The 288358-nt window shown below is 39.4% G+C and overlaps 5 protein-coding genes, 1 long non-coding RNA gene and 1 pseudogene across 6 annotated transcripts; 4 read left to right on the top strand and 3 right to left on the bottom strand.

Moving 5' to 3' along the window:
• Positions 1-10789: 10789 nt before the first annotated feature.
• Positions 10790-13192, top strand: LOC128745843 (uncharacterized). The gene has a single exon (XM_053842914.1). The coding sequence runs from the start codon at positions 10790-10792 to the stop codon at positions 13190-13192; it is 2403 nt and encodes an 800-aa protein (XP_053698889.1).
• Positions 13193-18401: 5209 nt separating this feature from the next.
• On the top strand, positions 18402-19406 carry LOC128745844 (uncharacterized). Its single transcript, XM_053842915.1, has one exon. The coding sequence runs from the start codon at positions 18402-18404 to the stop codon at positions 19404-19406; it is 1005 nt and encodes a 334-aa protein (XP_053698890.1).
• A 140-nt stretch (positions 19407-19546) lies between these two features.
• Positions 19547-20716, top strand: LOC128745845 (uncharacterized). The gene has a single exon (XM_053842918.1). The coding sequence runs from the start codon at positions 19547-19549 to the stop codon at positions 20714-20716; it is 1170 nt and encodes a 389-aa protein (XP_053698893.1).
• Positions 20717-24002: 3286 nt separating this feature from the next.
• On the bottom strand, positions 24003-25454 carry LOC128742155 (putative transferase CAF17 homolog, mitochondrial). Its single transcript, XM_053838398.1, has 2 exons — positions 24284-25454; positions 24003-24226 (listed from the first exon to the last, which is right to left on the bottom strand). The coding sequence occupies exon 1, from the start codon at positions 25287-25289 to the stop codon at positions 24288-24290; it is 1002 nt and encodes a 333-aa protein (XP_053694373.1). The 5' UTR covers positions 25290-25454; the 3' UTR covers positions 24003-24226; positions 24284-24287.
• Positions 25455-39139: 13685 nt separating this feature from the next.
• Positions 39140-215802, top strand: LOC128732694 (WD repeat-containing protein 20). The gene is made up of 5 exons (XM_053825994.1): positions 39140-39665; positions 100072-100254; positions 100461-101302; positions 214407-215376; positions 215436-215802. The coding sequence occupies exons 1-5, from the start codon at positions 39267-39269 to the stop codon at positions 215493-215495; spliced, it is 2454 nt and encodes an 817-aa protein (XP_053681969.1). The 5' UTR covers positions 39140-39266; the 3' UTR covers positions 215496-215802.
• Positions 215803-245538: 29736 nt separating this feature from the next.
• LOC128745846 (protein yellow-like) lies at positions 245539-246497 on the bottom strand (annotated as a pseudogene).
• A 6518-nt stretch (positions 246498-253015) lies between these two features.
• LOC128742221 (uncharacterized) lies at positions 253016-259052 on the bottom strand. The gene is made up of 5 exons (XR_008412250.1): positions 258923-259052; positions 258323-258464; positions 258120-258264; positions 257873-258059; positions 253016-253263 (listed from the first exon to the last, which is right to left on the bottom strand). It is a non-coding gene; the product is annotated as an uncharacterized LOC128742221 (long non-coding RNA).
• Positions 259053-288358: the final 29306 nt, after the last annotated feature.

Here is a 288358-nt window from a genome sequence, read left to right on the forward strand (position 1 = left end):
TCGAGTTATAAGCCGTTTGGTCGGTGACAGTGTTCAAACGTCATAGACCAAACACCATACGCGGTAATACACATATGTGAAGAATTTGACACCAATAGATCCTGCCTTGTCCGGACAGAGTTTCGTTAAAGGCACGCGTCGAAATGGTACGTTGCGGCAGCGGTTACGTAAATCTGACAGATAATGCTGGACAGACAGTGGAATGCTGGATAGTACTTACTTACTTAGGTGGCTTTCCATCCTAAGGCAAAGCCTGTTGAATAACATTTCTCCAATCCACTTGGTTGTGGGGTACCGCTCTCCAATTTCTTGGACACCAAGTACTCTCCGCCAGATCTCGCTCCACATGGTCTAACCATCTTGCTCGCTATGTTCCTGGTCGTCTTGGTCCTATCCGACTTGAGGCAATCATCATCTTTGCAGGGTACTTGTCCGGTATCCTTGCAACATGCCCTACCCATCGTATCCGTCCAGCTTTAGCCACCTCTTGGATACTGGGTTCGCCGTAGAGCTATGCAAGTTCATGGTTCATCCTCCGCCTTCTTACTCCGTTCTCCTGTACGCCGCCGAAGATCGCATTAAGCACTCATTGTTCGAAAGCTCCGAGCACTCGCAAGTCCTCCTCCAGCATTGTCCATGCTTCATGCCCGTAGAGAACAACTATAGTTACAATATACAGCCTGAATTCGTTAATTGGGCCACGACTGCACTCCAGCTGATTCGCTAATTGGGCCGACTGACAGTTGTTAGAAAATTCTAAACTCGAAAATTCCATACAATTTTGACATTCAAGTTGTCACTTAGCCCAATTAGCGAACGCCCAATTAACGAACCGCCCAATTAACGAACCACCAATTAACGAAACTTTGCTGTAAATAGTTCGGCGGATAGAAAACCAGGTGAATTGGCATCCCTGATTTATGAAATTAAATTTGAAATTATGGTGAAATGTGCAGGTTTTGACGAAAAATAATCACTGGCGGGTGTTGAAAATGACTAGTTCTATGAAAATAAAGTGTGTTTTTTTAACATTACTCCTGCATTTTGGATTTCGAAAAGCTTTTGGCTCCGCTTTTGACGTTTATTTGGCTCCCGATTTTCTATCCGCCTAACTATATACATATATAGTAATTATAAGAACAACCAGTCTAACAAGCGCATAAGCGTCTTGTACAGGGAGCACTTTGGGATGCTGAATAGTGATTACAGCAAAGTTTCGTTAATTGGTGGTTCGTTAATTGGGCGGTTCGTTAATTGGGCGTTCGCTTATTGGGCTATGTGACAACTTGAATGTCAAAATTGTATGGAATTTTCGAGTTTAGAATTTTCTAACAACTGTCAGTCGGCCCAATTAGCGAATCAGCTGGAGTGCAGTCGTGGCCCAATTAACGAATTCAGGCTGTATTCTAAACATAAATTGATCCCTTGTACACTCACCCAAGTGTCTATATGGAGTGTTTGTTAAAATTTTTGCGACAGACAATAATGTTTTGCAATCTTTTTACAAATCCCTTTTCCGCCTCACAAATAGAACAAAGTTAGGCAGGTGACCGCACCGTTTCACATACCTAGCGAGTGACATATGACATTTGTTCCACACAAATTAACACGCATCTCTAAATAGGGCGAAGAGCAGGAAGGATTGTTTATGGGGTAATATCAAATAGAACTGCCATTAAAACTGGATTGCGGTTGCCTGAATTTTGTTTCATTTTTCACATGTTACAAAATTTAAAACTGTTATAAAATATAGAATAGAACAAACATTGTGTTGCACATGCCCTTAATAATCTAAGGTTTTATCCAATAAGTGGGGACCTTTCGCTTGGATGTCTGTTCTCTGTGCCAGCCCTTTTTATTTCCAACTTTCTGGGGATTGGCTTTCTAGGGAATGGTTCGTTCTGGGGAGTGTCTTTCTGGGCAATGGTATATTCCAGAAAATGGTACATTCGGGCTTAGATTATTAATAGTACATAGATATGCAACTCTTTGATTTCTTCATATAACGCGTAAGTGGTATGCCATCAGCGCCACCAGTTTGCAGCTGGGTGAACGACACTGTCAATGTATGTGTGTAGTGTTCTCATCTTATAGAAGTGTTGGTGACAAATGTGAAAACTGTCATATGTCAAATGTGCACGCTATCTAGTTTTATACAGAAATGAGATTAAAAATACGAATGAAAGTTTTTCATTAGGGGGCTATTCGAAAACGATGTCGTTCCAAGAAGCTGTATTTAATTGCCAAAAACATAATTAAAGATAATTAAATGATCGGAAACATCACAGTTTTCTTTACATAATTCTAGTTAGAATTAACGAAAGGGTGAATGTCGCAAATGTGAACAAAACGGGTGAGTTATTTTTTGCTGAACTAGTATCCAGCTTTTTACGCGCTATAATGGCGGACGCTATAAATTGTGTTCGTAATATGTGAACAATCTTTTTGACAACTCTGCATACATCAAAACTGGGCACTCTTCTCCTGTACAGCAGTGTTGCTCTTTCTTTCGTTTACGCAAAAGAAGGAAGGCAATAGTTTTGTTTACATTTCGCACAGTTTTGCTTTCCTTATTTGACGTAAACGAAAGAAAGAGCACGGTAGTGTTGCAAGAGAAGAGTGTCAGATTTGATGTATGCAGAGTTGTCAAAAAGATTGTTCGCATATTACGAACACAATTTATAGCGGCCACCATTATAGCGCATAAAAAGCTGGATAGGAAAACCATCTCTCACTGTTGAGACATTCCCCAGATAACACAAAATCGTAATAGAAAGTTCATAATAAATCGTTTTCATGTCAATTTCACATTGGAATTGTATAATAATTAGAGTATGTCAAATCGAAGTAAACAATAAGTTGTTTTGCAGTCGTGCGTGCCTTCATATACAATTCATGACTGTGAATTATAAAGCAGTATAGACGATTGCAATATTTGATTATATCTTAATCATATATTCAGGAGTATTTAGTTGCGTGTTATAAAAACTACGCAAAAAAGAATTACAAATAATTGTCAAAGCTTTCGCACGTATATCGCCTCCACTTTGGTACATATATGTTCTTATATGGCGTGAAATATAACTTTTTCGTTCAGATATGATTTCGTATATCTCAGTTGCAATCGAGATATACAAACCAAATGGTTTACTGGGTCACCCTTTGTTGATTCTATCTTCAATTTTGGATAGGCTTTTCATTCTACAAGACCGATATTTCTGAAAATTGGAACTACCTGCAATGTTTTAATTGGATTTGTTTCGAACGTACAATCAAACTAGGGCGATCTCATATGTCAAATAAAGATCGTCATGTTTATTCGCATTGGAAGAGAGAAAAAACCCTATTTCCACTTACACGAAATCCCGTAATGAACTGTCAAATCATCAAGGATGACCTATCCGACGATCTGTCGACTTGAGATATGCGCGAATCGTCGAACAGGTGCCAAATGGGATCCATATACGACAGTTATGCTTTTATAGGTACTTACCAACCAACTTGCCAACCAACTTGCCAACCAATTACCAAATAATGCAAGACAATTCAAGAATCAAAGGGGTCGTGTGTATAGCCACGACCGCAAGATTGACGTAGAACTACTTAAGACTGTTTGTTATAAGATTTACAATGTTACATTAGAGTGTGATAAATTTCGAAGCAAACACCTCTTTTTCAACAATTCTTAAAATGATAGGCACTATTACAGAGTTTTATTTCGGCAACACGTTTTATTTGTCAAGAGAGTTAAACTCAAACAAGCCATTATGCGCTTCCTTACAAAATGAATTTTGTGGTCCTATCTTTCAACAGATTTAATCTTTCATGTTTAACTCATCATCCAATCACATCACTAGCGAAATCGATGTTGTGATCGTCCGTCGGAGGGAACTTAAAATCATGATTGACTATATCGTATCAATATGTCGAATATGTTCATGTACGAAAAGGCCACGCTCAGTTCTGATTGATCGAAATCTGTGTTTTTGCAAAGCTTGACATTTTTCAATAATGCAATAGTAATCGAAATAATGCGTCCGTAATTGACGAACGACAGTCGAATAATTTACCAAATCGCAATGAGAGACTCTGGCAGAAGAGTGGAAAGATGTTTTCGCATTTAATATGATATATCCGGTAGAGAATTATATATCCAGCTCCGAAATACAGTTATTGATGCTAGAACAGAGCAGAGCTTCACCGAAGGAATGTCGGAACCATCAACCAGCAAAGATACCCGGACAGCGGAAAAATGATGAATCTGCATTTGGCGAAGACTTCGAATTCTCTGTTTAAATTGGTAAAAGAAGCAAAATATATTAAAATCTTGTAAATATTTGTTTTAAATTATATTTACCAAACCTAGGCAGTAATTTCTTTTTGAAACTTACCTCCAAACTATTGACTGCATGTCGGAGTATCCTCTCTCATCACGTCTGATAGCCGTAAAATGTTTTTTTCGCTTTGTAAATTTTTTCGCTTTGACGACTCTTTTGGATTTCTTTCGGTCTTCGTTTGTTGATTTAAAGTGATCGTTAATTTGGCTAAGCTTAGCACAAATTAAAACATTTAAGTATTTCTCCGTTAACTGCATTGCACATTTGCAACACAACACGTTTTCGACCATAAACTGCTCGTTCTCATGATCGTCTGTAGCAAAAAATTATAGGGGATTGTCCCCTGTTGTGAAACGGCCACGGTTGTGAAACACCCGTAATTTTTAACGTTTTTATTATCCTAGTGCAGTTAAGCTACTACCAACGTCTAGTCTCATGTTTTGCAATTGATTATTTTGTGTACCAAATGGAATGAAAAAGCTCAGGTGAAGGTATCCAGCTTTTTACGAGCCATAATGGCGGACGACGTTCGTCATATTTGAGCAGCATTTTTGACATTTCCCTAGTACATCGACCGTTTTCTTTCCGTACATTCCTTTAGTTTTACCGTGAACGCGCGGAAAGCAAGTGTGCGATGTATTAGAGAAATGTCAAAAATGCTGTTCAAATATTACGAACACGTCCGCCATTATGGCTCGTAAAAAGCTGGATATAAGCTAAGCTCTGGACCTCTATTTCATCACACAGACAAATTTTAGGTGAAATAATTGACTCAAAAATTATAATATATTTTTTTTGCAATATGGCCACCGATCCGGTTATGAAATAGTCGAGTTCCCCGGTTGTGAAACATCTAGAAAATCAATCCAGCTTTTTACGAGCCATAATGGCGGGCGTGCTCGTAATATTTGAACAGCATTTTTGACATTTCCCCAATACATCGCACGTTTTCTTTCCGCGTGTTCACGGTAAAACTAAAGGAATGTACGGAAAGAAAACGTGCGATGTACCGTGGACCCCCGTTCGTTTGACCATTTTTAATCTGAACACTTTTTAATTTGAACCCCGTTGGTTTGCACGACGTGCAAATTAAAAATGGTTCAAATGTCATTCTCAACATGACATCATTTGTTTATGCAGACAATGCACATAAACACGATTCGTTTGTACTGATCTAGCATGTTTAAACGGTTTCACATTTCGTTTTCCTAACGATTAAGAGAGAAATCCGATCGGAAAATGCAATATTCGCACTTGCAACTGCCAACTAAAACAAACCACCAAAACAATAACAAAGAGCAGGGCGGCCAGTTTACACAGGTTTCAGCATATTTCGGGTTACCAGTTGTTCAAATTAAAAAGTAACCTCGTTAGTTTGCATGAGGAATCGTTCAAACGAACGGGGGTCCACTGTATTAGGGAACTGTCAAAAATGCTGTTCAAATATTACGAACACGTCCGCCATTATGGCTCGTAAAAAGCTGGATTATTTTATACTTCAATGATCGTACATTACTTCAATTGGAGCATAATGAGTTTTTATGGTAGCAGGATTCATTTGGGTTTAGCAAAACTCAATTCCTTGTAACACATGTAACAGACCAGTGCATTTGAAATGCGCCAATATGATTGCTTGCTTTTTTACATGCATTCATTGCGATTCAGATTTAGATGATTAAACGAATAAATTGATAAATGATTTTGTATTTTTAGTATTTTCCATGAATAAATGATTTTAATTTTTGATTTTTCTTCGATATTTCTATATTTTCTTTTCTTTTCTAAAGATTTCCCGAGGTGTTTCACAGCCGGGGACACTTTTCTTTTAGCCACAAAAAACCATGTTTGGAAATTTTGCTATAACTTTTGTGTTTTAAACAAAACTCATATACTTCCTTTGGAAAAAAGATAGGTATCCATTTAAACTTTCCAATGCTTCAAAAAGATTTAAAATTGGATGATCCGATCAAAAGCTATGGCCAAAAAACAAAACCTGTTTCATAACCGGGGACATTCCCCTACATTTCTTGGACTAGTTCTATTAGTTTATCTCTTACTCCCACGGTGTCTGCCCCCAAAATATCTTCGAAGTTTGCTTTGAATATCATAGTAACATTTATGAAGTACGCCATAATGTTGCTACCAGGCTGTTGTATATTTACTCCTTCGTGATATTTTTTGAAATTAGTTAGTGCCATGTGATCTGTAGTTAAATTTTTGCCGACCGCAACCCTGTTTATACAGTCCTGATGTTTTAATTTACTACATGCCCACCCTGTATAAGGATAAGGAATAAGAATAAGGAGCTGATTAATTACAACATCCTTGTAAGCGGATTTGAACTGTAAACTATCGGGATGGGAATTCTTTCCATTGCGCCAACGAATAATGGAAAAAAATGCTCCAAGCAATCCTGTGATAAGTTTCTGGTTCGCAGGAATTTGAAACCATGGTCAAACTTAAGTTCCACAACGTTTTCACTGCAGAGATGTACAGTAACCAGCCGTTTATGAAGTAAGGGACTCTCGAGTTTTTGATCAGAGGACGAAATTTTTGCTCCTACCAAAAAAGTAATTTAAAATGGATTTTTAAATTATTAATTTATATAAGGGCGGCCCTTAGCTAGAAATGATTTTCCAAAAGGGGAAATTTTCCTGCCCATATCCCTTCACTCTTCTGATTTGTATTCATGCAAAGCTAGTGTATTAAAATGCGTTAGTATCCTCGCCCACTAAACCATTTGGTTTGTATATCTCGATTGCAACTGAGGTATACGAAATCATATCTGAACGAAAAAGTTATATTTCACGCCATATAAGAGCATATATGTACCAAAGTGGAGGCGATATACGTGCGAAAATTTTGACAACTATTTGTAATTCTATTTTGCGCAGTTTTTATAACACGCAACTAAATACTCCTGAATATATGATATAGATATAATCAAATATTGCAATTGTCTATCCTGCTTTATAATTCACAGTCATGAATTGTATATGAAGACACGCACGACTGCAAAACAACTTATTGTTCACTTCGATTTGACATACTCTAATCATTATACAACTCCAATATGAAATTGACATGAAAACGATTTAATGTGAACTTTCTATTACGATTTTGTGTTATCTGGGCGTAAATAGCGGAAGAGAGGAGACACGAAGAGAATCTCTCATTGTCACCAGGACCCGACAACGTCACCTTCAATTGCATAGCGTCACTGAACAATGAAGTTGTAAAGCTTAGGTTTCAACAGAAGCAGCACCGCTTCAGTTTCAAACTGGCTTCAGTCAGCGTCAGCGAAACGGGTTTCACTTCGTCATGACTATCGGTTTCAACTTTCCATTTGTACTTTTCTATCAAATATTCTGAAAAAGGCCAGCAATTATGAATGCAAATGAATTGGATTTGAGTAACATTTCCTATAATGCAACGCATATTAAAGTTGTCTTTGTCGATGTCGACAAATCGTGCCTGACTTTCTGCCGTCGTCAATTGAAACAGCTACCAACTTCAACTGAAGCTTGCTTGAAACGTTCTGTTCAACAAGTGAAGCAAGTCACTTCATGTAAGAAGCGAAGGTAAGAGAAAGTCAGTTTCATTTATTTGTTTCGACGATGCCGGGCCCTGTTGTCACATAGGTCTATTTGAAAAACTACCCGAGAAATAACATTAATATAAAGCTCAAAGAACTAATACACAGATTAAACATCTTCGCAGACACTGGGAATCGTAATGTATCCGCTGTTTCCTCGACAGACGTTTACATTTTCGTAATCGTAAGATTCATGGGTGGGGAGTAAATTTTTGGAAAGTTAAAAAATAAGGGCCACCCTAAATATATTCAATATTTACTTGTGCTATATCTGAGCAATTTTTATCGATACAATAAAGCTTCCGTAATTTTACTACAACTACTACAACTTCATCCAGAAACAACCAATGCGATGAAAATGATGTTATTGGCCGTTTCAGTTTCTAATACAAAATGTAGTGAGTTGGATTGGTTTAAATTCACGATGTATAAAGTGATTAAAGAAATGCAGGTGGCACATATGAATAACGTAACGCTAAGAATTGTTACATAAGGGAGGTAACGTTTGAAACGTTATATCCCTAAATAATGAAGCATTCTATGAATACTTCCTTTGATAAACTCTTGTTCGCAAAAATTTAAACGTTACGTAATTAATGATGCCACCAAAAGTATATGTAATATGTACTTACTTTTTTCTCCTGAAAGGTAGATGAATTTGCAATATCGAATAGATTATCGATATCTTTACAATACGTTGCTGTATTCAAAGCACCAGTGTTTGCCTAACAAAAACAAACACGAGTGGATGTCAAACGGATGAATTGCGTTCATTCGTGACGTCACCTTGCAAAACCTTATACTCGTACGTATGTTGGGTTTGAAATGAACAAAATGTTGGCAAGTTATTCCGGTCGAGCGCCGAACCCAACATCTTCTTGACCTGGATCTGAGTTCGCCAACCAGCATAAAATATTGTCACTAACAATCATTACTGTAATTTTAATGATTTTGTCAAAACTTATAACGTAGATGGTAGTAGAAAGCAAACATTATACAGTAGACTCTCAGAAAAGTTAACTCTCTGAAAAGTTAATTGTTCAGAATATTTAAGCGTGTATCAGCTCTCATGCAACGCTCTAAAAAGTTAATTTTTGCCTTAACTTTTCTGAGAGTTTGAATTTATTGGTTGTCCAAGCGTTTCTTCACACACGTGTGTTTACCTTCTATCTTTATTTCTCATTTTTCGGCTTATTGTCACCTTTCCACAGTTTCATACAGAGTCGCATCATAACTGGGATTAAATTAAACTCTTGTATCGGACAGTTGCAACAATAGTTCAATACGGGCATATAGTTACTTCAGGATTTTTGGAAATATACTGGAAAAGCGCAAACTCAGATTGAATTTTAAATGCAAAAGAAGGAACAGCAAGGAACTAAAAATTAGCGCGAACGCTTATTTTTAATCAAAACGTAGACTACGAAAAAACAAAAGTAAACTAGTGTAACCGACTGTTTTAAACTTAGTGAAAGGTATTATTTTATAAAAAACTATGAAACTATAATTTCATAAAGATATTGCTACATATTTCTTTCCATTAGAACTTCCAGGTACATAAAAATATGTATCCTATATCCCGGAATGCATTTTTAGCTTTTGTATTCATCATTTTCAATGACTTTTAGGACTACAGCCTGAATTCGTTAATTGGGCCATGTTCGCGCAAAAACTTTCTCACCCTAATGTTCAGCATAAACATCTGTACATTCTCACGCTCTTATAGCGTAATGCATTCTATCAGACACTCACTCTCCCGTTATCAATAGATCGAACGTAGTCGATCATATGTATATGTACCGATCATCATTAGATAGAATAAATTAGTTATAATCAGACTGACCGTGCGCGCAGATCTATATCGCTCTTTATCCGATTAAAGTCGAGGATAAATATATCCACCAGTTTCCTGCATTAAAAGTGTTTTACTTAAAAGATCAGTTTTGGTGTTCAGTGCTATAGTCCGAAATCCGGTTCAAAGTTGATTCTGTCGAAACATTTTGGTCCTTCGAACCGGATTTCGGGACCATTTGAAGTTCCTGCGATCGGAACGATCGCTTAGAAAAAAAACCCAGTGACCTATGGACCTTGAACAATTGAATCGAAGAAAGTGAACAATTAACTTTACGAATTGTGAACAATTGGCATTTAATGTGAAAACAATTGACATTCGTGATTCGTGATCGTACAATGCACTATTGTGCACCATTGAACATGTGCTTAGCCTTTGACGGCTTTTAATAAAATCAGTGAACTGCATCTGAAGAGCAGTGAAATAAAGCGACTTTAACAGTGGAATAAATAGTTACCGTTTGTAACCGATAATAACTGGTGGTTACAGAAACTTTCACCGGGCTGTTTGCTGTACATCACTTAGACGCTAATACGAGCGGAGCGTGAAGACGACCATCGCACCGAGATTGCTGTAACCGGGGAAGTAGAATTTGCATGATTTGGTTTGGTTTGTGGTTGCTTGCATGTTACGCTGCCGAAAAATTGCATGTGGTTAATAAAGTGATAATAAAGTTGAGCATATATTCGTCGAGTTTTTTGCATTCTTTGGGATAGAGCCCTGGCATTTTATGCGAATTGTCCCCGGGTTGGAAGGTCGGTCTTGGAATTGTTGGCTTCTTTATCTAATTGATTGTGATCTGCTTTGTTTCACGAATTGCTGCTGTCAATCATTATCTGTCTATTACTTCGCAAGGTCGCGCGGGACGTCGAGTCGATTGTGGGTATTTTTGTAAAATCAGTGCACAGTGGAAGTGATACATTACCGGTGCAAGTAAAGTGTTTTATCATTATTGCTTCGTTCGCTGATATAATATCCAGTGCGGTGATTCATTAACAAGTGATCATGACCAACGATCTTCGTGAGCTCGAGAAGCAGGAGAGAAATCTCCGGAAGACATTGGAAGCGATGCAGTATTTCATTCAACATTATACTGCTGACCAAGTCGATCAAGTTTCGGTCCGTGCGCAGAGATTGGAGCAAGTCTTTCAGGAATTTCATACTGTCCGTCGTAAAATAGAGCTATTAACCGATGAAGTTTTCCCCGATGAACCATGCGACCAAAAGGAATCCCAAGAGCAACGTATGGCTCGTATTTCTGTTTTAAAGGAAGAAAGAGATGATGCAAATGTTAGAATCATCATGAAGGTGGAGATGATCTACTATAATCTTAAAGCTGCACTTTCACGATTGTCGATAAAACCCGTTGATGCCATGCCAGCTGCCCAGCCTGTGTTACAACCTGTCCAAGCTAGTGTTTCGAAAGTGAAGCTGCCTGAAATACGATTACCGAGCTTTAGTGGACAGCTTAAGGAATGGGTCACCTTCCGGGACACTTTCTGTAGCCTGATACATAAAAACCAACAATTATCAGCTATGGATAAGTTCACGTATCTGAAATCGTCGCTGAATGGAGAGGCTCTGCAGGAAATCAATTCTGTTGAGATGACCGAAGCGAACTATGATGTGGCCTGGATTACACTGGAGCAGAAATATGAGAACAAGAAATTAATAGTGAAGGCTCATTTGGAGTCGCTATTTTCAGTAGAAGCGATGAAGAAGGAGAGTTACGAGTCACTAAGTAAACTAATCAGTGATTTCGAGAAAAATCTATTGATGCTGGATAAGATTGGAGAAACTACAGCGAATTGGAGTACCATACTTGTACACATGGTCTGCTCACGATTAGATCCGACCACTCTCAGACATTGGGAATCCAACCATAACTCAAAGACGGTTCCCACGTATACGAATTTGATTAAATTTTTACGCGAACACTGTTCGGTACTGCAGTCAGTCACGACGAATAAACCAACTATAGTTCAAGAAAAGCGTCCAAGGTTTGGTGTGAGTAACGCTGCAGTTGAATCAGGGACTAAGTGCATATTTTGTGGAGGAGCATTTCATTCTGCATTCCGTTGCTTCAAGTTCCTGAAGATGAAGGTTTCTGAACGGTTTGATGTGGTGCGGCGGAATAAATTATGCCTCAATTGTCTGACTGCAGGCCACCAAGCGAAATCGTGTCAAAAGGGCCGCTGTCACCATTGTCAGCAGAAACATCATTCCCTGTTGCACACAGAATCAAGTCACCAGTCATTGCCCTCTGATAAATCCTCCGTCCCGCCGCAGAAAAGACCTCTGACCCAGCAGCAACACCAGACACAATACAATCAAAGTCAACATACACATCAGACCACACCACCCTCAACAAGTGCTCTCCCAGTCACTCACATGCCAAACACCCAACCATTCACCACTTCTAACCACAATAGCGTTTCATTATCAGTTGGAACTATAGATAATACTGGTGATGTTCTTCTATCCACAGCCATAGTCTGTGTTAAAGACCAGTATGGAGCGACACGACTAGCCAGAGCTTTGTTAGACTCGTGCTCGCAATTTTGCTTTATGACCACTGAGTTTTGTCAGAAACTGAAACTACGTGGATGTTGCGATTACCTTGCTGTTCAAGGAATCGGATGTTCAAAATCTGTAGCCCGTAAAAGGGTAAACGCTCAAATTCTTCCCCGGCTCAGCGAAATCTCCTCATTTAGTGAAGACATGTCATTCTATGTGCTACCGGAATTGACAACCACTCTGCCAGCTCGAAAGGCATCTCTCGGCCAATGGAAACCACCGTCCGACATTGTACTTGCCGACCCACAACTCTGTGAGCCTGGGCAGATTGATATTATAATTGGTGCAGAATATTTTTACGACCTTCTAGCCAACGGGCGCAGCAAAATCTTCAAGGAGGGTCCAACCTTGCAAAATACGGTATTCGGGTGGATAGTCTCTGGACGCATTCCAACCCGGCCAGCATATCCATCACAAGCAGTGTCATTTCCGTGCACATTAGCAGGCATCCATAATCAGTTGACACGATTTTGGGAACTGGAGTCGTGCAAGTCGAGCAGTATTCAGTCAGTGGAGGAATCAACGTGTGAAACCATTTTCAACGAAACAACAACACGGGGTGGCAATGGAAAATTTATAGTGTCCTTACCAAAGAAAGAGTTTGTTATGCAGCAGCTTGGAGAATGTGAAACGATTGCCACCAAACGCTTTCTAGCCTTGGAACGACGACTAGAAGCTAACCCCGATCTGAAGACCCAATATCATCAGTTTATTCATGAATATGAACAGCTGGGTCACATGCATCTCGTTAATGACCCAGAATTTCCGTTATACTTTCTTCCGCATCACGCAGTTTTAAAACCAGATAGTGTAGGGAACATGCCCGGCTAAATAAATTAACGAGTTAATGAGTCTAGATCGATTGAATCATTTGTTTCAGTGCAACTAAAATTCATACATACATACGGCATACCGAAAGTTCGAAAGAACGAGAGAACGAACATACATTGTGTGACTCGAGACTCTCACAGACTTCGTGAAATGAAATAGTACGACAAAGAGGGAGATCTAAGATCGCCCGAAAAGAGACGCACGGAGATGAGAGTATTAATATCGTACCCGAAACGAGCGCGTCAGTTTTTGGACGAACGTAGACGTTAGCGGACGTGGTTGGCTCGGGTGGAGGCAACCGAGACGGACACTACAATGGCGCAGAACAAAAAGGAAAACGCTCCCAAAGTGCGTGAGTATAGTGTACTATATAGTGGCGTCTGGCAAACGCCTATTTGAGAAAAAATTAAAAGACGTTTGTGCGCGTCTGTTTGTTCTGCCTCTGGGAAGGCAGAATACGTTATTTAAATATGCTGATATGCCTAGCTTGTGTGCTTTTGAGAAGGCTGAAAAATTCGCTTGTGTGCGATAATTCCCCTGAGAGGGATGTTCTAGTAATTCGCTTGTGCGCGTTTTACTTTATTGAATACGCTGATATGCGTAGCTTGAGCGCCTCTGGGAAGGCTATGAGAAATCGCTTGTGTGCGATAATTCCCCTGAGGGGGATCTAGTAATGTGCTTGTTCGCATTTTACTTTATTGAAACACGCTGCTACGCGTAGTTTGATGACCTTTGGCAAGGCGGAATACATTGAACTACTCTGGTATGTGTAACTTGAGCGCCCCTGGCACTGTTGTGGAAAAATTGCTTGTGTGCAATAGATCCCCTGAGAGGAATCGTCTAGTAATTCGCTTGTGCGCGTCTTACGTTATTAAAATACGCTGGTGTGGTAGTTTGATCGCTTCTGGGAAGGCTGTGGAAGATCGCTTGTTTGCGATAGTTCCCCTGAGAAGAATTATCTAGTAAGTTGTGCGCGTTATTTTGCCAACTTTTACCCGACCTCATATTTCTCTATAAGTATTGAGTTCCTATGAAAAGGACGGAATACAGTTTAATAACATTTTAATAACCGAAGCACGATTTTCTCACATTTTGGTATGAGGATGATGACGAAAATGATTATGGTAATGACGGAAATGAAATGATGAATCAGGAAAATGGTGACGATAATGATGAGAAAAATGATGAAAATAACGAAACTGATTATGGGAATGACGAAGATGATAAAAAGATTACGAAAATGATTATGATAATCACGGAAATGCTGATCCACCAAACTGATGATGGTAATGACGAAAATGATAGTAATGTTGAAATGATGACTATAATGATGAAACTGATTATGGTAATCGCGAAACTGATGAGCATAATAACAAAACTGATGATGATTTTGATTATTCTGATTGTTTTGATGGTATTCGATCCTATTGATGATGTTTGATAATGATAATGATTTTGATAATGTTGACGATTTTAAGAATTTTGATGGTGTTGATCATCTTGATGTGATCATTTTGTTTATGTTGATGATATCGATGATGTTAATGACTACCCTTGAGGTGATGGTGGCTACCCCCTTACATATATACATACATACATGATATCGATGATGTTATTGACTTGGATAATGTTAGCGATATTTATGACATTGCGGGTGTTGAGGAATTTAATGATGTGGGTGGTGTTGATGATACCGATTATTTGATAATTTGGATCATTCTGATGATTTTGATGGTGTTAAAGATCTTGATGACAATAATTTGGATGATGATGATTTTCAGTGGTTTTCAAAATCTTAGATACGTTGATGATTTTGATGATGTTGATGGTGTTGAGAATTTTGACGAGTTGATTTTGTTACCGATGATGTTGATGACTTCGACGACTTTGACGATAAGGATGATGTTGATATCGATGATTTTGAAACTGTTGACCTGCATGATATTGATGATTTCGATAGAGTTGAGGATTTCGATGGCGTTGATATTTATGGTGATGTTAACAATTCTAGATCGATGCTCATTAAGGACACTGGGCTTCTTACAGTGAGTCAGATGTTGGGCTCACCGTGTTCGTTCGAAATTTGATAACTTACGGCAATTTCTTTAATGGAACTCCTTATGAAATCTTTGCCGTAGCATTGAAAATTTGCATGCAGATAATGAAAAATGTCAGTGACGCACTAAACGAAAAATTTGGCTGATTCTATATCTGTCACCCAGACGATAAACCAACAGATATCGGTAACGAACGATCAAAAGGATGTACAAAACCGGAAAGACTTAGGAAAGTGGTTTTTTGTCATATTTATCAATAGAGTAGGGGAAGGGGTGAATGTAGGGAACATGCCCGGCTAAATAAATTAACGAGTTAATGAGTCTAGATCGATTGAATCATTTGTTTCAGTGCAACTAAAATTCATACATACATACGGCATACCGAAAGTTCGAAAGAACGAGAGAACGAACATACATTGTGTGACTCGAGACTCTCACAGACTTCGTGAAATGAAATAGTACGACAAAGAGGGAGATCTAAGATCGCCCGAAAAGAGACGCACGGAGATGAGAGTATTAATATCGTACCCGAAACGAGCGCGTCAGTTTTTGGACGAACGTAGACGTTAGCGGACGTGGTTGGCTCGGGTGGAGGCAACCGAGACGGACACTACAATGGCGCAGAACAAAAAGGAAAACGCTCCCAAAGTGCGTGAGTATAGTGTACTATATAGTGGCGTCTGGCAAACGCCTATTTGAGAAAAAATTAAAAGACGTTTGTGCGCGTCTGTTTGTTCTGCCTCTGGGAAGGCAGAATACGTTATTTAAATATGCTGATATGCCTAGCTTGTGTGCTTTTGAGAAGGCTGAAAAATTCGCTTGTGTGCGATAATTCCCCTGAGAGGGATGTTCTAGTAATTCGCTTGTGCGCGTTTTACTTTATTGAATACGCTGATATGCGTAGCTTGAGCGCCTCTGGGAAGGCTATGAGAAATCGCTTGTGTGCGATAATTCCCCTGAGGGGGATCTAGTAATGTGCTTGTTCGCATTTTACTTTATTGAAACACGCTGCTACGCGTAGTTTGATGACCTTTGGCAAGGCGGAATACATTGAACTACTCTGGTATGTGTAACTTGAGCGCCCCTGGCACTGTTGTGGAAAAATTGCTTGTGTGCAATAGATCCCCTGAGAGGAATCGTCTAGTAATTCGCTTGTGCGCGTCTTACGTTATTAAAATACGCTGGTGTGGTAGTTTGATCGCTTCTGGGAAGGCTGTGGAAGATCGCTTGTTTGCGATAGTTCCCCTGAGAAGAATTATCTAGTAAGTTGTGCGCGTTATTTTGCCAACTTTTACCCGACCTCATATTTCTCTATAAGTATTGAGTTCCTATGAAAAGGACGGAATACAGTTTAATAACATTTTAATAACCGAAGCACGATTTTCTCACATTTTGGTATGAGGATGATGACGAAAATGATTATGGTAATGACGGAAATGAAATGATGAATCAGGAAAATGGTGACGATAATGATGAGAAAAATGATGAAAATAACGAAACTGATTATGGGAATGACGAAGATGATAAAAAGATTACGAAAATGATTATGATAATCACGGAAATGCTGATCCACCAAACTGATGATGGTAATGACGAAAATGATAGTAATGTTGAAATGATGACTATAATGATGAAACTGATTATGGTAATCGCGAAACTGATGAGCATAATAACAAAACTGATGATGATTTTGATTATTCTGATTGTTTTGATGGTATTCGATCCTATTGATGATGTTTGATAATGATAATGATTTTGATAATGTTGACGATTTTAAGAATTTTGATGGTGTTGATCATCTTGATGTGATCATTTTGTTTATGTTGATGATATCGATGATGTTAATGACTACCCTTGAGGTGATGGTGGCTACCCCCTTACATATATACATACATACATGATATCGATGATGTTATTGACTTGGATAATGTTAGCGATATTTATGACATTGCGGGTGTTGAGGAATTTAATGATGTGGGTGGTGTTGATGATACCGATTATTTGATAATTTGGATCATTCTGATGATTTTGATGGTGTTAAAGATCTTGATGACAATAATTTGGATGATGATGATTTTCAGTGGTTTTCAAAATCTTAGATACGTTGATGATTTTGATGATGTTGATGGTGTTGAGAATTTTGACGAGTTGATTTTGTTACCGATGATGTTGATGACTTCGACGACTTTGACGATAAGGATGATGTTGATATCGATGATTTTGAAACTGTTGACCTGCATGATATTGATGATTTCGATAGAGTTGAGGATTTCGATGGCGTTGATATTTATGGTGATGTTAACAATTCTAGATCGATGCTCATTAAGGACACTGGGCTTCTTACAGTGAGTCAGATGTTGGGCTCACCGTGTTCGTTCGAAATTTGATAACTTACGGCAATTTCTTTAATGGAACTCCTTATGAAATCTTTGCCGTAGCATTGAAAATTTGCATGCAGATAATGAAAAATGTCAGTGACGCACTAAACGAAAAATTTGGCTGATTCTATATCTGTCACCCAGACGATAAACCAACAGATATCGGTAACGAACGATCAAAAGGATGTACAAAACCGGAAAGACTTAGGAAAGTGGTTTTTTGTCATATTTATCAATAGAGTAGGGGAAGGGGTGAATGTAGGGAACATGCCCGGCTAAATAAATTAACGAGTTAATGAGTCTAGATCGATTGAATCATTTGTTTCAGTGCAACTAAAATTCATACATACATACGGCATACCGAAAGTTCGAAAGAACGAGAGAACGAACATACATTGTGTGACTCGAGACTCTCACAGACTTCGTGAAATGAAATAGTACGACAAAGAGGGAGATCTAAGATCGCCCGAAAAGAGACGCACGGAGATGAGAGTATTAATATCGTACCCGAAACGAGCGCGTCAGTTTTTGGACGAACGTAGACGTTAGCGGACGTGGTTGGCTCGGGTGGAGGCAACCGAGACGGACACTACAGATAGCACCACAACTAAACTGCGTGTAGTATTCGACGCATCCTGTAAAACATCTACGGGCATCTCGTTGAACGATGGTTTGATGGTCGGGCCTGTGGTGCAAGATGATCTGCTAGCAATTCAGTTACGATTCCGTCTCCACCGAATAGCCATCGTCGCTGATGTGGAAAAAATGTATAGAATGATCCAAGTTTTTCCATCAGATCAACGGCTTCAATGCATCCTGTGGAGAGATTCTCCGAACGAAACAATCCGTGTCTATCATCTGACTACAGTAACGTACGGTACTGCATGTGCACCGTACTTAGCAACCAAGTGTCTGCAGTGTCTCTCAGACCTAGAGTCCGAAACTTTTCCCGTAGCGTCAAGGGTGCTGAAAAATGATTTTTATGTTGACGACATGTTAACCGGTGCTGACGATATTGAAACCGCAAGCCACTTGGCGCATGAAATGATTAAGCTTACTTCCTCCGGCGGTTTCAACTTACGAAAGTGGACCTCCAACTCAAATGCGCTTCTAGATCAATTGCCAGTTGACCTTGTTGACAAACGACCTGCTCGAGAACTTGATATAGCGCATACTACAGTAAAAACACTCGGTTTACTCTGGGATACTTCTTCTGACTGTTTTCTGTTCCACTCACCTGTGTGGAATACAAATGCAATCATCACTAAACGAGTCGTACTGGCAGACACGGCTCGTCTGTTCGATCCTCTCGGCCTAGTGGGGCCGGTTGTCGTTCTAGCAAAAATTTTTGTGCAAGAGTTGTGGAAGCAGAAGTGCGAGTGGGATGAACCGTTACCCGAAGCGTATCAAAATTTCTGGATTGAATACAGAAGAAATTTGTGTGCTCTTTCGTCATTATCGATTCCTCGGTGGGTGGCATTCAGTACCGATCTGCTTTCCGTCCAAGTTCACGGTTTCTGCGATGCTTCCAGCAAGGCATATGGGGCATGCCTCTACCTTCGCAGTACCGCTTCCAATGGTGCAGTGGAGGTACGACTAATCACAGCAAAATCTAAGGTCGCACCGTTAGAAGATCTCAAACGAAAGAAAAAGGTACAGACCATACCCCGACTGGAGCTGTCCAGCGCGCTTTTACTCAGCCACCTCTATATGAAAAGTTCATCGCTAGCACCACAATTCAGCATACAGCCTATTTCTGGACCGATTCCACAATTGTGAAGTATTGGCTGTCATCGCTACCCTCACGATGGCAAATGTTCGTTGCAAACCGTGTCTCGGAAATCCAACACGCTACGAAGGGATGTCCTTGGAGCCACGTTGCTGGCGAAGAAAATCCTGCAGACATCATTTCCCGTGGAATGCCTCCGGTTCAGCTGCAGTATGAAAGGTTGTGGTTCGAGGGTCCACTATGGCTACGTCAAGATCCAAGTAGGTGGCCATCTGAGGTTCCTGATGGAGAAATCGATCATGCAACCCTGGAGGAGAAGAAAGTTGTGGCCCTCCCAGTCAAGGCTGACTTCGTAAATGAATTATTTGGTCTTCGATCATCGTTTTATGGCCTAATTCGGTTGCTTGCTAATATTCGCCGATTTGTACATAACTTACGACATAGAGATGCAAGACGCACAGGTTTCTTAACACGCGCTGAGCATGAGGATGCTATAACATTCCTGGTCCAACAAGCTCAGCGAGAATCATTTTCAGCTGAGATAGCCGCACTGAACAAAGGCAAATCCATCAATTCGTCGTCTTCGATAAACAGGCTAAATCCAATACTTGTTGAAGGCATATTGTGCGTAGGCGGTCGTCTGGCTAAGGCGCCAGTGTCAGTTAGTAGGAAACATCCGATGATTTTGAGTCACCATCATCCATTGGCAAGATTGATTCTACACGACTATCATTGCAAATATTTCCACTGTGGGCTACAGCTTCTCGTGTCCAGCGTACGTGAGCGGTTTTGGATTACACGTATCCGGAGCCTAGCAAATTCCGTTATGCACGAGTGCGTTCGGTGCTTCCGCAGCAGACCGAAAGTTTTGGACCAACTAATGGCCGATTTGCCGGAGGAACGAGTGTCTCCATCGCCTCCATTCCTAAGGACAGGCGTGGATTACTGTGGACCATTCAACATCAAATATCCCATTCGTCGATCCACCGCCAGGAAACAGTTCGTCGCTATTTTTGTCTGCCTCGTTACGAAGGCGATCCATCTTGAGCTGGTTAGCGATTTGACCAGCGAAGCATTCCTCGCCGCATTAAGACGATTCGTTGCTCGCAGAGGCAAACCAGTTGTGATCATGTGTGATAACGGCACCAATTTCGTCGGCGCTAATCGTATGTTAAAGGAGCTGCGACAATTATTCATCGAACAAAGGTTTCAACATGCAGTAGCCCGTGGAGCGAATGAGGAAGGCATAGAATTTCGCTTCATTCCGGCAAGATCTCCAAATTTCGGTGGATTATGGGAGGCCGCCGTCAAATCCTTTAAGGGTCATTTCAAGCGTACCATCGGTGATCGTGTGCTCTAGTACGATGAGATGATCACTGTGCTGCCACAAATCGAAGCGATTCTCAATTCTCGGCCTCTTACTCCAATCAGCAACGATTCATCTGATTTTGAAGCATTGACACCAGGACACTTTCTGGCACAACGACCGTTAATGGCGATTCCTGAGCCATCTTTAGAAGCCCTTCAGAAAAATCGGTTGTCAATGTGGCAACAGGCACAAGATTACGTTCAGCAAATCTGGAATAAATGGTCAACCCAGTATCTATCCGATCTGCATAATCGGACCAAATGGACGCGCAAGCGTGACAACATCTCTGTAGGAACTTTGGTTCTACTCAAGGAAGATAGACTTCCACCTCTAAAATGGAAACTTGGCCGCGTAATTGAGATCCATGCCGGGTCGGACGGCAATATACGCGTTGTTACTATCAAGGCCGAAGATGGTCAGTATCAGAGGGCAATTTCAAAAGTTTGTGTCCTTCCGATACGCGACAACCTAGAAACCGAACAGAATTAATCTGTATTCTGTCACGTTTTGATGATTTTGTACTGCTACGTAGAATTACTGCCAACATTTCTCCAAGCTCCGACTATCCAGTATACAATCTTGGTCATCCGTCTATCATTAGCTAGTCCTGCATGATTAGCAGCCCATGTATCGTTTTGCATGCGTAAGGTCTACGGTGGTGTTCTGTCCGTCATAATATAAGGTTCCTGATTCTGTCGCTATCATTTTGTTGAAGTAGGAGGATACGTCGAATTGATCAGTTCGTTGGTGAAAGAGAATCCATGGCATCTCCAGATCCATCGCTGACGGTACACCTCATCGTGTCTACGAAGAAGTCACCATAACCATCCGTCCTACAAAGGCTTTCCCAGTCATCCGTCGTGCGACCAGGAACATCGTTGGTGCCTAGGCACCCGCGGAGGCCAGGAGGCCTCCGCTTCTGGCAAGTCATTTAATGTTTGGGTTATATAGATGAAAAAGCACCCTCTCATCTTTCAGGATAGCCATTTCCGTCGTTGATCCGTGGATCAGATATCCTTGGATACCTCACCGTGGCCGTAGCCGTACCAGGAACAACCAGTTAGAAGACAAGGTTCCCCGTCCCGTCTGGCAGTAATTGAAACAGCTCATCGGTGATGCTTTGTCGCATCCGTCCTCGAGTGTATCCAGTACCAGAAAGGTGTCGCAGTAGATGTCATCAATCCGTAGCAAAGGCAGAAATCATTCAACATTCGTAATACAGCAAAGTTTCGTTAATTGGTGGTTCGTTAATTGGGCGGTTCGTTAATTGGGTGTTCGCTAATTGGGCTATGTGACAACCTGAATGTCAAAATTGTATGGAATTTTCGAGTTTAGAAATTTCTAACAACTGTCAGTCGGCCCAATTAGCGAATCAGCTGGAGTGCAGTCGTGGCCCAATTAACGAATTCAGGCTGTAGTGCTATGTTACATCAAAATACATCAAAATACGTATAAGAAGATCCAGAATTAGCAGTCTTAACCAGTTTGAATGACTTGATCAGTTGAAATCGTAGTGATTCCAAGGTGGGCGGTATGTTCGCGCAAAAACTTTATCACCCTAATGTTCAGCATAAACATCTGTACATTCTCACGCTCTTATAGCGTAATGCATTCTATCAGACACTCACTCTCCCGTTATCAATAGATCGAACGTAGTCGATCATATGTATATGTACCGATCATCATTAGATAGAATAAATTAGTTATAATCAGACTGACCGTGCGCGCAGATCTATATCGCTCTTTATCCGATTAAAGTCGAGGATAAATATATCCACCAGTTTCCTGCATTAAAAGTGTTTTACTTAAAAGATCAGTTTTGGTGTTCAGTGCTATAGTCCGAAATCCGGTTCAAAGTTGATTCTGTCGAAACAGGCCACGACTGCACTCCAGCTGATTCGCTAATTGGGCCGACTGACAGTTGTTAGAAAATTCTAAACTCGAAAATTCCATACAATTTTGACATTCAAGTTGTCACATAGCCCAATAAGCGAACGCCCAATTAACGAACCGCCCAATTAACGAACCACCAATTAACGAAACTTTGCTGTACTCAGAAAAGTTAATAGTTCGGAAAAGTTAATCGACCGATTCCCCAATCGATTAACTTTTCCGAGAGTTTACTGTATTGCATAAATAGCTTATGAGATAACGAAACGACTCGCACTTATCCTACGCGTCGTGAGCATTTTTCTATTTTGCTTTTTTGAACCCTAAAAAATGTTTGCAATCTGCTTTGAACAATCCCTGACTCAAAAATCAATTTGTGTTAAAATTTACCAAAAAATAAGCGTGTATGTGCTTTACAAATACCCAAGGGGTTTCCAACAGCAATGATTACTACGCACCTTCGAAAAAAATTACTTTTGATTACTTTACTGAATACCTCTGATTACCTATATAAATTTATCATGATTACCAATGATTACTTAATATTATCATTGATTACTCTACTGATTACCATTGATTATCTAATTAATTCGTAAATGATTACAAAAGTAATTTCTGATTACTACGCACTTACACGCCTTACTGGAAACCCCTAGCAAATACCATCAAACAGTGGTTCACCCAGCCGCCACAGATGTCTCTTTACCACCACGCAAAATTGCGCAGAGTGGCGTATCTATGTACTATTAATAATCTAAGATTCGGGGGAATTTTTTTCTGGGAAATGGTGCTTTCTGGGGAACGATTTTCTGGGGAATGGGATTCTGGGAAATGGGTTTATGGGGAATGGTTTTCGGGGGAATAGTGTACAATCACAGTGTACTGGTACCTTTAGAATGAGTACGCGTGTGTGAGAAAATTAGACCACACGAGTGCGGGCTTCGCAACACTGACCAAAAGTCGACTAGTCGAGCAAAGTGACACTCGACGTGACTTACGGAATAGGGCCCATAATATATTTAGATTGATTATACTATAGAAAAACTATGCTTGTGTATACAGCTCAACCATTTATTTCGAATGATCCTTACCATCTTTACAGACGTTGATGTGAACGACTGGTCGGACGCTCCTGTCTAGTATTTACATATCTATAATAGCCCTATTCGTATATGACAAGACAATTTAACTCTATTATTACAACCCCAATTACAGGTATATTGTAAAATAAACTTTGAAAGGTAATGGTTTATTTATTTTCAAATTTCTGTCTAATTTTAGCTCTAATCTCAAGAGGAAAGTTAGCAAGGGAATTTAAACTGCAAGTCTTACAGTACGTATGTCCATAGAAAAAACTGCACCCACTATTGTTACAAACCAGTCGTAAGCACATGTGACAATTGCTCCCCAACACAATTGAATACTCCACTGGACTGGCTTGCACCGATGACGGTGGAGAAGAGAAAGGATCTTTCATTATAAAATAATTCTCGTGATATTGCATGTTATTGGTAAATGAAGTAGTTCGTCCGTAATAATGGTAAACCTCAGTCCAGTGACACAAATCGCATGTAAAAATTTGCTCTCGATCAGGATATTCCGTAGACATATCTGTAATAAAAATATTTTCTGCTTAAAGTATTCACTCTTTGATTATTTTAAAATTACAGAACTAAATATTTTTGTGTATTTCCTTCGGCCACCAGCAAGGGCGGTAAACTGTGCAGAAATATTTATTGCCCACTATAAGACGTTGTTTATCGATTACTTTTTCTATTCGAAGCAATCCGAGCCCCGCACGACCTGCTTTTCCTCTTAGCTTCCCAACAACTGTACCCTCAACCAAACTTACTTCGGCATCTTCGAGATTTTGATCTATCAATGCTTCAAAAGCTAGAGGCATCAACCGCTTTCTTATAATGCCTGTATGATGGGTGCGGGCTGTCAATTCCTGGCCAATGTAACAACCCTTATGAAAGCTAATGCCGTGCAAAAAATCACAATTGCATTCCATTGGAAAGCACTTGCCTGGGGGGAAATCGACGATTCCTTCTCCAATTCCGAGCGTATATCGTTGCTCGTGATATTTGATTTTATTATCGATGTTAGTAAGAGGAAAACACCATTTTTTGATGAATTCTTCTTGAACTCCTCTATTTACAATCAATCTATAACCGAGATGTTTCGATCTAGGATCTTCGCAAAAAGTTACGATTTTTTCATCTTGTTTTGTTGTCACACAAAGCGAATCTTCTAGGATTTCAGGACTAAATGCAGCCCATACAAGATACTCAGATATAGAAATATCTATTTGCTTTCGGACACGATATAAGTTTAAATGACGTCTAAGATTTTCCACGATATCACTATCACATTCTATTAAGAAACTGTTCGTGCTTGCTTCTCGGTATATGAGACTGTCGCAAAAAACTCGACCTGATGCATTGAGAAACATCGCATAGAGTGATTTACTTCCTTGGTCAAAATGTTTTACGTCGTTAGTGATCAATCCTTGCAAAAATGTCGCTGAGTCAATTCCTTGCAGCCTTAACAGCGATCGATGCTTCAAATGTTCTAAAGCAATACTATACGATTTAAATCTTGGAACTGAACGCATATCATACGAATTTCCTATGCGATGCGTAATTGGTCTGATTTTTTTAAAGCAATACATCTAGTTGGAAAATATTAATTACCAAAATTGATTTTTTCACGAATCTGCGTTTATTGCTTCTGACGAAACAGGAACGAACCGAACAGACAACAGACTGAAAATTCCTACGGCTTCCGCGAAATTTAACAGTGATCGTTCATGCGAAAATAAAAATATTGTTTTTATTGCGGTTATTTACATAAATTTTCATCCAGTTCCGGCGGTAACCCAATGAGGTTTAAATAGGTGTGGCAGACGAAGACATGTGATGGTATCCAACTTTTTGCGAGCCATAATGGCGGACGTGTTCGTAATATTTGAGCAGCACTTTTGACAATTCCCTAATACATCGCACGTTTTCTTTCCGTGCATTCCTTTAGTTCTACCGTGAACGCACGGAAAGAAAACGTGCGATGTATTAGGGAAATGTCAAAAATGCTGTTCAAATATTACGAACACGTCCGCCATCCACAGTACCAAACCTAATTCTAATAAAAATGCTCCTACCCAAGTAACCACAAGCATTAACGCATAACCCCATATTGGCTGTAGCTCGGCATCGCTAATACCAGACAGCGGTATATCAGCAATTCGCATGGTTAAAACTTTTGTATAAACATTGCTAATGCGTTTAAGCATTATCGTAAATTAGCATTATTAAAAACACTATTTGCGTATATAATGTTACAATATGTTGCTTACAAGCTTTAGGACAAATCTTTAAAACGTACCGTAAATGTTAATAAAATGCTTATACCTGACTTCGTTTTTGCTTATTTACGGCCACTACTCATACTCTGTTTCACCTAACTGCTGCTGTCTTTTTTCAACCAATTGAATTCTAAAATCAACTACGAACGACGATTTAAGTACGACTAATTACAACCCACTCATCTATAACAGCTGTGGTTAAGATATCAAAGGCGCCAGCAAATGAACCATGCAGGGATACACGCACCCATCAGGTTCAAGTCTCATTAAAGGTAACATTTGAAATGCAAAAAAAAATCCATTCGTCGTAAATAATGAAGTAACGCATAGCTTGAGAAGCTGCTAGAACCAGCGGACTTAAAAAATAAATATGAAATATATTTATTTTTGTCTTTTGACACGCCGCCGGCCGAATTGATGTTTTTATATTTTTTTCGCAAACAGGCTAAAAATAACGATATGTCGATAATGCAGGCGAAGCGATGTTTAATTCATGCCGTAATGGTGCTTTAGCAATTGCTATTATAATGCAACTTTAATTTGACAATAGTGGGGCCCTTTTCCACTTTATTACTGCATTTATTGTACATGTAAGAAAATAACACATTATATGATATGCTTTGTAGCGCACTATAAAGCATTACAATTGAATTGATATTATGGGCTAGATGAAATGTTGGCTACACGAAAAATTTATGGGAATGACATTTGTGACAGTGGGGTGGGTTCGTTTTTGGAGTTTGACGTCACGATTCATCGTGATTGGTCGATTTACGATTCCACCCACACCACAGAGAACAGACATCCATTCAGGAACAAATTTTTCGGTAATTCTTGGATAAAATTTCCCAGTAAACCATTTGGTTTGTATATCTCGATTGCAACTGAGGTATCCAGCTTTTTACGAGCCATAATGGCGGACGTGTTCGTAATATTTGAACAGCATTTTTGACAGTTCCCTAATACATCGCACGTTTTCTTTCCGTACATTCCTTTAGTTTTACCGTGAACACGCGGAAAGAAAACGTGCGATGTATTGGGAAAATGTCAAAAATGCTGTTCAAATATTACGAGCACGCCCGCCATTATGGCTCGTAAAAAGCTGGATACGAAATCATATCTGAACGAAAAAGTTATATTTCACGCCATATAAGAACATATATGTACCAAAGTGGAGGCGATATACGTGCGAAAATTTTGACAACTATTTGTAATTATATTTTGCGCAGTTTTTATAACACGCTACTAAATACTCCTGAATATATGATTAAGATATAATCAAATATTGCAATCGTCTATCCTGCTTTATAATTCACAGTCATGAATTGTATATGAAGACACGCACGACTGCAAAACAACTTATTGTTCACTTCGATTTGACATACTCAAATCATTATACAATTCCAATGTGAAATTGATATGAAAACGATTTAATGTGAACTTTCTATTACGATTTTGTGTTATCTGGGTTTAAATTAAAATCACTTAATATGCTAGCGTCACCACCACTATAGTTTCCCAACTAAATGATTCTTTTGATTTGCACACTGACAACCTTTGGCTCCTCTGGCGCTAGTATATATGGACAATAAGCGTTATGCTAGCGCCAGAAGCTAGCTGTTGTGAGTTTAGTGTAGAATTTTCTGCGCCTTCAGCGACATCATCACTATAGTTTCCCAACTAATCTGACATAAGTTTTATCCAAGTGGGGACCTTTCGCTTGGATGTCTGTTCTCTGTGCCCACACCATGATGAAATTTCTTCATTGCACTAACACCACTTAACCAACTATGCCACACCTATATATATTACATTGGCGGTAACCCGCATCATCAATCACCGCAACGATAACAAGGAAAGGTGGCCAAATATTTAAGGTTTATATGTGCAATTGTTACTGACGCTTTAGCAACTAAAACTACATAAAAAACTTCTTTTAGCCTCTTACATTCAAAAATCTGTAGCATATAAATTCATTGAATATCATAAGTATAAAAATATGTGTAAATAGTAACAAAATTTAAGAAGTACGGAATGGTGATGCAAATATCTAAACAATAGAAATTAATCTATTTGTATGGCAGCTCTGGACAAAAGCCCATTCTTCAATATTTGGCGAGCTCAGCATTGGGCGATAATGTATCGATATAACTGGTATCGATTCTCGTGGACGAAATCTCGATAATATTTTTTCGAAATAAATGTCGACCAACATTTGAAAAGGGCGAATAAGCCACCTGTCAAACAGACCGAGCCAGAGTTATTTTTTGCTGGAGCAGAGAAAAATAAACTCTCACTCGTTCTGTTTGACAGTTGGCTTATCCGCCCTTTTCAAATGTTGGTCGACAAATAGTTAATTTCGACCTGCATATATTGTGCGCGCATTTCCTTACTGGACACAACGGTTGAAACAGTCGTGTTTCTGAACGGTCGTAAAAAGGGTCGTTTTTAGCTTTTGACAGATAAAATGTCAAATTGTATCATTATCGCTGTTTCATTATTGGAACCAATCAAGCAAAGTAAATAAACCTAGGAATTACCGTTCTACCAGAAGAAACGGAATGAAATTCAGCATGAAATGAATTTGTATTTTCAACGCCGGTTTGCCGAAATTTCATAGTGAATAAAGCGTAATTTATCCTCCATTATCCAAACAAGCAATAACAAAGCAATAACGTTCGTATTCGAAAACAATTTGTTTAATGCTTTTGTATGATTAACACGAAGTCACGATTAAGGTTGCGACAGAAACGCAATGAGCCTGTGTTGCCAGTTATGGCGATAAAACATTACGAACTGTGTTGCCAATTTAGTCATTTTTTTACCTTTGGAACGTTTGAAACAGTACCTGAACCACAGAGAACAGACATCCAAGCGAAAGGTCCCCACTTGGATAAAACTTATGTCAAATTAGTTGGGAAACTATAGTGATGATGTCGCTGAAGGCGCAGAAAATTCTACACTAAACTCACAACAGCTAGCTTCTGGCGCTAGCATAACGCTTATTGTCCATATATACTAGCGCCAGAGGAGCCAAAGGTTGTCAGTGTGCAAATCAAAAGAATCATTTAGTTGGGAAACTATAGTGGTGGTGACGCTAGCATATTAGGCGATTTTAATTTAATATTTTATCCAAGAATTACCGAAAAATTTGTTCCTGAATGGATGTCTGTTCTCTGTGCCTGAACTCCCCTCGAAATCCATCCGTCAAGTAAATGCACAATATAAATACAGTACCGCCCCGCTAATCCGACAAATTTATAGCCGGATTAGCGAATTTTGACTCGATAATCCGACAGTCAAACTGACGTCAGTGTGAGTTTGAAATGTGGTTTTGTTTACATCCATACGTAAACAACTCCGGAAATTTTTGAAAATATCTGTCGAAAGTACGCAATAACTATGTTTTATACTCGGTAATGCTCAATTTCGTCAACAAAATACTTTGAAATTCTTAGTTAGTGTCGAAATAAGCGCAAGCACATCAGTCTGTTGAGAGTAGCAATGAAAATATTATAGCCATGGCAAAAGTGAACGTATTGTCGATTGAGAGTAGCAATGAAAATATTATAGCCATGGCAAAAGTGAACGTAGTTAGAACACAGAGAACAGACTACCAGGTAATTGACAAAAAGTGTGTAAAAGGTTTTTATGTAATCTACGAGTAATTCTTCAATAGAGCATCCCTCGAGCAGTAAGTGGCAAACTAAATCTTGATGTCGCTGCCATCGCTGCTATGTACCTCCAGCACAAAGGAATATTAATAAAGGTACATGGATATATTTTTAAGCGTTTGGCAAACTATTTCTGGAGGGCGCTACCGGCAGATTTTACACACAAAAAATCGATTACTTTCTTCGAGCCTGTTAATCTGTTCTCTGTGGTTAGAAGCAGCACCATGTGCCATTTCCATTTAGTTAGAAAGAGTGCCATTCTGACTTTAACGGAGACGCCAAACGAAGGTAGTGTTCGATTGAAAGAAGTCAAGTACAATCCAGCTTTTTATGCGCTATAATGGTGGCCGCTATAAATTGTGTTCGTAATATGCGAACAATCTTTTTGACAACTCTGCATACATCAAATCTGACACTCTTCTCTTGCAACACTACCGTGCTCTTTCTTTCGTTTACGTCAAAGAAGGAAAGCAAAACTGTGCGAAATGTAAACAAAACTATCAGGCTTTTTACGCGCTATAATGGCGGACGCTATAAATTGTGTTCGTAATATTCGAACAATCTTTTTGACAACTCTGCATCCATCAAAACTGGGCACTCTTCTCATGTACGGCAGTGTTGCTCTTTCTTTCGTTTACGCAAAAGAAGGAGAGCAATAGTTTTGTTTACATTTCGCACATTTTTGCTCTCCTTTGGCGTAAACGAAAGAAAGAGCACGGTAGTGTCGCAAGAGAAAAGTGCTAGATTTGATGTATGCAGAGTTGTCAAAAAGATTGTTCGCATATTACGAACACAATTTATAGCGGCCATCATTATAGCGCGTAAAAAGCTGGATTGCCTTCCTTCTTTTGCGTGAACGAAAGAAAGAGCAACACTGCCGTACAGGAGAAGAGTGCCCAGTTTTGATGTATGCAGAGTTGTCAAAAAGATTGTTCACATATTACGAACACAATTTATAGCGTCCGCCATTATAGCGCGTAAAAAGCTGGATACGTTTTAATTCAGAATTTTCCGGAGTAGCGAGATCCGGACTATTCCCAAGTAACCACAAGCATTAATCTAAAACCGCCCAAGTAACCACGAAGCTTTATATCAATTCAATTGTAATGCTTTATAGTGCGCTACAAAGCATATCATATAATGTGTTATTTTCTTACATGTACAATAAATGCAGTAATAAAGTGGAAAAGGGCCCCACTATTGTCAAATTAAAGTTGCATTATAATAGCAATTGCTAAAGCACCATTACGGCATGAATTAAACATCGCTTCGCCTGCATTATCGACATATCGTTATTTTTAGCCTGTTTGCGAAAAAAATATAAAAACATCAATTCGGCCGGCGGCGTGTCAAAAGACAAAAATAAATATATTTCATATTTATTTTTTAAGTCCGCTGGTTCTAGCAGCTTCTCAAGCTATGCGTTACTTCATTATTTACGACGAATGGATTTTTTTTTGCATTTCAAATGTTACCTTTAATGAGACTTGAACCTGATGGGTGCGTGTATCCCTGCATGGTTCATTTGCTGGCGCTTTTGATATCTTAACCACAGCTGTTATAGATGAGTGGGTTGTAATTAGTCGTACTTAAATCGTCGTTCGTAGTTGATTTTAGAATTCAATTGGTTGAAAAAAGACAGCAGCAGTTAGGTGAAACAGAGTATGAGTAGTGGCCGTAAATAAGCAAAAACGAAGTCAGGTATAAGCATTTTATTAACATTTACGGTACGTTTTAAAGATTTGTCCTAAAGCTTGTAAGCAACATATTGTAACATTATATACGCAAATAGTGTTTTTAATAATGCTAATTTACGATAATGCTTAAACGCATTAGCAATGTTTATACAAAAGTTTTAACCATGCGAATTGCTGATATACCGCTGTCTGGTATTAGCGATGCCGAGCTACAGCCAATATGGGGTTATGCGTTAATGCTTGTGGTTACTTGGGCGTATATTGAAAATAATTCCGCATCCCTAGTGCCAAACTTTTGTATATTAGCAATCTTAATGCTTATAAAACGTATAATAACATTGTTGATGCATAGAAGCATTAACATAAATCAGCATTAAAGAAAGCAATATACAGTGGACCCCCCCCCAGTAAACCATTTGGTTTATATATCTCGATTGCAACTGAGATATACGAAATCATATCTGAACGAAAAAGTTATATTTCACGCCATATAAGAACATATATGTACCAAAGTGGAGGCGATATACGTGCGAAAGCTTTGAAAATTATTTGTAATTCTTTTTTGCGTAGTTTTTATAACACGCAACTAAATACTCCTGAATATATGATTAAGATATAATCAAATATTGCAATCGTCTATACTGCTTTATAATTCACAGTCATGAATTGTATATGAAGGCACGCACGACTGCGAAACAACTTATTGTTCACTTCGATTCGACATACTCTAATTATTATACAATTCCAATGTGAAATTGACATGAAAACGATTTATTATGAACTTTCTATTACGATTTTGTGTTATCTGGGCCGTTCGTTTGAACGATTCCTCATGCAAACTAACGGGGTTACTTTTTAATTTGAACAACTGGTAACCCGAAATATGCTGAAACCGCTGTGAACTGGCCGCCCTGCTCTTTGTTATTGTTTTGGCGCTTTGTTTTAGTCGGCAGTTGCAAGTGCGAATATTGCATTTTCCGATCGAATTTCTATCTTAATCGTTAGGAAAACGAAATGTGAAACCGATTAAACACGCTAGGTCAGTACAAACAAATCGTGTTTATGTGCATTGTCTGCATAAACAAATGATGTTATGTTGAGAATGACATTTGAACCATTTTTAATTTGCACGTCGTGCAAACCAGCGGGGTGCAGATTAAAAAGTGTTCAGATTAAAAATGGTCAAACGAACGGGGGTCCACGGTATGCGCATATAACGTAACAATATAATGCATTTAGTCAATTGCATTAAAATGAGCCGTAAGTGTTGATAAACGGCTTGTACTTGACTTCTTATTTTGCTATTCTACGGCCACTATTCGTGTCCTCTTCCACCTAACGAATGCCGTCTTTTTCTACCCTATTGGTAATGCAGGACAAGTAACTATGATATGAGAGGGAATATCACCAAGATTTAAATACGACTAATTTCAACTCACTCAATCACATCCGCTATGGTTCAGATAGCAAAGGTGCAAAGAAACGAATGAGGTTGCATGACTAACTCCCGGTTCGAGCCCTGTCTAAGTGGTAACATTATCCAGCATTTCAAAAAATGGTTCTGTTTATCCTGCTCCCCTTGAGATGCAGCAAAAAAAATCGCTTGCTTTTTTAGTTTTTTAAATCCCGACCGAATCTATTTTTATTTTCCATATCAAGCAAACGATATGCCGTCGATACTTTTTCGATACGTCGATAATGTAGACAAAATGACATTTCGATTAAGCCTCAAACAAACACTGATAATGTTTATTTGATGCTTGCGGTGTAGCATTTTAATAACCCGCTATTTCGCCTTTTTAGCATTATGTGAGTTCTACAGAAGTATATAAAGAAAAATATGCTTTTAATCATAGTTCTGTATGCTTATATAATGTTGTCCAAGGACTAGTGTTAAGTGCTTACTGGTTACTTGGGATATCAACTAAACTTTATAGTTTGATCCAAACAAATTTCAGTTAAAAACAAACTGATTAAATCTTTAAAGGCAAACATTGAAACGTTTGAAACAAACTAATAGTCTTTTGAAATAAACCTAAAATGAACGTTAAATCTAACCAAAAATGTTGTTTGCAACAACCAAGAAATTTATTGAAACAATTTTTGCGGTTTTAAACATACATACGCATTGCCGTTGCAGTTCAAAACCGACAGTCTACCAACGGCATTCGGTTTTATTGTTGTTCTGTACGTCGCAAGTTGTGTGCTATATAGCGCATCGCTGTGCGATTACACCTCACCGCTTACGACTTAATTGCGACACAGAACAAGAATAAAACCGAAAATCGCAGGTCGATTATTACGGTGTTGAACTGCATCAGCAATATCTTATAACTGTATTTTCGGAAGACGAGACAATTTCATGAAAATAAAAAGTTATAAATTATCACTAGTTTTAAATTTATGTCAGCAACTGTCGCTGATGACCCAAATCGACTGCTTCGGCTTCCGGTCCACCTTGAAATCATTCGGGTACGTCAGCTTGTACGGGTTCTTCTCAACAGCCAGATTGTTACGATTTCGCCAGATCCCATCAATTAACGCCGCTCTGCTGGACCAAAGAGATAAACTGAAACTGAATTGTCATTTTTGCCACCTCGAAAGTAGACGAATGTCTCGGCTTCCGTTCAGTTTAAATGTTTTACCAGGCCAAAGCCTCGCCAGATTGTTTCTTTTTCTAGTACCGGCGCTGGGACTTCGAACGCCGTAAAACTAGACATCGGATGATAAAAAAAACATACGATAACCATCAGGATGAACTGGCGAAAGGGAAATCCCAAATATTCCATCCGATCAATGGAAGTTCAAGTCCAAATAGCTCAATTGCTGGCGAAAGGATTTTGAAATTGTATGAATAGTTGCTAATACTCTGGCTTTTGAACTCACACAAACTAAAAACGATGATGCCGAAACGCGACGCGTCGGCCACATAGGCAAAGGCATCGTTACACTGATCATCCTGGATGTTCACCATCAGATTCATATCCAACGAGTCCTGCCTGACTTGATCCGGTAGCAGAACGTACGTCAACAGCACCTTGTCGGTGTGGAGGTCGAAGGTCAAGCACTTTGAGAGTACAAATTTGCTGCAGAATTATTAGTGTGTCGATAATTCCGGCGTCCCAGAACCCACAGCCGATCGCGTTTATCGACGTCAATTCAGTACAATGAAACCAACTTGCTACAGTCCGGATTCCCAGAATCCGATTGTGGGGAGTGGTGAAGACGCTCCAGTCCGGATGTGGACTACAAGGAGCGCTAGGATTTTCTATCGGTGACGGCATATAGGATAAAGTCGCAGGAACACCAGGATTCCAGCGGGGAGTAGTGATGAAGACGCGATTGATATATCGTTCCATAACGGAATATACATCCATCTGCATGACACCGAAAAGTCCTATGGCAAATCATGTAAGAAAACGTGACAAAACGGATTTAATAATCTTTAATGAATGTTACTTATTTCGGAACCTACCTCCGAGTATTCATACACGACCTAGGACCAACCATATTTCCCACAAGAGGTTTATTGTTTCAGTTTTCCTCTTGTGATGTGACGACGAACAGACCGCGAAAACGCTAGCGACGCGACGACCTACACGGCAAAAAATAATGACATCACCGCAATTTAAATTTTGGTTGGAATAAATATGTTTATGGTTGAAAATAAATAAACTTTTAGTTTGGGTCAACTGATATTTAATTTGAAACAATGCGAGTTAATCCAGTTGAAATAATGTGTAAAAGTCGTTACTTTCAACTAGATTTGTGGATTTAATGCAAAAAAATTTCGATGTTAACGTAATCAAAACTTTAGTTTGGCTCACCCCATCGGCAGACAACCATGTTTTCGCCGCCAACATCTCGTGTGTGTGAAAATGAGATAGCATGTCAGCACTGCGTTTCACTCATCTGCGAGCAGTCTGATTTGGGCCCGCTGTCAAATTTTGAGCCCCGGACATGCTGTCGCTGACGTTTACTGCAGCTCAATATAGAGATGTCGATGGGGTGGTTTGGCTGCAATCAAATTTATGGTTGTTTTAAACTGGCCACATTTGTAAACGCAAACTAAGAACAAGTTTGTTTTGAACTAATTTTAAGGTTGGTATTTGCGAAACCATAAATTTAGTTTATTTGTACCAACGGTTTAGGTTAATTCAAACTAACACCTCAATTTGAATTCAGGTAAAATAACTGCATTTTGCAACCTAAGTTTTGGTTGAAATAAAGAAGGTTATGGTTGGAAAAAGCAAACTTTTAGTTTGGATCAACTGTTACTTAATTTGAAACAATGTGAATTAATAAAGTTGAAATAATGTGGAAAAGTCAAGGGAAAAGTCATTTCTTTCAAATAGATTAGTGAATTTAATTTAAACAAATTCCTATGTTAACGTAATCAAAAATTTAGTTTGGGCTTCAACCAAATTTATGGTTGTTTAAAACTAGCCACATTTTTCTCCGTGTACCACCGGGGTACAGATTAAAAATGTTCAGATTAAAGCCTAGTATCGACCTGAAAAGAAATGAACAAAAAGATAGGCCAAGAAATGCCAAAGAAAAGATTTTTCGTTTGCGATTTCTTTACCAGTATGCACCTCACAAGAAATATTGTTTTAGTTTCAGATGGCGCAGTTTTACATGCTAGTGAATTGAAACGTCACTTTTCCGTACGGAATAATATCCGGCGCAATTATTACCACAAGAAAATATGACAGATAATTGCTTGCCTTGCAGTTGTCAAAATTTCTTCGGTAAATACCAGGATTTTTTCTTGAGCTGTTTTCTTTTCAGCTGGATACTAGGCTTAAAGCGGGGTACGCTGCTGAAAAGAAAACAGCTCAAGAAAAAATCTTGCTATTTTCCGAAGAAATTTTGACAACTCCAATGCAAGCAACCACCTGTCATTTTTTCTTGTGGTAATAATTGTGCCAGATATTATTCCGTTCGGAATGGTGACATTTTAATTAGGGATGGCAAACATATCGATACTTATCGATAATATCGATATTTCCGAGGCATCGTCGATCATCGATAAAGTTTCGGATTAACGATAATTATCGATATTTTTAAACTCTTGGTTATATGACATACCCCCCCTATTAAACACCCGCATTCACTTCTTCACCATGCGATTCACCCTTAAGGTAGGCTGACCGGACGTCCCGGATTATGCGGGACTGTCCCGGATTCGGATGGCACCTAGAATTTCTCATCTGACTAATGTCGCTGGTGACTGTTCTCTTCATCTTCAGCTTTTGCTGTCATCTTCAGTATTGCAGAACTGGAGGAACCCTGGGACAATTTGGTGCACTCAGTTCTTTTGAGATGAACTGAAGTCCAGTGTCCATTGTAGCGTGCATGCTGAAACTGCGACAGGCTTCATGGGACTTAATGAAGGGCAAAATCCGCCTGGTAAGATACCTACCCCAGTGTATCAGTGTACAGATCCCTTGCTAAGTCATGACCTTTTATCATGAACCCATCCCCAAAACCTATCTCGAATCTGCTAAAAATCCTACCGCGAGCCAGAGCATGAAGAATTTAACCCGTGGGTTTGGCTGAAATCGGCCTTATTCATCATCGAATCAGACACATGCATCGCGTTTCGTCATCACTTGGCCGCACAGCTCACGAGACCGGATTTTAGCCTTTGTTTATTGTTTGAGGTTTTTGTTATTCTTGCTCGGTAACACATGTAGTCATTCCCAGACGGATTTGCAATACAGTCAGAATTCAGTTCTATTGCCAAAGCACAATCCGTGATGCTGAGATCAGTCTTGACTTTCCGAATGTCCCTCAACCGCAGTTGATAATCAAGAGTTCAACTCCAACGTCTGGCCTGTGCCTTGCCGCCAGCCTTGAGAGTTTACTTGCACCCCTCAATTGGGTCCTAAAGGCCTATGTCGTTTTTAGCTTGAATCGATGAGGTTAGGGTTAGGAACACATATTTTGATATTCAATTTTATATTTTTAGGCTATTGCCGTTAAAAACCTTTTTTTTAATTTTGTAAAATTTTGAACAAAAAATAAACATTTGGGCAACCTTATATAGAAAAACTATAGTTGTGCATGGTTGTGTCAAGCGATGTCTAGACAACACGAATTATAAAAAGAAACCATAGTATGTCTTGAAATGTCACGGAAAACTTTTTGTTTACCTTCACGTTCATGTGATAGTGTATCAAAAAGTCAAAAGTTGCAAAAAGTCAGTTTTCGGATGCAACACCCGCCATCGACATGCGACCGTGTTTGGTTGGAAACGCACAGAAATTTTTGGTCAGCCGTTCGTCCTACTGCTGATTCACGTCGGAGTAGCAGAACATATATGCTTGTGGTTACTTGGGTAGTACAAATTTGATGTTCCACTTCCTCACGACCAGCAAAACGCAGACAAGCACAAGAGACAACTGCGAAACTGTAACTGTCAAAACGATCAACTGCTCTAATGTCAAACCAGAGTTGCCAGTGACAAAAAGTTATCATTGTTGCCAGAAACGTGTTATTTTCGTTATGTCAAGGAAGATCTCTAATGTCAAGGGAGAATAAATTACAATATTTTTGTTTTTTAATTTTTAATGCTCTGCATCTTTTTAAAAAAGAAAAAACTATACTCTGGTAGTCATAATGGGAAGCTTTATCGTTCCTTCTAAAAAAATCATCTTTTTATCACAAATTTTAGGACCCAATTACTCACACTACAGCTCTTTTAGGATAATTCGTCTGTCCCGCCAACTCCCGACCCGACGCTGGATTCTGCACATGACCGCACACAATATCTCGAAACCACGGTAGCTTTAAACTGCGAAAAAATTTACCGAGCAGAACTGTTTACAAATAACTCAACATTACCAACCGATTTAGCAAATAAGCCAATCAATATGTCCCGCATTCATCCAAAAAAAATCTGGTCACTTTACCTTAAGGCCACCATTCGTGTACAAACTTAGAAAATTTTGTCTTGAATGTCGACGAGTTTAGGCTTTGCCAACATGTTCAACATGGCTGACAGAAATCGAACAAAAATTCGGCAGAAAAATCTGAGCAAAACCGCGTAAGGCAAAGTTTCTGCTAGAAACGGTTGTTGCCTTGCTGCTTGATTTCACGGGTAACAGTGGGAAGATATTTGTCTGAAAGTCTGGAAGAAAACAGTTTTCGCTGCTAGACATTTGGGTGGATTTCGCATAAGCGGGGTTCAGCGCTCAACTAGAATAACCTAACCAATCAAGCTCAACATATTCATGTTGGTTACTGTCACACACATAGAGTATAAGGAACGCTGCCAGTGCCTTGGTTGGCCTCGCCTGTCAATATATGGTTTGTATTGAAAATTATCGATTCTTATCGATAATATCGATAAAATGACGGGAAATATCGATTGTTATCGATAACCATTTTTGGCGATAATTGCCATCCCTATTTAATTCACTTGCGTGTAAACCTGCGCCACCTGGACGTGAAATAACATTTCTTATGAGGTGCGTACTGCTTAAGAAATCGTAAAAGAAATCGATTTCTTGAGTATTTCTTGTCCTATCTTTTTACCCATTACTTTTCAGCAGCGTACCCCGCTTAAAGAAGGTCATACCAACGGGGGTACACGGTATTAGGGAAATGTCAAAAATGCTGTTCAAATATTACGAACCCGTCCGCCATTATGGCTTGTAAAAAGCTGGATAAAATTTGGCAGCCCGGAACTTGACTTGACTGGTAACTTGACGTTGACATAAAACCTTGCATAAAACGGCAGAAAAGGTGGAAATGAAACGCCTGAAAAATTGTCAAGTTCGTCATGTCAAATTTCTGCAAAAAATGAATTAAAGGCTTTTGAAGTGTGTCGAGAGTTAGAACATTATTTATGTAATTACAGCATCTTTTCATGTTCGAATTTACGATCAGTTTAGAACGTAGCGAATGAAATGTCGGTCCAACTTGTCGATTCGAGTGGTAAAGATGATTTAAAAACGCAATTCGTTACACGTGAAGGAGAGTACAGATTGATGACGCTGTCGGAATACTCTCGACCAAATCGTGTTGGATATCAAAATAATCAAAGCAACCCGCAAGTGAGAGTCTCGTTAGTGACCCTACCGTCTCAACTAACCCATCAAAACCAAGCATCTGTAGGAAGTTACAGTGGCAATAAATCTACAACGGGAACCGGAATTACAACTACAGCACAACATACAAACCATCTAGAACAAGTACCAAGCGCTATTAATGGCCTCTCACAAACTTCTACGTCCCTTGGAGGTGATAGAATATGCTTCAATTATGGAAAAGAATTATACGTCTATGCATATCGAGGAATAAAAAAGGTAGGCATTCGTTTTTTTTATTTCAATTCTGCAAAGCATTCGGATTTTACGTGATTAAATATGTCTAGGTCTATCATCTACAACACTGCATTCAGATGTTAGGTCATCCCGACGCCGAGAATTAATTTTCTTATTTTACATTGTTAACATTCGTATTGTACCTATTTGAACTCAAATATATGAGTTAACTTATATAAAAAAGATATGTACAGGGTGACCAGTCGGGAAAACCGGGTACCACTAACACTCGGAAATTTCACAAATAAACTGGAAATTACCTGACTGATAAGTTTTTAAACTTCTTATTCATAATCCTCAGCGTGCCTTTAAGGTTTTTCCCTCGATTTACAGTCACTATAGCTTAACTTCATTCAGTTCAGTGCTTTCGTGACTTCAATGGAATTATTATTGGAACCCGAGTTCTCCACTACACTGGGATTGAACATTTTCAAGTTTATTTATCCGTCTTTGTTCATTGTGTAAATTCATGTTTTTGCTTTTTTTTTTTTTTTTTTCCATGTTGGGTATTTTTATCACTGCGACCATTTGTTTGATCTATTGTGATATATCCCCCGTTTTATTATAGCTATGTTGTCAAGATGACGTACCACTATCAGAAGTGATCGTCATTGTTTGACTAATAGCATTTGTCCAGCCCGGTGATGCACTTCGGATGAAGTGCACTACTGCGCTGGGAGTTGTTCTCCAAATATCAGAGGGTTCTAACAGCCCTCTTTCAAAGAACCTTAATCTTTTATTGAGAATTGCCGGACATCGGCATAACAGGTGTTCCGAGTCTTCTTTTTCTATGCCACAGAAGCGACATATATCATCTTGAAGTTTTCCCATTAGCTTCAGATGATATCGGCTCGGACAATGTCCTGTTATAAGACCAGTATAAATGCTAAGATCTTTCTTCGAAAGCTCCAGGATTTTGCGAGTCATTGAAACGTTTGGAGAGATAAACCGTTTCGACTGCCTAGCAATGAAAGTGTTATTCCAATTTGATTCCACTTTCGCACATTCCCATGCTTTTAGCTCCATTTTTAAAGCAGAGGCAGATAAACCACAGAAGGGCTCAGGTCCTACAAATTGATGAGATGATCCGAGTCTTGCAAGCGCATCAGCTCTTTCATTTCCATCGATTCCACAGTGACCTGGGACCCAATACAGGTTGACTTGATTACGACAAGACAATTTTTGGAGTAATTGAATACATTCCCAGACAAGTTTTGATGTGCATGTCGCCGACTTTAGAGCGTTTAGAGCTGCTTGGCTGTCTGACATGATGCATATATTTGAATGTCTATAGTTCCTGCGCAAGCACACAGTCGTACATTCTATAATTGCTTGTATTTCAGCTTGGAATACAGTTGGCCATCTGCCCATAGAAATTGACATGTCTATTCCTGGGCCAGTCACTCCTGCTCCAACTTGATTGTCCATTTTTGAACCGTCTGTATAGAAAACTGTCGAGCCTGGACGAAGATCGGGACCACCATCTTCCCAATAATCACGTCTAGGCTCAAATACCCGAAATATTCGATTAAAGTTGTATTTTTTCTCCATCCAATCTTCATTATTATTTACAATAGGATTAATACTAATAGTTTTTAGAATACTGAGATAACCTGTTAGATCACCTTCAAAGAGGTTCATTGATCTTTTGATTTTTAGAGCACTCTTTTCAGCTTCTAATTGTATAAACTGATGCAATGGAAGTATATAGAGTAAAGCATCCAATGCCTTCGATGGTGTACTTCTCATTGCACCTGTTATTGAAAGAGTGGCTAGCCTTTGAAGTCTTTCCAGCTTTTTTTGGGTAGCTTTCTCTTTCGTTTTTGGCCACCAGACCAACGAGGCATAGGTAATCCTGGGTCTGACAATTGCCGAATAGATCCAATAAATCATCTTCGGTTTCAGTCCCCATTGCTTACCAAAAGTTCTTTTACATATCCATAGAGCATTTGTAGCTTTGTTTACTGCTTGCTCTAGATGTGTGTTCCAATTGAGTTTTCTGTCAAGAAATACTCCAAGATATTTGACAGTGTCTGAAAGTTTTAAAAGTGTTCCTTTCAATCTGATGTTGTTTAATGTAAATTGTTTTCTTCTCGTAAATGGTATGATAGTAATTTTATTGGCATTTATGCTGAGGCCCTGCCTATCACACCATGATGAAATCAAATTTAAAGCCATTTGCATTCGGTCAGCGATAATAGAATCAAATTTTCCTCGAACAATTATGACTATATCATCTGCGAAGCCAATTATTTCAAAGCCTAGCGCTGTCAACTTTTGAAGAAGATCATCAACTATTAAAGACCACAATAAAGGTGATATTACGCCTCCTTGTGGGCACCCTTTTACTGCTCTAACGCTTACAGATGAGCTTCCAAGGTTTGCTGATATCTCCCTTTTTGATAACATTTCGCTAATCCAGTGGATAATGGATATATCGAAACCACGTTTCGTCATAGCCGTAATCATTGAATTATGAGATGAATTATCAAATGCGCCTTCTATGTCTAGGAAGGCAGCTAGTGAAATTTCCTTCGCTTCAAATGACTTTTCTATTTTTTTTACAACAGTTTGTTCTGCTGTTATCGAAGATTTGCCTTCTTGATATGCGAATTGATATTTGCTCAACGGATCTTGAGCTATATATGATGACTTTATATGCTCATCAATTATTTTTTCCATTGTTTTTAAGACAACAGAGGATAAACTTATCGGCCTGAAGGATTTAGGTGAAGTTTTATCCTTCTTATTAGCCTTCGGAATGAACGTGACCCGTACTTGTCGCCATACTGCTGGTATATGGCCTAGTATCAGGCTTGATTGAAAAAGGTTTGTTAGAATAGGTGTTAAAAACGCCTTGCCCTTCTGCAGTAGTACAGGAAGAATTCCATCCCTACCCGGCGATTTGAAGGGTTCAAAAGTGTCAATCGCCCATTCAACCTTGCTTCTCGTAAAAATTTTTTTGGCCAAAGTACAAGCATCATTCCTGTTTCTATCTAACCCAGTCATTTCATTCGCTATTTCGTGAATGTCTGTCCTGGTTTCAAGATTTACAGTTCTCAATGCCGGTGCACTTTGGTCTCCGCATGTATTAATGATTGAACAGGGAAAATGTGTTCTCATCATTAATTCTAATGTTTCCTTAGTTGAATTAGTAAAAGAGCCGTCCTCTTTTTTCAATGTACCTAACCCATTAGAATGATCTTTAGCGAGGATTTTCTGCAATCTAGCGGTTGCTGGAGTATTTTCAATGTTTTCACATGTGTGCCTCCAGTGAATCCTCTTTGATCTTCGTATTTCCCTATTATAGGCAATGAGAGTTTGTTTATACTCCTCCCACTGTTGTGTTCGTTTAGCCCGGTTAAATAATTTCCGAGTTTTCTTCCTAAATTTCTCCAAAGTTTTGTTCCACCAAGGTACATCTCTATTCGTAGAGCGTTCCTTTGCAGGACAGCTTTCGTGATAAGCATGTTGGATCAGGTTTGAAAGTTGTTTTGAGTTGTCCTCAAGTTCTTCACATGTCCTTGAGCAACCTTTCAAATTCTTGACTCCAACCTTCAATTTCAAATTATACTGATCCCAGTTTGTTTTCCTGGGGTCTCTTATAATTTCCTTAAGTTGCTGATTAGCTTCGTAATCAAATATGATTTGCTTGTGATCGGACAAGGATTCTTCGTTCGATACGTGCCAGTTTTTTATATTATCAGTCATCGTTGGACTGCATAGTGTTAAGTCAAGTACTTCTTGCCTTATTGCGTTTACAAAAGTTGGCTTTTCCCCTTTATTGCATATATCTATATCATTTGATGATATAAAGTCTAAAAGGAGTTCACCTCTGTTATTGGTATCTGTGCTAGCCCAAACAGTGTGGTGGGCGTTTGCATCACATCCAATTAAAAATGTTTTGTTTTGTTTCTTGCAATAAGAAACCAAATTTACAACTTCTGATGGAGGTATTTCACCCACGTCTCCTGGAAAATATGCCGATGCTACGCAAATTTCAGTCTTGCCGTGGGTCGTTAGAACCTCCATCATTATTGCTGTGAGATCTGTTGTAATCAATTCTGTGATTGGAAAACTTTTTATGTTTTCACTTACCAAAATGGCAGCTCTTGGCGAGAGCTCACCTTCGGCATAAATCAATTTACACGACTTTGTAGGAATTCCTTGTATCCTACCTTTATAGGTCCACGGCTCCTGGATCAGTGCTACATCCAGGTTGCTTTCTGTGAATCTTCTACAAAGTACAGCAGTTGCTCCCTTTGCATGATGAAGATTCACCTGGACAAACTTAATATTTTTTCTTTGTTGTTTTATATGATTTGTGGTACGACCGGGCTGTTTTGGGTTTAGTCCTGCACCGTTGACACCACTGGATCCTGGGATTTGACTGATTATATCAGCATCGCCAGTTTCGTCTTCGGTCTTATCGATGTCAGGCTCACTCCTAAGCGCTGATCCCCCACTTGATTTGTTAATTACATTTAAATTAGAATTTTTATTAATTTTTTCCATCTTAATAGTTTTAATTTGCTGGATGAAAGAATCAACTGTTCTTTACCAGCTTAGAACAGAGGGAGCAATTTACTGCACGGGGTGCCCTGGTACCATACAGGCTCCGTTTGACCTTGGGAGACTTAATTAGACCCCCCCAAGCATTCATCCTTAGGCACGGGTCGCGTTACACCGAGGATTGGGGTCCTCTTCTGCACTTCACTCAAAGTGCAGCATGCTGCAATGTTGCTTGCTACATTGAGAGCAAAAGTTTTTTATAAGATTTGCCGCGGAAGAGACTCGGTGTGCAGATCTAGATGGATCCATCACATGTTTGCCATGGTCCAGCATTGCACACCGAAAGACAAATCTCAACACTCCTCCTTTATCCTGGCTTGTGACAGACAGTTCGGGTCCCGATCCAATTTTCCCATCACTTGTTCACTCTTTTTGTGGAGCCACGCGTGTTAGTTCATCGGCAAAGGTCCCTCACTGGCGGATGTTTTTGCTTAAAAGATTTGCAACTTTTTCGCTCTATTGAATTATCGACACTGGTATCTATGTTCTAAAAGAGAAAGCAAGGCACTGGAATCTTGCTTGAATGTTGCAAGGAAATCAAACTGTAAACCACAAAACTTACTTGACTGAAGTTTTTGGAGCGTCCTAGTAGAATACGGAACCTGAAAATTAAATAAATACATAGTAGAATTAAAATTGGATAAGTTTTCTTTTATTTAATTTCCAAAAAATAATTGTTATTTGTTCATATTTTGAAACATCTACCGTATAAATAGTTTTTGCAAAATTGTGAAAAGGAAATACGAAAAAATTCAACTGTAAATTGACTCCACGATATGTGGCAATGGTTCTTGATCTAGAATTTGATCAAATAAAAAGTTTTAGCTCGACTAATTTCTCAATTAGGGGGGCTCCGTAGCCGCAAGGTTACCGAGTCTGCTTTGACAAGCGAGTGGTCGTGGGTTCGAATCTTAATAGAATCAAACCATTCAATGTCCAGTGACTTTAGCATTGGTTTATTCTCATCCCCCCACCCCCACACCTCATTTACTTTTCCTTCATGCTGAATTCAAAATTTACTCACCCTTGACAGTGCAAAAGTCCCTCCTATAGTTAAGTGTACTGGTCAGATGAACGAATGAGTCCTCGGACGGCTATAATATGGGATAGTACTGGCAGTGAGGAATAAATGGGTAAAGTAGATCAAGCTTTGAAGGAAGGGTAATAAACCCCACAATACACACAAGCACGCATAAAATTTAATAAGCATATCGCTCATTCAGTAGCGATTATAGCAGAAAGAAATGCAGTACAGGTCATACAGCAAACACCCGGGCGATATCACAATAGATCAACTGTACTGGTCGCAGTGATGAGTCCACACAGGAAAAAAAATTTCTCAATTTTTATTAAGTTGAGTAATGGATGGGAACAGAAAGGAGTCAGATTTTTTCGATTTCTGCTCTACGCAATCTGTTACGTTTTAGCACAATTTGTCTCTAGACTTGAATTATTGAAATAAGTTAACTTAAAGACGGCGCACCGTGGGATGAAACCCAAATCTAGGTGGACAAACGTAGTTACGATAAAACCGATAGTCCTAGGTATATAGTATGTTCGGAATAAATTTGTTATTTTAACTTCCGCATTTTTTGGTGTATATGACATTAGGGTGACCATCATGGCAAGCGAGTGCAAAATATAAACTTTTTTATGGCTTAAGTTAGCCGAATAAAATGTTCAGCAAAGTTAAAGAACATTAAATTTTAAGTAACTTTGCCGAGAAAATAAAGTTCTGTCTCTTATGGTTGATAGGCTGGAGCTATTTAAAGTTTTTGGTCAGGGTTGGTTCTTTTCTTCGTGTTTATTTCTCACAAATCTTGCCTTCTGAGCACTTTTTTGAGCAATGAGTTTGAAGGAATCAAGTTGCTATCTTCTTCGGTTCCGAAGCTACAGGCATTTTTTCTAAAAAAAATATGTTTTTACCTTTGTCTATAACAAAAGTTTAAAAATTGGTCGAAAAACACAAAGTTGATCCGAGGCCCGGAGGGCCGAGTCACATATACCATTCGATAAGGTTCGACGAATTGAGCAATGTCTGTGTGTGTGTGTGTGTGTGTGTGTGTGTGTGTGTGTGTGTGTGTGTGTGTGTGTGTGTGTGTGTGTGTGTGTGTGTGTGTGTGTGTGTGTGTGTGTGTGTGTGTGTGTGTGTGTGTGTGTGTGTGTGTGTGTGTGTGTGTGTGTGTGTGTGTGTGTGTGTGTGTGTGTGTGTGTGTGTGTGTGTGTGTGTGTGTGTGTGTGTGTGTGTGTGTGTGTGTGTGTGTGTGTGTGTGTGTGTGTGTGTGTGTGTGTGTGTGTGTGTGTGTGTGTGTGTGTGTGTGTGACGCTTGACTTTAGTCGTCTGTTTCTCGGAGATGGCTGAACCGATTCGTTTGCTATTACGATTATTTGAAAGGTGTTAGCACCTTGTAGATCACTATTGAATGGTTTTGCGGTCCGACATTTTGTTTAAAAGTTATAAGCAAAAATGTTAAAATTACGTGATATGATTTTCTCCGGAACCGCTCAACCGATTTCAACAATTTTAGTATCAAATGAAGGCTCTTGCTACTGCAATTTTTTTGGGAGAGTTTTATCGAAAACAATCAAGCGGTTCAAAAGTTATGCTTAAAAATGTGCTTTTTCAAGGTGTCAATTAGTCGAACGTTTCTCAGAGATGGCCAAACCGATTTATGCGCATTTGGTCTCATTTGGTAGGTAATATAGCCTCAGATCACTATTGATTTGTTTTTTGATTGGACGTTTAATTTGAAAGTTATGAGCAGTCGTGTACAGCATAAAAACATTTACAATTATTCATAACGATTTTAACCAGATAATTGATCAGATTTCAATTTCTTAGTATCAAACGAGAGTCCTTAACGCTGTGAACATATCTGCCAAATTTCATTAGAATTGGCTTTACCAATCAAAAGTTATTTGAAAAACATTGATGAAATCATTTAAGCAAAATCTACTGATATGAATCAAATAGAAAAACACGCGATCATGTGCTCTAGCGCAAAAATGCTTAATTTTACAGGTACTTTGTCTTTGAAAGTGTTTATTTAAAAAATATGGCGTAACTTTCTACACTATTAGGATGACCGTAAATCTACCTATTAGGGTGTTACAAATGTTTGTGTTTTTATATGCGCCCAAAAAAGTACAGTGTCTCCACAAAAGTTGTAGAACACAATAAAATAAGCAACTTTGCCGTACATAGTAACTATCTACCTCTTACTGGTTGCGAAGTGTAACGATTTTTTTTTAAAATACAGCGAAAATTGAAAAATTGAGATATCGAAAAGCGGCTACGTCACAATTTAGATAATTAATTTTTACACGTCAAAACAAAAATCAGCCAAATCGGTCCTCTAGATACTGAGATACACGCACCGTCGCTGAAAACATGGTTTCGAGGAGAGCGCGTTTAAACTATAGACCAAATCATCATACCGTCAACTGACAGATACTGGCGCCCTTGTTTACATTTTGGAAAATTTTCCTTTTCGTTTATAGCGAATGTAGCGTGTGTTTTACCATTTTACAGGCATAATGGCTTTTTAAATTTAGTCCTAATGCTGTTTAAACTCGGTTTAAACAACAAACTTGCCGACTAAACAGCTGAAACTTTTTTGGACTCTGCGGTCTGTTTGTAAACAAGGGCGCCAGTATCTGCCAGATGACGTCACCTTCATTTGGTCTATTGTAGGTACAGCATTGCACTTCCCTTCAAGCGATCCCATTTACTGTAAATTCTCAACGAGACCACGTACCGAAAAATACTCTGGGCTCAACATTTCTGAAGATAAAAGGCTCCCCCTTAAATATTAATCCTGCCCAAGAAAAAAATATTCTACAAATTTATCAGTATATTACATACACATGCATATGTGTTGATGATAACTACCATTACTGCCCATAACAGGCCCATGTGAATTTCACCTCTTTTGAGATAAGCCTAGGAATCATCTTTAAATTGTTCATGCTTTCAATATTTCTAACAGTAATGTTAAGTTTGTTCCCAAAATTTTGAAAAAAATATCAAACTATGTCAGTCACAAGTTATAAAAAACGGCATAACAGTCTCAGTAGTGAAAATATAACAGCTGCTTTTAGGAAATGCCTGGACCAATTTGACTGAATAACTACCAAACGCAAAGTTTTGTGGCCTAGAAGAATTCTATTGAACAGAATTTGGAACGGATGTACGGTTCCGAAGATATGTCCACAACAAGTTCCGGAATATATGAAACTTGAACATAGAAGCACCTTGAATCATAACAATCCCGTCATGCGACACCTCCAAGTACTCGAAATTGCACAACCAGACCATTGGTAGTCGTATAAAATGTGCAAGAAAAACGGCCAGTTTCTAACTTTCTAACGAATTCTATCTCAAATGACAAATGATATGGTATAACAAAGGTTCCTTTCACCAATAGGTGGATTAAATCGGGTTTTTCAAATGTCAATAACGTATAAACTGCTCAAAAGCAGCAAATCAAATTTTGTATAAATAATTAGTAATATATTGGCCTGCGAATTTAATTGAGATCACATCGATCCAGGTCGGCCCTTTTTTGCTAGACCGTATTTAATATTGAAGTAAAAATTACCGTTTTACTTACCAAAATCACAATTTTTACGTAAAAAATAGAATTTATTTTATTTGCGTAAAAAATAGAATGGATTAAAACCCGATTTAATCCACCCAGTGGTGAAAAGAACCTTTGTTGTACAGTCTTACTTGCTATTTGAGATAGAAATCGACACGTCTTCGGAACATAATTCATCTATTGGTTAACGTTGCGTAGTGCGTTGGTTTTCATAAAATATTTGGAAATTGAATAAGGTTACAACATTTGAACAAAATAGCAGCACTTATAAATTTTGATAGATCTTTTTTTCATGAAATTACTGAGTAAGGGTAAGTTGGTTGTTACTAATTTGAGTAAGTGCAAGTAAAAGCAAGTTGTAAGAGGAAATATTAGTTTAGTTTAGTTTATCTTTATTATTCGCGACTTAAGACAAGTTTTATAATGTCACATTGTGTTGAATGGTAGAATAAGCGTCACGTAATTTTACAATAAATATAAATATTCGTTAAACATTTACTAATTTAAGTGCTCATTTAAAACTATTGGTTGAAGTGCTCAATACATTTTCTCCTGAATGCGGTAAAGGATATTTCTAAAGTTAAATCGTTAGGTAGACAATTCCAGAAAGACACACCTCGTACGAAAAACGTGTTGCCAGATTTAGAAGTATTATAGCGACGTAAAACAAATTTTCGGCATCTGGAACTCCTAACAGGTTGAAGCTTGTTAAATAAATAGCCCGGTACTCTAGTGTTGATTAGCTTGTGCAAAAACAGACAACATCTCATTCGCGCATAGTTTTCAAAAGGGCAACCAATTAGTTGTTTATGTAGATGGGACATGCTTGAGAATCGACTGAGGCCGAAAATGAAACGCGCGCACATATTCAAACCCACTTTTAGCTTTGATAAAATAGGCGCGGATGCTTCAAGCAGTAGCAGAGGTTGGAAAACTCGCAAAATGAATAGATGCGCCGAGCATCGGCAAACGGTTTTTATCATGATAAAACAGCTACGCGAGTGGTTCAATTCGCTTATAACAATGAGCAACATACACTCACGCTTCATAGCATCGCTGAATATACGAATATCGTGAGTAACGCAAACGCATGCAAATTACTGCTTTCTGCTGCTTGTAAAGCCACTAACACTACTTTAAACTATTCCCTTTTCGTGGTAATATCATTTTGAATACTTTCCAGCGTCCCCGGGCATTCTATATCCGATAAATCGAACACACTCAATGTTCAATATTCAATTTTTGACCGAATTCTGATGTTCACATTGAGGTTCTGTTCGTGATAAAATTCAAAGCTGATGCGTGCATTATCGGCGAGGCAGGCGAATAGTGCGTGTTCATGAGGGATGTTCATCGATTCAAACGATCACTTTTTCGCGAATTCTCCAACCACTGATCATTATTCATAACATTTATCATCACGGGCAGCAACAGCAACAGCAGCAAAGGTATCCAGCCAGCAAACAGGAGCACTCGAACAAACTTTTAGGATTGGAATCACGGGACTCTAAGGAGGGGAGGGGAGGGAGAGAGGTAGCGATTATGGAAGGCTTATTGATTCAGCATCATTTCGACATTCTCAGCATATACAGCGGTCGCGGGATCACTAGCAGCTTTCCGAATATAAACAATACCATCTCGTGAAAAGACACTATGCAATTTTCCTTCCTTTTTCAGTTGTTGAGCTTTCGATCGTAGTTTTCTAGCCGCAAGTCCAAGACTTTCGTTAATAAATATTCGTTTGTTGACAGAGAATCCAATATTAGCCAGGGAAAGAGAGCGAGATCTTAGATATCGGGGAAAAAAGTCGTTGCGCTGAACATTAATCGCAAACTGCATCAATATGACATACACTTTGCCATCAACAAGTGCTCCTTTTACCATTCGTCGAATGTCAACCAGAGGAATCGATTTGCTATCATATCCAAGAGAGTGGCACCATGCATGAAAGTAGCTCGTTAGATCTTCCCCACGAACATACGGAACTCCAGTTGCTATTAAATCAATGCTACGTATGCAATGTAACTTCTAATATTTTCATCTCGTAGTTTTTCAAGATCAAGACTGATGTCTGTTCTAAGTTGACTCATTTGGTTTGAGAGGGAGTCGCCCAACTTCTTTATATCGTCTCGTGTACTGCGTTGAAAAGAAGAGAGTTGAGATTCCATCAGCTTAGCGAGTTTGGCAACACTCATGTCGCTACTGGTGGGCTTCGTAAACGAGTTGCTCCGGAGCCGCTTTGATGCCATCTCGTCATTTGTCAGGGATACCAGACTTGCAGATTTGTCTGCAAATTCCAGATTTTTGGAACGGTCTTGCAGATCATTATAAATTTGCAGATATTTGCAGTTTTTCTGACTTTTATTATTTTGGTGCAGATTTTTGTTCGAAGCTCTTTAAACTTTCACAGACTTCCTAAAAAAGTGTGCAGATTTTCGCAGATTATTTTTAAACCAGAAAATTCGAGTAGCCAGAAAACTGCTCGATTTTTTCGGTTTTCGAGCAGTTGCAGACATTTTTTTAGAAAATATGGCATCTCTGCATCATGAGCGCAGTAGACAATTAAGCGGGCCTATGAACGTGTTCCACTGCACGACCGATTGCCTATTGTATTTAATGGCAAATTCCAATAGCCACCAACAAAGAAATTGCAGATTTTATCCGCAAACTGGTCGATTTCACAAAAATAACACAAACAGTGAAAAGTGCTGTATGTTATTTGCCGATCGATTGCACTTGAGCGGGGTATAGCGGGGTTTAACACGGCGAAATCACAAATTGCGTCAGCGAGCAACAATTAACGTGCAGGTCATTCTTCCTTGAGAAATCAGTAAGATATTATTCTTTAACATATACATTGCGTAGTAAATGTCTAGGTTTTTGAACTATGCATAAATTCCTGTAATGCCATTCTTCTTATTTAATACATCAATACTTTATATTGTTGGGAAAATAGATCAGCATAAACTGACATCACAGAAACGAAGCAGTAAGCATGTGAGGTGTACCGCAATTGACCCCAACTGGAATTTTCTCACGTTTCTTCATATGGAAAAATGGTGTCTGTATGCAGTAAAACTATCAGCAAATATAAAATGTTTAAAATGTATCTGTTGGTAGTCGAGTAATTTGGAGTCAAAATTAAGGTATTTTTTATAATCAAAGTTCTAGAGTACCTAAATAAACAAACATAGAGGTATACTATGTTCATCAAAGTTGTGTATTTTTACTATTTGTACTATTTTGTAATACATGAAAAAGTCATACAACAATTACAAAAAGAGCTAAAATAGAAAAAACTGATTTTACGAATCATTTCTATCTATTCAGCGAAGATAGAAAAATCTTATTTATTGTATATGAATAAATAAGATTTTTCTATCTTCGCTGAATAGATAGAAGGTTACTGTATTCAACAAAATTTCTTGCAATAATATGTTCTAAAACTTTGCAGAACACATCAATGTATTATATTGAAACTGAAGAAAAATAATTTTCTTATTTCACTTTTAGGGGAATTAATCAAAATTTAAATTCCAATAGACGATAGAGCTTTCAATTTCAAGAAATTTTTACGAAGGTTCCATAAACCTAAAACCAAGTTATCCCAGTCAAAACTCTAGAGCGCACGTCTTTTTGGTTTTGAGCCATTGTGCGCGCGAGTAACCGTATTACAGAAGTTGGCGCGAGTGTTGGAGGGTTAATAGCTTTTGATCGGTAAAACCAATTCTTCTGAAATTTTGCAGATATATTGGCAGCGAGGTTAGATATTGGCATTAGAGGTTTTAATCTCTAATTTGATGCCAAAATAATTCAAACTAGATAAATTATCTTAGATGAAATCGTTATAAATTATTGTATATTTTATTGTGTTGTACATATTCAATTGCTCATAACTTTCAAATTAAACGTTCAATCAAAAAACAAATCAATACTGATCTATTAGGCTATGTTACCTTTCAAATGAGACTAATAGCGCCTAAATCAACTCACTGCAACTATTTGGCTCATCATTCAACGTTTTTCGTTGCGATCGTAATCCGTGCAATAGTGACAAATCCACCTTTGGCGGAGTGTTGATTGCGGTAGCGCAGTGCCACCCTAGTTCAATCATCGAGACTGTAAGTGGAAAAAATTTAGAGCAGATTTGTGTGAGGGCTACTGTTAGAGGCACGACAATCCTGCTGTGCGGCGTTTACATTCCACCCGATCGGAGCCAAAAAATTGACATTATTGAGGCATATGTTTCTACTGTTGGCGAGTTGCTTAGTAAATGTGCAGAGAGGGACGTTTTGCTGATCTGTGGTGATTTTAATCAACCACGACTTGTATGGAATGCTGACCCGTTTGCTGTTTCTGCTCATCTCCCAGCTGCCGGTGCCGCGTTGCGAGACGGTATGGATTTTTTCAATCTAAATCAATGCAACTTCGAAACAAATCACCTTGGACGCACACTGGACTTGGTGTTCTGTTCATCCGATTACCAGCCGTGGGTTGAAGGCACAATCGCCCCGCTACTCCCTGTCGACCTTCACCATCCGCCTCTTACCATAACAGTACCTACTGCCCGCAATAACAGTGCTGATTTTGCTTGTGTAGGTAACGAAATAAGATCGTTGAATTATCGCAGAATTGATTTCGTTTCATTGACGGATTACTTATCGAGTTATGATTGGGGAATCTTGCATGAGTTCTCTGACGTTAGCGACATGACTGAAACCTTCTGCAACGTCATTGTGCAGTGGTTAAATTCGAATCTGCCTCTTTTGAACCGCCGCAATTCACCTGCATGGAGTACTGTACGTTTACGTGAACTGAAACGGCTGAAGAACAATTCTCAGCGTAAACATCGCCGGTTGAAAACTACTGCGACGAAGCTTAGCTTCAAACGTCATAGTGATGATTACCGTCACCTGAATAGAGCATTGTATAAATCATATGTTTTACGAGTACAGACTGACCTTCGTAAGAATCCAAAAAATTTTTGGAGCTTTGTTAACTCTAAAAGAAAATGCTCTTCGGTACCTTTGAATGTCTATATGGATGGTATTGAAGCAACATCGGAATCAGATTCATGCGAATGGTTTGCAAAATTTTTTGCTTCTGTTTTTGCCGACCGAATTGCCTCGGACTCTGAAGCTGAAATTGCGGCTGCGGATGTGCCAGCCAGTTTAGTGGACTTGACTGTTTTCGAAATAACCACTGATATGATATTGGCCGCCGCTAAGAAACTAAAACGCTCCTACTCGGCAGGTCCCGATGGAATCCCTGCTGTCATTTTTAGTAAGTGTGCTGATGTGCTAGCAGACTCGCTATGTTTAATCTTCAATAAGTCCTTTGCACAAGGGAAATTTCCCGAAATATGGAAGCAGTCACACATGTTCCCAGTATTTAAATCAGGGGACCGGCAGAACGTCAAAAATTATCGTGGCATCACTAGCCTATCAGCTGGCTCTAAACTATTTGAGATTGTAGTAAGTGGAGTTATCCTTTCTCGTTCGAAACAGTATATCTCTACCTCACAACATGGATTCGTGCCAGGTCGCTCCGTTTGCACCAACTTGCTTGAGTTTACATCGTCGTGTATCTCTCAAATGGAACAGAAAGCTCAAGTTGATGTCATTTACACTGACCTAAAAGCCGCTTTCGATCGTATTGATCATGGAATACTTTTGCGCAAAATTTCGCGACTTGGAGCTTGTTGCCGATTCGTCAAATGGTTGAGCTCGTACCTACGCGGTAGAGTCTTACGCGTTAAGCTTGGCACTTGTATATCTTCGCAATTTACCAATAATTCTGGAGTTCCACAAGGAAGCAACATGGGGCCATTACTGTTCATGCTGTTTTTTAACGACGTCACTCGGTTATTAGCATCTGACTGTAAGTTAGTATACGCGGATGATTTAAAATTGTACCTGACAGTTCGAACTGTTGAAGATTGTCGCAGTTTGCAAACTTTGCTCGATAGTTTTGTTGGCTGGTGCCGGAAAAATTGGCTCGTTATCAGCATCGCGAAATGTGAGGTTATGACATTTCACCGTATTTTGAACCCAGTTTTATTCGATTATCATGTCGACGGACTAAAACTAAAAAGAGTCGACCATGTAAGTGACCTCGGTGTTCTTCTGGATTCTAAGCTCACATTTCACCTACACCACGCCGCCTTGATATCGAAAGCTACACGTCAGCTGGGCTTCATCTCCAAAATTGCGAGTGATTTTAAGGACCCACACTGCCTGAAAGCTCTTTATTGCTCCTTGGTCCGCCCATTACTGGAGAATTACAACTTGGTTTGGTTTCCACATCAGTTGTCGTGGAATTTACGGATTGAACGAATCCAGAAAAGATTCGTCCGACTTGCACTGCGCGATCTCCCATGGCGAGACCCTGTTAACCTACCACCGTACCCTGATCGATGCAGTCTACTCGGTATCGATACGCTGGAGCGTCGTCGTAAAATGCACCAAGCAATATTTATAGCGAAACTGGTAAATGGCGATATAGACTCACCGACGCTGCTATCTCTTTTGAATTTCCGTGCCTCGCAACGTGCCCTTCGTTCAACTGGATTGCTACAAACTGCCTACCATCGTACATCGTTTGGTTACCAGGAACCTATCACCGCTTGTATCAGGACTTTCGAAATGACTGAAGAATTATTTGATTTTAATGAACCAACACAGAGATACGTGACGAAATTGAAGAAATCGAATATTTTATAAATCTGACGCTTGTTAGTAGCATTTATTTAGGACTTTGTTCAGATAAATCTTTGAAATAAATAATAATAATAATAAATCAGTTTAGCCATCTCTAAGAAACAGGCGATAATTATTACCTTGTAAACCCAGGTTTTTTAAGCATAACTTTTAAATTACTTGTTGGTTTTCAATCAAATTTACCCGAAAGCTTTCATTCGATACTAAGATCGGTCATTTGGTTCCGGAGAAAATCGTGTCACGTAATTTTCACGTTTTGCCTTTCTACTATATAAATATATAGTATAAAGGTATAGAAATCACTTGGAAAACCGGAAATGGAAAGAAGGTCCTGCGGGCCGAATGTTATATACCATTCGACTCAGTTTCGAAAACTGAGCATTTTCTGTGTGTGTGTATGTATGTGTGTGTGTGTGTGTGTGTGTGTGTGTGTGTGTGTGTATGTAACGCTTTTAATCTCACTCACTTTTCTCGGAGATGGCTGGACCGATTTTTATGTTCTTAGTGTCAAATGAAAGGTCTAGGTTTCCCATTGGTCGCTATTGAATTTCATACTGATCGGACTTTTAGTTCAAAAGTTATGTATAAAAATACGAAAAATATGGGACTTCATTATCTCATAGATCCCTTAACCGATTTGAACAAAATTGATTGCATATGAAAGAGGAGCCTTACAAACCCTTAACTTCCAAATTTCATGATGATTGGACTTGTAGTTTGAAAGTTACATAAAGAAATGTGAAAAAATAGTATTTAAAACATATTTTTGTAACATTTAAGAATTAATTCAATGAAAAACATCACACATTTTATTATTATTTGAAAATTACTGCTGAGATCTATCAAACGAAACCGAGTTATTTAAAATCGGACGGTTCATTCAAAAGTTATTCAAACTTTAACACTTAAGCACCGTATATTAAACCGTTAAATCGTGTGAAATCAAAACGTATCAATCAAATGTTGATTGTATTCAATGTGTGCGATGTATGTATGTATGTATGTATGTATGTATGTATGTATGTATGTATGTATGTATGTATGTATGTATGTATGTATGTATGTATGTATGTATGTATGTACGTATGTATGTATGTATGTATGTATGTATGTATGTATGTATGTATGTATGTATGTATGTATGTATGTATGTATGTATGTATGTATGTATGTATGTATGTATGTATGTATGTATGTATGTATGTATGTATTTATGTATGTATGTATGTATGTATGTATGTATGTATGTATTTATGTATGTATGTATGTATGTGTATGTGATGACAATTTGCAATGAAATTCAAGAAAAGTGAGAAACATGTCAAAAGTCAGAAGTTTTTGAAGCCTCTTAGTGGAATACGAACTCTGAAATAAAAGAAAAGAAAAACACTTTTACCGACTAAATTCCACTATTTAATATTTATTCGCGACAGATACGTATACGCTTTGAAATAAGACACTGATGAAGCCTGCACGTCGTAGACGAACTACGTATCTGTCGCAAATAAATATTAAATAGCGGGATTCAATTGCAAAGTTTTTTCTTTTCTTTGATTTTAGATTTCAATTGTCATTTTCTTCACTTGCTGAAGAACAACTCACTATGTACTCACAATTGTACACGAAAAGCAAAAAGCGGAGAAAAGCAGTTAATTTAAGTATATAAGTATAGTGGTGTATAGGATCACCCTACGATAAAACTGAACCTTGTCGTGGTGTAGGGCTTTTTAACTAATCAGTAAATGAACAGCGGTCACGTTTACTTCTGAATGTGGGTATATATCAAAATACTTTTGTGATTTCAAGTGGGACTCGGGGTAAAAATTTACCAAATGTGATTGTTGCGTTGTTCAGAAAGTGCTTTTATTCCGTTTAAGAATAATGCCAGTATGGGGATCTCTGACAATAGATGAAGTTTTCTGGGATTCATCCCTGTTTATAACAACTGTGACAAATATCTCCGAAAAATGTCGGATTGATTCAGTTGGTCGGAGGCTTAGGGTTAGTAAGGGGATGTAAGCGGGATACCAGATCCGATTGGATGCCGAAGGACCACTCTGTAATGATTACGGGTAATAGCACTTCTTAGGTAGCAGATGGGAAAATTAGGTCAATTCGTGTCGCGTGTTCAAGTTTCGGCTGGGCGGTGCTGCTAGATAGAGTAGGATTTTTGCACTGGCCCCGTGGCTGTCCTGAGCTCTGATGGCTGCCCGCGGGCTCTGTCTATGGGAAGGGGTCGAGTCTTAAAGAGACGTTTAAGCCCAGAGCTTTACAGCACTTTGGTCTCGGCGGGCGAGTCTCTATATTTTGAAGCTTCTGTCGACTACCGCGAACGTCCAGCTTGTGCTGCGCTCAATTTACTTTGTATCGTGGGAATGCATTGTGAATGCTAAGGGGATGAAAGATTAAATTTGCCCTGATAAGTTGATCCGAGTTGCTCCGAAATTTGTCTTATCTATTGGTTCATTTGTGGTTGTTTGTGTTGGGAAACTAAAAGCGTGCGCGCGGTTGAAGACCAGTGTCAGGCGGGGCTGACGAATTCTCCACTTCTTCACTATACCACATATTGCAACTCGAGTGGTACAAAAAGTCCAAAGCACATTTACAAATTCGATCTATTATTTTTCTTCTCATCATCATCATTATCATCATCATCGTCATCATCATCATTATCATCATCATCGTCATCATCATCATTATATTTAAAATATGACATTCCGGCCTTTGGCAGAGAGATCTTAGAGTCAGTTCGTGGAGTCCGCGCAGGGCCGAAACGCCTCCGCCTGTGGGTATAGGCGTGACGGCTATGCTTGGGGCTCTACCTGTGTTTTAGTGGGCGCCAGTGCCTGTCTCGTCAGGTAGAATTGATGTTTGAGGTCTCCCTGACACTTTGTTGACAACACAAAAGGGCCCAGCGCAGAGTTTTATACGCTATTAACCCCTCTAAGGTCTACATCATTTTTAGCATCGAAAAATTCACTAAAATGGCCGTAACTTTTTTATCTTTCAATATATTTTCACCAAATTTGGGAATTTTGCCGAAAATATTTTCTATTTTCATAATATCTATAGATAATGGCCATATGTCATATGGCCCCGGAGTTCCTTGGGGGACCGAGATATGGCTTTTTTAGATAAAGTTGCCAAATATCTAAAATTTGTTTGAAATCTGTTGATTTTTGTAAACATATCATCGACTGTGGGCGTATCAGTTACTTTGCCGCAGTTAGGAGCCATGGTGCGCGCCATCTGGATCCGGAGGGACACTATAAATCCGGAACCGGCTCCCGTAACGGGACATTTCAGCATCAGTAAAGCATGTCGTGTTGCATATCAAAAAACATCAGCATTCGACAAAATAGCGATTGGCGATCATCTCATGTCTCTCAGAGGCCATATGGCCGATTCCAGGTCCCGGACAAGTTCCTCCGAAATTCGTTCCGTGCTTGAATCAGAAAAGAAACCCTCCCCGGGCCCGGAACCGGTCATACGGCCTCTGAGAGATATGAGATGATCACCAATCGCTATTTTGTTGAATGCTGATGTTTTTTGATATGCGACACGACATGCTTTACTGATGCTGAAATGTCCCGTTACGGGAACCGGTTCCGGATTTGTAGTGTCCCTCCGGATCCAGATGGCGCGCACCATGGCTCCTAACTGCGGCAAAGTAACTGATATGCCCACAGTCGATGATATGTTTACAAAAATCAACAGATTTCAAACAAATTTTAGATATTTGGCAACTTTATCTAAAAAAGCCATATCTCGGTCCCCCAAGGAACTCCGGAATAACTCCGGGGCCGTATGACATATGGCCATTATCTATAGATATTATGAAAATAGAAAATATTTTCGGCAAAATTCCCAAATTTGGTGAAAATATATTGAAAGATAAAAAAGTTACGGCCATTTTAGTGAATTTTTCGATGCTAAAAATGATGTAGACCTTAGAGGGGTTAAGCGACCAGTTGGATAACCCGAAAAAAAGGAAAAAAAAAGGAAAGTATAGTGGTGTATAGGATCAAAATACTAGTGAGTTGATTTTTCAAAATAAATTTATACAAATTTCATACAAATTTTGCGCATTAATAGATGCTCTTTTCAATCCATAGATACTAGAGCTTAGAAATGTTATATGAAAAATAGGAAGTAAACGTTGCACGCTAGTAACTTTGTAAGATTTGTTTTCGTTAGTGACATTTTAAAGGACAGATGTCTTATGTCATGTATCATGTTTTAATAAATAAATCAAAAATAACAAGCACTGGAAATCATATCGATCATATTTCTCATTCTCAAGCATGTTTATGGCGCAGTTTTTGCAATATTTTTCGACCTCATCTTATTTTCCTAACCCTCTAACATTGGAAAAACGATGTGATCAAGTTAATGACTATCTTTTCATGAAAGTACTTTCAAAAGAAGCTTAAGTTTTGATTTTCATGCAAAAATAATTATCTGAAGGAGCGCCAGCTAAGAAAAAGTTCAATTTCTCTTTTTCATATCTAATGCTCTATTCAGTTATTTTTTCTAATTCAGATATATTGCAAAATTGAAGCCAAGCAAACTAATAGTAAAATTTTGAGATTAATTATTTTGTTGTAGATATCCTTTTTCTTCAAAAGCGAAATATAATAATTTTTCTGAACTCTTGTTTTTCAAAGATGCTAACTTTAGAACGCATGGTATTAATATCAAAATATCAAAAAAATCTACCCTTTGGGTTACAACCACTCAAAAAAACCCGATTTAATCCACCTAGTGGTGAAAGGAACCTTTGTTATACGGTCTTACTTGATATTTGAGATAGAAATCGATACGTTTTCGGAGCATAATTCATCTATTGGTTAACGTTGCGTAGTGCGTTGGTTTAAATAAAAAATTTGAAAATTGAATACGTTTACAAAATTTGAACAAAATAGGAGCACTTATAAATTTTGATAGATCCTTTTTTCACGAAATTGCTGAGTAAGGATAAGTAAGTTGTTAATAATTTGAGTAAGTGCAAGTAAAAGTATGTTGTAAGAGCAAATATTACTCTTTACCATATACATTGCGTAGTAAAGGTCTAGTTTATAGGTTTTGGAACTATGCATAATTTCTTGTAATGCCATTCTATTTGATTCATATCAATAAAGTTTTCTAGAATAAATTTCAACAATTTTTATTAACCTTCGGTTACTCACGCTGTTGTATTTTGTATTTTGAACGCCATATTGTTATAAAGTTACAAATCGTTGTTTATCTAACGTATATTCTTCAATAAACTTGTTATGAGCCAAATGTCATTATTATTCAATGTATTAATACTTGAAATTATTGGGAAAGATCAGCACAAACTGCCATCACAGAAACGAAGCTATCAGCATGTAAGGTGTACCGGAATTGGCCCCAACTGGAATTTTCTCTCGTTTCTTCATATGGAAAAATAGTGTCTGTATGCATGTATGTATGCAGCAAAACTATCAGCAAATCTAATTTTTGCTATAAATTTGGGTAATTTTTTATATAAATCTATGTAACAATGAGAGATTCTCTTCATGTCTCCTCTCTTCTGTTTTTTTAACACATCAGATTTACATGAATCGGTTGCCGGAGTTACTAGTTAGCTAAATGTGTTGAAAATTTGCTTTTTATACATTTATGTAGCCGTGAAAAGCGGAAGAGAGGAGAAGCAAAGAGAATCTTTCATTGTTATATGGGTCTGTTTGAAAAATTACTCGAGAAATGTAATATGTTTAAAATGTATCCGTCTGTTGGTAGTCGAGTAATTCGGGGTCAAAATTAGGGTATTTTAAATAATCAAAGTTCTACAGTTCCTAAACAAGCAAACATAGAGGTATACTATATTCAGCGAAGTTGTGTATTTTTACTGTTTTTACAACTTTGTAGTACATGAAAAAGTTATACAACAATTACAAAACGAGCTAAAATGGAAAAACTGGTATTACATATTCATGTACAATAAATAAGATTTTTCTATCTTCGCTAAAGAGATAGAAGGCTGCTGTCTTCAGCAAAATTTCTTGTAATAATATGCTCTGAAACTTTACGGAACACATCAATGTGTTATATTGTAACTGAAGAAAAATATTTTTTTTTATTTCACTTTTAGGGGGATTAGTCAGAAGTTTAAATTCTACCAGACAATAGTGCATTCAATTTCAAGAAACCCTTCCAAAGGTTCGATAAACGTAAAACCAGGTTTTCCCAGTCAAAACTCTTGTGCGCACGTTTTTTTTTGTTTTGAGCTATTGTGCGCGCGAGTAACCGTGTTACAAAAGTTGGCGCGAGTGTTCGGGGGTTAATATCTTTTGACCGGCAAAACCAATTCTTCTGAAATTTTGCAAATATATTAACAGCATTAAAGCCTCTAATTTGATGCCAAAATAATTTAAACTAGATAAATTATCTTAGATGAAATTGTTTAAAATTATTGTAAATTTTAATGTGTTGTATACGATTGCTCATAACTTTCAAATTAAACGACCAATCCAAAAACAAATCAATAGTGATCTATTAGGCTGTATTACCTTTGAAATCAGATTAATAGCACATACATCGGTTTGGTCATCTCTGAGAAATAGGCGATAATTATTACCTTGTCAAAACAGGTTTTTTAAGCATAACTTTTAAACTACTTATTTGTTTTCAATAAAACTTTGTGAAAATTTTAGCGTTAATAAGAGCTTTCATTTGGTACTAAGATCGTTGAAATCGGTCATGTAGTTCCGGAGAAAATCGTGTTACGTAATTTTTACATTTTTACTTATAACTTTCAAACGAAATGTCGGACCGCGAAACAATTCAATAGTGATAAACTAGGCAATAATACCTTTCAAACAAAAGTAAAAGCGAACAAATGGGATTAGCCATCTCCGAGAAACAGGCGATAGAAAAGTTGCGTCGCGCACATACACACACACACACATACACACACATACACACACATACACAGACATTGCTCAGTTCGTCGAGCCCTGTCGATTGGTATATGTGGCTCGGCCCTCCGGGCCTCGGATCGATTTCGTGTTTTTCGACCAATTTTTAAACCTTTGTTATAGTATAACAAAGGTAAAAATATCAAAAAATATGCTATGAACACATATTTCATATTGTCAGTTCAAAACAAGTTTCGTATGTGGCTCTGAAACCCAAAAGTTAAGGCCGACCGATTATAAAACTAAATAAGGTGTTCATCAAATAACATAAATGACGCTTACAAGTATTTACGCAGCCAAGGAAAGAAAATATAATTATTCTACGCAATACGTTGTGAATTTTACTGGCAAATAAGGATTTTGAGGAATACGGAACGGATATTTAAAAATATAGTCAAGTTAATTATAGATGTTCCTGAGAAATTAAATAATGATTATTGTGGCAGTAGAAAGGCTAGGTCACGCCGCTAGGTGGATTAATTCGGGTTTTTACTTATAACTTTCAAACGAAAAGTCGGACCACGAAACAATTCAATAGTGATATACTAGGCAATAATACCTTTCAAACAAAAGGAATAGCGAACAAATCGGTTCAGCCTTCTCCGAGAAACAGGCGATAGAAATGTTGCGCTCCGCACATGCATACACACATACATACACACACACATACACACACACACACACACACACCTCCCTCCGGGCCGAGCCGCATGTACCAATCGACAGGGTTCGACGAACTGAACAATGTCTGTTTTTTTTACGTGAGGAAACGCTCTATGCCAGGCACACTAATGATGTATGTGGCACAGTGCACTATGGGCCAGAAATTAAAATTTCGGGACAAATATATTTGCGGTTAAACGACGTGTCTCAGCTCAATGTGGTCTTCGGCAACTTTTTGAATGAAAAAATGATGCATGTTTTGAAGGGGTCGTCCAATATTTACGAGTTACTTTAACAACAATTTAAGTAATAACTTTTTGAGTAAATCTTTTTTCACCTTTTTGGTTTCAAAATATTAAATATAAACCAATTTTAAGTATTTTTTCTGAAGATACCAAACTTCTATCTTTTACCCATTTACAGCAATAGACCTTTGTTTATAAACGACCCCTCAAATCACATTTCTTCTTGTAACATGTTTATTTCAACAGACAGCTCAATGTGATGTTCTAGAAAACATTTTGCACATAAAAGAGGAATATTTTTGCTGAAGACTGTTTTGCTTTTTCTGCATTAATTAATAAGATATAACTGTTTTTAGGCTAAAAACCGTTTGATGAAAAATGTGTATTTTTTCAAGGGTGGTGTCTTCGGAGAAGTAAAATAATAAAATATAGCGCATCTTTCTGCACTATTAGGGTGACCATGAATTCATCTATTAGGGTGATACAAACTTTTGTTTTCTTAATTAATTTAAAAAAAAAAGTTTTTTTCTCCAAAAGTTTCAGAAAATACTAAAATAAGCAACTTTGCTGAATTAAGTTACTATCTATCTCTTACCGGTTACGAAATATAATGATGTGTTAAAAAAGAGCGCTTAAAACTCAATTGCACTCAATAACTTTGCACACGATTATTTTATTGCTTTCAAGTGTTCTACAAAGTTATTTAGTATGTTAAAATACATATTTTCTGTGAAGACTGTTTGACGCTAGGACGCATATTTATTAAGTTATAAAATGTATGAAAAAAAAATCCGCACTATTCCCAGGTATTCCCAGCCATGATATTCTCAGGTATTCTCTGAAATACACATTTGGGCAGATAGCTTTAATAATTCCCTACAAATTGGTATGCAAACTAATTGCAGATACTTGCAGATGGCTAAGATATTCGGATTTTTCATCAGACGGTTTTTAACGTAAAACCAGTTATATCTTATTAATTAATGCATATAAAGCAAAACAGTCTTCAGCAAAAATATTCCTCTTTTATGTGCAAAATATTTTCTAGAACAACACATTGAGCTGTCTGTTGAAATAAACATGTTACAAGAAGAAATGTGATTTGAGGGGTCGTTTATAAACAAAGGTCTATTGCTGAAAATGGGTAAAAGGTAGAAGTTTCATATCTTCAGAAAAATTACTTGAAATCGGTTTATCTTTAATATTTTGGAACCAAAAAGGTAAAAAAAAGTTTACTCAAAAAGTTATTACTTAAATTGTTGTTTAAGTAACGCTTAAATATTGGATGACCCCTTCAAAATATGCATCAATTTTTTATTCAAAAAATTGCCGAAGACCACCTTGAGCTGAGACATGCTGTTTAACCGCAAATATTTTTGTCCCGAAATTTTAATTTCTGGCCCATAGTGCAGTGTGGGACTCTAACCCACTAAAAACCTCACGGGCGTCTGACCTTAACCCCCCCGGAACTACCGTTAAGTATTACTTCGGGGGGAGGCTGTGTTTGTAAACCGCTCCGTACACCTGTCGAGACGTGAACCGATCCGGAGATGGCGACTTTCATAACGTCCACTCCTTCACAGCCACCCTCTCAGGGTTCTGCCATTCTTGATGCTACTCCTGCTCCATCACCGTCCACTTTCCTTGCACCTGTCGAGACGTGTACCGATCCAGAGATGGCGACCATCATGACTTCCATTTCCTCACGGCCACCCTCGCAGGGTTTCTTATTGGGCTCAGCACTACTCAGTTGAGTTCGCCACTGCACTTCCACTTCGCCTGTCGAGACGCGAACCGATCCACCCTCGTAATGTTTCTGTCCAAGCTTGGTTTGCTCCGTCCCGCTCGTTACTCCACCGATGCATCTGTCGAGACAATGCTAATCAGGATGCATAATTCGCTGATCGTTTCTTCACTGTCGTTGCAGTTGCAACCTACTCTGTACGCTCTGTCTGTGCACTGCTCCGTACACCTGTCGAGACGTGCGCCGATGCTGGGACGGCGACCAACTTAACGTCCATCCCTTCACGGCCACCCTCGCAGGATTTCTTTCCGTGAGTGTTGTTATTTTGTCAACTTTCACTCTGCTATCGCCGACTCGAGTAGTCCCCGGCGGTGAAGCTACCCTACTCCGACGAGAAGTTCCCCGGCGGTGAAACATTCCCCGAGACCGATTACATGAGACTCTTTTTAAGGACTCGACTGTTGATCCTCGCGCCATTTTCGCTGCAGCGCCGACATGATTTGTGTGATGGTTCGGCTGATTATATTCCACGTGTGAATGTCGCGACACATTTTTTGGACTACATTATCTGGGCTGGAATCCTCACCGCTGGTGGCAAACATTTCGCTTCGCATTGCCCCGAATCGTGGGCAGTCAAACACTACGTGCTCCGGTGTTTCTTCTACTTCAGCGCACTCCGGACAGAGAGGTGATTCTGCGTGACCGAATCTATGTAGGTACTTTCTGAAGCAACCGTGGCCTGACAAGAATTGAGTCAGGTGGAAGTCGACTTCCCCGTGTTTCCTATTCATCCACGTGGACACATTCGGGATCAGCCGATGAGTCCATCTTCCATTGATTGCGTTGTCCCATTCACTTGCCACTTACGCAATGTATCTACCCGTGTTCGTTTTCGAGCTCCGCGGAGGCCTCTATTTCTGTAGCATTCTAGATCCTCCTCCAATACCATTCCAATGGGAATCATGCCGGCAATGACGCAGACCGCTTCCAGTGATATGGTGCGGTAGGCGCTCGCTACTCATGCTCATCAGTCTGTACGTACTATTCAAACACGATAGATTTCTTTTCGTTTTTAATGCCGAGATCCATGCAGGGCTGCCATACCTAATCATTGACGTGGTTACACTAGCCAGGAGCCTCCTCTTACTACTATTCATCGCCGAATTGTTCGGCAAAATTCTGGTTAGCGCTGTGATCGCTTTTGCTGCCTTCTGACAGGCATAATCTACGTGGCTATTGAAATTTAGTCGGTCGTCGATGATCACGCCCAGCTGCTTCACGTCCCGCTTAGAGTCGATGATGCATTCTCCAACTATGGTCTTTGTCTGCTGCACTGCCTTTCGGTTGCTAATCACTACCACCTCTGTTTTATGATGAGCTAATGCCAGCCTATTCTCTCCCATCCAATCTTCCACCATATGTATGGATTCCATGGCGAGTACCTCCACCTCTTCTCTTGATTCGCCAGTTACTATCAACGCCACATCATCAGCGAAGCCGACAATCTCCACACCCCTGGGGAGGTTCAGCTTCAATACTCCATCGTACATCGCGTTCCATAGCGTCGGGCCAAGGATGGAGCCCTGGGGAACGCCTGCCGTAATTGTAATCCTTCTATCCCCTCTGTCTGTCTCGTATATCAGTGTACGATTATGAAAGTAACTTTTCAAAATCCTGCAGAGTTACACAGGAACCATCATGCTAACCAGCGAACGAGCGATTACTTCCCAGCTGGCGCTATTAAAAGCATTCCTCACGTCTAAAGTGACCATCGCACAGTAGCGATTTCCTCTTCTTTGTTGTTTCTGGGCCTTTTCCGCAGCATCCATTACCATTCGTATGGCATCTATTGTAGACCGGCCTTTCCGGAAGCCGAACTGCTTGTTTGACAGGCCGTTCTCACTCTCCGTGTACTTGGTGAGTCTATTCAGGATTACTCTCTCTAGCAGCTTGCCAACCGTATCCAGTAGGCATATAGGCCTATACGCTGAGGGTTCACCGGGGGGTTTACCCGGCTTCGGCAGCAACACCAGCTTCTGGCGCTTCCAGGTCTCAGGAAAGTTACCTTCGTCAACGCATTTCTGCAGTGTGGTCCTAAACATGTCTGGATTCTCCATGATTGCTACTTTCAAAGCCAGGTTCGGAATTCCGTCTGGACCTGGGGCTTTCTTTCCCTTCATGGCCTTCGCCAGCTCGATTAACTCCTCGTTGGTGATTCGAGCTTCCTCTACGTGCTTCGTCTCCTCGCCATACGGGGGGCTTGGCCAGAGTGTTATTTCATGTTGCGGAAACAACCCGTCGATAATGGCTTTCATCTTCTCCAGACACCTTTCGGGTGGTACAAAAGGACCTTTTATTTTTGACATGGCAACACTGTAAGCATCTCCCCAAGGATTCGCGTTGGCGCTACGACAAAGTTCCTCAAAGCAAGATTTCTTGCTGAGCTTAATTGCTTTGTTAAGTGCGGTTCTTGCTATCCTGTGCACTAGTATTCTTTCTTGTCTATCGGCATCGTTGCGAGCCCGCTGACTTCTCCTTCTGGCACGAAGGCAATTTGCCCGTAGTTTGGCGATCGTCGTGTTCCACCAGTAGACTGGGCGGCGACCGTTCTTCGGTCTCTTTATTATCGGCATAGTGGCATCGCACGCTCGTGTTAATACTGCCGTCAACCCTTTCGTACTTAGGTTCGAAGGAATGCTTTGAAACCTGAGCGCTTCAACAAATACACCCTTGTTGAAGCACGCCGATTTCCACCTCCGCTCGCTTATCTGTCCCCCATATTATTCCATCTGCGTCCCGTTTCCAATGCGTTACCGAATCGCTTGGTGGTCACTGTGGGTATATTCCTCGCACACTCTCCAGTTCCTAATCCTTGCCGCACCAGGGCTGCAGAAGGTGACATCGATGATGGACTCCCGGTCTTCCTTACGGTATGTGCTAGTAGTGCCTTCGTTTGCTATAACTACATTTAGCTTTGCTAGGGCCTCTAGCAGACTGCGACCCCTTGGATTGGTGAGGCGGCTTCCCCACTCAGCTGCCCAGGCGTTAAAGTCACCGGCGATCACAACTGGTCTCCGATCGACCAGCGCCTCCGTCAGCATCTGGTTAAACCGCTCTATTGTCCATCAAGGAGGCGCGTTGCAGCTGCAGATAAAAACACCGTCAATTCTAACGATTACGAAGCCTTCTTCTGCAGAATAGACTACTTCTTGTAGAGGATATCTTCCCACCGTCCAAATTGCCGCCGTTTTCGCCTTGTCCGCTGCCCAATTCCCATCACCAGATGGGATTCGATATGGCTCCGAGATAATAGCTATGTCACTCAGTGCTTCCACCATGGACTGCAAGAGTAGTTGTTGTGCTGTATCGCAGTGATTCAGGTTTATTTGCGTCACCTGCACTATGATTTAGCAACCGCCGCCTGTTTAGAGGCCGGACATCTCGGGCCTCCTGTCACGTGTTTATTGCCATCTTCATTTGGACAGATCAGGCATTTCGGTGGCTTCCTACAGTCATGAGCTTTATGACCATTTTCACCGCACCTTCTGCATAATTTGCTCCTATCAGGTCCTTTGCAATTTCTTGCAATATGGCCGAACTCTTGGCACCTTAAGCATACTTCCGGCTGCTTTGAGATACTCAACGGACATACCGACCAGCCCACTTTGATTTTCCCAGTCTTCAGTGCCTTGTTGGCTGCTTCAATAAGAAGTTTTATCGTAGCTACTTGCGTTCCATAAGATCCCTTTCTCATGCGGATGGCCATTCGGACATTCCCCAACTCGCATTGCTCCTTCAAGGCTAGTCTGGTTTCTTCCTCCGAAGTAACCTCGTCCAAATCCTTGCACTGGAGAGTTGCTTCCGGGCACAGAGCTCTCACTGCCACCGCGTCACCCATGGCTCTCTCAGTTAGCTCTTTGTAAGAGGAGCTACTAACTTGCGGGTCCTTTTTCAGCTCGAGGATCATCTCGCCATTACGGGTGCCTCTAATTTTTTGCACATTTGCACCTAGCTCCTTGAGTTCCGGCTTTGTCCGCATGGCACGCAGAACCTCTTCGTACGAGTCACCGTTTGCTTTCACTATTAGCGCTTCGCCTTTATTCCTTCCCTTAATGAACTTGCGTTGACCGGATCTACTTCTGTTTGTTTTTTCGTTTCCTTTGTTCCCGACGACTTGCCACGGAGCATGGCTGTCTTCTTCGGTGACCTCTTCGGTAGTCAGCTGTCTGCTAGTGCCTGGCGTCTCCTTAGGTTTCTTGGAGCCTCCTGGTCTTGCGTCTCCTGGCAAAGGTCTTGGCCTCTTCGGCGTGGAGAGAGACTCTGATTATGTCCCCTGGGGATTTCCTTTCGCCTTTCCTTTCACTACCGCCCGGTTCGGTATCGGTGGTGCTTCATTGGCGTTTGCCAACGCTTTTTCAGCCGTTTCAAGTTTCGTTCGCAGGCTCTGCTGTTCCTTATCGACAGCGTGAATAGCGGACTTTAATCTTATCGCCAGCTGCTTGATCTCCTTGTTCACGTGGTGTTTGTCTTTAACAAAGCCGTAGAGTTCTTCGGCAGCTTTCTTGGCCTCCTCTAGCTTCGATCTGCCGTACGGTAGTCCTTGTTGCACGGCCTGCAGATTGCTTTTACCAGTGGCCAGTACATGCTGTTCTCCTTGGGGATTCTCGCTCCTTTGGGCGTTTGCCATAGCAACCTCGGTTCGAGTTGGCGAACGCTGTAATTTCGCACTTCGGGCGAACGGGTCTTCCTCTCCTTTTTCTCCTACTTGTTGTGGTGTTTGTGGATCTGTCTCCATACTGTTGGGTCCCAACTCTAGGCCGCTATCTCCGCTCGTACTTGTGTAGTCGCCTTTACGATCCCATGGTGATCTATGCAAGCAGGGAGGCCATGGCTAGGGTCACTCCCCCTATCCTTCATGGGGATAGGGACGTCAGCATCCGATCAGCGTTAGTCAGGAATATATCATCTGAGCCTACACCACCGCACTTGGACGTGAGTGACGAGCTTTGAACTTACCTAAAGGCCAGCCACGGTTTTAGTGGGACGGATGGCAGCTGTACCATTAGCCTACTCGCCGTTTCGGGAAGGTGTCACCCTTCCTTACCTAAGGTAGTAGAATAGCACAGCCGTCAGCCCTATAGCGTCTAATCCGATCGTTTTCCTGCCTGCAATGTCTGTGTGTGTGTGTGTGTGTGTGTGTGTGTGTGTGTGTGTGTGTGTGTGTGTGTGTGTGTGTGTGTGTGTGTGTGTGTGTGTGTGTGTGTGTGTGTGTGTGTGTGTGTGTGTGTGTGTGTGTGTGTGTGTGTGTGTGTGTGTGTGTGTGTGTGTGTGTGTGTGTGTGTGTGTGTGTGTGTGTGTGTGTGTGTGTGTGTGTGTGTGTGTGTGTGTGTGTGTGTGTGTGTGTGTGTGTGTGTGTGTGTGTGTGTGTGTGTGTGTGTGTGTGTGTGTGTGTGTGTGTGTGTGTGTGTGTGTGTGTGTGTGTGTGTGTGTGTGTGTGTGTGTGTGTGTGTGTGTGTGTGTGTGTGTGTGTGTGTGTGTGTGTGTGTGTGTGTGTGTGTGTGTGTGTGTGTGTGTGTGTGTGTGTGTGTGTGTGTGTGTGTGTGTGTGTGTGTGTGTGTGTGTGTGTGTGTGTGTGTGTGTGTGTGTGTGTCTGTGTCTGTGTGTGTCTGTGTGTCTGTGTGTGTGTGTGTCTGTGTGTGTGTGTCTGTGTGTGTGTGTCTGTGTGTGTGTGTCTGTGTGTGTGTGTCTGTGTGTGTGTGTCTGTGTGTGTGTGTCTGTGTGTGTGTGTCTGTGTGTGTGTGTCTGTGTGTCTGTGTGTGTGCGTGTGCGCGTGTGTGTGTGTGTGTATGTGTGTGCGCTTCATTTTCTATCGCCTGTTTCTCAGAGATGGCTGAACCGATTCGTTCGATTTTACTTTAGGTACTATTGTCTAGTGTATCACTATTGAGTTGTTTCGTGGTCCGACTTTCTGTTTAAAAGCTATGAGTAAAACCCGATTTAATCCACCTAGTGGTGAAAGGAACCTTTGTTATACGGTCTTACTTGCTATTTGAGATAGAAACCGACACGTCTTCGGAGTATAATCCATCTATTGGTTAACGTTGAGTAGTGCGTTGGTTTACATAAAATTTTTGAAAATTGAGTACGTTTACAAAATTTGAACAAAATATGACCACTTATAAATTTTGATAGAACCTTTTTTCATGAAATTGCTGAATAAGGATAAGTAAGTTGTTAATAATTTGAGTAAGTGCAAGTAAAAGTAGGTTGTAAGAGCAAATATTATTCTTTAACATATACATTGCGTAGTAAAGGTCTAGTTTATAGATTTTTGAACTATGCATAATTTCCTGTAATGCCTATTTGATTCACACCAATAAAATTTTCTAGAATAAATTTCATCAAATTTTTTAACCTTCGGTTACTCACGCTGTTGTATTTTGTATAACAACGCCATATTGTTATAAAGTTACAAATCGTTGTGTAACTAACGTATATTCTTCAATAAACTTGTTATGAGCAAAATGTCATAATTATTCAATGCATTAATACTTTAAATTGTTGGGAAAATTGATCGGCATAAACTGACATCACAGAAGTGAAGCAATCAGCATATGAGGTGTACCGGAATTGGCCTGGAATTTTCTCTCGTTTCTTCATATGGAAAAATGGTATCTGTATGCATCAAAACAATCAGTAATAATGTAAAATGTTTAAAATGTATCCGTCTGTTGGTAGTCGAGTAATTCGGGGTCAAAATTAGGGTATTTTTTATAATCAAAGTTCTACAGTTCCTAAACAAGCAAACATAGAGGTATACTATATTCAGCAAAGTTGTGTATTTTTACTATTTGTGCAACTTTGTAAAAAGTCATACAACAATTACGAAAAGAGCTAAAATAAAAAACTGATTTCACTAATTCATATACAATAAATAATATTTTTCTAGCTTCGCTGAAGAGATAGGGGGTTACTGTCTTCAGCAAAATTTCTTGTAATAATATACTCTAAAACTTTGCAGAATACATCAATGCGTTATATTGAAACTGAAGAAAAATAATTTTTTTATTCCACTTTTAGGGGGTTAATCAAAATTTAAATTGCACCAGACGATAGAACTTTCAATTTCAAGAAATTCTTCCAAAGGTTCCATAAACCTAAAACCAAGTTTTCCCAGTCAAAACTCTAGAGCGCATGTCTTTTTGGCTTTGGGCCATTGTGCGCGCGAATAACCCGTATTACAAAAGTTGGCGCGAGTGTTGGAGGGTTAATATCTTTTGATCGGCAAAACCAATTCTACTGAAATTTTGCAGATATATTTGCAGCATTAAAATCTCTAATCTGATGTCAAAATAATTCAAACTAGATAAATCATCTTAGATGAAATGGTTATAAATTATTATAAATTTTAATGTGTTGTATTCAATTGCTCGTAACTTTCAAATTGAACGTCCAATCAAAAAACAAATCAATAGTGATCTATTAGGCTATGTTACCTTTCAAATGAGACTAATAGCGCCTAAGTCGGTTTAGCCATCTCTAAGAAACAGGCGATAATTATTACCTTGTCAAAACAGGTTTTTTTAGGATAACTTTTAAACTACTTGTTTGTTGTAAAAACGGTAGAATTTATGCTTCAAATCCATTTTTAAAGCAAATAAAGCAACATATGATATATACACCTTCTAGAAAGTTACGTATTTTGATAGTATCCAAAAGTTTGTAGAACATGTCGAACCTGTTAGATGAGGTTTTATGTACAAAAAGTTTAAGAAACTGATTTTAAGGGGGTCACAACAGAAAGTCAATTATATCTCACAAACCATATGATGCAGATACTTAGTATCTTCGGCAAAGTTTAATGAAATTCAAAGTTCTACAACTTTGCCGAACACATGACCATGCTATCTAGTTTCTATAAAATATTAATATTTTCAAATTTGTTATCCCCTTAATATATAATTATATGAAAATGTCATTCGATGCAGAATACTTTTTTATGAAACTTCTCCTAAGACACCTAACCTCGAAAACGTCAGGAAAAGCGAGAAAAGACTTTTGACCGCCTTTTTCCAGAATGGTCCCACTGTGCGACGGTCCGTTATCGATCCTGCGCCGAATGAATTATGGTCCTCCCGCACTCAATCCTGGGCTACCTTTCTTCAAACCCCTCGAACACCAGCTGAACGTGCATCATCCTCGATAGCGCACATCTATCAGTGGGATGTCTACTCCGAAGTCTACGGCCTCTTCTTGATTCTCTGCTTAAAATAATTTTAACTACTCTTTCGTCGGGTATTCTAGACACGTGACCAGCCCAGCGCAGACTACCACACTATACTATCTTCATTATAACAGCATATTTGCATTCTTAATACAGCTCGTGGTTCATGCGTCTGGGATACACTCCATTTTGGATTTTGCAGAATTTTACGCTAAAACCCCAAGCATTCGTCGATCAACTTCTTTTAGCGTCCATGATTCATGTCCGTAAAGGGCCACCGAGAGAATTAGTGTTCTTTCTCTAGAGCGTCAGTTTTATGCGAATTGGCAAGCTACGGGACTTCAGCTACAAAATGTAATGCCTGCGTAAATGTCAATTCGCAGCTGCAATTAGTCGTTTTATTTTACGACTTACATCGTTGTCCGTCGTGTTTTGGGCACTCTCCATAGATCCTCTCAAGCTTGTCGTAAAACTCGTCTTTAGCATCATCGGATTTATCATTTGTCGGTGCGTATAAGTCGATTAGGCTATAGTTGAAGAATTTGCCCTTAATCCTCAACACGCATATATGGTCATCTACGGGCCTCCACCGGATAACTCGTTGCTTTTGTTTTCCCAACACTACGAAACCGACTCCATGTTCTGTTTTCTTACCGCCACTGTAGTAGATGTGGTACTTGAAAGAAGTGCCTGCAATAGGGTCTACTGCACGGAACTCCCTTTCTCCGGAATTTGGCCACCGAACTTTCTGAATAGCAGCGATCTCCACTCCGAGTTGATGCAGCTGTCGAGCAAGCAAGCCAACCCGTGCCGGTTCATGGAGAGTTCGGACATTCCAGGTACCAAGTTTCCAATCGTTATCCCTTAATTGTTTTCTTGTCCCTTACCGTGTCCTATACCGATTGTTCCGTCCTAAATTTCTTTGTTCGTTGTTCGTGGTAATTGAGTTTTCGGTATACTACCTCATCGGGGTCGCGATACCTACATCCCGCTGATGAATCTGCCATCTTAGGTATAGCTTGCGGGATACAGCATTTCATATTCAGCCGCCCGTTACGAGACAGACGCTGTGTGAGCCGCCCCTCGCCTGGAGAACAGGCGCTCTAGTTCGCACCTCCTAGCTTAGCTGCTTCAGTAAGTACATGAACCATTTCCGGGTAAGGCCATCGACCATCATCATTTGACTTAGATCTGCGTGGAGGCGCCAGGTGGGAGTTTGAGAGAGCCAGAGCTATGTTAGACGCTCCTTCCAGGTAACTCTCTCCATTTCATACCCCAGGTTTAGTTTTGCTTATCTTCTCTATAAAGAGACAGACCAATATGCTTCTCACAACGACCAAGTGCTTTCGTTTTATGTTCAACTGTTTGCTCTGTCTGCGAGTGAATACCGCCTGAGCCTTAATACCGTGGATCCCCGTTCGTTTGAACGATTCCCCATGCAAACTAACGGGGTTAGTTTTTTGATTTGAACAACTGGCAACCATAAATATGCTGTATGAACTGGCCGTCCTGCTCTTCGTTACTGTTTTGGTGATTTGATTTAGTTGCCAGGTGCAAGTAGCGAATATTTCATTCTCTGATCGGATCTCTAATGTAATCATTGGGAAAACAGAATGTGAAACAGATTAAACACCTAGATCAGTACAAACAAATCGTGTTTATGTCAGGATGGCCACTCAGTCGGGAAAACCGAGAAAAAGTCGGGAATCACTAACAATCGGGAAAAAGTCGGGAATTTCACAAATAAACCGGGAATTACCAGCCTGATTTTTTTTTCAATAAATGAAAACTTGGCTAATATGCCATTTTTTCCAAAATTGAGTTCATATAACATGATAGTATCCAGCTTTTTACGAGCCATAATGGCGGACGTGTTCGTAATATTTGAACAGCATTTTTGACATTTCCCTAATACATCGCACACTTGCTTTCCGCGCGTTCACGGTAAAACTAAAGGAATGTACGGAAAGAAAACGGTCGATGTACTAGGGAAATGTCAAAAATGCTGCTCAAATATGACGAACGTCGTCCGCCATTATGGCTCGTAAAAAGCTGGATACAGTTCAAACGACGTCCCCACAAAAGCCGATTATAAAAAATTGCACTAAGAGGGGGGGGGCTCCCATACAAATCTATATTTATAAAAATGGATTTCTGTTTGTGTGCCCGAATGTTCTTTATAGAATCGAAAACTACTGAACCGATCGGCGTGAAAATTTGCATATGAAGGTTTTTGGGGCCAGGAAAGGTTCTTATGATGGTTAGAGACCCCTCCCCCCACTAAGAGGGGGGGTTTTTATAGGCAATTTTTTTTCTATGGTGAATTGAGACCTCTCCCCGCTTCAAGAGAGGGGGCTCCTATACAAATGAAATACAAATTTCCTCATAACTTGAGAACTAATTAATCAAATGGAACCATATTTGGCATGTGGGTGTTTTTGGAGGCATGATTTTTTTCTATGATGAATTAGGACCCCTTACCTTTTTGGGAGGGGAACTCCTATACAAATGAAATACAAATTTCCTCATAACTCGAGAACTAATCAAGCAAATGGAACAAAATATGACTTGTGGGTGTTTTTGGAGACAAGGATGTTTTCTATGGTGAATTGAAATTTCTCCCCGCTTCAAGAGAGGGGGCTCCTATACAAATGAAATACAAATTTCCTCATAACTTGAGAACTAATTAATCAAATGGAACCATATTTGGCATGTGGGTGTTTTTGGAGGCATGATTTTTTTCTGTGACGAATTAGGATCCCTCTCCCTTTTTAGGAGGGGGGGCTCCCATACAAATGAAATACAAATTTCCTCATAACTCGAGAAGTAATTAAGGAAATGGAACCAAATTTGGCATGTGGGGGGTTTTGGAGGCAGGATTTTTTTAAATTATGGTTTGAGACATCTCACCCCTGTTGTAGGAAGATAAGGACTCTCATACAAATAAAACAGAAATTTTTGCGTAGCTCAAAAACTAATCGAACTCGAGAAATTTTAGACTGTTTCATAAAACAGTAATCAATAACAAGACCACCAAAAACTATCAATAGTAACATTAGGTAATTCAGCGCGAGGCGCCAACAGGCCGCGAGTGTTGACGGCGACGTGCCGTCGAAAGCGCCGGGGGACAGCCCCCCGTAGAGTTCACCTCTATCTAGGTTTATTTATTTTTCTAGATCTACTGACCTCTATTACTTTCCTTCAGTTGGGTCACCCCTACGAAATGGTACTTACCCTCCCAGTTGGCCTCGAGGTAAGACGCTGGTCTAATAAGCCAATCGTCGTATGTTCGAGTCTCGGCTGGGAGAGGCTGTTAGAGTCAATAGGATCGTAGCACTGACCCCGCACTGTCCTGCATTCTAACAGCTGGTTGCGAAGTCTGTTGTATACAAACAGAAAGTCAAATTTCGATAACGGAATTAGCACCCAGGCTTTTTTTACGAAATGGTACTTTCTACGAAAAGATTTTCCGTGAAATGGTAAATCACGCGTAAGGTTTTTCGCGAAATGGTATTCTGCGAAACTCTATATTCCGCGTTATGGTCGATCGAGAATTGGTGTTCCGCAAAATGGTATTCGGCGAAATGGTTTGTAATGATGGCAAATATTTAAATGCAATCCGCTTTATTTTATCAGGCTAAGCAATGGGGGAGTTGTTTTCTACTTTACTGTGAGGAAAATTTGTATATTAAAACACCCATGAACTCCCGAGAAACTTGCAAAACTCAAGATTGTGACAAAGGTCATCCGAGATTCACGATTTATGTACAACACAGTTTAATTTGTGGCAATACGAAGTTTGTCGGGTCAGCTAGTCTTTTATATATAAGAGGCTTGTCTGTAGCCAAAACCAGGTCTCTGACAGGACGTCATAAGAGGCTTATCGGTAACTAAAAACAGGCCCCTGACAGGACGTCATGCTTTCGTAACAATGGGTTGTATTCTCAGTCACCTTACCGGTCGACTGCTGGACTGCTTGATTGCTTAACTGGTTGACTAGATTGCTCGATTTGGTTGCTCGACTGAACTGTTCAACTGAATTGCTCGACTGAACTGTTAGATTCGACTGCTCAATTCAACTGCTTGATTGCACAGATCGACTTGACTGCTTAACTGAACAGCTCGATTTAACTGCTCGAGTGGACTACTCGACTTAGCTGGACTGTTCAACTGAACTGCTCGGCTTACTACACGACCCAACTGCTCTACTTAACTGTACGATTGAACTGTTCGACTGCACTACTTGACTGGACAGCTTGATTCAACTGCTCGACTAGACTGCTCGATTTTACTGCTCGACTCAACTGTTCGACTTAAACACTCGACTTGAATGCTCAACTCAGCTGCTAGACTGAACTACTCGACTCGATTAAACTACTCGGTTCGCGACAGAAAATAGACGGTTCAGAGCCACAACCGTGTCACCTAGGTAACAAACCCTTGTCACCTAAGTGACAAACCGTAACTTCAACTCGGAGAATAAGGGTGAATGTTTTTATCTAGTTAAATAAAATCCAATGCGTGCATAAAAACTATTTGTTTCAGTTTCCGGGTAAGACTCTTTAATGTACAACATCTTATGCTATATAAGAACTCAAAGAACTAATACAAAGATTAAACAGTTTTGTAAACACTGGACAATGGAATGTACCCGCAGTTTTCTGAACAGACATTTATTTTTTCCGGATCGTAAGATTCGGGCTCAACTAGTATACTATATATATAAAAGTGAGCGTGAGTATGTTTGTATGTTCCACCATAACTTTGGCACGTCTTGACCGATCTCCACCAAACTTGGCACACATGTTCCTTGATATAAGAGAATCAGCACTGGGAGGTTGATAAATGAGAGGGGGATACTAACAGGGGGGAGCCCATAACTCCGAAATGCCTGGATGGTTCTTCATCAAACTTGGCACACATGTTTCTTGACTTGAGGGAATCAGAATTAAAGGGGTTGACAAAAGCGCGGAAGAAGCTTCATAACAGGGGGGTTCATAGCAGGGGGAGGCACTAACTCCGAAACGCTTGGACGGCTCTTCATCAAACATGGCACACATGTTCCTTGACATAAGAGAATCAGAATTGAAAGGATTGACAAAAGGGGAGGGGGTTCATAACAGGGGGAAGACCCTAACTCCGAAACACCTGGACGGTTCGTTATCAAACTTGGCACACATGTTCCTTGACATAAGGGAATCAGTACTGAGAGGTCGCCAAAAGGGGGGGAGCCCTAACCAAGGGGGTTAGTAAAAGGGGATGCGTTTCTCTTGCATTTAAACCGATTGCGACTGTGCAAGTGACTTTGAGGAAACAGGGGTGTTCCACCGAAGAGGAATATATGGTATAAAAGACCTTTGTTTCGTTTCCATTATAGGAATTTCCATAGAGCAATTAATGCATAATTAGCTACGAGACAGAAGAGGGAGCTGACTGGGAAAGAACCGACGACGTAGGGGGACGAGGAACGTGAGTATAAATGTTCATTAAACATCGTTTGTCAAACACATGTATTTTGACATAAAAGACTCTGCGCAGGGGGGTTGACAAAAGAGGGAGATGGTCACTTACAAGGGAAAAAAGTTAAAATGTATTAGCCTTTAACTAGTCAGCGGATATATGGGGTAAAGGAAGCGGCAGAAGATTTAAACGATATTAGCTGACACCTCCCTTCACCAAACCTGCAGCCTACCTTGAATGAGGAGGTTAAACCCGATTCACTCACTGATGACTGTCCAAGACAAATGTCGCAAAGTGGAATCGCACAACGAAGAACAACTCAAAAGCGACAGTGAAACTGATAACTGAACCAAAACCAGATCAGACCGAGGCCTGGCGACTAGCTTTATGAGTCCGGTTTTCGACTAATAGAAGTGGTGAAAATCTTTGGATGTGTGAACTGTACTTGAATTTAAAGGTACCTTGTACATTCTCCTACATGCTAAGTTTTATTACCAATTGTACATGGTGGGTTAGTTATGGCTTCTTGGTTTTACTTGCGGTTTCGTGGGTATTCGTGGTGGGTATGGGTATTCACAGCTGCATAAGGTCCGTCCAGCAGATGACGACACTGACGGCTCGACTCGATGACGTCCACTTAGCAAGCGTATGTATTGGGGAAGAGTAGACGCTGGTTGCGGTTAAATTTCAGGAACAGAATGACACGCCACAGTTTACAGTATGGGCCGTATGCACCGACCCACAATCAACGGTGGCTACGACTATCAATGATGAACTCAGCAGGTGCCGGATCTACCGACGAAGAGTTTGGAAACGTCGTGGATGAATATCTCGGTAGGTGCCGGATCTACCGCCGAGCGATGTATACACGTCGTGCCAGTGGATGAATATCTCAGCAGGTGCCGGATCTAGCGCCGAGCGATATCTAAACGTTGTGACGGTTGAGGGAAAGTTCAGCAATAGCCGGGCTTAGCGACGCACACCCCAGCAGATGAATGTAGCGCCAGTCGTCCTATCGGTCACGGTGCACAGGCAGCAGCCCGGTTCTAACCGGATGAGTTGATTTACTCTCGGCTACAAATGACGTTGATCTCAACCCCGAGTGGCACGGGTAGAGTATACGCGTGTTGATTTGACCGGTAAATTCGCCGACCGAAACTGAAGAATTGGCTTCGTTGGCTTTCCTGTACAGACGAAAAACTCCGGAAATAATCCGGTAAAACAGAAAAGGCCCGCTGGACCTTTCCAGCACGATTAGTAATCGGTCGCCATACCATCTCTTCTTCCACCATCTACCCATACCGCACAATATTTAACCATAATCAATCATACAGAGTTATTCATTTACCTTTTCTGTTGTACAATCTATTTGTCTGACACTCGATACAATAATGACAATACTCAGCTTTATGTTGCTCACAGACAAAAGCTACTAAACGACAATGATTAACAATAAAATACTCCACGTACAATAAAACACTAACCGTATTCTTAACTTATAGATTTCACTTTTGTGCATGCCAAATTTTAGGTTTTTAACTTCTACCTTAGCTGTAAGTATAGAACAACACATTAAAACTTTCACCACTTTTAATAAAATAAATTTACTCTTAATGACACACACGACGCGCACTTCTGGAATCTGTGCCAGTTTCGAACATATACAAGTTTCACTGTGAGAACGCTGAGCTTTTATAGATTCGAAGAGCGGAAGTTGTGAGACGAGGCAACGGCAAGTCCGAATGTCACCGAGAGCGATGATTTGCCTACGTCCACTGAGCTAAACTTCTCCCGTTTAACCATTAGTGAGGTGTGCTGTACGATGTACCTCACACTCATGGTGGTAAGACGCACACATTTAGGTGACGGCGAGATGGCCTGTTGAGTGGTTCACCAGTTTAGTACAATCTGGATGCACCTCACTCATCGGGTCCAGCTAATATCAGGGACGGACTTCGGGAATGGACGGGAAATTCCCACTACAAGTTATTGGCTACATTGTTGTGGCGAATGCCACAACTTATATTTGTAACCCAACGGTTACAAATGGGTAAAGGGGTGCGTTCCTCTTGCATTTTGAACGATAGTAGTTGTACAAGTTGCTGGATTTCTGAAAGGGGGAATAGAATGGCCATTAACAAAGGGGAGGTTCAAAAACGGCTTTTTGTCGATTTATAGGGATTACTGAGAAGAAGTCAGATTTACAAGTGGCTGGGGTACAACATGAGGGAAACTGATAAAGAGGGTAGACACATTGAAAATGAAAAACCCCAATTAATCCACCTAGCGGTGTGACCTAGCCTTTCTACTGCAACAATCATCATTATTTAATTTCTCAGGAACATCTATAATTAACTTGACTATATTTTTAAATATCCGTTCCGTATTCCTTAAAATCCTTATTTACCAGTAAAATTCACAACGTATTGCATAGAATAATTATATTTTCTTTCCTTGGGTGCATAAATACTTGTAAGCATCATTTATGTTACTTGATTATTTAGTTTTATAATCGGTCGGCCTTAACTTTCGGGCTTCAGAGCCACATGCGAAATTTGTTTTGAATTGACAATATGAAATATGTGTTCATAGCAGATTTTTTGATATTTTAATGTTAATACCAAAATTAGCATCTTTGAAAAGCAAGAGTTCAAAAAAATTATTATATACTTCACTTTTGAAGAAAAAGGATATCGACAACAAAATTATTAATCTCAAAATTTTACTATTAGTTTGCTTGGCTTCATCTGAATCAGAAAAAATAACTGAATAGATATGAAAAAGAGAAATTAAACTTTTTCTTAGCTGGCGCTTCTTCAGATAATTATTTTTGCATGGAAATCAAAACTTAAGCTTCTTTTGAATGTACTTTCATGTAAAGATAGTCAGTAGCTTGATCGCATCGTTTTTACAATGTTAGAGGGTTAGGAAAACAAGACGAGGTCGAAAAATACTGCAAACGCTGCGCCACAAACGTACTTGAGAATGGGAAATATGATCGATATGATTTCCAGTGCTTGTCATTTTTGATTTATTTATTAAAACATGATACATGACATAAGACATCTGTCCTTTAAAATGTCACTAACGAAAACAAATCTTACAAAATTACTACCGTGCAACGTTTACTTCTTATTTTTCATATAACATTTCTAAACTCTAGTATCTATTGACTGAAAAGACCATCTAGTGATGCGCAAAATTTGTATGAAATTTGTATAAATTTATTTGGAAAAATCAACTCACTAGTATTTTTAATCCTGTACACCACTATACCTACATGCTTAAATTAACTGCTTTTCTTCGCTTTTTGCTTTTCTTGTACAATTGTGAGTAACAACAAGTGAAGGAAATAGCAATTGAAATCTGAAATCAAAGAAAAGAAAAACTTCGATTGAATCCCACTATTTAATATTTATTTGGAACAGATACGTAGTTCGCCTACGACGTGCAGGCTTCATCAGTGTCTTATTTCAAAGCGTATACGTATCTGTCGCGAATGAATATTAAATAGTGGAATTTAGTCGGTAAAAGTTTTATCTTTTCCTTAAGTTCAGAGTTCGTATTCCACTAAGAGGCTTCAAAAACTTCAGATAATTGGCATGTTTCTCACTTCTCTTGAATTTCAATGCAAATTTAAAAACTGCAAATTGTCATCACATACACACATACATACACACACACACACACACACACACACATACATACATACATACATACATACATCACACACATTGAATACAATTAACATTTGATTGATCTGTTTTGATTTCACACGTTTTAACGGTTTAATATACGGTGCTTAAGTGTTAAAGTTTGAATAACTTTTGAATAAACCGTCCGATTTTAAATAACTCGGCTTCGTTTGATAAATCTCAGCAGTAACTTTCAAATAATAATAAAATGTGTGATGTTTTACATTGAATTAATGTTTATATGTTACAAAAATATGTTTTAAATACTATTTTTTCACATTTCTTTATATAACTTTCAAACCACAAGTCCAATCGTCATGAAATTTGAAAGTTAAGGGTTTGCAAGGCTCCTCTTTCATATGCAATCAATTTTGTTCAAATCGGTTAAGGGACCTATGAGATAATGAAGTCCATATTTTTCGTATTTTTATACATAACTTTTGAACTAATAGTCCGATCAAAATGAAATTCAATAGCGACCTATGGGACACCTAGACCTTTCATTTGACACTAAGAACATTAAAATCGGTCCAGCCATCTCCGAGAAAAGTGAGTGAGATTGAAAGCGTTACATACACACACATACACACACACACACACACACACACACACACACACACACACACACACACACACACACACACACACACACACACACACACACACACACATACACACACACACATACACACACAGAAAATGCTCAGTTTTCAAAACTGAGTCGAATGGTATATGACATTCGGCCCGCAGGACCTTCTTTCCATTTCCGGTTTTCCAAGTGATTTCTATACCTTTATACTATATATTTATATAGTAGAAAGGCAAAAAAGGATTTTGTTTCTAGCATTATGAGAATTTTCGTTTCAATACCAGATGTACAAGTGACTGAGAGGCAAAGGGGCCCGAGTAAGATCGGGCAATCAGCTAGTATCCAAAATAAATGAGAAGTTGGCTAATATCCGTGATGATATCAAACCGCATGCACAGCAACCGATGTATTCTTATTTCGCATTTTTCCAGCTGATCATGTGGTGTGGTGGTTTCAGGCGCAACCGCTAAGTTTTTGGATCGAATCTTGTTATTGTTTATTTATACACGGCAGGATTCGCAACTCCCATTAACGAGAGTATGATGAAGCTGCTTCTACCTTTTAATTTCAAGCGCTTGAACCTCGCGCTTCGTTGGCAATTTCTTTGGAGTGCACGGATTAGATGTTTCATGGTCCACTTCTTCCTCATTTGTGCATTCGTACTGTCGTAAATAGTTTCAAATCAAGACTCACCAGCATAAGATAATTGACAACGTACGCACGTTAGCCAAATTTTTCCCTGGAACTCTCCTTGTGTATATGTATAAATGAAAAAATGGCTACTGCGTTAAAAATGTTCCCCGGAGGGAATTTGGCCACAGGTATCATTGTTTCAGTTCTACGGCAAGGCTTCAGTATGTATGACGGATAATATGCACATTAGACAGGTTGCCATTACAAAAGTAATAAAATTGCATTTTTCTAAGTTTCATGTTCGTGGCATATTAGCCACTTCTTTATTTATGGGCAGAATAGCTGCATTTTTTAATAGAAATCTTAAGTGGATCTTTCAGGTTTTTTTCATCTCGATTTACAGTCACTTTAGCTTGACTTCAGCTCATTTCATTCGTGACTTTTACGGGATTGTGATCAAAACCCGAGTCCTCCACTACACCGGGATTGACCATTTTCAAATTTATCTACCAACCTTTGTTCATTGTGAACTTCATATTTTCACTTAAAAGATTTGTAACAGCTTCGCTCTTTAGAATTATCGATACTCACTACCCTGAAATTAATGTTGCAGTTATAATAAACAGCAAATTATTTTCATAAATACTATCTTTGAGATTTGTAACTATAAAAAGATATATTCTTTTCGAATTTAAATTGATTTTTCTCGGCGAAACCATTAAATTATAACTTATCGTTAACGTTTCAGTTTACTCTTTTCAGCCATCCTCAGAAAAACAAGTTTTTTTATCGTGTCATTTATTTGTTCAGGCTCGTATGCGGTAGCTTTAAGGAGCCAACTTTTTTTTTAATATCTAATTTTTATACATGATCAACACTGCTTATGTACTATGTTAGAGGGTACGATCGTTACACCCGCTTTACTGGGGTTAGTATGGTTTAATTACTTCCAAAGCTGGGAGGACGAGGAGGGATAGGTTCAAGGGTTCGTTATTGTTTTCTTTTATTTGCGATAGACAGGGTCCAATAGATAAGGTGCTGTGTAGCGTACTTCGTGGGTATGGGCCACAGTTAATGTGTCTTCATCGGGGTGGCATTGGTACGAGGGAATCGTTGGGACGGTTGGTCTGCGAATTACACAAAAGCGTATTAAATTCTTAAATCAATTTTCTTTAGTAAGTTATAAACCAGAGTCATGTATTGAAGAAAGTCGCCAGAATGTCTCGCACCGGCGCGTTTGGTTGTCTTCCTCGGGCCCGAAGGGAATCTGTTAGCTCGGACCTGACATCACAAAATTCGGAACACGACCATATAATATGCTCGATGTCGTGATAGCCATCGCCACAAACGCAGTGGTTACTTTCTGCAAGTCCTATTCGGTAGAGATGCGAGTTTAACGTATAGTGATTGGACATGAGCCTGGATGTCAAATGAATGAAGTCTCGACCCATATCCAACCCCTTGAACCACGCTTTCGTCGATACCTTAGAAGTAGGGGAATTGTGTATAACGTGCCCCCCCTGACCAATGTGCACCACCCCCCCTCCCCCTTCGTTTTTCCCTAAACAAGCGAAATTAAAATGCACAACCACCCAGAAACCATAGTATTTGATGGAACTAGCCTACTATGCAAGTATGACAGTTGTCACATGCTGTAAAAACAAAACAAAAATAAATTTGTTTTTGAGCAGCTTCCGATGTAACTTTTGGCGTCATTTCCATAAGCTATTTTCTTGTCAAAATCTGTAAATAACCAGTTGTTGCGATTCGATTGTGTGAAGTGAACTTCAAAAAGACATCCCTGCTAGAAATGACGGTTTGAAACGCTTTATTTGCTTTAGCATTTAATATTTTTTCAAATAAGTAAAAGCAGGCCAAAATGCCCCACTTGCGGTGATGCAATTTGCCCCCATTGCAAATGTGGCTATAAACATAGGTAAACAGATCTAAGTTGAAGTCAATTGCCATTATTTAATTCAGTTAGTATTGTAGAGTAACCGTGGTGGGAATAATTTATTACCAACGTCCAAATTCCAGGTAATTCAACTACGCGGTGCGAAATGCCACAGCTGCGGTATAATGTGCCCCACGCAGAAAAGAAAAAGTGCACCAGAAGGCCGAAACTAGGTTTATTTTATATAAAAATACGATATTTTGAAAACAAAGGAAATAGTTTTACTTTCTGCAAAGTAGAGTTGGTCTGTCACTGGTAGAAATACTCAAATGACCGCATAGGGCATATTATACCGCAGGTGGGGCATTTTAGCCCGCGCAGACGAGAAACACAACATTTAGGTGCTTTTCTTAAATAATTCCTAGCATATTTATTCCACAATACTAAATGAAATAAACAATTGCAATTGGTGGGTCGTTAATAAAAAAAAAAAAAAAAAAAAAAAAAAAATTGCAATTGGTTGTCAGCTTGAATACCAACATATACTCGTAGTTGTCACGTTAATTTGGGGAAGTATAACAGAGATATATCCATTTATTCTTAGGGGGGGGGCACATTATACACAATTCCTCTAATGGAATGTAGCCACCGTCCCAGTTCTCCTTTATTCCATGAGGATTGCCAGCTGACGAGCGCTCTCTGGCGCAAAATGCTAAAAAATTCATTATAGGCAATTGGTCTATAACAAATTTCGCCCTCGATTGCGCCCACCTTGGATAATGAGTCAGCCCTTTCATTGCCCGGAATGGAACAGTGAGAGGGGACACACGCTAAGGTAACCTGGTATTTTTTCCCTGACAACGTTTTTGAAAGCTCTCGTATTTTCCCCAAGAAATACGGAGAGTGCTTTGCAGGCTTTATTGAGCGAAGGGCTTCAATAGCACTGAGACTATCTGTAAAGATAAAATAGTGGTCTATGGGCATGGTTTCGATAATCCCTAGAGCGTGGTAAATTGCGGCCAATTCTGCCACGTACACAGAAGCAGGAGCATCGAGTTTGTATGAAGCAGTAACATTTTCATGGAAGACACCGAAGCCAGTGGACTCATTATGCTTAGATCCATCAGTAAAAAACATTTTATCGGAACTAACGTTTACGAATTTATTGAAGAAAATCTTAGGGATCTCAAGTGCACGAATTTGATCCGGGATACCAATTATGTCTTCTTTCATGGTGATATCGAAGAATATAGCAGAATCAGAAGTATCTTGCGACGCGACACAAAAGAAAGTGTATGAAGAGGGGCTGATATCTTGAGTCATGTAATCGAAATATAAAGTCATGAATCTACTTTGAAATTGAAGTTCGACAAGCCTCTCGAAATTACAAATCACTAATGGGTTCATAACCTCACATCGAATGAGCAGACGGTAGGACAGTTCCCAAAAACGGTGTTTCAAGGGAAGAACACCAGCCAGCACTTCGAGACTCATCGTATGTGTCGATTGCATACATCCTAAGTCAATACGCAAACAGCAATACTGTATTCTCTCTAGTTTAATAATGTGCGTGTTCGCGGCGGAGCGGAAGCAGAAACAATCGTATTCGAGAACCGACAGTATCGTTGTTAGGTACAATCTTATAAGATCTCCTGGGTGGGCGCCCCACCAGGTCCCGGTTATTGTACGAAGAAAAATGATCCTCTGTTGGCATTTTTGTTTCAGATATCTAATATGGCATGCCCAAGTGCATTTAGAATTGAACCAGACCCCGAGATATTTTGTGACTATAACCTGCGAGATCGGTCTGCCCGTTAGTAGAAGCTGCAGTTGTACTGGATCGTGCTTCCGTGAGAAAACGACCAGCTCAGTTTTCTCCGGGGAGAAATCGATACCAAGTTTAAGAGCCCAGCTGGACAAGTTATCCAACGTATCTTGCAAAGGACCTTGCAGATCATCGATTTTGTTTCCCGTAACGGAAACAACGCTATCGTCAGCAAGTTGTTTTAGCGTGCATGGGTTGGCAAGACATTCGTCAATGTCGTTAACGTAGAAATTATACAACAGAGGACTTAAACAAGAGCCCTGGGGGAGGCCCATGTAGCTGATTCGTGAGGTTGTCAGATCGTCATGTTTAAAAAGCATGCGTTTTTCTGACAACAAATTGAGCAGAAAATTATTCAAGTTGGGTGAAAGTTCTCGTGTATGAAGCTTCTCGGTTAAGACTTCCACGGAAACTGAATCAAAAGCTCCTTTGATATCCAAGAATACGGATGCCATTTCCTCTTTATGAGCAAAAGCGAGTTGTATTTCTGTAGAAAGCAACGCTAAGCAATCCTTCGTTCCTTTACCTTTGCGAAAGCCGAATTGAGTATTTGAAAGCAAGCCGTTCGTTTCAACCCATTTGTCTAAACGAAATAAGATCATTTTCTCCATCAATTTCCGGATACAGGAGAGCATTGCAATCAGCCTGTACGAATTGTGGTCGGAGGCTGGTTTTCCTGGTTTCCGAACGGCAATAACTTTCACTTGTCTCCAGTCATGCGGAACAATATTTAGCTCAAGAAACCTATTGAACAGGTTCAATAGACGCCTTTTGGCAGGGTTAGGTAGATTTTTCAACAATTTGAATTTAATTTCGTCTAACCCTGGAGCATTATTGTTGCACGAAAGGAGAGCAATTAAAAATTCTGACATTGAAAACGGCGGTTCGTTTGTAACCGACGGAGACGCGTCGCGAAAAGATCTCTGTGCCGGTAGAGTCCGGACAGACTTTCTTGGCAAAACCATGATCCATCTATTCGAATATTTCGCGCTTTCGTTTGTAACGTTACGATTCCGCATGCGTCTAGCAGTTTGCCAAAGAGTACTCATCGCTGTTTCTCTAGATAATCCGTTCACGAACCGGCGCCAAAAACCGCGTTTTTTGCTTTCATCAAGCTTTTCATCTGCCTCTCAAGTACTTCGTACTTCTTAAGCAGTTCTATCGAGCCACGTTTTCGAAAGTCCTTATACGCCGTAGACTTTTTCGCGTACAGGTCAGAGCACTCTTTGTCCCACCAGTTAGTGGGAGGCCGCCGGTTAATTCTAGCACCCGGTATCGGTTTCGTCTGTGCTTGAGTCGCGGCGTCGAGGATCAAGCTTGTAATAAACGTACATTCTTCCTCCGGAGGAAGTACTTCATAAGACTCTACAGCCTCGGATATTGTAGATGCGTAACTCTTCCAATCAATATTTCGCGTGATGTCATATGCAACATTGATTGGATTCGAGGAGGCTGAGCCATTAGCAATTGAAATAACGATTGGCAAGTGATTACTACCGTGGGGATCGTTAATTACCTTCCGCTGGCAATCTGACGCTAGTGACGTCGAGCAGAGGGACAAATCGAGCACGCTTTCACGGGCTGGGGGATTAGGTATTCGTGTCGCTTCCCCGGTATTTAAAACTGTCATGTCAAATTCGTCAATCAGACTACAATTTCTTGGGGAAAATACGAGAGCTTTCAAAAACGTTGTCAGGGAAAAAATACCAGGTTACCTTAGCGTGTGTCCCCTCTCACTGTTCCATTCCGGGCAATGAAAGGGCTGACTCATTATCCAAGGTGGGCGCAATCGAGGGCGAAATTTGTTATATCAGGCTCCATAAGCCAATTCCGATGCATCTGCAAAGCAGTGTATCTGAACCGCGACCCAACCAGTAATGAAAGCGAATCGGCTGATTCGTACCTCGGCCAACGTGGAAAGTTGTTCGTAGAAATCCTTCCATTTATTTTCTAACTGCAGTGGCACCGGCGCATCCCAACTAGTTTGCAATAAGGCTAACCTTTGCATAATTAATTTAGCTGTGACAACCACAGGAGCCATCAATCCGAGTGGGTCAAATAGCTTAGCAATAGACGACAATATGCGTCTACGAGTCCACCTTTCAGTATTGTTTCTTTCCTTAGTTTAATAGCACTGTTAATATCAATAGTCCCACCAATATAATCATCGACATAAAAGTCTTGAGTTAACGCTGCTTGAGCGTAAGGGTATCTGGGTCCATCATCCTTTGCCAATTGCTGCAGCGTTCTGATAGATAAAAAGGAAGAAGGTGTCAATCCGTAAGTGACCGTTAATAATTCGTAGACACCAATATCTTCCTCGGGGGAAAATCTCCAGAAAATTCTCTGCAATGAAGTGTCGCCTGAATTTAAGAGAACTTGTCTATACATCTTTGCGATGTCTCCAACCATGGCAACCTCATGCTTGCGAAATCTCAGTAGTATGCCTAGTAGTGAGTCTTGAATCGTGGGTCCCTTCAAAAGCCCATCATTAAGAGAATATCCACTGTCGGTGCGAGCAGACCCGTCAAATACGACACGCACCTTTGTTGTTGTACTGGCCTCCTTTACCACCGCATGATGCGGCAAATAGTAAACACTTGCTTCTGAATTATTTTGTACTTCAGCTTCCGATAATTTACGCATATGGCCCAGATCTAAATATTCCCGCATGAAATCGCAATACTGTTGTTTCAATTCCGTGTCGCGCTCAAGCCGTTTTTCCAATTTTATGAAACGATTCAACGCAATATCCTTCGAATTTCTCACCATCCTGGTAAAATTGACATGCTTAGGCATACATACTTCGTATCGTCCGTCTTCTAACCGCTTGTGGGTTTTAATGTAATGAGTTTCGCAATCTTGCTCCTCTTTGGACCAATGCGGTTGTTCATCGATGCTTTCTGCTTGCCAAAACCTTTCAAGTGCTTCTACTAAACCATCACAAGATGTAGCTACGCAGCAATTAATGGACCGAACATCTAGATCCGAGCATTTTCCTGAAACTACCCAGCCAAAAACCGTATCTACCAACACAGGAAGCCCGCGTCCTAGCGGAACATGACTCATTTCGCGCTCATATAGGAATTGATAAAAATGCTCTGCTCCAATTATCAGATCAATCTTGTTGCATATGTTGAATTCTGGGTCTGCTAACTGCAGCTTGGCCGGGATTCTCCAATGTGATGTTGAAATGGATACCGATGGAAGCTGAGAAGTTACCCGTTGTAGCACTAGAAAATCGATACCAATCGAAAATTCGGTCACCCTTGAGGAAATATTAGTGCTAACCGCGAATCTAGCTAAGTTTTCTGATTGCCCGACTCCGCAAATTGGTATGTTGACTGGCCGTCGTTTGAGTTTTAGTATTTGACACATCCTTTCGCTAATAATGTTTGCTTGAGATCCATTGTCGAGCAGCGCTCTAGCGAGATGTTTATTTCCATTCTGGTCGTTTATTTGCAACACTACAGTAGACAAGAAAACATTGTATATCCCGGTTTTGGTTCCAACAGCATATGATCCCACAGGTTCTTGTACTTCCGGTTCTTGTTGTTGATCTTTGCTTCCGCCGGTAGCAATATTGGTAGACGTTCCGTGCCGTGCCACCTTTGTAATGGTCGTATTATTAGTATTACCTTCCGTTGTGTTGTTGACCGTAAAGCCAGGGTGGATCAGAGAATGATGTTTCCGCCCGCATGTCCTACAGCTGAAGCTTGAGTTGCAATCGCCCACCCAGCGTCCTGGTCGAAAGCAATTACTACATAAGCGCTTATTGTTAACTAATTCTAACCTTTCCTTGTTAGTTAAATTTAAAAACGAAGCACAACGAGCCATGTAGTGGTCCTCCCCGCAGCACGGACATTTTGTTGATGGTCGTTCAATTGTACTAGTAGTATTAACTGCCATCCTTGGACGTCTATTCGTTGATTGGTTGGGTATTTCCTCGACTGAGTTGGACGATACAGCATCCAATACACGAGTCCGTTTCTCCAAAAATGAAAATAAAATTTCAAAGTTTGGCTCGCTTACTGAAGCTGCGTGGTCCTCCCACAGCTGCAAAGAATGAGAGCCTAGTTTTGAGCACATCCAGTGCAACAATAAGGCACCCCAGCTATCAGTTTTTTCACCCAACTGTTTTAAAACTTTCGCTGCTCAAACTCATCGATTAAACCGTGGATAGCAGCAGCCGTTTCCCTTTCGATTTTGGGATATTCCATTAATGCTTGTAAATGCCTCTTTTTTAACAAATATTCATTTGAATAACGCTTAGTTATGGTTTCCCAAGCAATAGCATAATTTCCACTGGTGATCGTCAATGATTCAATGAGTTTAGCTGCCTCACCCTTTAGTGCGGACTTTAAATAGTGGAACCTTTGAACATCATTAAGATCAGCTGATTCGTGTATCAAAGATTCGTATGTTGACTTAAAAGAAAGCCAGCCCTTATAATCGCCGTCGAAGTCAGGCAAAGAAATTTGTGGCAACCGAACCCCACTATGAAAGTTGCTGTTTCGAACCGCAGTGTTATCTAAATTTGCAGCAGACGGAATACTCAGCGTTATTTTTTCCAGCAAAGCAGCCCTTATCTCGTAGTATTCATTTTCAAACCTTCCGCAGACCCTGTTGTTTTCTTCTTCCAGTTCGCCGGCCTTGTCCAATTCAGCAATTTCCTCTTGCAATGCCTCAAACTCTTCCATCTTTTTTTCCAGCTTGTCCAATCTGCTTTGCACCTGCCCGGAATGTGCATCTGCAGAATATGATTCTAAGAATTGCACATGACGCTTCAACGACATGAACATTCTATCGCGCCTTTTGACCTTTTCCTTTATCATTTTCTCCGCCATGACCACTATCGCCAACCCGGGAGGCCGTAAACGTATTCAGCAAATCGGTAGACCGAAAAATAAAAACAACCAGGAAGTACCGCAAGCAACCAGTTAAAATCTTGGACAGGTACTCACCTGAGGCCTGTCCAATTAAGGCCTTGTATATATTTAAAATTTCTCCAACCAATGCAGAACGTGTATGTGCTCTTTGATGTCCAGTCTCCGAATATTTTAAGTATCTCCAACAGAAGTTAATGTATTTTAAGTCCTTTGTATCCCTTCACTCATGCAGGAAAGCAGCCGCAGCAAATGAATATAGACCGAAAAGAAAAAAAACCACACGGAACCAGGAAGTACCGCCAACGAGGACTTATAATTCTTGGACAGGTACTCACCTGAGACCTATCAAATATAGGCCTTGTATAAAAAATATGAAATCCTTCCGTGGGTCAACAATAGTTAGTGTGAACACTCTACGTCGTTTTTTTTTGTTGTTTATGCAATTATTTCTTCGATAATAAGACCGGTGTGCGCTACTGCTTATTCCGCTCGAACTCCAAATGTTCAATGTACCGTAGAACATGTAATGTAAATAGGAATACCACGTAGCACCCAGCTAATTGATTGAAATGATAGGACATGCACTCACCTGAGGCAAGCCTATAGCATGCCTTGAAATAATATTAACGCAGCACGATGAATGTAAGTCCCAAAATGTAGGTTCTATTCCGTATTTCCTCCCCAAGTGCATCTGATTTCCGCAAATTCTAATGATGAACAATAAGTTTCCCTTCCAAATGCAACGGTGCTGAGTGGTGGTCAGTAGCAATGACAACCAAGTTGCAGTTTATTCACGCTCTCACCAAAGCATCAGTATCAGTACTGCAGCACTCAACTGGATATGTGAGTAACCAGCGCAGTGCTGAGTGTAATTAATTGTTGAAATATTTCCAAGATAACGATGCGATGGCGTTTGTAGATGTATTAGCAATTGTGCAAGCGTCCACAAGCTTACGTATCCACGCAAAATGGCTAATTTCCCAGCCGTGAATCCTGGTCACGGCACCATAAAATGTTGGGTTCAGGTTCGCGGGCCGGGATCAAGCCAATTCCCCACGTTTTACCAACCAGAGTAGATAGCCAAAATCAGCCTACGATCAGCCAATGACCTCGTATTCACTTAGCCTCTAATGCAAGCGAGCCACTTAAGCGCATAGGTTGTTGTAGAGCGCTTTGAAGAACGATACCGATCGAATAGAATATTGGCACGGGATGTAACGTAGGAATATATCACCAATCAATTTATATCCGATTTAATTCGTTAAAGAACATTTATTCCTAGTTCATAAGCATTTGTTAAGGAACGTACAAAGGGGACGTCTTAGAGTATTGGCTATCAAGAAGCTACTGATTTATTTCAACTGCTCTTATCATTACAATCAAGATGAGATTAGATCTCCTCTCATTGAGATCATGTTTGTTGGCTAGTGATGATCAAATTGCACGTTCGATATAATTTGGGGCTCTTTATCATCTAGCGTTACCGTGATTAAATTGAATCTAACAGTCGTCGTATAGCGACCCCCATTGTGTGCAGTGAGAATTAAAATCTCCTAAAATCAGAAATGGTGCTGGGAGCAACTCTGCTATATCATAAAGTTGCCTCTGTTCAAACCGTACTGCCGGAGGAATATAAGTCGATACTATAGAAATGTTTTTACCATTTACGATAGCTTGAATGGCGACAACTTCTATATTTGAGAAAGAGGGGAGGTCGATTCGAAAGAAGGAATAGCACTTTTTGATCCCTAAAAGTACTCCTCCGCCATGTGATCCTCGATCCCGACGAATTATATTAAAATCGCGAAAATAGAGCTCGTTATCTGGAGTAAGAAATGTTTCACAGAGTGCAAACGCGTCACAATTAGATATGTTAATTAGGTGCTTAAAAAGATCAGACTTGGGGATGATACTTCTGCAATTCCACTGTAGTACAGTCAATGAGTTTCCTATTTCGTTCGACGTATCAGCCATCGAAGGATATGACAGCAGCAAGAAGGGGCCATTGTGTAGCAAGTTGATGCAAAAATGTTTTTACTGTAGGGAGAAAAGTAAACAAAAGACTTCTAAGAGGATCCGAAATATTGAATGTTTTTAGTATCCAGTCCACGATATCCGAGAATTTCAAGAATCCTGAGTTATTCTCTAGCTGAGAATGAGGTGCACTTGCGGTTCTTGGTGCTCTAGGAAGCGGTGGGTATTCCTGATTTGATCTAAAATTTTGCAAACCAGGAGGTACCTGCTTCGGATTTTGTAAACCGCTTCCTTTTTGTGGTTTTGTGCTATATGTTGTCCCGTCTGGAGGTATCTTGCGTCCCTTGCGAGAAGGACTAGGAGAGTTACTCTTTCTTCTCTTTCTAGGTACAAGAAGTTCCTGCGACGGGATCATCAGATGTACCCTCATCAGACGGCAAAAGTTTAAAGATGTTTTCTGGTATAGGTGGTGTAGCTCTCTTTAGCATCTCTGCAAAAGATCGCTTTGAGCGTTCTATAAGAAAACGCTTTAATTTTTCCCCGCGTTGTTTGTACGTGGGACATGCCAAAAGATCATGAAGAAATTCCCCACAGTAGACACTTTACGGTCTCTTCACTGCAGGTACTCTCTTCGTGATTTCCGCCACATTTGATGCAGCGTGCCTTATTGCAACAGAAGGCGGCTGTATGGCCTAGCTGCTTGCAGTTCTGGCAGTTCATGACCCGCGGTACATACAGGCGTACAGGTAGACGAACCCTATCCAAGAGAATGTAGTTCGGTAGAACAGATCCAGCGAAAGTCACACGAAAGGATTCCGATGGGGAGAATTTCTTCTTCCCTTCTTCGATTGATACTGACTGCAATTGTTTGCAGTCCAGTATCTTTACCTTCGGCATTATAGGGTTCTTAAAACAGCCAACTCCACAACGCAGAAGATCTTCGACAGTGAGATTCCCTTCGGTGACTACACCGTCAACTTCTACATCCTTGGCAGGAATGTACACGCGATACTCTCTCGTAAAGAACTCAGAGCTAGCAATCTCGTTTGCTTGCTTCAAGCTCCTCACGACAACTCGCAATTTATTCGGTCTCACCTTCGTAATGTCGGTTACGTCCGAAAAATGTTTTGCCAGTTCCTTGCCGATTTGAATAATGTTCAATGGTTTACTTATGGGCCGGAAGTAGACAACAAACGGTCCTTTTGAGCCATCTGGTTAAGCTTTCTTCCTTTGGTTTATAGGGGGTTGCGATGGCGGTGGAGTAGGTACAAGAGGTTGTGAAGGGCCGGGAGTTGGGAATCCTCGGAACTCCTCTTCCATTTCCTCACCGTTAGAATCAACATTGCTGATCAAACCAACATTCGAGTCTTTCATTTTGAGCGGGAGCAATAAGCTCTCCGCAGAATACAGAAGTGAATTCGTATGCAAGGGGGAGTTAATAAGCAGTGGTCAATAAAAAAAATAATCAAAAAAATACTAGGTAAATAAAATCAGAAGACTAAACTTAAAAAAAGAAAAAATATATATGGTACTTCTACGTTGAATACTTCACCAATATTTGGTTTCCAGCGTGCCGCGGCGCCTCATCAAACTTTGGCGTCCAGGGTGGCGCGATCCTCGCTGTGTGTCTCGTGCGGCCTTTGTTGCTGCTTCATTCGGTTTCTTTGCAGACAATAGGTACTTACTTGAGTACACTGCTACTGGGGAAGCCAATTGTGGATACTATGTATACGTATGAATATTCCTTTTTCTGGCTACTGATAGCCAAACGTAAACGTTCCGTATTTCTCACTATTTGACGAAGCGGAAAATAATCAACTTCGCGAGTTAAAATACCGGTACGAGCGCAAAAACGTTGCCGTACAATATTCGCCACTACGAACGAGCAGATATGCGTCTTGTGCCGTTCGCAGCTGAAGAGCGACTGAGAAAAACAAGTTATAAACATTTAAATTCAAATTCAAACCATTTGTTACAGTTGCCGGTTCACTGTTTCAGCGTCTAAGTTAGACGTGAAACCATTAAAATATAACTTATCGTTAACGTTTCAGCTTACTCTTTTCAGCCATCCTCAGAAAAACAGGTTATTCTGTTTATTTCACTCTCTGACCCTAACGACGCGAACCAAACGTTTGCCACTGAGCGAATCTGATCTGATTTTATTTTATTTTTCATCTTCTCAATCGTTCATGAACCGAAAACGATGGCAATCAGCATTTGAATCAGCTTTAATTTTGCTTCAATAAGTTATGTAACTTCTGGATAAGTTACAAAGTGTTTGAATATTTGATATACAATGGTTTACCGATTTTATCTACCCATCCGAAAATTTTTGGTAGATATATTTGGAAAGTAGACAAATTTGGGGAAAAATAAATTGCCCCAAAATAATTTAAATGAACAAAAAATATTTTTAATATTGTTCATTTTCTTCAATTATATATTATTTTAGCGTAATTTTACGCATAGGGCTCATTTTAGTCATATCAACCATTAGCCATAATGCATGTCAACTCAGCAATATTATGAAAAAAGACATTTCGAAATTTAAAATTACTCCGATTTTGTTCAAATTTTGTATACTTATTCCTTTGCAGTAAATTTTAGATCCGTATTTTTATTTGGTACTGAGGGTTCTCTTTTCTGAGTCAGTGTGGTCCCAAAAGTTACCATTTTTTCCACCTTTTTTCTTTTAAAATTCATAACTTTCGATCCATTGAACCGATTTCAATGATGTTAATCCCAAATGGAAAGTATTTTAATGAGCTTTTCAGAAAAAAATATTGGACTAAAGCCCAAACTTTTTTTTATTATCGCAAAAACATTGAAAACGTTCACTTTTATGTTTCCATGGTGTGCAGACCAAAGAAATTCTAAGTTTTCAAAAAGTATCAAGAATACAATGGAGACGCATGGTTTTTGTTTTTACTTGTAATAAAAGGGGTTTTTTGACAAAGAAATGCGTCTCTAAAATAAAACGCCATGCGAGTCCATTGTATTTTCGCATCTTTATTTCTTAAAAAAGAGTATCTCAAAAACTAAAAATGTCAGATATCTGTTTTTTGATATCGTACACACTTAAAAAACTCAGCAAAGTTTGCTGAGATTTGGACAGCCGAGCGTTCGCTGAAAATTTCAGTTTTGCAAATCGACGTTAACGGATCTTTACTAACGTTTGGCATCATAAAAAAATTTACCGAACGCTCGGCTGTCCAAATCTCGGCAAAATTTTGCTGACTTCGGCACTTTTTTTTAAAGTGTGTACACACTTAAAACGTTCGGTAAAATTTTACCGAACTCTGAACTGCCGAATGCTCGGTAAAAATTTCGATGGTGCCAATCGACGTTTACGGATCGTTAGTAATGTTTGGCATCATAAAAAATTTTACCGAACGTTCGGCTGTTCTAAGTTCGGTAAATTTTACCGAACTCGATACTTTTTTTAAGTGTGTATGTAAACAACTAGCTTGCCATTGAAAGTATAATGAAAAAATAAAACCTTTTTTCCATTTCCGGGTTTTCGAGTGATTGCCATACCTTAATATTATATATTTATATAGTAGAAAGGCAAAAACGAATATTTTAAATGTTTTAAGTGATTTTAAGAGTTTCAAGACTCCTAAAAAAATGTTTTTGCAATCATAAAAATCTTTGAACGTCAGTTTATTGTTTTTTTTCTGAAAAGCTCATTAAAGTTCCTTTTATTTGGTAATAAAATTATTAAAACCGGTTTAATGGTTCAAAAGATTAGAATTTTTAAAGAAAGAAAGGTGATAACCATAGTTTCTAGCGGAAACGGGATGGGCCCGTTAGCGTTACGGCATAGAAAAATATCACAAAGGATCATTATGAAATGTTAAAAAGATGCGTTACAAAATAAATGGAAGTTACTTTGAGTATTTGACTTCAGCATTATTATACCCATTCTGTGTATAATTACATACCACAGATGCCATATAGTAAACAATAAAATACAGAGAAATATTCCCTGTTATGCGTAAATTCATGAAATCTTCCAAATTTTCATGCCGAAATGACAATTTAAAAAAGGTAGATAAAACCGGGTCTAAAAGGTAGACAAAATCGGGGGTACCTAAATTCGGGTGTTGATTAAACCAGGTGTAAATATAACCGGAATATGGAGAATAATTACAATATATTTTAATAGCAGAAGTGTGAATACCATTGAGTTAAAACTGAACGATCAGTGAGCGTAAGTGAACCAAGTTCAATCCGATTCCCATCGCTTACGTTCGTCTTGTTATTGTGTCGGTTCTGATTCAATCACTATTTTTTCATATCCCTTTTGAATCATTTCTCTTTCGAGACTGGTTCGTGCACAGCTAACAGGACACAATTTGACAAAGTTGTTCATTGAACATTCGTAGAACTAGTTATCATCTTCAATTTTGCTGAATAAAGTTTTGCTGTATCTGTTGTAGTTACGATGCTACAATGCTCGTACGTCATTAGTAACTAAATGAGCATTCATAACTTTGTCAAATTTTGCTTAACTGAGACGGTACTGTCAAATGAATCAACATTGAGTCAAAGTGAACGAACAAGCCCTGCTGCTGAGCGTTAGTGGTAGTAATCTTTATGCCTTCGACAGCTTATGATCGTAAATCAGCTATGCTCGCACTTGAGTGAATGACTTTTTCCATCCTTGCTGGTAACTCTGTTTTCGGAATCTTGCAACATTTAAAAAGGAAATCAAACGGTGAAATGTTGAACTTCGGACAAATATTACTTGTTATTTATTTATTTAAAATATTAAAACATCAGCTTTTTGAAAAACCGTGAAAAAGAAGTACCAGAAAATTGAACTCAAAATTGACTCTATGATAATTATACAGTTCCTGGCTATCATAAATATCATTTACCTGATCATTTTCACTGATTTTACTGATTCACTGAGTTATTGCACTTGTGATTGTGATACAAAAATTATTTCAGACAGCAAAAAAGGTAAACATTATGGTTTGACCATTCTTTTTACAATCTTAAGATAAAATGTAATCTTAAGCAGCATGAATTTCAAATACGAATTTTGTAAATATTCCATCCGATTGACATGATGCATTTTAGCATTTTAAACGGGAAATAATACTGGGAAATGTGTTCAAACTTTGAATAAAACGAGAAACAAACGGACAATGAAATAAAATTGTGCTATAGACTTAAATTAAACTTAGTTAAATTAAATCTATTGAGGGAACAATCTAACATGTGTCTAAATTCCCAGAAACACTATTAACGTAGTAGTCATATTTTCATTTATAAACACAAGGAGAGTTGACAATTTAGCGAAAAATGTGGCTATTTTTTCTGTGTTGGGTATTTTTATCACTGCGACCATTTGTTTGATCTATTGTGATAAAATGTGGCTAACTTGCATAGCTTGTCAATTGTCTTATGCTAGTGTGTTTTCAAAATGGTTTTAACTTTTAAAACAGTACCAAAGCACAAAAGAGGACGAAGTGGACGACGAAACAACTAATCCGTGCACCCGGAAGAAGTTGCCAACGAAGTGCGAGCTTCAAGCGTTCAAGGTAGAAGTAGCTTCACCATGCCGTCGTTAATGTCGTCTAGGTTGTGGAAATGAAAAAAAAAATTACAACAAAGCAAATTCTATTATTACATATACTTTTTCATAAATTTTATATTCAAAAAATTTATCTGTAACAGTAATTCATTTTTCCATTCTTCATTTTCAGGCTTCTGATTTAAATAAACCAATTGATAAAAAACTATACAAGGGTACAAACCCTAGTTGTCACGACTTTAATGCATTTACTGCAACATTCGAAGGAGCTCCACTGTTAGTAGGATTTAGTACTGGTCAGATTCAGCTGGTATACCCCGGCAGAAGAGAACAAGGAAAGTTGTACAACGAAGAGGTACGATAATCGACAATACTGAAATTGTAAAAAACACGAAGTTTATACGATAAAAAGAAAACAAAATTATTTATATCCTTTAATTTACATTTAATTTAATATAAAAGGATGTGAATAATTTTGTTTTCTTTTTATCGTTTCAACTATTCTACTAAGACGCTCAAATAAACATTAGTTAATTTGACAAATTTTATATTTATTTGCAGAGATTAATTGATAAGACTAAAGTTACCTGTCTAAAGTGGATTCCAGGCTCAGAAAACCAGTTTTTGGCGTCTCACGCAAGCGGAAGTTTGTATATGTATAATGAGGAACTGCCATGTACACCGACGACTCCAAACTATCAACCATATAAGTGTGGTGATGGATATATTGTTCTAGCTTGTAAATCGAAATCCACTAAAAATCCTTTATACAAATGGTGTTTTGGTCAGCAGGAAAATTCAAGTATAAACGAATTTTGCTTCTCTCCATGTGGTCAACGCTTAGCTATTGTGTCTCAAGATGGGTTCCTCAGAGTCTTCCACTACAACAACATGGAGTTAATTGGAATAGCACGATCCTATTTCGGAGGATTTTTGTGTGCATGTTGGAGTCCGGATGGAAAGTACATAGTCGTTGGTGGTGAGGATGATCTAGTAACAGTCTACTCTCTGCAAGAACAGCGAGTTGTTGCCAGAGGACAAGGTCATCGTTCCTGGGTGTCAGTAGTCGCTTTCGATCCCTACACAACATCATATTCTAACTGGGATTGTGGTGATTTTTCTGAAGATGAGAATTCCGTCAATGACGGCTGTAATAAAAATCGTTTTAATACTATTAATCGCTCTAGTAGTGAAACTTCTACCACTAAACGACGCCCACCTTCAACATGTCGGAACAGCATGTCCACGACGGAAAAACTAGCCACCAGCTACAGATTAGGATCTGTAAGCCAAGATACACAACTTTGTTTGTGGGATATTACGGAAGATGTATTGCGGCAATCTATTGGACGTCTAAGTCGTAACTTAAGCTCAGCTGATCCCACATTTTGTAGCGTGAAGTGGTAAGTGTAAGACGGTTTTATAACATCAGAAAAAAACTTAAAATCAGCATTTTTGTATGAGTGGGTCCTAAACTTTTGCGTTGTCGTATCATCTAAATTGACTGCTAGTAAATGTATATAAGTGGTCTAATTTGACGACTAATCTATATCTATAAAAATGGATTTCTGTCTGTCTGTCGGGATGTTCCTTTTAGAATCGAAAACTACTGAACCAATCGGCGTGAAAATTTGCATCTAGAGGTTTTTAGGGCCAGGGAAGGTTCTTATGATGGTTAGAGACCCCTTCCCCCACTAAGAGGGGGGGCTCCCGTACAAAAGAAACACAAATTTCTGCATAACTCGAGAACTAATCAAGCAAATGGAACAAAATATGGCATGTGGGTTGTGAATTGTTTCTATGATGAATTAGGAGCCCTTACCTTTTTAGGAGGGGGAAGGGCTCCCATACAAATGAAATACAAATTTCCTCATAACTCCAGAACTAATCAAGCAAATGGAACCAAATTTAGCATGTGGGTGTTTTTGCAGGCAATTTTTTTCTATGGTGAATTGAGACCCCTTCCCTCTTTACGAGGGGAATTATTACCCCTTCCCCCTTCAGTAGTGGGGGGCTCCTATACAAATAAAATACAAATATCCTCATAACTAGAGAACTAGTTATGAAAATGGAAGCGCCGGGCACTGCGGCGGGGGGAGGGGGGGAGGCGGTTTTTCGTGAAATGCTACAACCCGCGTAAGGTTTTTCGCGAAATGGTATTCTGCGAAACTCTATATTCCGCGTTATGGTCAACCGAAAATTGGTGTTCCGCAAAATCGTGTTCGGTGAAATGGTTTGTAATGATGGCGAATATTTAAATGCTATCCGATTTATTTTATCAGGCTAAGCAATGGGGGGAGTTGTTTTCTATTTTACTGTGAGGAAAATTTGTATATTAAAACACCCATGAACACCTCAGAAACTTGCAAAACTCGAGATTGTGATGAAGGTCATCCGAGATTCAGGTTTTATGTACAACACAGTTTAATTTGTGCCAATACGAAGTTTGTCGGGTCAGCTAGTAAATAAATAAATAAAAAAGTGCTCTATACTTATAAGGTAGAGCCGGGGCAAACTTACCATCCCTTCATCTATCAACTGTGACAATAATTTTTAATAATAAACATCCATATTAAAGAATAAGCAAATATATTGTTAAAGTTTAAATTTAACCTTTTGGCTATTAAGGCCGAACGAAAATCAAACACCTTGTAGAACCAGAAGATCATTGTGGATAATATCAAGATAAGGCAGGGAGCTAAAAAAATACGTCCTTTTGCTGGCAGAGCCAAACTACAAGAGACAGCACTGCCGTCGATATATTGTTTTCAACATATTAGAGCGTTACTCTTCGTTACACTTAAATGCGATTTGTTTTTTAAAAGGGCATATGCCACACATATGTGGTTGTGCGTAAATACAGTAATATTGAACTATTGTTAAAAAAAGCAAAGCCTAGGGGCTACATTCCGGTATCGAAACTTGAACTTTCGTTTTTATCCGACAAATTTCGCAGCACGCTGTTAGAGTGCAGGACAATTGCAGGACCAGTTGCTACGAACCTATTGGCTCTAACAGCCTCTCCCAGTCAGAATTCGAACATACAACGACTGGCTTATTAGACCAGCATCATACCTCGAGGCCAGCTGGGAGGCAATTATTTGAACTATTGTACAAAAACTAATATTTGCTTGATAATTAATTAATTAATTTATGTATTAACGGGAAACTAGCAGTCATCAACTTTTCGTCGGAGAGTCCAATTTCGGAAGCAGTTTTTGGGCACAAAAGCGGAGTTCTGTTTATAAAAATGTATTCACTACATTCTTCTTGCCAAACTGAACACAGCGAATATATTTTCATGAACAAAATTTTTGTTTCAAACGAAAATATTGCTTTTGAAATTTGCAGAATCGATTACGACTAATTTCACCTTAAGTCGACATCAACAGACTATAGTCCCCATGATGAATAAGTAGCTTAATCTAATAACAATCACAGTCAAGAAATTACAATTACAAACACTAACAATTTTCCTAGTCGTCATTTGTGGAAAAAGAACATAGAAAAGTTACGACGGATCGTTTCACGTGACAAATCAAATGCGAATGCAGCCCGATTGAAAATTTGCTGTATACCAGTCAATGAGCTGTTTCGTCCGTAGTTGGTGCGTTGAAAAGGTACCCTCAGCATTCAATTATCATTCGTAATTAATTAAATTATCGTTCTTTTGATTTTTATTTTGCGGTCAGAAAGCAAGGCTTTTAAATTATAACAACAGTACACTTACAAGGAAATTTTAATATACAGTCAACTTTCGTTCGATGGGCTATCTTTAAGTGGGCTACGTTTTAATCGGGCTCCCGTTAATTGGACTATAGCCCATCTAAAACAAAGTCAAACGTCATTTCTGACAGTGTATTTTTTCTTCCGTGGGGCTCTTGAATGAACTATTTCAAATCCAGAAAATAATTTATGTAGATAATTTTTAAATTAATTAAATGGAATACAGTTGCATTATATCGTTATCTGATCATTTTTAAGCTTGACCCTCGCATTTGTTATGTCATTGTTAACAAAACCTAGGCCCTCCCATGGGTAGGTGGTTTGTCGCGCACTTCGGCACACTCCTAAACCTAATTCCGCATGTAGAATGTAATATAGTTTAAGTTAGATATATGTGTAGTATGTAGTATAGTATTGCATAATTTAGCTTTATGTGTAGCATGTGTCTCGTAAAGCGGAATGGAGCGAAATTGAACGGATTTGATTTTAAATTCAATCCGTTTAGGCCGAAGCACCGGGAGGGCTTACTCAGTTCCCTAGATGAAATGCTGGTAGGGTCTTTTTCTAATTCCCGTCGTAATAAGGAAAGCCATTCTAATTTTCATCATTTGCTGGATGGATTTAGTGAATACTCCAAAAGTTCTTGTACTGATTTGACTAAAACACACTTACCTTCCGATCCGTGAACTTTGAAATCACTGAAAAGGGACTATTAAAGCATATTATTGAAATTACGCAACTGACTTTATTGCTAAAATTCGTCGTACCGTTTTAAAATCCGTCCAACAAAATTTTTCATCGTCCGAACTAAAAATCACAACAATGTTTACGAAGCTAACGCGCATGTATTTGTGTAGGACGGCATGACAAAGGTTATTCTACAAAATTTCTGCAGGTCAGGCAAGTTTTTCTGGCTGTAGAATAACGACAATGCCTTGCGTGAGTTATTTTCATTTATGAATGACGGAAATTAAAACGATTAGTCGACATTGTCTTCTTCGTCGCACGAAAAAACGTAGGAAACTTGGCTGGTAGGACTTCTTTAATGATAAAAAGCATTTAAATAGATCTCAGCTCACTTTGATTGATTGCGTATAATAGACAACTAACTAAAATATTAGGGAATAACTAGTTTTGCATTGTGTGTCATAAAAATGCTGATATTTTTAATAATTTGTGTTGGATAGGACGGGAATAGGCAATTACGACGATGTAGCAACATACCCTATGCACAGAAATTTCTCTAGGAAACTGAAACCAAATCCTACCCACGCACAGTGGGACCATTCTGGAAAAAGGCGGTCAAAAGTCTTTTCTCGCTTTTCCTGACATTTTCGAGCTTAGGTGTCTTAGGAGAAGTTTCATAAAAAAGTATTCTGCATCTAATGACATTTTCATATAATTGGATATTAAAGTGATAACAAATTTGAAAAAATTATTTTTTTATAGAAACTAGATAGCATGGTCATGTGTTCGGCAAAGTTGTAGAACTTTGAATTTCATTAAACTTTGCCGAAGATACTAAGTATCTGCATCATATGGTTTGCAAGATATAATTGACTTTCTGTCGTGACCCCCTTAAAATCAGTTTGTTAAACTTCTTGTACACAAAACCTCATCTAACAGGTTCGACATGTTCTACAAACTTTTGGATACTATCAAAATACGTAACTTTCTAGAAGGTGTATATATCATATGTTGCTTTATTTGTTTTAAAAATGGATTTGAAGCATAAATTTTACCGTTTTTACAAGTAATTTTTTCCGTAAATAGGCACCTACTGGCAGCTAAAGTTAGCATCGCTTGAACCACCATAGAATGTAGTATAAGTGTGCCAAAAAATTTTGGCCGGGTCTGGCCGGGCATTTTGGTTGTTTCAATTATGAATTACATACATATATGCTGGTTTTAGTAAGTTATCAGGGTTTTATTATTCGTACATGTTCATAATAGTTTCACAGGACCTCGTCCACGTCTGTTTCGCTATCTGTTGCAGAATTATTTTCGTTCTGGGATTTTTGTAAAAGTTTGTATACTGCTCGCTGGTAACAACTGCATTACTGTTGGCCTTCTTAAAGTTGAAATTAATGCATCCGACGTCATTAACAATCTTCTGAAAACAGCTTCGTTTGTCGATATTGTCGTTAATTCACGGTAATAGAAAAAATAATAGATGCAGCTGTTCTACCAGTCGGTCGTCTTTCGGAAGAACCTCAAGAGTGCCGTATCAAAGACTTAAAACGTTTTAGAGAAAAACGTGCACGTAAATGTTCAAGGTATGTTAACAGTAATGAATCATGATTGTATGCAATTATTGAAATAATCTGATTTCTGAACAGAATATCGACAAACGAAAATGTTTTCAAAAAATTGTTAATGACGTCAGGTCCATTGATTTCAACTTTAAGAAGACCAACAGTAAAAAAATCAATGCAGTTGTTACCAGCAGCATACAAACTTTTACAAAAATCCCAGAACGAAAATAATTCTGCAACAGATAGCGAAACAGACGTGGACGAGGTCCTGTGCTCATTATGAACATGTACGAATAATAAAACCCTGATAACTTACTAAAACCAGCATATATGTATGTAATTCATAATTGAAATAACCAAAATGCCCGGCCAGACCCGGCCAAAATTTTTTGGCACACTTATACTACATTCTATGACGGTTCAAGCGATGCTAACTTTAGCTGCCAGTAGGTGCCTATTTGCGGAAAAAATTACTTGTAAAAACGGTAGAATTTATGCTTCAAATCCATTTTTAAAGCAAATAAAGCTACATATGATATATACACCTTCTAGAAAGTTACGTATTTTGATAGTATCCAAAAGTTTGTAGAACATGTCGAACCTGTTAGATGAGGTTTTATGTACAAAAAGTTTAAGAAACTGATTTTAAGGGGGTCACAACAAAAAGTCAATTATATCTCACAAACCATATGATGCAGATACTTAGTATCTTCGGCAAAGTTTAATGAAATTCAAAGTTCTACAACTTTGCCGAACACATGACCATGCTATCTAGTTTCTATAAAAAATTAATATTTTCAAATTTGTTATCCCCTTAATATATAATTATATGAAAATGTCATTAGATGCAGAATACTTTTTTATGAAACTTCTCCTAAGACACCTAAGCTCGAAAACGTCAGGAAAAGCGAGAAAAGACTTTTGACCGCCTTTTTCCAGAATGGTCCCACTGTGCCACGATTCATGAGATTTTGACTTACTCATGAAATTTAAAATTTTCGCTAGTTAGAACGAACGAGTGTTCAAAAATGATGTGATGTCTTTATTGCGTAATCGAGACATTTTCTATGAGATTGCCATAGAATTTGTGCCTGTTATGCGATTATGGACAGCACAGCACTGAAAAATATACACACGTACATGTATACATTAGAGATGGTCGGGTAGCGGAAAATTTGCCCGAAACCCGCACCCGTACCCGTACCCGCCGGGTTCGGGTCGGGTTCGGGTATTGGAAAAAAATAATTTGCGGGTTCGGGTCGGGTACGGGTTCTTGATTTTTGTTTTTGAACCCGAGTACGGGTCGGGTCGGGTATCTCTATTGATCACATTTAACACTAAAGATGGTCGGGTATCCGGGCCCGTCCTGTACCCGTCGGGTTCCGGTCGGGTTCGGGTATCAAAAATAATAAACTTGCGGGTACGGGTCGGGTTCGGGTATTCAAATTTTCATACCCGACCATCTCTAGTATACATGTGTATGCATGTATGAGTGTGCATGGGTGTATAGGTATGAATGAATATATGTTTGAGTGTTCTATGAGTCGGAATTTTTTCTTATACCTATCATGCTGCCCATAAAAGCACAACTGTCCCATATGGAAAAACATGAAGTGTGGGAAAATGAGATTGAAAGTGACTGACTGATTTATATGTTGTGCGTCATTATACAAGAATTATTTTAAGTTTATTCAAAGAAAACATCACGTTACACTAGTAATGGAACTATCCACATAAATTTTGTTGTGAAATTAAACACTAATGCATTTTTTTCAAAATTTCGAAGATGGGACAGTTATGCTTTTATTTACATGGGAAAGTTGCTAAATAAAAGCATGTAAGTCCCATATTTTTTCAAATTTTTTCACTGCTTAGTGGAAGATTGTTCCCACGCCAAAGTATGCGCTACAGGAACGTTTCTATAACATTGCAGGATTTTAAGATCGTGATCATAGAAGGCAGGAAAGCCGTCGCGGCCTTGGGCATAGAGTCGTCAGTGTTTTTCGAACCAGTAATGCTGGCTTCATAATACATATTTTATAAATCCTAACCAAGGCTATATCTCGAAGATATTCGAGATATAATATTCAAAAAGAGCAGCCTCGCAGTTAAATACAACAGCGAACTTGATGAAGTTTGGGCTTCGAACTTGAAGTACGCGGTGCTGTTGAGAATACAACACAAGTTATTGTTTTGGCATCGTGGAATCAAAACGGAGAAAAAAGTTGCTCTATTAAATACTCTTCTCGCTGTCACTGCCGAAGAAAATTTTGCCTGTTAACCCTTTATAAGGCAATGGCAACTATATTGCCACCAACAAAATTTTTTTCTTTTGCTTCTATAATTATATTGATGTCTTTATAGACGCAAAACAAATATTTTTCGTTGGTGGCAATTTTATTGCCACCGCCTTATAAAGGGTTACAGCTTTGCCGATTAAGGCATATCGTGGTCGAACATTGAAATAAACTTCTAAACAAATATTACTGTCATATTTCTTTTTTTTTTTTGTTAAGTTGTTATCGTACTCGATAGAGGCGGAAATCAAAAGAATATTATTTTATCAAAGCTATAATGCTTTACGTTATGCTTTTATTTTTCGTATGGGACTGTTCAGGGTTGATATTTTTTGGAAATTTTTTCAAACAAAGTCCGTCTAAATTACAGTTTTTTAGGTGAATTAGGATATAAATAAGCTACTTTCGTATTTTTCTCAAAATCGACAAAAATCCATATGGGACTGTTATGCTTTTATGGGCAGTATGCTGCCAAACTACAATTGATAATGGGCAGTGTGGTAGCCTAAGTTGCGCTGCCACTAAGTACGCGAACACTTATGTATTCAGCACGGCTGATGTGGGAAGACTGAGCGGACTGAGCAGCTAATGATATACGACTAGTACCACTCGAAGAGATACGCGATAGTGTTCGTGAGAGTCTGCAATTGGCTTATTGCAGAGTAGAACTAGCCTCATATTTATGTTAGATAGGACCGACTACCACATCCCCTTTTCTTTCCAATTTGAGATCGATAAATTTATTTCGAGATTTTTACATAATACTTACATGGAAATTATACTTATCCTAAGGACTGAATTTGACGGACGGCTTAATGGTTCGTAGTGATCGTCTGACGGGGGCCGCTTCTAAACTTGAAGGGCGTGACGAAGAACTCGGCATCCCTGTTGTTTCCGAAGATTGAGGATCGCTTAGAGTATCACTCGATTCAGCTGTTTGTTTGTCGATCTCAGTCTCAGATAATTTACACCATTTCTTTAGATGTGCAATGTTCCTCTCGAATATCTTACCAGAGCCATTTGATTGTATTTGAACGTTCGAACCGTTCCTATCTAATACCGTAAATTTCTCGTTTAGGAAATTGGTAGATAGCTTATTGGAAAGAAGCAGATTTTTCATAAGGACAGTATCACCAGTGGCGGTATTGCTAAGTTTAGCGCGCCGCTTAGCATCCTCTCTCTCTTTTTGGAACATCTTCTTTGCCGAATCCTAGTCCCTAAAATCGGAGCCTGGTGGTACTGTTTCAAGATCCTCCCATTGAGGTACCTTAGAGCGTAATTTCCTTCCCTGGAGTAATTCACTTGGTACTTTACCGGTTATTGTGTGCGGCGTGTTATTGTACAGCTCCAAGAAATGGTCGAGTTCTGCTTTCCAATCACCATGAATGGCATGAGCAATCTTCATCCGTTTAAGGAGGGACCGGTTTTGTCTTTCAACTTCACCGTTTGCAATAGTATTTTGGTTATCAATGTCCAAAATGTACGGCTTTCTTGCCCAGCAGCCAACGCTGGTCATCGACCAAAATAGTTAATATTCCAATTGGATTTTAATGCTTTTACCTTTTCAGTGTACACGTACAAAAGCATTCTCACACCGCAAGATGTATTCTCCATGGAGAGGTCGTTTTATACATCGGAATTACCACACACACGAACACGCACACGCGAATCTATCAGCCAACGCCATTTGCCCACTTTTTTCCATTCAGGCCCGATTGTAGTATTTCTTCCCAAATATCTTCTAGCATTCATGATTAATTCACAACCTCACTCACGGAACAGAAACAAGATTAATACTGACTTTTTTCACTTATACAACATAGCTCATGTAGCGTTTCGGAAAGAATAACTTCAGCCATTTCGGCCAACCAATTTTCTTGATTCAAAATGGCGCTCTTCACACAAAGAAAATCACAAAAACTTTTATATAAATGCTCGCTTCTTCCAAGCATGCGTTTTTCACATTTTCCCATATCTTTGTACACTAATGAACACTTACCGATTTTTTTTCCGCTACTAACCAACTAAATTAATTTTCCCCGTCGTATTTTTCACCTCGTCGTCACGGTTTGTGGTAGCCTAAGTTGCGCTGCCACTAAGTACGCGAGCACTTATGTATTCAGCACGGCTGATGTGGGAAGACTGAGCGGACTGAGCAGCTAATGATATACGACTAGTACCACTCGAAGAGATATGCGATAGTGTTCGTGAGAGTCTGCAATTGGCTTATTGCAGAGTAGAGCTAGTCTCATATTTATGTTAGATAGGACCGACTACCACAGGCAGCAAGTTATAGTCAGTAGCTGTGTTTCCTGTGTCAGTTTCCTATGTTATTACTATTATTACTAATATTGCTATCGTTGTTGTTACTGTCACCTCTATTATATTGTTTTGGATGTAATTAATTATAACTATTATTATTTTCTTATTTCCCTCCTTTATTAGAATGATTTGCATGTCTTGTGACTAACCGCGTTAACGGTATTCAACTAACAATATAAAATAATCATGAATGACGCTGTTTGTCTCCCAAGTACCCTCCTAATGCTGATGAGCCTCTGTCGGAGAGTCCATCAAGTCGGACGGTGGCAGCTCTCCGGCGGCCTGCTCCTTTCCAGAGTATAGCTCTTCAAGTAAAAACAGGTATTCGATTCTCTGGCTGATTCAAGCGATAGCGAAGGGCTGTCCTCAATATACTATCAAATACAATACTGATGATATGGTGAACATGGTAGCTTGTGTATCATTTGTGTTTAGCTTAAAAGTATATTTTGTGTGTGAAATCAAGTGCTATTGGTGATCTATTGCTAGTGATCCGAAAGCAAATTCGGTGATAATTTCAGATAAGTAAAAGTTTCATTGCATGCTTTTGATTTATTCTGTTTTTTACCGAATTTAATTCCGGGCCAGCACCGTACACCGTGGCTATGACAATAGTCGCTGCGGCTGCTGTTTGAAATTTCATTGTTGTGATTTTTTTCATTGTCCGTTGCCTCGAGTGCTAGCTGTTGCTGCTGGACGAGTCCAGCCGGCGCGCGTTTGTTTGCAGGTCGGGATGAATTGTTCAAAATGCGAGAATTTAATTCGAGCTAGTGACGATCCTGTTGCTTGTGTGGGTAAGTGCAAATCTGTGTTACATAGAGTGTGTACTCCACTAAGCAAGATTGCTGCTAAAGTAGTTAGCGATAATGAAAACATTGTGTTTAAATGTGAATCATGTTTATCAGCCCAAGATGACGGCGGTAAAGATAATGCTTTGTGTAGTGAGTTGTCTGAGATGATAGGTACATTATCATCTGTCTCTCAGTCACTCGCGAATAATCAAAGCGGAATTGAACACCAGATAAATAATATAGTTTCAAACGGTATCGATAATATTTTGAAATCAATCAGTATCTCACTTCGTGAGAGTATGGCAAGCATTGAAGCCAGTGTTGCCAAAAAGCTGGATGATTTTAAAAAAACTGTCATTGATAAAATCGATCGGGATATAAATGTTGTCGCGATGAGTAGAAAAAGGACGCGCAATGAGAGAGCGGTTCATTCGGAATCGGACTCTAATCCCAGCAAGAAAATGTTAATCGTGTGTGATGAACCGATTAATAATTCTAGTCTCGATAATGAAGTTTTTTCGAACAAAAGAACATATGCGAGTGTATTAGCGAGTTCAGCTGGGAATACGAACAAAGTTCTGAAGAACCGTAAGGCTCGTCCAGTTATTGTTATTAAACCGGTCGAGTCTGCTCAATCGAGTGAAGACACCAGAAAGTTTTTGAAACAAAATTTAGATCCGAAGAAACATAAGATTAGCAACTTTAGAAACGGGAAAAATGGTTCGATTATTGCTGAGTGTGCAATAGAGGATAACATTGAAGTCGTGAAAAATGACATACAAATCAATTTGGGTGAGAAGTTTAACGCTGTTATTCCTACAATTGCTAAACCGAAGGTTAAAATTGTAGGAATGAGTGATCAACATTCCTCCGATGTCTTCGTAGACTTGCTTAAAAGTCAAAACGATGACATCGGCATCAACGAGGTCAAAGTTATTGCACAGTATGAAAATCCACGCTTTAAATATAACAAATTTAACATGGTAATCGAAGTTGACAAGGACACTTATAACAAGCTGATGAATGCTGGTAAAGTAAGCATCGGGTGGGATAAGTGTCCTGTTAAAGAGGCCGTCAATGTTTTGCGTTGCTTTAAATGCGGAGAATTTGGTCATAAAAGCACAGAGTGTGTAAATAATGAAGCATGCTCTAAATGCAGTGGAGATCACAAAACATCCGATTGCTCTTCAACTGAATTTAATTGCGTAAATTGTATAAAATCAAATAAAGTACTTAAAATGAATTTGGACGTAAAACATCCAGCATCTAGCTCACAGTGTCCGGTTTATCGGAGACTGTATGAAAAAAGGAAAAGCAACATATTGTCAAGTAAATAGCAACAAAAGAAATCACAATGCGATAGGAAGTTAGAAATAGTCTATCTGAATATTGCTGGTTTATCTACAAATTATGTTGCGTTGCGACATCTTGTAGAAATAAAACGTCCGATGTTGGTAGCTCTAGCCGAAACTCATATAGTGGACGCGGATGCCTACAATCAATATAGTATACCGGGTTATAAAGTTGCTTTTTGCCTTTCGCATTCCAGACATACTGGTGGTGTTGCTATTTACGCCAAGGAATCAGTTAAATTCAACGTTCGTACCAACGAATCCGTTGAGAACAATTGGTTTCTAGGTATTTCAGTTGAAAGAGGCATGACGATTGGAAATTTTGGAGTAATATATCATTCCCCTAGTTCAAATAATCAGCGCTTTTTGGAAATTTTAGACAACTGGTGGGATAATTTTGTTGACTTAAATAAATTAAATATTATTGCTGGTGACTTTAATATTGATTGGCTGAATGGATCAAATTCGAACCAATTAAAGCAATTAGCAGATTTTTTCAATTTAAGGCAAACGGTTAGTCAATTTACTAGAATTTCCAGACACAGTCGAACACTAATTGATCACGTGTTTTCAAACTTTGACAAGGTCCATTCTGTTACAGAGGCCAATTGTAAAATTTCTGACCATGAGACAATTTTTATTTTAATCGAGAAGGACCAAACATGTGATGATAAAGTAAAGATAAAGTGCTGGAATAGATATTCGAAGCAGGCAGTGTCTCAGCTTGTTTCGAGAAGCTTGGATTTTCTCCCAATAACAGGTGTTTTGGACCATAAGGCAGCTGTGCTTACCAACACGCTAAAAGAGTGTACCAATAAGCTTGTTTTTGATAAGTATGTGGAACTACGTAATACAAACAACTGGTACTCTTTAGATCTAGTACGTTTGAAACGTGAAAGAGATAAAAAGTACAAGAAGTTTCGTAGAAGCAATAATAGTGATGATTGGGTTAGGTACACAGCCGCTCGTAACGTATATTCACGCACCTTGAAAAAGGCTCGATGTGATTATATACAACGGAAGATTGATCACCATCAACATAACAGTAAAGAGTTATGGAAAATTTTAAAACAGTTGATTAAGAGTAAAGATAATTCTCCGCGATCCATAACTTTCAATGGCATTGAAGAACAATCGACGCAAGTTATAGTAAATAAATTTAACAGTTATTTCGTTGATAGTGTTCAGCTGATCAATCAAGGTATTGATTTGGTTAGTGAACCTCACGAAATAATACAACCGATCCTTAGCAATATTAGATTTGATGGTTTCCGCCCAATTACTTTTGCAGAGTTGAAAGATATTTGTTTTTCTTTAGAGAGATCGGCTGGTATCGACAATGTCAACGCAAAAGTAATACAAGATTGCTTTCATGTCATTGGACACGACTTGCTGGACCTTGTTAATGAATCGTTGCAAACCGGGCACGTGCCTAAAGTTTGGAAAGAGTCGCTTGTGATTCCTATTCCCAAAGTTAATGGAACGGATAAAGCCGAAGAGTACCGTCCTATTAACATATTGCACACATTAGAGAAAATTTTAGAACTTGTTGTCAAAGGCCAGCTTATGAGTTACTTAAATTATAATCATTTGCTAATTCCAGAGCAATCGGGCTATCGAGAGGGACACTCTTGTGAAACTGCATTAAATCTGGTACTAGCAAAATGGAAAGAAAAAATCGAAGCTAAAGAAACTATTCTTGCTGTATTTTTGGATCTAAAACGCGCGTTTGAAACAATCTCTAGGCCTTTATTGTTACAAACCTTGAAGCGATTTGGTATTGCAGGGATGGCATATAAATGGTTTGAAAGCTATTTATGTGACAGAACTCAGAAAACTCGCTTTGATAATTTGAATTCTGATTCCCTTGCCAACACACTTGGTGTACCGCAAGGAAGTGTATTGGGGCCCCTTTTGTTTATAATTTATATCAATGACATGAAACGAGTTTTACGGTTCTGCGACATAAATTTGTTTGCGGACGACACTGTTCTATTCATTGCGGCTAAGGACCCTAATGAAATTGTATCACATTTAAACCAAGATTTACATTATCTTTCGAATTGGTTAAAATTTAAACAACTTAAACTCAACATTAGCAAGACAAAATATATGATTATTTCAGCCAACTTCAAGCCAGACGTAAACGTTGAAATTGATGGTGAGACTATTGATCGCGTAAATGAACTAAAGTATCTTGGAGTAATCATTGATGACAAGTTAACTTTTAAGTCTCACATTGATAATGTCATCAAAAAAATGGCGAAAAAGTACGGTGTCTTGTGCCGTTTAAAAAATGAATTGACGATTAGTAGTAAAATTCTTTTATATAAGTCAATCATTTCACCACATATAGATTTTTGTTCATCCATCCTGTTCCTTGCAAACGATACACAAATATTGAAGTTGCAGCGCTTGCAAAATAAAGTTATGCGATTAATTTTAAGATGTAATAGATACACTTCCTCACATATTATGCTGGACGCATTGCAATGGCTTTCTGTGAAGCAAAGAGTTTATTTTTTGACAATGGTGTTTCTATATAAAATTCTTAATGGGATGCTACCTCGATATTTGTGTGATCGAATTGAAAGAGGAAGAGATTTACATTCGTACAACACTAGAAACGCGGAAGATGCAAGAACACCACATTTTTTGTTTAGAAGATCACAGAACTCTCTGTTGTACAAAGGAATAAATTTTTTCAATTCGATGCCAAGACAAATAAAACGTGCAGCAACAATGGCGGAATTCAAGAGGCTTTGCATTTCACACATAAAATCTACTTTATAGACACAATTTGATGATTTTTTGTATTACTTAAAGAAGATTGTATATTTATTTATTTTTTGTATATTTAGTGGATATATTAAGTTATCATGTTCACTGATGATGATGGATTTGAAATTGTTATTATTAATTAAAAAAGTATAGAGAAGGCTACACATGTTTGAGTCACGCGCGCGGGAACAGACATACACAATCTGGAAAATGAATGATCAGGTTAAAGTCCTGAACAAAGGGTTTAGAGCGGAAGCTGGACGGGCTTGGGTTTGCTTGTGAACTTTGGAACTCGTATACCATCGCTTTGTTGCCGAGTGGTATATCGAGCACCAAAGTTCTGCAGGATCTCCCTCGTAGTTCTAGATCGTTATCTAGAACCAATTCTGACTAGCTTGAGCTCCTAAATATTAGGTTCAATTCCTAATCAAGTCCAGATAATTTTCGGGTTGGAAACGTTTTGGACGAGCCTTGGACATTGTTTGAAATTGTGATATTCACTTGAAAGTTTGATATGTTTGTATTAGAAGCCAGTTCGTTATTTGCTTTTACACCTGGCTACATTGTTATTACATAAATATCTTAATAGATAAATCGTCTCGCTCAAACCGTTGTAGGGGCATGAGGTGGGACCATCATCATCATCATTCAATCCCATTTCCTAAAATATGGTCATAGTAGATAATATATGGCCATGGTATGAGGATTTTTTCGATTCAATACCATCCTCACAGAATTATCAACTTCGTTAACATCTTATTAAGTCTTGCTTCAGTGACAGCTTGCACTTAAGACTTAACACGGCATATATACATATCTCCAAGTGAAGTTCTACATGATCCACTTCATCCTTTCTTAGTTACAGAAATGCTTCAATTTGACCACGGTCTGAAGAGCATACCGACAAATCGGTTGACTACCGCTACAAATAGGCAATTACTGCCACCGGGAATAATACGAGCGAGTACCAGTCCCCATTATATCGCATCTGCTCTATTTTTCGGAAGTTCAAGTATTTTTTTTTTTTTTTTTTTGAGTGGTTTTAACCCAAAGGGTCATTCACCAAGAAGTTCAAGTAGTTTTTCGATAGTTCTGAGCGATAATATTGCTCTTGAATAATATTCCGTACAAAATATTCGAAAATTAACGCCAACAGCTACAATACTGCAAAGATGGTAGGTAAAGAAGCGGCTGTGGCTTTTAATGAGCATAGGTGGTTGAACAGCGCTGGGTCAACCGTGATGACATGGGTAGTTGGAGAGATGAGTAGCGTCCATCCTAGCGAGTAGTTAGTCGGTAGTAGCATACTGCCTATAATCGCATATGAGTCCCATCTGCAATATCATCGAGTTGAGAAAACAGCGTTTGAAGGTATTTTTCTTGTTTTGGTTATTTCACCTGTTGATCGCAGTTTATTCCTATTTTTTCGACATAATAGGGTAATTGATCTTGAATGGACCTATTTAGCGCTTTTTCTTTAGCCACTCGCACTCCTGCTCAATTTACTCGTCATTTATAAATAATATGTGGTGATGTTACTATTTGTTGGAAAGTACCACCTTTTTTCTACATTATCAGTACTTTAAAAATGTATAATTGATGAAACTTTTATTAAATATATCGTTTTTTGCCAAAGCCTTTTTTTGATCTTGAATGGACCCAACATGATCTTGAATTGGACCTATTTTTGATTTAGAAATGGACCTAAATTTGGATTGTCATAGTTTCTTCCATGTAAATGAACAAAATAATAACAAAGATTTTTTTTTAATAGTACAACTATACTACTGTTATTTATTAATAGGACACAAGGTTGAACAGCTTTTACCTTTCTTATACTCTGTTAGAAAGGTATGAAAGTCGGTTGAAAAATTTGAAATCGGTCACAGTCACCGAGGACCTTGTTTTTATGTCAGCCCAACAATTGAACAATGTTTTAGTGACTTGATATGCGTTGTGTATGTATCTGTGTGTGACATTTGTATATTGGGAATTTATTATTACCTGTTGTTCAGATATGATTGAAACGATTTCCACGTCATAAGAAAATTATGTCGCCTATTAGTTTCAAAAATTTAAACCATTCATTAAAAATATGTAATATGACTTGTATTAAACGTAGTTTATCAAGTACAGTGGGGTTCGAACTTTTATTTAGTGAATACATATTTCGAAAGGTCAGACTTTTACTGACGTAGGACTACTTCTTACTGCAAAGCATCTAAAGGTTTGCGACAGCCCCTGTCGAACATTTTGAATATAAAACCGTTGCAATCGTGAAAAATTCGTTAATTAGTGGTAATTATTCAATTTTTGACACATTTATATGCAATATTTTCAGTTGAAAAATGGTCTAGATCTTGCCACGGTTTCGATTTTGGCAACATAGGCGACACGCGTTTGTTGTCAAATTCGAAATCATACTGTAAATCAGCGGTTCCCAACCTTTTTTCGGTTCGCGTACCCCCTGACGGATTTCCCTATACTATTCTGCAGCGAACTAAAGTTTTGGCGAACCCCTGGGGGTTCGCGAACCCCCATTTGGGAACCGCTGCTGTAAATGGTAAATGGTGTAAATGGTGATTGAAAAAATTAAACTTGGTAATTCTACTAGGTTTAAGGGTAAGCTTAGATACTAGGTTTTAATTTTAAATGATAGTCGATGAAGAACTGTACCAGATAGAAAATAGGAAGTTTTAAAAATGAATATTTTAGATCTCAGAGTCACTCAATTTCGGTGGACAAGGAGGTATTAATTTTGTCACAAGTCAGAGGGGAGAGGTGCTTAAAGAAAACTTTACATCCCCCAAGAAAAAAATCAGAGGGGTTGTGTATAAGATACGACCACGGATGACGTAGTACAACGTTAGTCCGGTTGCATAATTTTGAATATTTTACTAAACTGATTTTTAATCTATCTGTCAATCGACCAAAAGGTGATGTGAAGTCAACCTGCTTACTTATCGGTGGAATATAAGGTCTTTGCAAAATATTTTTTAAGTTTTTGTCACCTCCCCCCCCCCCCTGGAAATTGGCTTGAAAAATCGGGAGGCTAAAAAAAATTTGGAGGTATGAGTATAAAATCAATTGTCCGTGGGCTCTACAGCCTGAAAAACTCGAAAAATGAGTGTACTTAACACTTCTAGCACGAAACAGAAATGGAAATTCGAATTCGGAGTTTCCGAAAATCGTCCAAAAAAAATTCTCTCGTTTTTGTCTTCTTTTCGTACATTTTTGCATGGAAAATAATAACGTATATATTAAAAGCAAGAACAGATTTGGTTTTCACGCTTAAACTTTAAATAAAAATGCTTCAAACCCATGTTTTTTGCTCGATTAAAAAATTCACTTTGCCCCCCCCCCCCCCCCTTTAGTGGCCCAACACCGGAAGGACAAAAACTTTATAAAATATTTGTAATGGCCTAATTTTACTTTATTCTAAGTCTCATAATTATTTTAACTAAACTAGAAAATTATCAAACACAATATTATTTTTTTAGGCATATCCAGTTCGAAAATGGTCCAGATATTGATCCAAATTTTATATTTTTTGCACCATATCATTATCCAGGCCTTTACCTAATTTCTGAATCCTCCATTGACGCACAGATGATTTTGTTGCCAAACCGGGTAATTTTGTAGGGCGGTTGGGCATCACAAAGTTTCACGAGGGTGAGGAAGTTGACGTTCTTAACCATCAGAAGTGGCTGCTTCTTTTTACTCAGACGACACTGATTTTGTGACTACAGGATCCGGTTGAATTTTATTGGCCTTAGGGTTTTCGGTCAGCGCGCTAAAGGTGTTTTGAAGCTTTGGTATATGCTTGATTAACGTGTTTAAACTATTTCTCATCTAAGTTTTGTCAAAACTTAAATTTACAGCAAAACTTTTTGCTGTATTTATATGGAAAATACAGGACGTTATTTGTCCATGAAAAAAATTTTGATTCCAACCATTTTTACGATGTTGCCTGTAGATAGTTAAGCAGGGATAACCACTTTAAATAGAGTTTGGAATATTAGCTTCGTAACTCAATTCGAAGTTCCAATATTAGAGTTTCCTATACAATAAAGCTATATATAAATCTTCAGAATTGTATTCTCAAATAACTTGTTTCATTCTTCTGTGCATTACTTTTAATGATGCAAGAATTGCCCCGTTTAGCATAATTTGGGAATTTGTTTACATAGGGCGAACAAATTGGGAAAATTTTGCTCTACTTATATAGATTACTTATATAGATTACACTTTTGCTTCGTGCTAAAACAAATACGTAAAATCCAATTGAAAAATTTAAGTGTAACTGGTTTTGTGCTAAATGCCAATGACGCAAAAATAACTCTTTTTTAAGGGACATAGTACCTTTTACACCATATTTTTTGCCTAATTTCAAATAATTTTTTCTCGATAATGCGAAAGGCAAATTGAATCGGGTTTTTTGCATTCGAAACATTGCATTTTATACTAATAGTTGCAATTTTGTTTTCATAAGGGAACCTCTTCCCCTTGCCCCTACGGCTCCTTGAAGATAGTCGTTCAAAAAAACCATAAACCACCATGGATTGGCGCAGGGGGGCTTATCCGAATTGAAAAATTCCAAAACGACATGAAAGAACATTCAATTATCTCGTGTTTGATCCATCCTTTTTTAGAATTCGAACACATAACAAAATGGCGGACATTGAAACATAAAAGTATGGTTTTTAAGCGAAAAAATTGACTTTAAACATTTATAAAAAATTCAAAAATTACAATATTAAGAAAAGGATGGGTCAAACACTAGATAATTTTGTTGGCTTTCAAACAAAAAAAGAATCATAAGAATTGCTTGAGCCGTTCTTGAGATATTTATGGTACCGACTTTCAAAACCTGGTTTCGAGAAAAACGACGTTGAAGTTTTTACTCGTTGTTTAATCGCTCCAGACATGCGCGGTACAAATAGCTGTAACTTTATCAATATTTGGAATTCATGCAAACGACTTCAATCACATATGGTCAAAATGTTAATCTTTCGAAATAATCAATAAAAAAATTTAGGTTTTAAAAAACTGAAAAGGTACTATGCCCCTTAACAGAAGGCAGTTAGTATCCCTCTTATCTTTTGATCCATCTTATCTTTTAATCAATGATGGTTAAAATTTTTGTACAATATTGAGAATAAATTAAGTTTATATTGTTTTAAGCATAAAATGGCATATGTTAGCTAACTAATTAGGAAGACTTTTTAGTTTCAAAACTAGAGGGTACAATGTACAAACACTATGAAGCAACTACGAAAAAGGATGAGTGATAGTTAGTTTTATCAATATAATTAAGTTTTTATTTAGGCTATAAATCAAGCCTACTTTCAATATCCCGTGCTTATAGATTAATTATAAACGGAGATACTATAGTGACAACAAGCAGTTTCAATGAATAGAGTAAGGAGGGGTAAAAGTACGATGCGGGTAAAAGTGCGATTCAATGATTTATCAGTGCGGATTCCGAGTAAATTGACTACATTGGCATGGATGGGTGAGTACTTTGACAGCTTAAATCCATCATAAACATTTGTTGTTTACGAATCATAGTTGCTGAGTTATGGGTAAAAGTTATTTTAGAACGGTTTTGATGTAATATTTCGTTGTATGGCAAATACGATATCAACAGGAGGATATTACTTATTCACAAATTGTAACAGCGTTTTACATCACTCAGATATCTCTCTTGAAATTGCGGTGAGAAGAATTTACAAAATTTATGTTGCTTTTCCATAATTTAATCAAACCCCGTCAAGCGCCTAGCGGGGCAAAAGTTCGATTTATTGACGGGGTAAAAGTTCGATTCATGGATCGAGAATCTAACTCATTTTACTGACGGGACGACGACACTATGCAAGTCCTTGCGACTTGTAAGGTACTGCGGGCGACGCTGCTCGTCCGTCAGCGTTATAGCCGCGATTCTCAACGGGGTTGTTCGGGGAAAGGAGTTCTAGTTCTAACCACGGAGCGAAAAAATTCGTTTGTTTCAAACGAAATTTTTATAACAACCTAAAAATATTTTTGTTTCGAAACGAAATTCTATTTGAATCAAGAAAATAACAGTTTCGCTTTTCCATAATTTAATCAAACCCCGTCAAGCGCCTAGCGGAGTAAAGGTGCGACTCACGGACGGGGCAAAAATGTATAGCTTATATACAGCTTTTGGCACTATATTACAGGTACTAGAAATGGAAGATCTGCAGAAAACTGTGTTCTACAGATGTTGGTCGAAGGAAAACAATGTTTTTCCGCTGATGAAACATAAAACAAACGTTTGGGAAAGTTTCGATCTGTCGGAGGCTGCAATACACCAGCGAAAAATAGGAAAGGTGTAAATTCAGAATATTCCTTACCGAAACATACCGCAGATTGACGATAATATGGTTTTGTTAGCTACTGCTGTGCTAATTTCATGGGTTCGAGCTTCGCACTTTTGCCCCGCGGTAATCGAACTTTTACCCCGCTAGTGGGGTAAAAGTGCGAATCGGCACTTGTTCAGAAGAATGAAGAATTTATTTTCAATAACACTATTATTCCAGATGATTTATAGTTGAATGTAAAGACATTGAGTTGCTGCATCACTGTAAAATATATTTTGTTGTTGTTCTTCTTTATATCTCGCGAAAATTGATGACAACTTCAAACATCGCACTTATGCCCCGCCCTACTCTATACAACGACGAGTTCGTTAGTGGTAGGCAATGATAGCTACCGTCAGTGAAGTCTCGGAGCGCAAAACTAGGTCCATTCTAAAATCAATACTAGGTCCATTCAAGATCAAAAAAGGGAGTTAACATTTTTAAGGAATTTGAAGATTTTACTGGTTTTACTGAACTTTTAAATACCTAAATTGAAATTACACATATTTTAGCATCATTTTAAGAGTATTGTTTTATTTCAAACCAGAAGGGTTCCGGGTAGTAACAGTTAGAAAATACTCTATGGTGACTGCCAAAACGCTGAAAAACAGCTACTTTTAAATAAGCGGCAATAAAGTGGTTTTGGCTATAATTTTAATTTAATTTTAGCATATTTACGTTCAGAAATGGTTAAAGATAAACATAAAAGCTAAATACAGTACAAAGACTTGATAATTATATCCTAAAATTCTTATTTAAAAATAGGTCCATTCAAGATCAGAATTTGACTAGGTCCATTTCAAAATCATTTACCCTATATTAAAATATACCTTTAATATAATTTCTTTATCAAAACATTGCATTTTTTGTGAAAATTGCAATTGAAAATAAGGTAGAGACTGATATGCGATTACTTAGGTCATCGAATAGCTAAATAATTGCATATCAGTCCCAGCTCTTCTCAGTCACAAACGTTCTGTGACGTATGTACTGCCGCTGGAAGCATATCTGTCCCATGTTACAAAACACGAAAATGAGAAAATCGCACTCAAAGTTGAAAAACTGATTTTTCTAAAATTACTTAGTTTTGATGTAATTATTTGTCCCTCTTTGAGAGAATGTTGAAAAACTTCACTAAATTTTGTATACAACTTGAAAACATTTTATATGAAAAGGTATATGCAGCGAGACAAATATGCGTCCTTGTATGCGTATGCGTTTCTTGTATAAACACCATGTTTTCGATTCATATTCTAAAAATACATATCTATACCTATAAAGAAGGATTTCTGTCTGTCTGTCTGTCTGTCTGTCTGTCCGTATGTTCCTTATAGAATCGAAAACTACTGAACCAATCGGTATGAAAATATGCATGTAGAGGTTTTTTGGGGCCAGGAAAGGTTTTAGTGATGGTTAGAAACTCCTCCCCCCACTAAAAGGGGGGGCTCCCATACAAATGAAACACAAATTTCTGCATAACTCGACAACTAATCAAGCAAATAGAACAAAATTTGGCATGTGGGTGTTTTCGGTGACAAAAATTTATTCTATGGTAAATTGAGACCCCTCCCCTCTTTATTAGGGGAATTATAACTCCTCTCCTCTTTAAAAGGGGGGGCTTCCATACAAATTTCCTCATAACTCGAGAACTAATCAAGCAAATGGAACCAAATTTGGCATGTGAAGGTTTTCGAGGGCAAGAATATTTTCTATAGTAAATTAGGACCCCTCCCCACTTTAAGAGGGGGGGCTCCTGTACCAAAGAAACACAATTTTCCTCATAACTCGAGAAGTAATTAAGCAAATGGAACCAAATTTGGCATGTGGGTGTTTTTGGAGACAAAAATTTTTTCTATGATGAATTGGGACCCCTCCCCGTTTTAGGAGGGGGGGATCCTATACACATGAAATACAAATTTCCTCATAACTGAAGAACTAATCAAGCAAATGGAACAAAATTTGGCACGTGAAAGTTTTCGAGGGCAAGAATATTTTCTATGGTGAATATGGACCCCTCCCAACTTTAAAAGGGGGGGCTCCTATACAAACGAAATACGAATTTCCTCATAACTCGAGAACTAATCAAGCAAATGGAACAAAATTTGGCACGTGGGTGTTTTTGGAGACAAAATTTTTTTCTATGGTGAATTGGGACCCCTCCCCACTTAAGGAAGGGGGGCTCCTATACAAATGAAATGCAAATTTCCTCATAACTCGAGAATTAATCAAGCAAATGGAACCAAATTTGGCATGTGAAAGTTTTCTAGGGCATGAATATTTTATATGGTGAATTAGAACCCCTCCCCACTTTAAGAGGGGGGGCTCCTATACAAACGAAATACAAATTTCCTCATAACTCGAGAACTAATCAAGCAAATGGAACCAAATTTGACACGTGGGTGGTTTTGGAGACAAAAATTTTTTTTATGATGAACTGGGACCCCTCCTCACTTTAGGAGGGGGGGGCTCCTATACAAATGAAATACAAATTTCCTCATAACTCGAGAGCTAATCAAGCAAATGAAACCAAATTTGGCATGTGAAAGTTTTCGAGGGGAAGAATATTTTCTATAGTGAATTAGATCCCCTCCCAACTTTAAGAGGGGGGGCTCCTATACAAACGAAATACAAATTTCCTCATAACTCGAGAACTAATCAAGCAAATGGAACCAAATTTGGCACGTGGGTGTTTTTGGAGACAAAAATTTTGTCTATGATGAATTGGGACACCTACCCACTTTAGAAGGGGGGGCTCCTATACAAATGAAATTCAAATTTCCTCATAACTCGAGAACTAATCAAGCAAATAGAACCAAATTTGGCATGTGGAGGTTTCTGGAGGCAAAAATATTTTCTATGGTGAATTAGGACCCCTCCCAACTTTAAGAGGGGGTGCTTCTACACAAATAAAATACAAATTTCCTCATAATTCGAGAACTAATCAAGCAAATGGAACCATATTTGGCATGTGGGTGTTTTTGGAAGCAACCATTTTTTCTATGATGAATTAGGACCCCTTACCTTCTTAAGAGGGGGGCTCTCATACAAACGAAATACAAATTTCCTCATAACTCTAGAACTAATCAAGCAAATGGAACCAAATTTATCATGTGGGTGTTTTTGTAGGCAAGAATATTTTCTATGGTATATTTTCTATAGATTTCCCCACTTTAAGAGGGGAGGGGGGGTGGCTCCTATACAAATGAAAAACAAATTTCCTCATAACTCGAGAACTGATCAAGCAAATGGAACCAAATTTGACATGTAAGTGGGTTTGGACGCAAGATTTTTTTCTATGGTGAATTGAGACCCCTCTCTTCTTTAGAAAGCGAGTTATGGCCCATCTTCCCTTTAAGAGGGTGGGCTTCCATACAAATGAAATGCAAATTTCCTCTTATCTCGAGAACTAATCAATCAAATGGAACCAAATTTGGCATGTGGGAGTTTTAGATGGCAGAAATTTTTTCTATGGTGAATTACGACCCCTTCCCCTTTTAAGAGGGGAGCTCCCATACAAATGAAATTCAAATTTCCTTATAACTTGAGAACTAATCAAGAAAATGGAACCAAATTTGGCATGTGGGAGATTTTGGAGTCTTGAATTTATTTTACGATAGTTAGAGACCTCTCACCCCTGTGGTAGGGGGATATGGACTCTCATACAAATAAAACAGAAATTTTTGCGAAACTCAAAAACTAATCAAACTCGAGAAATTCGACTCTTCCATAAAACATTAGTCAATACAAGACCACAAAAACTATCTATAGTAACACTAGATCATCCAGGACGAGACGGTCGCGAGTGTTGCCGCTGACCCGCCGTCGGAAGCGCCGCCCACTGGGGGGCTTGCAAAACTCGAGATTGTGACAAAGATCATCCGAGATTCATGATTTATGTACAACACAGGTTAATTTGTGGCAATACGAAGTTTGTCGGGTCAACTAGTATAATTATAAAGTTAGATAACAAAATGTCGAAAATGACAAAATGTAACATGGGACAATTATGCTTCCACCGGCAGTGTAGTTATGCTACTAATAGCATTTTTTCTCAGCCTTCCAATAGGGTGTTTGCAGAGTGCATATGTATTGGAGAGCTGTTGGGCAGGCAAAAGTGACAGCTCCATATAAACTATATGGGCTGGGAAGGGCGAGATTTTTTAAATGATTTAATTTCTTCATTTAAAACAGAAATTATTACATGCGTGATATGTATAGCAAGGTAATATATCTGTTTACTAAATAACAAATCTATTTTCAACATACAAGCTAAAACGCGGTAGAAATTATCAAAAATGTAAATATTAACTATGTTAGCGGGATAAAACTGAACAAATATCGATAGCCAGCGATTACTTTCTGACAAGAAAACAATAAATTATACTAAAATTAATGCTACATTCAGTTATTTCGAACTTGGGCTATACGGCATGCTGCATCCGAAAGCCGTATTTTTGGGTCACCAATTTAATGATAATTCACTGAAATATTAGTTGCTAAATGTAAACATGTATATCGGGGTACATTTCTTGGTTGATTTATACATTAATTGTTTTGAATGGATAAATAGTTTCAGAAAAAATTATCATTTTATCCAACGCGTTTTTGCTGCATCGAATAGGAAAAGATGCAATGTGTGCCTAACAGACGTCTTGTATGTGTGTGTAGCAAAAGCCCTATGGTGGTCTTAAAATGAAAATCGGTTGAGGTACTAATGGTGAAAACAGCGATTTTTGTCATAAAATCCAATAAAGTGACCAAATCCAAGATGACCACCTAAAAATTAATTATTACTTCAGGAATTTCAACCTGTTCTTCTTCTTTACAGAACTATACCATTTATTAGTTGTTTCATTGCAAATTTAGGAAGCATTTCATGATATATATTTCAATATTTTGCTAACAATATAAATTTTTTTTAAACCATCAAGCCCCTTCGCGAACGAAGGGTCCACTGTTTCGAGGTATTAAGAATTCTCATATTTTAAGCATTTCCAACCAATCAAGTATAAGAGTTCCAATATTTGAAGTCCTTACGTGTCATTAATGGCCCCGTTTCAACGAAAATTACCAAATTAATTATCGTATGGAATTTCTTTGAAACAATTCTGTATTTATAAATTAACTGATGATTTTTAATAATTAAAAAGCGTAAAAACAACTACAAATATTGTTTATATGGATTGAAGTAAAATATATGGCCATAACCTGGAAAAACATTTGGTGGGACTGATATGCTATTATTTTTAAGATGGGACAATTTGTCTTCATATTTTTTCAGACTTTTTGAAATAAAAACAGCTTTTTAGTATTCTTAATGGATAGTAAACCAAGAAAAAGAGAGAATCTGATATTTAACTCAAAAACAATGAAAATGCATATGGGACTGATATGCGATTATAGGCAGCATAGGTGATGGACAGACATAGAATTCTCGTGATATTACTAACCCGAAAATTGCAATCAACATGTTGACTAAAATTTTCCCCCTTTTCTTTTTCTTCTCTTTTTTGTTGTCTGATTTCGGTCGTTGTTCCTCACGGCAAGCCTAACGTTGTCGTGGGGGGCAACGAGGGATCAGCTACAGGTTGAAGGCGTTGGAGCGGACGACGTGATGACGTGAAGTCAACGTATGCCATAAGTTATTACGAACGTACGAACAAGTCTAACACATACAGAGAAGCGGATAAACAAAAGGAAGGAGAAGATCAAGATCTATCTATCTCTTCTGTTGGGTACTCTCAGCACTGCGTCCATTATTTTGAACTATTGTGGAATGCCCCATTGTTTCTTTTGCTGTACGCTTCAGGCTTACCTATCACTTATTGAAGAAGTGGTAGCCTGGTAGCTGGAGCGAGACAGGTGCTAATCAGGGATGACTTGGTTTAAAAACCTTATAGTCCTGATCAGCGACGCAAACCAGATCTCCCTAGGCTCTAGTAGGGCCTTTTTGAGATACTGCAGTCTGCGTCCTATTAGTGCTCCACAATTGCAGAGTAAGTGTTCCGAGGTTTCGCTCTCGGTATTGCACAGGCGACAAATATCATCTTGCACGAAACCGAGATTCCGAAGATGATATTTACTCGGGCAATGTCCTGTCACCAGACCGGTAAACGTGCTGAGATCTCTCTTATTGAGACTCAGCAGCTTCTGAATAACATTAATACTAGGCATTATAAATTTCTTTGATTGTTTGAGCGACTGTACAGCCATCCAATTAGTCATAATCATTCGGCTCTCCCATTGTTTCAACCCACTCTTCATCACACAGTCCGAGATACCGCAGAATGGATCCGGACCTGTGAATGGAGAGTTAGAACCACATCTGGCTAGTTCGTCTGCGACTTCATTTCCATCTATTCCGCAATGACCAAGGACCCAGTACAGATTTTCCGAGTTTACCTGGCTCAGTTGCCGTAAGAGACAAATGCAATCCCAGACAAGTTTTGAGAAACACTTAAAAGCTTTAAGCGCTTTTAGTGCCGCTTGACTGTCAGAGAAAATGCAGATATTGGCATGTCTGTATTTCCTTTTGAGACAGACGTTTACACATTCTATTATAGCAGCTATCTCAGCCTGGAAAACTGTTGGCCAATCTCCCATTGCTATAGATATTATAGTTCTGGGGCCGTACACTCCAGAACCCGTTTTGACTCCCACCTTTGATCCGTCGGTATAGAACTTGATTGAACCACTGCGGACGCTAGGTCCCCCCTCGTCCCAGACCGAACGTGATGGTTCGTTCACCGTGTATGGGATGTCGTAGTTGGTTCTAGCTTCCATCCAATCACTGCTCATTTCCGCAACTGGGCCAACAGGTAGAAGTTTCAGGATACTCAAGTGTCCGATATTATCCCCGTCGAGTATTGTTTTCCATCGTTTAAGTGTTAGGGCGCTTTTCTTAGCCTCTAACTGAACGTGTTGATTCAGAGGTAGCATGTGGAGAATAGCTTCTAGAGCCTTCGAAGGTGTGCTTTTCATTGCTTCGGTTATGGCCATGCATGCTAATCGTTGAAGTTTGTTCAACTTTTTAATAGCCGTGGCTTCTGAAGTTTTTGGCCACCATACCAACGAAGCATAAGCTATCCTAGCAGTGTTGCCAAGATGTGCTCCTCTATTGATTTCAAGTAACAAAACTGAAAGAAAAAAATTAGTTTTTGACACCCAAAAAAATCTGTACCCATCTGTACTTTATGACAAAAATCTGTAATCTGTACCGTACAGAATCTGTACCAAAAAAATCGGAAAAATCTGTACTTTTCCAGATAAATCTGTACATGTGGCAACACTGTATCCTAGGTCTCACAATGGCGGTGTAGACCCATAACACCATTTTTGGTTTGAGGCCCCATGTTTTTCCCACCATTTTTGAACATACCCATAGGGCAGTGTTTGCCTTGCTGATTATTGAATCTAAGTGTGCGTTCCAAGATAATTTAGCGTCTAGGATTACTCCCAGATATTTAACTGAGACGCTACATTTAATTTCTTCTTCCCCAAGGTGCAGAGACTGTAAATTCAGTTTTCTCTTCCTAGTGAAAGGAACAATTGTTGTTTTTGAAGGATTAATGCCCAGGCCTTCTTTACTACACCAAGATAGTGTAAGGTTTAAGGGGGCATAGTACTTTTTCAATCCTAAAAAATCGAAATTTTTTTTATTGTTTATATCAAAAGATTAACATTTTTAGCATATGTGTTTGAAGCCTTTTGGATGAATTCCTAAAATTGACAAAGTTACAACTATTTGTACTGCGCGTGTCTGGAGCGATTACACAGCGAATAAAAACTTCAACGCCGTTTTTCTCGAAACCAGGTTTTGAAAATCGGTACCATAAATATCTCAAGAACGGCTCAAGCAATTCTCATGATTCTTTTTTTGTTTCAAAGCCAATAAATTTATCTAGTGTTTGACCCATCCTTTTTTTGATATTGTAATTTTTGTATTTTTTAGAATTGTTTAAAGTCAATTTTTTCGACTAAAAACCTTACTTTTATGTTTGAATATCCGCCATTTTGTTATGCGTTCGAATTTTAAAAAAAGGATGGGTCAAACACGAGATAATTTAATATACTTTCATGTCGTTTTGGATTTTTTCATTTCAGATAAGCCCCCAAGCGCCAATCCATGGTACCGCAATTCATGTTTTTTCGAATGATCATGTTCAAGGAGCCGTAGGGGAGGGGGGAAGAGGTTCCCATATGTAAACAAAATTGAAAATATTAGTACAAAATACAATGTTTACAATGCAAAAAACCCGAATCGATTCGCCTTTCGCGTTATCAAGAAAAAAAATTTGAAATAAGGCCAACAATATGGTGTAAAAAGTACTATGCCCCCTTAAGGCCCTTTGCATTCTATCCGATATCACGTCGTCGAATTTTCCACGAATCATGATGACTAAATCATCAGCAAAACCCACAACTTCGAAACCTTTTGCCTCTAAGCTTCTCAGAAGATCATCAACTACTAATGACCAAAGAAGGGGTGAAAGAACCCCTCCTTGTGGGCAACCTTTGGTTGCAGTCACCGTTGTTGAGAGCCCTCCTAGCTCCGAGGTGATTTGCCTATGTGTGAGCATACTGTGGATCCATTCGACTATACAGTTATCAAACTGTCTTTTCTTCATCGCATTTACCATTGATAAATAAGAAGCATTATCAAACGCCCCTTCGATGTCGAGAAACGCGCCTAATGCTGTTTCTTTCATTGAAGAGACTATTCAATTTTTGTCACGAGCGTGTGTAGTGCTGTTATTGTAGATTTCCCAGCTTGGTAAGCAAACTGGTGTTTCGATAATGAATATCTGATCATGTATTTAGACTTAATGCATTCATATAATACCTTCTCCATAATTTTCAAGATAGAGTTTCTTTGAGAAGATCCTATGTCACAATCAGAGTCCGAGCTGGCAGCAGCATGAACTGAGGAAGATCCCGGAAAGTGAGTCCCCATCATCAAGTTTAGTACTTCAGTCGGAGAATTTGTGAACGAACCGTCATCTTTTTTGAGAGTACCGAGTCCGTTCGAATGATCCTTAGCAAGAGTCTTGTTAAGTCTTGCCACAATTGGAGTACTTTCAATGCCTTCACAATTGTGTACCCAAGATTTCCTTTTTGATCGTCTTAGTTCTTTCCTATATTCGGTTAGAGCTCTCCTATATTGAGTCCAGTCCGAAGTAATCTTTGCTCTATTGAACAGTTTTCGCGCCATTTTGCGAAGCCGTTCGAGCCTTCTGTTCCACCAGGGAACATTCCTAGTTGAAGTAACCCTTTTAAGTGGACAATTACTGTTATAAGCAGAGACTATCGTTTCGTTTAAGACCTTTGAGGCCGACTCAAGTTGTTGAACTGACCTAATTCTTGTAGTGAGGTTTTTCGTTTCGAGCTCAAGCGCATACTGATCCCAGTTGGTTTTCCTAGGATCTCGATATGCGACCTGTGACACTAGGCCACCCACCCATTCGAAAATAATGTGCCTATGATCAGAGAGCGATGCTTCGTCCGACACGTGCCAGTTCTGTATTTTCTCCGAAATTACTGGACTGCACAGGGTCAGGTCCAAGACTTCCTCCCTGATAGCATTTATGAATGTTGGTTCATTGCCTCTATTAGCAATATCGATATTGTTTGACGAGATAAATTCTAAAAGACACTCACCTCGATTGTTCATGTCAGTACTTCCCCACAGAGTGTGATGAGCGTTGGCATCACAGCCGATGATAAAGTCTTTGTTGACTTCTCTGCAGTATTTTACAAACGCCGCAACCTCTTGAGTGGGAGCCTCAGGACAATCACCAGGTAAATAGGCCGATGCTATGATAATATCGGATTTTCCCCTGGCGGTTGGTACCTCAACTCTGATCGCGACGATGTCTCGTTTAATAAACTCTGTAATGGGAAAACAATTAATATTTGCATTAACCAGGACAGACAGCAGCTCTCGGAGAGTCATGCTTGTCATCATAGTATAACTTACATGTTCTTGTTTGAATACCTTGTATTCTTCCTTTGTAGACCCAGGGCTCTTGAATCAAGGCCAGGTCCACAGCATCTTTGATAAACCTCCTGGAAAGTACGCCCGATGCAGCTTTCGCATGATGGAGGTTTATCTGCAGAACCTTAGTGTTCTGCATTTTTGTGAATTTTCCGCTCACTAGCATTTGGGAGAGACGGATTCCCTGGAGGTTTAGACCTCATGGTGGCAGTTTTCTTACTGCCAGTACCCGAACTCGGTTTGAATCGAGGGGGGGGCTGGCTTCGAATGGTTTCGCTTTTTCCACGGATCTTACAGGAGTTTCCTGAGCCACTTGTGGAGACCACTGTTTTGGTTCCACTCGGCCCTGGCGCCGCCATACTGTCAAGATCCATGGGCATGGGAGACTCACATAGATGAGTCTTCTCTTTACCAGAATCACTGTTGGGAGCCATTTGAGCATTCTGTGGAACCTCCTGTTTGGTTCCAGTAGCTTCATGGATCCCCTGGTTGTTAGGATTCTTGGAGTTTTGAGACTCAGCGCCAGCGGACCCTTGATTCATTTTGACTTCGCTAGTACTGGCCTCAGAGATTTTTGCCTCCATAGGCTGACTTGTGATTTGACGTTGCCTCGGAGTTGTTTTCCTCAGCTGGGTTTCGCCGAACCGAAAATTTATGATGAAGTCCCTATTCACGAGTTGACGCATAGAAGCTTCATCAATTGTCAGCGACTAATCCGCATGTTTCCCATTGGGATTAGTTCGCTGCAGAATTCGCCATTTGTCAGTAACTAGATTCTCATTCTGACTCTCTATGAGTCTTCTGATTCTCTCGTTATCGAATGACGCGCTTTGTGGGAAGAAAGCATGATAGATTTCTGGACGCGGAATGTTCTTTGCATCCAGAGCAACGAGTCTTGATCCTTCCCATAGAGATAAGCCAGGAACCACTTCCTTCAACCACTCCGAAGTTTCCTGGTCTTTACAAGAAAGAACCAGGTACCCGGACTTGTACGAGCAGTTAAAGAACTTAGGTTTAACCTGCTCGTTACGTTGCTGCTCTATGGCTGTTAGTAGAGCATTTTGTATCGAATCCAGTTGTGCCGTACTCAGTTCAGTGCTGGGATAGTCCTCAGAGAGGATCCCAACTCTAATCTGACTTGCGGCCTCCCTGTAGGAGACACCAGTAGTGGAGTCCGAGGGAAGCTTGGGGGCTTCTCTCGTAGACCTCACTCTTGTTCCTCCCCTTCGAGCGGGATGGGTGGTTTGCTTTCGCATGACCTGTCCCACTCGCTCTCTAGGGTTTAGAATTCGCTTCTATTTTTTTGGGGATCGGCTTTTCTCCGCTGAATGCTCCGCTGAAAAAATGAAGCAGATTGTGCTAACACTTGCTCCCGTGCCTCCTTTGCAGGAAGCTCAGAGGCAAGCAAACTCTTTAACTTCTTTTTCTGAGCTTTTGTCAGGTTCCGTTTCCACGGAATGTCATTCTCAGCTGGACCTTCCACTTTAGGTCCAGATCTGACTGTGACGGTTATTCCGTCGCTTTCGTCATCCGTCGACTCACAACGAGTCGGCGTGTTGAGAATAGACGAGGAACAAGACGGAACCTCTGCTAACGCATCGTTCAATTCCTGATCCTCCCCTATGCTCATCTCCTCCTCCTTCGTTTCCGGCAGAGATAAGTACATTAATTGTTATTGCTTATACAATTGTAGCGGATCTGCATAGAGTCAAGATCTGTCATCTCTTTTTCCGACTCATTAATTCATCATCATCAACGCATTATGGCGCAAGCGTTATCCGCGTGAATTCTTTTATCATTATCACAACCACCTTCTCTCAGCCTTGGACAGGCTTGGCTCTAACTGCCCCACCTCGTGCTGCAAACCGAAACAGAATTTTTAAGCTTGACCCTCGCATTGTTAACATCACGACGAAACAGTTAAAAATGTCAATATTTGTTAACATTGTCGTATGAAATTCTACTTTTACTTGTTATTGTGTCTTTCGTTGATGATTAGACTATACCAAAACTCATCTGTCAGAGTTAATTGCACGGATGCCAAATCCAAAGAACCCAAAGTTTTAGTTTTTGCACAAAAATGAAATTCGTTCATAGGTCCAGAAATATATAGCAGATATTTAGTTTTGAAATACTTTTTTAAAATAAAACGTTATAAATGTCTCTTGATTTAAAGTATAACTGAATTTTATTATGAACTTTAGCTGAAAATTTAGTTGGTTCAAAACCTGGTTCAAAAAAGTGTAAAGTTCTGTGACACATACAAATGGCATTAATGTTCAAAATAGAGTGCGAAATTTTGAGAGTGCGAAATTAAAATCATTTGAGTCTCGCAGAAAAAGTTTTTGCAATAAACAATATAGAAATAAATTTCAACGGCGAAAAGATTAAGTTTCACTTTGATTCCGTGTTTAATAAAAATATATATTTTTTATTAACTTTTCTGCGACGAATTCGACAAAAACAATCGATGCATCTCTCAGTTTCGACAGCTCAACCCAATTAACGAAAGTCTTTCACTAAGTGGGCTAAGAGCTTAGTGCAATTAGCGACAGTTGACTGCAATATAGGGTAGGACGGGGCAAAGTGGGGCACGGGGCAAAGCGTGTCAATGAAGCTTTCCAAGTCCTATGACATTATTCCAAGTTTGAAATATTTTCCTTTCAAACATCTTATCAGTACCATAATCTACCAGGGATAAATAATAACCAGCAAGTTATGAGCTTCTATTTAAAAATCATTGAAATTTTTGGCACCGTCGCTTATGGAAAACTAGTTATCATTCAAAAATTCAATGTCTTTACCTCATATTATAGATAAATTATTTATTTAGGATTAACCCTCTAACGGGTAAGACCGTCTAGAGACGGCCTTCGCTTTGGAGCTCCAGAGCCGCATACGAAATTTGTTTTTAATTGGCAATATGTAAAATGTGTTCAGAACAGATTTCTTGACATTTTGATACTAATATCATAACATTCTGACCATGCATTCAAAAGTTATCATTTTTCAAAAACAAAAATTCCGAAAATAATTAATGCGCGTATATTCCCTTTTTTACTTTTGAAGGAAAAGGACATCTAGAACAAAATGATTGACCTAAACAATTTTTCTATGAGTAAATCTCATGCATTATTTTAATTTTGTAATATGTCTGAATTGAAAAAATATCTGGGCAGAGTGTTAGATATGAAAAAAGAAAAGGAGAAATTGGGCTTTTTCGTACCTGGCGCTCCTCCAGATAATTATTTTTGCATGAAAATCAGAACGTAAGGTTTTTTTGTGTGTACTTTCATGATAAAATAGTCATTAGCTTGATCGCTTCGTTTTTACGGTGTTGCCCGTTAGAGGGTTAACGACTGCATAGAAAAGTGATATACAGGCTATATATTTGCAAGTAAGCGTTAATTTTCATGTTTGTTCAAATAACATGCCTCGGGGCAAAATGTATCACAGTAGTCTGTTCGGGGCGTGGTGTGTAAATGTAAAGTTGGTTGTCCGACTTTCTCTAGAAAACTAAACTCCAGAAAATAAAATACCGAAGGATATTCCCCAGAAAGAATCACTCTCCAGAAAACCAATGCCCAGAAAGTACTAAATTCCTGAAAACCAATTCCCAGAAAGTATTAAATTCCAGAAAACCGATTCCCAGAAAGTACTATTTACCAGAAAGCTATTGACAAGAAAGAACCAATATCCAGAAAAATATTTAACGAGTAATCCGTAACAAGTACGCTCGTTACAAGATGTGGTACCTATTTTAGTAGCAAACGTTTCCTATGATTCAGGCCGAGACGGCCGTGGGCCGCGAGTGTTTGCCGGCGACCCGCCGTCGGAAGCGCTGGTCACTGCGGGGGGGGGGGCAGCCCCCCCCCCCCCCCCCCCGCAGAAATCACCTCTATTTAGGTGCATGCGTTTTTCTAGGTTTACTGACTAGTAGGAGTTATCCCTTAGTTGAGTCCGAACGAGCGGTAGCGAATAAGGACAGCATATAATTACCCGACAACTGAGCACGCCGAAAGTTGTGAATGGTTTCTATGACAAAGTAAAGCCTAGGTGCTTTCGTTATCGAAACTTGACCTTCTGTTTTTTTAAACGACAGACTTCGCAGCCAGCTGTTAGAGGACAGGACAATTGCAGGGCCAGTTGCTACGATCCTATTGATTCTAACAGCCTCTCCCAGTCGAGATTCGAACATTCGATGACTGGCTTATTAGGCCAGCGTCATACCTCGAAGCCAACTGGGAGGTTTCTATGACATACTGTTTAAATTTTCCAACTGTAACAGTTAAATCCAATAACCCGTATTACTCTACAGTATACCGCTAGTCCGACACCCAATAATCCGACGACTTGATAGTTCGGATCTCACTAATCCGGAAAATTCCGAATTAAAAAGGATTGTACTTAGCTTCATTCAACCGAACACTGCCTTCATTGGGGGTCTTCATTAGAGTCAAGATGTTATTCATTCCAACTAAATGAGGCGCGCTTACGGTAACTGTTATTTCGCGGATTTCGTCTTCAGGAATATATAATTATTTCTGGGAAATAGTATTCTGGCGATTAGTTTCTTCTGGAGAATAGTATTCTGGCAATTAGTACTTTCTAGATATTAATTTTCTGCGGATTAATGCTTTCTGGTCAATGGTTTTCTGGTTATTGGTGCTTTCCGGGGTTTGGTTTTCTAGGAAAAAAGCTTCGGCGTTTTATTTTCTGGGGAATAGTTTTCCGGGAATTGTTATACAATCTGTAAAGTTAGAAAAATATTGCTTTGAATACGTTTTAAACATCTACTGTTTAATCTAGATTACCTACCTGGCATAAGCGTACCCAAAATAACAACGATTGAGAAAAGAACGCATAAGCTACTAAATAGACCAAGCGATAAAACGCTCAACACAACGTGTCGAAAATATTGATTACACGTTGCGGGAAACTGCAAAACTCGCACTGATTGACTTGAACATGCAAACTACAATTGTTTTTTACTATTTTTAACTTTACTGGATCCTACAAATTTAAACCATCCTATTTAAGAACGTGACACTCTTTGCCCCATTGATTAATACAGTTTGCCCTGGTTTTTTTTTCCACTACAGGTATACCTCGATATAAGACAATTTATAATTTCTAAAAGTTGTCTTATATCGAAATTGTCTTATATCGAAATTGTCTTATATCGAAACTTGGTTTTTTCAAACCAAATTTGCATTAGCGGTCGCCAGTTTTGTTCTGTGTTATGTGTTTACGGTTTTTGAACTATTTATTATTGTTTGAACTATTAGTTTTTTACTATTTTTGGGGTTATTTTGAAATAATGGACATCTTCATGGCGCCGATTTTAGAATGCAAAATTAGCTCTGGTATCGTTACCAGCTATGTCAAAGGGATATGTTTCGATATAAGATAAAAATTGTCTTATATCGAATTGTCTTATATCGAGGTTGTTTTATAACAAGGCTGTCTTATATCGAGGTATCCCTGTAAAAACCAATTTCTCGAATGCCGCTTCCCCGGAAAGCATGTTTTTAAAAATAAGCCATTACTTCCACTGCGGAGCATTATAGAATAGGTGATGCAGTTTTATGGTGCAAATCTGATAAGTTTAAAATTTGATAATCTAAAAACTGGGGTTGAGTACCACAAAAGGCTGCAAATCAAAGAGTAGAAAAACACATAAAGCTGAAACAATTGAAACGTCAATGAATTTTGACGGAACATGTAACATAGGTACTATTTCACATTACAAAACAATACGAGTTTTCACATATTCTTGCTCATAAAATAACTGCTGCTCGTGCGGAATCAACTGAAAATTAGTTACTACGACTGGGTATGCGGAAATTCACAAATTTGTGCGTGCGAAAGTCTGCTACATCCAACGGTGGATTGGCTATCATTTTTCTTGGTGAATAGATGGATCATTCTTCGTGAACAGATGCAGAACTTTGACCTGCTTAGGTCCATTGGTATTTCACGAAAAACTAAAACAAACTTCGTCATTATTTCAAAGATATTTTCGCATTTTGCTATTGATAGTTGATACTGCTCATCAGACAGCGCACATCTTCTTCAATTACGGTCTAAGCCAGCAAAGTCAATGGTGACTGCTTCCTTCTTTCATCTTCAGTCATAGAATTTGCAAGTTAAATTCGATATTCGAGGGAAATATCGACTGTATGTCAAAACATTCATAGCCTTCGGTCTACTTAATTGTTGGTTATATGCTGTCCTTACTCGCTATCGCTCGTTCGGACTCGTTCGGAAAGGATAACCCCTACTAGTCAGTAAACCTAGGTAAACACATGCACCTAAATAAAGGTGGTTTCCGCGGGGGAGCTGTCCCCCCGCAGTGGCTGGCGCTTCCGACGGCGGGTCGCCGGCGAACACTCGCGGCCTACGGCCGTCTCGCCCTGAATCATCTATGAAACGTTTGCTACTAACACGATAAAATAGTTAGGTGCCACATCTTGTAATAAGCGTAACTCATTGTACTCGTAACATTGACTTTAAAAACATTCGTTTATCCGAGAAAATAATTTTCGGGGAAAGTTGAAAATGCGGTAATTAGACGATGCGCGAAAAAATCCAGAAAAGAGAGATACTTAATAAACTGTAAGATAGCTAAGATAGCTGTAAGATTTGTGGGAGTAACCAATAACCACCTACTGCCTAAAACGCTTTCAGCGTGTACTCTTCAGCGATGTTGTCAGTTGTCACCATCACTAACGCGGCTATGAGCGAGATATCGGCGAGCGGACGGCAGAGTTGTTTTCTATCTCATTCGTATTTTTTCACTTGCGTAGAGCAGACAAATGAAACTAAGTTGATCGTATACACTCAAGTACTTTTTTTACACGGTTTAGTTTTTTGAGTATTAAGAACGGGGTAACTTAGGTACCATTCATTTATCTATCTATCTATCTATCTATACCTATAAAGAAGGATTTCTGTCTGTCTGTCTGTCTGTCTGTCTGTCCTGTGTTCCTTATAGAATCAAAAACTACTGAACCAATCGGCGTGAAAATTTGCATGTAGAGGTTTTTGGGGCCAGGAAAGGTTTTAGTGATGGTTAGAGACCCCTCCCCCCACTAAGAGGGGGGGCTCCCATACAAATGAAACACAAATTTCTGCATAACTCGAGAACTAATCAAGCAAATAGAACCAAATTTGGCATGTGGGTGTTTTCGGTGACAAGAATTTATTCTAGGGTAATTTGAGACCCCTCCCCTCTTTATAAGGGGAATTATAACTCCTCTCCCCTTTAAGAGGGGGGTTTTCATACAAATTTCCTCATAACTCGAGAACTAATCAAGCAAATAGAACCAAATTTGGCATGTGAAAGTTTTCGAGGGCAAGAAAATTTTCTATGTTGAATTAGGACCCCTCCTCACTTTAAGAGGGGGGGCTCCTGTACAAATGAAATACCAATTTCCTCATAACTCTAGAACTAATCAAGCAAATGGAACCAAATTTGGCATGTGTGTGTTTTTGAAGACAAAATTTTTTTCTATGATGAATTGGGACCCCTCCCTACTTTAAGTGGGGGGGGGGGGTAATATACAAACGAAATACAAATTTCCTTATAACTCGAGAGCTAATCCAGCAAATGGAACCAAATTTGGTATGTAGGTGTTTTTGGAGGCAAGAATTTTTTCTATGATGAATAAGAACCTCTCCCCACTTTAGGAGGGGGGGCTCCTATACAAATGAAATACAAATTTCCTCATAACTCGAGAACTAATCAAGCAAATAGAACCAAATTTGGCATGTGGGTGTTTTCGGTGACAAGAATTTATTCTATGGTAAATTGAGACCCCTCCCTCTTTATAAGGGGAATTGTAACTCCTCTCCCCTTTAAGAGGGGGGGCTTTCATACAAATTTCCTCATAACTCGAGAACTAATCAAGCAAATGGAACCAAATTTGGCATGTGAAGGTTTTCGAGGGCAGGAAAATTTTCTACGGTGAATTAGGACCCCTCCCCACTCTAAGAGGGGGGGCTCCTGTACAAATGAAATACAAATTTCCTCCTAACTCGAGAACTAATCAAGCAAATAGAACAACATTTGGCATGTGGGTGTTTTTTTTGGTGACAAGAATTTATTCTATGGTGAATTGAGACCCCTCCCCTCTTTATAAGAGGAATTATAACTCCTCTCCCCTTTAAGAGGGGGGGCTTCCATACAAATTTCCTCATAACTCGAGAACTAATCAAGCAAATGCAACCAAATTTGGCATGTGAAGGTTTTCGAGAGCAAGAAAATTTTCTATGGTGAATTAGGACCCCTCCCCACTTTAAGAGGAGGGGCTCCTGTACAAATGAAATACAAATTTCCTCATAACTCGAGAACTAATCAAGCGAATTGAACCAAATTTGGCATGTGTGTTTTTGGAGACAATTTTTTTTTCAATGATGAATTGGGACCCCTCCCCACTTTAGGAGGGAGGGTCCTATACAAACGAAATACAAATTTCCTCATAACTCGAGAACTAATCCAGCAAATGGAACCAAATTTGGCGTGTAGGTGTTTTTGGAGGCAAGAATTTTTTCTGTGATGAATTAGGACCTCTTCCCACATTAGGAGGGGGGGGCTCCAATACAAATGAAATACAAATTTCCCCATAACTCGAGAACTAATCAAGCAAATAGAACCAAATTCGGCATGTGGAGGTTTTTGGAGGCAAAAATATTTTCTACGGTGAATTAGGATCCTTCCACACTTCAAGAGGGGGGGCTTCTACACAAATGAAATACAAATTTCCTCATAATTCGAGAACTAATCAAGCAAATGGAACCATATTTGGCATGTGGGTGTTTTTGGAGGCAACCATTTTTCCCATTATGAATTAGGACTTCTTACCTTTTTAGGAGGGGGGGGGGGCTCCCATTCAAACGAAATACAAATTTGCTCATAACTTTAGAACTAATCAAGCAAATGGAACCAAATTTGGCATGTGAGAGTTTTAGATGGCGGAATTTTTTTTCTGTGGTGTATTACGACCCCTTTCCCTTTTAAGAGGGTGGGCTCCCATACAAATGAAATACAAATTTCCTTATAATTTGAGTACTAATCAAGCAAATGGAACCAAATTTAGCATGTAGGAGATTTTTGAGTCTTGAATTTATTTTATGATAGTTAGAGACCTCTCACCCCTGTGGTAGGGGGGTATGGACTCTCATACAAATAAAACAGAAATTTTTGCGAAACTCAAAAACTAATCCAACTCGAGAAATTCGAGACTCTTCCATAAAACATTAATCAATAACAAGACCACAAAAACTATCTATAGTAACACTAGATCATTCAGGACGAGCCGGTCGCGAGTGTTGCCGGTGACCCGCCGTCGGAAGCGCCGCCCACTGGGGGGCTTGCAAAACTCGAGATAGTGACAAAGATCATCCGAGATTCATGATTTATGTACAACACAGGTTAATTTGTGGCAATACGAAGTTTGTCGGGTCAGCTAGTCTATACCTATAAAGAAGGATTTCTGTCTGTCTGTCTGTCTGTCTGTCTGTCTGTCTGTCTGTCTGTCTGTCTGTCTGTCTGTCTGTCTGTCTGTCTGTATTTTGTTCCTTATAGAATCGAAAACTACTGAACCAATCGGCGTGAAAATTTGCATGTAGAGGTTTTTGGGGCCAGGGAAGGTTTTAGTGATGGTTAGAGACCCCTCCCCCCACTAAGAGGGGGGGCTCCCATACAAATGAAACACAAATTTCTGCATAACTCGAGAACTAATCAAGCAAATAGAACCAAATTTGGCCTGTGGGTGTTTTCGGTGACAAGAATTTATTCTAGGGTAATTTGAGACCCCTCCCCTCTTTATAAGGGGAATTATAACTCCTCTCCCCTTTAAGAGGGGGGGCTTCCATACAAATTTCCTCATAACTCGAGAACTAATCAAGCAAATGGAACCAAATTTGGCATGTGTGTGTTTTTGGAGACCAAAATTTTTTCTATGATGAATTGGGACCCCTCCCCACTTTAGGAGGGGGGGCTCCTATACAAGCGAAATACAAATTTCCTCATAACTCGAGAACTAATCAAGCAAATGGAACCAAATTTGGCATGTGAAGGTTTTCGAAGGCAAGAATATTTTCTATGATGAATTGGGACCCCTCCCTACTTTAGGAGGGGGGGCTCATATACAAGCGAAATACAAATTTCCTCATAACTCGAGAATTAATCAAGCAAATGGAACCAAATTTGGCATGTGAAGGTTTTCGAAGGCAAGAATATTTTCTATGATGAATTAGGCCCCTCCCCACTTTAAGAGGGGGGGCTCCTGTACAAATGAAATACAAATTTCCTCATAACTCGAGAACTAATCAAGCAAATGGAACCAAATTTGGCATGTGTGTGTTTTTGGAGACCAAAATTTTTTCTATGACGAATTGGGACCCCTCCCCACTTTAGCAGGGGGGGCTCCTATACAAACGAAATACAAATTTCCTCATAACTCGAGAACTAATCAAGCAAAGAGAACCAAATTTGGCATGTGTGTGTTTTTGGAGACCAAAATTTTTTCTATGACGAATTGGGACCCCTCCCTACTTTAGGAGGGGGGGCTCCTATACAAGCGAAATACAAATTTCCTCATAACTCGAGAACTAATCAAGCAAATGGAACCAAATTTGGCATGTGAAGGTTTTCGAAGACAAGAATATTTTTTATGATGAATTGGGACACCTCCCCACTTTAGGAGGGGGAAGCTCCTATATAAGCTAAATATAAATTTCCTCATAACTCGAGAACTAATCAAGCAAATGGAACAAACTTTGGCATGTAGGTGTTTTTGGAGGCAAGATTTTTTTCTATGATGAATTAGGACCTCTCCTCACTTTAGTAGGGGGGGCTCCTATACAAATGAAATACAAATTTCCTCATAATTCGAGAACTAATCAAGCAAATGGAACCATATTTGGCATGTGGGTGTTTTTGGAGGCAACCATTTTTCCCATTATGAATTAGGACTTCTTACCTTTTTAGGAGGGGGGGGGGCTCCCATTCAAACGAAATACAAATTTGCTCATAACTTTAGAACTAATCAAGCAAATGGAACCAAATTTGGCATGTGAGAGTTTTAGATGGCAGAATTTTTTTCTGTGGTGTATTACGACCCCTTTCCCTTTTAAGAGGGTGGGCTCCCATACAAATGAAATACAAATTTCCTTATAATTTGAGTACTAATCAAGCAAATGGAACCAAATTTAGCATGTAGGAGATTTTTCAGTCTTGAATTTATTTTATGATAGTTAGAGACCGACCTCTCACCCCTGTGGTAGGGAGATATGGACTCTCATACAAATAAAACAGAAATTTTTGCGAAACTCAAAAACTAATCCAACTCGAGAAATTCGAGACTCTTCCATAAAACATTAATCAATAACAATCAAAACTATCTATAGTAACACTAGATCATTCAGGACGAGCCGGTCGCGAGTGTTGCCGGTGACCCGCCGTCGGAAGCGCCGCCCACTGGGGGGCTTGCAAAACTCGAGATAGTGACAAAGATCATCCGAGATTCATGATTTATGTACAACACAGGTTAATTTGTGGCAATACGAAGTTTGTCGGGTCAGCTAGTATATATATAAAAATGAAATGCTGTTCGTGTGTCCGGTATAGACTCGCAAACCGCTCGACGGATTTTGATGAAACTTGGCATACATATTGCGTTTGATATGAGGAATGTTGTTAGCATGGTTTGAGACCCCTCCCCACTCTAGAAGGGGGGGCTCCCATACAAATGGAACACAAATTTCTTCATAACTCGGGAACTAATCAAGCAAATGGAACCAAATTTGGCATGTGAAGGTTTTCGGAGGCAGATATTTTTTATATGGTAAATTAAGACCTCTCCTTCCTTTAGGAGGGGGGGCTTCCATACAAATAAAACAAAAATTTCCTCAAATTCCAACTTGACTATTAATCAAGCAAATGGAACCAAATTTGACATGTGGGGGTTTCAAGAGACAGGATTTTTTTCTTTGGTTGTCTGAAACCCCTCCTCCTCTAGAAGGGGGGGGGGCTCCCATACAAATGATTCACAAATTTCTTTATAACTCGGGAACTAATCAAGCAAATGGAACCAAATTTGGCATGTGATGGTTTTTTGAGGCAGAAATTTTTTCTATGGTAAATTAAGACCTCTCCTTCCTCTAAGAGGGGGGCTCCCATACAAATAAAACCAAAATTTCTTCATAACTTGACTATTAATCAAGCAAATGGAACCAAATTTTACATGTGGTGGTTTCTAGAGACAGGATTTTTTTCTATGGTTGTTTGAGACCCCTCCTCCTCTAGAAGGGGGGGCTCCCATACAAATGAAACACAAATTTCTCTATAACTCGAAAACTAATCAAGCAAATGGAACCAAATTTGGCATGTGAAGGATTTTGGAGGCAGAATTTTTTTTTCTATGGTGGATTGAGAAACCTCCTTCTTCTAAAAGGGGGGCTCCCATACAAATAAAACACAAATTTCCCCATAACTCGACTATTAATCAAGCAAATGAATTTGGGGGTTACTTGAGGCAAACATTTTTTCTATGGCGTATTGAGATTCCTCTCCCCTCTGGAAGGGGGGCTCTCAAACAAATTAAACAGAATTTTTTGCAATATTCAAAAAGTAATCGAACTCGCGAGTGTTGCCGTCCATACTAAAATATAAGATAAATTTGGAACAAAATTGTTCAGAATAAATCGGTGAAGCCTATAGATAATGGATCAAATTAAATAAAAGTAAGATAATATAATACTTATTTCAAAAACAAAATTGAAGAGAAAATACATTGTTGAAATGAAAATATGATATAACATTACCATTTTAAGGGTTGGTAATAAAACCGAAATCGTTACGTTGGACTTGCTGCTCGAGTTACAAATGCTGATGCGTTGGATAAGAAATTTGCGGCATGATTTAGGAATATCTTGGGTTGTCAAAAAGACAGCTCTTGGTTGTAAGATTACAATTAATCAAATCTTCAGGATTATGCATGTACCCCTTTTAGAATGGCGTAGCAACGCGCGCCGGGTCCTCTAGTTTCTTAATATATTTGGGAGTAGCTCGACATTCCTCACGTAGATTGTAAATCGCTCCTTAGCTGCACCGTTTTCGAATAATCGAAGAAAAAAACCGTGTAAAAAAATGACTTGAGTGTAGTAAAAGTACGTCGCGTTTTACTTTATTCGAAAGTGTTACTTTTTCTGGGTTTTCTACCAAATCGTTTCGCTTCCCTGTTGGCCGTGAATCCACCACAGGTTATGTAGCCCAGCTAGTGAAAAAGTGAAAAAAAAGTAAACTTTCGAAGAGGAATTCAATTTGACGGTGCGAAACCGAGCGTGGATATCTTTTCATTAAATTTTTTTTGCACACGGTTGAATCCGATACAACATGGCGGACGTTGCGAAGGTGCATTTCCCAAAGTTAAACCAACAAAACTGGGCGTCGTGGAAACAGCGAATGGAATGGTTGTTGGAAAAGGACGACTTGTGGGAGGTGGTGAACGACGCGGCACTGGAACCTGTAACGGAGGAGTGGCAGAAAAAGGATCGGAAAGCTCGGGCAAATATCGGACTATTCCTGGAAGACAGCCAGTTCAAACTGATCAAGAGTTCCACCACCGCAAAGGGAATGTGGAATGCACTCAAGGAAAGTCACGAGAAAGCGACGATGTCCACCATCGTGCATTATATGGGTTTGCTGTGTGGTGCGACGATAAGCGAAAATGACAGTATGGAAGATCAGCTGAATTCTATGGAGCAATTGTTCGATAAGTTATCAGCCGCCGGTCAGAATTTGGATGTGGCGCTGCAGATCGCGATGATTTTTCGCAGTGTTCCACCGTCGTACCGGACACTGATTCAGACCTTGCAAACTCGGGCGAACGCAGACTGGACTGTTGTGTCAGTAAAAGCTAGCTTGCTGGACGAATATAATCAGCGGAAAGAGCGTGGTGACTGTGTTTCGCGAGATCTGAAAGCGATGAAAATGGACGCAAGTGGTGAATGGAAAGAAAAACTGTGCTTCTGCAAACAACCGGGACATTTTAAAAAGGACTGTAAGAAGTGGTTTCTGCAAAGTTTGACACGAACAAACACCGTGAAAACAAAGACCGGAACTCGAAGGACAAAAGTGCAAAGAACAAACAGGTACATAGTGCTGGGAGTGCGGTTTGCTTCATGGCGGGAGGTGCACTGTCAGGATGGATAATCGACAGTAGCGCGACTTGCCATATGACCAGCGATCGGCCGTTTTTTGCGGCCCTGGAGGCATGCGCGGTTTCGAGCGTAACATTCGCAGATGGTAAGAAGACTGTTAGCGGTGCGGATTTTAGCGTCGTATTCGATGTTGACGGAGAAGATGATCAAGTCGAGATTACACTGCGGGACGTGCTATACGTTCCGGAACTTGATGGCGAGCTGCTGTCGGTTAGTCGGTTGGCGGCGAAGAAATTCGTCGTGGCATTCAACGAACGAAACTGCGAAGTGAAGAACCAAGCTGGTAAAACAGTCGTCGTAGGTGATAAAGTCAGCAATCTCTACCGGCTTCGGACAGAACATGGTGCCAGAAAAATCGGAAACAGTCACGGGAATTGCCAGCACCTGTGGCACAGGGGGATCGGCCACCGCGACCCCGATGTCTTGCGCATCCTGGAGAAGGAAAAGTCGGTAAGCGGATTCAAGTTTAATGATTGCGGTAATAGAATCACTTGTGAGTGTTGCCTGAAGGGCAAGTTAGCTAGGAAGCCGTTCCCAGCCAAACCGGAGCGAACCACCTCACGTCCACTGGAGTTAATCCATACCGACTTATGCGGTCCGATGGAGACAGTCACTCCTTACGGTAACCGCTACATAATGACTCTCATTGACGACTATAGTCGTTATGCGGTGGTATTTCTGCTGCAAAAGAAGAACGAAGCTGCTTCAAAGATAAAAGAGTATGTCCGCTGGGTGGAGAACGTTTTCGGCAGGAAGCCACTCTTCATTCGTTCTGACGGAGGCGGTGAATATGTAAACCGGGAACTGCAGGAATTCTATGAAAGCGATGGGATAAGAGCACAGTACACCACCCCTTACTCGCCACAGCAGAACGGGATCGCCGAGCGGAAAAATAGATCGCTGCAGGAGATGGCGATTTGTATGCCGGCGAATACGGATATGACCAAGCTGTACTGGAGCGAGGCGGTAATGACGGCAGCGTACCTACAGAACCGGTTGCCTTCTCGAGTGGTTCGAGGAACACCATTCGAGTTGTGGGCGGGACGTAAGCCGAGCATCGGGCACTTCCGGATCTTCGGATGTGAAACAAACGTCCACATACCAGATGCGAAGCGGTACCGGGGCCAGACGGTATCCCGAATATGGCCATTAAAGCGGCTATTCTAGAGGCTCCCGAATTATTCGGGGCAGTAATGAATAGATGCCTGGAAGCTGGTCACTTCCCGGACAGATGGAAGCGACAGAACCTGGTCCTATTGCCGAAGCCGGGAAAACCTCCGGGTGTCCCCTCGTCATATAGGCCGATCTGTCTACTCGATACTGCCGGCTGGAGAGGGTTATCCTTAACAGACTCGTACAGTACACGGAGGGTACAAACGGTCTGTCAAGGAACCAATTTGGCTTCCGAAAAGGCAAATCTACGGTGGATGCCATCTTGTCTGTTACTAAGACAGCCGAGGTGGCAATCCAGCCCAAGAGGACAGGTGTTCGTTATTGCGCAGTTGTCACGCTTGACGTGAGATATGCGTTTAATAGCGCTAGCTGGGACTCCATAGTCAGCTCGCTTCGGAACGTCCAAGTGCCGGTGTCGCTGTACAGAATTCTGTAAAATTATTTCCAGAATCGTGTGCTATGCTACAACACGGAGGAGGGTCAGAAATGCGTTCCAATCACCTCAGGGGCTCCGCAAGGTTCCATACTGGGCCCGGTGTTGTGGAACGTCATGTACGACGAGGTGTTGAAGCTAAAGTTCCCGGTAGGGGTGGTGATTGTCGGCTTTGCGGACGATATCACCTTGGAAGTCTACGGTGAATCTATCAGAGAGGTAGAGTTGACGGCTGCCCACTCTATAAGCATTGTTGAAGATTGGATGCGATCCAGGAAACTGGACCTAGCGCATCATAAAACGGAGGTTATCGTGGTGAACAACCGCAAGTCGGTGCAGCAAGCAAATATCAGCGTCGGGGACTGCACTATTTCGTCAATGCGGTCCTTAAAACTCCTTGGAGTCATGGTCGACGACAAGCCCAAGTTCGGGAGCCACGTCGACTATGCCTGCAAGAAGGCTTCCACAGCTATTTCGGCATTGTCTCGTATGATGTCTAATAGCTCTGCGGTATATGGCAGCAAGCGAAGGCTTTTAGCCAACGTGGTCCAGTCCATACTCAGGTATGGCGGGCCAGTGTGGTCATCGGCGTTAGGTACCAAAAGCTATCTAGCCATGCTGGAAAGCACCTATCGTCTCATGTACTTAAGAGTGGCGAGTGCGTACCGCACAGTTTCACATGACGCAATCTGCGTCTTAGCGGGTATGATGCCTATTGGTATCATCATCAGCGAGGACGTAGAGTGCAGATCGGCCTCGATGATCACATGGCAGCGGGCATGGTCTGATTCCACAAAAGGCCGGTGGACACATAGACTTATCCCGGAACTATCCGGATGGGTCAACAGGCGCTATGGCGAAGTCAACTTCCACCTGAAACAGATTCTGTCAGGGCATGGTTGTTTTAGACAGTATCTGCACAAATTTGGGCATGCGGAGTCCCCCGAGTGTCCCGAATGCGCGGACGTTGAGGAAACTGCAGAACATGCTTTCTTCATATGCCCTCGTTTTGCGGGCGTGAGAAGCAACATGATGGCAGTTAGCGGACAGGACACTACTCCGGATAACTTAGTCCAAAGGATGTGTTCTAGCTCGAACGTCTGGGGTGCGGTCAATAAATAAACGGCGAATAAACAGCCTAACTACCATAGTCCAGTAGTTATCTAAGAGCGTGCGTTAAGCACAATAGCCCCTCCCTGAAGTAATACCGATAAGGTGGTTCCAGGGGGGATTGAGGATTTTTCTGGATATTGGTACTTTCTTGCCAATAGCTTTCTGGTAAATTCAGTGCTTAAAATTATCAGTTGATACTCATGAAATTGAATATCAACTCGCACCCTATGTAGCTGATATTTATCAACATGAAAATCAATTTCAATATCCAGTCGCGATATTATCATTGGCGGAACTAGCGCTCATTTCTAGGGGGGCTATAGCCCCAGCATTTTTTTCGACCATTTTATTGGTCGGCCAAGTCAATTTTTCTAGGGGGGGCTAAACTCTCCTAGGAGAGGCTTAGTCCCTCCTAGCACCCCCGGACACCCCTCCTAGTTCCGCTAATGGATATTATTGGAACAGATAATAATTATTCCATCTCTAAAACTGAATATAAAATATCAGTATTCGAAAAGAAAAATGATACTCACTTTCAAAAATGTCAGTTACATCTCGAGGTGTTGATATTTTCACTAAACGTTGTTTTCACCATAAACGTTTGATTTCAACGTAAACCGCACAAACAGTTATCTCAACTTTAAAGTAAATTGTCTTCACAAAGCCTACTGCAATCTGTTGCGTCCCAATCCTCTAGAATATAAATATTCAGTGCAAGGCGCTGAAACTGATATTCAACTCTGATTTTTTTGCAACGCATTATGAATTTTTCGAAACGAATATACAGCAACAGCGAAACTCAGCGGCTTGGTTTATCAACGAATTTTTATTCCAATAATATTCATATTCCTTCTGGAAAAAAGAGTTTTGATATTGCATTGACTCAAAATCAATCATTTTGAGTTTCGATAAAGTGATTTTTTCCAGCACAAATAGCACTTTCTGGGAATCGGTTCTCTGGCATACTTGGAATTGATTTTCTGGAATTTAGTACTTCCTGAGCATTGGTTTTCTGGAGAATGATTCTTTCTTTTATGACGTCTTGTCAGGGACCTGGTTTTCGGTACAGACATAAGCCTCTTATATAAATAGATGGTTTGAGACCCCTCACACACACAGCTAGACACACAGCTACGATATTCTGATTTGTAAATTGGATATGGATATGGAATTGGATGTAAATATAGGCCGATTTCCAAGCAGACGGGAAAACCCTTTCCCAGAGTGAACGATTGAAAATCAGTGCAATCGGTTCCGCCAGATTATCAGCACAGTTTTTTAACCGTTATGTGTTCGGCTGGGTACCCGGGTACCTTTTGAGACTTTATTGCCTCGAAAAACAAGGTTTACGACAACTCAGCCAGCTAAAACTCGTACAATGCTCCTAACTAGTGGGAATAAACCATTTGTCATCAACAGATTGCCTGTAGCAGCAGGGGGGGTCGAAGGGGGGGCCTTCGAATTTTTTTACCCCATAAGTGTTCGGATGGGTACCCGGGTACCCACCGAAATGAAATGCTTCTAACTTTATCAATTCTTGACCGATTTTGGATCTTGAACCGTCAAAAGATTGGAAAATTTGTCCACTTTTAGAGCATGAGACTTACCAAGCCTGGAACCACGTCTAATTCCCGTAAATCCGGATCTCCGGGACCATGTTCCGGATCCAAAACAAATATGTACAATTGTCAATAAAACCACACAATATTGGTATCAAAATTCATGAAATCACTCCAGGAGTTGATGTTTATCCATTTTGAGTCCATTCAACTTATAGTCTTCGGAATGGCCACTCCGGAGCAAATTCCTGTGGGGCCTTACGGGACCGCTAACATATTTGGATAGAAACCCCTAGCAATATGTATATCAAAATTCACGAAATCACTCCAGGAGTTGAGTTTTATCCATTTTAAGTTCGTTTGATAAGCTGTCCCCGGAATGGCCACTCCGGAGCAGGTTCCTGTGGGGCTCTATGAGACCAGTAACATGTTTGGATAGAAACCCTAGCAATATATATATCAAAATTCGTGAAATCATTCCAGGAATTGAAATTTATCCTTTTTGAGTTCAGTTGATGATATGTCCTCGGAATGGCCATTCCGCGGCAGGTTCCTGTGGAGCCTTATAAGACCTTTAACATGTTTGGAAAGAAACCCTAGCAATATGTATGTCAAAATTCATGAAATCATGCCAGGAGTTCATTTTTATCCATTTTGAGTCCATCTGACAAGTTGTCCCCGGAGTGGACATTCCGAGGACAACTCATCAAATGGACTCAAAATGGACAAAATCAATTTCTGGAGTGATTTCATGAAGTTTGACATACACCTTGCCGAGTTTTCTTTTTATATCAAACAAGCTAGTGGCCATATCGGGCCCCTCGGTAAGTTACTCCGGCATGGTCATTCCTAGGACAACTCGTCAAATCGACTTAAATGGACAAAAATCAATTCCTGGAGGGATTTCATGAATTTTGACATACATATTGCTAGAGTTTCTATCCAAATATGTTAGTGGCCTCAGGGCCCCATGGGAATCTGCTACGAAGTGGACATACCGGGGACAACTCATCAAATGGACTCAAAGTGAATAAAAATCAACTCCTGGAGTGATTTCATGAAGTTTGATATACATATTGCTAGGGTTTCTATCCAAACATGTTACTGGTCTCATAGAGCCCCACAGGAACCTGCTCCGGAATGGCCATTCCGGGAACAGCTTATCAAATGAACACAAAATGAATAAACCTCAACTCCTGGAGTGATTTCACGAATTTTGATATACATATTGCTAGGGTTTCTATTCAAACATGTTACTGGTCTCACAGGGCCCCACAGGAACCTGCTCCGGAATGGCCATTCCGAAGACAACTCGTTAAATGGACTCAAAAAGGATAAACATCAACTCCTGGAGTGATTTCGTGAATTTTGATACCAATATTGTGTGGTTTTATTGACAATTGTTCACATTTGTTTTTGATCCGGAACATGGTCCCGGAGATCCGGATTTATGGGAACCAGACGTGGTTCCAGGCTTGGTGAGTCTCATGCTCTAAAAATAGACAAATTTTCCAATCTTTTGACGGTTCAAGATACAAAATCGGTCAAGAATTGATAAAGCTAGAAGTATTTCATTTCGGTGGGTACCCGGGTACCCATCCGAACACTTATGGGTGTTAAATTTCCCGTACACATAACGGTTAAAAGCACTGTAGGAATGTCGTCCGTACCTGACCCTTTGTCAGTGTCCAGGTCTTCAAGAGCGGCGATGACGTTGTTTCTGGATATTTGAAAGGTGGGGAGATTGAAGTCGTGTGCTTGTATGTAGGCAAACAGCTGCTCTGCTATACATGATTTCGAAGAACGATGCGAAGAGTTCAGCAGCGTCCCTGCTTGTGCAAGCGTCGGTGCCATCGTAGTGTACGGGATTAGGAATACAGTCGCTCTTTTTCAGCTTCCCGATATAATCCCAGAAACGTGCAGGGTTTTGTTTGACGCTGGACTGGATGCTTGAGATGTAGTTGTCGTAAGTTGCTTTTAATGTTTCTTGATAAGTCGATTCGGCCTGGCGAAGGGATGATCGATCCGTTTCTGACTTGGAGAGAAAGAATCGTTTCCGAGATTTACGAAGTAACTTGCGCAGGTTGCACAGTTCCGAAGTCCACCAAGGATTGGTAAAGAGAGAATTGGATGTGGGGCGTCTTCTGTGTGGAACCAGATCTCTAATGATTCCATGGAGTGTGCTATACAATACACGTAGCGCTTCATCTAGAGAACTGTTGATAAGTGAAGGCGACCAGTTGATCATCTCCAACGTACTGTTTAGAATACTGTAATCGTACGCACGAAAGTCAGGAATGAGAGAATCGTCTCGATCGTCAAGTGGGATAAAATTGTCAGTGTTCTCGTTCAATAGTAAAATAAACGGTGCATGGTGAACATCAACTGGTAACAGCGGAGTCCGCAGAGTGATGATATCTACAGGGGCTAGACAAAATGTTCGGGACAGGCCAAATTTTGATGAAATTCAAACGGCCATAACTTCCATAAAACTGAACATTTTTAGATGAAACCAATTGCATTCAACGGGGAAATCTTTATAGTTTTTCTAAAATATTTTAAGATTCACAATAGTCAGCGAACAACGGAGATATTCCGGGTTATCTGGGGGTATGCTAAAAACTGATTTTTTTCATCACTTGTATCTTTTTCTGTCATGGAAGTCATATTCATATTTTATCCCAAAACTAGATTTCATTTCCATTCGATTGCACAGTGGTCCAGCAGCGAAAATTAAGTGGAAAGTTTTTTGTGGTTCAAAATAGCTCCCCACAATGTTCAGCAAAGTTGTACAACTCTAAAAGACAATTAATGTGAAATCAACAGCTAAGTTCCAGTTTGGCTTGTAAACACATAACACATAATAACTTTTTATAAGAATGAGATAGAAGGATAATTTCTTCGACAAAGTTGTAGCTAAAGATTATATGAGTAACTTTGCCAAAGACATAGTAGGCATATTTTTAGGCGTTTCTAACTTGCAGGGTGTTTTATAAAAAGACCTCTCAAAAATCACTTTTTCGCTGATTACTTCAAATGCAATGGTTTTATTGCATCATAATGTCTTACAAAGTTGGTTATCTTATCAAAAGACATATTTTTGTAGAACATTGTATGTTGAAAACTCATACGTATAACGAGTTCTGACGTTTTTCCTGTGTTTTTTTAGTATTTTTTGGAATAGAATATCTCAAAAAGGGGCAAACGAAAAAAATCAAACTTGGCCGTTTCTGAAAGCTTAGAGCTTTATCTCAAACATATGTGAAAATAAAAAACTGTTTTTTTCTCTAACTCGAGTAATTTCAGTTTAATTATTTCATGTTTGACCATTTTCTACTATGCAGTATTTTCCAATATCTTCTTGAAGACGATTAAAGTCAACATGTCAATAGTAAAAAAGAAATTTGTCGTACCATGACACAATTTCTTCTGATTGTCACGTAAAATAGTCTTCGAACTCCGGATAAGTTAAGAGATCTAGTTTTTCGACCTTGTGCTAGTTTTCGAACCACTGCTGAAATATTCATCAAATAAGTTTTTATAACGGTAGTTTTTACAATTGTTTATTGTCAAGATATATGGACTTCGCCCGTCATCCAATCCATACATCTATACCTATAAATAAAGATTTCTGTCTGTCTGTCTGTCTGTCTGTCTGTCTGTCCGTATGTTCCTTATAGAATCGAAAACTACTGAACCAATCGGCATGAAAATATGCATGTAGAGGTTTTTTGGGGCTAGGAAAGGTTTTAGTGATGGTTAGAAACCCCTCCCCCCATTAAGAGGGGGGGCTCCCATACAAATGAAACACAAATTTCTGCATAACTCGACAACTAATCAAGCAAATAGAACAAAATTTGGCATGTGGGTGTTTTCGGTGACAAGAATTTATTCTATGGTAAATTGAGACCCCTCCCCTCTTTATAAGGGGAATTATAACTCCTCTACTCTTTAAAAGGGGGGGGCTTCCATACAAATTTCCTCATAACTCGAGAACTAATCACGCAAATGGAACCAAATTTGGCATGTGAAGGTTTTCGAGGGCAAGAATATTTTCTATAGTAAATTAGGACCCCTCCCCACTTTAAGAGGGAGGGCTCCTGTACCAAAGAAACACAATTTTCCTCATAACTCGAGAAGTAATTAAGCAAATGGAACCAAATTTGGCATGTGGGTGTTTTTGGAGACAAAAATTTTTTCTATGATGAATTGGGACCCCTCCCCGTTTTAGGAGGGGGGGATCCTATACACATGAAATACAAATTTCCTCATAACTGAAGCACTAATCAAGCAAATGGAACCAAATTTGGCATGTGAAAGTTTTCTAGGGCATGAATATATTCTATGGTGAATTAGAACCCCCCCCCCCACTTTAAGAGGGGGGGCTCCTATACAAACGAAATACAAGTTTCCTCATAACTCGAGAACTAATCAAGCAAATGGAACCAAATTTGACATGTGGGTGTTTTTGGAGAGAAAATTTTTTTCTATGATGAACTGGGATCCCTCCTTACTTTAGGAGGGGGGGCTCCTATACAAATGAAATACAAATTTCCTCATAACTCGAGAACTAATCAAGCAAATGGAACCAAATTTGGCATGTGAAAGTTTTCGAGGTCAAGAATATTTTCTATGGTGAATTAGAACCCCTCCCAACTTTAAGAGGGGGGGCTCCTATACAAACGAAATACAAATTTCCTCATAGCTCGAGAACTAATCAAGCAAATGGAACCAAATTTGGCACGTGAGTGTTTTTGGAGACAAAAATTTTTTCTATGATGAATTGGGACCCCTACCCACTTTAGGAGGGGGGGCTTCTATACAAATGAAATTCAAATTTCCTCATAACTCGAGAACTAATCAAGCAAATAGAACCAAATTTGGCATGTGGAGGTTTTTGGAGGCAAAAATATTTTCTATGGTGAATTAGGACCCCTCCCAACTTTAAGAGGGGCTGCTTCTACTCAAATGAAATACAAATTTCCTCATAATGCGAGAACTAATCTAGCAAATGGAACCATATTTGGCATGTGGGTGTTTTTGTAGGCAAGAATATTTTCTATGGTATATTTTCTATGGATTTCCCCACTTTAAGAGGGGGGGGCTCCTATACAAATGAAAAACAAATTTCCTCCTATACAAACAAAAAACAAGCAAATGGAACCAAATTTGACATGTAAGTGGTTTTGGACGCAAGATTTTTTTCTATGATGAATTGAGACCCCTCTCTTCTTTAGAAAGCGAGTTATGGCCCATCTCCCCTTTAAGAGGGTGGGCTTCCATACAAATGAAATGCAAATTTCCTCTTATCTCGAGAACTAATCAATCAAATGGAATCAAATTTGGCATGTGGGAGTTTTAGATGGCAGAAATATTTTCTATGGTGAATTACGACCCCTTCCCCTTTTAAGAGGGGAGCTCCCATACAAATGAAATTTAAATTTCCTTATAACTTGAGAACTAATCAAGCAAATGGAACCAAATTTGCATGTGGGAGATTTTGGAGTCTTGAATTTATTTTACGATAGTAAGAGACCTATCACCCCTGTGGTAGGGGGATATGGACTCTCATACAAATAAAACAGAAATTTTTGCGAAACTCAAAAACTAAGCGAACTCGAGAAATTTGAGACTCTTCCATAAAACATTAGTCAATACAAGACCACAAAAACTATCTATAGTAACACTAGATCATTCAGGACGAGACGGTCGCGAGTGTTGCCGGTGACTCGCCGTCGGAAGCGCCGCCCGCTGGGGGGCTTGCAAAACTCGAGATTGTGACAAAGATCATCCGAGATTCATGATTTATGTACAACACAGGTTAATTTGTGGCAATACGAAGTTTGTCGGGTCAGCTAGTATAAATATAAATTATAATACCAAATACAAAATAATATAAAATGCAGTGTGCAGTGTGTACATGTAATTGATCTTTCAGAAATAGTCAGAAAGTTTTTTCTTAATAGTATCAGTCGACATGTTCAAGCTTAGTATGTTTCTAAAATTGTTCATTAGCTGCATACAGCGGCAGACTGGTTCATTGCGCGCGTAGTTAGTTCGACGGTGGTTTAGAGTGAAGGGCCTTGGTCTCCACAGAACTACTGTACTCTGGTTAGCAGTTATCCTGGATTTCAAATAATAACTGTCGTATCGTCCTTTCTACAAATGGAGCTCAGCACCAGCTGTTTTTGATAAATATCTATCTTACAATTTTCATTATTTTACAAATAGTCATGGAAATCTTCACTTGGATATATGCACATGAAATTAAGTTTTATATTGATATTTCTGATTCTAGTCTAAAGTAATTTTTTAATTACTTTAGTGTCAGAAAGCTGAGAAGTCTTCAAAATTGATGTCTTATACGTATTCAGGAACAGGAACATGACTATGATCGTAGTAAAAAAGGAGGAACGCTTTCAAGCAAATCCTATTAGAGTCCTGGAGTTTTTTATCAAAAGATTTTAGGGTACCGTCTGTTTTGATATACTTACCTGCGATTAAAAATTGACATAAAACTTAAATAACAGTTAACAATATTACGTATGAAATAACTAATATTTTTTTTTGCTTTTTTATTGAAAATTATTTTTAAAACATTATTGATGGTAGATTGAGCATATTTGCAAAGTAATGAAAATTGAAAGATAGATATTTATCAAAAACAAACAGCTGGTGCTGATAGATAACTGATGTCATATCTGGAGTTCGAACACTATTTAACGTGACAATCAGAAGAAATTGTGTCAAAGTACGACAAATTTCTGTTTTACTTTTGACATGTTGACTTTAATCGTCTTCAAGAAGATATTGGAAAATACTGCATAGTAGAAAATGGTCAAACATGAAATAATTAAACTGAAATTACTCGAGTTAGAGGAAAAACCAGTTTTTTATTTTCACATATGCTTGAGATAAAACTCCAAGCTTTCAGAAACGGCCAAGTTTGATTTTTTTCGTTTGCCCCTTTTTGAGATATTCTACTCCCAAAAAGATTAAAAAAACACAGCAAAAACGTTAGAACTCGTTATACGTATGAGTTTTCAACATACAATGGTCTACAAAAATATGTCTATTGATAAGATAACCAACTTTGTAAAACATTATAATGCAATAAAACCACTGCATTTGAATAAATCAGCAAAAAAGTGATTTTTGAGAGGTCTTGTTGTAAAACACCCTGTAAGTTAGAAACGCCTAAAAATACGCCTACTATGCCTTTGGTAAAGTTACTTATATAATCTTTAGCTACAACTTTGTCGAAGAAATTATCCTTCTATCTCTTTCTTATAAAAAGTTATTATTGATTATGTGTTTACACGCCAAACTGGAACTCAATCATTGATTTCACATTATTTGTCTTTTAGAGTTGTACAACTTTGCTGAACATTGTGGGGAGCTATTATAAATCGCTTAGCCACAAAAGTAAGCTTCCACTTAACTTTCGTTTCTGGACCACTGTGGATTGGTCGAAAATGAACGGAAATTCGACGAAAAACAGCCAAGTTACGGCCATTTTTGTAAAATCACCACTAGTAACATCTATTGCTCTGGCCAGTTTAGGACATGACGCAAACCATGTCAATATGAGCATCAAACGTTACAGTTTTATGAGCCGTTGACACTGGAAGCATACCCAGGTCCGCAGCGTGCTATGGCAACCCTGTAGCAGGTTCTAGGTGCCCCGCCGGAAGTGGTCCTTTCAGGGAATGTTCGAAATCATGTCAATATGGGTGTCAAACTTCAGAATTTTCAACCCTCGTAAATTTTTGAAGTTTGGCATTCATATTGGAATGGTTTTGGTCATGTTTTAAAATGGTCATAAAGGTAAGACATAACTGGCAACATTTCCAGAACTGATTTCACTAAAACGGCCATATCTCGGTTGTTTCTCGTTGGATTTCCGTTATTTTTCGACCAATCGACTGGAAATGAAATCTAGCTTTGGGATAAAATATGAAAATTAATAAACTTCCACGACAGGAAAAGATACAGGCGATTAAAAAAATCAGTTTTTGACTTACCCCCAGACAACCCGGAATATCTTCGGTGTCCGCTGACTATAGTAAATTTTGAAATATTTTTGTAAAACTAGTGTTCAGTTCGCGAAGCTTCCTGAAAAATCATGCAATTCATATTGCGCAGAAAAGCACATGTTCTGAACATTGTAGAACGGACGCGCGGTATTTTTCCATAATGAACGTGATCATGCCACCGTCCATTCATCACGCTTGCGATGTGCGAGCCACACACGTACACTGTTACAACGCCACACCGCAGCGCCAATCAGCACGCAGCATGATGAGCCTGCCGCATGGGAGACTACAAGCACCTCTATAAGAAGCTGACCCTCTGCGTCACGATGAATTCAGTTTTTTTTTTCCGATCATCGATTCAGTTTGAGGATTCAGTGTTTTTTCAATCAGCCATTCAGTGTTTCCCGATCATAATAGTAGTAGACAAAGTAGTTTTTATTTAAACTGATAAAGTGTACCCATAAAATGTCTGCATAATATAATAATTAAGTGCTTCGTATCCATCGTTCGCTTCCTTCCGACAAGTTTGAAGAATAGTGTCCTGGCGCGTAGTGAAGTGTGAGGGAGAAATCAATCGTCCATCCACCCGGGCAGCATTCATCATACAGTCCACTCAATTACTTTTCCTATCCCAATCAAACATTTTTTGGTCCTTCGAACCGGATCCGACCGGTATTGTGAAGTGAAAGTGTTCGGTAAATTTTCGAATGGTTTTGGTATAAGTTACCTGCCCGACGGAACTGGTCCGTCATGCTAGTGGAAGTTCGAAGCGTCGAAACATGTGGTTGGAAGGCGGTGGATCGAAGCACAGAAACGACGATTAAGTGAAAAGTGAACGTTACAAAAAGACTAATAAACATTAATGAACGATTGATCAATGTGGTTAAGAAGAGTTTGTAAAAGTGGAACTATTTTTGATTTGCTGTTAAGAAGAGTACCGTTAAAATGCCTACCAAGAGAACACCCGCTAAGAAAGTAGCAAAGCCCAAAGAAGAAGAAGAAGTAACCGCTAGCGACGAGATGGATGCGCTCATACACAGCCGTGGCTTAGTGAATCGAATTGTTTCGAGAATAAAATTCAAGCTCGATATTGCAAATGCTCAGGAAACAGTGCTCAGTATAGCCCAGGTAACAGTGTACAAGAAAAATATCGAAAATGCTTACGCTGATTTTACGAGATTGCATGAGCAAATAGTAGCTCTTTCTTCGGCAACCGAACGCGAAGAACAAAACGAGTTCTTTTTGAATTTCGTGGAGCTTCATTAGGAAGTGTCCGTCTCATTGGAATCATTAATGCAAGGTAATGCTACGCAAGTGCTACAGCCATTTGTCGCTCAGCCCCAATCTGTTGTTATTCAGCAACCGCTCCCACGTGTTATTCCTACTTTCGATGGCAGATTCGAACAATGGGAAAAGTTTAAGGTCATGTTCCAGGATGTGGTAGATAAAAGCAGCGAACCCCCGCGCATAAAATTATACCACCTGGAAAAAGCGTTGATCGGAGATGCAACTGGTCTGATTGACGCTAAAACAGTGAACGATGGCAACTACGAACGCGCATGGCAACTTCTGGAAGAACGTTTTTCCGATAAGCGTAAAATGATTGAGCGCCATTTAGCAGGTTTGTTGTCCAGCAAACGAATGACAAAGGAGTCCTATAATGAATTGAGAGTGCTAGTGGAAACGGTGAAAAGTCATGTTGCCAATCTAAAGTATCTTGGGCAGGAAATTATTGGTGTTTCAGAGCACATGGTGGTGTTCCTTCTTGCACGGGCACTGGACGACGACACGAAAAAGTTGTGGGAATCGACAGTAGAGAAAGGTGAGTTGCCAACGTATGATGCTACCATAGCCTTCCTTAAGAGTCGTGTTTGCGTGTTGTAGAGATGTCAATCGTCGGATTTCTATGATTCGTCACGGCAGAGAGGCCAAGCTAAATTTTCTTCAAATAAGATACCGTCGTCAAAGACCAACACAGTTGTAACTGCTTCTCAAGCAGCAGTACAATGTGCATTCTGCAACGGGGAGCATTTTACCTTCAAATGCCCTCAATTCAATGCACTTTTAGTGAGTGACCGTCTTGTAAAAGTTAAAGAGAAAAGGATGTGTATCAACTGCCTAAATCTCGGCCATCGTGCGACCGAATGTTCGTCAAAGAAAACCTGTTTCAAGTGCCGAAGGAAGCATCATACATTGCTTCATTCTGAGAGAGAACTACAGTAATCGAATCCTAACAACGCGTCAAGTGAAAGCATCCATCCACAATCGACCGCGCCAACATCGTCACCAGTTCCAGCACCAGTAGTTTGCAGTAGACCGTCGACAAGTACAACGGTGCACGCCGCCAATTTTCATGTTCCTGACCGACCGTCCCATCAAGTTTTGCTTCTAACTGCGTTGGTAAATGTTATGGATTACTACCAATGTCCTCAACCTTGCAGGGTGCTTTTGGATTGTGGCTCGCAGGTGAGTTTTATTACGCAAGCATTGATAAACGTTTTGAAAGTACCGACAAGTGAGGTTGATATTCCGATTACGGGTATTGGTAGTGTAAGGTCGATTATCAAGCAAAAAAGTACCATCCAAGTCCATTCCAAATGTAGCAACTATTCTTTGACACTGGATTGTAACACCCAAGATAACTAGAGCGATCCCATCTGTTAATATTGATGTTGATTCATGGAAAATTCCCCCTGGTTTTGAGTTAGCTGATCCATTTTTCTACAAGGCTGGTCAAATCGATATGCTAATAGGTATGGATTATTTCTACGATTTGATGAAATCAAGTCGCCTTCGACTATCAGATAATCTTCCGGAATTATTTGATTCCCATTTAGGGTGGCTAGTAGGTGGGAAATATTTGAGCAATGCTTATTCTGGCTTAGTATTGCAATCCTTATCTGTAGCTTTGGAACCGTTAGAGCAATTGATGCAACGATTTTGGGAGTTAGAAACAGTTTCCCCTGAGAATGTACATACGAGTGAATATGATGTCTGTGAACAACACTTTCTAACAACGCACAAAAGAGATACCACTGGTCGTTTTATAGTTCAGCTTCCGTTGAGAAATACTGTATCTCAGCTTCCAGATTCTAGATCCATGGCGTTGTGACGATTTTTCCTACTAGAATCAAAATTGGCTCGTTATCCTGAATTAAGGTCTCAGTATAATGATTTTATTGATGAATATGAAGCTCTGCAACATTGCAGAGAGGTTAATGAAAGCGATGATTCCCCTAACATATTAAAATGGTATCTTCCCCACCATGCTGTAATTCGTCCGGATAGTACAACTACGAAATGTCGAGTAGTATTCGACGCATCTGCGAAAGTTTCTGGAAAATCGTTGAATGATGCAATGATGGTAGGTCCCACAGTTCAAGCGGATGTGATGTCAGTCATTCTTCAGTTTCGAACATATTGTTATGTTATGAGTGCAGATGTAACAAAGATGTATCATCAGATAAAGATCGATCCGTTTCATAGATCATTGCAGAGGATTTTTTGGAGAAAATCATCTTTGGAACGGCTTAGAGTTTTGGAATTAACCGTTATGTGTGCAACAGGGTACCCGTGTACCTTTTCAGTTTTAAAATAGTTATAACTCATTCAATTTAAAACATACGTCATTGAAATTTTGCGACATCGTAAAACTCGTTGATCTTAAGTAATTGAGGTTTTTTTTGGTGCATATCCATAAAGGGAATTACCAATGAGAGGCACTTGAATTTTTTTATTACGTAGGAGGGCGACAAGGGTACCCGGGTACCCATGATTTGCTATGTTTATAACTTTGGCTATCTTGAACCGATTTGGATGAAACCAGTGGCATTTGATTCGTACATTTATCCAGTTTTGATTAGGCAAAGCATTTGGCCATCAAATGACATGTAGTTCCCGGGAATCAATAATTCCGGAGCAACGTCCGGTAAAGCGTGGGAAGCCGCTTGTTTTGAAAGAATATCAGCTTTCAGCAAAGCTATTAGCTTTGAACTTGACATTGTGGACCCTTTTTTCGTCTTATTATATAAATTGGTGACTTTAGATCGCATTGGCCATTCCAGAATTGGGTTCCTGTAGGGTTACAGATGGCCAGTTGGGTGCCTAATCCATTATTAGGATTGGTTTAGCGGATCTTTTAGATGTTTTGAACTGATATGGCCAGTTTAGTACTGATTAATAATTTCGGAACTGGTTCCAAATGTATAACGGATTGTTCTACGTTTTGAACTGTTCTGATAATGCTAAGCATTATCTTGAATCCTGCGGTATGATCTGTGACCCCGTAGAAACCGTTTTCGAAATAACCAATCAAAATACATCAAAATGTAAAAAATATTACCTCCCGAACTAATTCCAAGAACTTTGATACCCATATTGCTAGGTTTTACCTTTGTTATACTATAACAAAGGTTTAAAAATTGGTCGAAAAACACGAAATTGATCCGAGGCCCGGAGGGCCAAGTCACATATACCAATCGATAGGGTTCGACATTTTGAGCAATGTCTGTGTGTGTGTGTGTGTGTGTATGTATGTAATGATTTTTTCTATCGCCTGTTTCTCAGAGATGGCTGAACCGAATCGTTCGCTATTACTTTTGTTTGAAAGGTATTAATGTCTAGTAGATCACTATTGAGTTGTTTCGTGATACGACGTTTCGTTTAAAAGTTATAAGCAAAAATGTGAAAAATACGTGACACGGGTTTCTCCAGAACTACATGACCGATTTCAACGATCTTAGTATCAAATGAAAGCCCTTATTAAAGCTTAATTGTTCAGGAATTTTTAATTGAAAACAAACAAGTAGTTTAAAAGTTATGCTTAAAAAACCTGTTTTGACAAGGTAATAATTATCGCCTGTTTCTCAGAGATGGCTAGACCGAGTTATGCGCTAATAGTCTCATTTGAAAGATAATATATCCTAATAGATCACTATTGAATGATTTTTTGATTGGACGTTTAATTTGAAAGTTATAAGCAACCGTATACACCACACCAAAATTAACAATAATTTATAATGATTTTAACCAAGATAATTTACCTAATTTCAATTATTTTAATATCAAACGAGAGGTTTTGATACTACGAATATATATGCAAAATTTCATAAGAATTGGTTGTACCGGTCAAAAGATATTAACCCTCGAACACTCGCGCCAACTTTTGTAACACGGTTACTCGCGCGCTCAATAACCCCAAACCAAAGAAAACGTGCGCACTATAGTTTTGACTGGGAAAACTTGGTTTTTGGTTTATCGAACCTTTAGAAGAGTTTCTTGAAATTAAAAGCTCTATCGTCTGGTGGAATCTAAATTTTGATTAATTTCTTCAAAAGTGAAATAAAAAAAAATATTTTTCTTCAGTGTCAATATAACACATTAATGTGTTCTGCAAAGTTATAGAGCATATTATTACAAGAAATTTTGCTAAAGACAATAACCTTTTATCTCTACAGCTAAGATAGAAAAATCTTATTTATAGTATACGAATTTGTAAAATCAGTTTTTATATATTCGCTCTTTTTGTAATTGTTATATGACTTTCTCATGTATTACAAAGTTGTACAAATGATAAAAATACACAACTTTGCTGAACACAGTATACCTCTATGTTTGCTTGTTTAGAAACTGTAGAACTTTGATTATAAAAAATACCTTAATTTTGACTACGAATTACTCGACTACCAGCAGACGGATACATTTTAAAGATTTTACATTTGCTGATGGTTTTGCTGCATACAGACGCCATTTTTCCATATGAAGAAACGAGAGAAAATTCCAGTTGGGGTCAATTGCGGTACACCTCGCATACTGATTGCTTCGTTTCTGTGATGGCGGTTTATGCTAATCTATTTTCTATCTATTATTAATGCATTGAATAATTATGACATTTTACTCAGAATAAGTTTATTGAAGAATATACGTTAGTTAAACAACGATTTGTAACTTTATAACAATATGGCGTTGAAAAACCTGCACGTGTTGTACAAAATACAACAGCGTGAGTAACAGAAGGTTAATAAAAATTGATGAAAATTATTCAAGAAAACTCTATTGATGTGAATCAAATAGAATGGCATTACAGGAAATTATGCATAGTTCAAAAACCTATAAACTAGACCTTTACTAGGCAATGTATATGTTAAAGAATAAGATTTCCTTTTACAATTTACTTTTATTTGCACTTACTCATATTAATAACAACTTACTTATCCTTACTCAGCAATTTCATGAAAAAAGGATTTATCAAAATTTAAAAGTGTTCCTATTCTGTTCAAATTGTGTAAACTTATTCAATTTTCAAAATTGTTATGTAAACCAACGCATTACGCAACGTTAACCAATAGATGAATTATGTTCCGAAGACGTGTCGATTTCTATCTCAAAAAGCAAGTAATACCGTATAACAAAGGTTCCTTTCACCACTAGGTGGATTAAATCGGGTTTTACCTCCAATTCTAGACTGGCCATCCATGACCCCACAGGAACCTACTCTGGAATGGCCAACCTGATTCATCTCATTATATGAAATAGTTCATTGTATGAATTTTTAGAGTTTTTATACCCGCATGACTGATTTTCCTGCAATACAAACAGTTCCCTACCTCACAGCGGACACTCTGTCGGAATTCCGGATTTTCGGGCCCCGTAAATCTTTTAAAGGCCAAATGGCCACATAATTCAAAACTAGATAAATTAACGAATCAAATGACACCTATTTCATCAAAATCGGTTTAAAATTGTTGATGTTATAACAATATCAATTTTGGGTACCCGGGTACCCTTGTCGCCCTGCTAAAGGTGTTTTTTTTTGTCGCACACATAACGGTTAACAACGGTTACATATGGTACCGCAGCAGCTCCTTTTCTAGCAACTCGCGCTCTTCTACAGCTCGCTAGAGATGAACAAGTAAAGTTTCCATTGGCCGCGCGCGTAATCGAAGAAAATTGTTACGTGGATAATGCCCTATTTGGAGCCAATGACTTTCAACAAGCAGTAGAAACTCAATCACAATTGATTCAATTAATGAAATCTGGTGGGATGCATTTACACAAATGGTCAGCCAATGATGAACGACTTCTTTATTCTATTCCGCAAGAGGATCGAGATAGTTATATTGTCGTTGGGGAAAGCCGTGCCAATGAGATAATCAAAACGTTGGGACTATTATGGGATCACAACTCTGATGAATTCGTTTTCACTGTGCAGCGTGTTTCAAACACCGAACATCCAACTAAGCGACAAGTTCTTTTCGCAATAGCAAAGATAGCAATAGCTGCTTACGGTGCATGTGTTTATGTTCGCTCTGTAAATTCCGATGGTACAGCTATTATGAAGTTAGTCAGCAGTAAATCCAGGATCGCTCCAATAAAGCCGGTTACGATTCCACGAATGGAACTGCTAGCAGCACAACTTCTCTGTCGATTAACCAAAAGGATTATTTCGGTAATAGCATTGGATATTACATCGATTAATTTATGGTCAGATAGTCAAGTGGTACTAGCATGGCTACGTAAGCCACCAGACAGTTTAATGGTTTATGTACGCAATCCAGTCAATGAGATAAATATAAACAAAGAATTTATCTGGAGGTATTGTCGAACCTCTGAAAACTCTGCTGATATTGTGTCGCGAGGATAGGTAGCAGTTGAGTTAGCCCGAAACAAAATGTGGTGGTGCGGACCTAACTTTCTTAAGGAACCTAATTTCGAAGTAGAAAACGTTAATTTAGACAATTTTCAGATTCCTGAGTTGAAGTCTGAGGTTTCCATTAATCTGGTGTTGCAATACGAAGCGTTTCCGCTGTTGACTAAGTACGAATCGTTCCGAAAGACACAGCGAATTGTAGCGTATTTACTCCGTTTCATCTCCAATTGTCGAGAAAAGAAGAAAGATGAACGAATTGTCAGTCGATATCCAACTATTCCCGAGCTTCAAGTAGCGTTGAAGGCGATTGTTTGCTCAACATCACATCATGCGTTTACGAAGGAAATTGAATGTGTTATGGCAGGTGAAACTAACCATCATCTCAACAGTTTAAACCCTTTCCTAGATGCAAATTTATTGCGGCATTCACAGCTTCCATATGCTACAACACATCAGTTGATATTACCAGATAAAAATCCTGTCGTTCTTCGCTTAATTGCTGCAGTTCATCATGAAAATCTTCATGTTGGTGTATCTGGTGTAATCACTGTGTTGAGACAACGGTTCTGGTTACTAAAGGCTAGATCTGTCGTTCGAGGAGTACTTCGAAAATGTGTAACATGTTTCCGATCAAACCCAACTATAATAAACCAGCAAATGGGAGATTTACCGTCCTATCGATTACATGCTGCACCTACTTTCCTACGAGTTGGTGTTGACTTTGCTGGCCCGATACTAATTAAGCAAATGACTAGAAGAGCAAATCCTGTCAAGCGTTATATTTGTTTATTCGTATGCATGATAACCAAGGCCATTCATTTAGAAGCTGTAGAAGATCTATCTACGGAAGCATTTTTGAGAGCATTCCAGCGATTTGTTTCCAGAAGAGGTGTTCCAGAGAACGTTTATAGTGATAACGGCACAAATTTCGTTGGTGCTAAGTCAGAACTGCATGAGTTATACCTGATGTTCAAGACAGATATCACTCAAAGGAAAATTTTTGAATTATGCCAAGCTAAGGAAATAGAGTGGAAAACCATACCTCCAAATGCTCCACATTTCGGTGGAGTTTGGGAAGCAGGAGTCAAGAGTGTCAAGTCTGTATTAAAAAAGGTCTACAAATCCGCTTCCTTGACGATAATCGAATTTTCCACTTTGCTATGCCAGATTGAGGCCATCCTAAATTCAAGACCCTTGTTTGCCCACTCTAACGACCCTCATGATCTCGAAGCCCTAACTCCAGCTCTCCTAATAAATGGTCGTCCGTATACAGCCATTCCTGAACCGTCGTACACCGATCTACCAGCAAATCGGCTTTCTTGTTGGCAACACGTTCAGCAACTTAGAGAACATTTTTGGAAATGATGGTCGAAGGAATATCTGACTGAAATGCAAGTTCGAGGCAAATGGGCTTCCAAAAAAACGAATGTAGACATTAGAACAATAGTTTTAATCAAAGATGATAACACTCCTCCTCAGTCTTGGAAAATCGGCCGCATAGTAAAATTATATCCTGGTTTGGACAAGTTAGTTAGAGTAGTAGATGTTTTAACTAAATATGGTACATATACTCGACCCATCCATAAACTTGCCCCACTACCAATACAAGATAACTCTCTACCCTCAACATAAATATGTCGGTTTCTTTCTTTTGGTGGGAGCATGTTCAGTTCGCGAAGCTTCCTGAAAAATCATGCAATGCATATTGCGCAGAAAAGCACATGTTCTGAACATTGTAGAACGGACGCGCGGTATTTTTCCTTAATGAACGTGATCATGCCACCGTCCATTCATCACGCTTGCGATGTGCGAGCCACACACGTACACTGTTACAACGCCACACCGCAGCGCCAATCAGCACGCAGCATGATGAGCCTGCCGCATGGGAGACTACAAGCACCTCTATAAGAAGCTGACCCTCTGCGTCACGATGAATTCAGTTTTTTTCCGATCATCGATTCAGTTTGAGGATTCAGTGTTTTTTCAATCAGCCATTCAGTGTTTCCCGATCATAGTAGTAGTAGACGAAGTAGTTTTTATTTAAACTGATAAAGTGTACCCATAAAATGTCTGCATAATATAATAATTAAGTGCTTCGTATCCATCGTTCGCTTCCTTCCGACAAGTTTGAAGAATAGTGTCCTGGCGCGTAGTGAAGTGTGAGGGAGAAATCAATCGTCCATCCACCCGGGCAGCATTCATCATACAATCCACTCAGTTACTTTTCCTATCCCAATCAAACAACTAGGAAAATTTCCCCGTCGAATGCAATTCGTTTCATCTAAAAATGTTCAATTTTGTAAAAGTTATAGCCGTTTGAATTTCATCAAAATTTTGCCTGTCCCGATAATTTTGTCTAACCCCTGTATGTGCTCGGGATGGTTGACAAAAGCGAGGTCAAGAAGTCTGTTATTCAAGTTGGCGACTTGTCTTGTAGACACTGGACACTTGTCTTAATCCCGCAGTTAGCATGCCTTCGACTGTAACATGTTCGTGTTCAGTTGACATATTGCAGGGAATGAGACCACCGATATCGTCGTCAAACTGCCAGCGTAAGTTAGAAAGGTTGAAGTCTCCTATTGATAGGACAGTGTCAGCATCCAAAGATCGATCTGTCATAGACTGCATAGTCTTAGCGTGCGTAGAGTATATTTCAGAGGCAGAGTTCGATGACGCAAATTTATGCAGACTGCAATTTGCTCAAAGTTTTCGCAGTCATCCAGAGGCACGCAGTGGCTTCTCAGATGATGCTTGACGCCAACTAGCACTCCACCACCTCGAGAGCGAAGACTGGTTGCCGGATTGCGATCGCAGAGAAAAAGCGTGTAGTGGAGGTGATTTCGCTGCTGTCAATGTGTTCGTGAAGCCATGTTTCCGTTAGAATGACAACGTCGTAGTCGCAGCTACCCAGTAGTAACCGCAGTTGAGTGATTTTAGTCCGTAAACCCCTCACGTTCTGATAGTAGATCGAGAACAGATGATCGGATGCAACCATCGCTTGCAGGATGGGCGATTCACGACTGAAAGAATACTGTATTGGAGGAGTATCGGGATTGCTAGGTTGCGAGTACTTGCCTGTGATAACGGGTTGGAAGACCCCCTCTCCATGCTCAGGTACAGAATCGGGCCGACTGCAGACCGCTGGCGGGAATAACAGGACTATACTGAGAGGATCAGGGGCTTCCAAAATGCTTGCAGGCGTGCACCCCGGTAGCGGCAGGTTAGAGGTGAATGGTTTCGCAGTGACGGAAGACGAAACGTTGATGGCGTGGCGCAGGTAGATTGATCAGGATCAGTAACTCCCACGTCGAGTTGGTGGCCAGAAGCGATAAAGCGGTTTGTGGTGTTCCATACGTTGATTGGTGGGTGGGTATGAAGGCGAAGTTGGTCAGATCGGCTAGTGATTGTGCTGGAAACAGGGAACGGATCAACATCGGAAGAAGTCGAGAGATAATTGTACTTGCCATTGATGGCAATTTGGAGAACCCCCTCGCCACTGCCGCACACAGGACCAGGATGACTGTTGAACGCTGGCTGCAGTAGCTCGAATGTGGCGGAGAGGTCAGAGGTCTCCATATTGCTAAGTACGGTGCATCCCGGTGACCAGTGAACTGAATGTCTTTCCATGAAGCGTCCCCGTGTTGATGCAGCAATTAGTTGTCGGGCGGGTTGGTACCAGCCACCGTCGTTCCTCCATGTCTGTTTTTTGGCACGTTAACGAATTCTCGGAACAATAATCCAGATGGCCAGGAAGATGGCATCAACGCCTCTTATTTGAAGTACGGGTCCAGACCAATTTTGAACGATACAAACGACAGTTTCGAAGTGTCTGTCCCTTTAGGCACCAAACGGACCACGTCGATTGACTCATCGTTATCAAAATTAAGGCAGTGGGCAACGACTTTACTAACGTCAACATCGGTACTTGTCGGGTGAAACCCGGATAAATACAACCACCAACGGGGCGACGGAGGAACCGGTAGACTAGATTGCACCGATAAGTCGCTGAAATCGATTAAGCTAGTGCCACGATCAGCGGCCTCACGTACAGCTAGCTCATTATCGCAACGTCGACGTTTGACTCCTAATTTTGGCCACTCAGGTGCATTGGATTGCTCATTGCGGTTTTGCGAAAGCATCAAACGATCCACTTTGTCGCTGAGTCACCCAACCGTATCACACAGTTGTTGGAAATGCTCAGGCAGTATTGTGTTTGTCGTCGCGGTTGAAACATTGTTCATCTTCTCTGCTTCATACGCACGAATGCTCCTGCCGTTTAACTCGTCTTTACATAGTGGACAAATATAGATGGCTTTGCCTTGAGCGAACAAATCTTTATGAGCGCGACCGTTGAAACCACAACACTGCTGCCCAATATGGTAATAAGTTTCACAAAAGCCACTTCTGGGCCGCAATACACGCACGGTATACAATACGGCAGCGATGAATTTATTATCACAGCTACGTAAGGAATTACGTTTATCACACTAACCGGCCGCTGGTTTACACTGATTTTAACCGGGTTTTGATGTGTGACACTAAAGCACACACAGTAGATTTTTGCAAATATTTTAGTCACGATAAACACCGAAAAATGTTGATGCCGTTAGGTAAACAACGCAATGGCGTTAAGCTGTTGCTATCAAAGCAATGCAGCAGGAGCCCTTTTAACACAATTGCGTTTGATTATTCACAGATTTTGATCAGATTTTGGTGTTTTTCACTTCCATGCAATATCATTTATCGACGGATAGCTTGAATCAACAATACACTTTTAAAAATCACACGAAAAAAGTAATATTCTAAGCGCGCACTAACAATTGATACATCAAGTAACGGTGTCTCGATAGACGATATGCTTTTAAAATCCGTCCAACAAAATTTTTCATTATCCGAACTAAAAATCACAATAATGTTTACGAAGCTAGCGCGCATGCATTTGTGTAGGACGGCATGACAAATGTTATTCTGCAAAAGTTCTGCAGGTTATGCAAGTTTTCCGGACTGCAGAATAACGACAATGCGTTGCGTGAGTTATTTTCATTTTATGAATGACGGAAATTGAAACGATTAGTCGACTTTTTCTTCTTCGTCGCACGAAAAAACGTAGGAAATTTGGCAGCTAGGAATTCATTAATGAAAAATGGCATTTGGGGTTGTTGTGATGTAATACGATTATTCACACAACAAGAATTGTTAAAAACTATTTATTAATTACATAAAACAGAGATAAAGTAATAACGTGGTGTGCTTGCACTCGATCGGTATATCTCAGGACAGAAGTAGAAGTGAACCAGTGATGACAGCTCTGTTAGATAGTGGGCACGGTAGACGTCAGTCGCTTGACAGTGTCAGACGGTGAGCCCGCCGAGCCAGCGTTATCAGTAGTATTATCAGTCGGTAGGGTGGTCTTCCAACACCTTCCCTTTTTATTAGAGATGATATGGGTCGTACCTCACGGGTGCTCTTCTGGTCTTCGAAGAGTGGCGAAGTGGAAGCTTTTGCTGAGTAGTAGCTTCTGGCAAAGGAGCTGTATGCTGAGGAACCACCATAGCTTCAGGTTCACACAGAACATGATTTTCGGTGATGCCGATGACTGTACTGGCATTGGTGATTCTGGAAACTGGGTTTCATTTGTCTGCTGGTTGAGGCTCAAGGAATCCAGTAAAATGCTGAGTAGTATCTGGAACGACTGCTGCTTTACTGGTTCGGTCTCTTCTACAACGAACCGCTTTCGTAACTGGTTACAATGGGATCGGATGAGTTTCTGCTGTTTTGATAACCATACATTGTATACGACTTTTCCAACTCTTTCAACTATTGTTCCAGGTTCCCAGGTCCACGAGTTGTTTCGATACACTTTGACCCAAACGTCGTTTTTAGCATCAGAGCTGGAAGCTTTGGTACCATGTCGCCGATTAAACTGAAGATCTTGTTTTGCATTCACCGGCTTGTAGTACGATGGCTGCAACAAATCAAGTGATGTTCTCAGTTTTCGGCCTAGTAGCAATTCTGCTGGTGATTTGCCTTCCTGTGCACTGCGACATGGGGTAGAACGATAGAACAATAGAAATGTATCTAACGCCTCACGGAGGGCCTCTCCCCCCGCTGAAATCTTCATGGTTCGCTTGAACGTATCGACAAACCGTTCTGCGAGTCCATTCGACTGAGGATGGTAGGCTGGGGTTTTCAGGTGCAGGATTCCATTGGTTTCACAATATGCCGCAAATTCAGCGCTGGTAAATTGTGTACCATTATCGGTTACTAGTGTTTCTGGCATACCATGTCTGGCGAATATTTTCCTGAACATAGCTAAAGTGGCTGCAGTGGTAATTCGCTTGGATGGTACAACCTCTGGCCACTTGCTGAACGAATCTACAACTATCAAGAAAAATTGTCCATCTACGGGACCGGCAAAGTCTGCATGCACACGTTGCTAGGGGTGTGTGGGTATAGGCCAAGACTCTAAATTTGTTTTGATATTTGTCTTAGCTGCTCTGGAACAATTTGTACAAAAACGAACAAAATTTGCTACGTCCTCGTCGATACCTGGCCAGTAGACATAATTTCGTGCGACCGATCGCATTCGGTCAATTCCAGGATGTCCTCTATGCAGTGAATGGAGTACGTTGTCCCGGAATTTGCTTGAAAGTACCAGTCGTTCACCGTAGAAAATGCAACCCGAGATGACAAAAAGACTATCACGCCGGTCAAAGAACTGTTGGATTTGGGAATTTTCGATGACATTCTTCCGTGTAGGCCAACCTGTCTGCACATACTGCTTAACCTGCCTAAGGATTTCGTCTACATCTGTATTAGCTTGAACAGACTTGAATGTTACTGGAAGGACCTCTCGTGACTGCTTGATGATGTCGAGCATAGAATCCTCCAACTCAACTGAAGCAATGACATATTCCTCGTTTGGCCGAATGTGAGTGTTTATCAGCCGCGACAGGATATCAGCATAACCGAAACTCTCGGTATTGACGTACTTGATGCTGAAATCATAAAGAAGCAAAGTTAATGCCCATCGTTGCAGTCTATTCGCCGTATAAACCGGCATTCCTTTCTTGGACCCAAAAACAGATAATAACGGTTTATGATCCGTTTCGAGGACAAAATGTCGACCAAAAACCATCCGATGGAAGCGGGTAACGGCGAAAATCAGTGCGCGCTTCCTTTTCTATCTGGCTGTAATTGGAGTCGGCTTTGGTTAATGCGCGAGACATCGCCTTGATTGTCCCATCAGGAAATTTGTGTGCTATACGACCTCCGATTCTATGCTGCGATGCGTCCGCCGACACTATAATTTCCATATTAGGGTTGTAGTGTGTTAATGCCAACGGACTCTGCAAAATTTTCCGGAACTGGTTGAATGACCGTTAACACGCTGCTGACCATTCCCACTTTGTGCCTGCTTTGAGTAGTTGATCCATTGGGAAGCGTAGCTTACGCATTTCGGGAGCATACTTTGCATAGTAGTTCACGGCTCCGAGATACGAACGGAGAGACGGTACGTCGTGCGGGGGTGGCATGTTGGCGATAGCCGCAGCTTTGGTAGGATCCAGTCTGATCCCTTCACCATCCATAATCTGCTCCAAATATTTTACTTGTCGCATACTGAAACTACACTTCTCGATCCGTAACGTGAATCCATACTCTTCCAGACGACGCAGTACGGCGTAGAGGTTACGGTCATGCTCTACTTGTGTTCGGCCACCAATGAGGATGTCATCCATGTATCCACTCGTACCGATAAGTCCACTTATCATAGTGTCCATTAGCTGCTGGAACGCGCCCGGTGCTACCTTGATACCGAGAGTGAGGCGAGTATACTGGAACAATCCCTTGTGGGTGTTGACGGTTAATAGTTGCTGGTCCTGTTGATCAACTTGCACTTGTAAGTACGCATCGGAGAGATCCAAATGACTGAAAATCTTGCACCCAGCCATTGTTGTGAAAATATCCTCCGGCAATGGCAACAGGTACTGATTTGGCTCTAGCACGTTGTTCAGACCCGTAGAAAAATCAGCACATACGCGTACCCGTCCATTCGGTTTCCGCACAACAACGATAGGCGCGGCCTATTCCGAATGATCAACCGGCTTAAGAATACCCAAACCCAAAAGACGCTGGATTTCCTCTTCGACTCCTACTTGCACACTGTATGCTGCAGGACGCAGGACGGCGAAAAACTGGTTTCGTGTCTTCTTTCAGAGTGAACTGGATTTTCGTTTTAGTACAGAGGCTCATTTTCTCGGTAAACACTTTCGGAAAGCTTGTATTGCTTCGATACCTTGTTCCGACTGGTCGTTGATTCTGTAGCAAAACTGGCTGATTGGTACGTCCCACAGATTAAACAGCTCCATCCAATCGGAACCTAAAATATTCAGGTCAAGGTTAGGAGATGCAACGCGACACATACCTCGTTTATTGATGCCACTCAGCTCAACGTCACACCAAAATTCCAAAACGAGATTGAGTGGCTCTCCTGAAGCAGTCCTAGCGTCGCATGACGGGGTATCACCCTGTGGTTGTCCAATCCGCTTCCATGTCGCATCGGAAATGATAGTGATATGCGACGCTGAATCGACTTGCATTTGGACTGGTACTTTGTTGATCTGAACTTCAGCATACTTCCGTCTCTGGCTAACGTTTTTGACCGACACAACGATCACGTCCTTGTGCTTTCTTGGCTTGAATTTTTTCTTCGCAGGCTTCTTCGAAAAACAACCGCAATAGCCTTCCTTATGCCCCTTCTTACAGTCACGGCACAGGTGTTCACGGTATTGGCAAACTTTTGTATAATGCATGCCTCCGCAAGACCAGCACGGAGTCCTGGGCTGCTCACTATTTGGTTTGTTACCGGAACTTTGTGGTTTATTTATCTGCTTCACGAATCGGTTTTGAGGCACTGCTCGCACTGCTGTTGCTGCTGCATGCGCGTTCTCCACCAGAATGTTGTCTTGCTTCAGATTCGTTAGGTGCTTCCATTCTTCTACAATTTTCTCCAGTGAGATATCTGCCGTCTCGTTGAGCTTCGTAATCAACCACATGCGTATGTCGGAATCTTTCGGTGACTTTAATCCACAGGCAAAGATTAGACTTTTAAACCGGCTCCTCAGACAAGTCACGAAGTTTAAAGTCAACACACGACTTGTTTACTTTGCAAGAATATGTCACGAAGTCATCTGCATCTTCTTTAACTGTTAGAAGACACTGATATCGGCAATGAAAAATTGACACTGGCGATCCATAAATAGCTTTCAGCTTCTCAATGGTCTGCGCGAACGAAAAATCTTTCGTCTGCTTTGGGAGGATGAAACTGCGTTCGTGCGCTGCTAGATTCAATTTCCGCATCAGAAGTCGGACCTACGCATCGTCATCCAGGCTGCTGGGTCGAATAAATCAGCATACCTCGAGTACCTCGTGTCGAAGGTGGATCCGGATCATAGGCAAACTCAACTATATTGCTGGAGAGCGAATCCAAGGCAATCTCGTCTCTCGCAAGCGATTTCATGGCGATCTGTGTCGCAGAAAACTGATGTGTGAGCTGAGCCATCAGCTGCTGCTGCTGGGACAGGATTTGAAGCAACATCTGATTGTAGCTTTGCTGCTGTTGAGCTCCTGCCGCTGCGGATGGATCGGTCATGATGACTTAACCTCACTGTTCGAGCTGATGTTTTTTTTCGTCTAAAATGCGATTTACTGGACTTTACGCGAAAACCGGTACTAAAGTCACTCGTCGCCACTTTGTTGTGATATAATACGATTATTCACACAACAAGAATTGTTAAAAACTATTTATTAATTACATGAAACAGAGATAAAATAATAACGTGGTGTGCTTGCACTCGACCGGTATATCTCAGGACGGAAGTAGAAGTGAACCAGTGATGACGGCTCTGTTAGATAGTGGGCACGGTAGACGTCAGTCGCTTGACAGTTTCAGACGGTGAGCCCGCCGAGCCAGTGTTATCAGTAGTATTATCAGTCGGTAGGGTGGTCCTCCATCAAGGGTATTTTGCCTATCATTGAACGATTCCAATGATTGGACCAATCGTCCAATCCAAAATAGCGTCCAATAAAACGCTAATTCTAGAATACATATACACTCAAATTTGACCCTATCAAAGTGCATAAATTACTCACTTTGATCAGTTGTGGATTAGTTCTAAGTTTTAAAAACAAAAATTCAAGGTAAACATTGTCATAAACAATAATGGCTATAACCCTGAATTTTGTTCAGGCATGTCTAAAAACTGAACCAAACTGCGTGCCGCATTTGAAAACTACCACGAAGTTTATTTGAGACGGTACGCTGTTGCCGTGCCTGATAAAACAACCCGTACGCTGTGAAAAAGCAACCGCGAGCCTTTTCAGTGTTGTTTTTTGCACACCGGGTTTTAACACTTCGGAAACACTCGGGATGGCGTGTATTTCTACTTCGTAAAAGTTTCTCGGATATATGCTGGACGACCAGCGTGAACTCGTGTCTTTTTGCTTTTCTATTTCTTTCACTCACACGGCCAATTAGAATAAGTATGAAGCGCCTCCATGCGTGTTTTTGCAAGCTTGAAAGTACTCGCCTACGGTGGATTCCGATATCGATAACACTCGGAAATGTGCAAAACCGAGGCCATTGAAAACTTAGACTGAAATTTTTTTAAACCTAACGCCACCGGTGTAATGCTTGTTACACTTCGTGTTTTTTTGCATGTACGGGAACGGCGTGCAAAACGAAATTAAGTTTGTTGAGTGGTTTTGAGCAATGGTGCCCACGTGTAAGCTCGGTTCGGTGTTTTACCCATGCCTGATTTTGTTAGCATTCCAGATAGGGAACATGTCTCTCTAATTAACGTTTAAAATAATTATATTACTATATCATGCTGTATATAGCTAATGATATTAGTCTATGCACTATTTGTCAACATTTTCCAGCAAAAAAAAATTATTTGTAGTTTTTAAAGTATTAAAATTTGAATGTTCATTCATTGGACAATAAAGCCACGATTACCCTAAGCTTGTACAAGAACTGACATAGGATGAAAAAACCGCATTACTTCTCATTATGCATGTGTATTTGACAATTTTTAGGGTTATAGCAATGTTTACAAATGGTTTTCATTGGTACGCAAAAATTGTCTGATGAAAATTTATGAAATGGTATTAATTTTCCACGAAAAATAGTGCTATTGCAAATTAAAGCTACTCCAGATTTGATTAAACTACGTGTACTTGTACCTTATCTGAGAAATTTTATTATCGTGTATTTAATTTGGTGCTAAAAGTGCCTGCATTAGGGTAATCACAAAAATCATCATTTTAGTCTAAGGACTTGAAAAAATTCAGATTTTTTTGAATCACCGAATCGTTTTGCTGTTAATGATACTGATACCAAACGAAAGATACTTCTATGAATATTGTAGAATAATAATGGGTTGAAACAATTTTTTTTATATAACACTAGCTGACCCGACAAACTTCGTATTGCCACAAATTAACCTATGTTGTACATAAATCACGAATCTCGGATGATCTTTGTCACAATCTCGAGTTTTGCAAGTTTCTGAGGAGTTCAACCTTAGATGATTCATTTTGGCAGTTACGTAACTATGAAAGCATCCCAGGTAACCAATAAGCATCACCAATGCTATTCAAATATAGGCCAATAAGCATTTAAGTCGCCTTAAATGCTACTTAGATGCTATTTTTACAAAATATACAGCTACTTTACTGATAACCTTCTTATAGTACTGACAATGCTAATTTACAGCTAATTACCGACACGAAGAATTTGAATACAATTTTGGATGCCAATTTACAACACCTATGCAGTCAAAAAGCTAACATACAATAACGTGCAGTATAAAATGCTACTATTTTACCTGACTCACTGCGAATATGCGTATTATTGAAATAAAACGTAACCATACGCTTTATTCGTTTATAACGCATATGGAGTAAATATCGATAACAAACGATTTTTTGTAAGTTGTGCTTTTGTTATTGCATTTAATTTGTAAAAAGTTGCATAAATAACAATTCAGTTTCACAATACAATTACTGCGTACTACTGGCACATGAAATATAACGTTTAAGTACGTTATTTTTAGTGATCAAAATTAACGATATTTTCGATACAAGGGCGATATTTTTCGAAACCTTTCGAACCAACACGATCCCGCGAACACAACGCATATTCGCAGTGAGTCAGGTAACACAGTAGATGCGCTGATTTGCTGCTTACGTTAAGGCTTGTTAGTTACCTGGAATGGGTAGTTTAATATACAAATTTGCAATTTTTCCTCACAGTAAAGTAGAAAACAACTCCCCTGTCCCCTCATTGCATAGCCAGAAAGCGGATAGTAATATTCGCCATGATTGTACAACATTACGCCGAATATCATTTTGCGAAAAACCTTAAGCGGAATGTACCATTTCACGGAAACCTTTTTTGTGGAAAGTACCATCTCGCGATCCTCTCCTTGCTCGCTGTCGCTCGTTCCAGGAAACCCAGGTAGACCTAGGAAAACAAATAAACCTAGGCAGTAGTGATTTCTGCGTGGAGTTGCCTCCCCACAGTGGGCGGCGCTTCCGAAGGCGGGTCGCCGGCAACACTCGCGGCCGTCTCGTCCTGAATGATCTAGTGTTACTACACTCAAGTACTTATTTACACGATTTGTTTTTTCGAATATTGAGAACGGGACTATTTAGGGACCATTCATTTATTTCAAAATACGTTTGGGAGAGGCCCGACATTCGTCACGTATTTTATCCTAAATTGCACCGTTCTTGAGTAATCGAAAAAAACAAACCGTGTAAAAAAAGACTCAAGTGTTTAGATAGTTTTTGTAGTCTTGTTATTGATTGATGCTTTATGGAAGGGTCCCGAATTTCTCGAGTACAATTAGTTTTTGAGTTTTGCAAAAATTTCTGTTTTATTTGTATGAGAGTCCATATCCCCCTACCACATGGGTGAGAGGTCTCTATCATAAAATAAATTCAAGACTCAAAAATCTCCTACATGCTAAATTTGGTTCCATTTGCTTGATTAGTACTCAAATTATAAGGAAATTTGTATTTCATTTGTATGGGAGCCCCCCTCTTAAAAGGGGAAGGGGTCGTAATTCACAATAGAAAAAATTTCTGCCATCTGAAACTCCCACATGCCAAATTTGGTTCCATTTGCTTGATTAGTACTCAAATTATAAGGAAATTTTGTATTTCATTTGTATGGGAGCCCCCCTTCTTAAAAGGGGAAGGGGTCGTAATACACCACAGAAAAAAATTCTGCCATCTAAAACTCCCACATGCCAAATTTGGTTCCATTGGCTTGATTAGTACTCAAATTATAAGGAAATTTGTATTTCATTTGTATGGGAGCCCCCCCTCTTAAAAGGGGAAGGGGTCGTAATTCACAATAGAATTGTGAATTCACAATAGAATTTGGTTCCATTTGCTTGATTAGTTCTCGAGATAAAAGGAAATTTGCATTTCGTTTGTATGGAAGCCCGCCCTCTTAAAAGGGAGATGGGTCATAACTCGCTTTCTAAAGAGGAGAGGGGTCTCAATTTACCATAGAAAAAAAACTTGCCTCCAAAACCACTAACATGTCAAATTTGGTTCCATTTGCTTGTTTAGTTCTCGAGTTATGAGGAAATTTGTTTTTCATTTGTATAGGAGTCCCCCCTCCTAAAGTGGGAAGGGGTCCTAATTCACCATAGAAAGTATTCTTGCCTTCAAAAACACCCACATGCTAAATTTGGTTCCATTTGCTTGATTAGTTCTAGAGTTATGAGGAAATTTGTATTTCGTTTGTATGGGAGCCCCCCCTCTCCTAAAAAGGTAAGAAGTCCTAATTTATCATGGAAAAAATGGTTGCCTTCAAAAACACCCACATGCCAAATGTGGTTCCATTTGCTTGATTAGTTCTCGAATTAAGAGGAAATTTGTATTTCATTTGTGTAGAAGCCCCTCCTCTTAAAGTGGGGAGGGGTCCCAATTCACCATAGAAAATATTTTTGCCTCCAAAAACCTCCACATGCCAAATTTGGTTCTATTTGCTTGATTAGTTCTCGAGTTATGAGGAAATTTGTATTTCATTTGTATAGGAGCCCCCCTCCTAAAATGGGGAGAGGTCCTTATTCATCATAGAAAAAATTCTTGCCTCCAAAAACACCTACACGCCAAACTTGGTTCCATTTACTTGATCAGTTCTCGAGTTATGAAGAAATTTGTATTTCGTTTGCTTAGGAGCCCCCTTCCTAAAGTGGGGAGGGGTCCCAATTCATCATAGAAAAAATTTTTGTCTCCAAAAACACACACACCAAATTTGGTTCCATTTGCTTGATTAGTTCTTGAGTTATGAGGAAATTTGTATGGAAGCCCCCCCCCCCCTCTTAAAGGCGAGAGGAGTTATAATTCCCCTTATAAAGAGGGGAGGGGTCTTAATTTACCATAGAATAAATTCTTGTCACCGAAAACAGCCACATGCCAAATTTTGTTCTATTTGCTTGATTAGTTCTCGAGTTAAGCAGAAATTTGTGTTTCATTTGTATGGGAGCCCCCCCCCCTCTTAGTGGGGAGAGGGGTCTCTAACCATCACTAAAACCTTTTCGGGCCCCAAAAACATCTACATGCAAATTTTCACGCCGATTGGTTCAGTAGTTTTCGATTCTATAAGGAACATGCGGACAGACAGACAGACAGAAATCCTTCTTTATAGGTATAGATTGAAAATATTTTGTTTTCTGTATTTTGTCGCCACACCAAGCTAGTTTTTCATATTTTTTGAAAGCTGAATATTTTTTTTATCATAACTTATAAATTGTAAATTTTATAATTTTATTTCTTTTATAAACAAAGTTTCGATGATGAAACGAAGATGGATGGTGCATTTTTTCAACTGCAAGGAAACGCATATTCGCAGTTTTTCAGATTATTATCTTGCTAACAAATTTGTTTCGAGTAAGACCAGGAGAGAATCAACATATGGGTCATTCCATCTCAAACGTACACAAAAATCGGAAAATTGGATCCGACCATCAGCAATTTCAACCAAAGTTGGCATAATTGTTCATTCCGACCCTACAACCAATTTCCCAAAGTTTTATGCCGATTGATCAATCCCCCTAGCAGTGGCGCTACTTCCTTTTTACTGATTTTCAAAAAAAAGTTATTTTTCGGGTTCAAATATCTCTGAAACAGTTTGATGTGAAGACATGGCAATATATTTTTTCTATGGATTTTTGACCGCGCAATCGAATGATGTTATCAGTTTTTATCTAATTTGTCAACATCATCAAACGAAAAATGCGAATATCTCAAAATACCCCCAATTTTATTTTCAAATAAATATGTTTAAAATGTTCGCCAGAAAATTCTACACAAGAATCACTTAACTAGAAAAAACAATATTGGAAGTTTGGGAGATATGGCGTTTTGAATATCTGTGGCATGCGTAATTTTAACTGAATTGTTAGCGAAAGTACAGGGGTTAGACAAAATGATCGGGACATGTAAAATTTTGATGAAATTCAAACGGCCATAACTTTTACAAAATTGGACAATTTTAGATGAAACCAATTGCATTCGACTGTGAAATCTTTCTAGTTTTCCGAAAATATTTCAAAATTTGTAATAGTCAGCGGACACCGGAGATATTCCGGGTTGTTTGGGGGTATGTAAAAAACTGATTTTTTAATCTCCTGTATCTTTTTCTGTCATGGAAATTTATTAATTTACATATTTTATCCCAAAACTAGATTTCGTTTCCAGTCGATTGTTCGAAGAAGAACGGAAATCCGACGAGAAACAACCGAGATATGGCCATTTTAGTGAAATCAGTTCTGGAAATGTTGCCAGTAATGTCTTACCTTTATGACCATTTTAAAACATGACCAAAACCATTCCAATATGGATGTCAAACTTAAAAAATTGACGAGGGTTGAAAATCCTGAAGTATGACACCCATATTGACGTGATTTCGAATATTCCCTGAAACGACCACTTCCGCCGGGGTACCTACAACCTGCTACAGGGCTGCCATGGCACGCTGCGGACCTGGGAATAGGCTTCTGAAAAGTACCGCACGCTGACAGTAGTTTGTCGATTGTCAGGCTACTGCACCATAGCAGTAATATAACCGATGAGAGTCATTGAAATGACAAAACCACTATCACAGCGACAACAGGTGACTGTCGCGTGTTCCCCTCAGTACAAATTTTTTCGTTGCTATTCTGTTATTCGTTTTGCACAGACCCTTTGTTCACTCCTTTCAACACAATCGACATAGGTTTAATACATGCCTTTTTACGCACCCAGAGAATCGTCGTTTCTTTTGTCGTCGCTTTTAACTGTCGATTTTTTGTGCATAAGGTTCATGCTGCCGAATAAATTGGAGCCATGCCTATTGAAGAAATTGGTTACATGGTGGTATGTCGTTGTTCGTTCGAGGTTTGGTTTGAATGGTGAAATAATGCTCGTTTTGAATTTATCAAAGCGTCAGATAAGGTCAATCTTCCTGTGCAACATGTGTTTTATTACCATTGCAAGTAATTTGGATGTTTATTTATTTGCATGGCATAAAACCAAAGAAATTTGCATTGCATGGCATAACCCATGGCTTATGGGCTTACAATTAAAACAGTATTTTAAAAAATCGATCTCTTCTATTGATTACAAAAAAGGACTATTTACATGAAATGAAACTAAGAAGAATTTTTAAAATTAAGTCAATTTTCTGGTGCAAGTGGGACGTATATTCGAATTTGATAAAAAAAAACCTGATTTAATCCACCTAGTGGTGAAAGGAACCTTTGTTATACGGTCTTACTTGCTGTTTGAGATAGAAATCGACACATTTGGTTTACATGAAATTTTTGGAAATTGAATAAGTTTACAAAATTTGAACCAAATAGAAGCACTTATAAATTTTGATAGTTCTTTTTCTCATGTAATTGCTGAGTAAGTTGTTACTAATGAGGGTAAGTGCAAGTAAAAGTAAGTTTTTTTTTATATGCCAGAAGGGCATTGGGTTAAAAGGCCACTGCGACAGTAAGTTGTAAGATGAAATATTATTCTTTAACATATACATTGCGTAGTAAAGGTCTAGTTTATAGGTTTTTGAACTATGCATAATTTCCTGTAATGCCATTCTATTTGATTCACAACAATAAAGTTTTCTTGAATAAATTTCATCAATTTTTATTAACCTTCGGTTACACACGCTATTGTACTTTGTACACCATGTGTAGGTTTTTGAATGCCATTACTATATATAGTTTCCTTGTGTCTGACTGTAACGCTAGATCCAAGCAAGCTGTTAAATAAAAAATTTTCTAGGCTACAACACACGTAGTGAAGGTAACAATGATTTCAGCAGTGGGTGGGTGGGCGCAATCAGCAATTTGATTGGTTGCCACATAATGCGATACTGATTTTAACAAGTCCTTCGGGGGAACAAAAAAATTGGTTTTAAAACAATATTTGTAGCAAATGTCAACCGCTTGAGATTGATGAAGCATTCTTAACATGTGATTTGGCGCGTGGTAATAAGGATAGCCTACGAGCCATAATTGATTATCAGAAGCTGCTAAAGTAGCGCATACTCAATATAAAGCGCGATAACGCGTATCCCGTTGGTATTTTTATTCCTACATTTAGGTACTTCTTCCGGAGTTTCTTACGAGAAAGGTAGCTAAAACCCTTTCCGAGTCAGGTGTGGAATGATATCTGAATCACACAGAAGTAATGTAACGTGTTTTCTTAAAGTCTAATGTTTTATCAAGGATACATTCAAAGTTTGATGATAAAAAAACAGCCAGAATTAATCAACATATGGTTTATGTGGAATTTGTTGTTCCATGATTTTGACATTAAGTTGATTTATGAAATATCTCAATATGAAGTAACATAAATATTTAACTCCACAAATTCAGGTTCTTTAAAAATTTAGTAGCAGTAACTTTAGACATTTTCTGTAAAGTATTTAATTTAAAGTATTTCAAAAGTATTCTAATTTTGTCATGGGACTGGGTTGCAAAAAAGCTGTCGAAATCTCCAATATCCAAAGATTTTGTATTGCATTGGTTCGATTTCAAACAAATAGCTAATCTGAGAGTTTGTCCGATTTACTAAAACGAAGGATGTTTTTGTAGTTGTGGTCCAACGAGTGGCAGCGGATTAGACTGCGAATGTCTGCCAGGTAGAATGCAACCAATATTTTCTGCAATCATACTTTGGCCGTCACCGAATTTAAATTTTGTCCCGGTTCTAAAATTGAGTACTTCTCTTGATCAGCACGTTCTTTACAAATGGTAGATTTTTGCCCTTTTATCTAAGCCCCGTTTGCTTCGTTTGTAGATTACACGTGTTTTATTTCATGGAAGGTTGCCAATTTCAAGCTTTCACTAATAAATTTTACGGACTATAGAATTATAAACCATATTACATTTTCAAAGGTTTAGGCATCGTGGTTAGCCACGACGGGTCCACCTAGTATTGTTATAAAGTTACAAATCGTATATTACGTATATACTAACGTATATTCTTTAGACTAATCTCCAGTTTTTAGTCTTGACCTTGAAATGAGGTCATACACATATTAATATTTTTTTAAAACGATGGTTCTACAATTGATGAAGGGACGGTAGGGGAAAGAAATGAAAATTTTTTTTTGGTGAAGGAGGGGAAGAGCGGAAAGGAAGGGGGGGGGGTATTGGTAGCTATGCTTGACAAGTAGTCATTTCGACTCCTACCTTTTGTCCAATGCTGGAAGGTGCATGAGTCGAACCAAGCTGTAATCTGAGATTATAACCGGATTCGAACCCACAACACCCGCCAGGGCTGGGGTTAATTTTAGATTTTAGAAAAATATAAATGTGAATGAATTTTTATACTATAGGAAAAGATTCATGCGATGGAAAAATCAATTTTTGATACACCCCTGGAAAATTCAGGATATCTCCGGCAGAGGTGGGTACCGCTAACCGGAATTTTAGCATCGCTAACAGCTAAACCGCTAATTCAAAACGTTAGCTTCGATACCAAAAATTTAGCGGAAGCTAATGCTAACCGCCAACCACTAAATTTGTTAGTAGCACAATTTGGTATGTACAGACTTTTAATTCAATTTTGGAAAAAGAAAATCTTCGTTGAAAAGGTTTGGATGTAATTTTGCAGTTATTTTGTATTTCGAGTGGATGAAATAAGGCCATTTTTGCGTTGTAACGTCACGGAAAAGATGTACTTTTTCGCTTCAAACAATCTTGTAATCCGTAATTTCTATGTACTCAAAAATACCTTTAAAGCGGTGCCTAAAGAATGAAAATAAGTTAGTAAGTGTGCAGAACCTAAGTTACAACTAATTGAAGCTCGCGGCGCACAGCGGGACGGATTCAAAAAAGTGAGACACAAGTAATAGCATCGAAACCTTAAGACACAGCATGATGGTTGCTTTAGAAAAGTTTTCAAGAATTCTGAATATGGCAAGTTATTCAGTATTTATCTCTCATCAAATCATAGAACAAAGACTTTAGATAAATTTGAAAGAGAGCAGAATTCTCATGATTTTAAGACAAGAACCAAAAGACGAATTTCTGGCAAGTTGTAACGTCACGCTACAGTAGATATTTGTATAACGCGGTTAATTGGGGCCGCGTTATACAAGTACACTAATTGGGGGGCGACGGCTTTCTAAGGTCACTGACTTATTTTTTTTATTTCAATTGTATCATTAACTCGACTTAAGTTAGTTCACCAATTCAATTTTTACCAATTTTACCAATACGAAAATTTCAACGGATATTCCGGCACCTCCAGCAGGGCAACCCGTAACTTTCTGTCCTACAACTTTTTAAAAAACACCACTGTCGTATCTGTTAACCGCGTTATAGAAATATTGTGGTATCCGCGCTATAGAAATCCGCGTTCTTCGAATCCGCGTTTACAAATCTTGACTGTATTTGCTTTCCGAAACAATCTAGGTAAAGAAAATGCTATTAATTTGTTCACTTTTAATAGAAAATTTGATGCTCTTTCCAAATATATAATAATATTCGGGGGTTTCTCAACGATTTTCCAAGTTCAAACACAAATACGGTGCAAATAAGAGTCAAAACGTTGTAACGTCACGGCGGAATGTGTCATATATAGATGTAACCTAACTTACGTCTGATTTTTCGCCCAAAAATAATATTACGCGATGCAGTAGATTTACTTATAAAACATTTTTATAGCCTTACGAACTATTCTTTACATAAAATTCAACAGACAGAATATAATAATTTTGCAGATCTTCCTTTTGGTCGGTGTTAAGTCAGACCGGACCAAGTCGCAAAATTTAAAAAAATGAGTTAATGACAGCAAACGATCCAGAATTTTCTAAGCTATATTTTACTCTAATCAGATTAAAGCAATGTTGTGAACAGCCGGAGTTATGAGATGATTTCGAACAATTAATAGCTATAAACCGGTGACCGGACGGGAGCCATAAATACGATAGCCATACGAACGGTTGCCATACGTACGAATGCCATAATGTATGTTTGCCATGCCATTCGTCTGTATGGCTCCCGTCCATTATGGCAAACATACATTATGGCATTCGTCTCTATGGCATTCGTACGTATGGCAACCGTCCGTATGGCAAACGTATATATGGCTGATGGGGTGTCGTCTCCATTAATTGAACTTTTGCCCCGTCCGTGAATCGCACTTTTACCCTACTAGGTGGTGACAACCGGTCCAGCGTTACATAACCGTACATACATTCATTCATTCATTACATACATTTCTGGGATACATAACCGTAAATATTAGCTTTCTTCACAAAGCCCTATATCAAATTAAAAACGCATATATCTGTAGCTTCAATATTATATATTACTGCGGCATACATATAAACTTCAAAATATATTACATCAAAACAAGCCAAATGAGATTTCGAATCAGGCTATAACTTGAATAATTAATTCAATCACATTTCTAAATGATCGAACAAGACCTATTTGCACTCATAAGATCAGTCTTTGGCTTCTTGATTCAATAAATATGCTATCGTTCCCTAATAGATATGTAATTCTGCCGATTAAAATTTTCATGCTACAGTCGATTCATAACAGTCGTTTCGCGACAAATATCTTACGGTTTGGAAGACTCTCATAATTGCAAGATGACTGTCACCGCTACTGTTAGATGCCGAAGAAGGCATAAAAAAACGAAAATGATGCAGTCATAACAATCCGGCATAAGTTACTTCCAACGACAGTGGTTGAACAAATCCCCGATTGTAGACTTCAGCCTGTTCTTGTTTAGCATTGTGCTTCTCTGTTCTCAGTACGTTTTGAATGGGATTTCGTCACAGTGGTACGTGCAGGCATAGCAAACGCAGGCAAACAGCAAAGTAAATTGATATATACCAGGTATGTGACCATCGAGGGTTGCATTAGTTTGTGTAGAAAGAAGAAGAAATAGTTCTGAAATATGGTGGAACTTGCATGAAAATTAAAACTAAATTAATTGTAATTAATGAATGCAGCTATATTATTCCAGAGAAATATTTGAACATTTGCAATGAAATGTAAGGAATATATTTTTAAGTCATTTGCACTTGTAGCCTTCTTTAATTATGCGTAAAAAATTTGAGAACATGGGTGACTAACTATTTCGATGTACAATTGAAAAATGAATTAATGTTTCTAATACTTCACGATCAATACGGTATACGGTTGCTTAAATTAAAACACGTTCCGTCCAACATTTTGCTTGCATGATGCTCTTGAATATCTGCCTCTGATGTCTTCTTTTAAAAAATAGTTTTATTCGAATAGATGCTTGTGCTACTGCTTGAAAATCCTTAAGTTGAAGTCACTATTCCAAGATGATACCTTTTTATCATAAATTTGCCCGCTCACGTTGTTTGATATATATGCTCTTGTCTCAACACTACGTAGAAAACCATAAAAAGTAATCTTAGATTGCTACAAAACAGTCTTAGATGATAATTAACACTTTAAAAGCTTACCAGAAATCAGACGAAAAATATCGCGGGCGGATTACAATGTTGCTCATGCTGCTTATTGAACAATCATGTCCGAGCATTTTAAAGAATTTCTTTTTTGTTTTACTACTTGTAGGAAAGCGATATAAGGACATTTCTTTGAGATATCTTGATACCGCTTTGACGAAAAAATTTCCGCTTGCAATTTGGAATGTTGTACTTCATTGTATTCATGAAAATACATACTAGAAATAATGTTCTAAGCATAAACATAAAAGCTGTAAGAAAAAAAAGACAAATCTTGCGTATCCAACGATTTTTTTTTTTAAATTAACTAATTTTCCATACAAAATGCTCGAAATTTCAGAACTAGTGTAGATGTGTTAGTGCAAAGTGTATATGACAGCTCGCATTGTCATATACCTGGTATATATCAATTTACTTTGGGCAAACAGTAGAAACTGCTTTGAACGACAATCATGAAAAAGAGAGTACTTTTCGATGCTGGGAATGCTTCCAGCGTCAATGGCTCATAAAACCTTAACGTTTGATGCTCATATTGACATGGTTTGCGATATGTCCTAAACTGGCTAGAGCAATAGATGTTACTAGTACTGATTTTACGAAAATGGCCGTAACTTGGTTTTTTCTCGTCGGATTTCCGATCTTTTTTTAATATTTTTTTGAAACGATGATTCTACAATTGATGAAGGGACGGTAAGGGAAAGTAATGAAGAAGGATTTTTTTCGGGAATGAAGGGGAAGGGTGGAAAGGAGGAGGGGGGGGGGTAATAGGTAGCTATGCTTAACAAGTTGTCGTTGTGACTCCTATCTTTTGTCCAATGCTGGAAGGTGCATGAGCCGAACCAAGTTGTAATCAGACATTATATGTGTATCTCTGATTACAGCTTGGTTCGACTCATGCACCTTCCAGCATTGGACAAAAGATAGGAGTCACAACGACAACTTGTTAAGCATAGCTATCTATTACCCCCCCCCCCCCCCGTCCTTTCCACCCTTCCCCTTCATTCCCGAAAAAAATCCTTCTTCATTACTTTCCCTTACCGTCCCTTCATCAATTGTAGAATCATTGTTTCAAAAAAATATTAATATATGCCTGACCGCATTTCAAGGTCATGACTAAAGTCACGAGTTTGGACGATCTTTTTTTACCAATCGACTGGAAATGAAATCTAGTTTTGGGATAAAATATTAATATGAATAAATTTCCATAACAGAAAAAGATACAAGCGATGAAAAAAATCAGTTTTTGACATACCCCTAGATAACCCGGAATATCTCTGGCGTCCGCTGACTATTGCGAATCTTGAAATATTTTAGAAAAACTAGAAAGATTTCCCAGTCGAATGCAATTGGTTTCATCTAAAATTGTCCAATTTTGTGAAAATTATGGCCCTTTGAATATCATCAAAATTTGGCTGTTCCGATCATTTTGTCTAACCCCTGTATGTTTAAACACGTCTACCTGAAACTTCCGAACATTTTCAAGGCTAAATAATGTATTTTAATGAAAAACATGCATTTACAACATAGAATCAGCATAATAAATTTTGCTGTAGAGTAAGGAGGGGTAAAAGTGCGATGCGGGTAAAAGTGCGATTCAATGATTTATCAGTGCGGATTCCGAGTAAATTGACTACATTGGCATGGATGGGTGAGTACTTTGACAGCTTAAATCTATCATAAACATTTGTTGTTTACGAATCATAGTTGCTGAGTTATGGTTAAAAGTTTTTTTAGAACGGTTTTGATGTAATATTTCGTTGTACGGCAAATACGATATCAACAGGAGGATATTACTTATTGACAAATTGTAGCAGCGTTTTACATCACTCAGATATCTCTCTTGAAATTGCGGTGAGAAGAATTTACAAAATAGATTTTGCTTTTCCATAATATAATCAAACCCCGCCAAGCACCTAGCGGGGCAAAAGTTCGATTTATTGACGGGGTAAAAGTTCGATTCATGGATCGAGAATCTAACTCATTTTACTGACGGGACAACGACACTATGCAAGTCCTTACGACTTGTAAGCTACTGCGCGCAACGCTGTTCGTTCGTCAGCGTTATAGCCGCGATTCTCAAAGGGGTTGTTCGGGGAAAGCTTTCGTTTCTTTCACGGAACGAAAAATTTTTTTTGTTTCAAAACGAAATTCTATTTGAATCAAGAAAATAACAGTTTTGAATTAAAAGTAAAGTAGTCAAATTGAGTTTTCGATGTAAATATTTTCATTTCAATCATACATATCAGTTTGAAACGAAATGAAATTTCGGTTTGTGCGTAAAACAACCATAAATGTGGTTGTAACTACATTTTTACCTTTGTTATAGAGTAAGGATGCGATTCAATGATTTATCGGTGCAGATTCCGAGTAAACTGACTAGATTGGCATTAATGGGTGACTACTTTGACTGCTTGAATCTAACGTAAACTTTGGTTGAATACGAAGCATAGTTGCTGAGTTATGTGCAAATGTTATTTTAGGGCGCTTTTGATGTAATTTTTTATTATACGGGTAATACGATATCAACAGGAGGAAATTAATTGTTAAAAATTTGTAGAAGTCTTTTACATCACTCGCATATCTGTTTTGAAAATACGGAGAAAAGAGTTTACAGAATATATTTCGCTTTTCCATAATTTAATCAAACCCCGTCAAGCGCCTAGCGGAGTAAAGGTGCGATTCACGGACGAAGAAAAAATGTATAGCTAATTATATACAGCTTTTGGCACTATATTACAGATACTACAAATGGAAGATCTGCAGAAAACTGTGCTCTACAGATGTTGGTCGAAGGAAAACAGGCTGCTGTCGGAGGCTGCAATACACCAGCGCAAAATAGGAAAGGTGTAAATTGAGAATATTCCTTACCGAAACATACCGCATATTGACGATAATATGGTTTTGTTAGCTACTGCTGTGCTAATTTCATGGGTTCGAGCTTCGCACTTTTGCCCCGTGGTAATCGAACTTTTGCCCCGCTAGTGGGGTAAAAGTGCGAATCGGCACTTGATCAGAAGAATGAAGAAATGATTTTCAATAACACTATTATTCCAGATGATTTATAGTTGAATGTAAAGACATTGAGTAGCTGCATCACTATAAAATATATTTTGTTGTTGTTCTTCTTTATATCTCGCGAAAATTGATGACAACTTCAAACATCGCACTTATGCCCCGCCATACTCTATACTATGTTGAATGTTGTATATATTTAAATAAATGTAATAAATTCGTACAAATTTTTATTGTTTTACTAGCTGACCCGACAAACTTCGTATTGCCACAAATTAACCTGTGTTGTACATAAATCATGAATCTCGGATGATCTTTGTCACTATCTCGAGTTTTGCAAGCCCCCCAGTGGGCGGCGCTTCCGACGGCGGGTCACCGGCAACACTCGCGACCGGCTCGTCCTGAATGATCTAGTGTTACTATAGATAGTTTTTGTGGTCTTGTTATTGATTAATGTTTTATGGAAGAGTCTCGAATTTCTCGAGTTGGATTAGTTTTTGAGTTTCGCAAAAATTTCTGTTTTATTTGTATGAGAGTCCATATCCCCCTACCACAGGGGTGAGAGGTCTCTAACTATCATAAAATAAATTCAAGACTCAAAAATCTCCTACATGCTAAATTTGGTTCCATTTGCTTGATTAGTACTCAAATTATAAGGAAATTTGTATTTCATTTGTATGGGAGCCCACCCTCTTAAAAGGGAAAGGGGTCGTAATACACCACAGAAAAAAAATTCTGCCATCTAAAACTCTCACATGCCAAATTTGGTTCCATTTGCTTGATTAGTTCTAAAGTTATGAGCAAATTTGTATTTCGTTTGAATGGGAGCCCCCCCCCCTCCTAAACAGGTAAGAAGTCCTAATTCATAATGGGAAAAATGGTTGCCTCCAAAAGCACCCACATGCCAAATATGGTTCCATTTGCTTGATTAGTTCTCGAAATCCTCATAAATTTGTATTTCATTTGTGTAGAAGCCCCCCCTCTTGAAGTGTGGAAGGATCCTAATTCACCGTAGAAAATATTTTTGCCTCCAAAAACCTCCACATGCCGAATTTGGTTCTATTTGCTTGATTAGTTCTCGAGTTATGGGGAAATTTGTATTTCATTTGTACAGGAGCCCCTCCTCTTAAAGTGGGGAGGGGTCCTAATTCACCATAGAAAATTTTCTTGCTCTCGAAAACCTTAACATGCCAAATTTGGTTCCATTTGCTTGATTAGTTCTCGAGTTATGAGGAAATTTGTATGGAAGCCCCCCCTCTTAAAGGGGAGAGGAGTTATAATTCCTCTTATAAAGAGGGGAGGGGTCTCAATTCACCATAGAATAAATTCTTGTCACCAAAAAAAACACCCACATGCCAAATGTTGTTCTATTTGCTTGATTAGTTCTCGAGTTAGGAGGAAATTTGTATTTCATTTGTACAGGAGCCCCCCCTCTTAGAGTGGGGAGGGGTCCTAATTCACCGTAGAAAATTTTCCTGCCCTCGAAAACCTTCACATGCCAAATTTGGTTCCATTTGCTTGATTAGTTCTCGAGTTATGAGGAAATTTGTATGGAAGCCCCCCCCTCTTAAAGGGGAGAGGAGTTACAATTCCCCTTATAAAGAGGGAGGGGTCTCAATTTACCATAGAATAAATTCTTGTCACCGAAAACACCCACATGCCAAATTTGGTTCTATTTGCTTGATTAGTTCTCGAGTTATGAGGAAATTTGTATTTCATTTGTATAGGAGCCCCCATCCTAAAGTGGGGAGAGGTTCTTATTCATCATAGAAAAAATTCTTGCCTCCAAAAACACCTACATGCCAAATTTGGTTCCATTTGCTGGATTAGCTCTCGAGTTATAAGGAAATTTGTATTTCGTTTGTATAGGAGCCCCCCCCCCACTTAAAGTGGGGAGGGGTCCCAATTCATCATAGAAAAAAAATTTGTCTCCAAAAACACACACATGCCAAATTTGGTTCCATTTGCTTGATTAGTTCTCGAGTTATGAGGAAATTGGTATTTCATTTGTACAGGAGCCCCCCCTCTTAAAGTGAGGAGGGGTCCTAATTCAACATAGAAAATTTTCTTGCCCTCGAAAACTTTCACATGCCAAATTTGGTTCCATTTGCTTGATTAGTTCTCGAGTTATGAGGAAATTTGTATGGAAACCCCCCCTCTTAAAGGGGAGAGGAGTTATAATTCCCCTTATAAAGAGGGGAGGGGTCTCAAATTACCCTAGAATAAATTCTTGTCACCGAAAACACCCACATGCCAAATTTGGTTCTATTTGCTTGATTAGTTCTCGAGTTATGCAGAAATTTGTGTTTCATTTGTATGGGAGCCCCCCCTCTTAGTGGGGGGAGGGGTCTCTAACCATCACTAAAACCTTTCCTGGCCCCAAAAACCTCTACATGCAAATTTTCACGCCGATTGGTTCAGTAGTTTTTGATTCTATAAGGAACACAGGACAGACAGACAGAAATCCTTCTTTATAGGTATAGATTATTTAAGTGTGCTAGTTATTTGAGCGATATAATACATTGTTATGTCGACTAATGTGGTACTTAACTCCAGTGATTATTCGAAAGTTCAAACTTCGAAGTAATTGCGAAACTTGAAAATGGCTCTATTAACACTTTATTGCACTATGGGAAAAACTAGTCTAAAAACGAACGACATTCAGAAATGGTCTGCCAACTGATGAAATATAAGTGATCTTATGTAAAATTTTCCGGTGAATCTCATGGTGCCCAACCCTTCCTTAATTTTCATCGGAAAGTATCAATTTTTGCTGATTTTTCCCTATTCTTAACAATATTTAAACTTAATGGACTTTATCAGGCAAGACTTAAAAAAACAGAGTCTAAAAACCCAATTATGTAATGCAAAGAAGTTCGTAGAATCGAGAAGGATTATTCCAAGTTTTATTTTTTCAAAATCTTGTATGGTGTAGTCCAATAAGTTTAAATTTTGCTAAAAATAGACGAAAATTAACAAAACTTGAAACTTTCCGATGGCAATTAGGAACAGTTCGCTTATATAGGGATACCTCGATATAAGACAGCCTCGTTATAAAACAACCTCGATATGAGACAATTCGATACAAGACCATTTTTGTCTTATATCGAAACAAATCCCTTTGACATGGCTAGTAACGATACCAGAGCAAATTTTCCATTCTGAAATCGGCTCCAAGAAGATGTTCATTATTTCAAAATAACCCCAAAAACAGTAGAAACTAATAGTTCAAACAATAATGAATAGTTCAAAAACCGTAAACACATAACACAGAGCAAAACTGGCGACCGCTAATGCAAATTTTTTTTTGAAAAAACCATGTTTCGATATAAGACAATTTCGATATAAGACAACTTTTAGAAATTATAAATTGTTTTATATCGAGGTATCCCTGTATAAACTGTATTTTGGGAATCTAGTACTATTGAGAAAACTGATTCTATGTTGAAAATGCATTTTTTCATTAAAATCCATTATTTAGCCTTGAAAATGTCCGGAAGTTTCAGGTAGACGTGTTTAAACATACTTTCGCTAACAATTCAGTTAAAATTACGCATGCCCCAGATATTCAAAACGCCATATCTTCCAAACTACCAATATTGTTTTTTCTAGTTAAGTGATTCTTATATAGAATTTTCTGGCGAACATTTTGAGCATAATTATTTGAAAATAAAATTGGGGGTGTTTTGAGATATTCGCATTTTTCGTTTTAAATCGCGAAAAAATGTATGATGTTGAAAAATTAGATAAAAACTGATAACATCATTCGATTGCGCGGCTAAAAATCCATAGAAAAAGTATATTGCCATGTCTTCACATCAAACTGTTTCAGAGATATTTGAACCCGAAAAATAACTTTTTTTGAAAATCAGTAAAAAAGGAAGTAGCGCCACTGCTACTGTGTTACTTAACTCACTGCGAATATGCGTTGTATTCGCGGGATTGTGTTGGTTCGAAAGGTTTCGAAAAATATCGCCCTTGTATCGAAAATATCGTTAATTTTCATCACTAAAAATAACGTACTTAACCGTTATGTGTGCGACAAAAAAAACACCTTTAGCAGGGCGACAAGGGTACCCGGGTACCCAAAATTGATATTGTTATAACATCAACAATTTTAAACCGATTTCGACGAAATAGGTGTCATTTGAATCGTTTATTTATCTAGTTTTGAATCATTTGGCCATTTGGCCACTAAAAGACATACGGAGCCCGAAAATCCGGAATTCCGACAGAGTGTCCGCTGTGAGGAAGAGAAATGATTGTATTGCAGCAAAATCAGTCATGCGGATATAAAAACTCTAAAGATTCGTACAATGTACTATTTCATATAATGAGATGAATCAGGTTGGCCATTCCGAAGTAGGTTCCTGTGGGGTCATGGGTGGCCAGTCCAGGATTGGAGGTAAAACCTAGCAATATGGGTATCAAAGTTCTTGGAATTAGTTCGGTAGGTGATATTTTTTACATTTCGATGTATTTTGATTGGTTATTTCGAAAATGGTTTCTACGGGGTCACAGATGATACCGCAGGATTCAAGATAATGCTTAGCATTATCAGAACCGTTCAAAACGTAGAACCATCCGTTATACATTTGGAACCAGTTCCGAAATTATTAATCAGTACTAAACTGGCCATATCCGTTCAAAACATCTAAAAGATCCGCTAAACCAATTCTAATATTGGATTAGGCACCCAACTGGCCATCTGTAATCCTACAGGGACCCAATTCTGGAATGGCCAATGCGATCTAAAGTCACCAATTTATATAATAAGATGAAAAAAGGGTCCACAATGTCAAGTTCAAAACTAATAGCTTTACTGAAGGCTGATATTCTTTCAAAACAAGCGGCTTTCCACGTTTTACCGGACGTTGCTCCGGAATTACCGATTCCCGGGAACTACATGTCATTTGATGGCCAAATGCTTTATCTAATCAAAACTAGATAAATGTACGAATCAAATGCCACTGGTTTCAGCCAAATCGGTTCAAGATACCCAAAGTTATGAGCATTGCAAATCATGGGTACCCGGGTACCCTTGTCGCCCTCCTACGTAATAAAAAAATTCAAGTGACTCTCATTGCTAAACCCCTTTATGGATATGCACCAAAAAAACCTCAATTACTTAAGATCAACGAGTTTTACGATGTTGCAAAATTTCAATGACGTATGTTTTAAATTGAATGAGTTATAACTATTTTAAAACTGAAAAGGTACCCGGGTACCCTGTCGCACACATAACGGTTAAACGTTATATTTCATGTGCCAGCAGTACGCAATAATTATATTGTGAAACTGAATTGTTATTTATGCAACTTTTTACAAATTAAATGCAATAACAAAAGCACAACTTATAAAAAATCATTTGTTATCGATAACTGCATATGCGTTATAAACGAATAAAGCGTATGGTTACGTTTTATTTCAATAATACGCATATTCGCAGTGAGTCAGGTAAAACAGCAGGGGGATTGATCAATCGGCATAAAACTTTGGGAAATTGGTTGTAGGGTCGGAATGAACAATTCTGCCAACTTTGGTTGAAATCGCTGATGGTCGAATCCAAACCTTGTGTACGTTTGAGATGGAATGACCCATATACCGTTTTTGTTTTTTAACCTGGGTTAGTTCCAATCCGACCACTGAATAAACAAACGTTTTCGGATTGCCAGTTTATTGCTAATAGCGGGCTTGAAACTGTAGAAATAGGATGGTAAATGGTTGAATAATGCGCTCCAGAACTACCACGAAGTTCCACAGCCTCTTATTTAGCAACCCCTATCTACCTCCTCGTGGTACCATCCGGGATACGTTCCTTAGTGGAAACCGGGCAACCGGCGGAAACTAGGGTCGTATGCGGACAGAGAAGGGGGCACTCATGCGAAGGTTGAGTGTAAACTCTCCGCCTGCAAATGACGGATCTCGGTAGAAGCATGTTCGATGAACCTGAAAATACTGAGAACCTGAGCAGTGGGTCCAAAGCCCCTAAAGGAGGATGGTTGAATAGCTGTTATCCATGGCTAAAAGTAAAAACGTGAATGGATAAACCCCTAATCCAAGGCGTCATGCGACCCGTGCCGAGGGATGAATGGTGGGGGGGGGGATTCTATAAATACCCAGCCTCAAACGGAGCCTGTGAAGTACCAGAGCGCCCTCCACAGTAATCAGCCCTTACCGCATCATGAGGGGCTCTGATGCGGCGGACTCTTCTTTCCCCTCAACTCGTGGGATTATATATGAACAATCAAAATCAAAAAAAACTTTACTTCAGTGAGCGCGGACGGATTAGATAATCCGTTCGCAAGAAGTGGTATCCAGCGATCTCCGCCGATGGATACGAGCAGAAGCGCCAGCGTAAGCGGAAAGGGAAGCGGCATACCTGTCGCTCCAACTGCATCTACGCCGGACGCAGCGATGAATGGCCCGTCACTAATAAAAGCAGTGGAAGGAAAGAGAGACTTGCTACCAAGAGTGGTAGCGGCGTCTCATCAGCTCGATGCCATTATCGAGTTCGTGGCAGGCCGCAGCATCCTAGCGAAGGACCTGAAACAAAGTCTGCTCATGCTTCGGGGCACCATCCGTGCTGCGACGAAGGAACACGGCGAACTCGAAGCGCGAGTAAAAGTGGTAGAGAAGGCGTTTGTATCGAGGTCTGTACAAACCGATGCCTGCCTGTCAACGACTGACCACACCGTAGCCCTTGCGACTACGGAGCAGTCCAGTGACAACAAGATATCCACCAAACGTGCAAGGCAGTCCCCAGGGGAACAAACCCCCACGGGCCCGAAAAAGCGCTTGATCGCAGAGGATCGTAAGCAAACTGTGAAACCCACCGAGGGTAATAAGACGCAGTTAGCTCCCGACAATCAGTGGGAAACAGTGAAAAAGAAAAAGGCCAGGAAGAAAGAGGAGGATCGAACTCCACCGAAAGTGGCCAGAAAAAAGAAGAGCAAAGGCGATGCCCTTATCCTCAAAACTGAGGGGCTGAGTTATGCAGAAGTTTTGAAGGCCATAAGAGGGGATGAGCAGCTGAAGGGTCTTGGCGCGGATGTGCGGAGTTCCGCCGCTCCCGCACCGGCGACATGATCCTTGAGCACAAAAAGGATGCCACTGAGAAGGGTTCTGCCTACAAAGTGCTGGCAGAAAAGGTCCTTGGTAATGGCATACAGATCCGCGCACTGACGCCTGAGATGACTCTCCAGCTTAAAAACCTGGACGAGATCACTGAAGCGGTCGAACTGACACGAGCTCTCAAGGAGCAATGTAACGTGGTGGTGACTACCGAAGCAGTTCGTCTGCGCAAGGGACCGGCGGGAACCCAGGTAGCTACAATAAGACTTCCACTGGTAGACGGGAATACAGCCCTGAAGGCGGCCAAGCTGAAGGTGGGATGGTCCGAATGCCCACTGAGCGTGTTCCAGCAACCGGAGGCTTGCTTCCGGTGCTTTGAGCGAGGGCACAAGTCCTGGAGCTGTAAGGGGCCTGACAGAAGCCACCTGTGTAGAAGAAGTGGCGGTCCGGGCCATATAGCGAGGGACTGTTCTGCGCCGCCCAAGTGCCTGATATGTACAGGCCAACGGAACGCTAAGCACACAACAGAAGGCTCAAAGTGCCCGGCAGGCGCGCCGGCGACTAAAACACGGGCGTAGTGCAGGTAACGCAACTAAACTTGAACCACTACCATGTGGTCCAGCAGCTGTTATACCAAGCAGTTACTGCATTTGTGGCTCGAGCAGCACGTTCTTCGTTATAGCAGTTACTGAGTCGTTGACGGACATTGCCATCATCTCGGACCCATACCGCATCCCTGCCGGAAACGGTAACTGGGTCTCGGATAGGTCCGGGATGGCGGCTATATGGACGACAAGCAGGTTCCCGGTTCAAGAGGTTGTGTCAACTGCAGACGAGGGATTTGCGGTTGCCAAAGTGGGTGGAGTGTTCTACTGCAGCTGTTATGCTCCGCCGAGTTGGTCGATCGAGCAGTTTACGCGGATGGTAGACCGAGTATCAGTTGTGCTGACTGGTCTAAGGCCGGTGGTTGTGGCGGGCGACTTTAACGCTTGGGCGGTTGACTGGGGAAGTCGTCGCACGAACCATAGGGGTCGGATTCTACTTGAGGCTCTGGCAAAGCTCAACGTAGACCTGGCCAACGTCGGCACCACTAGTACCTTCAGTAGGAATGGTGCAGAGTCTATCATCGACGTGACATTCGGCAGTCCTGGTCTGATAGGAGACTGGAGGGTAGACAATGGCAACACTCACAGTGACCATCAGGCGGTCCGCTATGGTGTTGGTCAAATATCGAGGCGGCAGGCGGCGGGTAGAGACAACACTCCAACCACCCGTGGATGGAAGACATCATACTTCGATCCCGAAGTATTTGTGGAAGCGATCCGAAGAGAGTGCGGTGATCGCGATATGCCCGATCCGAACGCTGATCATTTGGTTGAGATGCTGTCGCGACCGTGTGACGCCACCATGCCTAGGAAAAGCCGACCTAGGTATGGTAGATCACCGATTTACTGGTGGACAGAAGAAATTGCGGAACTCCGCGGAGCCTGCTTTCGTGCAAGGAGAATTATGCAAAGAGCTCGTTCGGACGAGGGCAGAGCAGAATGTCGAGTAGCACTAGTTGCTGCACGCGCAGCGCTTAACAGTGGGATAATAGCTAGCAAGCGAGCCTGCTTTGAAAGGTTGTGTGCCAGTGCCAATGCGAACCCGTGGGGTGATGCCTACAGGGTCGTAATGGCAAAGACCAAGGGCGTGATGGCGCCCGCAGAGCGATCGCCAGATATGCTGGAGCGGATCATAGAGGGTCTCTTTCCGCGCCACGAGCCAAGGCCCTGGCCTCAGGCCGCTGAGTCGTCCCTCCGCCGACGTTCCAGTATCTCAGACCATAGCGTAGGATGGTCGGTCTCCGTGCTGAACATCCAAAGTAACGTGGGCGACGGCGGTTTAGAGGTCGGGGAGGAAGTAACGGTTACGAACGAGGAACTCATTGAAATCGCTAAATCCCTAAAGGTGAGCAAGGCACCGGTACCTGACGGAATCCCGAATATGGCCATTAAAGCGGCTATTCTGTAGGCTCCCGAATTATTCGGGGCAGTAATGAGGAGATGCCTGGAAGCTGGCCACTTCCCGGACAGATGGAAGCGACAGAACCTGGTCCTATTGCCGAAGCCTGGAAAACCTCCGGGTGTTCCCTCGTCATATAGGCCGATCTGTCTGTTCGATACTGCCGGTAAGGTGCTGGAAAGGGTTATCCTTAACAGACTCGTACAGTACACTGAGGGTACAAACGGTCTGTCAAGGAACCAATTCGGCTTCCGAAAAGGCAAATCTACGGTGGATGCAATCTTGTCTGTCACTAAGACAGCTGAGATGGCGATCTAGCGCAAGAGGATAGGTATTCGCTATTGCGGAGTTGTCACGCTCGACGTGAGAAATGCGTTTAATAGTGCTAGCTGGGACTCCATAGCCAACTAGCTTCGGAACGTCCAAGTGCCGGTGTCGCTGTACAGAATCCTGGAAAATTATTTCCAGAATCGTGTGCTATGCTACAACACGGAGGAGGGTCAGAAGTGCGTTCCAATCACCGCAGGGGTTCCGCAAGGTTCCATACTAGGCCCGGTGTTGTGGAACGTCATGTATGACGAGGTGTTGAAGCTAAAGTTCCCGGTAGGGGTGATGATTGTCGGCTTTACGGATGACATCACCTTGGAAGTCTGGTGAATCTATCAGAGAGGTAGACTTGACAGCTGCCCACTCTATAAGCATTGACTGAAGTTTTTGGAGCGTCTTAGTAGAATACGAAACCTAAAAATAAAAAAATAAAAAATAAGAAAACTTATCCAATTTAATTCTACTATATGTATTTTATTCAATGACAGATACGTATTTCGCCTACGACTTGCAGGCTTCCTCAGTGTCTGTTTTCGAACTCATTGAATAAAATACATATAGTAGAATTAAATTGGATAAGTTTTTACTATAAGCATTGTTGAAGATTGGATGCGATCCAGGAAACTGGAGCTAGCGCATCATAAAACGGAGGTTATCGTGGTAAACAACCGCAAGTCGGTACAGCAAGCAAATATCAGCGTTGGGGACTGCACTATTTCGTCAACGCGGTCCTTAAAACTTCTGGGAGTGATGGTCGACTTCCTTCCAAGGCTTCCACAGCTATTTCGGCATTGTCTCGTATGATGTCTAATAGCTCTGCGGTATATGGCAGCAAGCGAAGGCTATTAGCCAACGTGGTCCAGTCCATACTCAGGTATGGCGGGCCGGTTTGGTCATCGGCGTTAGGTACCAAAAGCTATCTAGCCAAGCTGGAAAGCACCTATCGTCTCATGTGCTTAAGAGTGACGAGTGCGTATCGCACAGTTTCACATGACGCAATCTGCGTCTTAGCAGGTATGATGCCTATTGGTATCATCATCAGCGAGGACGTAGAGTGCTTCAACCAACGTGGAACTAGAGGCATACGGAGTACCACAAGATCGACCTCGATGATCACATGGCAGCGAGCATGGTCTAATTCCACAAAAGGCCGGTGGACACATCGACTTATCCCGGAACTGGGTCACCAGGCGTCACGGCGAAGTCAACTTCCACCTGTCACAAATTCTGTCAGGGCATGGTTGTTTTAGACAGTATCTACACAAGTTTAGGCATGCGGAGTCCCCCGCGTGTCCCGAATGCGCGGACATTGAGGAAACAGCAGAACATGCTTTCTTCATATGCCCTCGTTTCGCGGGCGTGAGAAGCAACATGATGGCAGTGAGCGGACAGGACACTACTCCGGAAAACTTAGTCCAAAGGATGTGTTCTAGCTCGGACGTCTGGGGAGCGGTCAATGCGGCTGCTACCCAGATCGTACTTGAGCTTCAAAACCGCTGGAAAGCCGATCAACGGCGAATAAACAGCCTAACTGCCATAGTCCAGTAGTTATCTAAGAGTGTGCGTTAAGCACAATAGCCCCTCCCTGAAGTATTACCGATGTTCAGTGATAACATTAATTAAAAATTATGCCTTAAGCTAAATACGACGCAATGTTACAACACGATACGGTTAAAACTGTTATACATTTAGTACTTACAAAAAAGGCACTCACAGTTGCACAATTAAAAGAACATTTAGATCGAACGGAGAGAGAGAAGCGGGAAGATAGATTACAGATAGACCGATAAGACAGGACAGGTAGTATCTAACCGACAGCTCACAGGAAAAGATTACATTAAACAGAATAAAGACAGTTACACGTTTATATGCTTATTAAATAAAGTTCTCGTTTAATAAATTATATACAGTGTGGTTAAAACGAAATAAATGATTCTAGTTCGTTCACTAAAAATCGGAAGAATCCCGTTTTAAAATTGCATCTGCAGCGGTATAAAAATTCACACAACGTAGGCGGATCGTGGTTCAGCATAAATCCATAGCCCAGAAATTTCGGATTGGTGCATTGGCAAGAAATCGTCACTTCGGCTCAATCAACGAACCTAAAACTCCCAACAACCGATAAGGTGGTGCCAGGGGGGATTGAGGCTGGAGACTCGAGTAGGGTTTTAGTGGGTCTGGATCCTCACGCCCCAGTAGGGGGGTCGGGATACCAAACCCCACTCCCTGAGTTGTCTTCTTAGGTGTCTGATAGCAGATTTCCCTACTCGTCAAAAAAAAGAACTGTAGAAATACCCAGAGCGAACCCGACGTCTAAAGAGTTCAACCTAGAGCGAAATTAAATCCAACCTGAGTGAAATAACAAACGTTTTGACAGCTGTTCGATTGGAACTAGGGCGAACCTAAATTGGATCTGAGCAAAAACAAAAACGCTGATAGTTTCCCTTGTAAAAGCAGATCTTGCAATTAGGTCGCAGGAAATAGAAGAATAGGGAAAACTGTGCTTCGAGGGAACCGTAAAGAGAGGAAAATATGCGGGAGAGCAACAGAAATGAAGGAGAAGGAAGAGTATCTAAGATTAGAAGGGGAAATTAACATCGCTTAAGAAATATACTGTAATTACTAACATGTTAACTAATTGCTGATTATTTTTAATGAATATGTCTTAAAATGTATTCATTCTTAATAGTAAACTATCAAATTAACTTTGAGGTCGGTGCAATATATTGCATGTCCAACCATTGGACAATAAGTGTCCAACTATAGGACAATACGGTTTCAGAAGTGTTCAACGATTAGGCATTCAAGCGTTGTCAAAAATTCGCATATTTTTCCACGAAATGCTTATTTATTTCGTGAAAATGGTCATGTAATGTGAACATATTTTACAGCTGATTCAGATTTTTATGATTCGGTCCGTTTGTAATTATTTGTTTAGAACATATCGCTAGAACTCAAAACTCCGGGGCTTAGCTGTGCGATCATTGGCAAATTATTGCTCTTTGCATTGAAAGTTGGATTTTGAACACACTTGTTCAGCCACACATTTTGTAGATGAGAAAAGTTGCCAAAATTTCGTGGGAAAAACCCGTGAATCTTGGTTGATTCCTATTTGAATTCTAATGCTTACGTAGAGTTGTTATCGACGCTAAGAATAATATACAAAATATTTTCTAAATACATAATTCCACGCATAATTCATAACGTGAACAAATATGCAGCATATATGAAAAAAATTAAAAATTAAATACTATTTGCTTTTCCTACCACTGGTACTGGCGCCACTGCTAAATCGAATGTCAGCTCAGATGGGAGAGTTGTAATGATGGGAAATGCCGAGCAAAATCTATAACGATTATTGATAAAGTTTTCTTATCGTTAATAATAATTAACGGTAATATGACAGTATAAGCAAAAATACGTAAGAAATAGAACAAATATGTTAAAATTATAACAAGCCAAGAAGATTTCACTTTAAACCCTCCCATTTTCGATATTCTTCCGTGACGATAAAGTTTGATGGTATTATCGATATAAGATTACTAGCGATATTATCAGTAGCACATTTTTCATCACAGTCCAATTGAGTGCGAAGAGCGCAATACCCTATATAAATCTCAGCTCAGTTTGATTGATCGCGTATGATAGTCAATAAACTAAAATATTAGGGAATAACTAATTTTGCATTGTGTGTCATAAAAATCGCTGATATTTTTAATAATTTGTGTTGGATAGGACGGGAATAGGCAATTACGACGAAACAGCAACATACCCTATCTAGCGTTTTTATCAGCTTTTTGACTGCATAGCTGTTCTAAATTAGCATCCAACATTCTATTTTTGCCACGTGTGGACCTGTAAATAAGCATTACTGCGACATTCTTTGCGATTTTCCAAAAACAAATATGAAAATGTTTTTTTTGTCTACACACACACACAAACAGTATATTTATAATGTTTTCATGATCATGAAAAAATTGACTATTTAATATGAAAAGCTTATTGAAATACCTTTCATTTGGTATCAAAATCGTGAACATCGGTTTAGTGGCTCATAAGTTATAAATTTTTAAAAAAGAAAAGTTGGCAATAATGAGTTCAAAAAGGTGCCCTAATCTAAAAATAATGAAAGGCCTAAAACTTTCCAAAAAAGAAGCATGTACACACAATTTCAACAAAAATTGTACACTTTTTAATTTCAATGTGTATTTTTTCATGGAATTACTGTACATTTAGGCCGTGAACCATTTCGCGAAATTTTTAACTTTTTAGTTAAAATTGTCAAAACGTGCGTAATATCGAGAGTAGGGGAGACCAGGTAGACTTGATCCCTTGGGACACTTGATCCATTCATTGTTTCTCAGTAAATACAATGTTTTTTATGCAGAAAAAAATAAAGTTGTACATTTCATTCAAATAACAAAATTGCAAAACAAAAATGTAATAAATTTTTACATTGCAATGAAAATATAATATAATAAGATTTGCAACGGTATAATTCTCTATACCTACTTCTTTTTTTAGTGAACTCCAACTTTTTGGCTATGGAGAACTGTCCTGAAATTTTTGAATTGCTTTTCAAACAAAAAATTAGCTAAACATGTTTATTCATTGATGTATATATTTTACAATAAAACTTGAATATATTTTACAATAATTTTCAGTAAAACTTAATATGACGGGTACACTTGATCCAAATAATTTCAGTGACACTTGATCCTTTTGTTAGGAAATGAAAAGCTTGGAGGCCGTTATGTCGTAAATAATAAAATGAACAATTCTCAAAATCGTAAACATTCGTTATGGAAAAATCACGAATAGTCCGGAGATCCGGTCAGAACGACCGCAAAAATGTTCAATTTGAAAGTAATGACACTTAAGCGACATGTGAGAAAACGAAAAAATGCTTCTGAAAAGATCATTTACCATCCGGACTACGGAGGAGCTACCCGTGGATTTTCCAAGGAAGAAGAAAGACTGCTCGGACAAAGAATTCATCTGAGCAAAACAACTCATCTTCTTTGATGAATTCTATAAATCAGGTACCAAAATCGATGATTCCGAACAATACAATTATCAAAACACCTGTAGATATAAAACCATTTCCAAAGGCATCACCACGTAAAAATATGCGAAGAGTATGATAACGAGGAGATACACATCCTTACAGATGCACCAACGAAATTGAAGCTGGAGGCTGCTCTGATTATTAAACAGGAAAAATATAATGCTTCCAAAATTAAAACCCAACGAAAAAGTTCTCGTCGCAAATTATAAAAGATGTCCAAAGCTATACTTTTACAGATCGATGCACTTAACGATTTCTAAATACTTTTTATACTTTGGAATTAAACTGTTGTACACTAAATAAAGATACTACATGAACTAGGCCTATTTTAATAAAACTTCAAAATGAAAATTGAGCTTTAAAAATATTTATTTGCAAATGGATCAATTGTGCCTAAACTGGAGATCAATTCTCCCGCATATTTTGAATATGTACAATTTGCTGCACTGAGAAAACTTTTCGTATAGTTTCTATGTGTCCCACACATAGATTTTTGCAATGTGCCTAGTCAATGAACTTTATATGCTACACAGTTATAATTTATGGGTACGCGAAACTTTTGCACATACTATTCATATGCGTATATTTTTTATGTGTATAATTGCACATACTATTCATATCCGTATAATTTCTATGTGTATTTCTAGGCGGATTGTGTTTATATGCGGCACATGATAATCATCTAGAATTTCATATGGAAATTTACCATTAGTTATGTGCAGAATATTTTGAGTGTGTACTTTCCAAAATATCCCATATCTTTTGTTTGGCGCTACGTATCGCTAACTGATAAATTGTAGGTAGTAAGCTGTATTGTAAACTGCCGAAAAATTTAAAACCCAGGTTTTTTCCTATTGGACTTTTGAGAAATATACATAAAACAAAATGGGGATCAAGTCTCCCTTGTTTCCCCTACGTACTATCAAGTGTAAGTACTAACGAGGGTACGTACTATCGAGGTACTATGTTTTACTGTTATAAGATCCCAGGCATTATTGTGCATTTCATATGCCGACGCACAGAGGAGTATTTGGTTCAAAAAGCTGGTCAAAAGGGAAATATCGAAACGCTTCTTTATTCATCATATTGTACGTATCTGTGTTCCTAAATATCTGGCGCATTAGTTGGCAGCCATTTTGGATTCTTCCGTTTTGTTTTCGTATTGCACCAGCTGTCGAAATATTGATGTTTTTGGAGCGATGAAATTTCTTTTAAAAATTACCAAAACTTATTTCCATTTTTCTTGAAGTTGGAGTTAACTATCAACGTAAATCGTAATGATTCTTCAATTAGGAGATATGTGTCATGTTTTAGTCTTGAATAAATTTTTAAAGCTTAAACATAGTTTAAAGGAACGCCAAAGGCATTTACTATTATGATAAAAAAAAATTGTTTCAAAATAGTCTGTCCATGGAAGTACATTTTGCGAAAATTTGCGAACTCGCGATTCATCTACTTTTTAGTCACGCTGGGTTTTTGCATTTTTTCGTATTATTTATTTTTCTTAGTTTTTTTACTAAACAGAAACCACCCAAACATCCAACAAAATAGTTTTTAAATAGTTGTTTGCAGTTGCTGGAACACATCTGCGTCGTTGGATAGACTAGTAAACGGTGTTATTTATTAAGAATAAAAGCTTCAGTGATTCAGTAATCCAGTAAGCTTCAAAATACGATACCAGACTAATAAAGCAGTCAATGTATGTTCGAGTTTCAGCTGGGTGGTGCTGCTAGAGTCAGTAGGGTCGTTATACTAGCCCCGTTGTCCTGTATACAGTATACTTTAACAGCTGGCTGCGAAATCTGTCAATACAGAAGATGCAAGTCTTAAAGACGTTTAAATCCAAGGCTTTGCGTTTAAATTCATCGGCTCTCTCGAAGATCAGCTTTATCGAAGATTTTATGCTTCCAAAGAATCAGAATATTGAATTTCAGCATTATATGAAGTTTATTAGGTAAAACACGATTTAAGCGGTCAGAATATCACTTTTAGGTGAATAAAACCCAACATTAAATCATCTAGTCATATTTGTATACTTTTACGGTTTTTACAGCTTTCAAGCTTGAAGTTCAAGTTGAAATAATTTTGACCAACTTTTTGATCCAAATACTCCTCTGTACGACGGCCGAAAAAAAATTCGTCTTCGGTGTCTTCGGAGAAGTTTATTAATAAAATATAGCGCATTTTTCTGTACTATTAGGGTGACCGTGAATTCACCTAGTAGGGTGATACGAACTTTATGTTTTTTTAGATAATTTCAAAAAAAAAATGCCTCCAAAAAGTTGCAGAACATACTAAAGTAAGCAACTTTGCTCAATATAGTACCTATCTATATTTTACCGCTTGCGAAACATAATGATGTGTTATATAAGAGCACTTAATAACTTTGCATACGATTTTTTATAGCCCCCTAGAAATGAGGTCCGCCAATGATAGTTCATATCGCTTTATTTTGGAATTGCTTATCTGCGTTTAATAAATAAATGATTTAATCCAACTAGAAGGGTAAAGTAAATTTTCCCATATTTTTACCTTTGTTATACTATAGATACAATCAACTTTTGTTCGTTGAGCTTGTTTGTCTATTAAGTGGGCTTTTAATCGGGCTCCCGTGATTAGGCTATAACTCATCTAAAACGAAGTTAAGCATACTTTCTAAGAGTGTTCTTAGAGATCTTTTCTTTTGATCTTTACTTTAGTCAGCTTCCGTAGTGAATTAATTTAGTGAATGCTCAGTAAAGAAGCTGACTAAAGAAATGACATTGGAATTCAATGACTCACCACCACCTGTCATCATTAAACCTAATTTGCTCATCAACGCGTGACTCTGTTCCATGTTGCACGAAAGAGCTCTAACAATATTTTTTCAAATTCAACATTTAGACGATTTTATGAACGCTACGCTACAAGTTTGATTGCCTGGTTCTTTCGTTATTCAGCACGGATCGATTTCGTTACAATGAGATTTGTCGCCGTTTGCTCACAGTTAATATTTTCTCACCCATTTGTCGACTGATAGGGCACGGGAGGGTATTTTCAGCCTATTAAGCGATGGCATCTATTTTTTCGGCCTATGGTCTAGTTCTAGTGGATGAACAGGTGGTTTTGACGTTCTTTAAATAAAAAATAGTAGATTACTTATAATCTTTTCTAAGTATTTTTATTGGCGAAAGAATAGGCAAATAGGCTGAATTTAGAAACCTGCTGAAAATACCCTCCCGTACCCGTACTACACAAGTTTTCGAGCAAAAGATTCAGAAGTTTATATCGATTTTCATGTCCACTAGGTTTCGACGAGTCTAGTCGAATTGCTCGACATGACTTATGAGCTCTATACTGTAAGTCATGTCGAGCAACTTGACTCGAATCAATCACTTTCCAGCGCGAGTACGGGAAGAACGGATAGCTTAGTGGCTTTTTCTTTGTAGGAGAATGAACCACTGCGACCAATAATAGAGATCTATTGTGGTAGTGGCTTAGTGCAGCACCAAATCGAAACAAGTTCACTCGTCATTTGATAGCTTTGTAGCGGGGTCAACTCAGTCTAATTGCTCGATAAAATCATGTCGCGTGTGACTTCCATAATACCAAAATTCGACTAGTCGAGCAAAGCGATACTCGACGTGACTTACATAATAGGGCCCAGTGTTGGGCACCACTAATTCGCTAATTCGCTAACCGACCAATCGAGAAACGCTATTTACGTTTTATAATTTATACTCAGACTAGCTGAATTGTTACTGATCAATAATTCCAAATGAAGTGCCGCTGTTTATTTTATAACTAGCTGACCCGACAAACTTCGTATTGCCACAAATTAACCTGTGTTGTACATAAATCATGAATCTCGGATGATCTTTGTCACAATCTCGAGTTTTGCCAGTTTCTGAGGAGTTCAACCTTAGCTGATTAATTTGGCAGTTACGTAACTATGAAAGTATCCCAGGTAACCAATAAGCATCACCAATGCTATTCAAATGTAGGCCAATAAGCATTTAAGTCGCCTTAAATGCTACTTAAATGCTATTTTGGCAAAATATACAGCTACTTTACTGATAACCTTCTTATAGTGCTGACAATGCTAATTTACAGCTAATTACCGGCACGAAGAATTTGAATACAATTTTGGATGCCAATTTGCAACACCTATGCAGTCAAAAAGCTAATATACAACAACGTGCAGTATAAAATGCCAGATACGCTGATTTGCTGCTTATGTTAATGCTTATTAGTTACCAGGAATTGGTAGTTTAGTAAACAAATTTGCAATTTTTCCTCACAGTAAAGTAGAAAACTCCCCTGTCCCCTCATTGCATAGCCAGAAAGCGGATAGTAATAGTCGTCATGATTGTACAACATTTCGCCGTATATCATTTTGCGAAAAACCTTAAGCGGAATGTACCACTTCACAGAAAACTTTTTTGTGAAATTTCGCGATCCTCTCCTTACTCGCTGTCGCTCGTTCCAGGAAACCAAGGTAGACCTAGGAAAACAAATAAACCTAGACAGTAGTGATTTCTGCGGGGAGTTGCCTCCCCCCAGTGGGCGGCGCTTCCGACAACTTCCGGTCGCCGGCAACACTCGCGGCCGTTTGGTCCTGAATGATCTAGTGTTACTATAAATAATTTCTGTGGTCTTGTTATTGACTAATGTTTTATGGAAGAGTCTCGAATTTCTCGAGTTCGATTAGTTTTTGAGTTTCGCAAAAATTTCTGTTTTATTTGTATGAGAGTCCATATCCCCCTACCACAGGGGTGAGAGGTCTCTAACTATCATAAAATAAATTCAAGACTCCAAAATCTCGCACATGCCAAATTTGGTTTCATTTGCTTGACTAGTTCTCAAGTTATAAGGAAATTTGAATTTCATTTGTATAGGAGCCCCCCTCCTAAACAGGGGAGGGGTCTTAATTCATCATAGAAAAAATTGCTGCCCCCTAAAAGCCCCACATGCCTAATTTGGTTCCATTTGCTTGATTAGTACTCAAATTATAAGGAAATTTGTATTTCATTTGTATGGGAGCTCCCCCTCTTAAAAGTGGAAGGGGTCGTAATTCACAATACAAAACATTTTAGATAAGAGAATAAGAGGAAATTTGCATTTCATTTGTATGGAAGCCCACCCTCTTAAAGTGGGGAGGGGTCCTAATTCACCATAGAAAATATTTTTGCCTCCAAAAACCTCCACATGCCAAATTTGGTTCTATTTGCTTGATTAGTTCTCGAGTTATGTGGAAATTTGTATTTCATTTGTATAGGAGCCCCCCCCTCCTAAAGTGAGAAGAGGTCCTAATTCATCATAGAAAAAAATCTTGCCTCCAAAAACACCTGCATGCCAAATTTGGTTCCATTTGCTTGATTAGTTCTAGAGTTATGAGGAAATTTGTATTTCGTTTGTATAGGAGCCCCCCCTCCTAAAAAGGTAAGAAGTCCTAATTCATCATGGAAAAATGGTTACCTCCAAAAACACCCACATGCCAAATATGGTTCCATTTGCTTGATTAGTTCTCGAATTATGAGGAAATTAGTATTTCATTTGTGTAGAAGCCCCCCCTCTTAAAGTGGGGAGGGGTCCTAATTCACCATAGAAAATATTTTTGGCTCCAAAAACCTCCACATGCCAAATTTGGTTCTATTTGCTTGATTAGTTCTCGAGTTATTAGGAAATTTGTATTTCATTTGCATAGGAGCCCCCCCCCCCTCCTCCTAAAGTGGGGAGAGATCCTAATTCATCATAGAAAAAATTCTTGCCTCCAAAAACACCTACATGCAAAATTTGGTTCCATTTGCTTGATTAGTTCTCGAGTTTTGAGGAAATTTGTATTTCGTTTGTATAGGAGCCCCCCCTCCTAAAGTGGGGAGGGGTCCCAATTCATCATAGACACAAATTTTATCTCCAAAAACACACACATGCCAAATTTGGTTCCATTTGCTTGATTAGTTCTCGAGTTATGAGGAAATTTGTATGGAAGCCCCCCCCCCCGCCCTCTTAAAGGGCAGAGGAGTAATAATTCCCCTTATAAAGAGGGGACGGGTCTCAATTTACCATAGAATAAATTCTTGTCACCGAAAACACCCACATGCCAAATTTTGTTTTATTTGCTTGATTAGTTCTCGAGTTATGCAGAAATTTGTGTTTCATTTGTATGGGAGCCCCCCTCTTAGTGGAGGGATGGGTCTCTAACCATCACTAAAACCTTTCCTGGCCCCAGGCTTGTTATTTCCTCACTCATTGTGCAAAAAGTGCAACTTTTTTTGTTCCACACAATGAGCAGAACTGCTTTCAGAAATGAGAAGTAAATCCACACAATGAGAAACAAACTAAACACAATGAGAAAAACTGACGTGCAGAAAAATTTCTTAATGCGCTCTTTAAATGAGCAACTTTCGGTTTTGCTCCCGGTCCTCTCGGTAGCTACAGCAGTAAACGTGGAAACAAAACAACCGGTGCGCGTACAGCAGCTATAGACTCAGAGGCGTCAAGACAATCAAAAGTCGTTAAATTTTGAATCTTAGCGGAGAATTGCCTTTGTTTATAATGGGACTTTCCTGTTGGTACGCGTCAAGAAGCAAATGTATGGGAATTCAAATGTTGCCATATCTAAATAACATTTTTCGCACTGTTGCCGTTGTGACATGCCTAACCATATGATGCAGTTGCGTTCACGGGCAGCCAAACTCAACTGAATATACTAAATGTAAGAATTTCAACTGCAACTGCAACTGCATGATTCAACTGCATTAATGGATTAATGTTTTTCTGATGGCAATGACCGCTATTGACAATCGTCGTTTTTTCTCAACGAACTACCCATGTTAAAACTACCCGTAGTTGTCATACGTCAGCGCATCGCATCAACGTATTCAAAGTTCAAAACATTCTCCTCAATGAGTAGCACAGTGTGCGGTTGCTCATAAAACTGCGTTCAGCAAGAAAGAGCACAGTTAAAATGAAACGGAGCAGAATAAATCGCGTTGAAGACTGAGCACAGTTTGAATTTTTCTCTTCTCTTTTTTTCTTCTGAGGAGGTGCCATCCCTGCCTGGCCCCAAAAACCTCTACATGCAAATTTTCACGCCGATTGGTTCAGTAGTTTTCGATTCTATACGGACAGACAGACAGACAGAAATCCTTTTTTATAGGTATAGATTAATAAACTGTAAAGCATTTTATCCATTATAGTAGGTTTTGATCTTAGTTTAATACAAATTAGTAATAATTTGTACAGTGATAGATTACAATGCAAGTTGTTGTGATATGTTCAAAAATAAACAGTAACTGTTAATTTGCAGTTTGCGATTAGTGATTAGCGAAATTTCCACGATTATCGAGCAAATTGTATCGGTTAGCGAATTAGCGGTGCCCAACACTGATAGGGCCAGGGATGGTTCGATCACGTTGACTCAATTTTGATTCATTTGACAGTACCGTCTTAACGGGGCCAAATATGACAAAGTTATTTACGGGACATTTGTAGAACAGGTTATTATCTATAATTTTGCTGAATAAAGTTTTGCTGTATCTTTTGTAGTAACGGCGCTACAATGCTAGTATCTTATTAGTGACTAAATGAACACTTAATTTGTATTTCATTTGCATAGGAGCCCCCCCTCCTCCTAAAGTGGGGAGAGATCCTAATTCATCATAGAAAAAATTCTTGCCTCCAAAAACACACATGCAAAATTTGGTTCCATTTGCTTGATTAGTTCTCGAGTTTTGAGGAAATTTGTATTTCGTTTGTATAGGAGCCCCCCCTCCTAAAGTGGGGAGGGGTCCCAATTCATCATAGAAACAAATTTTATCTCCAAAAACACACACATGCCAAATTTGGTTCCATTTGCTTGATTAGTTCTCGAGTTATGAGGAAATTTGTATGGAAGCCCCCCCCCCGCCCTCTTAAAGGGCAGAGGAGTAATAATTCCCCTTATAAAGAGGGGAGGGGTCTCAATTTACCATAGAATAAATTCTTGTCACCGAAAACACCCACATGCCAAATTTTGTTTTATTTGCTTGATTAGTTCTCGAGTTATACAGAAATTTGTGTTTCATTTGTATGGGAGCCCCCCTCTTAGTGGAGGGATGGGTCTCTAACCATCACTAAAACCTTTCCTGGCCCCAAAAACCTCTACATGCAAATTTTCACGCCGATTGGTTCAGTAGTTTTCGATTCTATACGGACAGACAGACAGACAGACAGAAATCCTTTTTTATTGGTATAGATTAATAAACTGTAAAGCATTTTATCCATTATAGTAGGTTTTGATCTTAGTTTAATACAAATTAGTAATAATTTGTACAGTGATAGATTACAATGCAAGTTGTTGCGATATGTTCAAAAATAAACAGTAACTGTTAATTTGCAGTTTGCGATTAGTGATTAGCGAAATTTCCACGATTATCGAGCAAATTGTATCGGTTAGCGAATTAGCGGTGCCCAACACTGATAGGGCCAGGGATGGTTCGATCACGTTGACTCAATTTTGATTCATTTGACAGTACCGTCTTAACGGGGCCAAATATGACAAAGTTATTTACGGGACATTTGTAGAACAGGTTATTATCTATAATTTTGCTGAATAAAGTTTTGCTGTATCTTTTGTAGTAACGGCGCTACAATGCTAGTATCTTATTAGTGACTAAATGAACACTTAATTAGTCACTGATGAGTTACTAGCGTTGTAGCACCGTAACTACAAATGACACAGCAAAACTTTGTTCAGAAAAATTGTAGATTAGAACTTGTTCTGCAAATATCCCATATATAACATTGGTGTATTTGGGTCGGCTGAGACGGTACTGTCAAATGAATCAAAATTGAGTCAAAGTGATCAAATCATCCCTGGATAGGGCCCATAAAAAGATTAATACAACGTATTTTTTAATAACCGTTTCTTTTCGTTTCAGTGAATTTTCGAATAGTGCAAATATTAGTAATAGCGGACAGAATACATCAGCAAAGGATGATAACAAATCAATAGCTAATACAACGTATCTTAACGATAAAGATACTGTGGATAATGCTAATTTTAATCTTAATGCTGTACTAACAAGTAACAGTTTAAGTTTCGCTATAAATTGTGATGATAGTAATAATAGTAATAATAGTAGTGATAAGGGATCAACAAGTAGTGTTGATGGCAAATATTCGAGGAATCATCTTACTAAGGGCAGCAATGTTGGTAACTGTAGTAGTAACGTTGTTGCATGCACGACTTCCAACAGAAAAGAGAAGGACACTAATAACGATAAAAATTCCAAACTAGATTCCAACCACATTCATCACCATTCAGCGCTTAATTCGATAACGCAACGATTATCTCATTTTGGTTTTGGGAATAGCGGCAGCACTTGTAGCAATAACAGTGATAAAAGTGAAAAATGTGAAAAGTCCGCCAAAAACAGTACTAGTAAAAGAAATATCATATCGCTTTCTGGCAAAACTAATAATAATAGCAATACTTTATGCAATAGTTCAAACAACAATCATTTCCATCAAACAAATGCAAAGAACAACATCAGCCATGTCAACAACAATGTTGAACAGTCTATTTCAACGTCATCGTCAAGTAGTGGCAATGGTGGGGGTATTTCAAATACTATTACGTCGATCATGACCTCATCGCTAACCAAAAACAAAAGAATTGATGGATCAGTACCCAGTGGGGGAGGAAATAGTATTGTCTCATCATATGACCCAATGAAGCTAATTGGTACTCCAGCGTGTCCGCGATTTGACGACTGTCCAGTATTAGAACCGTTGGTGTGTAAAAAAATTGCTCACGAACGACTAACGGCGTTAATTTTCCGTGAAGATTGCTTTCTCACCGCGTGCCAGGATGGATTTGTGTATACTTGGGCTAGACCTGGATACCTGGTAGGATATCAGTGTTTCAATAATAATAAGAGTATCATAACATTTTTTTATTTTTACAGAATCTACCACAGCATTTACCTCCAAGTCCAACCGCACCTCCAGGTGGTACAGTAGTATAAGGCACTATTAGTATTAGTATTGCAATTTTAACATAAACCTATATGTTATCGTCTTTCCCATTTCTAGGAGTATTTTAAATGTTTTATAATTTGATTTGAACATGTTAGTTTGCAAATTATGAACAAAAATTCGACTATCTGTATACAAATATTCTACATGCAAATTTAATGTAATTTGTTGCGAGCAAAACAATACATTGTGTAATCAAAGAATTGCAGTAGTAAGGTATATTGCGAAGCGGTTTGTATTTTTGTACATACCTGTTTCTTATTTTTTATTATTAATATGTAATTATAAATATTATGATCATGGATATTTTTGTTAATATCATTATTATTTTATTATTAATAATATTACTATTTTTATTATTAATATATTAATATTATTATATTATTATTATTTGTAAAAACACTATCATTTTTATAATTATTCATATTATTATTCAAGTTATCTCTATCATAATAATAACAATACCATCATAAAATATTCTTATAATTATTGCTGTAATCGTTGTCCTCTCATTCATAGGTAACAAAATAGCTAAATCACTGAATTTAAAAGAAAGAATAATCAATTGAAATGAATATTTAATTCACCAAAACAACAAAATCAATTTTTTCTCATTCATTTGCGCTAAACGTTTTGAAGCGATCAAAAATGCGTAATATGGTCGAAGTTTTTATTATCTTCGTTAAACCAAAGACAACTAAATAAAATGTTTTGAAGAGTGAGTATGAAAGCTACGTTAAGAAATAAATCGTACGCGGGGTTTTCTGGAGCTTTATTTTGTGGGATAAAAGACGCTATCTCTTGAAAAAGAAGTTAGTGAACAACTGTGTTATTAGGGTTATTAAATTGTACTACTTCATAAACATTTTTATAGAGTCTATTATTTGAGTCAGTTAAGAAAAACAAATTCGAAAAATGATTAAATAAGGCGTGCATAACAACTATTATAGTAGTAATAGAAAAACCATTGTTTACAAACCAGAATATAAAATTGATAAATAAAACTCATGTTCGTAAACAATATCAAACTGAGTGATTTGACTTGATACAGATAATTATTGATGTTACAACAATCACATGACTATACGGTTGTGTATCTCCTGCTAGTAGCGGTGTTTCTCTCGATTCCCCTGCGGGGCGATGTTTAATGGGGAAGCAGGCGGGTGCAGATAATGCTTTCGGGGAAGCGAGTACATATGATGCTTTCGGGGAAGGCGATGTGTGCTGCACGGGTGAATGTGCCGTTTCTAATCTACAATGTGCTGCTCTATTCTGGGACTGCGTCGACCAGAAAGGGTGCTATTGCTGATCGGATTCGATCCTACCACATGGAGGTGGTGCACTTTGCGAGAACTGGGGCTTATTCCGGCCACAATCTATGACCATAACCTGGAAAAGTAACTGGCAGACTATTCTGAGACTCGGTCACAGAGATAAATTGGTTTGTTAGTTACCTGATTTCGAATAATTGCACAAAGCCTGCTACGGCTAATTAAATAGTACACGTTGTTTTACTTATTGTCACTTAATCAACTTTTCATACCTTCGTGATCACGTGTTCAAGTCTAAATGACCGAGTCTATCTCAGCCCAACCAGCATAACCCCTTATCTTAAACTAATTTTCCTTATGCTTTCTGCATGATCCTTATTCCTCTTTCCATTACAGTTCAGACTGGATTAGCCGAGGACTCGATTATCCGGGTTTTAGACTCGATTTTCCGGGTGCAATTAACCTTTTTTTAAAATAATTTATTTTAAACGTAAATGTCATAGTTTTCACGTTATATTTCATCTAACCAATTGGTGGTCTCAATGAATAAAATCTACACACACACATATATATGACACATTCTGCGGGCCGGTATACCAACCAGACATTTTATAAAAGTTGCTTTTACCATAGTTGAATATTTTTCCATGATTGGGCAATGTTTGAACCTTTAAAAACTGCCATAATTGGTATTCTAGCATTTTCGGAAGGTATATAAAACGTGTATCGAAAATAAATGAAATTTACAAGAAATAAATGATTTTTCGTGATATTTTTAAAAATGTTGCTACAGTGCGCTAAAACATTTAATAATATCACTTGTTTTCGACCAACTTACAAAGAAATATATGCTGAATCCATTCCAAAAATAGTTTGGATTGAATTTTACAGTTATTTTGTATTTCAAGTGGATTAAAAAGGGGCATTTTTTGCGTTGAAACGTCACAAAAAAGGTGTACTGTTTCGCTTTCACAGAAAAGTACAAATTCGAACAATCTAATAATCCGTATTCTCTTTGCACTCATAATTACCTTTAAAACGGTGCCTAAAGAATGAAGATAAGTTAAATAGAACCAAAATTACATCTGATTGAAGCTCGCGTTGTAACGTCACGGCGGACAGCCGGGCGGATTCAAAACAAGTGAGACATAAGTTGTTACCGTTCGTAACATTTATATTATATGTTATTTAATTAGTTAAGGGTAAAGTTTGTCAGATTTATTATTTATATAAAGCCTCCGGAGCGCTTAAGTAAATACGGCCAATTCAGATATACACTCAACAAATAGGGCTAGAATTAAGCACACATGACACTACACGAAAAACGATTAAATAACCGGTTCGATGTCAGTTCAGTGGGTGGTTGAAAAGGAAGTAAAAGGAGATAGCAGAAAATGAAGAGATGGCGATAAAAGGTACTGATGGCGATAAGCTTCCTGATCTCCGCCGTCATTTTCTAACTAACTGTCGAGCGAAAAGCTTGTGAGTGGACGAAGGCGTGAAAATAGAAGAAAAGTTTGAAAAAGCTGTGAGTTAGTTTATAGTGAAAGATTAATAGTAAAAGTAGAAGAGAGTCGAATCAGGTAAAATTAGTTTATAAAACCAAGCGAAAACCTAAATACCTGCGCGGAATATCGCAGCCAAAAATCCTGGTTACACTGGATATATCTATTCACTCTTCACTTAGGACCCGTAATAGGAAGCTGGAGCCTACGAGAGCCCACCAGATTGGCCCCGTAGGAATATTTCCGGCAGATTACGAGCAGCCGTTAGCCTAGTAAAAGGCGAATTACGTCCCAAGACTGGTAACCAACGGCGGGCCAATCCGATCCCCGATTAGCCATTCACCACGTGTCATCACTGAGCCGCTGAAAGCGGTCTCCAATAAAACACTGCGACCTTTCCGTGAGCCCACGGCGAGGCAAAGCTCCGTCAGCATAGGATCGCATGGGTATATGGGAGTAGCGTCCACCCGGCGACAACCACGTGTCATCTTGCTTCGATCGAGAACTGCCAGCCGAGGAAATCTGTAGCCGCGACGGTACGGGGATTGTTCCGTGAAGCCAGTGGTAGGTCAGAAGCACCGTTGGAAAGTCCAGCTGAAGGAAATCGTCATCCTCACATCATCCTGTCATTGTTAATGACCAGCCTACCAGGTAATGGCGTTCACCGAACCACCCACATTGACCACACTTACATTAACACTCACACAAAGAATAATGTACATGTTAGGGATCATTAAAAGTTTAAATTGTATCCACTAGCTTTTTCCTTGCGCATACACACTCATATCACAGTGCTGATTAACGAACTAGGCCAGAGCCGACCTTGAGCTGTTAGAGCCTCACGCTCGTGCTCGGGTGTGAAGAGGTCGTGAGCACCCACCCCAGACGGTCCCCAGTGGTTCGACCAGGGACCAGGGGTATAGTAGGTGGAACCCCTCTGGTTCCGCCAGTAACAAAGTAAGAGCATCGGAACCTTAAGATATAGCATAATAGTTGCTTCAGAAAAGTTTCTTCATTTAAAAAGCACTTTCTAGTGATGAAAAAACATTTGGACATTAGGGTGTCCCTAAGCAGATACAAAAATTATTTTCTCTATTTCATGTCAGAAATGATTGCTGTCTACAGAAAATTTGTAGAGAAACTAATTTCAAGAAATTTCGTTGAATACTGAAGGTTTCTATTTCTTACATGAAAAAAGTTATAGAGTCAAACTCTTAGGGACACCCTTAAAAATAGTTTTTTTTATCTATCTCTTTAATAACACTTTGTACGCCTTTTAGATGTTCTAAGAAATTAGCAATCGAATTAAATTGTACATTTTTGTCGAAAATAGTAGAGATCTATCTTTTTCCCTTTAGGAGCTATCCCTTGTTTCTTTTATTTCTGTATGTTCATCTACGGTTGCCTTCATAATAACTTTTTTTAGATTTTCCACAATGTTCTACCCTAGGTTGTACATGGTGGAATACAGCATAAATTGACTCACAAAAAACAAGTGAGTTTAGCTACTCATACCTGCTCTTCCCCGAGATACACCTCCTTAAAAAGTACATGTAAAAATAAAAAAAAACAGTGATAGCTTCTAAAGGGAAAATGAGCACTACCATTTTCGACAAAAATGTGCAATTTAATTAGACCACCAATTTCTTAGAACATTTGCAAGGCATACGAAGCGTTATTAAAGCGCTAGATAAAAAAAACTATTTTAAAGGGTGTCCCTAAGAGTTTTTCTCTATAACTTTTTTCATGTAAGAAATGGAAATCTTCAGTATTCAACAAAGTTTCTTAAAATTAGTTTTACTACAAATTTTCTGTAGACAGCAATCATTTCTGACATGAAAGAGAGAAAATAATTTTTGTATCTGCTTAGGGACACCCTAATGTCCAAATGTTTTTTCATCACTAGAAAGTGCTTTTTAAATTAAGAAACTTTTCTGAAGCAACTATTATGCTATATCTTAAGGTTTCGATGTTATTACTTATGTCTCACTTTCTTAAAATCCCTCCCACTGCGCTACGTAATTTGTGAACTACCCCACAATTACGTAGTCAAAATAGTGAAAGACAAACTAACAACACGTTTTTGGATTATCTCTTATATACAGAAGGCAGCAACAGCGATAATTAACGAATATTAACTGAACAGATTTTTTGTGACGTTACAACGGAGCTACGACCCTCTCTGTGTAAAGCAGTGCGATGTAACGTCACAAAAAGTAAAAGCTCGTTAAAAATTAACTTCACTGATTATCAGAATTCTGTACATGGAAAGTTGTTCAGTATTCATCTCTTATCAAATCATAGAAGAAAGTTTTTAGATAAAATTTGAAAGAGAGCAGAATTTTCATGTTTTTGAACAGAAGTACCAACAGACGAATTTCTGGCGCGTTGTAACGTCACGTTACATATTTGCTTTCCAAAACAATCTAGGTAAAGCAAATGCTATTAATTTGTTCACATTTTATAGTAAATTTTATGCTCTTTCCAAATATATAATTACTAGCTGACCCGACAAACTTCGTATTGCCACAAATTAACCTGTGTTGTACATAAATCATGAATCTCGGATGATCTTTGTCATTATCTCGAGTTTTGCAAGCCCCCCAGTGGGCGGCGCTTCCGACGGCGGGTCACCGGCAACACTCGCGACCGGCTCGTCCTGAATGATCTAGTGTTACTATAGATAGTTTTTGTGGTCTTGTTATTGATTAATGTTTTATGGAAGAGTCTCGAATTTCTCGAGTTGGATTAGTTTTTGAGTTTCGCAAAAATTTCTGTTTTATTTGTATGAGAGTCCATATCCCCCTACCACAGGGGTGAGAGGTCTCTAACTATCATAAAATAAATTCAAGTCTCAAAAATCTCCTACATGCTAAATTTGGTTCCATTTGCTTGATTAGTACTCAAATTATAAGGAAATTTGTATTTCATTTGTATGGGAGCCCACCCTCTTAAAAGGGAAAGGGGTCGTAATACACCACAGAAAAAAAATTCTGCCATCTAAAACTCTCACATGCCAAATTTGGTTCCTTTTGCTTGATTAGTTCTAAAGTTATGAGCAAATTTGTATTTCGTTTGAATGGGAGCCCCCCCCCCCTCCTAAAAAGGTAAGAAGTCCTAATTCATAATGGGAAAAATGGTTGCCTCCAAAAACACCCACATGCCAAATATGGTTCCATTTGCTTGATTAGTTCTCGAATTATGAGGAAATTTGTATTTCATTTGTGTAGAAGCCCCCCCTCTTGAAGTGTGGAAGGATCCTAATTCACCGTAGAAAATATTTTTGCCTCCAAAAACCTCCACATGCCGAATTTGGTTCTATTTGCTTGATTAGTTCTCGAGTTATGGGGAAATTTGTATTTCATTTGTATAGGAGCCCCCCCTCCTAATGTGGGAAGAGGTCCTAATTCATCACAGAAAAAATTCTTGCCTCCAAAAACACCTGCACGCCAAATTTGGTTCCATTTGCTGGATTGGTTCTCGAGTTATGAGGAAACTTGTATTTCGTTTGTATAGGACCCCCCCTCCTAAAGTGGGGAGGGGTCCCAATTCATCATTGAAAAAAAAATTGTCTCCAAAAACACACATATGCCAAATTTGGTTCAATTCGCTTGATTAGTTCTCGAGTTATGAGGAAATTTGTATTTCATTTGTACAGGAGCCCCTCCTCTTAAAGTGGGGAGGGGTCCTAATTCACCATAGAAAATTTTCTTGCTCTCGAAAACCTTCACATGCCAAATTTGGTTGCATTTGCTTGATTAGTTCTCGAGTTATGAGGAAATTTGTATGGAAGCCCCCCCTCTTAAAGGGGAGAGGAGTTATAATTCCTCTTATAAAGAAGGAAGGGGTCTCAATTCACCATAGAATAAATTCTTGTCACCAAAACAAACACCCACATGCCAAATGTTGTTCTATTTGCTTGATTAGTTCTCGAGTTATGAGGAAATTTGTATTTCATTTGTACAGGAGCCCCCCCCCCCTCTTAGAGTGGGGAGGGGTCCTAATTCACCGTAGAAAATTTTCCTGCCCTCGAAAACCTTCACATGCCAAATTTGGTTCCATTTGCTTGATTAGTTCTCGAGTTATGAGGAAATTTGTATGGAAGCCCCCCCTTTTAAAGGGGAGAGGAGTTACAATTCCCCTTATAAAGAGAGAGGGGTCTCAATTTACCATAGAATAAATTCTTGTCACCGAAAACACCCACAAGCCAAATTTGGTTTTATTTGCTTGATTAGTTCTCGAGTTATGAGGAAATTTGTATTTCATTTGTATAGGAGCCCCCCTCCTAAAGTGGGGAGAGGTTCTTATTCATCATAGAAAAAACTCTTGCCTCCAAAAACACCTACATGCCAAATTTGGTTCCATTTGCTGGATTAGCTCTCGAGTTATAAGGAAATTTGTATTTCGTTTGTATAGGAGCCCCCCCCCCACTTAAAGTGGGGAGGGGTCCCAATTCATCATAGAAAAAAATTTTGTCTCCAAAAACACACACATGCCAAATTTGGTTCCATTTGCTTGATTAGTTCTCGAGTTATGAGGAAATTGGTATTTCATTTGTACAGGAGCCCCTCCTCTTAAAGTGAGGAGGTGTCCTAATTCAACATAGAAAATTTTCTTGCCCTCGAAAACTTTCACATGCCAAATTTGGTTCCATTTGCTTGATTAGTTCTCGAGTTATGAGGAAATTTGTATGGAAACCCCCCCTCTTAAAGGGTAGAGGAGTTATAATTCCCCTTATAAAGAGGGGAGGGGTCTCAAATTACCCTAGAATAAATTCTTGTCACCGAAAACACCCACATGCCAAATTTGGTTCTATTTGCTTGATTAGTTCTCGAGTTATGCAGAAATTTGTGTTTCATTTGTATGGGAGCCCCCCCTCTTAGTGGGGGGAGGGGTCTCTAACCATCACTAAAACCTTTCCTGGCCCCAAAAACCTCTACATGCAAATTTTCACGCCGATTGGTTCAGTAGTTTTTGATTCTATAAGGAACACAGGACAGACAGACAGACAGACAGACAGACAGAAATCCTTCTTTATAGGTATAGATATTTGGGGGTTTCTTAACGATTTTCCCAGCTGAAGCACAAATACTGTGCAAAGAAGAGTCAAAACATTGTAACGTCACGGCGGAATGTGTCATATATAATAATATATATATATATATATATTTAAAAAGAGGCTTGTCTGTAGACAAAACGAGGAGCGCGATATGTATTTTCGTGGTAATAATCGCCCACATTAAGCAAAGACTCAAACTAATCATAGCAGATTGCATTCAAGACGAGCAAAACTAACGTAGTTGCACCTCATAGAGTTACATAGCGTTAGCGTTACATAACGTACCACCAATTTGCGCTCAATTAGACACGAGGCGACGCGCGCGGGTTAGAGCTAGTATAGATATAACACTGGATGAAAATTATCTACGCTGAAGTCTCTTTAAAGGCACTACTCGTCAAATTAAAATCGAATAGATCCGCAACAGAGTTGAAGCTAGATTGGGTCGTGTTGTCCATAGGTGCTATTGCGTTGCGGTATGTGCAGTATGTGTTGGATGGTAAATGATTGAATGATGCGCTCCAGAATTACCACGAAGTTCCACAACCTCTTATTTAGTAACTCCTCTCTCTACCTCCCCGTGGTACAATCCGGGATACGTTCCTTAGTGGAAATCGGACAACCGGTGGAAACTAGGGTCGTATGCGGACAGAGAAGGGGCCACTCATGCGAAGGCTGAGTGTAAACTCTCCGCCTGCAAATGACGGATCTCGGTAGAAGCATATTCGATGAACCTGAAAATACTGAGAACCTGAGCAGAGGGTCCAAAGCCCCCAAAGGAGGATGGTTTTAATAGCTATTATCCATGGCTAAAAGAAAAACAAGAATGGATAAACCCCTAATCCAAGGTGTCATGCGACCCGTGCCGAGGGATGAATGGTGGGGGGGTTTCATAAATACTCAGCCTCAAACGGAGCCTGTGGAGTACCAGAGCGCCCTCCACAGTAAACAGCCCTTACCGCATCATGAGGGGCTCTGATGCGGCGGACTCTTCTTTCCCCTCAACTCGTGGGATTCTATATGAGCAATCAAAATAAAACATTAACTTCAGTGAGCGCGGACGGATTAGATAATCCGTTCGCAAGAAGTGGCATCCAGAGGTCTCCGCCGATGGATACCAGTAGAAGCGCCAGCGTAAACGGAAAGGGAAACGGCACACCTGTCGCTCCAACTGCATCTACGCCGGACGCAGCAATGAACGGCCCGTCGCTAATAAAAGCAGTGGCAGGCAAGAGAGACATGCTACCAAGAGTGTACTCATCTTCTCGATGCCATTATCGAGTTCGTGGCAGGTCGCAGCACCTTAGCGAAGGACCTGAAACAAAGTCTGCTCATGCTTCGGAGCACCATGCGTGCTGCGACGAAGGAGCACAGCGAACTCGAAGCGCGAGTAAAAGTGGCAGAGAAAGAGAAGACGCTTGTATCAAGGTCTGCACAAACGGATGCCTGCCCGTCAATGGCTGACCATTCCGTGGCACTCGCGACTACGGAGCAGTCTAACGACAAGGCATCCGCCAAACGCGCAAGGCAGTCCCCAGGGGAAGAAACCCCCACGGGTCCAAAGAAGCGCATGATAGCAGAGGGTCGTAAGCCAACCGAAGAACCTACTGAGAGTAACAAGACGCTGTTAACGTCCAACAACCAGTGGGAGTTGGTCAAAAAGAAGAAGGCCAGGAAGAAAGAGGAGGATCGAGCTCCACCGAAAGTGGCTAGGAAAAAAAGGAGCAAAGGCGATACCCTTATCCTCAAAACTGAGGGGCCGAAACATGCGGAAGTTTTAAAGGCCATGAGAGGGCATGATCAGTTGAAGGGTCTTGGCGCGGATGTGCGGAGTATCCGCCGCTCTCGCACAGGCCACATGATTCTTGAACTCAAAAAGAATGCCACTGAAAAGGGATCTGCTTACAAAGTGCTGGCAGAAAAGGTCCTTGGCGATAGCGTGCAGATCCGCGCACTAACGCCCGAGATGACTCTCCAGCTTAAAAACCTGGACGAAATCACCCAAGCGGGCGAACTAGCACGAGCTCTCAACGAGCAATGCAAAGTGGTGGTGACTACCGAGGCAGTTCGTCTGCGTAAGGGACCGGCGGGAACCCAGGTAGCAACTATAAGACTTCCACTGGAAGACGGAAATGCAGCCCTGAAAGTGGCTAAGCTGAAGGTGGGATGGTCCGTGTGCCCTCTGAGCGTGTTCCAGCAGCCGGAGGCCTGCTTCCGGTGGTTTGAGAGAAGGCACAGGTCCTGGAGCTGTAAGGGGCCAGACCGAAGCCACTTGTGTAGGAGATGTGGCGGTACGGGCCATATAACGAGGGATTGTACTGCGCCACCCAAGTGCCCGATATGTACCGGCCAACGGGATGCTAAGCACACAACAGGAGGCCCGCAGTGTCCGGCAGGCGCGCCGGCGACTAAAACACGGGCGTAGTGCAGGTAACGCAACTGAACTTGAATCATTGCCACGCGGCCCAGCAGCTGTTGTACCAAGCAGTTACTGAGTCGTTGACGGACATTGCAATCATCTCGGACCCATACCGCATCCCTGCCGGAAACGGTAACTGGGTGTCGGATAGTTCCGGGACGGCTGCTATATGGACGACAAGCAGGTTCCCGGTTCAAGATGTTGTGTCAACTGCAGACGAGGGATTCGTGGTTGCCAAAGTGGGTGGAGTGTTCTACTGCAGCTGTTATGCTCCGCCGAGTTGGCCTATTGAGCAGTTTACGCGGATGGTAGACCGAGTATCAGTTGTGCTGACTGGTCTAAGGCCGTTGGTTGTGGCGGGCGACTTTAACGCTTGGGCGGTAGAGTGGGGAAGTCGTCGCACGAACCATAGGGGCCGGATTCTGCTTGAAGCTCTGGCAAAGCTCAACGTAGATCTGGTCAACGTCGGCACCACAAGTACCTTCAGTAGGAACGGTGCGGAGTCTATCATCGACGTGACATTCGGCAGTCCTGGTCTGATAGGAGACTGGAGGGTAGACAATAGCTACACTCACAGTGACCATCAGGCGGTCCGCTATGGTGTCGGTCAGATAACGAGGCGGCAGGCGGCGAGTAGAGCCGACACTCCAACCACCCGTGGATGGAAGACATCATACTTCGATCCCGAAGTATTTGTGGAAGCAATCCGAAGAGAGTGCGGTGATCGTGGTATGCCCGATCCGAACGCTGATCATTTGGTTGAGGTACTGTCGCGAGCATGTGACGCTACCATGCCTAGGAAAGGTCGATATAGGTATGGCAGGTCACCGGCTTACTGGTGGACAGATGAAATTGCGGAACTCCGCGGAGCGTGCTTTCGTGCAAGGAGAATTATGCAAAGAGCTCGTTCGGACGAAGGCAGGGCTGAATGTCGAGTAGCACTTGCTGCTGCACGCGGAGCGCTTAAGAGTAGGATAAAAGCTAGTAAACGAGCCTGCTTTGAAAGGTTATGTGCTAGTGCCAATGCGAACCCGTGGGGTGATGCCTACAGGGTCGTAATGGCAAAGACCAAGGGAGTGATGGCGCCCTCAGAGCAATCGCCAGAGATGCTGGAGCGGATCATCGAGGGCCTCTTTCCACGCCACGAGCCAAGGCCCTGGCCCCAGGCCGCTGAATCGTCTCACGGCCGACGTTCCAGTATCTCAGACCATAGCGTAGGATGGTCGGCCTCCCAGCCGAACATCCAAAGTAACGTGGGCAACGGCGGTTTGGCGGTCGGGGACGAAGTGACGGTTACGAATGAGGAGCTCATTGAGATCGCTAAATCCCTAAAGGTGAGCAAGGCACCGGGGCCAGACGGAACCCCGAATATGGCCATTAAAGCGGCTATGTTAGAGGCTCCCGAGTTATTCGGGGCAGTAATGAGGAGATGCCTGGAAGCTGGCCACTTCCCGGACGGATGGAAGCGACAGAACCTCGTGCTGTTGCCGAAGCCGGGAAAACCTCCGGGTGTTCCCTCGTCATATAGGCGGATCTGTCTGCTCGATACTGCCGGTAAGGTGCTGGAGAAGGTTATCCTTAACAGACTCGTACAGTACACGGAGGGTACAAACGGTATGTCAAGGAATCAATTCGGCTTCCGAAAAGGCAAATCTACGGTGGATGCCATCTTGTCTGTCACTAAGACAGCCGAGGTGGCAATCCAGCGCAAGAGGACAGATATCCGCTATTGCGCAGTTGTCACGCTTGACGTGAGAAATACGTTTAATCCGCTAGCTGGGACTCCATAGCCAACTCGCTTCGGAACGTCCAAGTGCCGGTGTCGCTGGAAAATTATTATTCTGGAAAATCTGGAAAATTATTTCCAGAATCGTGTGCTATGCTACAACACGGAGGAGGGTCAGAAGTGCGTTCCAATCACCGCAGGGGTCCCACAAGGTTCCATACTGGGCCCGGTGTTGTGGAACGTCATGTATGACGAGGTGTTGAAGCTAAAGTTCCCGGTAGGGGTGGTGATAGTTGGCTTTGCGGACGATATCACCTTGGAAGTCTATGGTGAATCTATCAGAGAGGTTGAGTTGACGGCTGCCCACTCTATAAGCATTGTTGAAGATTGGATGCGATCTAGGAAACTGGAGCTAGCGCATCATAAAACGGAGGTTATCGTGGTAAACAACCGCAAGTCGGTACAGCAAGCAAATATCAGCGTTGGGGACTGCACTATTTCGTCAACGCGATCCTTAAAACTTCTGGGAGTCATGGTCGACGACAAGCTCAAGTTCGGGAGCCACGTCGACTATGCCTGCAAGAAGGCTTCCACAGCTATTTCGGCATTGTCTCGTATGATGTCTAATAGCTCTGCGGTATATGGCAGCAAGCGAAGGCTATTAGCCAACGTGGTCCAGTCTATACTTAGGTATGGCGGACCGGTGTGGTCATCGGCGTTAGGTACCAAAAGCTATCTAGCCAAGCTGAAAAGCACCTATCGTCTCATGTGCTTGAGAGTGGCGAGTGCGTATCGCACAGTTTCACATGACGCAATCTGCGTCTTAGCAGGTATGATGCCTATTAGCATTATCATCAGCGAACACGTAGAGTGCTTCAACCAACGTGGAACTAGAGGCATACGGAGTACCAGAAGATCGGCCTCGATGACCACATGGCAGCGGGCATGGTCTAATTCCACAAAAGGTCGGTGGACACATCGACTTATCCCGGAACTATCCGGGTGGGTCAACAGGCGCCACGGCGAAGTCAACTTCCACCTGACACAGATTCTGTCAGGGCATCGTTGCTTCAGGCAGTATCTGCATATGCAGAGTCCCCCGCGTGTCCCGAATGCGTGGATGTTGAGGAAACGGCAGAACTTCATATGCCCTCGTTTCGCGGGCGCGAGAAGCAACATGATGGCAGTGAGCGGACAGGACACTACCCCGGATAACTTAGTCCAAAGGATGTGTTCCAGCTCGGACGTCTAGGGAGCGGTCAATGCGGCTGCTACCCAGATTGTACTCGAGCTACAAAGCCACTGGGGAGCCGATCAACGGCGAATAAACAGCCTAACTACCATAGTCCAGTAGTTATCTAATCGAGTGCGTTAAGCACAATAGCCCCTCCCTGAAGTAATACCGATAAGGTGGTGCCAGGGGGATTGAGGCTGGAGACTCGAGTAGGGTTTTAGTGGGTCGGGATCCTCACGCCCCATTAGGGGGGTCGGGATACCTAAACCCCACTCCCTGAGTTATCTTCTCAGGTGTCCGATAGTACCGTATCTTCTAAGGTGCTCAGCAGATTTCCCAACTCGTAAAATAAAAATAAATAAAAAAAAGACCAACTATGGTACATAATGCACGAAACCGGTTTTCCGGATAAACTGATCCGACTAATCAGAGCTACATTGGAACGAGTGATGTGTTCCGCACGTCTCCGGGCACACTCGAGTCCCATCGAGACTCGGCGAGGGTTGGGACAAGGTAACAGCTTATCCAGTATGCTGTTCAACATCACTCTTGAGGCGGTGTTCCAACCAGCGAGTATCGAAACGAGAGGCATGATTTTCATCCAGGGTAGAAGTATATGAATCACGACATACTTTCACTGCTTGAGAATCCCAGAGACTCCCATCTACATCTGACGAAAGTCGGTAGACTACGGTGGGCCGGGCACGTCGTAAGGATGCCGGACGACAGAGCAACGACAACCGTTATTTTCAACAACCCCACCGGTACCGGAAACACGAAGACTCAACATGCAAGATGGTTTGACCAAGTCGATAGCAATTTATGACTTTTGAGACGACTAGGAAACTTGCTAAGAATGGCCCAAGATCGAGTTGAATAGAGACGACTGTTTGAAACAGGACGAGTCACCCCGGCTCTAGGCTGCTGACGACAACGACGACATGTTGTGTCACTTTCGTCTATCGTACGCAACTACCGACCATTAATTTAATTCAACTGATTTTTCTAACGGGACGACGTAACTGTATCAGTAAGCATCAATAACTGCGAAACCTTACTGATACTTAGTGATATTATTGCTCACTGATAACTATCAGTAATTAATGATAGTTTTCCCATCCCTACTCGACAGTATTAACTAAAATGGTCTATTTTGAGTGCTGGAGAGAAATAAGTTGCATATGAGCTATATTGCCAAAGCTGCTGAGCAAGAGGAAACGTATTAAGTTTTTTTTTGCTTTTTTTTTTTCAATTTGCCCGGTCAACTTAACTGTCAATTGTGTATGACGCTTGATCAGTTTTTAGTGAACACATTTATACCAACAGGGTTCAGATTAAAAATGTTCAGATTAAGGAAGGTCATTCCAGCGGGGGTACACGGCACAGAACAGAAGTGGAAGTAGAAATCCAAACACGTACATGCTACTTTCTACAGATACTAGCGAACCTTTCGGTAGCGAGTCACTTTTTTCCACGAAAACACACGAACGCATACGAATGCACACGAAAGCACGTGAAAGCTGCTATGCGATTGGCAGCGAGCGTTCTACTTATTCGCTATGTGCGCGAAACGGTGCTGCCACCTTTCCAAGTTTGTTCTATTTGTGAAATCTGTGCACAGGTTTGTTAAAGAGTGAAAAGGATAGACAAAACTTTGCACCAAATCTTCACAAACTTTCCATATGGCAGTTCCATGAGAGTACAAGAGATCAATTTGTGCTTACATAGCGAATATTGCTGTTATTCGCTTCTATGCGAAAACCTTCCCAAAGAAAAATAAAAACAAAAAAGACTCTGTTGCCAGTTTTGATCGCCGAATCGTTTGGACTTCCACTCCTGTTCTGTGTACAGTGGATCCCCGTTCGTTTGAACGATTCCTCATGCAAACTAACGGGGTTAGCTTTTAATTTGAACAACTGGTAACCCTAAATATGCTGGAACTTGTGTGAACTGGCTGCCCTGTTCTTTATTATTGTTTTGGTGGTTTGATTCAGTTGGCAGTTGCAAGCAGCGAATATTTCATTCTCCGATCAGATTTCTACCATAATCGTTGGGAAAACGCATTGTAAAACAGAATAAACACGCTGGATCAGTACAAACTAATCGTGTTTACGTGCATTGTCTGCATAAGCAAATGATGTCATATTGAGAATGACGTTGTAGTATCCGTCAGTGTTAGTCACTGTTAACCGAACCTTTCGGACGACAGAGCAACAACAACCGATAAAGTCTACGTTCGTCCAAAAACTGGCTTTTTGCTTAGAGCATAATATAACATGCCCCAGTATGCGTAAGTCTCATATTGAACGATTTCTTGATTTCTCTCTGTTTCCCTCATCGTTCGTACGATGAATTCTCGCAACACATGCGAGAGACTTTCAGTTACACTGAAGCAAATAATTCAGTTTCATCAGATTTATTTTTACGTTGATTCATCTAACTCGGTACATTCCCTACATTCACTCTCTTTTCTACTCCATTGAAAAATTATCTTAAAAAATTTCATTATCATTTAAGTCATCATCGCTATAATTTACATCACCATCATTATTCTCGTTATTAACATCATTATATTTGTCATTACCATCATTTTTGTCATACCTATCATTTTCATAATTAGTTATCATCATTTTCGTCATTTCCATCTTTCTCGTAATTTTCATCATCATCTTCATCGTATTCGTCATCACCTTCGTTATATTCGTCATTGTAATAAATTTGTTTCCATTACAATTTTCATCATTACCATCGATTTCGTCATTGCCATCTTAATTTTCGTAGTTTCCATCATTATTCCCATCTTTATTTTCATCGTTTCCATCATCGTTTTCGTCATTTCCATCAGCATTTTCATCATGACCATTTTCATTTTCGTTATCATCATCATTTTCTTCATTATTTTGATTTTTGTCAATTCCATCGTTATTTTCGTCACTACCAACATCATTTTTTGACATTACCATCATAATTTTTTCCATCACCATCTTTAATTTCATCATTTTCGTTAACACATTTTATCGTATTCGTCATCCCCTTCATCATATTCATCATCTTTGTAAATATCATCATCATTTTCGTCATTTCAATCATTTTCGACATTGCCTTCATCGTATTCGTCATCACTTTCATTATATTCGTCATTATCAACTTTATTCTCGTCATTATCATTTCCGTCATTTCCATAATCATTTGCGACATTTTCGTTTCCGTTACAATTTTCGTTATTACCATCATTACCATATTCATCATCTCCATCATTTTCATAATTATCATAATCATTTTCAACATTCCATTATAATTTTCATTTCCTTTATCGCCATTTCCATTCCTATTTTCGATATCATCGTTTTCGCTTCAAACTCATGCCACAATGTGTTGTGAAAATCAAGCTTTAGTTGCCAATATCTAAATTACACTGTATTTCGTCCTTTTCATTTCGATACTCAGAAAAAACTGGCAAAAACACGCTCACAACCAAGAAAGTTCCTCTCAATGGAGCTATCGCACACAAGCGATTCAAACGCACACGAGCGATTTTCAACAGCCCTCCCAGAGGCGTTCAATATACGCATACCAACGTATTTCAATAAAGTAAGACGCGCCCAAGCGAATTACTATAAGTCCCGCTCAGGGGAGATATCGCACTCAAGCGATTCAAACGCACACGAGCGTTTTTAATAGCCCTCCCAGAGGCGTTCAATCTACGCATACCAGCGTATTTCATTAAATTATTCTGCCTTCTCAGAGGCGCACGAAGCATGCGTACACAAACCAAACAGACGCGCACAAACGTCTTTCGTTCCGTTTCAAACAGGCGTTTGCCAGACGCCACCAATTATTCACTGAATAATTTAACCAGAAACTATACTCACTCTTTGGGAGCATTTTCCTTCTGCGCCAATGTAGTATCCGTCAGTGTTAGTCACTGTTAACCGAACCTTTCGGACGACAGAGCAACAACAACCGATAAAGTCTACGTTCGTCCAAAAACTGGCTTTTTGCTTAGAGCATAATATAACATGCCCCAGTATGCGTAAGTCTCATATTGAACGATTTCTTGATTTCTCTCTGTTTCCCTCATCGTTCGTACGATGAATTCTCGTAACACATGCGAGAGACTTTCAGTTACACTGAAGCAAATAATTCAGTTTCATCAGATTTATTTTTACGTTGATTCATCTAACTCGGTACATTCCCTACAGACGTTTGGACCATTTTTAATTTGCACGTCGTGCAAACCAACGGGGTTCAAAATAAAAAGTGTTCAGATTAAAAACGGTCAAACGAACGGGGGTCCACGGTACACGGTATTGTTATCTTTTGTTTTATGTTGTCTTTATTTTATTAACTAGCTGACCCGACAAACTTCGTATTGCCACAAATTAACCTGTGTTGTACATAAATCATGAATCTCGGATGATCTTTGTCACAATCTCGAGTTTTGCAAGCCCCCAGTGGGCGGCGCTTCCGACGGCGGGTCACCGGCAACACTCGCGACCGTCTCGTCCTGAATGATCTAGTGTTACTATAGATAGTTTTTGTGGTCTTGTATTGACTAATGTTTTATGGAAGAGTCTCGAATTTCTCGAGTTCGATTAGTTTTTGAGTTTCGCAAAAATTTCTGTTTTATTTGTATGAGAGTCCATATCCCCCTACCACAGGGGTGAGAGGTCTCTAACTATCGTAAAATAAATTCAAGACTCCAAAATCTCCCACATGCCAAATTGGGTTCCATTTGCTTGATTAGTTCTCAAGTTATAAGGAAATTTGAATTTCATTTGTATGGGAGCTCCCCTCTTAAAAGGGGAAGGGGTCGTAATTCACCATAGAAAAAAATTCTGCCATCTAAAACTCCCACATGCTAAATTTGGTTCCATTTGATTGATTAGTTCTCGAGATAAGAGGAAATTTGTTTTTCATTTGTATAGGAGCCCCCCCCCCCCCTCTTAAAGTGGAGAAATCCATAGAAAATATACTATAGAAAATATTCTTGCCTACAAAAACACCCACATAATAAATTTGGTTCCATTTGCTTGATTAGTTCTAGAGTTATGAGGAAATTTGTATTTCGTTTGTATGAGAGCCCCCCCTCTTAAAAAGGTAAGAAGTCCTAATTCATCATAGAAAAAATGGTTGCCTCCAAAAACACCCACATGCCAAATATGGTTCCATTTACTTGATTAGTTCTCGAATTATGAGGAAATTTGTATTTCATTTGTGTAGAAGCACCCCCTCTTAAAGTTGGGAGGGGTCCTAATTCACCATAGAAAATATTTTTGCCTCCAGAAACCTCCACATGCCAAATTTGGTTCTATTTGCTTGATTAGTTCTCGAGTTATGAGGAAATTTGTATTTCGTTTGTATAGGAGCCCCCCCTCTTAAAGTTGGGAGGGGTCCTAATTCACCATAGAAAATATTTTTGCCCTCGAAAACTTTCACATGCCAAATTTGGTTTCATTTGCTTGATTAGCTCTCGAGTTATGAGGAAATTTGTATTTCATTTGTATAGGAGCCCCCCCTCCTAAAGTGAGGAAGGGTCCCAGTTCATCATAGAAAAAAATTTTGTCTCCAAAAACACCCACGTGTCAAATTTGGTTCCATTTGCTTGATTAGTTCTCGAGTTATGAGGAAATTTGTATTTCGTTTGTATAGGAGCCCCCCTCTTAAAGTAGGGAGGGGTTTTAATTCACCATAGAAAATATTCATGCCCTAGAAAACTTTCACATGCCAAATTTGGTTCCATTTGCTTGATTAATTCTCGAGTTATGAGGAAATTTGCATTTCATTTGTATAGGAGCCCCCCTTCCTAAAGTGGGGAGGGGTCCCAATTCATCATAGAAAAAAATTTGTCTCCAAAAACACCCATGTGCCAAATTTTGTTCCATTTGCTTGATTAGTTCTCGAGTTATGAGGAAATTTGTATTTCATTTGTATAGGAGCCTCCCCTCTTAAAGTGGGGAGGGGTCCTTATTCACCATATAAAATATTCTTGCCCTCGAAAACTTTCACATGCAAAATTTGGTTCCATTTGCTTGATTAATTCTCGAGTTATGTGGAAATTTGCATTTCATTTGTATAGGAGCCCCCCTTCCTAAAGTGGGGAAGGGTCCCAGTTCATCATAGAAAAAATTTATGTCTCTAAAAACACCCACATGCCAAATTTGGTTCCATTTGCTTAATTACTTCTCGAGTTATGAGGAAAATTGTGTTTCTTTGGTACAGGAGCCCCCCCTTTTAAAGTGGGGAGGGGTCCTAATTTACTATAGAAAATATTCTTGCCCTCGAAAACCTTCACATGCCAAATTTGGTTCCATTTGCTTGATTAGTTCTCGAGTTATGAGGAAATTTGAATGGAAGCCCCCCCTTTTAAAGAGGAGAGGAGTTATAATTCCCCTTATAAAGAGGGGAGGGGTCTCAATTTACCATAGAATAAATTCTTGTCACCGAAAACACCCACATGCCAAATTTTGTTCTATTTGCTTGATTAGTTATCGAGTTATGCAGAAATTTGTGTTTCATTTGTATGGGAGCCCCCCCTCTTAGTGCGGGGAGGGGTTTCTAACCATCGCTAAAACCTTTCCTGGCCCCAAAAAACCTCTACATGCATATTGTCATGCCGATTGGTTCAGTAGTTTTCGATTCTATAAGGAACATACGGACAGACAGACAGACAGACAGAAATCCTTCTTTATAGGTATAGATTGAATAAAAAAGCCAATGCGAGCAAAAAACTTTAATTTCGGTTTCAGTCTATGTTTGTTGATAGACATTTATGTTTTCCGGATCGTAAAATTCGGGCTCAACTAGTATTTTAATAAAAATTAATTATATTTTAATAAAAATAATAATGTAAAAATAATAATGGCGAAAATATTTTCTATTTTCAGAATATCTATAGATAATGGCCATATGTCATATGGTTCCGGAGTTATTCCGGAATTCCTTGGGGGACCGTAACATGGCTTTTGTAGATAAAGTTGGCAAATATTTATAATTTGTTTGAAATCTGTTGATTTTTGTAAACATATTAACTGTGGACATACCAGTTACTTTGCGGCAGTTATGAGCCATGGTGCGTGCCATCCGGATCCGGGGGGACACTATAAATCCGGAACCGGTTCCCATAAAGGGACATTTCAGCATCAGTAAAGTATGTCGTGTCGCATATCAAAAACCTGATTTAATCCACCTAGTGGTGAAAGGAACCTTTGTTATACGGTCTTACTTGCTATTTAAGAGAGAAATCGACACGTCTTCGGAACATAATTCATCTATTGGTTAACGTTGCGTAATGCGTTGGTTTTGGAAATTGAATAAATTTACAAAATTTGAACAAAACAGGAGCACTTATAAATTTTGATAGATCCTTTTTCCATAAAATTGCGGAGTCAGTTGTTATTAATTTGAGTAAGTGCAAGTAAAAGTAAGTTGTAAGGGAAAGTACTATTCTTTAACATATATATTGGGTAGTAAAGATCTAGTTTATGGGTTTTTGAACTATGCATAATTTCCTGTAATGCCATTCTATTTGTTTCACATCAATAAAGTTGTCTTGAATAAATTTAACCTTTGGTTAGTCACACTGTGGTATTTTGTACAACACGTGTAGGTTTTTGAATGCCATATTGTTATAAAGTTACAAATCGTTATTTAACTAACGTATATTCTTCAATAAACTTGTTATGAGCAAAATGTCATAACTATTCAATGCATTAATACTTTAAATTGTTAGGAAAAGAGATCAGCATAAACCGACATCACAGGAATGAACATGAAGCAAGCAGCATGTGAGGTGTACCGCAATTGACTCCAACCGGAATTTTCTCTTGTTTCTTCATACACACAGTAAATTACATGGTAAATTCTACCATTTTAGGGGTGAGCTTGACCAGAAAAGTATGGTGGTTTTCATGGTTATTTCGACTATTAGCTTGGACAATGCACGCATGGTACTGCTGACCACGCATAGTAGGCATAACTATAATCTGTATACCATAAAATTGTCACCATTACAATGCTTCAGTTATTTTAACCACTTTTTGTATGGTTTTACTGACAAGAAAATAGTCATTTTGGACAAAAAATCAAACGGAACTAGCTGGTTGCAGTGACAATTTTATGGTAAAAATGGCCATGCATGGTTGGGACAACTATAATTTAAAACTATACAATTGTCATCATAACAATGGTTTTGTTATCATGACCCGGTTTTGTATGGTATTGCTGACAAGAAAATAGTCATCTTAAACACGCAATGAACGGGACGAGCTGGTTGTCGTGACAATTTCGTGGTAAAAATGACGTTATTAACTATTGTTGAAATAACGAATGAACGTAGTCATCTCAACTATAAATTTTATAGTTTTTACGATCTTTTGCATTAAATGAATGTGGTGCATATATATATATATATATATATATATATATATATATATATATATATATACTAGCTGACCCGACAAACTTCGTATTGCCACAAATTAACCTGTGTTGTACATAAATCATGAATCTCGGATGATCTTTATCACTTCTCGAGTTTTGCAAGTCCCCCAGTGGGCGGCGCTTCCGACGGCGGGTCACCGGCAACACTCGCGACCGGCTCGTCCTGAGTGATCTAGTGTTACTATAGATAGTTTTTGTGGTCTTGTTATTGATTAATGTTTTATGGAAGAGTCTCGAATTTCTCGAGTTGGATTAGTTTTTGAGTTTCGCAAAAATTTCTGTTTTATTTGTATGAGAGTCCATATCTCCCTACCACAGGGGTGAGAGGTCGGTCTCTAACTATCATAAAATAAATTCAAGACTGAAAAATCTCCTACATGCTAAATTTGGTTCCATTTGCTTGATTAGTACTCAAATTATAAGGAAATTTGTATTTCATTTGTATGGGAGCCCACCCTCTTAAAAGGGAAAGGGGTCGTAATACACCACAGGAAAAAAATTCTGCCATCTAAAACTCTCACATGCCAAATCTGGTTCCATTTGCTTTATTAGTTCTAAAGTTATGAGCAAATTTGTATTTTGTTTGAATGGGAGCCCCCCTCCCCTCCTAAAAAGGTAAGAAGTCCTAATTCATAATGGGAAAAATGGTTGCCTCCAAAAACACCCACATACCAAATATGGTTCCATTTGCTTGATTAGTTCTCGAATTATGAGGAAATTTGTATGGAAGCCCCCCCCTCTTAAAGGGGAGAGGAGTTACAATTCCCCTTATAAAGAGGGAGGGGTCTCAATTTACCATAGAATAAATTCTTGTCACCGAAAACACCCACATGCCAAATTTGGTTCTATTTGCTTGATTAGTTCTCGAGTTATGAGGAAATTTGTATTTCATTTGTATAGGAGCCCCCCCTCCTAAAGTGGGGAGAGGTTCTTATTCATCATAGAAAAAATTCTTGCCTCCAAAAACACCTACATGCCAAATTTGGTTCCATTTGCTGGATTAGCTCTCGAGTTATAAGGAAATTTGTATTTCGTTTGTATAGGAGCCCCCCCCACTTAAAGTGGGGAGGGGTCCCAATTCATCATAGAAAAAAATTTTGTCTCCAAAAACACACACATGCCAAATTTGGTTCCATTTGCTTGATTAGTTCTCGAGTTATGAGGAAATTGGTATTTCATTTGTACAGGAGCCCCCCCTCTTAAAGTGAGGAGGGGTCCTAATTCAACATAGAAAATTTTCTTGCCCTCGAAAACTTTCACATGCCAAATTTGGTTCCATTTGCTTGATTAGTTCTCGAGTTATGAGGAAATTTGTATGGAAACCCCCCCTCTTAAAGGGGAGAGGAGTTATAATTCCCCTTATAAAGAGGGGAGGGGTCTCAAATTACCCTAGAATAAATTCTTGTCACCGAAAACACCCACATGCCAAATTTGGTTCTAATCAAGCAATAGTTCTCGAGTTATGCAGAAATTTGTGTTTCATTTGTATGGGAGCCCCCCCTCTTAGTGGGGGGAGGGGTCTCTAACCATCACTAAAACCTTTCCTGGCCCCAAAAACCTCTACATGCAAATTTTCACGCCGATTGGTTCAGTAGTTTTTGATTCTATAAGGAACACAGGACAGACAGACAGACAGACAGACAGACAGACAGACAGACAGAAATCCTTCTTTATAGGTATAGATTTGTATTTCATTGGTGTAGAAGCCCCCTCTGTTAAAGTGTGGAAGGGTCCTAATTCACCATAGAAAATGTTTTTGCCTCCAAAAACCTCCACATGCCAAATTTGGTTCTATTTGCTTGATTAGTTCTCGAGTTATGAGGAAATTTGTATTTCATTTGTATAGGAGCCCCCCCTTCTAAAGTGAGGAGAGGTCCTAATTCATCATAGAAAAAAATCTTGCCTCCAAAAACACCTACATGCCAAAGTTTGTTCCATTTGCTTGATTAGTTCTCGAGTTATGAGGAAATTTATATTTAGCTTATATAGGAGCTTCCCCCTCCTAAAGTGGGGAGGTGTCCCAATTCATCATAAAAAATATTCTCGTCTTCGAAAACCTTCACATGCCAAATTTGGTTCCATTTGCTTGATTAGTTCTCGAGTTATGAGGAAATTTGTATTTCGCTTGTATAGGAGCCCCCCCTCCTAAAGTAGGGAGGGGTCCCAATTCGTCATAGAAAAAATTTTGGTCTCCAAAAACACACACATGCCAAATTTGGTTCTCTTTGCTTGATTAGTTCTCGAGTTATGAGGAAATTTGTATTTCGTTTGTATAGGAGCCCCCCCTCCTAAAGTGGGGAGGGGTCCCAATTCGTCATAGAAAAAATTTTGGTCTCCAAAAACACACACATGCCAAATTTGGTTCCATTTGCTTGATTAGTTCTCGAGTTATGAGGAAATTTGTATTTCATTTGTACAGGAGCCCCCCCTCTTAAAGTGGGGAGGGGCCTAATTCATCATAGAAAATATTCTTGCCTTCGAAAACCTTCACATGCCAAATTTGGTTCCATTTGCTTGATTAGTTCTCGAGTTATGAGGAAATTTGTATTTCGCTTGTATATGAGCCCCCCCTCCTAAAGTAGGGAGGGGTCCCAATTCATCATAGAAAATATTCTTGCCTTCGAAAACCTTCACATGCCAAATTTGGTTCCATTTGCTTGATTAGTTCTCGAGTTATGAGGAAATTTGTATTTCGCTTGTATAGGAGCCCCCCCTCCTAAAGTGGGGAGGGGTCCCAATTCATCATAGAAAAAATTTTGGTCTCCAAAAACACACACATGCCAAATTTGGTTCCATTTGCTTGATTAGTTCTCGAGTTATGAGGAAATTTGTATGGAAGCCCCCCCTCTTAAAGGGGAGAGGAGTTATAATTCCCCTTATAAAGAGGGGAGGGGTCTCAAATTACCCTAGAATAAATTCTTGTCACCGAAAACACCCACATGCCAAATTTGGTTCTAATCAAGCAATAGTTCTCGAGTTATGCAGAAATTTGTGTTTCATTTGTATGGGAGCCCCCCCTCTTAGTGGGGGGAGGGGTCTCTAACCATCACTAAAACCTTCCCTGGCCCCAAAAACCTCTACATGCAAATTTTCACGCCGATTGGTTCAGTAGTTTTCGATTCTATAAGGAACAAAATACAGACAGACAGACAGACAGACAGACAGACAGACAGACAGACAGACAGACAGACAGACAGACAGACAGACAGACAGAAATCCTTCTTTATAGGTATAGATATATATATATATATATATATATATACTAGCTGACCCGACAAACTTCGTATTGCCACAAATTAACCTGTGTTGTACATAAATCATGAATCTTGGATGATCTTTGTCACAATCTCGAGTTTTGCAAACCCCCCAGTGGGCGGCGCTTCCGACGGCGGGTCACCGGCAACACTCGCGACCGTCTCGTCCTGAATGATCTAGTGTTACTATAGATAGTTTTTGTGGTCTTGTATTGACTAATATTTTATGGAAGAGTCTCGAATTTCTCGAGTTCGATTAGTTTTCGAGTTTCGCAAAAATTTCTGTTTTATTTGTATGAGAGTCCATATCCCCCTACCACAGGGGTGAGAGGTCTCTAACTATCGTAAAATGAATTCAAGACTCCACAATCTCCCACATGCCAAATTTGGTTCCATTTGCTTGATTAGTTCTCAAGTTATAAGGAAATTTGAATTTCATTTGTATGGGAGCTCCCCTCTTAAAAGGGGAAGGGGTCGTAATTCACCATAGAAAAAATTTCTGCCATCTAAAACTCCCACATGCCTACTTTGGTTCCATTTGATTGGTTAGTGCTCGAGATAAGAGGAAATTTGCATTTCATTTGTATAGGAGCCCCCCTTCCTCAAGTGGGGAGGGGTCCCAATTCATTATAGAAAAAAATTTTGTCTCTAAAAACACCCACGTGCCAAATTTTGTTCCATTTGCTTGATTAGTTCTCGAGTTATAAGGAAATTTGTATTTCGTTTGTGTAGGAGCCCCCCCTCTTAAAGTTGGGAGGGGTCCTAATTCACCATAGAAAATATTCTTGCCCTTGAAAACTTTCACATGCCAAAATTGGTTTCATTTGCTTGATTAGCTCTCGAGTTATGAGGAAATTTGTATTTCATTTGTATAGGAGCCCCCCCTCCTAAAGTGAGGAGGGGTCCCAGTTCATCATAGAAAAAATTTTTGTCTCCAAAAACACCCACGTGTCAAATTTGGTTCCATTTGCTTGATTAGTTCTCGAGTTCTGAGGAAAATTGTGTTTGTTTGGTACAGGAGCCCCCCCTCTTAAAGTGGGGAGGGGTCCTAATTTACTATAGAAAATATTCTTGCCCTCGAAAACCTTCACATGCCAAATTTGGTTCCATTTGCTTGATTAGTTCTCGAGTTATGAGGAAATTTGTATGGAAGCCTCCCCTTTTAAAGAGGAGAGGAGTTATAATTCCCCTTATAAAGAGGGGAGGGGTCTCAATTTACCATAGAATAAATTTTTGTCACCGGAAACACCCACATGCCAAATTTTGTTCTAATTGCTTGATTAGTTCTCGAGTTATGCAGAAATTTGTGTTTCATTTGTATGGGAGCCCCCCCCTCTTAGTGGGGGGAGGGGTTTCTAACCATCACTAAAACCTTTCCTGGCCCCAAAAAACCTCTACATGCATATTTTCATGCCGATTGGTTCAGTAGTTTTCGATTCTATAAGGAACATACGGACAGACAGACAGACAGAAATCCTTCTTTATAGGTATAGATATATTGGTTCAGTAGTTTTCGATTCTATAAGGAACATACGGACAGACAGACAGAAATCCTTCTTCATAGGTGTATATATATATACTAGCTGACCCGACAAACTTCGTATTGTCAAAAAATAACCTGTGTTGTACATAAATCATGAATCTCGGATGATCTTTGTCACAATCTCAAGTTTTGCAAGCCCCCCAGTGGGAGGCGCTTCCGACGGCGGGTCACCGGCAACACTCGCGACCGTCTCGTCCTGAATGATCTAGTGTTACTGTAGATAGTTTTTGTGGTCTTGTATTGACTAATGTTTTATGGAAGTCTCGAATTTCTCGAGTTCGATTAGCTTTTGAGTTTCGCAAAAATTTCTGTTTTATTTGTATGAGAGTCCATATCCCCCTACCACAGGGGTGAGAGGTCTCTAACTATCGTAAAATAAATTCAAGACTCCAAAATCACCCACATGCCAAATTTGGTTCCATTTGATTGATTAGTTCTCGAGATAAGAGGAAATTTGCATTTCATTTGTATGGAAGCCCACCCTCTTAAGGAGGAGATGGGCCATAACTCGCTTTCTAAAGAAGAGAGGGGTCTCAATTCACCATAGAAAAAAATCTTGCGTCCAAAACCACTTACATGTCAAATTTGGTTCCAGTTGCTTGATTAGTTCTCGAGTTATGAGGAAATTTGTTTTTCATTTGTATAGGAGTCCCCCCCCTCTTAAAGTGGGGAAATCCATAGAAAATATACCATAGAAAATATTCTTGCCTGCAAAAACACCCACATGATAAATTTGGTTCCATTTGCTTGATTAGTTCTAGAGTTATGAGGAAATTTGTATTTCGTTTGTATGAGAGCCCCCCCTCTTAAAAAGGTAAGGGGTCCTAATTCATCATAGAAAAAATGGTTGCCTCCAAAAACACCCACATGCCAAATATGGTTCCATTTGCTTGATTAGTTCTCGAATTATGAGGAAATTTGTATTTCATTTGTGTAGAAGCACCCCCTCTTAAAGTTGAGAGGGGTCCCAATTCACCATAGAAAATATTTTTACCTCCAGAAACCTCCACATGCCAAACTTGGTTCTATTTGCTTGATTAGTTCTCGAGTTATGAGGAAATTTGAATTTCATTTGTATAGGAGCCCCCCTCCTCCTAAAGTGGGTAGGGGTTCTAATTCACCATAGAAAATATTCATGCCCTAGAAAACTTTCACATGCCAAATTTGGTTCCGTTTGCTTGATTAATTCTCGATTTATGAGGAAATTTGCATTTCATTTGTATAGGAGCCCCCCTTCCTCAAGTGGGGAGGGGTCCCAATTCATTATAGAAAAAAATTTTGTCTCCAAAAACACCCACGTGCCAAATTTTGTTCCATTTGCTTGATTAGTTCTCGTGTTATAAGGAAATTTGTATATCGTTCGTATAGAAGCCCCTCCTCTTAAAGTGGGGAGGGGTCCTAATTCACCATAAAAAATATTCTTGCCCTCAAAAACTTTCACATGCCAAATTTTGTTCCATTTGTTTGATTAGTTCTTCAGTTATGAGGAAATTCGTATTTCATGTGTATAGGATCCCCCCCCCTAAAACGGGGAGGGGTCCCAATTCATCAAAAAAAAAATTTTTGTCTCCAAAAACACCCACATGCCAAATTTGGTTCCATCTGCTTAATTACTTCTCGAGTTATGAGGAAAATTGTGCTTCTTTGGTACAGGAGCCCCCCCTCTTAAAGTGGGGAGGGGTCCTAATTTACTATAGAAAATATTCTTGCCCTCGAAAACCTTCACATGCCAAATTTGGTTCCATTTGCTTGATTAGTTCTCGAGTTATGAGGAAATTTGTATGGGAGCCCCCCCTTTTAAAGAGGAGAGGAATTATAATTCCCCTTATAAAGAGGGGAGGGGTCTCAATTTACCATTGAATAAATTCTTGTCAGCAAAAACACCCACATGCCAAATTTTGTTCTATTTGCTTGAATAGTTGTCGAGTTATACAGAAATTTGTGTTTCATTTGTATGGAAGCCCCCCCTCTTAGTGGGGGGAGGGGTTTCTAACCATCACTAAAACCTTTCCTGGCCCCAAAAAACCTCTACATCTATACTTTCATGCCGATTGGTTCAGTAGTTTTCGATTCTATAAGGAACATACGGACAGGCAGACAGACAGACAGACAGACAGAAATCCTTCTTTATAGGTATAGATATAACTTAACACTTGATTTGGCCGGAAGGGCTTTTTAAAAATTAAAAGTACAACTACACGATCTTACGGTCTAATGCGAACTAACTTTATTCAGAAATCTATTTTACTTCATTGGCCCTAACTTTGCTATCCCGCTGACTCGGCGTTCCTGTCGCTTGGCCCAGGTGCCATGCGATAGTAGAATCAATATATAGAATGCCAGTGTCGCTGTTTTTCTACAGGCCTCATTGTGGTAAATATGATGCTAACACTGAAAACTGAAATTACCCAACCTGCAGTTTGAAAATACTCAACTCTTGTGTACCTTCAGCGAACTTGACGTTTGGGTAAATGGCGAACTAGAACCTAGGTAATTTCAACGCAAAATTTGAGTAAGTATCGCATTCCGTATTTTTGGGTTATATAGGACTTGTTGGTTTTGTCTTGTTTTGTCGTGTAGCTTGTTCGATCGTCGGCGGTCGGCCGGTTGTCAAACGTTTTCGCCATTTGTAATTTGTTTATTTCCAAATGTGCGGCTAGCTACCGCGGCTACGGGTTGTTTTAATTGTTTGAATTTTTTAATATTGTCAATTGCAAGAAAAATTGTACCATCCAAAGTGCGCAATCGCTCATAAAAGTGCTATTTTAGCTTAAATCGTTTCGGTCTCTTCGGCGCACTTATTGCTTGGGAGATAACGAAAAAGTGCGCCGAAGATACCGAAACGATTTAATGCAAAATAGCACTTTTACACGGAGAAAAATGTATGGCAAAAACAACCATATTTTAGGTTGCTTCAACCAGCTTTTCACATTGAAATTTGCGTAAATATATACTTGATTACTTTGACAAACCGCGATGCTTGAAATTAACTAAAATATTAGGTTGTTTTTGCTTTAGGAATTAACTTCAATTCAACAAATATTTGCTTGAAATAACCAGAATCTTGGTTGTTTGGTTTTGACAGTTGATATCTTTTAGGTAATATCAACCAAACTTTATAGTTTGATCTAAACAGATTTTAGTTTAAAACAAACTGATTAAATCTGTCAAGTCAAACATTGAAACGTTTGAAACAAACTAATATTATTTTTTGAAATAAACCTGAAATGAACGCTAAATGTAACCAAAAATGTTGTTTGCAACAACCAAGAAATTTATTGAAACAATTTTTGCGGTTTTAAACATACATACGCATTGCCGTTGCAGTTCAAAACCGAGTCTACTATTCGGTTTTATTGTTGTTCTGTACGTCGCAAGTTGTGTGCTATATCACTGTGCGATTACAGCTTACCGCTTTCGACTTAATTGCGACACACAGAACAAGAATAAAATCGATTATCGCAGGTCGATTACTACGGTGTTCAACTGCATCAGCAATATCTTATAACTGTATTTTCGGAATACGAGACAATTTCATGAAAATAAAAAGTTATAAGTTATCACTAGTTTTAAATTTATGTCAGCTACTGTCGCTGATGACCCAAATCGACTGCTTCGGCTTTCGGTCCACCTTGAAATCATTCGGGTACGCCAGCTTGTACGAGTTCTTCTCACCAGCCAGATTGTTACGATTTCGCCAGATCCCATCAATTAACGCCGCTCTGCTGGACCAAAGAGATAAACTGAAACTGAATTGTTGTTTTTGCCACCTCGAAAGTAGACGAATGACCACCCTTGTCTCGGCTTCCGATCAGTTTAAATGTTTTACCAGGCCAAAATCTCGCAAGATTCTTTTTCTAGTACCGGCACTGGGACTTCGAACGCCGTAAAACTAGACATTGGATGATAAAAAAAACATACGATAACCATCAGGATGAACTGGCGAAAGGGAAATCCGAAATATTCCATCCGATCAATGGAAGTTCAAGTCCAAATAGTTCAATTGCTGACGAAAGGATTTTGAATTTGTATGAATAGTTGCTAATATTCTGGCTTTTGAACTCACACAAACTAAAAACGATGATGCAGAAACGCGACACGTCGGCCACGTAGGCAAAAGCATCGTTACACTGACCATCCTGGATGTCCACCACCAGATTCATATTCAACGAGTCCTGCCTGACTTGATCCGGTAGCAGAACGTACGTCAACAGCGCCTTGTCGGTGTGGAGGTCGAAGGTCAAGCACTTTGAGAGTACAAATTTGATGCAGAATTGTTAGTGGGTCGATAACTCCGGCGTCCAGAACCCACAGTGGATCGCATTTATCGTCGTCAATTCGGTACAATGAAACCAACTTGCTACAGTCCGGATTCCCAGAATCCGATTGTGGGGTGGTGTAGAAGCTCCAGTCCGGATGCGGACTACAGGGAGTGCTGGGGTTTTTTTTTATCGGTGACGGCATATAGGATAAAGTCGCAGGAACACCAGGATTCCAGCGGGGAGTAGTGATGAAGACGTGATTGATATATCGTTCCATGACGGAATATACATCCATCTGCATGACACCGAAAAGTCCTATGGCAAATCATGTAAGAAAACGTGAGAAAATGGAATGAATAATCTTTAATGAATGTTACTTATTTCGGAACCTACCTCCGCGTATTCATACATGACCCATCAGGACAAACCATATTTCCCACAAGAGGTTTATTGTTTCAGATTTCAGTTTTCCTCTTGTGATGTGACGACGAACAGACCGCGAAAACGCGAGCGACGCGACGACCTACACAGCAAAAAATAATGACATCATCGCAACTTAAATTTTGGTTGGAATAAACATGCTTATGGTTGAAAATAAATAAACTTTTAGTTTGGATCAACTGATATTTAATTTGTAACAATGCGAGTTAATCAAGTTGAAATAATGTGTAAAAGTCGTTACTTTCAACTAGATTTGTGGATTTAATGCAAACAAATTTCGATGTTAACGTAATCAAAACTTTAGTTTGGCTCCAACCAAATTTATGGTTGTTTTAAACTAGCCACATTTGTAAACGCAAACTAAGAACACGTTTGTTTTGAACTATTTTTAAGGTTGGTATTTGCGTAACCATAAATTTAGTTTATTTATGCAAACGGTTTAGGTTGATTTAAACTAACACCTCAATTTGAATTCAGGTAACATTAACTGTATTTTGCAACCTAAATTTTGGTTGAAATAAACAAGATTATGGTTGAAAAAAGCAAACTTTTAGTTTGGATCAACTGATACTTAATTTGAAACAATGCGAGTTAATAAAATTGAAATAATGTGGAAAAGTCGTTTCTTTCAACTAGATTAGTGAATTTAATTTAAACAAATTCCGATGTTAACGTAATCAAAAATTTAGTTTGGGCTTCAACCAAATTTATGGTTGTTTTAAACTAGCCACATTTTTCTCCGTGTATGAGCGATATCGCACTTTGGATGGTATATCACTCAAAATAAATTTCACGTTGAAGTTACCTGAAAAGTTATGTGAATATTTTCCACCTAGTTAGCGCTCAACTTCCAAACCGAACGGTCGAGCAATTTTCGCAGATCAGCTGTAAGGAAGTCTTTCGCCGGCTTTAATCATTTTCAACGACCAAAGTATAATTTTTGTACGCGTCAAGACGTCGGCATGAATCGCCGTCAAAATACCTTTCGCGTCGACTACGCGAACGTGCCAAAAAAAACCAACTTTCGAAGATGTACACAAATTTGTAGCCCAGTCGCTCGGGCTCAAACGTGAAGAAGTTGAACGAATTCAGTGTAGCCGTACTCTAGGATGTGCTTTCGTGAAGGTTAGTGACCTCGCAGTGGCACAACGAGTAGTTGACCAACACGATAATAAACACACAATCGTGTGTGATGAAAATACTTACCAAATTCGAATTACCATGGAAGATGGGGCTGTAGATGTGAAGCTTTCAGACTTATCGGAAGCCGTTACGAATGAAGAGATTACACAATTTCTAAGTCAATACGGAGAGGTAATGTCGATTCGTGAGCTTGTGTGGGAAGACAAATACTTCTTCGGAGGAATAGCTACCGGAGTTCGTGTAGTGAGAATGACGGTGATCAAAAATATTGCTTCCTATGTTAAAATTAGTGGGGAAACTACAAATGTAGCTTACTATGGTCAGCAACAAACATGCCGTCACTGTTCCGAGTTTGCACATAATGGGATCTCGTGTGTGCAAAATAAAAAACTCATGCTGCAGAAAACATACGCTGATGCAGCAAAACAACCGCATAAACAACAAGCCAAACAACAGACCAGACCGACTCAAAAATCGTCCAATCAATCGACCTCCACGCAAACCGTACCTCGGACAACTGACACGATCAACTTTCCAGAACTTCCACCAACGCAAAAACCTGTAGACCTCCAAACCAAAGATGATAAACAGCGAAAACCTTCGGAGTACATGGCCCCTCCTGGTCTATCGTTTCTTAAATACACACGACTACAAACGCGAACCGCTCTCCACACGAGTGGCAGCGACAAACAGACAACCGGCGACGACACGGACTCTTCCACAACCTCGAACTCCAGCAAGCGGGGTAAAAGTGCTCCACAGCTTCGGAAAAAACTCCGTACTGATGATAACGAGATCGAGCAACGGGATGAGGAGATGAAACATTAAAATGTCTGCATATAGTAGCTACAACATCGCCACAATAAATATTAATACTATAACCAATACAACAAAGCTAGATGCCCTTCGCACGTTCATCCGTACAGCAGATCTCGACATCGTGTTCCTACAAGAAGTTGAAAACGAGCAACTTTCTTTGCCAGGATATAACGTAGTGTGTAACGTCGATCACACCAGAAGAGGTACCGCTATTGCTCTTAAAGAGTACATCCGCTTCTCTCATGTGGAGAAAAGCCTTGATAGTCGTCTAATAGCACTGCGAATAAACGATACCACTCTCTGCAATATATACGCTCCTTCTGGAACTGCTCTTCGTGCAATGCGGGAGAGATTCTTTAACAGTCAACTGGCATATTACCTCCGACATCGTACCGCACACACTGTACTAGCAGGCGATTTCAACTGCGTGATACGACAACGTGATGCTACTGGCCACAATATGAGTCCAGCACTTCAAACAGCTGTTCGACAACTACAGCTGCACGATGTGTGGGAACAACTGAATCCAAGAGTAGATGGCTACACATACATTACGCACAACTCCCAGTCACGGCTAGATCGTTTTTATATCTCTTCTGACTTGCTAACTCAGCTCAGAACCACTAATACACACGTTTGCTCGTTCTCTGATCATAAAGCAGTAACTGCGAGAATCTGTCTTCCCCACCTGGGACGTGCCACCGGTCGAGGATTTTGGTCAATACGCCCACAGCTCTTCACTCCAGAGAACATTGCTGACTTTCAATATCGCTGACAATTCTGGACGCGCCAACGTCGAAACTACGCATCATGGATGACTTGGTGGTTAGAATAGGCGAAGCCACAAATAAAAAAATTCTTCCGGTGGAAATCGAACGAAACGCACAAGCGATTCCACAATCAGCAACAGCAGCTCTACAGTCAGCTGCGTGCAGCGTACGACGAATACTACCGTAACCCCGCAATACTTCCTACTATTAACCGTATTAAAGGAGAAATGCTAGCGCTTCAGAGACGCTTCTCGCAATTCTTCGTTCAAATAAATGAATCGTACATTGCCGGAGAACCTCTTTCTATGTTTCAGCTAGGAGAGAGAAGGAGAAAACGAACTACAATATCGCAGTTACAGAACGATGCAGGTGAAACAATCGCTAGCTCTGAAGAGATCGAAGAGCACATGCTCCAATACTTCTCAAATCTCTATGCAGAAGGAGAATCTCGCAGTGTGGAAACCGAAGAATTCCAGTGCAATCGGATAATACCTCAAAATGACCCGACCAACAATGCTTGCATAGAGAACATAACTACGGCAGAAATATTTACTGCAGTCAAAGATAGTGCTCCGAGAAAATCCCCTGGATCGGATGGCATTCCCAGGGAATTCTACTATCGCCTTTTCGACGTCATCCACAGAGAGCTAAACCTTGTAATAAATGAAGCACTTCAAGGCAACATTCCGGCGGAGTTTGTAAAAGGTGTAATCGTACTCGTCAAGAAAAAACAAACTGGCAACTCTACACATGACTACCGTCCGATCTCATTATTGAACGTCGACTACAAAATCTTCTCCCGAATTCTAAAAGCAAGATTAGAGAAAGTCATGATTACTCATCAGATACTGAGCAGTAATCAGAAATGCTCTAACGCCGAACGAAACATCTTCCAGGCCACGCTCTCTCTCAAGGACAGAATTGCACAGCTGATTGCCCGAAAACGAAAGGGGAAGTTGATCTCCTTTGATTTGGATCATGCCTTCGATAGAGTGCAAGTAGATTTCTTGCACCGTACCATGTGCTCGCTCGGCTTCAACGATCGCTTCGTAGAATTGCTCGGCTACATTGCTAGTCGCTCTTCATCTTGCCTTCTTGTGAATGGACATCTCTCACCCTTCTTTCCGATCCAACGTTCGGTTAGACAGGGAGACCCTATATCGATGCATCTTTTCGTGCTCTATCTTCACCCGCTACTAAACAGGCTAGAGCGTGTTTGTGGGGATGATCTACTCGTCGCTTACGCAGATGACATCAGTGTTGTGTGCACTTCTATTCGAACAGCTGATGCAATGCGACAACTTTTTATGAATTTCGAAGGGGTGTCCGGAGCGAAATTAAACATGCGGAAAACAGTTGCCATTGATGTTGGATACATCGAAGGCATGCCATTGCTTATACCTTGGTTGAGGACAGAAAACCAAATAAAAATTCTTGGCGTTTTATATACCAATTCCATTCGGCTTATGACAACGCTAAATTGGGATTCGTTAGTGAGCAAGTTTGCACAACAAGTTTTTCTCCACTCTATGCGCACATTGACGCTGCATCAGAAAGTGATCCTGCTAAACACGTTCATCACTTCAAAAATCTGGTATGTGTCTGCAATATTATCTCCTTACACTGTACATGTAGGTAAACTGACAGCAACAATGGGCACCTTCCTCTGGCGGGGTTTACCAGCCCGTGTACCGATGCAGCAATTGGCGCGCAACTGGGAGAAGGGTGGATTAAAGCTCCAGCTTCCAGCACTCAAATGCAAATCCCTGCTGATTAATAGACACCTCCAAGAAATTGATAGTACTCCGTTTTACCAATCTTTCCACGAGGACAGCAGATTAAATCCACCTGGTGACTGCCCATGCCTGAAAGCAGTTATCCAGAACTACAGTCGCTTGCCTGTTGAAATCCAGCAAAACCCAACAGCTGATCAAATCCACCGCTTCTTTGTGAATCAAACAGAGATCCCCAAAGTAGAGCGAAATGATCCTACAGCAAACTGGCCAAAAATATGGAGAAATATCTCATCGAAAAAAATCAATTCTGTCGCCCGTAGCGGACTGTTTCTGCTAATCAACAGAAAATCTGAACACAGACAACTAATGCACATCATCGGTAGAGCAGATAACAACTGCTGCACTGTGGGTCGATAGTCGAGACTATTAAACATAAATATGCTGAATGTCCGCGCGTTGCAGCAGCCTGGGCATACTTCCGGCAAAGGAGTGCTCCAATCTTCAACGGATGGCGAAGAATCGAATTTGCAGAGATTATGCAGCCAACCTTCCAGCACATAAGGACAAACAGCCGCAATATACTACTAATGATGATTATCAGTTACATAAGTTTCATAAATTTAAATCAGGGAACAATAAATATAAATGAGCTAGATTTTCATATTACAATTGAAACTAATGGCACCATGTAAATAATTTTAACACAGACAAATAAAATGACATAAAAAAAAAAAAAAAATCTAACTTTTCACGTAAATGTTACATGATTATCATATAAGTCAGCCATTACGTAGATCAACGTCAAATCCTATGAAGTTTATGCGTCGATCTAATACATTTCAGTGGACTTTCACGTAACATTCATCTGGCAAAAACATGTTTTTTAAATGGAAAACGTGTAAATATCATATGCGGTTACAATGATATTTATTGGATACTTTAATGATATCTACATAGCCAGGGATGTGATGAAGATTTTAAAATAAAATAGTCAAATGTATTAGATGTTTTTTATTTAAATTTCTAGCCATTCTAGTTTATTACACTGTACCTCTTCGTACCTAAAATGCCTCAAATGTATTTTTTATCCTAAATAATATTTTTCTTCGTAAAAACTCATTCATTACGTTTTGATTAATTATTATGAATAATAGCGGTGGTCTACCGAAGCCTATTTCTATAATCTCAGCTATATGGGTATTACCATTGCATAAGCTGGAACAAAAACCTAAAATGCTAATGGAAACAAGGTTATAATTTATAGATTTAGACTTTTTTGAACAGTATTGCCTCTATTGTTTTATACAACATATTATTCGAAGAACATTTTACGACAAATTGACTAGTTTTATAATTGGCCTTGCCAGCGTTGCTGATATTGTTCAGGGTTTTGCGTGAGAAAAAAAGAAAGGCAAGTATTTTTGCTTTTATCAACACTCACGCGTTGACAGTTCGGCACGAGATTTCCTGTAAGTGCGAGCAGCCTACGAAATCTCTTTCAATGTTTTCAACATTTTCAGAACATTTCAGGTACAGAAAAGCAAGATATCGCTTTACAACTTAATCTGTTAAGCGTTATTGTTTGGATTCCCTAAACATAGAATGTTAATTCAAAGGTCATTTTGAAAATTGTAAAGCATTCAGCATATGTTTTTGGACTATCTAGAATATTATAATTAATAAAGCACAACATGGTACACCTTTAAACATACATCTACACATATCATGCTCCCGCAATATGTGTACTGGAAGGTTGAAATCTGGCTGTTAAATAATACTCGCGTAAGATTCCGTTGCGTAGACAACACCGCTCAAAAAGCTATAGCTTGACAACTACGCAAATGGTAGATTTTAAGAATTTTATGAGTATATCCCTAAATCTTGCAGCTGAAAGCTCGTACTGGGGATCACCGAAGGGATTTTTTTCCACTGCCTGGAAAATTAACTTCGATGCTGGAGGAAAACTGCCTTTTCTATTTGCATTGTTCAGGTATTCAAGCTTAACGTTCTGTTCATTCTTCACAAAAACTGCAGTGTCCTTTTGTGATAGTGATAATCGATTTATAGCCGACAGTATCAAAAATTGATGACACATCAGTGTTCACTGTAGACAGTAGATCGCATAATATATTATCTGGAATAAAAAAAGTTATGAGTTGGTTTATAATATTGATTAATTTTTACAGAATGAGAAAAAAGTAATCCTTTTTTTAATAAGGAAAATTTAAATACAGCAATTTTTCAATATATTTTGTAAATAAAAATATTTTTAGCCTGACCCTGATTTTGCCATCAAATATATTCTGCAATTAGTTTCAATCACAATGTAAAATCAAATGCTTCCTAAATACACAATATAAACAAAACTACCAGCATACCAAACACAGCAAACAAAAATATCAAACTGTGATAAAAACTACAAGAACTTTATGTCGAAAGCTAATTTTTCTTCAAATATTTAAATTAAATATGAAAATATTATTTTAAAAATCGTGGTTACTTTGTATCAGTACTGAAGGAATCCGTTTGCAGCACGAGGTGGGGCAGTTAGAGCCAAGTCTGTCCAAGCCTGAGAGAAGGTGGTTGTGATAATGATGAAACAGTCCGTGCGGACAACGCTAGCGCCATAATGCGTTGATGATGATGAATTAATGAGGAAGAAGAGATGACACAACTTGACTCTATGCAGACCCGCTACAATTGTATAAGCAAAAACAATGAATGTACTTATCTTGATCTTCTCCTTCCTTTTGTTCATCCGATTCTCTGCATGTGTCAGTCTTGTTCCTATATTCGTAATAACTTAGAACCTACGTTGACTTCACGTCGTCCGCTCCAACGTCTTCAACCTATGGCTGATCCCTCGTTGCCCCCCACGACAACGTATACGGATCATCGTGAGAAGCAACGACAGAGATCAGACAAGGAAAACGAAAAGAAAAAGAAAAGGGGGAACTTTTAGTTAACATGTTGATTGCAACTTTTCGGGTTAGTAATATCACGAGGATTCTAAAATTCTGTCTGCCCATATCCTATGCTACTACTCTACTCGCTATAGGAAGGACGCTACTCATCTCTCTAACTACCCATGTCATCACGATCGGCAACACAGCGCTGTTCAACCACCTACGCTCATTAAAAGCCACAGCCGCTTCTTTACATGCCATCATTGCAGTATTGTAGCTGTTGGCGTTAATTTCCGAATATTTTGTGCGGATTATTATTCAAGAGCAATATTATTGCTCAGCACTATCGAGAAACTACTTGAACCTCGCTCGTATTATTCCTGGTGACAGTAAATGCTTATTTGTAGCGGTAGTCAACTGGTTTGTCGGTATGCTCTTCAGATATTCGTCAAATTGAAGAATTTCTGTAACTAAGAAGGATATGGCGGATCATGTAGAACAGTGATGGCCAAACTGCGGCCCTTCGTGATGTTTCGTGAGGCCCGCGGACTGATTTGCGCGATGGCTGACTTATGAATAATTTTTTTGATGACACAGGGGTCACTCAGTTTAATCGTAGTACCTCGTTGTAGATCTTATTAATAATTTTTGATGTTATTGCTCTCCGGTTTAAATCTTGTAGTGATTCCTGGAAATCGGTTTTTGTTGCCGCCTATTTTACATTTTGCTATGCGCAAGAATGGCCAGAAGTCACTCTTGGAACGATCTGATTTGGCCCACACCACACCTATGTCTGGGCATGGGCACCACTGATGTAGAACTTCACTTGGAGATATGTATATATGCCGTGTTAAGTGCAAACTGTTACTGAAGCAAACTTAATAAGATGTTAGCGAAGTTGACAACCCTCTGTGAGGATGGTATTGAAGCGAAAAAATCCGAATTCCATGGCCATATTTTAAGCACTATGACCATCTTTTAAAAAGTGGGAATGATGGTATATTGAGGATAGCCTTCCGCTATCCTTTGAATCAGCCAAAGAATGGAATACCTACCTGCTTTTACTTGAAGAGATATACTCCAAAAAGATCTAGGTAGAAGGTCCAAAAACTGCTTCCAAAATTGAGCTCTCCGACGAAAACTTAATGACTGCTAGTTTCCCGTTAAGGAAAAAATCTGGATTAATCCGGGTTCAGCTGCAAAACACAATAACAAGTCCATCATCCGGCGAAACAGTTTTTACCGACACACTTGGTATGTTGTCTAAGCCGGAGGTTTCTGTTTCTGTTTCTGTTTGCAGCACGAGGTGGGGCAGTTAGAGCCAAGTCTGTCCAGGGCTGAGATAAGGTGGTTGTGATAATGATAAAAGAATCCTTGCGGATAACGCTAGCGCCATAATGCGTTGGTGATTATGGATTAATGAGGAGGAAGAAAAGTGACAGAACTTGGCTCGTTATAATTGTGTACTTGGTGAATATAGAATAAGATGGCTTGTACTTATCTTGTTTTCTCCTTCCTTTGTTTGTTTCCTCGTCTTGTTCGTAGTCGATCTTAATTAAGCTCAAAGCAGGCTCCACGCCGGCCGTCCTCTCCATCGTTGTCACCAGTGCAGTCATCTGTGGCCGATCTCTTGCCTCCCCTCACGACAACATTGTTGCCGTGAGAAGAAGCGATAGAGATCAGGCAGTGAAAGAAAAGAAAAGAAAGAAGAAATTTTTAATCAACATGTTGATCGCAATTTTCGAGTTAGTAATATCACCAGAATTCTATGTCTGTCCATCACCTATGCTACTACCGACTAACTACTCGCTAGGATGGACGCTACTCATCTCCCAAATACCCATGTCATCACGATTGACCCAGCGCTGTTCAACAACCTATGCTCATTAAAAGCCACAGCCGCCTCTTTATCTACCATCTTTGCAGTATTGTAGCTGATGGCGTAAATTTTCGAATATTTTGTGCGGAATATTATTCAAGAGCAATATTATCGCTCAGAACTATCGAAAAACTACTTGAACTTCCGAAAAATAGAGCAGATGTGATATAATGGGGACTGGTACTCGCTTGTATTATTCCCGGTGGTATTAATTGCATATTTGTAGCGGAAGTCAACCGATTTGTCGGTATGCTCTTCAGACCGTGGTCTGAATGATTCTGTAACTAAGAAGGGATGAGGTGGATCAAGTAGAACTTCACTTGGAGATATGTATATATGCCGTGTTAAGTCTTAAGTGCAAGCTGTCACTGAAGCAAGACTTAATAAGATGTTAACGACGTTGATAATTCTGTGAGGATGGTATTGAATCGAAAAAAAATCCTCATACCATGGCCATATATTATGTACTATGACCCTATTTTAGGAAGTGGGAATGATGGTATATTAAGGACAGCCCTTCGCTATCGCTTGAATCAGCCAGAGAATCGAATACCTGTTTTTACTTGAAGAAATTTTAACTCTAAAAAGATTTGGTTAGAAATGTAATTTCAGTTGAAGTCTGCCAGCATTGGGCAATGGACAGAACAAAAAAAATATATATCGAGGCTATAAAGCTTTTCGAGAGATCCACTAAGTCCGACCGCGACGACAGCCGCAAGAATGGAGAGGAGCAGGCCGCCGGTGAGTTGCCACCGTTCGACTTGATGGACTCTCCGACAGAGGCTCATCAGCATTAGGAGGGCCCTTGGGAGACAAACAGCGTCATTTATGATCATTTTATGTTGTTAGTTGAATACCGTTAACGCGGTTAGTCACAAGACATGCAAATCATTCTAATAAAGGAGGGAAATAAGAAAAAAATAATTATAATTAATTACATCCAAAACAATACATTAGAGGTGACAGTAACAACAACGATAGCAATATTAGTAATAACATAGGAAACTGACACAGGAAACACAGCTACTGACTATAACTTCCTGCCCATTATCAATTGTAGTTTGGCAGCATAAGCATAAGAAAAAATTCCGACTCATTATAGAACACTCAAACATATATTCATTCGTACCTATACACTCATGCACACTCATACATGCATACTACACATGTATACATGTACGTGTGTGTATATTTTCAGTGCTGTGCTGTCCATAATCGCATAACAGCCACAAATTCTATGGCAATCTCATAGAAAATGTCTCGATTACGCAAATAAAGACATCACATCATTTTTGAAAACTCGTTCGTTCTAACTAGCGATAAATTTTAATTTTCATGAGTAAGTAAAAATCTCATGAATGGTGGGTAGGATTTGGTTTCAGTTTTCTAGAGAAATTTCTGTGCATACCAGCAATTCATCTAGGGAACTGAGTAAGCCCTCCCGGTGCTTCGGCCTGAACGGATTTGATTTTAAATCAAATCCGTTCAATTCCGCTCCATTCCGCTTTACGAGACACATACTACACGTAAAGGTAAATTATGCAATACTACATACTACACATATATCTAACTTAAACTATATTACATTCTACATGCGGAACTAAGCTATAGGATGATGCCGAAGAACACGACAAACCACCTACCCATGGGAGGGTATGTTGTCTAAGCCGGAGGTTACCAATATATTCGATAAAGATCCCTTTGGCTGCGCATATATTTGCTTGTTTTTCGCCAGGAAAGGAGTGTCAATATCCGACTTTATTTTTTCGTGCCGAAACCTGAAAATTTACTCAAATGCAAAGCTTCATGGTCGGCTCATGCAATCCATTCGGTTTTGGTAAATAAAAAGTTTCGACAGAAAAAGAAGCTCTAGATCGAGGCCGGATATTTTTTAACAGACCTTGTAAAAATTCTAATCCAAGGTCTAATCTTTTAGTCTAACTGTTAGTTATACTTACTGTGCTTGTTCACGTAACACCTTCACCATGCAATCGCTTTTTCCGGAAATGTCACAAAAAATGCCCCGTCAGAACTGAATGCCAATAATGAAACGTGATGTAGAGTGACGTTTATAAACACAACTCCAAGATGCGTCATTTGTTGGAGTTTTGGAATTACAATATGCCTCAATTCCGATCTTGACCGCTAAAAAAATAGGACGTTGATAGGAAAGTGAAAACATTTTAAAATTTTCGGTAAACTTACTAGCAGGTTCATCGCCGTCTTGCTTTGTTAGACGCACTTGCCCCAATTGTAGAACTGTTTCGCTCGATAGTAAGCGTGCTCCTTCAAGATTCCAAGGCAATCGGGTAATCTTTGAGTAGCTTGTAAGCTACTGGTTTGAGCTCACCTGAAAAATAAAACGTTTAATGAAATGACACGCTTAGAAAATATTTGGTTAAGATTACTTGTACTGTGATCCGTGCGTAGAAAAACGGTGATTATGAGTTAATGGTATCGAAAATGCACACTTTATCCTCCTATGCTTCAGCTATCTTGCTCGTATCTCCAGATGACAAAGTTGCACCTCTTATGCTGCCTGTTTGAATTCTTTAAGTCCATTATAAAGTAGTATTGATAAGAAATATGTTGGGCAAAAATTGGACAGACACTTATTTCTCCATTAACCCTTTATAAGGCCGTGGCAATTATATTGCCACCAACGAAAAATTTGTTTTTTTTTCCCTTTTCAACGACGTATAGCAGTCGGCTTTTTTTACTTTTCTGTTCTCTCACCTTCGCTAAGTCTATATTTTTGGCCTAATATCAAGAATTTTCAGTTTGCCTGAATCTTCATTTCTCGCATTAAGCATTTATTCTTCCCAACAGAAAAGAAAAATATTTGTTTTGTGTCTATTATGACATCAATATAATTATAGAAGCAAAATAAAAAATTTTTGTTGGTGGCAATATAGTTGCCACTGCCTTATAAAGGGTTAAATGCAATTTTTAAGTGTTACTTTTGAACTAACATGTAATAGGATTAAATGTTGATGAATTCGCCCCACCTTTCAACTTGGCCCGGAATGTTGGGCTCCTTTGTTTGCTAGTGCTAGTGGCGGAGCTCTTGGCAAGAACAGATTTCATTGTACAGTCATCCGGCCTCCTTGCGGATGACACCAATGAACGTTGTAATAAAAAACGACGTGCTGTTTCCTGAAAAATAACAGTCTTATCTTCTCAAAATATAGAGGTATTTAATATATTTTTATTCTTACTTGTGGATTGCAGTCAATCGCTCTACCATTTTGCCGTTACAAATTTTGACTTTTTATAGCTTTTTCTCCTTTTGACGTTTCTCGACATCACGTACATGTTATGTGATAAACACATGAAATTGAGGTGATATTCATCTCAATGTTACCGTAGTCAGGTGGAAAAGGTTGTAGCTTCATGAAAATGAATTTATGTGATTTTTCAGGTAACTAAGGCTGTGAACCATTTCGCGAAATTTTTAACTTTTTGGTTAAAATTTGACAGTTCGATGGTTATTTCTCCTTGAGTGGTTAAAATCAGTTCAGAATGTGAACCATTTCATATTTGACGGATTGATAGTTTTTTTTTGCTCAATGAGAGCATATAAGGTGAGGATTAAAATATTGTTTTTTCTGTCCGAGTTAAAATCGGAGGAATTTTTGATGTTCATTTGCTTTTTTTGATAGATAAAATTCATCTCATTTCAATCCGGGTTGTTTGAACAAATTTGTAATGCGATAAGCATCCATACCAATGTAAAACAAATCTATCGAAAAATCAGCGAAACTTGTCGAAGCTCTCTTCCTCACCTGTGCATATCTCATTGGCTCTCAGAACTTGGTTAAAACTAACCATGCTCCCGAGCAGGGTTATTTTCGGAAAACCATCGAACTGTCAAATTTTAACCAAAAAGTTAAAAATTTCGCGAAATGGTTCACAGCCTAAATTTTTAACTTTTTGGTTAAAATTTGACAGTTCGATGGTTTGTCGAAAATAACCCTGCTCGGGAGCATGGTTAGTTTTGACCAAGGTTTTGACAGTTCGATGGTTCGCTTCAGAGCCAATGAGATATGCACAGGTGAGGAAGAGAGCTTCGACGTGTTTCACTGATTTTTCGTTGGATTTTTTTTACATTGGTATGGATGCTTATCGCATAATAAATTTGTTCAAACAATTTGGGTTGAAATGAGATGAATTTTAGCTATCAAATAAAAGCAAATGAACATCAAAAATTCATCCAATTCTAACTCGGACAGAATAAACAATATTTTCATCCTCACCTTATATGCTCTCATTGAGCAAAAATAACTATCAATCCGTCAAATACGAAATGGTTCGCATTCTGAACTGATTTTAACCACTCAAGGAGAAATAACCATCGAACTGTCAAATTTTAACCAAAAAGTTAAAAATTTCGCGAAATGGTTCACAGCCTAAAATGTGAATATTATTTTGAGTGATAATTTTCCTTGCAATTGACAATATTACGCAGTGATTTTCGGAGGTTTTGAATTGTGTTTGCGGTCACAGTGTTGAACGCAAAATATTGAGGAAGAGTTCATAATGTTTGATGTACCGCTGCTGCTGGTAAGTTGTTTCCTTCCTTTGGATTTTATTTTTTCGATCTTTCACGTCCCATTTCTGTTATAGTTGCTATTGGTGCCGTCCGCTGCACCGCTTTTCCTGAGCCTGTCTGCCCGTAACCAACTAGTCAGAGCCGGCTATCGTCTGTTTCCTGCTAGAGGAGTCAGTATTCCAGCATCACGTAATTGATCGCACCTTCGAAATAACAAAAACAATGGGTATGGATGAGCTTGCTGCTGCTTTGCATCATGTAAATATAGGAACTCATTGAACTACCACATTATTCTTTAAAGCAAAAACCGAGGCAAAAACTTATATGTACATATTTACTTTGCAGGAAAGTGAAGAGTAAAAACAATCCTTAATCGTTTCAACAGTTGCTAACAGAATTCTTTATTGTTCGGAATATACAACATGGCTTGACGGACACGGAACTGGTTGCTGCTCGGTGCCATATAGGTAGATTTTTGTTTATTAAGTTATCTATATTTTCAGACTCAATTGTAGCAATTATTACGAAGCCGCATTTTCTTATTTTGTATATATCTAGAAGGAGTAATTTGCTTTAATTAGCAGGGCTTTCAAAGTTTTTAGATAAGGATTTATAGTCTTTTTTAAAAAATGGGGCACTTTTTTATTTGTTATTTTATGTTGCGGGGTTGAGGTGCGTTCACCAAAATTTCTTCACTGCTAGGGAAGATTAGAGATATGTGTTCCAAATTATAATTAGTCTTCTCACAAATGGAAGCAAATTTGGCATGTGATGGTTTACGATGCAGGATTTTTTTTGGTGAATTGAGACCCCCTATGCAATTCTTAAGGCGGCGGTTCACTATACGATACTTATACGGAATATATAATACTTCGGCGGAACTATACTTAGGTCAGGAGAAGGGTCTTCATTTATCACATCAAAGACGAATTGATTGGTATTATTTAGAGTAAGCGCTAACCTTCCGGATATATCCGGTTAGTACGTTCTCTAATCAATGCAGTTATAAGACTGAAGTTTATTGAGTAAAACCGGTTAATATTTTTTGAAACGATGGTTCTACAATTGATGAAGGGAATGTAATAAAGAAGGATTTTTTTGAATGGAGGGGAAAGAGTATAAAGGTGAGAGGAGGGTTTTTTTTTGTATGGGCTTATCACTCTGACCACAACATTATTGATTACATTACATCAGGGGGGTTATTGCTAGCTACGCGTAAAAAGTTGTCTTTTGGATTTTTCGTCAACATTTAACGTAGAAAATTAGATATGAGACCCGTTATATGGTTTTATATGTATTTCTAAAAAAGGAGGTTGAAGGAAACAAACGGTCTGGTATTCCAACAGTAGTTCAACTATGTTTTCGGAGAGGAGAACGGCAAAAATGTATCGATTATTAACTAAATCTTCTACACTGAGAAAACTTTTCGTATAGTTTCTATGTGTTTCACACATAGATTTTTTCCATGTGTCAAGTAAATGAACTTTATGTGCCAAACAGTTACCATTTATGTGTTTTTAAAATTTACCTTTAAAATTTGCACATACTATTCATATGCATATAATTTTCATGTGTACTGCTGGGCAGATTGTGTTTATATGTGGCACATAATAATCATAAGGATTTTCATATGGAAATTTTCCATTAGTTATGTGCGGATTATTTTGAGTGTATATAAAAATGGATTTCTGTCTGTCTGTCGGGATGTTCCTTATAGAATCAAAAACTGCTGAACCAATCGGCATGAAAATTTGCATGTAGAGGTTTTTGGGGCCAGGAAAGATTTTAGTGATGGTTAGAGACCCCTCCCCCCACTAAGAGGGGGGCCTCCCATGCAAATGAAACCCAAATTTCTGCATAACTCGAGAACTAATCAAGCCAATTGAACAAAATTTGGCATGCGGGTGTTTTTGGTGACAAGAAATTATTCTATGGTAAATTGGGACCCCTCCCCTCTTTAGAAAGGGACTTTTAGAATGACTCCTCTCTCTTTTAAGAGGGGGGGGGGGTTTCCATACACATGAAATACAAATTTCTTCATAACTCCAGAACTAATCAAGCAAATGGAACCAAGCTTGGCATGTGGGTGTTTTTGGAGTCAAAATTTTTTTCTATGATGAATTGGGACCCCTCCCCTCTTTAGCAGGGGGGCTCCTATACAAATGAAATACAAATTTTCTCATAACTCGAGAACTAATCAAGCAAACGGAACAAAATTTGGCATGTGAAAGTTTTCGAGGGCAACAATATTTTCTATGGTGAATTAGGACCCCTCCCCACTTTAAGAGAGGGGGCTCCTATACAAACGAAATACAAATTTAATCAACTCGAGAACTAATCCAGCAAATAAAACCAAATTTGGCATGTGGAGGCTTTTGGAGGCAAGAATATTTTCTATGGTGAATTAGGACACCTCCCCACTTTAAGAGGGGGGGGGGGCTTCTACACAAATGAAATACAAATTTCCTCATAATTTGAGAACTCATTAAGCAAATGGAACCATATTTGGCATGTGTGTGTTTTTGGAGGCAACCATTTTTCCTATGATGAATTAGGAACCCTTACCTTTTTAGGAGGGGGGGGGGCTCCCACACAAACGAAATTCAAATTTCCTCTTAACTCTAGAACTAACCAAGCAAATGGAACCAAATTTAGCATGTTGGTGTTTTTGTAGGCAAGAATATTTTCTATGGTGAGTTAGGACCCCTCCCCACTTTAGGAGGAGGGGCTCCTATGCAAATGAAAAACAAATTTCCTCATAATTCGAGAACTAATCAAGCAAATGGAACCAAATTTGACATGTAAGTGGTTTTGGAGGCAAGATTTTTTTCTATGTTGAATTGAGACCCCTCTCCTCTTTAGAAAGCGAGTTATGACCCATCTCCCCTTTAAGAGGGGGGCTTTCATACAAATGAAATGCAAATTTCCTCTTATCTCGAGAACTAATCAAGCAAACGGAACAAAATTTGGCATGTGAAAGTTTTCGAGGGCAACAATATTTTCTATGGTGAATTAGGACCCCTCCCCACTTTAAGAGAGGGGGCTCCTATACAAACGAAAAACAAATTTAATCAACTCGAGAACTAATCCAGCAAATAAAACCAAATTTGGCATGTGGGTGCTTTGGAGGCAAGAATTTTTTCTATGATGAATTAGGACCCCTCCCCACTTTAGGAGGAGGGGGGCTCCTATACAAATGAAATACAAATTTCCTCATAACTCGAGAACTAATCAAGCAAATAGAACCAAATTTTGCATGTGGAGGCTTTTGGGGGCAAGAATATTTTCTATGGTGAGTTAGGATCCCTCCCCACTTTAGGAGGAGGGGCTCCTATGCAAATGAAAAACAAATTTCCTCATAATTCGAGAACTAATCAAGCAAATCGAACCAAATTTGACATGTAAGTGGTTTTGGAGGCAAGATTTTTTTCTATGGTGAATTGAGACCCCTCTTCTCTTTAGAAAGCGAGTTATGAGCCATCTCCCCTTTAAGAGGGTGGGCTTCCATACAAATGAAATGCAAATTTTCTCTTATCTCGAGAGCTAATCAAGTAAATGGAACAAAATTTGGCATGTGGGGCTTTTAGGGGGCAGAAATTTTTTCTATGATGAATTAAGACCCCTGCCCTGTTTAGGAGGGGGGCTTCTATACAAATGAAATTTAAATTTCCTTATAACTTGAGAACTAATCAAGCAAATGGAACCAAATTTGGCATGTGGGAGATTTTGGAGTCTTGATTTTATCTTATGATAGTTAGAGACCTGTCACCTCTGTGGTAGGGAGATATGGACTCATACAAATAAAACAGAAATTTTTGCGAAACTCAAAAACTAATCGAACTCGAGAAATTCGAGACTCTTCCATAAAACATTAGTCATTAACAAGACCACAAAAACTATCTATAGTAACTCTAGATCATTCAGGATGAGACGGCCGCGAGTGCTGCCGGCAACCCGCCGTCGGAAGCGCCGCCCACTGTGGGGAGGCAACTCCCCGCAGAAATCACTACTGTCTAGGTTTATTTGTTTTCCTAGGCCTACCTGGGTTTCCTGGAACGAGCGACAGCGAGTAAGGAGAGGATCGCGAAATGGTACTTTCCACAAAAAAGTTTTCCGTGAAATGGTACATTCCGCTTAAGGTTTTTCGCAAAATGATATTCGGCGAAATGTTGTACAATCATGGCGAATATTACTATCTGCTTTCTGGCTATGCAATGAGGGGACAGGGGAGTTGTTTTCTACTTTACTGTGAGGAAAAATTGCAAATTTGTATATTAAACTACCCATTCCTGGTAACTAATAAGCCTTAACGTAAGCAGCAAATCAGCGTATCTGGCATTTTATACTGCACGTTATTGTATGTTAGCTTTTTGACTGCATAGGTGTTGTAAATTGGCATCCAAAATTGTATTTAAATTCTTCGTGTTGGTAATTAGCTGTAAATTAGCATTGTCAGCACTATAAGAAGGTTATCAGTAAAGTAGCAGTATATTTTGCCAAAATAGCATTTAAGGCGACTTAAATGCTTATTGGCTTATATTTGAATAGCATTGGTGAAGCTTATTGGTTAGCTGGGATGCTTTCATAGTTACGTAACTGCCAAAATGAATCATCTAAGGTTGAACTCCTCAGAAACTTGCAAAACTCGGGATTGTGACAAAGATCATCCGTGATTCATGATTTATGTACAACACAGGTTAATTTGTGGCAATACGAAGTTTGTCGGGTCAGCTAGTATATATATATATATATATATATATATATATATATATATATATATATATATATATATATATATATATATATATAAATATATGTATATATGTGTGTTCACGAACAAACACAATAAAACCTTGATACTTGAAACATTAAAACGTAATTTAAACGTGGAAGCACAGCCTTTATTGACTTGCATACAATTAAATAAAAAAAGGGAAAAGTAGATATAGTATCGTAATATATTATAGATTCATAGTCTTCTAATCTAGTATGCATAGCTCCTGGTATATACAATAATTGACAGAAATTGGAAGCATTACGACCAGTTGTTGTGACTCCTATTTTTTGTGGCTGGAAGGTGCATGGGTCGAACCAAGCTATAATCTGATATTATAACCAGATTCGAACCCGCCACAATGTGGCTCACTGGTACCCGTGTACCTATAAACCACAGAGGCGCTGGACTCCAAAAAATTAACTTTGCTAAATATCGGAACCTTATCTTTTCTCTTAGCGAGCATTCAGCTTATCGCATGCCTATAATGGCGGCTGGTGGGTACAATTTTCCTTGGAGAGGATTTACAAGAAAAACCTCACATAGCCTAACCGTAAGGAGTTTATCCAGGAAATGGAGAATTGTTTTTAGTTAAAAGCTATTTTGGTTGAAATTGAGGGTTCATCAGACAAAAAAATCAAATAGAAATAATAGAAGACAAATGTACGTTGTATGTTCGAATCTCAGCTGGGAAAGGCTGTTAGAGCCCATAGAATCGAGTCTCGTCGAGACGCGGCGTGCGGGCTGCTGACAACTTATCCTGCATGATTTTCAACATCGCTCTTAAGGTGATCCGACGAATATATATCGTAACAAGAGGTTTGATTTTCAGTAAAGGTAGCAAACTTCTTGGTTACGCAGGTGACTAGGATAGTAATGCCAGAAAATTTGCCACAGCGAAGGCCATCTGCGCTAAACTGAAAGCAGAGGTTAGGACGATTGAGCTTAAAATAAACGAAGACCAAATGCCTTTTTCACGGACGGTAATCGTTGACGGCGACAAAACGCTGCGATTAAGAGGCATAGGTCACCGTACGAACCTGGCAATGTACAAACCCCCTATTAGATCCCTATTAAACCATGCTCACGGAGGACTTACGCGCCTTTGCTGACGGCATTTGGCAAAGTAAAAGATGAAAGCGAAGAGTGGCGAGGGTGGATGAATCAAGTGCAACCAACAAAGGGCGAAAGTCGGTAAAATATCAGTGAACCGGTATCAGTATCTTTGGCTCGAGCTGCAAGTTCCTCACAATCATGTGGAAGACTTGATCAGTGAACCGGACACGTTGTAAGGAAAACGGTTCTGTACAACCCCACCGGCATCGACACAGATGGCCTCAACGTGCGAGATGACTCGTCCAGGTTCAATGCAACATTTTTTATTTCTTTAGTAAAAAACTGCGACTTGGGAAATGGGCGACGAGTAACCGAAGAGCGAGTTGAATGGAGCTTAGAACAGCACGAGCCACCCCGACTCTAAGCTGCTGACGACGCCGAGAGGATCGTACAACTAGACCCGTACATTTTCCTGCACTCTAAACAGCTGGCTTTGAAATTTTAAGCATGAAAGTGTAGAACAAATTTTCTTCTGGGAATTGGTTTAATCCCCAACCCCCGCCCCTCTCCGTCGCTACACCCATGCCTCATTGTCATACTTCATATTATAGGGCAGTTCGGTTTGTCATTTTGAATTTCTAAATGACATTCGATATTCATTTTTACTCTACCAGTATCATTCAGCACATAAAATCGGCTACTCTATAAACATACTCACTGGTTTGGTATAGCACTATGATGGACCATTTACAAATTACGTAAGGAACTTTAGTGGAAGAGGGAGGGTATGCATCGGTATGTTACAAACCGGCGACCTACATTTGCGTTATGAAATTTTTGAATAGTGACTAAGGCTGTTTGGAACAGCGCCACATTAAGTTCTATAAAGTTTACTTTTTGTTGACATTTTTGTTTCAGATATATTCAAGATAATATTTGAGTGATCATTTTACCCGTTAATACTAGTTGTGATTGTTTTAGAACATGCTTCCTAAAAACGGCCAGCACTAATTTCTCTGGAGAGAATTCAATACCTAGATAAAGCTGCGTTAAAACGCCTAACGGACTTCGCAGCCAATCGTCAAAACACAGGAAAATTGCGGAGCTAGTCCTAAATTCTTCCAGTCGAGATTCGAATATGCGATGACTGATTTGTTGGACCAGCGTCATGCATTTAGTCCAGCCGGAAAGCTATGTTTACGACTAGTAGGACGCAAATCTGAATCGCAACAGAAGTGACGAGAATTGGGATAATCTGGAAACTATAACAAAGCTCGATGAAGGTAAGTGTTCGAAACAATATCTGGCAAATTTTGGTACGTTCTAAATAATTTGGTTTGTTTCAGTTAGTTTACAAAACAAATCCAGCTTGTTAAAAGTGGACGGCAAAATAAAGTTCATAACAGGGAAGACATCCACACCGATTTCGCTCCTTGGTGGAAGATTTGGTGCAATAGCTGTGTAATCAGTCAGACGATTTTTCGAAAATCTGATAATGATTGAATGATATTAATTTAATCAACGAAACATACTCTATTGGAGAGTTCGAGATGATGCGCAGCTATTATATAAAGTCCCTATTATCGTTCGACTGGATTTCATTGCCGAGGATTGTTTGGCAAAGTTTACTCGAAAAATAATTTAAACAAAATTTAGACGATCAAAATATATCGTTCAGACATATGGCTGTGGTGGAAATACTGACTCTCGAAACATGACAAGTGATGGGTTCAATGGAGATATGGAGTTTGCAGGTAGGTTAAATTGTTTTATTATTAAATTCAGTTTTACACTAGCAGTTTCTTTTACAGTTGTAATCGCATTGTGGAGAAGCCTCGTTATATGACACGTCCAAGTGTTAGAAAGATACAGATGAGGATACCCATGAAGTCCCATCCGATCCATATCCTGACTATGTTGTGACATTTTACACTGCAAGAATACTACCAACTCGCTAGACTGCGTTTACAAGAATTTCATCTGAACTTGGGTTGTAAATTACTGAGACACTTTGAAAGGAATTTAGCACCGGTCAGTATAAGGTCACCAAGGTGTCGCGTGTTTGGCATCTCTCAAGACACAGCTGGAATGGATTGGCAAACGAACTGTAGACGAGTGTGTATAGTTACTTAGCCCGTACGAATCAGGAGGAAGTTACGGGAAATGCCATTTAGACCGTGTATCATCCACCGGACAGTCTGTCCCTAATAAATCCCAATTTAAATAAACAACGTTTTTAGATAAATCCCGTATTTTTGCTTTCTTTTTGTATAAATAATCAAAATTTGGTTTGGGTAAGTTGAACTTTATTTTGGGTATTCTGAATTGAGTATACCCAAAAACTCAAAATTTTACTACAAACCGACAACTTAGCTTTGGGTACTTTCGATGCATTTTATTGCTGACGCGCGATTATCTAGTTTTGGGTACTTACGACGCAGTTTATTGTTCAGGTGCTATTACTTATTTTTGGGTCCTTTTTACGCAATTTATTGTTCGGGTACGATTACTTACTTTTGGGTCATTTTTACGCAATTTATGGTTCAGGTTCGATTACTTACTTTTGGGTCCTTTTTATGCAATTTATGGTTCAGGTTTGATTACTTACTTTTGGGTGCCTTTTACGCAATTTATGGTTCAGGTTCGATAACTTACTTTTGATTGCTTTTTACGCAATTTATTGTTCAGGTTCGATTACCAATTTTTGGGTACGATGCACTTTACCTAATTTCGACATGTTTCAGTGTTAGTCCGAATTGAGTAAAACGAACTCAAATTTGGTTTGTTTTATTTTTCAGTGAACAATCTGTGTCAAGTCTGTGAATCGGGAACTTCATTGTCAAAGTTGCTCATTGTTATTTAATATCTGTTCTTTATCTGTGCGCTGGTTGGTGCTGTCATCAGTGCGCTCATCGCTGTGTTTTCATGCCAGTGAAATGTTTTCAAAGGTTCTTTTTCTTGAATTGAATCCTACAACTGCGTCCTTTTGCACCGATTTTTTTCAAAAATTTGAAGCAAGCGAAGTTTTCAATCATATTACTTGGCAGCCATATTTGAAATTTTAAACTGGTTGTCAAAGTTTGACAATGAGATTCCTCTTTTGATGAATCTCAGGCACACACATATGCGTATATAACGTAAATACATTATCTGAACATGTGTGATGTTTACCACGCGCACTGCAGCGACACTGGCATTCTATATATATATTGATTATACTCATGCGATATTCCAGGTATGCGGTGGATGCGTTCAGACCTCGTGATTTGGGCAACTTGTTAATCGGATGTCAGGCACGTTTTCTGGTGTGTTGGCGTAATTGTTGGTGGCACCCATTTCGATGATTTGGCGAATTGGGTATTCGGGTTGTGTTTTCGGTTTGGGTGTAATTGCGTTGTTAACTACTCCTCTTGGTGAAGCTGTAACTGTTGCACGTGATTACGATTGGTAATGTGCATTGTGCTTAATTGTTGTAGATCGAAATCTTTCGTAAAGGTTCTTTCTTGAAAATGTATTCCGAACATTGGAATCAGAGTTAGTTTGTGTTCGCTTATAGTCTCTTCGGCGTTATATTGCGTGCCGTTGACTAGAGCACAGTTCCGGAAAGTGACCATTACTGTTCCAGTTATCTGCCTCGTACGTAGGCCACATTTTTCGGAGCTTATCACAACGGGTTTGATTGCGTTTTTGATGATCGCCGTATAACCATTAACTTGCCTTATCTCCGTCCTGTTTCTCGGTTCTTTATAGTCGCAAGTTGCTTTGATGCCTTGTAATGCGTTGGGGATGCATTCGTCGTCGCTGATGTCGATGAGATCTTTCCTGCTGCAGACCCTGTACTGTTCTACTATCTGGCAGTCTTTGTGTGATACAAATGTTATGTTATTTCCAAGTATTGCAATATTGAAATTTGTTATAACCGTTTTGTTATTCAGAGGAATGGTTTCAAACAGAACGTATTGGAATTTATCTGGCAAAAATATAGGAATTTGAATTGCAAAAATTATGGTTGTTCCGTTATGTGAGGCGTGTATCTCTAGATATTCGTAAATTTGGTCAAAGTTAGTAATTTTTATACCCTGATTTTCTAGTAAATTTAAAACATGTAGAGTTTCGTTCTGTGACAATATAGATCTCGGTAGTACACCTAATTTGGACATCTGTATGCTTTCGAAAATATCGTTAATTTGAATTTCTAACATATCAACATTATAGAGCAATTTGTAGAATATTTGTCTAAAAATGAGGTTTCTCTCTGTCGAAATATTACTTTTAAGATTGGATATTTCCTTCATGACCTGAATCTGTTGTGCGTTAATATGATTTACTACGCCATTTATCTTAGCTTGCAAATCTTTGTTGATGTAAATTTGTCTTTCATTATTTAATACGAGTTCGTTAATTTTTGTCTGGTCTTTGTTTAAATTTTGATAGATGTCTTCCAAATCGTTATTGTCCATATTGCCTGTAATAGTCTTCATAATTGTTCCCAGTGCACAGTGGTCCAGAAACGAAAGTTAAGTGGAAACTTACTTTTGCGGCTAAGCGATTTATAATAGCTCCCCACAATGTTCAGCAAAGTTGTACAACTCTAAAAGACAAATAATGTGAAATCAATGATTGAGTTCCAGTTTGGCTTGTAAACACATAATCAATAATAACTTTTTATAAGAAAGAGATAGAAGGATAATTTCTTCGACAAAGTTGTAGCTAAAGATTATATAAGTAACTTTGCCAAAGGCATAGTAGGCGTATTTTTAGGCGTTTCTAACTTACAGGGTGTTTTCCAAGAAGACCTCTCAAAAATCACTTTTTTGCTGATTTCTTCAAATGCAGTGGGTTTATTGCATTATAATGTTTTACAAAGTTGGTTATCTTATCAATAGACATATTTTTGTAGAACATTGTATGTTGAAAACTCATACGTATAACGAGTTCTAACGTTTTTCCTGTGTTTTTTTAGTCTTTTTGGGAACAGAATATCTCAAAAAGGGGCAAACGAAAAAAATCAAACTTGGCCGTTTCTGAAAGCTTAGAGTTTTATCTCAAACATATGTGAAAATAAAAAACTGGTTTTTCCTCTAACTCGAGTAATTTCAGTTTAATTTTTTCATGTTTGACCATTTTCTACTATGCAGTATTTTCCAATATCTTCTTGAAGACGATTAAAGTCAACATGTCAATAGTAAAACAGAAATTTGTCGTACTTTGACACAATTTCTTCTGATTGTCACGTAAAATAGTCTTCGAACTCCGGATAAGTTAAGAGATCTAGTTTTTCGACCTTGTGCTAGTTTTCGAACCACTGCTGAAATATTCATCAAATAAGTTTTTATAACGGTAGTTTTTACAATTGTTTATTGTCAAGATATATGGACTTCGCCCGTCATCCAATCCATACATATAAATATAAATTATAATACCAAATACAAAATAATATAAAATGCAGTGTGCAGTGTGTACATGAGTTTTCAACATACAATGTTCTACAAAAATATGTCTTTTGATAAGATAACCAACTTTGTAAGACATTATGATGCAATAAAACCATTGCATTTGAAGTAATCAGCAAAAAAGTGATTTTTGAGAGGTCTTTTTATAAAACACCCTGCAAGTTAGAAACGCCTAAAAATATGCCTACTATGTTTTTGACAAAGTTACTCATATAATCTTTAGCTACAACTTTGTCGAAGAAATTATCCTTTCATCTCTTTCTTATAAAAAGTTATTATGTGTTATGTGTTTACAAGCCAAACTGGAACTTAGCTGTTGATTTCGCATTAATTGTCTTTTAGAGTTGTACAACTTTGCTGAACATTGTGGGGAGCTATTTTGAACCTCCAAAAAACTTTCCATTTAATTTTCGCTGCTGGACCACTGTGCAGTGGGTTAATGTCGCTTATGTCTGGTTGTGGGTTGTATTTTGCGAAAGGATTCCAACAGTCTTTGCATTCTAATATGCAGAATTTCTTGGAATTCTTTCGAGTCATCTTTGTGTTCGAGAGATTTCAAGGTATATTTTAAGTTAGCAAAGCAATCTTGAAATGTCTCTAGTTGGATAGTGTGAAGGTGTAGTTGGTGTGATTGTGTAATTTTTGTCTCACGTTCTTTGAATGCCACTAGTCCGGGATGTCTGGTTAGATCGGTCAATACCACTTCAGTGCGAACAGCTTGCGTAATACATATGAGTGTGATGATAATGTGGTACATCTAAAAAAATGAAAAAAGGTAAAACATTAGTAAATGCAAAAGATTAGGTGATATTATATCTTGTGTTTTCTACGGATTTTAGACTTATGGATTTTTCTCCATTCAGGACAACCTTGTACGGCTTGAATTTTGCTTTCGTTTTACATTTGATGCCTTGCCTTGCGACAAGAACGGTTTCGCCTGGTACTAGTTCCGGTTCGGGTTCTCTTCCTTTGTTGTGAAACCGAAGGTCTCTCGACTGTTTCTTCTGTAGTGCCAAGGCTGCCTCATCATATATTTTCCGGCTGTTTTCCATGATCCGTGCTGTGTCCAGGGGTCTTTCATCCGTTCTCTTATGTCCAAAAAATATTTCTTCGGGTTTCAAACCTGTGCTGGAATGAATAGTGTTATTATAGTAAACTAAACATAGTCTGAACAGTTCCTTCGATGATAGCCCTTCGTGTTTCGACCGGACACATCGGTAGATTTCGCTCAATGTCGAGTGAAATCTCTCGACGACGCCGTTTACTTCACTCTTGTTAGATGGAGTGAAATACATGTCGACGCCAGAGTCATTGAGCATGCCTCTAACCTCAACTGACTTCATTGCCGGTTCGTTATCACTGACTATCATTTTAGGGATTCCGTAAGTTGAAATTAGTTTTGTAAAAGCTGACCGAATGTCCGGTATTGATCTAGATTTAATCGGAATCAGCATGCCATACTTAGACAATTTGTCGACTGCTGACAAGAAAACGTTGGGTGGACATATGAAAATATCCACATGCACGATGTCAAAAGGATTTTTAGGAATGGGAGTTTCCGCCAAGTAAGCCTACCTTGTGTCTTTCGTATTTTTCGGAACTGCATGTTTCACAAAGAAGAACAAACTTTCTGACGCTCTTTCTCATATTAGGAAAAAAGTATTCTCTATTGATTTGAGCTATATTTTCTTGGATACCTCTATGGGCTCTATTATGAACCTGTTCTATGATTTTATTCTGATCCTCTGCTGTTCGAAGATCGGTTAAAAGTGTCTGGCTAATTTTTATCCTGAAGGTTTTGCATCTGCTGAAATAATTCCGAAATACTATCTGAAGAGTGTTAATTAGTGGTTCATCGCATAGTACGCAGTTTACTTGTTTTGGGTCCATGTATTCCTTAAAAATATTATAGACCCGGGCAACGGTAAAACTCGTACGAGTAATTACCCTCCTGTGAATTTTAGGGAAGATTTGTTCATACTCAGTCTTATCGACTGGACCTATTCGGAGGATAATCTGGTTGGAAAAATTGGATGGAATTGGATGGATGGATTGGATTGATTGGAAGCAATGTCATGTCAATGAATTCACTGTCATCTGTATCGGCAGAATGACATGTGGCATCGTCAGACGAATTTTCCACTTCGTTTGCGTTTATTTCATCCGCTTTAATTCTAGATAGACCGTCGGCCACAACGTTTTGTTTGCCAGGTCGATATTTCACCTCGTAATCGAATTCTTCCAGCCGGAGACACCATCTGATCGACACCATGGTTTGTGATCGGTAAATAATGTAAATTTCTTACCGAACAAGTAAGGCCGGAAATATTTGCAGGCCCATGCGATGGCGAGAAGCTCCTTTTCAATGACGGAATATTTCTCTTCTGTTTTCGTTAGAGTTCTGGAGGCAAAAGCAACGGGTCTATCTTTGCCTATAGCGCCTTGTGAAAGAACGGCTCCTATGGCGAAGTTACTAGCATCCGTTGTTAGGATGAATGGTCTGCTAAAATCCGGATATTGCAAAACGTGACTACTTGTTAGCAGCGTTTTACATTTATTGAAGGCTGTTATAAAATCATGTGAATGGTTAATTTTCTCGCCTTTGCGTAATTGGGTAGTGAGTGGTTTTACAATTTTTGCAGTCCTGGATGAATCGCCTGTAATATCCTATAGTACCGCCATCCGGGGTGAGATTGTGCCAAAAAAGCATATGTTTTTGTTCTTTAGCTCAGATACACACAATTTAGGAACTAAGTTGATTTCAAACCTGTCAATATATACTAAATTGTTCAATTAACAACTACCGTAGAGATGGTTTAGTTACAATGAAACCTAATTTTACTGGAAGTGCATGAACTTTGGCACAATCTCACCCCTTCTAGGGGGTGACATTGTGCCAAAAACATAAAATTAAGCTAAAAACATAAATGCTAATGTTCACTAGCATGTTTATAAACAACACACATAAATATCAGAATAAAGTAGTTCATATGGGGCCGTCCATGAACTAAGTGGACTATTAGGGGCAGGGGGTCGGCCAAAAACAACGCATCATACAAAAAGTATGCACGAAAATAGCCCGGGGAGGTTTGAAATAACTATAAATGAGTCAATGGACAGTCCTTATATAGCCAGTAGCGTTTCAAGGGTTGACAAGGGGGAGATATATGAAGTGGTGTATCCTAAGGGGGCACACCTATTTGATCATTTGCCAAAAGTAACCATTACTTCGTTCGAGAAACTGGCAGTTTATACACGGTATAATATATTCGTCTTATATTAGAGTGTTTATCCAAAGCATCTGAAATTTCCAGAAAAAAAGTAAAAATTAGTTTAAATTATTTATCATAGGTCTGATGCTGTGTGCTCCAAAATGGATGATGCAATCTAATCTGTCAAAATATTGTGCTTAATTGTAAGGAATGTGAGTGTACTGGTGTATACTGACGTATTTTTGTTGTATATGTGAAATCCACAAATTGGATCGATCATTATGGCTTGGCACAATCTCACCCCCGTGAAGCTCGAAAAGTACAAAATTTCGAAAAATATTTTTTTCGTAATCAAAACTTATCCAACGCATACTAACCTTTCAATACATTGTAAATGATTAGTTTATATACCTTCAAAATAGCAAGTTGATGCGATTTCTTGTTTGGGTTGGTTTATGCGGGACATTTTTTACAAGCGTTATTTCCGAGTATTTTTGATCGCGAACTTTGAAACCCTGTACAGGCTAAATAATTTGCTAATATTATCTGTGTTTCATTCTAAGTTATGAATAAATATGTTATGTTCATCATCATATTGAATTTAGGTCACCAGTCGCTATAGATGTAATAGATTTTCACAAATAAACATTTTTGGTTTTTGGCACAATCTCACCCCCGTGGCACAATCTCACCCCGGATGGCGGTACCGAGGAATTCTCTAGGCTCGGTTTCGGACTTCGGCAATGGCCAATTTTTTATGGCAAAAATTTTGTCGGGATTTGGTTTCACCCCTTCGGACGTTACAACGTGTCCGAGGAAGGCTACTTCCTTTCTTAAAAATTCTGATTTATCCAGTTGCACTTGAAGATTAAAATTCTGTAATGCTTCAAAAACCATCTTGAGATTAACAAGATGCTCTTGAAGGGACGAAGAAAAGATGATAATATCATCCATATACACGAGGCAAACTTTTCCAACTAAATCGCGAAGAACATTGTCCATCGCTCTCTGAAAAGTAGATGGCGCGTTCTTCAAACCGAATGGTATTCTAACGTATTCGTATTTCCCATGATCTACCGAAAATGCAGTTTTCGGTATATCCTTTGTTTCGACTTCGATCTGGTAAAAGCCAGATGCGAGATCGAGTGTTGAAAAATAATTACATCTGCCTAGTTTGTCGAGAATCTCGGTGATGTTAGGCAATGGATATTTGTCGTCTACAGTTTTTGAATTTAATTTTCGATAGTCGACCACGAGTCGCCATTTCTTTTTCCCAGATGCATCAGCCTTTTTTTTACCACCCATATAGGAGATGACCACGGCGAGTTTGAAGGTCGGATAATCCCTTGATCAAGTAGTTCTCTAATTTGTTTCTGCACTTCATCTCGGAGATGGTAAGGGTAACGGTAGCTTTTTGAATGAATCGGCATATTGTCTTGAGTTTCGATACTGTGTTTCACGGCGTTAGTAAAACCCAATGTTTTTGGTTTCAAATAAAAAATTGACTGGTATTGAGCAATCAGTTTTGTAAGAAATTTCCTTTCTTCGGTATTCAGATGGTCGAGACGTAGTTGTAAGAGTTCATTTCTATTGGAATTGATTCTCGTTTGGGAAGGGTTACCGACTTCGTAATTATTTATTTCTATTTCTGCTACAGGTAATTCTATAGTGCTTGGGTCATTCATTAAATTTGAAATCATGAGAGTAGCTATCGAATTTTTAACATTGTATATTCCAGAATGAATGAGTATCTTCCCTTGTAAGGTACGGTCTTCTGGAATCAGAAAGTCACCTGTGTTTTTGGAAACTTGGATTTCTACTGGCTTTGTTTCGTGTGAGTTTAATTGGATTCTGGTTGATGAAGGATATTTCTTTAGCATATTTAACCTGATGTTGCCGATTTTAAATTGATTGGAGCTGGTAAGTATTTCTGCCTTTAGCTGTCGTAATGCCTCATATTCTATGAGACCGTCGAAGTATGGATGGAAATCGAAAATATAAAAGGTAAGTTTATTAGGCTGAGTGTTGGGGAATGGATTAAATTCAACAAATTTATCAATTCTTTGCTGGCCCGATACATTACGGACGCTCACAGGAAATGTACCTGTTTGTAAGTTCTCGGATTCCAGCTGGTTTAAAAGATTTATACAAAATTTGACTTTTATAGTGGAGTGTTTCACATATTCAAGAAAAGAATCAGCATAATTTTCCTATTCCGTAAATAGGCAAGACGTGTCTGCATCACTGAGTATGTTGGCAAAATCTGCATCAACCTAAAAATGGAAATCCAGGTAAAATTAATATATTTAAAATTGTTGGACAAACACTAATTTCAGTTGACACTCAGGCTCTGTCGAATACATCGAAAGAATCGGCGCTTATCGGTTTAACGCTATATATTTCCATCTCATTTTGGCACACTCTTAATTAACAACAGCGCGTGGCTAGTCACGTGATCTGTTGGTGTTTATTAGGCACAGAAAACGTCCAATAGTAGTTCGAGGGCTTTTCTCGACCACATTGGGTGTTGGAACCTGTATCAGTGTCAATCTACATCATGTTTGAAATCGCTCGTGAAACCTTCGCAATCAATTTGTACTATAAGCTATCAATTATACTGGATTGTATACCATTCCCCAGAAACCCATTTCCCAGAATTCTATTCCCCAAAAAGCATCATTTCCTACAAAATAATTCCCCCGAATGTGTCACCACAGAAAAAATTCCTAACCCCAAAGACCCCCACATGCCAAATTTGATTCCATTTGCTCGATTAGTTCTAGAGTTATGAGCAAATTTGTATTTCATTTGCATGGGAGCTCCCCTCTTAGAAAGGAAAGAGGTCTCAATACACCATAAACAAATCCCACCTTCTAAACTCCCCACATGCCAAATTCGGTTAAATTTGCTTGATTACTTCTCCAGTCTTAGTAAATTTGTGTTTTATTTGTATGGCAGCCCCCCGTCCTACGCCTTCCAAAAAATTGGTCTCTCATCCCCTTCATAAAATCGCTGGTCATTTTATCTAGCCAACGACATATAAATTGTTCAGTTTCGTTCAGTAGTTTAATAGTTATCATTTGAAATCTATCATTCAAACGTTACACTTCAATTTTCGTTTTCACAAAGTGCTACCCCGTCCCAGTATAGGTAATAAAGACGTAGTCCTACGTCAAAAGCTAACCGTTACATCTAGAAAATTAAACGGGGTACGGACGAGCTTAACCTAGAAATCAATATACAGATGTGTGTGAGTAGCATGTTACAATAGGAAATGCATCATCAGAAGTAAATAAAATACGGCGCCCAAATTTACGGATCCGCAGCCCACGCCAATCTTCAATAACTGCAAACACTTCAAAATAGTTCTTCGAATCTCCATGATACCTGAAAACCACACCAATACATGTTATTCATACCGAAACAGGACAATTGATGACCAAAAGCAGAACAGAACTAATAAGTTATTAATAATAACACTCAAAGTCAAAGATATCTCCAAGTGTATTCCACCAAAATCAACTGCAATATTATTCAGTTCGTATCTGTCATTCGGCGCGTGCGGTCGTATTCGTGGACGCTCCGCAAGAGATTCGAACAATAGTTAGCGAGTGCTTTTGTGGTGAATATCCTTTGTTCTCTATTCAGCAGAATTCATCAAAACAAATCTGAAGGAACAAGGGGTAACCGCCATAAAAAGAATAACGAAAGGAAGTAGCGTGGGGGATGATCGGATAAGCACCCCGACAATTATACTAACTCTCGAAGGCACAGTGATCCCCCAACACATCAACTTTGGGTGGATGAGGTGCAAAACATGACCATACTATCCTTCTCCATTACTCTGTTATTCCTGCTTCGAATTCGGACAGACACGTGTTCGTTGTCAACAACCCTCACCTAGCTGCGGTAACTGTTCAGCTCAACATGAACGGCTTGAAAGTGAACCATGTACATCGAAAGCATACTGCAAACGATGTAAATCGAATGACCATCAATTATCTAGTCGAAAATGCCCTTCATATGTAAAGGAAGAGAAAATCCAACATGTGGACGCGGGAGTCTCCTACCCAGCCGCAACACAAGCTTACGAACAACATAACGCAAAATCGATGGCTAATGTGGTCACCAGCTAATGTGTCGGCTAAACTCGATCAGGTCTTAACGGAGTTGGGTAAAAAGGATGCGAAAATCGACGCCCTATTAAGCGAAATCCAAAAGCGAGATCATAAAATTGCTCATAGAGATGAACGAATCAGAGATTTGGAATCCATTCTGAAGATGAAACCACATGAAAGACTAACCGCCGCCAAACAATACGGTACCATCCCGGACTTAATCGCTAAGGTAGAACAATTAGAAGCCGAACTTGCTACCAAAAACCGAGAGCTTGCTAGCATACTTGACACGCACCCTATCAGTGATATCACCTGTGGAAAGAAGACTTGTGGTTCTACGAAACAATAAGCAGTTAAACCAAACCGATCCACGAAATCCCAACAAGCAAAACCACTTGCATTTGTCACTCCTGACGCCGAGAACCCAGGAACCGAAACACAAGCTACAGGTGCGAAGGAAAAGATCGTTAATAAGAACGATCATAACAAAATAAACCCAAAACGATTGACAAATGATACATCACTGATGTATATCTTCGATTCTGAAATGGAAATCTCTCCCTCCGGAGAAGAATTCGATTCCGACATCTGTATCCAGCCGCACGATACAACTACGCTAAAAAGCGTACGACCGTCCATATCCGATTAGATCGCTACCGACCAGACCGTTCTTTATCTAGACATCAGAGCTCATCTCTAATACCATCGCCATGGCTACATCGCAAATCCATGGCTCCATCGCATCGCGAACGGACTGAATTAAAAAATAAACCAAGTAATGCTCATTACACCTGTCACCACACCGGATAATCATCTCGACAACGCCAACATCTCCAATAATTTGTATAAACCAAAGCACGTCCCTGCACTGGCTCCGATCGGGGCCGTTCCAGTTTTCACCGCTATTCTATATTTCGAACGGATTGGTATTTCGAACGAAATTTCCGCCAGCAAAATCAAATGAGCAAACATCTCTCGGAACAAGTCGAACGAAATAAAGATTCGTTTGAAATACAGAATAGGGGTGTTTGACTGATGCGTCCTCGGCGGCTGCTGTTGTGGGGGACTTGCACTTTCAGGCAAGTACTTCAAATATCGCAACTGGAACAGAAGCTGAAGGCAGAGTAATTCTTTCAGAAACTGCAACAAATATAACCAATAGAAGACGAAAAGGTAAAACAATTCCAATTACACATCACTATAGCCACCGGCTTAGCGAATCGTCGACTGAAGGACTCGAAAACAAAACTACCGCAAACAACAATCAAAGCGACCATCACTCTAGCGACGCACATAGCGCCCCTAGTCGTGAACGTGATACGGACGACAGGATAACAAATCCCAAAGGAAACCAGGGAAATGTGATCGACAATGTATCGCTCTTCAATGGAATGTAAACGGCCTTCAAGAGCGCTATGCAGAGTTACAATTAATTGTCTCGGAACATCTGCCCATGGTAATTGCAATACAAGAAACTCACCTCTCGCGCACTGATCTAATGAACAGATTTCATCAAGGTACAAAAGGTGTTGTAGGTCTCGCTATTCACCAAAAAACGCCACAGAAATATCTCAAATTAAGAACATATCTACAAGTAATTACCGCTCGCGTTAAGTCCCACATACGCATCAGTATACATACCATGTCATATGCCGCCTCGAGAATTAGCATCAGAGCTGGAAAATCTGATCACCGAGCTACCTCCCCCGTTTGTACTTCTTGGTGACTTTAATGCCCACAGCCCGTTGTGGGACAATAGCAAAGTAGACGCCAAAGAACTATTATAGAGGACTTTGTTGCCAACCATAATTCAATCATCCTCAACACAGGAGATCATTAGGCTAGACCCAAGAAGCGGATCAACCTCCGCAATTAACCTCACCATTATATCACCGGAGCTCGATCCGAAATTAATATGGAAGGTAGAAGAATACAGACACACGAGCGATCACTATCCGACAACCATGAAGCTACCGGATATCATACCGATATAGCAAACATGTAAGCGTTGGATACACGATCAAGCTAACTGAAAAGAATACGAGAGCATTCTTGTTGAACGTATACCTCGAGAACAACAATTTTCTGTTGCAGAATTGAGCAACCACATAATATATGCAGCCGAACATTCCATTCCAATGACATCTGGAAAAATCGGAAGAAAATCCGTTCCTTGATGGAACATTAACGTACATGATGCCGTATGAGCTAGGCAGAAAATGCTATATATGGCACTATATGGCACACCGGATCAATCCCTGCTTCGTGGAAAGAAGGAATCATTGTACCTCTCCCAAAACCTGGCAAAAATCAACGGAAACTTGGAAACCAACGTCCAATTACGCTGTTAAGCTGTTTCAGCACAACCATGGAGCGCATGGTAAATAGAAGATTAGTACATTACCTTGAAAGTAACCATCATCTGAACCAACAGTTCGCCTTCCGGTGTGGTAGAGGAACAGATACATATCTAACCTCATAGTGTTGGTATCGGAATCTACAGTGAATCAAAATCAGTGGCCAGGAAACTCCCGATGGAATGTTCTATTTTCTCTGCCGAAGCGATGGCGATCCTTTTTGCACTGAACAACGTGATGACAGAGCATCACAACACCGTCATCTTCACCGATTCTGCGAGCGTTCTTCAAGCACTAGGAGGAAAGGAAGATCCAGACACCCATGGGTGCAAGAAATTGAACAACGATTAGTAAATCAAACAGCACTATGCTGGATCCCAGCACATACCGGAATTGCTGGTAACGAACTAGCTGACCAACTTGCCAAAGCAGGAAGCAACAACGACAAGATTCCATACCGGATACCCCCAGTAAACCATTTGGTTTGTATATCTCGATTGCAACTGAGATATACGAAATCATATCTGAACGAAAAAGTTATATTTCACGCCATATAAGAACATATATGTACTAAAGTGGAGGCGATATACGTGCGAAAGCTTTGACAATTATTTGTAATTCTTTTTTGCGTAGTTTTTATAACACGCAACTAAATACTCCTGAATATATGATTAAGATATAATCAAATATTACAACTGTCTATCCTGGTTTATAATTCACAGTCATGAATTGTATATGAAGGCACGCACGACTGCAAAACAACTTATTGTTCACTTCGATTTGACATACTCTAATTATTATACAATTCCAATGTGAAATTAACATGAAAACGATTTATTATGAACTTTCTATTACGATTTTGTGTTATCTGGGCCCAGTGGACTTAATCCGCACATGCAAAACGACAATCCGACATCAATGGGAAGAGCAGTGGCATAATAGTTCCAGTTTCTTAAATTTAATTAAACACAACTTTACCATGGCCTGACCGATGAGGACCAACAGAGCGAAGAGCACTCAGTCGATTACATATAGGACATACAAATCTTCCTCATCAGCATTTGTTCAAGGGAGAAAGTAGCGTGTGTTCGACGTACGGGGAGTCATTAACTGTTCCACATATCCTTGTCAATTGCCAAGCCTATGACAGCCACCGCTCAGAGTGCGGTCTAAGCGGCAGAATAGAAGAAATTCTAGCAGGGGCTTGCGATGGGTGCCATGTTTTTACTGCCAACATCTCAGCACATCTCGACAAGGTTGGCAGCAAATTTACCTGTCAGACGGGCGCTTTTCCTGCAATAGCGCCCTTCGTTAAGTCGACTGTCAAACACCGTTCGTTAAGATAGGGATAGCACCCCGCTGAATTCTAGGCAACCAGTAGTTCGCAGAGACGAAACTAATCAAGTTCCTTAAAAACATTAAAAGAACAGAATTAATTTAAAACAAGTTATTTATTATTATTTATTATTATTACTTCATCTGACTAGAGTCTACATGAATGGTTTCTATAAAACATTGGTGCTTCTTAACCTTTGTACAAATTTATACGATGGCTCGTCGAAATTAAACAATTCTTCCACTTTAAAAAATGTTCTAACACATGCAGTGACGGGTTTATACATCCAAAGACGGTACGGTGGAATGGAGTTTGCAGTAAGCCGGTGGAACGTAGAGTTCGTTGCGAAGCACGAAAGTCCAATAGAGATAAAAGTCTGGGGGATTCAATTTCACCGTTGATGACTTTGGCCACGAATACTACCTGGTGCGTTTTTCGTCGATAATCTAGCGAGTCTAGATCAAATAGCCGGCAGCGATCAGAATACGGTGGGAGAATCTCGGGATGATGCCATGGTAGATGTCGCAGGGCAAGCCGAATGAATTTCCTTTGTACTCGTTCGATGCGCAGGTTCCATGTTAACTGCTGAGGACACCATACAATACTACAGTTTTCAAGCAGTGGCCGAACCAGAGCACAATACAAGGATTTCAGGCAATGCGGATCATTGAAATTTCGTCCAATTTTAGAAATGAATCCCAGTTGACGCATTGCCTTCGAAATAATCGATTCACGGTGTAGGTCGAATGTTAGCTTAGTATCAAGTAGCACACCAAGGTCGCTAACGTGGTCTACTCTGCGCAGCTCAGAGCCCTCAATCTGATAGTTAAATAGAATCGGACTTTTAATACGGTAAAAACTTATCACTTCACATTTTGCCACACTTAGTGTGAGACAGTTTCGTTTACACCAATCAACAAATGTATCGAGTAATTCTTGCAGGCGGTGACAATCATCAGTTTTTCCAATAGGTAGAAATAATTTCAAGTCATCAGCGTACACAAGTCTGCATTCGATGTCCAATAGCAACGTGACGTCGTTGAAAAACAGTGAAAAAAGTAGTGGTCCCATATTACTACCTTGCGGAACACCCGAGGTATTAGTAAATTGCGCAGAAATACACGTGCCAAGCTTCACGCGCAATACCCTGTCACGCAAGTACGAGCTGAGCCATTGCACTAGTTGTTGGGATACACCGAGTCGAAAAAGTTTACGCAATAATATTGAATGGTCGATCCGATCAAAAGCTGCCTTCAAGTCCGTGTAGATTGCGTCCACTTGCTTCTTATTTTCTATTTGCGAGATACAGGTAGAGGTGAACTCCATTAAATTCGTACAAATGGAACGACCAGGCATGAAGCCGTGTTGAGCTGAAGATATGTAGTTTTTTGTACGAGACAACATCATACTGCTAACAATTATTTCGAACAATTTTGACGCGGCAGGCAAATTAGTAATTCCGCGATAGTTTCTAACGTTCCGGCGGTCGCCTGTTTTATACACTGGGAACATAAACGACTCCTTCCAAAGATTCGGGAATTTAGCTTGTTCGAAGGATTTGATAAAAATAATGCGTAAGGGAACGACTAACGGTACAATACAGCGATTCAAAACTACAGCTGGGATGCCTTCAGGCCCCGCAGAGAAGGAACGCTTCAGTTTTTTTGCAGCGGTTATTATCATGTCAGCAGTAATCTCAAACACATTCAAGTTGACCAAATCAGCTGGAACGTATGAGGCAGCGGTTTGTGCATCCTGATCAGACACTGTTTCATTGGCGAACACAGCTGAGAAAAAGTTTGCGAACAGCTCACAAGATTCAGAAACGGATGTAGCATCAATTCCGTCAAGGCACACGTGGGAAGGAATGGACGAGCATTTCCTTTTCGAATTAACGAAATTCCAAAAAATTTTCGGTTGTTTACGGAGATCAGTTTGCACACGCAGTACATAGGATTTATACAGAACTGCATTCAAACGACGATATTCAGCACTGGAACGTTTAAAGTTGCGCTGGGTCAGCGTTGTTTTACGTTTACGATGTGCACGCTGTGCTCGGTTGCATTCTCTCTTCATCTGCCTAAGATACGGAGTGCCCCACGCAGGTGAAGCCGGCCGTTTCACAAGAGGTACATTAGAATTCATCCATTGCGAAATAGTTTCACAAAACTTCGATGCCATCTCATCAACATCGTTAAACTCAAGTAAAGCCCTCCAATCAATAGAAAGCAAGTACTGATCTAGCGCAGAGAAATCCATCCTTCGAAAATTCAACTTTTTTGTTTCATCAATCAGAGCCGGAGCGGTCCTATTATCACAGACAGGCAACGACATCACAAGCGGTGGGTGGTGAGGGTCGACAGGCAGCAACGGGGTAACACAACGATCGACTGACAATAAGCATCCAGAAGTGCAAAATACCAGGTCTAACATGCGTCCGAGATGATTTCGCTCTGTGTTCACTTGTGTAAGGTTCAGAAAATTCATACCATCGATCAAAGCGGCACTGGCACAGGGCAGATGCGCTATGGATACATTTTGGCTTCCATCCGATCCCCATTCAATGCGAGGCTGATTAAAATCGCCGCACACCAGAAGCGAGCCCCGATCAGTACATTTGTCCCACAGCTCATAAATAGACGAAACGTGGTTATCGACAATGTCGATGCTCGAACTTTTGTCCGGCGGAATGTACAGGCAGCAAAGTAACAGCTGTTTGCCACGGACAGTAGCATTAACGCAAACTTGCTCTAAGTAGGCGCTGTATACAGCCAAGGTCAAGACTAAAAACTTGAGATTAGTCTATTACATAGGAACGGGGCCTTCCCTCGAAAACCCGCGCCGAGAAACGCGACTAACACACGCTGACAGACGAACAACGTCACGTGCAGTACCTTGCAAGTCGTAAGGGCCGGCATAGTGTCGTCGTCCTGAAAGTAAAACTAGTTAGATTAAACTTCTCGCTCGGTGGTAATCTGCAATTGATGTAGGAAGCGGCACAATATGTGTCGATAACCCAACCAAACGCGTCGCTATTCTTGAGAAGTGGATTTTGCGGTCTCCTTTTGTTCAGCGCCTCTTTGGTTCAAAGGTACAAGTACCAGCGAACCACATCCCCTGGCGCACGCTATGTCTGAAGGGTGCGATTATGCAACTTTGATGTACATAAAATTTTCTTTCACAACGTGTTAGTCCAGGTCTTCACGATTCAGAATATGCTAATTTTAAAAAAATCCATCGGGGAAAAATTGAAAAAAGTCAATTTGTATATTTTAGCTATAATCAACTACAGGTACAGGTGTACGCACTTAGTAATTCCATGATAAAAAGTGCTGCGATTTTGTTCAAACTTTGAGGATTTGTTCTTATTATGAATATTTTAGACCTGCAGTTTTTGTTTGAAGCTTGGGGTACATGCCTTTGGGATAGGGTGTGTGGACCACTTAGGGTAGTGCTAAAAATCATCATCTGTGTCATGACACCTTCTCTTAAATAGTTAACTTTTAAATCGCTCAACCGATTACAACAATTTTGATAGCAGTCGAAAGGTACATTAATGAGTATTTAATAAAATGCATTGTAACCTATATTAGCTTTTATGAATAATATTGGTCTGAAACCCAAACCATCCAAACCATGGCATAATTACAAAAACCTACAACAATAAGATCCCTGCTTTTATATTTTTTATAAAAGCTTTAAATTTTGTATAAAACTTATCAAAAATCTAGACACGTTTATTTGTTTGTTTGTTTTGGAGATACAGTTTGGTAAGTGGGTTCGCCTATATCCGATAGATCTAACCCGATTGATCAGACTTTGACTGTCCAAAACTCAAATTTCTTCTGCAATGTTTCTATTCAAACGATTGAATAGACACATACCGAAATTAGACAATAAAATATAGAATGAGTATCAATTGGGAGTTAAAACGAGACCACTACGGGCAAGGGGTCTTTACATATTGAAATTTTTATGCTTGGTTAACTGGAAATGACTAAAAGCTAAGAATTACATTTTTAACAACTGGACCTCTCGCTCACCAAACAGTGGACCTCAGTGGAGTGGAAACAGTGAACCTCTTGCTCATCAGTTTTCAAAAAAGTTGATTTTTAGCGAATCCTAACATCTTCGTAATGTAATATATCCTAAATTTGCTATGAAAGAAATAACAAACAGCATAGTTTTATAAATAAGAAAGATAGTGCTTTCAAATCAAGTGGAAATAATGTTAGCGGCCATCTTAGATCTTAAATAAAATCGAATGTTTCACTTAATTTGAAGGCCTCATCCTTTCTTTTTACAAAGCCGTGTCGTTTGTTATTTGTTTATATAGCAAATTTAGGGAATATCGATACGATAAAAATGTTGAAGTTCGCCAAAAATCAACTCTTTTTAATACTGTTTGGCCACTTGGCTAACGAGGAGTCTACTGTTTCGAGTTATTTCAAGTGAAATTCTCCATATTTAACAATTTTTATTCAATCAAGTACGAAAATTTAAATATTTAAATATTGTGTTCAGTGTTCAAAAGAAGGTGTCATGACTATGATGCTGATTTTTTGGACCACTCCAAATCAAGCGGGGGTACCCTAAGCACCAAATTAAAAATACGTGTCTAAAATGTTAATGAAAAGAACAAATCTACAAAGTTTGAACAAAATCGGAGCACTTTGTATCATGGAATTACTAAGTGCGTACACCTGTATCAACCGGGTACAACCACAGAAAACAGACTACCAGGTAATCGACAAAAAGTGTGTAAAAGGTTTTTATGTAATCTACGAGTAATCCTTCAATAGAGCACCCCTCGAGCAGTAAGTGGCAAACTAAATCTTGATGTCGCTGCCATCGCTTCTATGTAACTCCAGCACAAAGAAATTTTGATAAAGGTACAAGGATAATTTTTGATGCGTTTGGCAAACTATTTCTGGAGGGCGCCACCGACAGATTTTACACACAAAAAATCGATTACTTCCTTCGAGCCTGTTAATCTGTTCTCTGTGGTGTTATGGCAGGTGAATTGGCCCAGTAATTGATCATACTTTCGGTGTATCGTAGAGATACACACACAAACTCATGTGTTATCAATAAAAGAGCTTGCTGCCGAGCAGTAAACTTATTCGTTATCAGACACTTAATTTGAACGCGTGCTTTTTTACGGAACGTAAGAAAAATCCCAACTCAGTTTAGACAAAACTATTTAGTGGCGACGAGATAAAAACTTATTAGTGCGAAAACATACCAAAAAGTGATCAAAGTGATCAATCAAAGGTGCGTTTTGTGGCAGAAATTTGCAAAGATTGCGCTTTGTGATCGGTACGAGGCGACAGCGGCTACCTACAGTGAAGCATATAGCTTTGTGGCAGAGAACCCGGGGAAAAATCGCGTTTTGCGACCGCGGTTAAAATTGCTAAAGTGTCAGCGTAAGTAGTTTAAAACTACGGTTGCGACCATTAGTACATTCTGCATTGTGATAAAAAAAAAGAATTATTTATTCTTTTGTTAAAACGCGCATTGTTTCTATTGTTCTTTTGTGTTAATTATACAATAGGTAGATTAATTTTAATAAAATTATACTGCGAA

This window comes from Sabethes cyaneus, chromosome 1 (genome assembly GCF_943734655.1).
Source record: "Sabethes cyaneus chromosome 1, idSabCyanKW18_F2, whole genome shotgun sequence".
NCBI lineage: Eukaryota > Metazoa > Arthropoda > Insecta > Diptera > Culicidae > Sabethes > Sabethes cyaneus.

What these genes read in the sequence shown, in the direction of transcription:
- LOC128745844 (XM_053842915.1), top strand. Translation starts at nt 18,402, where the DNA reads ATGATCCAAGTTTTTCCATCAGATCAACGGCTTCAATGCATCCTGTGG.
- LOC128742155 (XM_053838398.1), bottom strand. Translation starts at nt 25,289, where the DNA reads ATGTATTGCTTTAAAAAAATCAGACCAATTACGCATCGCATAGGAAAT.
- LOC128732694 (XM_053825994.1), top strand. Translation starts at nt 39,267, where the DNA reads ATGTCGGTCCAACTTGTCGATTCGAGTGGTAAAGATGATTTAAAAACG. An exon ending in CATATCGAGGAATAAAAAAG is followed by an intron (nt 39,666 to 100,071) that starts GTAGGCATTCGT and finishes CTTCATTTTCAG; the next exon opens with GCTTCTGATTTAAATAAACC. An exon ending in GGGCTAGACCTGGATACCTG is followed by an intron (nt 215,377 to 215,435) that starts GTAGGATATCAG and finishes TTATTTTTACAG; the next exon opens with AATCTACCACAGCATTTACC.
- LOC128745843 (XM_053842914.1), top strand. Translation starts at nt 10,790, where the DNA reads ATGACCAACGATCTTCGTGAGCTCGAGAAGCAGGAGAGAAATCTCCGG.
- LOC128745845 (XM_053842918.1), top strand. Translation starts at nt 19,547, where the DNA reads ATGCCTCCGGTTCAGCTGCAGTATGAAAGGTTGTGGTTCGAGGGTCCA.